At 36.8% G+C, this 288,358-nt stretch overlaps 1 protein-coding gene across 1 annotated transcript; it reads right to left on the bottom strand.

Annotated features, from left to right (window-relative positions):
- Positions 1-188,856: 188,856 nt before the first annotated feature.
- LOC134541109 (serine/arginine repetitive matrix protein 2-like) lies at positions 188,857-196,778 on the bottom strand. The gene is made up of 3 exons (XM_063384278.1): positions 196,653-196,778; positions 193,436-193,647; positions 188,857-189,734 (listed from the first exon to the last, which is right to left on the bottom strand). The coding sequence occupies exons 2-3, from the start codon at positions 193,487-193,489 to the stop codon at positions 189,033-189,035; spliced, it is 756 nt and encodes a 251-aa protein (XP_063240348.1). The 5' UTR covers positions 193,490-193,647; positions 196,653-196,778; the 3' UTR covers positions 188,857-189,032.
- Positions 196,779-288,358: the final 91,580 nt, after the last annotated feature.

Raw genomic sequence — 288,358 nt, 5'->3', positions numbered from 1 at the left:
GGTTGGTACACATGAGACGCCTGCTTCACCCCACCCCCCTCCGATAAGGCAAGCCTAAGATGTACTCAAGTTATGTCCCTGCCCGAACACGCCAGAATATTTACCTTAGGCCAACCTCGGGTTTATTTATATATATTTATATTTCTCTGTTTATTTTAATGTAGCTATACTAACCTAACTAATCATCCATAGTGTTTTAATAAAGTTAACCTAACAGACCACTTTTAATATTTGAATTCATTTTTCCTGCGCAAAAATAAAACATATCCCAAGGTTGGCCGAAGGTGAATATTCGGGCTGGACAGAGCTTGATGTAAATCTTAGGTTTCCCCTCCAAGAAGACCCTGTGTCCCGAGGGGAACTGCCTCGTTCCAAGAACTTAGCCCCGTTAACAGTGACACGGTAAAGGATGCGGATCTCACGGAATTAAGTGTCTACAATGGATCGTATTTTAGATTGGCAATGCTCAGCTCTTTCGTTTACGTTACTTCGTGCGACCATTGGAAGCAGCGTATTTGTACGCAGTGATAACCATGTTTGCTGACAATTCTAATACGTGGAAAAATTATTTCATGTAGAAGAATATCTAGTGTTGTATAATCACTTGATTAAATATGTCGTTCCTGGCCATGTTTTGTTCTCGGATCTCAGAATTCTTTAAAAAAATCTTTTTCGTAACCAACAATTTTTTTCTTGGCTTTTCAATAAATATACATAAAAAACATAAATAGACGTTGTAAATGAAAAATGGATAAAAATTTAAGAAAGTTATCTGAAGTGGGATCGAACCGTAGTGGCCTGTTTAATAGCTTAGTGGTTGTTAGGGTGACGTTACGGTTATGTTAGTTTGTGCCTCATTTTTCATTCAGCTATTTTTCGAGAAGGATTGAGAGTTGGTTAATTCCCAGCACAAATTTGGTAATGGGTTGCCCTATTTCAGAAATATATAAAGTTAGAGACAAAAAAAATTAAAATTTTGTGAAATAAGTATAGTTATGGCAGTGCTAAACAAAATCATTGTGCATGACAACACAAGCATATGGATGGCGGCCAGCCTGACACTGGCTCCTGATGCTAAACTGCCACGACTATTCCACATCCGAAACATTTACAGAATATTAATTGTAAGGTTTGTAGTGGGTTTGGTGGTTTGAAAAAGCTTGTGTGTGTGTGTGTGTGTGTGCAGGTACGTGCACGATGCCAAGCAGTCCGGCGACTGCTGGCTGCTGCCACGTGGCGTGCCACGTGGTGTGTCACGTGTCCTTGTCACGAGCTGTGGAAGGGAGCGAGGAGCGGGTGAGGCCGACCCAGTTACTACACGAGTCTCTGGGATTCCGACTCTTCAGCAAATTGCAACTAATGACCAAATGTATTCTTTTATAAATTAAAAAAAAACATTTTAATGGTACATCGTGAAGCGATTCACATTTCTGAGTTAGTGTATCACTTCTTTATTATAAAAAGCACTCACATATGGATCTATTCTCTCTTCTAACCCGTTTAGATCGCGTTTTGTAAAACTTTCCCCAAAAAATTTTTAGTTCCTTTGGACTTTGTGTCAACTTATAAACAATATAATTTAAATGATAACCTAACATAATATATTTGTCAGTTAAATTAGAAAACTTAATTATTAAATATTTTTATTCATAAAGATATTAAATACATCCCACTTTGTATGGTTATACTTTGTCAGTTATAAACCTTTAGATGTTGAATTTAAATTTATTTAAAATGTTAACCTTTAAATTCAAAAAGTTTTTACTTACCATTAAAAATACAAATTTCGAATAAATTTCGTACAACATTACGTTTGATGAATTCTTTATTTGACTGAGTTGTGAAATAAATTATTCTCTTCTTCAAACATATGAATTTAGACAACGCTTTAGCATAACAAGAAGCTTGTACCCTTTTGCCCACTCAGAGCCAAGACGCCATAGTTTGGACATCTACTGGGGCGGAAAATTAAAGAAAGAAAATGGTATTTTTTTTACCTTCTGAAAAGGCAATAATGCGATCCTTGAAGCCGATTCCTTCAACCTCGACAGCAGAAAATTATTCACTTAATTTTTACAAGGGAACGAAGCTGGAGACTATTAAAAAATAACTGAAAAAAAACTTTAAAGTTGGCAAAATGTTAAAACTGATCAGATTCTCGGATTTTGTCCTCCCTCATACATCTTCATGTTATCCACCATGACATTGCACACAGTTTTCCAATAATTTAATTAGCGCAAAAATAATTTTACTGGGGTCATTTATCACATGCTTTTTTAATGTGAAATAAAAACTTTAAAAACACGCAACAAATTAACAATACTACAAACGTCTTTCATACTTTGATAGCCCTGACAATGACTTATTTATGACACACTATAAATACTACAACTAACGGTCACTAAAATTATAGAATTTAATTATGGAATAAGAATTAAATCCTTATAAAGTTTACACACTTTTCTCGTGAACCAAAGTTTCAGACCTGGGTCTTAATTCCTTAAATCATCTGGCCAAAAGCATAAAATTACGATTCGCCAATACAGTATTTTCAATACAGCGGTGACGCTTCAATCTAAGTTGATGCGTAATTAACAGTTACGAAGGATTCCCGTAACTCAAAAACCAACAAAATCCAAAACACGGGCTGCAAAGGTTTACGTCGAGCTCTTGTTAACGCAGTTACGACACGAACCACTGTCGAAAGAATAGGGGGCTTCCACCCAAGTGGCTTGGTGATCGGCTTCGCCCAAGGCAAGGTAACATGCTGGAACTGTATCGCTCACTCGCATGGGTCGTTCCCCAAATGCAGGTTCTGCATTAGCAGCTCTACGAGTCTGCGCCAGGCGCGCGCAACAACACAGACAGTTCTCTTCCTTCCAAATAAATTCATGTGAAAAGTCGGTTGCGTTCCGGCTACCACAACAGGCAGCCAATCACAGCGCACGCCACCCGCCGCCCGCCTCACTCGGGGGAAGCCTAAGATGCACATAATGTTCTGCCATTCCCGATTACACTCGAACAATTCACCTTCGTCCAACCTCGGGTTTATTTATATTGATTTATATTTATCTGTTTATTTTAATGTAGCTATACTAACCTAACTAACCGTCCATAGTGTTTTAAAGTGTTTTAATGTAGCTAACCTAACCGACCACTTTTAATATTTGAATTCATTTTTCCTGCGCAAAAATAAAACAAATCCCGAAGTTGGCCGAAGGTGAATTGTTCGGGTGTAATCGGGAATGGCAGAACTTTATGTGCATCTTAGATCTCCCCTCGCTCGGCGACCAGACAGAGCTGACGTTGCCACACGCCAGCGCGCCAGCACTCCCTAGCGGCCAGCGGCGGAACTTCTCACATCCACAAAGAATAAAAAAATATTCTTTATTCCAAGTTATACATTTAACTATACGTCACAAACATAAACACTTAAATGAAAATATTATAACTAAATAAAAACCATTGTTAAAAAAATATCATAAAAATAATATTGTATTTCCACCGTCTTGAGGCCGTGCCGTAGCGCACGCCTCAAACTATTTTCCTTTCTCTTTTTCAACCTATTAAAGGTAGGCGAAATACACATTCATAAATACTAAGAATTTTAAATATTTTAGCAAATACATTTGCTTTAAATCTGTACATACAACTGCTGATAAAAACATCTTTGGTTGTGCATTTATTTTGAAAGTTTTTGCCACAAACGTCACATTGCGATCCAACCTAATGGATTATTGATAGTTGGAACACATGTGTTAATGCAAGTTTTATTTTTTAGATTTTCAAAGTAAAACTGACCCTGTTGAATAACTTTTATTTCCAGTTGTGCGAAGCCAAATAACAGAATTTAAGTACATGCATGTTTGTCAGACTCTTAAAGACTTTATTTGAGTGACATAATTTGTAAATTCTTAAGAGAATAAGACAATATATTACATACTCTGACTAAACCTTGGAATACGGAGATCATGTTTTAATCAGGCACAAATAAAGTTGAAGTGCAGTATAATTCAGGGAGGATGCAAGAGAGACGCCAGAAGCGCTGTCGTGGCTGTCTTGTCGCGGGCTGCGCCCCCCATCAGTTACCTCCCCCCCCCCTCCAAAGCACCTACCACTCCCAGACCGCGCGATCGAATAAATCAAAACCCAGCCTGGCTCCCCCTTCTCTGGGGAAGCCTCTCAAATAAATTGTGTTTACGGCAAAATTCTGGCCGTTCGCCGATCGATGCGACGGTGGCCATTGTCTAACCATGGGGCAGGGGTAGGGGTGGGTTGTGGGGCGAGCGAACAGAGCGCTGGGTTCGAGACTCGGAAGGGGCGGGATGGGACTGGCTGTCTCCGGACTGACGGCGGCGAGTAGGCATATCGCGCGCTTGTCTGCGGGTCGAGCCCCCCACTCGTGCGTTCGAGCCACGCCACTGGCTCCGAGATCAGCTTTGGACAGCGAGGGCTGTGGTATCCCCATTTAGCTTCCAGCTGCAAGGTTAATAATGCTGCAGTAGAATACATTGCCAACTTCTACCCTCTGGAGCGAGTTTTCAACGTTAAAAATGGCATAGCATCCAAGAACGTTGGTCATCGTACATTTGGGTAAAGGTATTTTTTGATTTACATTGAAAATTCGAATTTTTATTCATGTTTGAAAACACTACCCACTATTATTTTAACAGAATTCTCATAAAATAACCAAATTTCGTTTGTTTTTGAATAAAATTGTTTTTATTAAATAAGTATTTTCTGTAAGTTATTTAACTATTTATTTCCCGAAAACAAGTTTTCCATACAAATTTCTTTTGCAGGATTTTTTTAGTCACCAATGGCAGGAAGAATTAGGTAACGAATACTTTTTTTGAAACACGTGAGTACCTATTTACCAGTTAGTTTAAATAATATTAAAAATGGGGGTCATATGCATAGTATGTATGGGAAGCTTATTTGCGAATGTACATATGTACCGAAGCACTTTTGTTAATCGTTGAAGTATAAACTGATGTACACTGGAGCCCTGCTGTGTATAATGCCATATCGGCCAGACAAACAATCCGCAATGCTAGAGGTAATGAAACTTTAATGTCCGGCAGCTTTTTTCTAACTTCCAATTTAAATTTTTGACGCCTAGCTTCAGTTTACAGTTGCATATTAAATATAAATACAGCGTTTTATCGCATGATCCTCACATTCGCATGATCGTCGCACCGTTATTTAATGGTGTCAAAATTTCAAAAATAAAAAAAAATTCTCTCATAAAAGTTGCATTATGTTTTTGGTTCCAATGTTGGATTCCGAGCGAGACCATGAGGTGATGCGGTGATGCGGTGATGCGGTGATGCGTGCTGCGGTGATGCAGTGATGCGGTGATGCGGCAATCAGCGCACAGTAAGCGCTAACTTTACCCAACGTCACGAGGAAAATACTTTTCAACCGCCAACTGCCGATTGGTCACTCCACGTAACATAGTTCCAGTTTATGTCATTGCAAAGTGTACAGCTCATTAGATCAACACAAGCATTTCCGCACCTATGTTCATTTCATTTCTGTCTCCACTGCATGTCCTCCATAGTTTTCCAGAGTTTTGACTTGTATTTTGAATACAGACAAAATATAGCGGTATAAATAATGTCCAGCCAATTCTACACAGTATAGTATTAAGTTTTAATAAATTATTTAAGAATACTAAAAAAAATTTTGATTTTATTTTTAGGGAGGCCTCTCTAGCTCACCCTAAAACTGAAGCATTTAAAACACGCACTAAAGGCTTCTTAACCTATTGCAATCTTTCAACAACTATGAAGCATTTCTTGAATAATTTTGATCGGCAAATCGCACTTGTGCTCAGTGGGACTCCATAATTATTTTTATATTTCCCAGCTACATGCAAACAATTTTTTTAAACGGAAAAATTTATGTTGTGGTTATATTGACATTCGTTAAATTTTTCTTATATAATTTTATGTTATTACTGATATTTGTTAAGTAAAAAAATTGGATGAACAATTTAGAATTATTTAATATTTTAGGGCATACATTTTTCGTAAAACATAACACATTATAATCTTAAAAAAGATCCTTTGCACACTGATTCAAATGGACAAAATGAATTTTATATTCAGAAGGGGTTATTAAAACATTTTGAACTAAGTTTGTGTAATGTAAAACATGTGACACACGTTGACACACGTTCACTCAATTGCTTAACCTGCTACTATGGAGCAAATCAGAAATGATTCTTATTTATAAATATGTTATTGTTCATAAATTGATGTATGATAATCATTTAAACTTCCAGAAAATAAATGGCATGGTTTCAAAAAGTGGTTAAAATAATTTAAAATTTTTTTAGAACTATGGGCCATAGTATGTAGCTCATTATTATTGAACAGAGTAGTGTTAGTCAGCTACAGTTTGTAATGTATCTTATTTCTGCGATTAATAATAACTTTCCAGGAATTTTGTAAGAATGTTTCAATGTCAGTTTGAACCTGGGTCAAACACTTTTTGTAATAAAAATTAAACTAACTAACATTAAACTAAGAGTGAATTCAAGTGCAAATTAAAGTGAAATATAATATGGTTCATTATTATTTAAATTTATATTCCAGGTTTTATTAAACTGTTTTAAATTATTGTGTGATATACGAAAGGACGAGTTTAATGTACTCTTTCTTAATTTGTTTTTAAATTACCTGCAGTAAAATTACACTCACGGAAATACTTTGAATGTGACTTCAAACAATCATATTTCGTATGGTAGATAAAATTATTAACTACTTTATACAATAATATTACTAATAAAGTTTATGGGAACCCTTTTCGACGAAAACATTTCTTACCTGTGATATCCAAACAATCTCTTAATGGTGTTATAACAAAAATTTATGTTTATTAAGATTGAAAATATTCATCATTTATGCAAAACATGTTTGAGCTTTTTTAGTTTGGTGGTTCGGCAGAGCTTATTTGCTTGTTCTTGTCTGTGCATAGAGGCTGTTGAGGCGACTGTGTTGAACTCAAAAGCACTCGGTGAATGCTCCTGTAGCGCTGGACTCGAACCTAGACCCTCGCCACATGAGCGAGACACTTTGAGACCACACCCAATAAGAACCCTGCATATAGAGGATTACATGGTCAACTTGGCACTGATGTTCATGATTATTAATTAAGTAAAAATGTTCACAAATTCTTTCGACGAAATAAAGGAAGAAATTTTTTTAAGGAACCTCTAAATATGAAGAAACTGTATCGCAAGCAAGACACTTCTTTATTTAAGGCTGTCCATTTTCTCATCATTACTATTATTTAAGAGCTACTTACAAAATTTTATCGTGATTACTCCGTTGCATTTGTTGTTCTGCAACACCACTTGTGCGAATTTTTTATCTCATTTAATTACACTAATTGAAAAACTGTTATAAATATTGTGGTCGACAAACAATGCCACGGATATGTAGAGCTAAAATTCCAGTTTTAGCCCTGGAATAAAACTGATAACGAGAAAATAAAAAATTACAATGAGTGTGCTGAGACCGAGCCTTAAGTGATTTTTTGGGGACTACTCTCACGAAAGTAGGCACACAAAAAAGGTCCCGTTTATGAAGTGTTGTAGTAAGTGAAACCAGTCTGATATTTTTATCACGAGACATTATTTACCTTGTAATGAATGCATCATGGCCTAGCTTATCGTTGCAATCGGTGTCACGAGTGGCATGAGTGAGAAGCCAGACAGAACCACCCATCCCCGGTGAGTCCACCACGTGTTCCACTTGCAGTGATCCCAGCTGCGCCCACTCGCATTCTTACACAGGCACGTGCAGTAGAACCACTCACATCCGACCTTCCCACAACCGACTCCTACGGGTATCCGACCTAGTCTCCGTGGTTGGCGAGCCTGTTCACACTTGAAAAAGTGACGCACCTACATGCTTTCGTGTCGCGAACTGTCAGTTCAGGCGTGATTGTTGGTGCAAAATATGCTCGTACCATAATCTTGCACTATTCTATGTTTTTTTAACGTAACGTAATGTATTGTGGGCAAACAAGTGGAGGGACACTTCCGCAAAATCAAGATTGACAAAACTGAAACAAAAATACATTACTGAATTCTTTAAATACTTGTTAGTTATGCTTACATTGTATTCGTCTTCTCATTTATAATTTAACAACAGTAAATGTTTTAAATGTATAAAGCAACATTTTTACAAATAAAGTTGTATTACTGTACAGACTGTATAGCTGGGAAAGGCGTTTTTTTGCTCCTACGGATATCCAACCTTTTGGCCGTTCCGACCATGGCCCGGTCCCATCATTGTAGGAAATATGAGAGGTTCTACTGTACAAATAATTTACACATATGTTAAATGTTCATTCTTACTTTCCCGCTGAAATGAAACAAGTTGTCTTTTGCGAATATCATAATTGTACGTTGCTCATACCCCAACATAAGACAGCTGTATACTCTCTGTGACTACTGCTCGTGCCTGGAATGAACTACACGAGTCAATCATACTTCAAGATTCCCTTTCTGTGTTTAAGAAAACATTGTTCAGGCACTTGCTTAGCTCCGATAATCAGGTTTAGCTGTGGTATCAGATATGTGTGATTGAATATGTGTGAATGTACGTATGTATTGGTATATATATATTTAATTTATTTGTGTCTTAAATAGTTTTTACTTAAATATTTAGGATATTAAATATCTTTAAATCTTCATAACTTTAGCATTATTTTTTTTAAACAAAAGGCATTTTCAGGTAGCTCGTGTGTATATTATATGCTAATTCTTGTTTATTTTCATATTTGTACTGAAATGTTTATTCAGTTTTTATTTAAATGTATTTGTGACAATTTTTGGTATGTCTAGGATAAACATTTATCAGGTTTACTTTGCATGTACCTAGTTAGTAAGGATGTATGTGGTTAAGTGTAAGACAAGGCGGTACGCCTTATCTTCGCCACTTAAAATAAGGCAATAAATAAATGAATAAAAATTCGTAGCAATTTTAAAGCAAGACCGAGTTGTAAGATTCTGCCATGGTACCCAAACATTGCTTTCAACTAAAAAAAAAAAAAAAGAAGCGGGTATGATGAAGATTACAGAAGAATACCCTTTACTGAGCCAGTTTCTCTACACATTATGAAATAATTTGCTACAGTCATAAAATATAGTAAAAGTGTACAATAGTACAGGACACTCTCTAGGTACCCGGTATTTCCGGGCTTTACGCATCGTGAAGAAGCTGGTGAAGGTTTAATTTCGGAAACCTCTGGTCGACACAAAAGTGCTTTGTTATAATATGCTTTGAAGCTTCACATGCCCAGCTGGATGTTGCACAAGGTTTTGTTTGTTAATCCGGAGCGTAAACATCCATCCGGCGCGGCGTGCTGACTCGAGGACGAGCTATGACGTCACAAGCTGTGCCTGCCGGACCTGCCGCACGAAGTGAGCGCCTTTGTGCCTTGTTCGGTCTCATTGCACATGCACGTGTGACTGCAACCTGCATTCGCTTGCAGGTAGTCGCAGGTTGCATTTTAGTCACTGGGCATCAACGAAGTGCGAGCATTAACAGCGTAATAGCCGTTGCCATGGAGACGAAGAAGGCATAAAAAATAAAATGTGTTGTATTAATTGTGGTAAAACTTGAAATTTTGAGCCTTAACGCCCCAGAAACCTCCCTTGGGAGCAGATTTTGTTACAATGCCTTCCTAACAAATGCCTAGGTAGCAAAAGCAATATTCATGCCAAATTTCAATTTTTAGGTCTTAGTTCCCGAGACTTTGCGATTTGTGATTCAGTGAATCAGTGAGTCAGTGAGTTATTTATTCAGTGAGTGGTATTTAAATTATAAATGGAATTATTGATTTAGAAATTTACTAGAAAAACAATGGAAATTTCCTATTCTCTTATTTTCTTATCAAAATAAAAGATATGCCATAAATTCACCAAACATCCACCACACAGTTATATAAATAATAATATTTTATTATTTGTTTAGAAACATTAACAGAAAGTGTCTTAGAATATTCTCCAGATACTAACCTCTCCCGATAAGCATTACCAATAACAAACTTAACTCACCTTGGTTTATCAGCCCACATATAGCTCAAGGCATGACTCCTCGTCAATGAATCATTACAGAATAACCATTTATAAACAGCATTTTTTAATCTGTAGGACAGCTTGAAAAATTGAAAAAAGCTTTGTAGGTTTCAGTCACAACTAAATATTTAAGGATGTTGATACATCTCAGGTCATATTTTCATTTAACGGTCTCTATCTGGTTGTCCTAGCTTCACATAGAATAAATGAAAATTTGGTTACTTAATATTAACTAGTGTAGAAAATTTTCAAAGAAAAATGTCTGTTGTAAACATACATTTATAGGAAAATGATAGCAAATAGATATTTACATTACTAAAGGTTTAAACCTTGTTCCTATTGTTTTTAAAAAATTTCGGCATCACGTAGAACAATTGAACGGATTTAAGTCTAAATGTCTTTGTAAGAAATGGGTTCAGCCAACTGATCACTAGGTTAAACGTCAGTTCCTAATTCCACCCCAAGGAATCTAAGAATTTTTTACAGGCGATTAAAAACCTAATACCTACCACCGAAGTTAATCAAGCGTAAATTAAATATTGGTTATAAAAAGCAATACCATTTCTTTTGTAATACCATGAAAGGAGAAAGTTATTATTTATAATAAAATAATTTATTATTTATATAATTATTTATTATTTTACGTGTGAAGATAAACAAACTGGTACTATAATATTGGTCATGTCTTGTGAAAATATCAACTATATATACATCTCCAAAATATTTAACACTAAAGGCGTATCGAGATGTTTTTTAATTTTAATTAATAAAGAAAAAAAAATATCTTATCAAAGGTACTGGCAAGAAACTGAGTACCAATAACCAAAACCACAATTATTTCCTGTTTTATGATTTACTATGTTTACATTTCCATTTTAATGAAGTAAAAGTGCCGCGTGTTTTGTGTTATACATTCGTACTTAACATTTACAGTTTTTGGTAAGAATTAACACCTACGGAGTTCCCAAATAATTATTAAAATAATTTGTTAAAGACGAACATTAAAAATTAATACGTAATTACAAATAATATTCAATTATATATAAAACAACAATTTAGTACAATATTAATACTGGGACTTTGTACAATTAGGGTTAATATTAGTCACCTCTAGCTTCACTATGCGGTGTATTTGATTTTTCCAACTGAAATAAGCAAATACATTTTTGGGAAAGTCAGTTTATATATATATATATACTAGATAATGCCCGGCATGCGTTGCAATGCCTCAATCAATTTTTATTGTAATTTTTTAAACGTATACTAAGCATATCTCTTTATCTCTCTAATTCTCTATCTCTCTATGTATATCTCTATAACTCTCTCTATCTTTCTATTTATATCTCTATCTCTCTAGATATCTTTCTAGCGGACCCGACAGACATTGTCCTGCCCAAATGTACTTTTTGTGAGATATGGATATGGTGGTAAGTATTTCTACGCTGGACATTTTGTATCTTCTCATTATACATACCCCTCCTCTTGGGCACGCCACTGCCGTTACCAAAAACCTTTACCATGGTTACGCAGAAGGCAATAACAATGCAAAAGCCTGTTGCCATGGAGGCTAATTATCAACAATGCTTAGTTTTTTGCTTTTAAAGCGTGTTTTTTTTTTTTTTTTTTAGTTTTTCTTAACTCAGAATCGAGATAAAATATCCAATTGTAAATCTAAACCATCCTCGAATCCCCGTGAACTCACACACAAAATTTCATCAAAATCGCGTACAAACAGACAGACAGAAAAAGTACTGTTTTATTATAGTAAGATAGATTATTCTTACATGTTCGCATCCATGCAGTATATGAAATATCAGCATGCATAGCCCCACACCTATAACTATACGTATCTGCTGCCCACGACTTTTTCCGCATGGAATTTTGTATTATCTTGCACCATTTAGAAATTTAAACATTATAACATAACAGTTGATACAGTTGTAGTAGTTTTCTTATGTTCACAAATGATAATTTTTCTCACCTCTATTTCAGTCTTTGCAATAAAAATATGTTACTACCTAAATTTTGAGTAAATATGTTTCTACTTTCAAATGTAATGACGGGAAGACACTTCATAAAATGTCTTTGTAAACCACATTTACTGTTTTTTCCGTCTTGAGCTAGAATGTAAAGAAGGTCTGCATTACTGACCCGCGAGCAAGCTACATACATTTCAGAGAGAGAGAGAGTGAGAGAAAAGACACCTATTGAATGTCTATCTAACTAATTTTTTATGAGAGAATATTTTCATTAAATAAATCATGAAATCATTCAACGATAAAAGCTGTTTATTTAATTAAGCGGACGGGTTCGCTCCAAGGAGAAAATTGACGCGGCGAGACCTCGTGGACAAAGAGAAATGACACACACTCACTATTTGTGTGGCTATGAAACATGATTTTTTTCTGCAATTTAAATTGTAATATACAAAAAGGGTATTGAAAATTGAAACAAATATGGCGACACTATAAACTGTCAGGATCTTTATTTTTTTCTTACTCTCTACTTAGTTCCCTACAATAGCAAAACTTAATGGCTTCTAATAATGCGTTGCAATTTTTGCTTTTAAAGCGTGTTTTTTGATAGTTTTTCTTAACTCAGAATCGAGATAAAATATCCAAATGTGAATCTAAACCATCCTCGAATCCCCGTGAACTCACACACAAAATTTCATCAAAATCGGTCCAGCCGTCTAGGAGGAGTTCAGTGACATACACACGCACACAAGAAATATATATATATAAAGATATATATATATATATATATATATATGTATGTATATATATATAATGATTGGGAAAATAATTCTCACCTCAAGGTAATATAAGCTTTAATATTTTTTTTAAAAACAACATAAGTATTTTATGTAAATATTTTCTAAGTTTATACAAAATAACTCTTAATGCGATACATCAAAATTTTTTGTTTCGTTTTCTATTTTTATCATTTATGCCTGTTTTTAAAAACCATAAGCTTACATCAAAAATTAGCTCGCACTCAACATTTCATTTAAATGTTAATAATTTTCCACTAAACATACACACTACCCAAACTGGCCAAGACATATAAACCTTTTAACTATGACAAATAGAACCACGCTTTACATTGTCAGCTGAAAACAATTTTTTTTGTTTTAATTTTATGAAAGACGATTTACCCATTATTTTATGTCAGCTTTCAGAGGAACAGATTAGAAAATGTGCTTATGTCATCTCATGAAACAGATTAATTATTGTAATTATATTTAAACGAATTTCGCAAAAATTATCAGTATAAATTTTATTTCTTTGTGTCCATGATTAATTCACTTCGTCACTTTAATTATTTTTAAATATGGGTGGGGATAATTTTTTTTCCTAAACGTTGTCCATAATAATAAAATAATCTATAATTCAAGTGTTAACTATTTTTTTTTTAAATTTTCCATGTGGCAATAGCGAATACTTTGACACGCACAATACGTTTACATGAAATATAAAGCAGGTTCTGCAGCCTAGAGTTCAGATATTATAAAGCTGCCATTTACCACGCTTATACTTATTTAGGTATGATACGAGTATTATCAGTTATTTGCTGTAGAGGTTTCATAATTTTTTTATGTTTCGTAGTTGCTGTAAATAAGAACTACGTAAATTTAATAAAACAAAAAAATTCAAAGTTTAGAATTCTAATATAATTACTGCTGAGGTAATGTTATAGAGGATACAGCTTTGAGAACTCAAAGTCAACAAGGTGGTGCCTTCCCCCCCCCCCCTTCCCCGATTTATCGTGAATAACATTTATTGTCCATAGCTTTGAAAAAGCAAAATTCCTCTAAGGTATTTCCGATAATTGGCTTTCAGAGGATCTAGGCGTATACAAAAGGAAATAAAAAAAATCATTAAAAAATGTCAGACATATCTTCTATAAAGAAAATAAATAAAAATTCTTCAAAAATGTTGGTTCAGTATTGATGTTATTTTACTTAAAATAAGTAAATTTTTACAAAATAATTAACAGGTTGTATGAAAAGAAATATATTTTCTAATAGAATTGAAAATAGTCCTAAACGATAAAATATGAATACCTACTAAATAAATGTTTCACAGTTTTCTTGACGAGAAATATTTGCCTTGCTGCCACTATATGTGTATTATTATTTTAAAAGGTTAAGCTCGAATTTTATATTTAATATAATAGTAGAAAGAGACGTTGATACTATTAAAACATAAGTAATTTACAATTATTATTATAATTGGCAGAGTTTACTTTATGTAATTTTTAAATGATAACATTATAAGTTACAAATTTTAGCGGTAATATTTGGCTGGTTTAAGGTCACTCAATTATTGAAATATTGTTTAAATTGTTTTAAGATGTAATTTCGTGTGTATAAACTACATTTAGAAGACTTTTGTATCATTTTCCTAAACGATTCTCTTTGCACAGCATCGTAAGATGGCTTAACGTGATTCGTCCACTACCTCAGAGGCGTGACTTTCATGGGTGAATTTTTTTGAGGTATTTTTTGAAGAAAGACTACCTATTGTAGCCGTTATCATGATGCGACTATCGGAAAATTTTTATATAGTTTTTCGTTTATGGTCCATAGACCCCAAAACCGTCGTTAACTCAAAAGTATATATAAACATATATATTTATATACATATATAACATATATATATAATTAATAAAACAAGTAACTGCCACAATAATCACTTTCCAACTGAAACATAAAATAAACTAATGGAATATCTTGTTCGACATTGTTAATGAGCAAAATTCCACCAACGGGGTAGAATAAGTGAAAGTTTATTTAAACAGAAAAATCGCTATAAATCCCATAATATAACGAATATTGCATGAGTTTAACATTTAAATCTCGTAGGAATAATACCAAAAACTTCTGTCCAATTTTTTTGGATACGACCAGCCATAACTGCAAGGGATGGACGAAAACTCCCATAGTAGGCACACAATCAAATACGTACGTTTTGTTTGTAAATCTTATGACTTTTTTTCTTAAACTTTTGTTTGAACCTATTTTTGATAATACCTACCATTCCAGCAAGGAGTTGAAAATATAGCGTTAGAAATAAAAAAAAAATATTTCTCCTTACTATGAAAGGTACCTATTAAAAAATGTTCTTAACTGTTGTGAAACTAAAATAATTGTTTACAAATTACTTCCGATAGAATTTTTTATACGACCAAATATTACTGCAAAAAAATGGAAAAAAAAACATAGGTCGTAAACAAAATATCAAAAAATGATTCTCTAAGTAAGTACACAATCAGATCCATTCAAACTGTTTGTAATATTATAAATATTCTCTAAAACTTTTTTTCTGAAACAGTTTTTGATACAACCAACCATTGCTGATAAATGTGAAATAAACAAGGGTTAAAATACACAAAAAATCCTATCTCCCTTATTTGGTAACCTTTAAATTTGTAATAATTAAATATAAATCTTCTACAAATTATCTAAAACTTTGATCAAAGCTAATTTTTGTTAATATAAATCAAGGCTACAAGGTATTTTAAAAGGATAGAAAAAATTCATATTCCGTATCATGTACACCATTTAATCTTATTTATTGTAATTCCTTATAATACTGTCTATAACTTTATCGTAACATATTTTTTTAAACACAAACCATCCCTGCAAAGGGTAAAATTAACCAAGGTTGAAAGACAAACAAATTATAAATTGTTTATTTTGTATACATAAAATCCATTATAATATGTTTTATAATTCTTAAAATGTATTAAAACCTTTGCCGAAACCATTTTTCAATAAACGAATCATTATCGTAAACCAGGGGTTTTTATACGACTACGAATTAGTGCAAGAAATTAAAAGTAATGTTTTAAGGAAAACAAGTATTTATACTTACCATATTTTGCATAATATGACATTCGCTCTAAGCTATTGAATGCTGGATCCAATGAGTTAAAATATTTTGAAAATATTTCGCTGTATGGACTATGAGAAAATGTTTTATCAATCATTTTGGAATATTGATCAACATATGGAATGTCTTGTACATAAAGATCTTTAATTGTTATAGAAATACATATTTGTTTCCATAACGATTCCAGAAGAAATAGGTACTTTGAAATTGAACTACTCCTATAGGCTATTTAATTAGAGATTTTATTGTCTTTGAATAACCGGTCATTTTTGGTGATGTCATTTCTGGTTGTTAAAAAGTTTATTTTGTTAAGTATATAAAGCTGATATCAGTATGTGGTGAGAAGAGGCATATTTTGGTCTCAATAATATTTAAAATGTCTTCAAGTTAGTCTTGTTAGACACACATACTATTAATCTTCAAGTATTTTTTAGTGGGATAAGGAATATTATGGTTTCAACGATTCATGAAGGTTGGAAATTGAAATCTAGTCTATTGAACAATAGTCTTCAATCATATTGGATTTCTCAAGGAAACTTTGCATGCAGAGAGAAGTGATGAATACAAGGTTGCTTTACTATTTGAATATAAAGATAACTAGCCGCCCGATCCGGCTTCGCACGGCTATACTAATGGAAAAAAATTAGGCCACATCTCCCATTTACAGTATTGGTAAATAAAAAAAATCAGTGAAAATTTATTACCTTGCTGTATAATGTACCGGAGAGAAAATCAACTGCACCGATGGTTTCCCGACTCGTACACGCAACGTACAACTGATGTACCCGTACTTCGCTATGGCAGTCTACAGGCAGATCACTCTTGCGCCGCTCATTATACATGCCCCTCCTTGTGGGTACGCCACTGCCGCGCGATGCCCGTTGCCATGGAGACGCAGAAGGCATGAACAATGCAAAATCCTGTTCTATGCAGACAAAGTACCCACTGTTGCCTGGTTTTAACCACCCATGGGATCTAAATTTCGGAAAATGTCATCCTGCGTAACATAAGGAACATTACTGTGAAGTTTTTAGTCTATAAAATATATATAAACTTGAAAAAAAGGGCAATAATAAACAAATTAAACACAGAGAGAGGAAAAAAAACAATAGTTTAGGTTTGCGATTTAAAGTGATAAATGTATTTTAATACTAATTGAACTCTTATGAGGGTACTGATTGCTTCGTTGTTAATATCACACGGGTGTTTTTTTACTTTTTTCGTTCATGTATCTTGGAGATCCTGTAAATGACGATGGCAACATAACACGCTGACCTATATTAGAAGCGTCTACACTGCCATCATTGGTCACGGCATCTCTTAAATGTATGTATTCTTCAGCCCTCAATTTTTTTATATTTTTTTATGAAATCAAGCTTCTCAGATATCATTTTTGCCGCCATATCGACACAATATTGATTAAATAATCTTTTAAAATAATGTAAGCTGTTGAAATCACCTATTCTCACCATGAATATAAAGGCATAAAACTGCAGTTTTAATTTATGCATTTTATATATATACATATATATATGCATTTATGTTTAAGCGCGGCATGGTACCTCGCAGAGGCTACCGCCCCCTCGCCCCTCATGACCGCCCACCACATGCGCGTGCAATACTTATTACTTATTTGGCTACAATACTAATACTTACATTTTAAATATCGCGATATCTTTTGAATTAAGCGTCCGAATGGAATAATTCAAAAAGTTCTAGAAAGGTATTGAATTCGTCTTGAATATTCAGTAATTTATTTTGATAAGAATTAATACCAAGGTACGCAATGAAGAGTTTTTGAAGCGACAGGCATTTTAATTATTTAAAAAAATAAAAGAAAACACTAATTGTGAGATATCTACAATAGTTAGACATATGGTTACGCGATATTGTTTGAAGACAATTATATGTTCTAAAAAGTGGTAGTACATTGTTTTGTCCTGTAATCAATAGGTTTCGCAGCGCACGCCGTGTAAGGATTTTTTCGGGTCATTTTTTTACACCTTGGGATACCTTATTGGACTTTTAGTAAGGATCTTTAATTTTATCGATAATATGATATAACCTATAGCCTTCCTCCATAAATGTTCTATCCTACACTGAAAGAATTTTTCAAATCTGACCAGTGGGTCCTGAGATTAGCGCGTTCAAACAAACAAAAAAAAAAAACAAACTCTTCAGCTTTATAATATTAGTATAGATTATAGATAAAGGATTGACAATACACGTGTTAAAAATTCTCTTTCGGCACAGCCTACATGTGTAGGGAGATTTTGAAGTACCTCTTTATCGAAATATTTTTGAAACTTCTATAAACCCTTGGAATATCTTAAAAACTTAACGTACATAAAATCTAAATGTTCTCCAATATTACAAAATAATCTATTAAACATTTTCTCATTTTCCATGCAGCGAAAATATTATGAAAGTTTTTAACGAAGTGCATGCAGCAATGAATATATTAGAAATAATTTCATATTATTCCAACTAAGGTAGTTATTCAATTTTATTTGACCTTATAACACTATTTTTCTTCTTTCGCACAAATAACGTGATCGTATAAAATTTGCAATACACCAAGGGTTTCGAAAATATTCATATGGTTTAAAATAAATTCGAAGGAATTTGATACTAAGAAATTTATGATTTTTTTAAAAATATAATTAGCTATTTTTGCAGTAATAATTATATTCATCAAAAATTTTCAGCAAAAGTGTTTTATATACTTTATAATTCATGCGATAAATTGTAATGGATTTTATAGTATATCTATTTCAAAATGTAATGACTTTTTTCTTACTTTCAAACCTTATTTCCACTTTCTTGCAGTAATTATTGGTTACATAAAAATTTCTTTTAACAAAATTTTTTGACAACATTTAAAAATTTAAACAAATAAAAATGTATCTGATAGTGTACATGGTAACGAAGTTTTCGTATTCGAACCCTAGGTTTTTTCAGCCCCTTGAAATATTGGTTTGTTTTATTAAAAATTTGTTGCAGAAAAAAGGTTTTGATAAAAACTTTAAGATTTACAAACATTTTGAACTCAATTGTTTGTGTGCCTACTTAGAGAATTATGAATTTATTTTATTATTTAAACATCTCTTTATCCGTCCATTTAATGGATGGTTGTATCAGATATGTTTTTGACAAAAGATTAAGATAATATTTTTAGGGTTTTTAAAACAAATTGATCTTATTGATAGTGTTCCTAATAAGAGAGTTATGACTTGTTTTCATACAACCTCTGTTTATTCAACACCTTGAAGTAATGAAAATAATATAAACAATAATTTTTCGAGAAAGTTGTAAGTAGTATGTAAATGGGGCTCCGAGATCAGGCCTCAGGCGGTGGTGCCGGTGCCGGTGTCCGCCATCTTGGATTTGTGACGTCACGGCGGCAAAAATTCCTCAAAATTCCTCAAAAATGACTCAAAATGACTCAAAATTTCCCGTTTAAAGAAAAAATTTCCCGTTTTCGAGGGAAAAATTCCCGTTTCGAGGGAAAATTTCCCGTTTTATTCCTTAAAAATCCCAACGGCTAGAAATGTCCTGATAGAGGCTTAAGCATCCTTAACTCAAGCCTCAGTTAAGCCTCTATCAGGATGTGACCTTGACCTTTGACCTTGACCCCGACGGCCATCTTGGATCCACCATCTTGGATGACGTCATTTCGTTTTATCGAACATTCCGGCATTGTGTTATCTGCCATTTTGAATTATGACATCATCGTTGCAATTTCCGTTACGGCCGCCATCTTTAAATTTATTATCCGATTTTAATGAAAAAATATATTAAAATTATAAAAAAATTAAAAAAAAAATTTAATAACATATTTAAAAAAACAAACATTTACAACACAGAGCTCGGAGTCCTCGGTTCGAACCCGACGAGTGCAAAAAAAATAAAAATGGTGACCGATCCTTCCCTCGTGGTGGACGCAGGCATACTGACTCCCTCCACTTTTTTTCAAAGCATATATATCGTCAGGTAGTATGACGTCATGTCCGCCATCTTGCCCTCGTCTGCTGGAAGCCATCATCAGTGTATCGTCGGCGAGAGTGCGCTGACGCCATGTTAGTTTAATTCTTACCTGCTAGAGTGCAGTAATCATTTATTATTGCTGTGACACCCGCCATCTTGTCATTTGGCCGCCATCTTGAAAATCCATAATTATTTAGCTAGAAATTCGGGAAAAATTCCAAAATTCATTAAATAAATTTGTAATCTATATACTGATTGATTAGGTCGACTAAGGTCCTTGGTACGATCTAGGACGATGCAAAAAAAATTAAATATAACATCAATTTAACATAATAGTAACAGGTTCGAGGAATTAAACACCACAAGTTCTTTTACAAACATAATATTTATTACATAATTTCTATCCTACTACAGGATCATTTGCGAAAGCCAGCAATCTTATAATCATTTAGTTCCGCAGCGGTGTGAAATGACTAATTCTTAGCTCCAATAAGTTTATACTAGACAGAGTCCAGCCAGAACCTTTACAGACATAGTCAACCTCTTCTTGACAGAGTTTCTAGATACCGTTTTTAACAGTTTGCTTCACATCGTTAGAACTGTAAATTACTGCAGCCGATGTCTTGAATGCACACTTCTTCACTTTGTCATCGAACGGATATGGCTTTCCATATATACAGTCCAACCACAAGTTATATTTCAAAGGTCCGTTTGTTGCTACATCATCAGTAAGCTGATTGATTATGTCCTCTCTGATATCATCAAGAAAATTACAAATGTCTTTCGACTCACCTAACGTATTTAAATAATAGTAGTCCTTCAATGTTCCACGAAATGCAGACTGCGGTAAGTAGAAGCCATTATCGTTCACTTGTAATGCGCCGAACACAGTCTTAGGTTTATTTTCCTGTTCAGACGTCATACCAATCGGTTGCTGCACATCGGTTTTCTTGCTTGTACGCTCACGAGCCTTCAAGCTAAACCGAGGAGTCGAAATTTCTGCAGGTAGTTCAGCAGTAGGCACACGGACTTCACCTTTACAGTTTTTCGCATGCCATCGCAAATTATCAATTCGAGTAAACCATTCATGACACTCATCACATCGAAACTTCATGCGAGATGGATTCTTCGTGCATTTGCTCCGCTCATGTCTTCGTGCATCATGAGCAAATGCGAACGACGTATCACAGTAGCTGCAAGGATACCGTGGTGATGAAGACGAACCTTTCAGACCCGATCCAGATACTGACGTTGCCGCAGTTGCACCATCTCCAGGCATACTCTTATGAACATCAATGCATCGTTGTTGCGCTGAAACCTTTACTTTCTACCGAACAGAAGGACCTTTGCATGCCTTCATGTGCGTTTTCATATTATATTTTCTGGCAAACTGCTTATGACATTTCTCACAATCAAACATTTTACGATATAGGTTCTTGGCACATTCTCTATTCTCATGTCGTCGAGCATTGCTGTTGTTTGAGAAAATCTTGTCGCAGTAACAGCACCGATGTTCGTTAGTTGTTGTCGATTCGGCATCCATTGAAGTCTCCATTGATGACGAACCAGCGTTCGTCGAGTTTCCCTGTGCAGCCAGCACTAGTAGCATTAAAGTCTCTTCTGCTGGCGGTACCACGTCTGTTGAAGTCTCCTCCAGTGTTGACATCGACGTTGCCAACGGAATCTGCTCCACCATCGTCGACGCTGACGTCATGGTTCCTGCAGTCGATGGTACAACCTCCATCGAGTTCGTCGTTAAAGTCGGTAAAGATGCCATCGAGTTCGCAAGAACAGGTAATTACGTGATTAATGCACCAGATGAAACAAACTAGGTGATCCTTACACCGACGACGTCAGTAACAAACTGACCGTCCTGTTGTCTAGGACTCGCTTATATACATGCACCGTATGGAATAATACGCTAGTCAAATCAAGAACCATTTACAATAATACTAGAGTCAAAACAACAATAAAAATAGAAGAACCATCAACGAAAATACAGCACATTTGGAAGCACCGGCAACGAAAAGGCAGCACATTTGGAAGCACCGACAACGAAACGGCAGCACATTTGGAAGCACCGACAACGAAAAGGCAGCACATTTGGAAGCACCGACAACGAAAAGGCAGCACATTTGGAAGCACCGACAACGATAAGGCAGCACATTTGGAAGCACCGACAACGAAAAGGCAGCACATTTTGGACGCACCGACAACGAAAAGGCAGCACATTTGGAAGCACCGACAACGAAAAGGCAGCACATTTGGAAGCACCGACTACGAAAAGGCAGCACATTTGGAAGCACCGACAACGATAAGGCAGCACATTTGGAAGCACCGACAACGAAAAGGCAGCACATTTGACAGCACCGACTACGAAAAGGCAGCACATTTGGAAGCACCGACAACGAAACGGCAGCACATTTGGAAGCACCGACAACGAAAAGGCAGCACATTTGGAAGCACCGACAACGAAAAGGCAGCACATTTGGAAGCACCGACAACGAAACGGCAGCACATTTGGAAGCACCGACAACGAAAAGGCAGCACATTTGGAAGCACCGACAACGAAAAGGCAGCACATTTTGGACGCACCGACAACGAAAAGGCAGCACATTTGGAAGCACCGACAACGAAAAGGCAGCACATTTTGGACGCACCGACAACGAAAAGGCAGCACATTTGGAAGCACCGACAACGAAAAGGCAGCACATTTGGAAGCACCGACTACGAAAAGGCAGCACATTTGGAAGCACCGACAACGAAAAGGCAGCACATTTGGAAGCACCGACAACGAAAAGGCAGCACATTTGGCAGCACCGACTACGAAAAGGCAGCACATTTGGCAGCACCGACAACGAAAAGGCAGCACATTTGGAAGCACCGACAACGAAAAGGCAGCACATTTGGAAGCACCATCATCGAAAAGGCAGCACATTTGGAAGCTCCATCAACAAAAAAAATGCTAAAAGGAAGCACAAGTTACGAGATCTAAGACTTAGTTAGAAATCAGAATACAAAAATAAAAACATTAAATTCTTATAATTTAAATTATTTATTTTATTGCTTTACATTATACAAATTCAAGTAAAAAAAGCCATTATTGTATGTAGCCAGCATTCCTCAGTTCCTTGAGTATGAAGGATATTTCTTTGATGCACGAATAGTTTCCTGCACAAAGCGAACCATGTAGAAGTCTTAGCCGGTCAACCAATATGTTTGGATCTTTCCATGAAGTATAATCATTCTCTTCTACCACCATCTTCCTTGCACCTTTATAATAAATATTATGATCTCTGATGTCTTCCGTTTTACCACCAACCTCAGGGTAACTTTCATGTTTGAGATGGTGATCATCACAAGCTTGATCAGATTTATTTAATATATCACGTCGTTTCCATCGTTTCGGTCTCAGGACACCGCCACATTCTTCGATCTTGGCAGCTTTAGGTGCTTTATCATAGTCTATGTCTTTGTCAACAGCCTCAGAGTCACTGTAACAATCACCGTAGAAGGAATCGTCTTCACCCAATTTACCGTAATAATTCGATGTTGATGATGTTGAAGTGTCTTCATCGTCTTCATGCTTCCTTTTTAGGAGTCCATCATTTTTACAAAGTAGGAAAGATCTACATGAATTCGGCTGGAATATATTCTCACTTTTCAAGTTAAGGATTCTTCCATTGTCTTAATTCTTCCGTAAATCATCAACCTTCTTCAATTTAAGTTCTTTGTCGAGATCGGAAGAGCCAAGAAAATTATTGTCGTAATGCAGATCACTCTTCCTTAGGCTAGTAGATTCATCGTTGTCCTCTAGCTTGTACGCAGGCTTGGCGCTACAAGTTCGGCCATGTCTTTTTAGGCTCTCTCTCCGCGTAAACGACTTGCTACATCGAACACAACTTATCATATTGCGCAGTGGATTTTTAACACAGTCATTCTTCTCGTGTTGTCTTTTATTCTTTCTCAAGATAAATCTTTACTGCAAAACTTACACCTATGTTCTTTCGATACAGCGTCAGATCCCAAATCGGAATTCATATTAGTTACTGAGACTAATGCCAGATACCAATTGAGTGTTTTAAATTAGATTTAATACTTAAATAGAAATTTTTTCATATTTCATCAGCGAGAATTAATATATCTCATGCAAAAGTACTTTATGCATGTAGTTCTGCTTTTCAACAACAGATGTCGCCAATTGTTGCTTGCAGGTAAATAATATTTAGTTATTTTATGCGGAATGCGGGATGCTCACTAACGATCGAAAAAGAAGGATGGCTTCGCTAGACTCCAAGGAAAAGGAAGTTCGTCTTGCATGTTGGTGCTCCACAGATGTCTCATGGCGTAATATTAATTTGACTGAGTAATTATATTTGTCAATTCCACCTGATAAAAATATTGCAAGATTTGATTTAGTAGCAGAAATTATCTAATTAAATGTAACTCCAAATAAAATTACATGTCTCATTAGACCAAAAAAAATCCATGCAGAGAGCGGTTTCTCAGAATAGTCAGAAACACTTGAAGAAACCACAGGAATGATTGCAAGAACACGGGAAAAACCATCAAAATATTGTCAAGAATAATCAGGAGCACACTGAGAAAACCACCATAATATTAACAATAATAATCGGAAGCACACGGAGAAAACCATCATAATATTGACCAGATTAATCGGAAGCACACAGAGAAAACCACCACATGTTTTCTTTGATATCATAAAATTACAAGAAAAAATATTTTAAAATAAAAATAAATTAATAAAAAAATAAAAAAATAAAAAAAATGCATAAATTTCTGGCTTGTACAAGAACTCTATCTTTGCTCAACAATGATAAGTTTACAAGCTAGCAGAAACTGTTTATGCATTTTTTTTTATTTTTTTATTTTTTTATTAATTTATTTTTATTTTTAAATATTTTTTCTTGTAATTTTATGATATCAAAGAAAACATGTGGTGGTTTTCTCTGTGTGCTTCCGATTAATCTGGTCAATATTATGATGGTTTTCTCCGTGTGCTTCCGATTATTATTGTTAATATTATGGTGGTTTTCTCAGTGTGCTCCTGATTATTCTTGACAATATTTTGATGGTTTTTCCCGTGTTCTTGCAATCATTCCTGTGGTTTCTTCAAGTGTTTCTGACTATTCTGAGAAACCGCTCTCTGCATGGATTTTTTTTGGTCTAATGAGACATGTAATTTTATTTGGAGTTACATTTAATTCGATGATTTCTGCTACTAAATCAAATCTTGCAATATTTTTATCAGGTGGAATTAACAAATATCATTACTCAGTCAAATTAATATTACGCCATGAGTCATCTGTGGAGCACCAACATGCAAGACGAACTTCCTTTTCCTTGGAGTCTAGCGAAGCCATTCTTCTTTTGCGATCGTTAGTGAGCATCCCGCATCCCGCATAAAAGAACTAAATATTATTTACATGCAAGCAACATGTGGCGACATATGTTGTTGAAAAGCAGAACTACATGCATAAAGTACTTTTGCATGAGATATATTAATTCTCGCTGATGAAATATGAAAAAATTTCTATTTAAGTATTGAATCTAATTTAAAACACTCAATTGGTATCTGGCATTAGTCTCAGTAACTAATATGAATTCCGATTTGGGATCTGACGCTGTATCGAAAGAACATAGGTGTAAGTTTTGCAGTAAAGAGTTTATCTTGAGAAAGAATAAAAGACAACACGAGAAAAATGACTGTGTTAAAAATCCACTGCGCAATATGATAAGTTGTGTTCGATGTAGCAAGTCGTTTCCGCGGAGAGAGAGCTTAAAAAGACATGGCAGAACTTGTAGCGCCAAGCCTGCGTACAAGCTAGAGGACAACGATGAATCTAGTAGCCTAAGGAAGAGTGATCTGCATTACGACAATAATTTTCTTGGCTCTTCCGATCTCGACAAAGAACTTAAATTGAAGAAGGTTGATGATTTACGGAAGAATGAAGACAATGGAAGAATCCTTAACGTGAAAAGTGAGAATATATTCCAGCCGAATTCATGTAGATCTTTCCTACTTTGTAAAAATGATGGACTCCTAAAAAGGAAGCATGAAGACGATGAAGACACTTCAACATCATCAACATCGAATTATTACGGTAAATTGGGTGAAGACGATTCCTTCTACGGTGATTGTTACAGTGACTCTGAGGCTGTTGACAAAGACATAGACTATGATGAGGCACCTAAAGCTGCCAAGATCGAAGAATGTGGTGGTGTCCTGAGACCGAAACGATGGAAACGACGTGATATATTAAATAAATCTGATCAAGCTTGTGATGATCACCATCTCAAACATGAAAGTTACCCTGAGGTTGGTGGTAAAACGGAAGACACCAGAGATCATAATATTTATTATAAAGGTGCAAGGAAGATGGTGGTAGAAGAGAATGATTATACTTCATGGAAAGATCCATACATATTGGTTGACCGGCTAAGACTTCTACATGGTTCGCTTTGTGCAGGAAACTATTCGTGCATCAAAGAAATATCCTTCATACTCAAGAAACTGAGGAATGCTGGCTACATACAATAATGGCTTTTTTTACTTGCATTTGTATAATGTAAAGCAATAAAATAAATAATTTAAATTATAAGAATTTAATGTTTTTATTTTTGTATTCTGATTTCTAACTAAGACTTAGATCTCGTAACTTGTGCTTCCTTTTAGCCTTTTTTTGTTGATGGAGCTTCCAAATGTGCTGCCTTTTCGATGATGGTGCTTCCAAATGTGCTGCCTTTTCGTTGTCGGTGCTTCCAAATGTGCTGCCTTTTCGTTGTCGGTGCTGCCAAATGTGCTGCCTTTTCATAGTCGGTGCTGCCAAATGTGCTGCCTTTTCGTTGTCGGTGCTTCCAAATGTGCTGCCTTTTCGTTGTCGGTGCTTCCAAATGTGCTGCCTTTTCGTAGTCGGTGCTTCCAAATGTGCTGCCTTTTCTTTGTCGGTGCGTCCAAAATGTGCTGCCTTTTCGTTGTCGGTGCGTCCAAAATGTGCTGCCTTTTCGTTGTCGGTGCTTCCAAATGTGCTGCCTTTTCGTTGTCGGTGCTTCCAAATGTGCTGCCGTTTCGTTGTCGGTGCTTCCAAATGTGCTGCCTTTTCGTTGTCGGTGCTTCCAAATGTGCTGCCTTTTCGTTGTCGGTGCTTCCAAATGTGCTGCCGTTTCGTTGTCGGTGCTTCCAAATGTGCTGCCTTTTCGTAGTCGGTGCTGTCAAATGTGCTGCCTTTTCGTTTGACGGTGCTTCCAAATGTGCTGCCTTATCGTTGTCGGTGCTTCCAAATGTGCTGCCTTTTCGTTGTCGGTGCTTCCAAATGTGCTGCCTTTTCGTTGTCGGTGCTTCCAAATGTGCTGCCGTTTCGTTGTCGGTGCTTCCAAATGTGCTGCCTTTTCGTAGTCGGTGCTGTCAAATGTGCTGCCTTTTCGTTGTCGGTGCTTCCAAATGTGCTGCCTTATCGTTGTCGGTGCTTCCAAATGTGCTGCCTTTTCGTAGTCGGTGCTTCCAAATGTGCTGCCTTTCGTTGTCGGTGCTTCCAAATGTGCTGCCTTTTCGTTGTCGGTGCGTCCAAAATGTGCTGCCTTTTCGTTGTCGGTGCTTCCAAATGTGCTGCCTTATCGTTGTCGGTGCTTCCAAATGTGCTGCCTTTTCGTTGTCGGTGCTTCCAAATGTGCTGCCTTTTCGTTGTCGGTGCTTCCAAATGTGCTGCCATTTCGTTGTCGGTGCTTCCAAATGTGCTGCCTTTTCGTTTCCGGTGCTTCCAAATGTACTGTATTTTCGTTGATGGTTCTTCTTTTTTTATTGTTGTTTTGACTCTAGTATTATTGTAAATGGTTCTTGATTTGACTAGCGTATTATTCCATACGGTGCATGTATATAAGCGAGTCCTAGACAACAGGACGGTCAGTTTGTTACTGACGTCGTCGGTGTAAGCATCACCTAGTTTGTTTCATCTGGTGCATTAATCACGTAATTACCTGTTCTTGCGAACTCGATGGCATCTTTACCGACTTTAACGACGAACTTGATGGAGGTTGTACCATCGACTGCGGGAACCATGACGTCAGCGTCGACGATGGTGGAGCAGATTCCGTTGGCAACGTCGATGTCAACACTGGAGGAGACTTCAACAGACGTGGTACCGCCAGCAGAAGAGACTTTGATGCTACTAGTGCTGGCTGCACAGGGAAACTCGACGAACGCTGGTTCGTCATCAATGGAGACTTCAATGGATGCCGAATCGACAACAACTAACGAACATCGGTGCTGTTACTGCGACAAGATTTTCTCAAACAACAGCAATGCTCGACGACATGAGAATAGAGAATGTGCCAAGAACCTATATCGTAAAATGTTTGATTGTGAGAAATGTCATAAGCAGTTTGCCAGAAAATATAATATGAAAACGCACATGAAGGCATGCAAAGGTCCTTCTGTTCGGTAGAAAGTAAAGGTTTCAGCGCAACAACGATGCATTGATGTTCATAAGAGTATGCCTGGAGATGGTGCAACTGCGGCAACGTCAGTATCTGGATCGGGTCTGAAAGGTTCGTCTTCATCACCACGGTATCCTTGCAGCTACTGTGATACGTCGTTCGCATTTGCTCATGATGCACGAAGACATGAGCGGAGCAAATGCACGAAGAATCCATCTCGCATGAAGTTTCGATGTGATGAGTGTCATGAATGGTTTACTCGAATTGATAATTTGCGATGGCATGCGAAAAACTGTAAAGGTGAAGTCCGTGTGCCTACTGCTGAACTACCTGCAGAAATTTCGACTCCTCGGTTTAGCTTGAAGGCCTGTGAGCGTACAAGCAAGAAAACCGATGTGCAGCAACCGATTGGTATGACGTCTGAACAGGAAAATAAACCTAAGACTGTGTTCGGCGCATTACAAGTGAACGATAATGGCTTCTACTTACCGCAGTCTGCATTTCGTGGAACATTGAAGGACTACTATTATTTAAATACGTTAGGTGAGTCGAAAGACATTTGTAATTTTCTTGATGATATCAGAGAGGACATAATCAATCAGCTTACTGATGATGTAGCAACAAACGGACCTTTGAAATATAACTTGTGGTTGGACTGTATATATGGAAAGCCATATCCGTTCGATGACAAAGTGAAGAAGTGTGCATTCAAGACATCGGCTGCAGTAATTTACAGTTCTAACGATGTGAAGCAAACTGTTAAAAACGGTATCCAGAAACTCTGTCAAGAAGAGGTTGACTATGTCTGTAAAGGTTCTGGCTGGACTCTGTCTAGTATAAACTTATTGGAGCTAAGAATTAGTCATTTCACACCGCTGCGGAACTAAATGATTATAAGATTGCTGGCTTTCGCAAATGATCCTGTAGTAGGATAGAAATTATGTAATAAATATTATGTTTGTAAAAGAACTTGTGGTGTTTAATTCCTCGAACCTGTTACTATTATGTTAAATTGATGTTATATTTAATTTTTTTTGCATCGTCCTAGATCGTACCAAGGACCTTAGTCGACCTAATCAATCAGTATATAGATTACAAATTTATTTAATGAATTTTGGAATTTTTCCCGAATTTCTAGCTAAATAATTATGGATTTTCAAGATGGCGGCTAAATGACAAGATGGCGGGTGTCACAGCAATAATAAATGATTACTGCACTCTAGCAGGTAAGAATTAAACTATCATGGCGTCAGCGCACTCTCGCCGACGATACACTGATGATGGCTTCCAGCAGACGAGGGCAAGATGGCGGACATGACGTCATACTACCTGACGATATATATGCTTTGAAAAAAAGTGGAGGGAGTCAGTATGCCTGCGTCCACCACGAGGGAAGGATCGGTCACCATTTTTATTTTTTTTGCACTCGTCGGGTTCGAACCGAGGACTCGGAGCTCCGTGTTTTAAATGTTTGTTTTTTTAAATATGTTATTAAAAATTTTTTTATTTAATTTTTTTATAATTTTAATATATTTTTTCATTAAAATCGGATAATAAATTTAAAGATGGCGGCCGTAACGGAAATTGCAACGATGACGTCATAATTAAAAATGGCGGATAACACAATGCCGGAATGTTCGAGAAAACGAAATGACGTCATCCAAGATGGTGGATCCAAGATGGCCGTCGGGGTCAATGTCAAAGGTCAAGGTCACATCCTGATAGAGGCTTAACTGAGGCTTGAGTTAAGGATGCTTAAGCCTCTATCAGGACATTTCTAGCCGTTGGGATTTTTAAGGAATAAAACGGGAAATTTTCCCTCGAAACGGGAATTTTTCCCTCGAAAACGGGAATTTTTTTCTTAAAACGGGAAATTTTGAGTCATTTTGAGTCATTTTTGAGGAATTTTGAGGAATTTTTGCCGCCGTGACGTCACAAATCCAAGATGGCGGACACCGGCACCGGCACCACCGCCTGAGGCCTGATCTCGGAGCCCCATATACATACTACTGTTGTATATAATAATACATTTTATAGATAATAAATTAGAAAAAAATTGATAGTGTAAATAGTACGGAAAGTCTGAATTTTTTTTAGATTCTACCCCTGTTTTTCAATTCCTTTCAACAATGGCTCCTCTTATAAAAAATTGTTTAAGATAAAAGTTTTAGGAAGAAAACTATTGTAAGATTTAAAAAATTTAAACGGATTTGATCGTGTGATTATTAATATAGTTGTTAATACTTTTTTTTTTTTCTATTTTGGTCTCACTTTAGCCACCCTTTCTATGAATTACTTTGTCCTCCAACACTTTTTTTTCACCCCTTGCAGAAATGTTTGGTCGTATAAAAATTACATCAGACCAAAGCTGTAGATAAAAATGTACGGTCTTAAATAAATTATAATGGATTTAATAAAGTACATATAATAAATTATGATTTTTTTTAATTATACCACTGCGTTATCAAACCCCTTGCAGGAATGGTTCGTCTTATCAAAAATTGTTTTTGGCAAAAGATTTAGATAAACTTTAAAAGATGTACAAACAATATGAACGGATTCAATGGTGTGCCTACGAAGGGAGATATAAATTATTTTGTCCTCCAGCCCTTGATTTTTCCACCCCTTGCGGTTATGGCTGGTCGTATAAAAAATTTATCTAGACAAACGTTTTTGGTATTAATTCTACGAGTTATAAAACGTCTCATATTATAGGGTTTAAGATAGGAGTTACAACAATTTCTCTGTTTTTCAAAACACCCTCTACATTTTTACCCCTTTGGTCGAATATTGCCCATTAACGAAATCGACCGAAATTTTCCATTAGGCCTACAATATTTTATGTATAAGTTTAAAAGTGATATGTGAAAAAAGTATGGTAGTTATCTTGTCCATAAAAATGTTTTGAGTTGCCGATGTTTTTGGGGTATATGGAACATGAAACCAAAAATTATATAAATATTTTCGTGAAGTTGCACAATGGTAACGACTACAATAAGTAGTATATTTAAAGCACCACCATCAAATAAATTACTACCCAGAGGTGGATCTATCTGCTAAATTATCATTTCTAAAGTAAAAATTTCACTGTTCTAAGCTAATATTAACCTTATAGAACTATTTAAATAAAAATTTCTCTACTCGTCAATGAATTACACCTGTATCCATTTAAGACTGGACTGTTGTTTTATGTGCTGAACTTAAAGGAAACGAGTTTAGTATTATTCTAGGTCGTATTTATTTTGATGAGTAATCAGAATAATTTTGCATATATGTTAATAATTGTATGTTATAAATAAACAAATTATATTATTTTTTTATTATTTTATTTCAGAATTGTAATTTATAAATGTAAATTTTAGTCTCATTTTATTATATGCTAATTTTGATATAACGTTTTTAAAATATGAATTTAAATTGCAATGGTGCCAAAAATACCATGTTTATAATTGTGTTGATTTACTAATAATTATAGTCATATCACACACTGATTATCGTTCATACGAGAGAACATACTAAATTATGTTACTTTTCTGTAGACATATATATAGTAGAAAATTACGTCAACTGTAAGGTGTAATAGTTGTGTCATCAAACAGAAAATGTCACTCAAACGTGTGGTAAAAGTATAATTTTAAAAATATGTTCACGCTCTTGGGGCACCAGAAGTGGTACTCGTGCGCTTTCTTTAAGCTCTTGTATCCTGCTGGTGCATTTAAAAAGTGATTTTTGTCATTTTTACTTACAATCTTTTTAATATTTGTGCGTGAGATAGCTGAAACAGTACACGACAACGTAGTTGGCATTGTCAATGGATTTGTTCGGTCTCAGATTTGGTAACACCACTCACGCACAACTGCCTCAACAGCCACGGAACAGCTGTAGTCCTGGAGGTTGCGATTACTCCGACCATGTTCTTCATGACTGGCGAGGTGATGCGCAGTGAGTTCAGACTTGATGTAGGCTTTTGGACATACGCCATTGCTGAGCACATGTATGTCTGTAGAAGAAAACTACAAAAAAACACAAATTAAGCAAAAAATTTCTGTTGTCAGGATTTAACACCACACAATTCTCCACAACAGGAAAATGGTCAACAAAGAAAAAAAAAGAAAAATGGACTAACAGAACGAAAAAAAAACCACAAATGATTACAGCACCAAAATATCGAACCCAAAAAATTCAGCACAACAGTTGAAACGAGACAAAAACACAGCAAAACGAAAAGACGAAACAAACACAATAGTTTTAAAAAACAAAAAGAGAAACGAAAAAAAAATGTTCAGGATAAACCCTCACTTTGTTTCTGAGCCTCTTAACCGCGATCTGAGCCTCTGATACGCCATCTCGTAACTCACTCAGTAATTAGTAAGACGTGATGACATTAACTCAATTTCAGTGAACAGAGTTTCTTATCGCATTTTATTTTTTAATCTCTATATATAAAAATCAATTGCCGTGCGTTAGTCTCGCTAAAACTAGAAAACGGCTCGAACGATTTGAATGATTTTTTTTTGTTTTGTTTGCCTCATTATAGGGATGGTTTGAGTGGGAAAAAAAAACATCAGGAAAAACCCAAAGGAACAGCCGAAAAATCGAAAACAAATTATAGAATGAGGTAATTTTTTATGGGAATTACCACTTTGAACTACTTTTAAATGTTTCTATATTTGTCATCTATGCGTTCCTAAACCACTGATCCAATCTCAATGACATTTTGCACACTTGACCTTCGAAACACAGTCTAGGTGAGATTAAGTAACACCAACCCTTAAAGCAGAATTTAAGGTGTCGCCCGAGTCGTATGGATAGTGACCTGTAAGTATTTTATAGTATTTACGCTTTGCTATAGTCCAATTAATAATGATGGGAGGGTGAGAGAGATAGAGGGAGCGAGGGAGTGAGAAAGGGGCAGAGGGAGGTAGTACGGGAGAAGGAATAGGGATATATACAGAGATAGAATTAGGTATGCATAGAGCTATACAGATAGAGACAGATAGAGAGATATAGAGAATTACAGAGAGGTATAGAGATGGAGCAGGATAGAGACTCACACACACACTGTTAATGTATACCTAATTTTGAAAATTTGGAGAAAAAATAAAGTCATTGAAACGCATGCCGGGCATTAGTTAGTCTCAAAATACAAAAATCAATTGCAGTGCGTTAGACTTGCAGAAACTCGAAAATGGCTCGAGCGATTTAAATAATTATTTTTTTTGTTCGCCTCTATTCTGGGGTAGTTAAGGAGTAAAGAACATTAGGAAAAACCCAAACAAACAGCAGAAATAAAAAAAAATCTGAATGGCATTTTTGTATGGGAATTGCCACTTCCGATTACATTCAATAGATGGCGTACGTGGCGGACCTTTCGTTTGACAGCTGCGTCATGCATAACTGTTATCCCTGTATGTGTTTTTCATTCCGTGCGGTTGTGAGGAATCTTTTACATTCAAAATCATATTTTCGTTAAAGAAAGGTATTGGATTTTGAGAACAGATTTTGTTAACACGAATTTAATTACATTTTACGAACATTCATTTTGATCAGCCATTCCATTAAGGTAAATTGACTTAGGAGTCTTAGACATAATCACAAATAAGTTTCCGCGAGACTGGAGGAATAAGAGCTATGCCATGCATGACTTTTATTCATTACTTGCGGTTGTGTGAAATCTATTACTTTAAAAATAGTTTTTTCGTAAAAGGAAGGTTGGTGATTTTGAGAATAGATTTGGTTAAAACAAATTTAATTACAATTTGCAAAGATTATTTTTTGGTCAGCCATTCTATTAAGGCAAATTGACTTTGCAGGCTTACACATAACCAAAAATTAATTCAGATGTGTTTTAGCAAACCTCGAGGAATAAGTTTGAGGTTTATAATAAGTCAACAACAAAAGACTGCGTACGACTCCTTGATAAAGGAAGCTGTAAACAATGGAACTGGTGGAATTAACTTCCGGGATGCTACCGTAGGGACTGGAAAGAAGTTATTATTTTCATTGCTTTTGGCGAGGATTCGATTGCAGAATAAAGTTGCCCTAGCGTTGGCTTCGTCTGAAACAGCAGCGACTTTGTTATAAGGTGGATTAACTGCATAATTCTGCCTTTAAATTGCCACTGACCATGCAAAACCAACGAGACACCCACTTGCAACATTGTCAAAAACAGCGCAATGGCGAAGATTATACCGATATGCAAATTGATCGTTTGGGATGAATACAGCATGGCGCACATGGTGTTGGACAGAACGTTGAAAGATCTTCGTGACAATCAAAACATTTTTGGCGGAGCCATGACTTTGCTGTCAGGTGATTTTCGTCAGACTTTTCCAGTTATTACACGATCAACTGTAGCTGACGAACTAAACGCGTGCTTAAAATCATCAAATCTGTGGCGGCATGTGAAGACATTCCGATTGACGACTAACATGCGAGCGTTTTTGCAACAAGATCGAAATGCAGATGTGTTTTCGAAGCAATTGTTTGATATTGGTAAAGGGATAATAGCAGTTGACATCTCGACTGGATTCATCATTCGGCATGGTTTTCCGAACGTAGCGCAGAACTTGAAAAACCATAATTGGCTGAGCGAACGAGCCATATTGGTGGCGAAAAACAAAGATGTCGAAAATTGCAACGATCTATAATCAAAGATGGTGTCAGTAATGAAACGTGCTTTGATTTTCATACATGTCCAAGATGGCGGGCGTAACGAAAATTGCAACGTTCCAAAATCCAAGATGACGACCGTGGAAAGGGCAACGATGATGTCATACACATACAAGGTATCGTGTTTAACAAAATATTTAGCGTTATAGAATCCAATATTGCGGGCATTACAAAAAGTGTAACGTTCTAGAATTCAAAATGGTGGGCGGAACGTAATGGGCAGCGTTTGAAGTAAAAAATCTTATTTTACATTATTTGGGATTTTTTTCGGAATTATTGGTTAAAATTTAAAGAATTTCTCTTTTAATGTCAAATTCAAGGTCAAGGTCAAAAACAAGGACAAGGACCTCCTTATAACCTTATTGGAACTTGCCCATTGGCTATTTGGGGACAATTCGAATTTTTTAATTTTTATGGAAATTTTCCCTAAAAAGGGGAATTTTCACTTCAAAGGAGAGATATTTCTAACAATTTTGAGTCAATTTTGACGAATTTTGATGAAATTTAACACCGAAAATCGTCACCGTGACATCATAACGATCGGTCTTTGACCCCATCCACAATCCACAACCTGTACCAGAAAGTACATTCCTGTACTACTAGAGAGAATTTGCGATTCATTTATTGGAATATCCCTCACGTAAAACTATTGAGGAAAATAAAGCGAGATAAACCTTACCATTAAAACGTTATAAGCTGCATTACTGAATTCTGTTTAATAAAATTATTTTCAAATGTTTAAAAATAGAGTTTCTTGAATGTCTAGTCGTGTTTTTTGTGGATGTTTCAGCTACTGTAACGAATTGAATAAACTGAGATGTAATCGAAAAGCCTGAAGCAGGTTTACTCAGGCAGAATCGCGCCACGTCAGGAGACACGAACCATCAGCACTTCTGTTGTATCCCTGCGTTAAATGAAACCCCTTCATGGCAGAAACAAGCAAGAAGAATGTAGCCGTGCGTGTGTTAAGCAGGCATGCATAGAGGTCACTGGTTTATCGCTAAAAGGCATGTTCATCCTTTTTTTTTTTAGTGGCACGAATTTTTTTTTTTTTTTTTTTTTGCGCTGCCATGTTTGCAGGAGTTGCTTTTGTAAGCACGGCGGAAGCAACATACTCCTGAAACTCAAATACAACACAGCAGGCAGCGCCCAAGGAAAGCCGAGGTGAAAGGGAGGTTACAGCAGACTATGAGATAAAAAAATAAAGGTTCCGAAACAAAACGCGGTGTTCCAAAAAAGCTGTGTTCGACACGGAAGTGAGTTTATTGAAACACACTATCCATCCCATTTCCATCCGGGTACATCGGTGCTGTGGAAAAAAAAAAGGTATTCTATTAAGTTATCTTTATTGTGTTCTCTGTTTGCGCATCCCTTTGCTCTGTTCCCCGAAACAGAGGGTTATTTATTTTTATCAGTTGTCGCGCCTGCCCTGGCACACGAGGCCCGGAGCGCAGCTGCCGCAGGCTGGAAAAGTCTACTTTTCATTGACCCCCGATCAGTCACGAAGTCACGCAAACATCACTGGAGTTCCTCTCAGCCAGGAAACTAAATGTCTATTCTCATTAGGTACGAAGAAGCCTAACTGAAAAATCTAGACAATTTAGGCTTCTAACTCGGATAAGTGATTTAATTAATAATTCAATTATACGAAAAGAGAAAATATTAAAGAAAATGACACAATTCCAAATATACTAAGATATTTTAAACTAAACAGTAAGGCCTACTTAAAATAAAATATAAAACAACATCAAGAAAAGAGGTATTTTCTGACAATAACCACAACAAAAATTAAAATAAATATATCAGTTACCAGACACGTTTATGATTTTAATGACAAAGTTACTTTCCAAGACAAAAAAAAAACAATGAATAGTTTTTGATCATCGATCGAGAAGTATGCTGGAAAGATCAATTTATTGACATTGAGAATCAAACAACAAAATTGACACACGAGCTTCCTGAAATTTTACATTATTTAATGTTTATATCAGACTTTCTTTCTTCCACAGTCTTCACTCTCTTTTACCGAAAAAAAGCAGCACTAAACCCCCTAAACACCTAAAAATAGAAGTCTCAACCAGTAATTTCAAAACACCAAAATTAAGAATTAAGTTTTAAAGACTCTTTCTTCATTGTTACTATCCGACCACAAATAAATTTAAAGAACATTTTAAAATCAGTAAGTAACGCGGAGCATTTTTCCAACCCAATACTGAAAACGCCATTGATAAATATTTACAACAACATGTATAACCGGCGAAGTATGTTTAATCAATACTTTAATCTGCTTCCAGCCGAACAAATTTACTACCAACATTAATCAATCAACATTAAATATACGATTAATCAAATATAGTTCTGCTGCAATATAAAATATAATAGTGACATAGTTCCCGATGGGGGAAATCACAAATTACATTTAGTCACACACTTGAAGTTAATTTGTAATCAAGTGTTTCAACCAATAAAAATATTGGACATCTCGTGAGCACAAGTGTGACCTCCACTGAAGAAGTGGTATTTCCAGGATTGACTCGTGACTGAGCTACTCGTGCAAACTTTTGACTCATTGACTAACTCATGTGTCGCATCACACCAGTCAGTGACACCTGCCACGGTGACATGAAACCATACCTTTCTTCCTTCTACTGTCCACAATACTCACACTAGAGAGAACTTGTAGAAACAAAACCCATTTGACCTGCCTTCCACCGTCCAGCCCTTATCCCAGTTTACTTCCCCGTTCTTTCTTGTCACTGTCCTCCACCAATATCGGTACTCTGCTAGTTTCCCTCACACTCGTCCGTCAGCTAACGGTCTTCCCTCTCCTCCGAGTTCCTTCTGTCATTTGTCTCGCCTAATTCCTTTGTAAACTGAAGACACTCGCCGAGCGAGTTAGACTTCTTGAGCGAGTGCATCGTGCCGCTCGCTGGGCGTGTTACCTTTGAAGACTGGCGATGGTCCATATAGCATGCCCGGCTTGTACTGCACTTAGAACCAAGGTGGATCTTGCCCGTGCTTGAGGATGGTAGTGCGGGGTGGCGCGGGTAGCACGACGTCACGTGGCAGGGTGGTGCTGGCTTCGGCGGTGGTGCCTTCCTCGGACGTGACTGCTACCTCGCTCACCAGGCGGGCCGACGAACTGCTTCGCCGAGCGCCGCGGAAAGCGATCATCCAGCGCCTCGCACCGCAGGAGGTTCCCGTAATGCAATACTGTCAGGGATGTCCAAAAACCGCTGTGCGAAGCTTGCATTCAGGCATTGTTACCAAGACACGTCCAGGAGAGAAAGTTACACCCGTAACAGAAACTATACAGTCACTCTTCGTTTATGTTACGCATTTTAATTATTTTTTATCATGGTTAAGGGAGAAAAGTTATTTTAAAAAATTACACTATCTTCTGAGTACTAAATAGATGGTTCACATTCAATTAACTTATGTATAAAATATATGGATTTAATCCTATTGTTTTCCATTCACTTAACTTTACCTATGAATTTATAATTTCTTTTGATTAGAGACTAAGTCAGCTATGATCAAGTTTAAAATTTTAAAATATAAATTGCTTGGTTTCAAATGTTTTTTTTAATATTTAAAAAAATTAATTTTAGTTAATATCATACATATTTAAAAAATAATTACCTTTTAAAGTGTAATAAACTATTCTTATTTTATTGATTAAAATTATCTGTTTCAAATCCTAATAAGGGATGATCTTAAGATTTTTAAAATTTAATTAGTTTGGAACAACATTTTTATGTAACCAATTTAATTGAAAAAATAAATATATTTAAAAGACACAATAATTCATTTTACTTTTTTTTAAATATGTACCATTAAAATATTTTGTCGTTTGTATTGTTTATATAAAAAAGCTTTGTTTTGTTTTAGCCTACCTATTATTAAACATGTTACTTCTCAAATCAGATGATAATTTGTTAAACACATATGATCCCCACTATTATTCAGTCGCAGCTATGTTGGTGAGACTGGTGACGGTCGACCGTGCAGAGGCCGCGCCGCGTAGAGCCACGAGTAGAGCCACGCGTAGAGCCACGCGTAGAGCCACGCGTAGAGCCACGAGTAGAGCCACGAGTAGAGCCACGCGTAGAGCCACGAGTAGAGCCACGAGTAGAGCCACGAGAAGAGCCACGCGTAGAGCCACGCGGCCAGGACGAGATCCTCGGCTCTCGACCGAGCATCGATTACCGATCGACATTGGCCCCAGGAGCGCCGAGGCATAGGCCATCAAGGTTAGCGCTGGTGTGAGGAAGGTGGTAGAGAGTGCGCTGAGCGCTATTTCATAGGCCAGATCACATTTTCAATAATGACGCATCGATCTCGGCGTCTCGACGGGCGAAGAAAGCCCGCCTGCGCCGGCAACTTGCCCATATTCTCCACGACACCCGAGCACTTGCTATCAGGTGCGCGCTCTGCCCGCAGACTGTTCATCATCAGCCACCAACACCCTTCACCAACACCCACGTGATACCGGCTCATAGCTACCGTATTACAGGATTTACAACGACCAATCATACGAAATTTCATACACAAAGGGAATAAAATACCACTTTAGTTCATTAATGATATGAAATGTTCTTTATTAAACGAAATTTTTCCGTTCTCACCCCTTAAGAATTAAAAATTGCAGAAAGTTCTTAAAATAAATTGGAAATTTTTAATTTTGTTAGTTTATATTACAATGCATCCAACTGGGTTTTCCTAGGAGATAAGTAATAAATTAATTTCGAAGTTTTTTTTTGTTTGATTTGACACCATATTTACAAGTAGACACCAATTTCTTTCTGGTCGTTAATTTTTATATTACGTTTTCTTATGCTACTTATTGTTACACTCTATGACGTTCCCTTTAATAGCCCTACCGAATAAAAAAGAAATTTCTCTTTAAAAATTGTTAATAATATAATACAAAAAACAGCAAAATCTGAAATAATTAAACGCACGAGGCACAAGTGCCACAACTGAGTGATCTGACATGGGCGGAGGAGTAATGTCACAGCTAATACATCTCATAGTCCTCTTCCACCTATAATACCCACATGTCGATAAGACGTGAAGGGCTAACTCATCCAACCTCATCACAATTATTCTTCATGAAATAACACTTCGCTTTTATCTTGGACTGATTAAATTTTTATTCCTTTTTTTTTCTGTCTGTTGTGAGCACCTAAAATTCAGTTTTAATTGGGGTACAATACGTTGCAAATTTCCAAGAAAACCGTTCCGAAAGGGGTTCTGTGTATCGGTATAGCCACTATCGTATCCAGTGAAACACTTTGGATCAGGTTTTGGGGAATACCGTATCGGAGCTCAATCGGCACATAACCTTAGTAAGTTTCACCACGAACAGAAGCTTTTACAAACCTATGCCAATTAACATTTTTGTCTTCACATCATGTCCTGAAGTGTTCATGACTGAAAGGGGGAACGCGGGCACTAAACCCACTCCCCGTGGGTAAGTTTGTTGAAACATTTCTGTAACACGTAGACGTACCATGCTTGGTCGTGATTCGTCTATTTATGTTTTATTGCAGTAGATTGTGGCTTAAATATGATTTTCCTATCTGCTGTAAATATTTTCAAAACAATCACTTTAAAAAATTACTACAGCGTTTAATCATAGTAACATGTCCTAACCTTTAGCGGAGCAGGACAAATGTATGTCTATTTTCAAATTTATGTACCCAGGGGAGCGGGTTGATTTCGGAACTCTACCCACCCCCCCTTCAAATAAAGTCAAGAAAACTATTCACACTTATGTCATTCGTGGCTCACTGCCTCAAGTTTCACACCGAGCAACGAGCGAGATAACGTCACCGAGCAGCGCAAATGGTCAGCACATGTAAACAATGTCTAATAGCAGTGACTGGTTAGTGACTGGTCAGTTTCGATTCTCGAATCGTGGTGATGAGTTTGTAAAGTGCCTTCTTAGGTCCGTTAGGTTCATTTAATAATAATAGTCACTTACATCATTTATGTATTTTTTAAAATTTTATTAGGGTTGTGTAGGTATTAAAATATTGTAATGAAAACATAATTGAATGAATTGAAAGAAAAATTGTGTACAACTGCAAACTTATAGAAGCCCAGTTTTGAAAAATGAAATTCGCTACTGTACCATTTACTTACATAAGAAATAAATAAATTCATTGGAATAAAATCAAAAGTTGAAGAGATTTGGAAACGAATTTATACAAAATAAATGGGCATGGATTAAACGCACTGGATACGCAATGCACACCCAATGTACACGCAATATACACACAATGGACATACAGTACACTCAATGGATACACAGCGCCCATACACACACACACACACACCAAACGCGTAAATAACACACAATGTTCACGCAATGACCACGCAATGGCTGCGCAATGTACACACCGAACACATAAAGAACACGCTGTCTACACACTGAACACGTAATGAACACGCAATGTAAACACCGAACACATAAACAACAGGCAAAGTAAACACCGAAAACATTTAACGAAAAAGACACACATTTGGACAAAAATTCTACAAAAAGGAAGCACGTTTATCTAAAAGGGCGAACATTTGGACGACAAACCACTAAAAGGAAGCATAATCAACGAAACGGAAGCACAACTGGAAGCACAATCAACGAAATAGGAAACCAAATCAAGGAAAAGGAAGCACAATATGAATCACAATAAACGAAAAGAGAGCAAAATTAACGAAAAGGTAGCACATACGGAAGCACATACGACAAAGAGGAAGCACAATCAACAAAAAGGAAGCACACTTGGAAGCTCAATCAAAGAAATAGAAGCACAATTAGAAGCACAATCAACGAAAAGGAAGCACATTAGGAAGCTCAACCAAAGAAACATAAGCACAATTGAAAGCACAATCAATGAAAAGGCTACGTTTTCAGCAGTAAAATACATTAATAAAGGCTTGACTACGCACATTTAACGAAAAGGACGTACTTTATAAAGAACATTTGTCTCAGTAGGATGCGATCACCAATTTTACGATAGGATGTAATGCCTCCATCAGTCTTTGGTTCCAACGGTCATAGGCTCCATCGGACATTGGCTCCAACCGTCTTTAGCTCCAAAAGTATTTGGCTCCATCAGTCTTTGGCTACAACAGACTTTGGCTCCATCAGTCTTTGGCTACAACATACTTTGGCTCCATTAGTCTTTGGCTACAACAGACTTTGGCTCCAGAAGTCTTGGGCTTAGGTTCTATTTATCTACAAGACTAGGAGGCTACGATGCTGCGAGACTACAGGACTACAAAACTTCAACTGGTTACCAGGCTACGAGACTACTATTATACAAGTCTACTAGGCCACAAGACTACAAACCTACAAGTCTACAAGTATATGAAGCTACGAGACTACATGGCCCTAACTGTCTTTGACTCCATTCAGCTTCAAGAGTGAATTTATCTCATGCAAAAGAACTTGGTGTAAGTAGTCTCGATTCTTGCCGAAATATTTTGCCTCAATTTCGTTTGAGGTAAAAGTTATTTATTTCTTTTATGTGGGAAATACACTATATTAATGTAACTCAAAATAAAATTACGTGACGGAATAAGTAAAAAAAAAAAATCGTGCAGAGAACGATTTCTCAGAATAATCCAGAAGCACTCGCACAATATGAGTAGAAGTCTCGACAGGAATAATAATAATAATAATAATAATAATAATACTTGATGTAAGCTGCTTAGCAATGGCGTATGTCCAAAAGCTTACATCAAGTCATGCACTCCCATTGCACAAATCTTTCAAAGATAATAATAATAATAATAATAATAATAATAATAATAAGGAGCACACGAATAATACCATCAAAATTCTGGCTTGCACCAGAAATCTATCCTTGATCAAACAAATGAGAAGTTTACAAGCTGGCAGAAACTGTTTTCGTAATTTGTATTAATTTTTTTGTTATTTATTTTTGATGTGATAACGTCTTACAAATCGATGAACGCCGGCTGCACGCACGAAAAATTATCACGTTCCGCCTGAGCCTAGCGTGCAAGAACCGGCCAGCCACCGTGCGAGAAAATCTTCTATAATATCAAACATGCTTTTTAACTAATTGTTCGCGATTATATTTAAACAAATTATTTAAATTAATTTTGAAAAAACTGTAAGTAATATTTGAAAATTAAAAAGTATGCAATTTTTCATCAATGTTTTCTTATGACGTTATCACGTAAAATTATCGTCCGTAAACCGACTTTACAGACAACCCCCATTTTTTTTATTGATCTCATTGTTATTTTTATTGTTTTAATTTTTTCCTGTGATATTCTGATATTGAGGAATCCGTGCGTGTGCTTCGCTTCGCGCCAGAGGTCGCTCGACTCTGACGCAGTCCTGTTCGCCCCGAGGCTCGGCGGAGAGCGCTGATTGGTGGCCGCTCGGCGCCACGCGCCCCAGCCATTTGCTGATTGGCTGGCGCCCCCCCCCCCCCATTTCCCACAGTCCACTTTCACTTCCATCACATTCCAGTGAAGTTTGCAGCCCTATGACAACACCAAAATATTCGCACGTTAGACTTGATTTCACATAAAATATTTACTACGTTGGACTTTTCCCAGAATAATTAAGATGTATGAAGGAATCAGAAAATCACATTCGTACGCAACGATAAGGGAATTCTTCAGCGACTCGTTTGTATACCTACGTCGACAATGTGAAGCTTTAAAACTGTACAAAATAAAAATATACAAATTTAGAAAAGAGTTTGTATTATTTTCAGAAAGAAACAATTTTTTGAGGCCTTGACATTTTTAACATATAATTTTTTTAATAATACATTTGGTATTATTGTCAACAATTTTGATTTTTTGCCAACTTAACATAATGTAAACATATATATTTTAAAAGTTATATGCAGTTAGGGGCAATGACTTGTAGAGTTTAAATCTTTTAGTGTGAATGCGAACTCTAGAAATGTTTTGTTTCTTTTGCGTTTTTACAAAGTTAATTAATTTTTATTTTGAAAAACTTGTAAACGATAAATTACTTCGACTATCGTTTTAAACAACAAATGTCTCAAGGTAATATTTTTTTTACAAGATACAGAATTAATATATCGCTGTAAGTATTATACGTTACATAAAATGTTAAGATAATTCTTGATTTCATTGCTACCATTTGTTTAAAACTTCATAATTCATTATTCAATTTAATTAAAATTTCTAAAAAAATATTTTAAAAAAAAATTTTGGTGCACTATTTTTATCAAAAGATATTGTGTTTTTATAATGACAAAAAATATAATATTTTTAAAAACTTTAACGAAACTATTTCTCGATAGAGGTTACCGATATTGTTAATCTTTAAAAAAAAATTTGTAAAGATAATACAAATTTTATTCACTAGTACAAATTTTGCTGTCAAGGATGAAAAATAAAATTTCTTGTTAAAACGTTTCTATGTTTGACACTGTAATAAAATATATGCGATGCACTTTCTGAATTATTTGGCTAAAGAAAACGTTCTCTTCGCCTTGTTTATTACAGGCCACAAGATTTCAGGAACTGCCCTTATTAAATATTTCCAACTACCCATAATATACGATACAAAAAACATTATTTCAGTGAAAGTGTACTTGGAAAATAGAACATAAAATTTTCCATTCAAGTAGTTCCTGTAAATTCATTTCAAGATAATTATAGATGATATACAAAAGGCTTAACCAAGTTATTTATAAGTTTTTTCAAATGAACTCGTTCAATTCAGCTCTAGTCTTGCTTTTGTTTTGGCCCTTACGTCGCTATTTACTACCAAATTACAGCTAACTTGAATTTATAATTAAGGTATAGATAATACAATAATAATATTTTATAAAAAGTTTATATTCAGGAAAAAATAATTGCAAGTAGAAACATGCATGTATTGTTAAACAATTTTTTTAATCATATCGTGGTTTTTTATTAAAATTTTATCTACATATTTTACAGGCTCGAAATAAGACAAAAAATAATTTCCATAGCACCTCGGAAAATAATCTGGAATTTCTAAAATGTTTTACTCTGATGGTTTCGGAGCGATCAGAATGACTTAGTTGGGCCGCAATTGGGTAGGAGAAAGAGGAGAAGGATGAGTGGACGGGTGGTTACAAAGATGGAAATTAATGTGGGCAGATTGAGAATGGTAGAATTTTAAGCATTTTTAAGTTATGTAATGAAAAATTGTGGAAGCAAAGTAACCGGAATATAACTTCTGGTGTGTTTATTCTTGGGTGTTGATGCATTTTGCCGTGGTGGAGTTGTAGATACATGGGTAACTGTATGACTTATGTTTGGTTTGGGTGAATGTAGTAGTTTATGTGAATCGGAAAGGGCACCAGCTACGGTAGGATAGGATAAGCCACGCGCTAGACCGCAGCGAACCCAAGGTTGACCAATATCTTCAGGGGAGTATCATTTTCAGTGGCCGTGGGGTATCCGAAGTAGGGCTCTTTCCCGACGATGGAACCCTGGGTGTGTGCCTTCAGGATGTCGCAAACTAAGAACCAAAAAAAGAACACATGCTGGTTTTTCGGTACCCAGTACAAAAAGATAGGTTTCGAAGTCTTAGGTACACAGCCTTCCTTCCTGGTGTATACCCACGAACAACTGCTGCTAAATGGAGACTCCCCACAGGTTCTGAGTGACTCACACATATCGGTACATATGTACACTGATTAGGGTGACACGGTGTCTTAATGGCCTTAGTGAACCCAAGGTGACACCAAGATTTGGCCATTTTTTTCTATTTAGAGAGTTGACAATACACTCGCTGACTATTGGTATTTGGGGAGAGGTGCTCCCTTGAGGGATGGACAATGCATTGAGATGAGTTCGGGCATGAGGCACGACTTCGGGGGAGGGAAGGGGGGCATAAGAATGCAGCATCCAAACTACCTCGTATTTTTCAGATTGATGATTCCAGGCTCATGATCTACATCACATGGTCTCGGTAGCATTAAGGGAAACAGCGATTGTGGGACCAAAGTGACCACTGTAGTGCAGTTACCAGCTCAGACTCCGGGTCTCTGATGATGCTACTGGCACTACTCAACATGTGGGGCAAGCTGGGGCCAGGATACGTCAATCATTGTGGGACTCTCTTGGTCAGGTAGTGTCAGCATGTCTAGGTAGGTGATGGAGACCAATATCTAGGTCAGTCGGGTGCGTGTCCTGGTGCATCGCGATTAGTCGTAGTCAGATCATTCCTCCAGTTACACTTGTAAAGTGACCAGGGTGTACAATAGATTCATGTCCATTGAGCAACTGGGACAGAAGATGTCTGGCTAACCACCGCATGGCTGGCTGCCTCCGTACAGGTTCTTCTTGTCAGGAAAATACATTAGAATAGAGGTTCTAGAGTCTGCACGGCAAATCCCGTGCGGATGACCCCACTTTCCTCTCATGTGCTCCAGGCCTTGGATCTGTGAACTCATTGGTGATCCTTATGGGCCAACTGGGGCCACAGAGAAGCGAATTATGTATTTGCTTGCTTAAATGTCAACCAGGGACTCACATGGAGGCATCACTGCTGTCGGCTCGGGTAACTCTTCGTGAACCGCGAGATATAGCGTGTCATTTTTGGGCAGGTGGGGGATCAACCACAAATCGTCAATTCGTAATTTGGACATCCATTTGCTTAGCACCGTTATTTTGTAGCTGGAGGGGCTTTGGACGACCTCATGACATTATTTTTATTTTGTAGGAAGGCCCACACAGTACTTGTTACTATCAGCTGACAAGGGATGGTGCTTCTTACCCATTACCCTGGCTCTAGGTGCAAAATAGCTACATGTTTTGTGGGATTTAAGCGGCCCCATTGTAGCTCTAATGGGTTTGTGTGATCTCACACACATCGGAAAGGAATTGCTTTGTTGGAAAAGGTTTAGTCTCGGCGGAGGCTGCAATAGCTACCCGTATCTCACTTGCTAAGTTTAGGTTGCAGCCCTTCAGCAGTTCGGCAGGTCAGTTGCCAGTTAAGGCACAGACAATAAACTAACGATGGCAGTTGTATATCCTAATTAAAATAGTCATCACCCAGATGGAGGTGAAACTTTACCATAACTTTATAGTTTCGTCAATCCATCGGTTTCCTCGTGGTTGTAAGATGGCATTGTGATAAGGAGCACGCCAGGACTCTCCAGGAGTTGCCGTCAGCACATCAGGCTCTACCATGAACTGAGTAACACTGTCTGTGAGGATGAACTTGTGCAAGCCATAGCAGGAGAACAACACGGTGTCCAGCAGGATTTTATGAATTCCTCTAAAGGTTGGTTGACGAATCAATCTCTCCCAGAGAAAGTGCTGAGTTAAAGGCCGATAGTTTATAGGGCAATAGTTTCAAAAAAGTCATCTAATAACTCCACGGATGGTGCTGCACCTCGCCACCACGATGCATGGACTTTTTCTGCTTGCATTGGTAACAATTATGCACATTAGCTTAGATGGTCTGCGATGTGCAACCTCAGTCGGCCAGGTTAACCTCGTGGGGTACACAACAGGGAAGCCACAGGACCTTAGGCTCAATGACACTGTTTTGTATGAGAAGAGAAATATATAAGCATAGAAAACATGGGCCAACTGGCGCATCACTTGGCTCTTACAACCAACAGATCTTACCAAGTGAATGACTATACTATACTTATACTATAACTATACTTAATAAAAAGATCTGACTTTATATAAAAAAAATATTTTATTTTAAATATAATTCACAAAGTTAACTTACATAAATAAAATATGAGTATTATAGTTAACAATGATAGTTAGTAAACATAACCAAGTTTGGGGCCCTGCAAGAGAAAATAAACAGTAAAACAAAATTATTAACACATGGCTGGTTACACCAGTGGTAAATACAATAACAATATCAACATTTAAAAATTTTTAAAGATTATAACTTAAATTTTATTTTGTCATTTAATTTGATTGTTACCAAAAAAAGGTAATTTCACTAAATGTATTTCATATTTTTCGACGCGATGATAGGTTAGCAAAAGTCCAAATAACATTCATGCCAAGACATGTTGGAAGCCGAAAGATAAAAATTGAAGAGACTTTCCTTAAATAGGAGGCTGCATCTTGATGCCAATAGAGGAGGAGAAAGGCTCACTCCCGTCCCGTACTTATTGGACTACATCAAGCATGGCCCGGATGTCTCACGACACACAAGGACGGATAAAAGAAATAAAAAAAATAACAAATATTAAGACATCGGCCAAAAATAAATACATAACATGATTCCGGGGGAAAAAAGAAAGAAAACTCACCCAAAAGGCGGTAAGCTGTAATCAAATCACCGCATAATCCAGAGGATTTAAACAGTTACAAGTAGTGCGATTTTCTCATGATGGCTGACCGACCAGGAAGAAGAAAGGGCAAAGTAAATCTTCTCTTTAAGAAGCCATAGATAGTGACACAAGATGTCAAACTTGGTGAACAAAAATTAAACAATACAGGTTTAGTTCCAAAATGATCAATAATACATACGTTTAAGGTAAATTAAATATTAGTTTTAAAATGTTTATAGTTCACAAAGTCTTTTAAATTAATGTTTTTTTTATTTTTTATATCTTGAAGCACTTCGCTTTAGACTAGAAATAAACTTCACAATTTTCACAAATTATATTAAGATAGGATTAAAAATTAAATATATATATATATATATATATATATATTACATAGCAAAGAAATATATATTTTTTTCAATTTTCACAATTTTGAGCCTGCATGATGTCCAGTTTGCCAAGAAAAATTAATAAAAATTCATGAAAACAGGTTGAGTACATGCAACGTTACGAAGTGCAACGACACAATGGCATGAATTACCGTTGGCAAGTGAAACATTACAGGCAGCTCACATGGAGTCTGCTTCACTCACTAGTGCTCGGTCAGTTCGGTTACGCAAAGGAACTACAGGATTTAAAAAAAATACATAAATTATATTTACAAATTACTTTTCATATATTTTCCGTATGCAGAGTGGTATCGTATTCAGTTCTTTTATATTACTTTTTATCATCGTAATATGATTTTAACAGAAATTTTAAGTTGTTAAATTGCAAAATACTATGTATTATTCTTTTTATCTGTAGTATGTATATGCTTTATCCATATGAATATATTTTGGTGTTGATATATTTAGATTTTAAAAAAATATATTATCTTTTATACTTACACTCTTAGGTAAATTAAAGTAATGGATAAATAATTGTATAATATCTTATGACTATATATATATATTTACAATAAATTCGTGGAATATAACAATTTAGTTTCATATACACTGTAAAGTAAAGTAATGAAATTTCTAAAAAACAATTAATCACTTAATGAGATATTTTTATCAGTTATAATCATTAATTCAAACATCGTTACTTCGACTATAATTTTCTGAAATAATTTTTTTATAATAAAAGTTTACATGCATGACTTTTATGTTTGAAAATAAGTACCTAAATATTTTTGGTTACGTTTTGTTCTAAGGTGTAATTTTTGGTGGATATTAATTCTTTTAATTATATTATAACAGTACTTAAAATTCTCAAACCTACCCTGAATGATATTTAAATTTTTTTGCGAAACAATTTTGTAAAGTACAACTACATTCAAATAAATAAAAACTATCGTTTTACTATGTAAATTAGGTGTTCCAGAAAAATTCTGTAATTTTAATGTTTATAAAGTAAAAACTAAATATTCCCTTGATATCATTGCGAGACAAATAGTCACAGTAACGCATCAAGAAATTAAGCGAGAAATTATCAGTTTTTGTTTTTACTGTGCAGGTACACATCAAAGGAGATTTCCATAAAAGTATTTTCCCTTAAAGGGTTATGCAAATACTGGCCCAGGAAAGACTTCTGTAACAGACACCTAAGCTTGGAAAATGTTTTCATCCTTGTTTTTTTAATAAAATATCTATATTGAAACTAAAAAAAATTAACACGTAGAAAGGCCATCAACATTACGCTACAGAAATTTTAATAAAAATAATTGTGTTAAATTAAGTTCAAATTATTGTTCGCTAAAGTATAAAGCAGATTAATTAATATTTCGCTTATTGATGTTTACTAGGATCCTTATTTCTTAAAGTATCAAATAATTTGTAATACAATTTACTTTAAAGAGTTATTGCTTAGTGTAACTTTTTAAAGATACAATATTTTTCCCTGTTCATTTTATTGGCGAAATATAATTATGAATGTTAATAACATAATAAATAAAAATAACATTCGGCCTAATTAAATTTCCCCCCGCAATTTCACAAAATTTGATTACGATTTATATTCAGTTTTCATATGGTATGATTCATTAGCGCTTGAAAGATAGAGAAATGAGTTTTCATAAAATCAAATACTTTGTGGTTTAAACTCAGACTAAATTAAAAAGTATACATGAAAAAAAAAATTTTTAATATTGAGTAAAACTGAATTATTTGTGCATCACATGAGTAGTCGTTGAAGTTCTAACAATTATTATTTGTGGTAGGTGTATATTGTTGGTTTTTTGTTCTGAGCCCATATATTTAAAAAAAATTGGTTGTCTGTAAAGTCGGTTTACGGGCGATAGTTTAACGTGACAACGTCATAACAAAACATTGATGAAATGATTGATCCAGAAGAAAAGGAAATATCATATTCGGCGTGAGACTGAGCCGTAATAGGTTTTTGCAACCAAACCATTTAGGCATTAAAAATGTTATATTCTTTAAGGAAGATTTTTTAAAAAATTTTTCTATATTTTGTATGATAAAATCTACCTCTGCATACTTTTATGAATAAAATTGAATCATTTTTATTGAATTATCACTATTTTGTATGAATACAAAGGAGTGAAATGAAATGTACAATTTAATTAATAAATTTACTTTTATTTGCATTCATTATTCAAATATATTTATTACTTTTGAAATGTTACGTGCGCCGTATTTATTTTTACAAGTTAAAAAAGAAAATTCGCACATGCCAGGAATCGAACCGACAAACTTCCGATAAGAAAATTAAGCCGCTGACCGCTCAACCACGAGGCCACATTTAATAATTCATAGTTTCAGATGTTATATATACCTTTATAAAAATTTTGTTCACGGTAGGGGAATAATATTATTTCGTTTTAATAACTCGATTTTATAACAAATACGCATCCCAAATACACCAAACTTATTTATAAGATGTTACAATATTTTTTAAAACATTGTGCAAAAGATCCCGTTTATAATTTGAATTATTATGTGTAACTATAAAACACCATTGTTGGTTAAAAACGTATATATTTGAATATTCAACATTACTTTTAAATAACCGTACCAATTGTGCTGAAAATCGGTGGACGATCGTTAAATTACATAATATTAATAATTCAAACGACGAAAATATGATTGAAAAGTAAAATCGAAGGTCGTTCCAATCGAGGGGAAGAGAGATGCCACGCATGCGTACAATGAGCAAACAGGAACATCCGTAGTGGGACATCCGTAGTGGGACACTTTTTCATGCGTGCAGCCGGCGTTCATCGATTTATTAGACGTTGTCACGTCAAAAAAAAAAAACTGTTTTGAAATATTAGTGTTGTTAACAACTTACTTTGCTGAAAGGTTGTTAACATTTTTTTTTTCTTTTAGATGGTATTCTTAACCAGATAATAAACATGCTTTTCCCCCCTTAAATAGAATTTCAATAAGAGAATAATTCATTTAGAGCGTAAGGGATGTTGTGGGTATAATTCAGTTTCCAAGACCGTGGGCCGAATTGGTATTCGTCAGCCGGGAAGTGAAGTGCGCTGAAGGTGATTCTAAGTTGCTCGCTAAGTTGGGCCGTAACTCAGTTAAGCCTCGGGGTCCGGATCTCGGCTCGAGCGGCGCGTGTAATGGGCGCGATTCAGAGCCCGGCCAACCACAGCTCTCCGAGATCACAGCTTGTCTTAGTGCCGTGACTCAGCCACGTCGGCACATCACATGCAAGCGTGCTTAGAGTTTCATTGTTGATTTATTCATTAAAAACACATGTCTATAAAATTACTTTAAAAACGACTCGACAAAAAAAACAGTTGAAAATGATATTTTTTTGAAGTGATAACGTCTTATAAATCGATGAATGCTGGCTGCACGCACGTAAAATCATGACTCATTGTCACGTTCCACCTGAGCCGAGCGTGCATGAACCAGCCAACCACCGTGCGAGAAAACCTTTTGTAATATCAAACAGGTTAAGGCGAGCTTTTTAACTAATTGTCCGTGATTATTTTTAAACAAATTATTTAAATTAAATTTGCAAAAACTGTAAATAATATTTGAAAATTAAAAAGTATGTTTTTTTTCATCAATGTTTTATTATGACGTTATCACGTAAAATTATCGTCCGTAATCCGACTTTACAAAAAAAAACTTTTTTTAGTAATACATTTGTAAAATACTTTGGCCCAATATGTTCTGCCATTAAATTTATCGATGAATTTTTATAAAACGCTAATTTTAAAATAAAATATGTTGCGTTTTATAAAAAACTATGTGTTAATTTGTTGCATTATTTATGTATTATGTTGGTATGAAGGGCAAAAAGTATATAAATAAGCATATAAATATGAATCCCACCCAATTTCTATTTAGATTTTTTTAACATAAAGAGTTACATTAAAAAGAGTATTTTACTAGCATAACAAGGAAAAACAGGAAAGGAACCACAGGCTGAAGGATGTACAGCCTGATAAGAGTGTAAGTACTCCTGTTATTCAGGAACTACTTCACTGATCCTGATCACTTGTCCGGCTACCGTCCCTTGAGCACTCTCACTGTATGCTCATGCAGGGATCACAATAGCGTGACACACGCGACGCGAAACACGCCTTGCGACAGCCAAATATCGCGTCATTTTGAACATGCGGTATTTAACCAAAGCGAAAAATTTTAACCAACAACTAGAAATAAAAATATTCTTTCCATTACATTTATTTTACATTTGTTACAGCCATCAGTGTTGACAAGTTTGATTTAATCGACCTATTTCAGAAATATTGATTTAATCAAATTATTTCGGTGTGATTGTACCAAAAAGATTGTACAAAAAGGGGGTTGTCTGTAAAGTCGGTTTACGGACGGTAATTTTACATGATAACGTCATAAGAAAACATTGATGAAAAGTTGCCAAAATTTAATTAATTTAATTTAATTGCAAACTTTTTAATTAATTTTATTAGGTATTTACAGTTTTTGCAAATTTAATTTAAATAATTTGTTTAAATATAATCGCGAACAATTAGTTAAAAAGACCGCCTTAACCTGTTTGATATTAAAGAAGATTTTCTCGCACGGTGGTTGGCCGGTTCTTGCACGCTCGGCTCAGGCAGAACGTGACAATTTTTCGTGCGTGCAGACAGCGTTCATCGATTTATAAGACGTTATCACGTCAAAAAATTAAGTAAAAATAGGTATCTTTGAAACTTTGTCGAAATAAACATCTACATGATTTCTCAATGCGACATTTTAACAAATATTTAAAAACCAAATTTTGATGCTTATTTAACTAACATATCTGCGACGCGGTGGAAAAGAAAAAAAATTCTGATAGATAACGCTATTATTTGAGAGACTAATTTCATCGCGCTGACGTCACAGATGTGTTGAACATGAATGGTTATGTAATTTTTTTATTCTCATAGGTTCCGGCGTGTCGCACTGTTGTGACATCAACTTCAGTGCGATACAGGGCGACGGAAGCAAGGGCGCCCATATGATAATTTGTAGGGGGGGGCCAGACTTAGGGGTATGAAGTATTTTTAATATTTTGGAAGACTTAACTGCGGCTTGTTACTAGCCATAAAATAGTTCCAATTCTGACCCTGTTAAATTTTTTTGTCCTGTTACTAAAATAATAGACCACAGTACTCATTCGCCATAAAAAAATCTTTATTGGCTACTTTATTAATTAAATATTAACTATTTTATTGAAACAAATAAATTTTTAGAAACACAAATGCAGGAATACAGTCCTTATACTTTTGCAGCGTCTCGGGTACACGGATATCAAGAATACAGTCCTTCAACTAATTGCTCTCTTTACCCCTAAATAAATGTTGCGTACAAATTAAATTAAAATAATTATAAAGTTTAAAACTGAAAAATATATCAATGCGTGCTGTAGGTACATTTTTTAATATTTAAATTCATTTGAAGTCAATGACTATTTGAAGCTCATTCAAAATCCCTTTATTACCTTAATTGCATTTTGATTTTAAATATTATATTGGTTTAAATAAATTCATGCAAAAAATATTGATGAACAAAAAGCACAATTGATTTAAAAAAAAACATATGTGTGTGTGTGTGAATGAATGAATGAAGTGATTTAATAGTTCCAAATTTAAATTCAAAAGATTCAACTTTGGGAGAGAAACGATTTGAGTATGTTATCACAGTCAGAAAACAGTTGTTTTTAAATGTAACACCTGAACTACGCTTATAATTACAGTCAAAAATTGTTTCACAATTAAATGAATATTACTATGTTTCGATATGAATTATAATTGCTTATCATTTAAAATTAGCACAGATGGATTCAGTAGTCGAATACTATAAGTTTATTTAGTGATAGTAAAGCGCAGAAAAAATTAATTTATTATTAAACTAGACAATTTAACCAAACAGTATTTAGATGTTAAGGAATTAAGTGACACCAAAACCAATGAAAATAATCAAAAATTTCTAAATGCTGACATAACTAATATATCAGCTTTCCACAGACGAGTTTAGTTCTGCGCAATTAATCCACACAAAACAACTGGACATACTATGTCGACGCGTATTTTAAGAATATAAGAAGATCCACATCGCAGTATAATTTTTTTTTCGTGTCGTGTGGTGCGGGCCCCCATTTGTGGTGCGGGCCCATAGGCTACAGCCTAGATAGCCTGCGCGTAAATACGGCACTGATAAACCCTTAAATAACATGTTCAGTACTTAACTTCAGAATTAAGAGTACATTAGAACCTCGATTTTACGGAGCCCGGACTGAACGAAGCCGCGATTTTACGAATACATTTTTTTCAGGAACCATCTAAAATTCGGAAAATTTGACACCAAAATATATTTCAAAAAAAATTTAAAAAAACACTATGAAAACATATAAAAATATTAATTTTTAATGCACAGCGTATTCATATTTTAAAGCTAATACAACAGCCATTTACCGTTAGTGAATATTGTATAAGTTATTGCGGCATCAAACTCAAAATCGAAAAGAAAAAATGGATTAGGTACACTTTATTTGTCGCAAAGTTCGAAATTTCTTAGATTGAAATTTATGCCAAGGCTGTAAAAATATTTATTTTACCGCAAATGAACTATACTCAACATTCCTTACCCATTCCAACATTTCCAGCTCGTGAGCATAGCAACTGAGCTTGAAACCTTGTGAAGCGTGAGAGAAAGAAACGATATTGAGTAGCTACTTCCTCTCCTTTCCGCTAATATCCAGAAACCCACGCCATTAGGCATTATCTTGACATGTGTCGCATTAATTACCTTCGCTGCATCGGTTTCCCAGTAAAAAACGCTCAAAAATGGTATAAGTGACGCAGCAAGTAGACGTGACGAGCGGATTTTCAACTAAGCTTTTTTTTTTAACTTACTATACAAACAAATAATTCCCTATGGCTATCACAAATTCAAGGGCTTCTTGCACTAAAATGTACTGTTTTTTTAATGAATGTCTGTCGTTAAAGAGCAGCGTTTTTCTTCACCAAATAAGCCTATGATTAGAGACCGTAAAAATTCGCGGATTCCTTTCGAGACAGGCTGGAATCCAAACTCGTTTAGCTTAATGCTGCGCCAGTGATTGGACCGCAATTTACCTGAAGGACTCTGAGCCAATGGCAAACACTCAACAAAAGAAGTATCGAATCATAAGAATCGCAGTAAACAGTTTCCCCGAGTCGGTAGCCAATGACCAGGTGATAGTTGCCAGAGTACATAGGAGAATCGTTTAGTCTATCCTAGTGGTCATTGAAACCGCGAATTTTTCCAGTCCCTACCTATGATCACTTTTATGAAACAGTACAGGTGTACACTGAACTGTGTGCTTGTTCTCCTAGATTATGTTACTAAAAGTGCGTTCATTAATATTTTTCAAGCTGATCTGTTAAAGATTAACTGATAAATATGATAAGGTGAAGTCCATAAAAATGCAAGGCAGGGAATTCTTCCAGCTCATCAACCCGACCCTGGAAAGTCTCGTCTGTGTTCAGTCGTCTCTGGCAAGGAGTGGACAAGTTTGCAAACTCAAATATAAATTTATTTTAGTAGCACGCGTCTTACGAAAAGAAAAGTTATCCAAGAAAGGCATGTCGGACAACCTACTGTCACCACACAAAAGTTAACATGATGCAATGCGTGGTGCAACTGTGTTTAGTCGCTGTGATGTCGCTTTTATATCACTCGTGCAATGAAGCAAGTTGTGGAATGTTAAAAAAAATAAGGGGAACGCAGGGGAGGGCAGAGGGCAGACAGCAGTAATTGTTTTTACTATTTAATATTATATATATTCCGTTCAATAAATTATAACATGTATCTTCACGGGGTGGGGTGTTTAAAATTTTATGAAGATAACGATTTTACGAATGCAATCCAAGCGACTGTGAGCGTACGTAAAATCGAGATTCCAGTGTAAATTGCTTCCGAGTCTACTGAAGGTAGCGGAATCCTTATCCCTTTAAACACTTTTGAAGGGAAAAAGTGGTTTTCCTCTAAATTAAAAATTCCAACATAAATTTTACGTTGTAGACTTTTCTGAACAATAATTCTTATTTGAGTAACTTTAAAGGTGTTAGCTTACCTTAAAAATTGTTAATATTCTGAGTGGATGTGACGAATGAGGAAAACTAAGAAACACACATAATAACAATGGTTTTTATCTTTACACTTTTCACTTATTTATTTACACTTAAGTTATTTATACTGACTGAATACACTAAACTAAATCTAGACCAGATGCATAAAACTGTAGGTAGACCTAAAGACTATTGAAAAATCTCTGTTTTGAGATGTTATTTGTGAACATACACATTATTATGACGAAACAGTAGCAAAACATTTCGCCGTCTACAAGCACATGTCAACTGTCGCGTCGTCTAACTCTGACTGGTCTAAATCTGTTGTGTTGTGTTATCGCGTGAGCTTGGGTAGGAATACGAAGGGGAATGACTCGCCACGGGCGTTGCGCTTGAACAGCGTTTTCTCCCTGTACACAACACCTTATATCGCAGCAGCAGAAACTAATGCTTGAACTAACATAAAAAATGAAATAGACATGTAAAAAACGATATACAATAATATCTTCGTGTTGAACCACTTCTACATAATACCGAATTTAAATAATTTTCTTTAAAGTAAAACACCTGACTACACTATATATTTTTTTCCTTCCCTGAAAGCTAGGGGGGGGGGCCACGGCCCCCCCCCCCTGCCCCGGGTATTGGCGCCCTTGGACGGAAGACTGACATATCGGAAGACTACCATAATGACAGTATTCCGCCTGGCCTCTTCGAAAAAGGCGGAAAAGTACCATGCCGGAAAAGTGTCATACGTCCAAAGGACGAAACGGAATTCTGCCATATTATCTTACACCCTCCATGGAATGAGTACAGCAGCATTGCCCTCGAAGTATTGAAGAGAATACTCGGTAGGTAGCGCTGTCAACCCTCTTGCTGTTTTTCAGGTTAACTTTAAACATAACAGATAGTGCTTCTGACGGTGATAGTTGTAACGCCACTTGTGCCTCAAAATTAAATTATTTTTAATTAATTAAATAAACCTTGGAAACTGCTGGGATCAAAAATATTAAGAAAATTAAAGTAATTGACCAGAAGTGGCATGAGGTGGAGAACAAAACAATTTGGAACTCTCTGCACACAAGCAACTTGGGAGCTAGTGGATCGTTAAAGAGAATAAGGTATATACTAAACTAGCTGCAGTACCCGGCTTTGCCCGGGCTGAACACCGGGTGAGATATTGTCCGCGAGTTACAGCAAAATGGATAGCGATATGTCCAGTGTGTTGGACATTAAGAAATGACACATAATTACTGTTTGTGTATCTGTGACCTATGATTTTCTGTTTACCCATGGCGATCGGTTGAAAGGTTTAGAAGTTGATGCGCTACAGCGCCATCTAGCGGCGAGTTACAAAAAAATTCGTGATAAATACACTTCGATGTGCCAACTTTCATGGCGATCGGTCAAACAGTGTAAGAGTTTATCGACGTCATACATACCAAAATTCAATTATATATATTCTTATATTTCGAAATATTGGGGCTTTCACTTTTGCGGAAAGTGGAGGTTCAGGACCTCGAATGGTTCAGAACACTCCATCTCGAAAGAAATGATATTTGAAATTCCAGAAATTTTCGAAATTTTGGGGTTTTGTCCCCAGAGGGGGAGGGGTGATTTTGAGGACCCTGAATGGCAGGGAAACACTAAAAATCGTAAGAGAATGATTTTTGAAATTTTCTTAATTTTGGGGCTTTGACCCCTGAGAAGGGGGGGGGGGGGGGTTATTGTTGAGGACCCCGAATGGCTCTTAAACACTCCAAACCGAAAGAGAATAGGTTTTAGAAAGTTTGGGAAATTTTTTTATTATTGGGTCTTTGACTCCTTGAGGAGGGAGGGTAGTTTGAGGACCCCGAATGGCTCGGAAACACTCCAAATAGTAAAAAAGTATAGTTCAATTTACGAAATTTTTGAAATTTTTCGTAATTTTGGGGTTTTGCACTCCCACCCCCCCCCCCTCCCACAAAATTGGGTGCGAAGTTGACTTTGGGTAAAAATTCCACCATGCCCCGGACACTTTAGTTCGTAATGACTTAATTTTAATACAATTTCCTCCAATTTTTCGAAATTATGTGGCTTTCACTTTTATGGAAAGGGGGGGGGGGGTGGGGTGGAGGTTCAGGACCTCGAATGTTTCGGAACACTCCATCTCGAAAGAATAGATATTTGAAATTCCTAAAATTATCGAAATTTTGGGGCTTTTTCCCAGAGGGGGGCGGGGGGTTCGAGGACCCTGAATGGCTGGAAAACGCTTAAAATCGAAAGAGCCAGGTTTTTAAAAAATTTTAAACTTTCGAAATTTTGGGGCTTTAACCACCTTGGGGGGGGGGGGGGGGGAAGAGGTTGTGATGTTGAGGACCCCGAATGGCTCGGAAACACTCCAAATCGAAAAAGATATAAAGGAAAACTTATTGCCTACCTATGAATAATTTTCTAAATAAATTAATAAATAACTCTATGTTTAAGAATTTACGTGCATACATAATATTAAACTTCAAACTATACACACCAAAAAAAAACTAAAGATGTTTGTGAAACTTTTTTATTTGTCATAATGTTTAAAACATTTGTAGGATTTGTTTATATGTAAAACTGTGGTGGCCATATTCCGCTTATCCAAAGGAGTATAGAAATTAATAGAGATATCACTCCCTGTACACACCACAAATATTTGAATTAAGTTAAAAAAACATAGTCCAAAATGAAACAAAATGTATAAATAACAACTAATTTTTAAAAAAAATTTATTAAACTGTAATGACAATGTTAACATCCACTTGAAATTTAATAGAAGTAGGTAGGTAAGAATATATATATATATATATTTATATATATATATATAAGAAAATAAATGAAATTAAAACATACATAAATAAAATTATATCACACTCAACCAAACATAATGTTTAATATGAAATACAGGTAGATGGCAATTACACGTAACTATTCTAATTAATATAAAAAATCTTCCCACCTGAAATAGTAAAATTCAAATTTTTCAACAATATATTACATAATTGATAAATATTTCTGGTCTTCGGTCTCAGTAGCCCTAAACCTCTTGACGCTCGGCAGATAAATTATAAACACTTAACCAAACTCCTTGCAAATAAGTTATAAGTAGGTACTGTAAAAAAATAACAATATTGACAAATAGAAAAAATTAGTAGGCCCTACCAACCTATGAATAAATTTCGAAGAAATTTGTAAGTTTAAGAATTTATATACCTACATTATATAAAAACTTGAAACTATCCACACAATAAAAACCTTAGAATGTAAGTGTAACTAATTTTTTTTATTTGTCATAATACCTAAAAATACGTATGTTTCCAAAATGAAACAAAGTATAAATAATGACCAATTTGACAAAAAAAATGTTCAACTGAAATGACATTGAAAACATACAAGTGAAATTTAAAAGAATTATGAGTGCCCTAGGTAGAGAGAAAAAAAAATATATAGAATAAATTAAATAAAAAAAATGAGTGCGTGTACTTACGTACGTGCATGAGAAGTTATACTTCTTTGGCATCATTAAAAAATAGTTTTTAATTGCATGCAAAAATACTGCGAGGAGTCTCTCCGCGCGGAAGAAGTGAAACTTCGTAATGTGGAAATGAAAATAGGAAGGGGTAGAAATTTATTTTTAGTGAAATCATATTGTATCAAATCAAACTAAAAAAATAAAGGAAATAAATTTTTAACGATTCATAGATTGATCTTCAGAGAGAGAGACACCTATTAAATGTCTATAAAACTTACTTTTTTATGAGAGCAGTATTTCATGAAATAAATCATGAAATCATTCAACGATAAAAGCTGTATATTTAATTAAGTGGACGGGTTCGCCCCAAGGAGAAAATTGACGCGGCGAGACCTCGTGGACAAAGAGAAATGACACACACTCACTATTTATGTGTTTATGAAACATGATTTTTTTTTCTGCAATTTAAACTGTAATATACAAAAACGGTATTGAAAATTGAAACAAATATGGGGGCACTACAAACTGTCAAGATCTTTATTTTTTTCTTACTCTATACTTTGTTCCTTAAAATAGAAAAACGTAACGTAATGGCTTGAAAGCTATTGCTCGGCAGGCACAGAGGAATGACACTAACAGTTTGTATATCTATGACACACATTACATAACATGAAGATATATTTTTTAACCCGTTTAAAGATAATTTTTTTAGACAAAAGATAGCCGATTTCCATCCCCAGGATATAATCTATATCCTTGCCAAATTTCATTACGATACGTTCAGCCGTTCAGCCGTTCAGCCGGGAAAAGTTAACAAACAAACAAACAGACATACAGACAGACAGACAGAGTTACTTTCGCATTTATAATATAAGTATTTATAAATAAACACTACACAAGTAGCTTGGTCTATAGGTTCCTGGTTTTATTTAAAAATGTAAATAATTAATTCGGTTTTCCATTTGTTTTGGCATTTGTAAGTTTCCCATTGAAGGGTATTAACAATATATTTAACTTATTTGAAAATGGGCCGGCCCGATATTATTAAAACAACTCATATTCAACTTTAACAAACGACGATTACATAAACAAAAAAATTGAAGTATCACACCAAAGTTTGATTTTCCAATGATTACATAGATAATTAGTTTCCATGATTCTACATGTTCTTGAGGATTAAGTTCTTAAGTCACTGCTCGCTGGTAGGCTATTCATTCGTTTAATGTTGTTCGTAGATAGAAAGGGGGGGAGATGTTTATTTTACATTATCACCCAGGTCTTCAAGGTAAGACGTCGGGCCGGGAAAGATCTCTTCTAACGGGACTTGGAGCTCGAGGTCCAGGACAACAAGCTGAGAGCAATTTGTCTCCCCAGCACTTTGACCCTGTCTGAAACACAAGTCAAATTCAAAAAGAATTAGACCTGCTTCCAGACAGTCATACACAGTCGGCGCGAAAGACCAACAAACGGGAATTTAGGGAGGAGAAAAAAAGCCGGATTACTCACCAAACAGGGTGTAGATTCAGGGCTCATGAGATGTCTCGCGCAGAAGACCAGGAGGCGCGGACCAAAATACCGCGGATGACACGGAAGAAACCAAATTTTTAGTAAAATAAAAAAAATTAAATTTAACTAAACATGACTTTTTCTAATGACTACTCCTGACTGGCTACTGTACAAATGGGATCACATCCCTCCAGACCGCTGACTACGTTCTTAATAGAAATTGTTTCCGTCGTAGCTGCGACAAGAGATGGAGAGGAGTTTCGCCCGAACTGCTGCGCGGTTAGTAGCCAATGTCAGAGTCCCCTCATGGAGGACCATGCTCCTAATTAAAACGGGCGCTAAGGCCCTAGGTCAAAGGAGGGGGAAGGTTCGGTTCTAGGCCGAAAATTTCCGAAGGAGTCCGAGGCGGGCGCGACAACACGACATGCGCGCTCTCTACCGGCGGTAACAGGAAGCTACATACAATCGACTATTACAGGCCACGGGGAGCAAGCATAGGGCCTTAAGGCGTAGCTGGTGGTGCTCTCTGGCGGCCTAAAGGGGAACCAAAGGAGGCGGTGAACTGAACCGCCGACAGGTGTCACTGGCATAGTCTCTGCTCGCTGGCCACCAGGGCCGAAGTTGCTTTTTTTGCCGCTAGATATCGTAGAGGTCTCTGTAGGACAAGGGAGAATGTCCTTGGATTTGGCCATCGTCTTGGCGAGGTTCACTGCTCCTAGCATAATTTCTCAGAACTAAGGTGGGTGGAGAGAGAGGGGAGGGTGGACAGAAAACGCCACTAGGCTGGGAACGGAGGTCCACTGAAGACCCGTTCGTGACGAGACTCGCTACTCTCAGCAGGCCTCTAAGAAGTAGCAGCTTAGCAGGCCAGAAGCTGCTCTATGCAATTTTGGTCATGCAGGGAATTAATATTACAAATCCAGGACGTGACTGCAGGCGAGAGAAATTTCAACCGGGCTGCCCACGTCCACATTAGAACTAGCAAAATATCATATAGGTCCCTGAGAAAGGTGCTTCAGTCCACTGGCACAAAGTTTAACTACGTGGCGTACACCGGCCTAACAAAGAGTAAATCACCGCTTTAGCAAGCAGATAAATTGAAAAAATAAAATTTCCAAAATTAATTAAAAATTATAGTAAAAATTTTAAAAAGGTGTCGAAATGCCTAATTTCCGGCACATAGTTGCAATAACAAATCACTTCCAGATCGCGGACGAGAAGAAAGAAATGTTTCCAAAAAAATGTATTATTGGTAGCACTCTATTCTTATTACGATTTAAAAAAAAATACATGTGGTAGTACATAGTATTCCATTCAGCCAAAATTTCTTATTCATACTGCGGCATGAAGAAAACGGCCTTATTCGTAAAATTGTAATGTAACTAGGTTGATAGAAATTACATTTTTGCACACTGGAATAATTGAAGTAATTGGTAGATGATTATTTAATGAGTGCAAATCGAACGCAAATATTTAAGGATTTTCTTTGTAATGTTTTTCATTATTAGGGTGACTGAACAGAAAAAATTAAGGTTTTTTATATCTATAATAAATTATTTAATGTGTACAAAATGTGTTTTTAAGATGCTGAAATGCGGGGGAAATATTTTTGTGTAGTGTAGGGCAAGCAGCACAGGCGCTCTAGGGGAGACATAGGCTAGTAGGGGAGGACGGGGCAAGTTGGCGATGTTAAGAGTTCACCATTTTTTATAATTTTAATTTTGGAAATACGATTTCCTTCTTTCCAGACACTATTAGAATAGTCTTTTGTCGTGGTGTAACTACATGAAAAAAATCTATATTTCTATATTATCTCAAAAATTCTGCCCTTTTAAAAATATAATGCAAATGTGCCATCTTGCCCCGTTACCGGGGCAAGATGACTTTGACTACGGGGTAAGATGACATTTATGACACAAGTTTAAACATATTTATTCTTAGAATGCAAACTACTGTAAACTAACTAATTTAACATTGTTACATGCGTTTTTACATATAAGGCATGTTATTAAAGGCTTGGTTTGTTGATAATTACAATTAATAGTTAACTTACATAACTAATTCAGAGTTGGTGTTTTATAAACAATAATCGCACACAAATTTTCCTCCTTCAAAGTTCGAGCAGTCCTCGTGCCACCATGTGTGGCATTTGCAACACTCGATCCAGTCTTCTGATGGAGGATTGACATAAATCTCATCACACACTGGACACTGCACTTCGGATATTTGAGCTGAAGTCATGCCTGTCGAAAGTTGGAGCTTCTTGGATTTTTCTCGAGAATCGAGCTTCAGTTTCTTAGTAACAGTTCCTTTTTTGGCTTCTCTAGACTCTTGTCTTTGTTGCTTCAAACGTTCTTGTTCTATCCTGTGAGCTCTCCTCTGAACCAGAATCGCTTTCATGGGTGAGCTTGTGATGACACTTGCATTTTGCTTATGAGATTATAAAGCTCAGAAAATCAAACAAAAGTTATAAAAGAGTTGTATGTGGATACCACAAAAACCGTATAAAGCACTTGGGGCAAGATGACGAGTCGTCATCTTGCCCCAGTCAACTTGCCCCGATCAGCAATGTTATTAGTATTGGATTTTTTCGCTAGGAAAAAAAATAAAAGGTTAACAATATATAGTGGTTAAGAAAAGTATATAGTCTTAGGTAATAATGTGTGGCATTGAATATCCAAATATCTTACCTGTTTGTCCATGAGATATTACTTCGAAGTTGTTGAAAATTACAATACGTCAGACCAAATGTACGAACATCATCTAACAAACAACTAAATGGTGGCAGCGGCTTCACTGTGCGATTCTTTAGTGCCCACCAGTGTGGAACGCTAGTAGTGTCTGTTAGGTGGTGCTATCTAGTGCCATGACGTGGAAATAAGTCATTCGTCATCTTGCCCCGCTCGTCAACTTGCCCCGTCCTCCCCTACATCGAATTTTGATTGGCTTTGCACAGGCTTGCAGTCTTTCAAAAATAAACACTGCTGAAATTAAAAAACTAAATCACATTAACACACACTGATACACATCAATGCGACAAAATACGAAACAACAAAAAACACAAATAGATAAAGATTGATAAAGTTCAAGTTAACCAATTGGTTACTTTGGTTTTCACAAAAATATTAAACCGAAACTAAAATGGTGTATACAAAATAAATATGTAGATTACAAAAGTTTTACCAATGAATATTTTTAGATTATTCTAAAAGAGTTAAAATATTTTACACATTTTATAGTTACTAATGGTTTAAAATAATTGAACGTCTAATAAATAGAAAATGCAAATAGGTTATATAGGAATGTAGCATATTCAAAATAATTTAAATGCCTGAAATTTTTAAATATTAATTTGAGAACTTTTTCTGAGTACTTTCATTCTTTTCTAATTAAAATCACTTGATACAGAGAAATTTTTAAATTTTAGATCTTCATGTGTTGCTAATAATAGTATTATCTACATGTTGGTAAAAAAAAAAAGCTTTGCATCAATATAACTCGAAGGTCTTAAAGCAGGACACAGCGTATAATGTCTTTAATTATTATGTGAAAATTCTGATTAATTAAATTAGTTTTTTGACTAAAGTTTATACAATAAATGTTATCGTAATTCAGAGACGTTTGTTAACTTGAAAATCAGATCCGGACAACTGAAATGACTTGCTGAATAGTTTCACAAACATATTTCCCAAACATAATTTTTTTTCCATCAGCATCTTTTCTTGAACAATTCTGATTACAGTTAGAATATCATTTATTAAATATTAAAGAGTAGTTGAGATAAACTACTACTTTGCGGAACACCTAATACCATGAAATTGCATTCGCAAATTTGACTGAAGAGCGTATATTTGTAAGATAATTAAAACATATATACCACGCATTGCTTGACGAAGCCAAAAATTGATAATTTTTTAATCATAAGATTATGTTGGAAAGTATCAAAGCCTTTGCTCATGTTGAAATTAATAGAATAGGATTTTATTTACATCTGGATTTATACACACACATATAGGATATATAAAAGCTTGTGTTAAAGACGATATTCCTGATGGAAAACTATGTGGTTTTAAAATGCAATATTTTTTCGTCAAAAACTTATAAAATACTACAAAAAAAAAGTTTCTGACTAAAATTTAACCGTCAATAATACTTCAAGAAAATATATACCGATAAATGCTTTAACACACACCATCGGTATACAACCACTCACTGACTGATACACACTTAATTAAAATATATTATGTACAAAAGCAAAATAATATATATGTTACTAAAAACTAAAAAAAAAAAATATTTTTTGCAAAACTCCGTTCCCCCGGAGAAACCCCCGGAATGGCCACCGCATGGGGAGCCCAAGAAAAGAAACGGGCTCCCCATTTGGAAGCCACCTGGAAGGTGTTTTTCTGTTCCACCCACCGTTTCTTTGGTAGCCTGACTTGTTACAAGGGATTGTATTCCTACCAGAGAAAATACCACCATTTCGTCTGCGCAATCCGCCTTGGAGGAGCCGGGGCGCGAACCCGGGTCCTACAAGTCACAAGGCAGGCGCTCTACCCCAGAACCAGAGTGGTAGAGCGGATTCTTGCAGTCTTCTTAACACTGACATGATGTTATTACACGAGTTTACTATAGTTTCGTGAGTCATCAACACGTGCTGAAATATCTAACGTCGGTAACGAACCAATTTATGTGTTCTCATGCTGTTCGTTCAGCATGAATTATGTAATTTAATAACAGTGAAATATAATTTGTATAACTAGTCTGGCAATTTTTTAGTCGATTTCCTGCAAACAAACTTACAGTTCCGCTGTACAATAATTATATAAAATATAGTATAGTAAAAACATATGTAAGAGCTGGCACTGTCGATAGTAAAGTTATTTGAAATAAATGCTAGATATTAAAAGAGTGTGCTTAGTTAAAATATGTGTGCTTACAAGCATGATGTTATTGTATAAAAATTTTATTTATTTGGTTTTAAAGCCACAGAAAAGTTAATTTTTTATATTATTTTTGGCTTTCTTTTGCTTTACCGTGCTTAACTTGCGCAGCTAATACTGGAAAGCTATTCAAACAACTCTTTGCAAATAACTCTATATTGGAGGTACTGGGGCAACACGAAGTGTAAATGGTATGTAGTGATATAGTTATTTTAAAGTAAATGTACAAATTAACAAATATGTAATTTACATGAATATTTCTGTTCCATTTACACAATTTACACAACGGTGCACAACGATGAAATTTAACAGATAAAAATTTAAAAAAAAAATGAATTGCTATACAGAGACGCACAGGTGAACCCAGCGATGCGAATAAACAGTGATGACAGCACAGACGAACACCGTAAGAAACAGTTGAGCGAAAAAACCACAACGATGAAAGCGCAGACTAAAACAGTATATTATTCCTAAGAGAACAGTTGCCGCGTTTCGGGAAAGATATATATTACCTTCTTAAGACACAAACAGGCTGAGGTTTGTCATGACATGCAGTTTAATGAGTAATGGCGTATGTCCGAAACTACATCATCTTGAATTACTTTACCTATTATTTAAAATGTTGTTCGTCAGTGGAAATTTTATTTAATGAACTACACTGAATTAGTTTATATTCACATAGATACTTTCTTTAAACAGATTTGTGTTTTGTTTGTATATGTGTATATTTGTTTACACTTCTGTTAACAAGGCACAGGTATTAGTGCAGAGAAGCTTATGCAAAAGAGGAACATGTTTCTGTAACAATAAGTGTCAAGAGCGTAGTAAAAAAAAGGGGGGGGGGGAAGTTGGGTTGTCAGATTTATTTAGACAAAGAATTTTATTTCACATATATTACAATGGCAGGAATTTCTAAAAGTACTTAAGGGATCGTCAACTAACCTAAAAATGTATTTCCAAGCATTATCTTTGTAATAGAGTTTCCGGAGGAAGGACTGGCTTCTGCCCACCCCTTCCACAAATACTGTCTACACGCATGGTAAATGTGTAAACAAAATCACATGTAGTTACACGCACTAGTACATGATATACTCAAAAGACGTGAATTAAAAATTTGGAGACCATAATTTTTGATAGTTTTACTTACAATAATAGATGTCGATAATTTTTCAAGACTACATAGACCTGTAGTCTGAAACTATGTGTTTCTACTGTTATGCAATAATCGTACACTCACGCCTATAGCATAAGGAATCACTACAAGGCAATCTGAAGATGAGAAAAGAAACACTATCGTAGTTTATGGACCGACTCGTAAGACAATATATTCGTATTCCAGAAAAGATAGGTTCAAATCCCAACTGGTTATTGTGATATAATTTTGACGTGAAACGTCTTAAAAATCACAGCGAAACACATGGGTACCAGAAAAAGTCTGAAGAAAACTTCAGTATCATCTTGCTTTAACATATTCCTAACTATATAGGCTTCAGCCTGAGACGCACTTGAGTCCTCCTTACATAGACCTCCAAAATACACTTAGTTTTAGTTTAGGTAGTTAAACAATGTATTCTTGGGCCATGCTATCGTAATATCTAGTTTACTGGGGTTGGTTTCTTTAGATGTGTTGCAGATTTGTGCAGTATTCAGTCTAACATACTTTATCTTACATCAATAGCACACTTTATAACACAAACATTCCTTCTAAAAATAACATTTTTTGTATGATAGATTATTTTATGAATATTCAAATAAACCATTTTTATGTGAAAACATACACTTAAACTTTTATAAAAGTGTTATTGAAATGGGCATTTAAGTAGTCGCCAACATACATCCATTTATATTCCATTCATTTTCAACTTCAAAATCTTCTTTATTTATTGTACTTTCATTCTTCCTTTAACGATTTATCATCATATTTCCTTGTAGACATCCATTTTTTCATTATATATATGGTATCTTCTAATCCTCATCTAAATGTCACGCCATCTTTAAAATGTACCATCTAAATTTCTTCCATAAATTCCATGCTTTATTTTCTTGTTTCCTAATACACATTCTTGCTTGTATAAGTCTTATGCTTGTTATTCCTACATCATTTCTTCTTTCTTATACAATTTTCTTATTATTCGTAAATACATTTCCAATTCTCGCAAGAGATGTGTAACTTCTAACCTCGGTAACCATTTCTAATGTTCTCATGTTTCCAGTAAACTTATAATACGAAATTTGGAAACGATATTTAAAATAGAATACTTTAAAATAATGCCAAGAGCGATAAATACACGCAAATTGTGTTTTCAAGTACATTTATGGGTGCGAATCACACGTAGTTTTTGCACTCGGCTCTGGAAATCACTGCCGGAACAACTACGTTGACTATAAAATAATTCCATTTAAAGAAATAAATTTTAAACTATATAATGTAATGGCTCCGATAAAAGCGAAAGAGACATGAAAAAAATATTTAATCCATGTTTTGACCCTGATTTTCTAAATGGATTAAAACTATTACTTTTTCCTTCGTCTCTATAATTTTTGGTTCGCTTCATCCACCACAGACTGCAGCACCGTGGTTGCATTTTTCCGTTCAATGCACCTTCTCTTCCATTCACGAAAATACTCCTACCTAATTCCGTGTACAGAGCGCTTGGATGTTACACATTAAAAAGAACTCTGTTGATTTAATTTATGAAAAAATTGGTTGTCTGTAAAGCCGGTTTACGGACGATAGTTTAACGTGACGTCATAACAAAACATTGAAAAATGATTGCATACTTTTATGAATAAAAATGAATCATTTTTATTTTAATAATAAAAGAATACAAACTCGAAATTAAACTAGTAATCAGATTTTTAAAATGCAAGAATAATTAACCTTTATTTGCCGAAATTGTTGTTGTAATAAGCAATGAAAACCATATAAACTTTTCACTTCACTTTATAAACAGTCGACGAAACAGTTCACGTGTAGATGACTTGTAATTAATTTTAAAAACTGGAGTTTAGCTATAAAGTTTAAATTTAATTATGAACAAGTTTCCATATAAATAAACTGTAATCAAATATCTATTATCAATTATATGAAACACCATAATGTTTTAGTCAATTGTAACATAACCTTTATTATTACTGCACTCGCCGACAGCGTAACGGAACAATGTGCGTAACGGGACACTTTTTCGTGCGTGCAGCAGGCGTTCATCGATTTATTAGACGTTGTCATGTCAAAAAAAAAAATCTTGTGGCCATGATATTAACCTGTCATGTGGTTGGAAGGCCCGCCGCGCACCGCTGGGTCGCGGTGGAGGGAGGCAGTGCGCTGTTGCCATGTGGCCGCGCTGTTGCCAGATTGCCCGTGAGTCGCGCCGTGCCCGGTAATGGGATACTTTTGTCCGCGGTCACCACGGCAGGACGTCTCGGTGACGTCACACACATGTGCAGCCGTGACGAATGGTCCGGTGGTTCAACAAACCTTCAGTCAGAAGCAACACAGACTGTCATAAGGGCCGAGATGACGCCTTCTTGGTTTACACTTTTTAAGTCCATTACAATCTCATAGTTTATTTACAATTTTTTTTTCGTGCAATTATATTATATATTTTACAAAAAGTAATTCCTGTGTAATCATTGGCTTCACGTATTGTTTTAATTTTTGCCAATGGCTACAGCGGTAATAATACTGCCAATAAACTCTATGTTACTGTCCTTTGTTAATATTATTATGTGTGTGTGATCTCTGCCGTAGCAAAGGCACGTTTTCAACGTAAACCCTTAAGAAAATTGCTATGGCCAAAAAAGTATTTAAAAAATATGGCGATATTTTTAATTCCCATCACCGAAAAGCTAACTTTTAATGCATACTGTAATATAAAAGAACTATGGTAGTTTTAAAATATTGACTTCTATATTGTGATTCCATAATTTACAATATTCTTTCATGTTTTGTGTGTGAAAGTAGCTGCACGTGGATGCGGAACAGGCAAGGTATAATAAAATAAATATCTAAACGCCTTATCTTTGGAAGTCTAGCGCTATCACTGTCCAGAAGAAGATGTTTCATGGACAAGTGCGTACAAAATTCCTGAAACCAGTTCTGTTCTAGAATAAATGTATTGTTACGAGAGCAAGCAGGGCCGCGGCGCACGCAGGTGCAGAGCTGGCTGGCGGCCCCGCACGGCCACTGACGTCACGTGGCCGCCGCTGACGTGACACATGGCACGCGCGCCTGGCGGATTACAAGGGTCGCCGCTACCCCCCTCCAGCCCCTCCGCTCCCCGCGCGGCGTCCTGCCCCGGCCCCGGACAGCCTGTGGGAATCCCGCGGGCCTTCGTGCGAGCTGCCGATGCCCTTCTCGATGCTTCGGGCGTCGGGTCAGCACAGGATGACGCAACTGGCCCCAGCCGCGCTCGTCATTTCTAGAAGGGCGCCGAGATCTATATAAACCCGGGACGCCTGCCTCCGGGAAAGTTCCTGGGCGACAGTTGGGTGGCGATAGTGCCGCGGGTGCGGCGAGAGTCCAGAGCGAAGTTCCGAGCCAAGCGTCGAGCGGATCCTTGGCGAAGGGAAGTGCGACGGTGGCGGCGGAGTGCGCCGACGGAGGTCCACGAGGGGTGATGCGGCGAGAGTTGCGCCAGAGGTGCGGCCCAGCGAGGTGTGTGGAATGTAAGAAACGAGTGACGGGAATCTACATTTCTTTAGTTGTAATTGATTTTTAGGCATTTTAAGAAAGATTATTTGTTAGTGATGTAAATATTGGTATTCAATAAAACTGTGTAGTAATAATATATTTAATCGGGCTATTTATTTAAGAACCCTGAAGTTTTCCCACAACGATTATTATAATTGTAACAGTATATTCGTTGCTGTTCCTTTGCAAAACAATAAAGGTTTAACATTTAAATTTTTAAAAAAATATCCTACACAAAATAATTTGTTTTCACCAAGTGCACGTGATGTGTAAAATTCGAGAAGTGGCGTCTTTTTTACTAGTATTGTTATTATTTTGTGCAAATAACTAAACACTTCAAAGCAGTTTTCTTCCTTGTAGAATACCTCAATAACTCTGAATAAATCTGTGTTTGAAAGACTTAAATTTTATGTTATGAAATGATTTATTTTTAGTACAAAGAAAAACCTCACCATTATTTAATGTTGAAACATCGATAAATACTCTCACGATGTTGCAGGTTAGATAGACTGGTAAATATCTCATAGGTCAGTGATAGGCACTACTATACTGACACCACTTAAGAATAGATAAAAACGATCACAGCATTTCCAGCCTGTGAACTGTGAATACGGAATATTTTTTATACTGTACTTGAGAACGATTTACGTTTGCTGTTTAAGTTTCACTGATTAAGTATTTGTCAAATTAGACCTATTTTTAACTGCCTCAATGACAAAGGAATAATTTAGAAATACTTTTATGAGCTGGTTAAGTGAAAAAATTTCAAAATATTCATTTCCCTGGTAAACATAGGTACTTAAAAATTATTTCAAGGCTTTTATAAATGAATATTTTCAAATTTGTTCACTTAACCAGCTCATAAAGGTATTTCTAAATTATTCCTTAGTCATTGAGGCAGTTAAAAATAGGTCTAATTTGACAAATACTTAATCAGTGAAACTTAAACAGCAAACGTAAATCGTTCTCAAGTACAGTATAAAAAATATTCCGTATTCACAGTTCACAGGCTGGAAATGCTGTGATCGTTTTTATCTATTCTTAAGTGGTGTCAGTATAGTAGTGCCTATCACTGACCTATGAGATATTTACCAGTCTATCTAACCTGCAACATCGTGAGAGTATTTATCGATGTTTCAACATTAAATAATGGTGAGGTTTTTCTTTGTACTAAAAATAAATCATTTCATAACATAAAATTTAAGTCTTTCAAACACAGATTTATTCAGAGTTATTGAGGTATTCTACAAGGAAGAAAACTGCTTTGAAGTGTTTAGTTATTTGCACAAAATAATAACAATACTAGTAAAAAAGACGCCACTTCTCGAATTTTACACATCACGTGCACTTGGTGAAAACAAATTATTTTGTGTAGGATATTTTTTTAAAAATTTAAATGTTAAACCTTTATTGTTTTGCAAAGGAACAGCAACGAATATACTGTTACAATTATAATAATCGTTGTGGGAAAACTTCAGGGTTCTTAAATAAATAGCCCGATTAAATATATTATTACTACACAGTTTTATTGAATACCAATATTTACATCACTAACAAATAATCTTTCTTAAAATGCCTAAAAATCAATTACACCTAAAGAAATGTAGATTCCCGTCACTCGTTTCTTACATTCCACACACCTCGCTGGGCCGCACCTCTGGTGCAACTCTCGCCGCATCACCCCTCGTGGAACTCCGTCGCCGCACTCCGCCGCCACCGTCGCACTTCCCTTCGCCAAGGATCCGCTCGACGCTTGGCTCGGAACTTCGCTCTGGACTCTCGCCGCACTTGCGGCACTATCGTTACCCAACTGTCGCCCAGGAACTTTCCCGGAGGCAGGCGTCCCGGGTTTATATAGATCTCGGCGCCCTTCTAGAAGTGACGAGCGCGGCTGGGGCCAGTTGCGTCATCCTGTGCTGACCCGACGCCCGAAGCATCGAGAAGGGCATCGGCAGCTCGCACGAAGGCCCGCGGGATTCCCACAGGCTGTCCGGGGCCGGGGCAGGACGCTGCGCGGGGAGCGGAGGGGCTGGAGGGGGGTAGCGGCGACCCTTGTAATCCGCCAGGCGCGCGTGCCATGTGTCACGTCAGCGGCGGCCACGTGACGTCAGTGGCCGTGCGGGGCCGCCAGCCAGCTCTGCACCTGCGTGCGCCGCGGCCCTGCTTGCTCTCGTAACAATACATTTATTCTAGAACAGAACTGGTTTCAGGAATTTTGTACGCACTTGTCCATGAAACATCTTCTTCTGGACAGTGATAGCGCTAGACTTCCAAAGATAAGGCGTTTAGATATTTATTTTATTATACCTTGCCTGTTCCGCATCCACGTGCAGCTACTTTCACACACAAAACATGAAAGAATATTGTAAATTATGGAATCACAATATAGAAGTCAATATTTTAAAACTACCATAGTTCTTTTATATTACAGTATGCATTAAAAGTTAGCTTTTCGGTGATGGGAATTAAAAATATCGCCATATTTTTTAAATACTTTTTTGGCCATAGCAATTTTCTTAAGGGTTTACGTTGAAAACGTGCCTTTGCTACGGCAGAGATCACACACACATAATAATATTAACAAAGGACAGTAACATAGAGTTTATTGGCAGTATTATTACCGCTGTAGCCATTGGCAAAAATTAAAACAATACGTGAAGCCAATGATTACACAGGAATTACTTTTTGTAAAATATATAATATAATTGCACGAAAAAAAAATTGTAAATAAACTATGAGATTGTAATGGACTTAAAAAGTGTAAACCAAGAAGGCGTCATCTCGGCCCTTATGACAGTCTGTGTTGCTTCTGACTGAAGGTTTGTTGAACCACCGGACCATTCGTCACGGCTGCACATGTGTGTGACGTCACCGAGACGTCCTGCCGTGGTGACCGCGGACAAAAGTATCCCATTACCGGGCACGGCGCGACTCACGGGCAATCTGGCAACAGCGCGGCCACATGGCAACAGCGCACTGCCTCCCTCCACCGCGACCCAGCGGTGCGCGGCGGGCCTTCCAACCACATGACAGGTTAATATCATGGCCACAAGATTTTTTTTTTTTGACATGACAACGTCTAATAAATCGATGAACGCCTGCTGCACGCACGAAAAAGTGTCCCGTTACGCACATTGTTCCGTTACGCTGTCGGCGAGTGCAGTAATAATAAAGGTTATGTTACAATTGACTAAAACATTATGGTGTTTCATATAATTGATAATAGATATTTGATTACAGTTTATTTATATGGAAACTTGTTCATAATTAAATTTAAACTTTATAGCTAAACTCCAGTTTTTAAAATTAATTACAAGTCATCTACACGTGAACTGTTTCGTCGACTATTTATAAAGTGAAGTGAAAAGTTAATATGTTTTTCATTGCTTATTACAACAACAATTTCGGCAAATAAAGGTTAATTATTCTTGCATTTTAAAAATCTGATTACTAGTTTAATTTCGAGTTTGTATTCTTTTATTATTAAAATAAAAATGATTCATTTTTATTCATAAAAGTATGCAATCATTTTTCAATGTTTTGTTATGACGTCACGTTAAACTATCGTCCGTAAACCGGCTTTACAGACAACCAATTTTTTCATAAATTAAATCAACAGAGTTCTTTTTAATGTGTAACATCCAAGCGCTCTGTACACGGAATTAGGTAGGAGTATTTTCGTGAATGGAAGAGAAGTTGCATTGAACGGAAAAATGCAACCACGGTGCTGCAGTCTGTGGTGGATGAAGCGAACCAAAAATTATAGAGACGAAGGAAAAAGTAATAGTTTTAATCCATTTAGAAAATCAGGGTCAAAACATGGATTAAATATTTTTTTCATGTCTCTTTCGCTTTTATCGGAGCCATTACATTATATAGTTTAAAATTTATTTCTTTAAATGGAATTATTTTATAGTCAACGTAGTTGTTCCGGCAGTGATTTCCAGAGCCGAGTGCAAAAACTACGTGTGATTCGCACCCATAAATGTACTTGAAAACACAATTTGCGTGTATTTATCGCTCTTGGCATTATTTTAAACTATTCTATTTTAAATATCGTTTCCAAATTTCGTATTATAATTTTACTGGAAACATGAGAACATTAGAATTGGTTACCGACGTTAGAAGTTACACTTCTCTTGCGAGAATTGGAAATGTATTTACGAATAATAAGACAATTGTATAAGAAAGAAGAAATGATGTAGGAATAACAAGCATAAGACTTATACAAGCAAGAATGTGTATTAGGAAACAAGAAAATAAAGCATGGAATTTATGGAAGAAATTTAGATGGTACATTTTAAAGATGGCGTGACATTTCGATGAGGATTAGAAGATACCATATATATAATGAAAAAATGGATGTCTACAAGGAAATATGATGATAAATCGTTAAAGGAAGAATGAAAGTACAATAAATAAAGAAGATTTTGAAGTTAAAAATGAATGGAATATAAATGGATGTATGTTGGCGAATACTTAAATGCCCATTTCAATAACACTTTTATAAAAGGTTAAGTGTATGTTTTCACATAAAAATGGTTTATTTGAATATTCATAAAATAATCTATCATACAAAAAATGTTATTTTTAGAAGGAATGTTTGTGTTATAAAGTGTGCTATTGATGTAAGATAAAGTATGTTAGACTGAATACTGCACAAATCTGCAACACATCTAAAGAAACCAACCCCAGTAAACTAGATATTACGATAGCATGGCCCAAGAATACATTTTTTAACTACCTATGATAACAACATGAAGCTAATAAGTCCTAGTATAACTTAAAATGGAATCGGATCTGTGTGGTTGGAATTAATAGAAAATATTTGTAAACAATATCAGATTTAAAAAAAAATATATATGTGGGCGAGTCTAACAGTTCTCGCCAGAGATGTAACATCTAACCTCGGAAACGAGCAAATTCATGTGTTCTTATGTTGCAAATACACTTATAAACGAAACTATGAACAAAATTTTAACGTTGAGATATTTAAAATAATTCCGAGAGTGATAAATAACCGAAAATTGTGTTTTTAACTACATTTCTGGGCGCAAATCACACGTAGTTTCCGCACCCGCGGCTAGAATTCGTTGCCGGAGCAGCTACGTCAACTGTTGAATTATTTTATTATCAAACAGAAAATTTTAAACTATCTAAGGAAATGGCTCTGATAAAAGAAGGCTTGAAAAATACTATACTCCGACTTGTTTTCTGATTTTGAACATGTAATTTTATTGAATTACTGCCCATATTGTTAAATTTCATTAAACTGTTAATAACAATAAAGTAAAAAAAAAAATTTTTAGTGAACATGTTTCACGCCATAGTTACATATTTCCGTTCCATGCCACTTACGTTCCATTCACTAAATTGCTCATAACAAATACCGTATAACAAGAGCTAACATGTAACATATAAAAATATTTTTAAAATTTATAACTGATGATGTAAATTGTTTCCTCAACATGCTATATGCCTTTGAATATGGAAATTAACAACAGATTCAATCAAAATTGTAGCGAAATTATTTAAAATTGATCACTTAGCCACCAGATAATATATAACAATAAAAAATATATAAATCGCATTTGGGTTTAACTCTTTGTAACAGAGTTTTGGATAGTCAAAGTCAGGCTGGACGCACACAGAATTAGACAAGAAGCGACGCAGCACGACCCCACACGATGCCTTGCGATACTGTCTTTCCGTTACGTTATTTCGTTACACATTTAGGAAGATTTCAACGAAATGCTACCTGTTGTCACCGTTACCATGGTGCGACTTTCAGAATATTTTGACGTGACGTCTAATAAATCGATGAACGCCGGCTGAACGCACTAAAAAGTGTCCCGTAACGCACATTGTCCCACTACGATGTGTCCCGTTATGCTCATTGTACGCTTGCGCCGCATCTATCTCTCTTCCACTCGATTGGAACAACCAATGATTTGAATTTTCAATCAGGTTTTTGTCGTTTTAATTATTTATATTATGTAATTTAACGATCGTCCACCGATTTTCTGCACAATCGGTACGGTTATTTAAAAGTAATTTTGAATTTTCAAATACGTTTTTGTACGGACAATGGTGTTTTACAGTTACACATAATAATTCAAATTACAATCGGGATCTTTTGCACAATGTTTTAAAAAATATTGCAACACATTATAAATAAGTTTGGTGTATTTGAGATGCGTATTTGTTATAAAATCGTATTATAAAAACTAAATAATATTATTCCCCTACGGTGCTGTAATCTACGGTGACGAACGCGAACCGAACGAATCGTGCTATCTATACGCTTCCGCGGCAACCAGGCACTCGTTAATACATATTTTCCTTTGTTTATCGCGAGGGACGTTATTATTAATGAATTAAAAATAAAAATTCGTGCCCGGGGCCACAATTGCATATATTTTTGAGCACTGGAAGACATAAAACGTAAAATATTATCAACGAATTTTAATATCGGCCCCAGCGCTCACGAGCGTCTTGGTTGGAGATTAATGACTTAATTCTTTCTTAAACTTACTAATACTTATTTTTTTAACTGCAAGGGCATTTTTATTCAATTCTACGTTTAATTTCACAACGAACAAACTTATTCGATAAATGTGTAATTGCGAAAAAGCGTAAAACATTCTCGACGATCTTGAGGTTAAATAGCAAACATGTATAAAAGTTATAGTTAAAATAATCTCTTCGTTAAAGTAAGAAACATATTTGAATTAATGAGTGCAAATAAAAGTAAATTTATCAATTAAATTGTAGATTTCATTTCACTCCTTCTTTGTCACCATACAAAATTGTGATAATTCAATAAAAATGATTCATTTTATTTATAAAAGTATGTGATCATTTCATCAATGTTTTGTTATGACTTTTTCACGTTAAACTGTCGTCCGTAAACTGACTTTACAGATAACCAATTTTTATGTAGTTTTTCGTTTCATGGTCCACAGACCCCAAAACCATTGTTAACTCAAAAGTTTGTATATATATATATATATATATATATATATATATATATATATATATATATATATATATTTATTTATTTATTTATGTATGTGTGGATATTTACCACAATTTTTTGGACACGATAACTGTCGCATTTATTTTTACAAATCACTTCCAAACTGATACATTAAATATAATTGTGAAAAATTGCGGACGATTTTGATAATGGGCAATATTCGAACAAAGAGGTAGAAATGGGGAAGTTTTTTTGAATCGCTATAACTCCCATATGATGGCATATATCACATCCGTTTGAATCTACTATAACTCGTAGGAGTTATGCCAAAATCGTTTGTCTAAACAGGTTTTTATACTACCAACCATAACTGTAAGGGGCTGAAAAAACAAGGGTTGGAAGACAAAATATATCATTCCTCCCTTTGTAAGAATAACATCGAATTCTACGAAGTAGGTATGTATTAATCTTACAATTTTATCTAAAATTTATGGCTGAAACAGTTTTTGACTATACAAACCATTACTGCAAGGAGTGGAAATAACAAAGGTAGAAAGGCCAAACGTCATGCCTTTTTTTTGAAGATATAATATCGAATCCAATATAATTTTTTTAAAAAATGCCAAAACTTTATTCAAGCCTTTGGCTGAAACAATTTTTGATGAAACGAACTATTATTTTAAAAACAGGGTCCCAAATGAAAAAAAAGCTTTTTTAGTATCTGTTTTATTAATAACCATCTTAATGTGGCCTTAAACATTTCTTCAAAGAAATTTAAACGACCACGTATAACTGGTATTCGGGATAAAAAAAAATGTTTGAAGATCAAAAATAACTACATAACTACCTTACTAGGCATTATATGAAGCTCGTGTAGACATTTAATGCTGGATGCATTAAGTTAAAAAAATTGAAAGTATTTTCGTTACATGGAATATGAGAAAATGTTAAATCCATCTTTTTTTGAATATTGGCGAACATATAGGATGTTATGTAGGTTACATAAAGTTATTAAAATGTTCCAAGAATTTATTGAAGTTTCCAAAATATTCTCAGAAGAAATAGGTATTTAGAAATCTACCTATGCCTGTGGGCTGAGCCGAAAGGGATATTTCTGAAAGGAAAATGTTGTGATACTCCACTAATCGATCTGCATCCAGCTCAGTATTGAGAAAAATTAAATTAAAATACTTTACAAGTGAATATTTGCTCACAGTAGATAAGCAATGAAAAACAGATTTTAACTACTAAGCTATGGACACGCTATGACATGCCTTTTTGGCACTTTTTTTTATCTCGCACATGCGCAGAACACTGCAGCCCTCAGAGCATCTGCCCGCGACGAAGTTGCAGCAGTCATGCGATGTTGTCTCCTCGTGTCTGGTCGCGACAGTTCTGTGTCGTCGTGCCGTGTGCTCTGCTTGTAGCAGTTAACTGCTATCAGATCAAATGTCGCGGCGTGTCCTGTCTTGTCTCATTCTGCGTGTACCTTGCTCTACAACTGAACAACAGCGACGCCTGACATTTTGGCAACACGCACAGCACCCAGGGGTCTGCAGCAAACAAGTGAAAGTGATTTTTAGTGAGATACACGCCTATGAATATGTTTTGATGAGAAGGACTGAATTAAAAAAAAAACACCTAAAATATGTCAAACATTTTCGCGTCATCAAAATTTCTGGGTCAAAACATCGTCAGTCTCAATTATTTCTATAAAAAATCATTTCACAAGAACGCTCAGTTCTGTGTTAAAGAACATTGTTTTAACTAAACAGTTACTAGATTAGTTTTCCAATTACATGCCTTTTTTCTTATATTTTCAGTGAATCAGCTTTTCAGAGGCTTTATCAGACTTGGGAAGCATTTTAGACATTAGTAACGTTCATTTTTGAACGTATTATTTGTATTAAGCCAGCAGCTGAAGATTGTCTGTCGATTTGACTCTTCCTATAGACAACTTCATTCGGGCAAGGTTTGTACACAACAGGGATACGGGAAAAACTTTTAATACATTATTTGTGCTAAAAGGTTTTTTTTTTTCATTGTTTTGATAAAGCAGCTTGCGGGTATGTTTAATCACGTGGTTAAGTGGATATTGAAGTATAATCAGTAACTGAGGAATAAGCTATCTCCTGGATATCTGTAGTCCAAGAGGCGGACTGCATCACTGGAGCAGCCGGCCTGGTCCAGCCCAGGGCAGGGAGGGAGTGTCGTTACTCATCTGTCATCCCCCCGCGCCTATGGGCGGTCGACTCTGCCGGGCTTCGAACCCGGGACAGACATGTGTCGCTGAGCAATACCACCCTGAGTGTCGCAGGCCTTAGCTACTCGCGCTGCAGCTCTCTAAAAGCATGTGAGCCGCTTCGTCCGCCTACAGCTAGAGGCTATGTTACTATCTTACTTTCCTACTCTTCTATTTAGGTACCTAGTTTACGTGCCATCTTTTTGTGTTTGCTAAAGATAACTTCTTAATTAATCTAGTAATGCTCAGTTGTTTAAACATTCATATTAAATATTACGGGCTATGCATGTTTTTTTGACCTGTTATTTATTTCTTTTGTATAAATTTCTGCCCACGCAGTAGTGTGGGGAGTACCATAATAACGCTCGCATACTGCAGTTTAGTGTCCCAGGAACTCGGTCAGGTGAGAGGGGTGACTCGGTGCGTACGGACCACCAGCCTGGAACACGGCCTGCCAGAGCTGCGGACTTTCAAGCAACATCCGCCCTAACCAACATTTTGTATCACGCGCAGGTCTGTGTATGGAGCTTATTTAGGGATTTAGCCACAGACAGTGATCATGATTCTAATTCTAACTTTGTGAACTTGTCAGCCCGTCTCGACGATAAAGTTTATTTTTCAGTGAGTTTAAACTTGTAGGGTATTTTGAGTACCTAATAATTTCCGAGACTTCCAGCTTGCTCTACGTAACAAATGGCGCTGCGGCTAGATGAACGCAGAGGCAGGTAACAAGTTGCGTGACTTGCGTGATTTAATATTTCACCAAAAAAACTCTGCGTGTCTTCGAACTTGTGTTCTCTACAGGAATGTGTTTTGGGTGACGTGTCTGGACGTGTCTGGACGTGTCTGGACGTGTCTGGACGTGTCTGGACGTGTCTGGACGTGTCTGGACGTGTCTGGACGTGTCTGGACGTGTCTGGACGTGTCTGGACGTGTCTGGACGTGTCTGGACGTGTCTGGACGTGTCTGGACGTGTCTGGACGTGTCTGGACGTGTCTGGACGTGTCTGGACGTGTCTGGACGTGTCTGGACGTGTCTGGACGTGTCTGGACGTGTCTGGACGTGTCTGGACGTGTCTGGACGTGTCTGGACGTGTCTGGACGTGTCTGGACGTGTCTGGACGTGTCTGGACGTGTCTGGACGTGTCTGGACGTGTCTGGACGTGTCTGGACGTGTCTGGACGTGTCTGGACGTGTCTGGACGTGTCTGGACGTGTCTGGACGTGTCTGGACGTGTCTGGACGTGTCTGGACGTGTCTGGACGTGTCTGGACGTGTCTGGACGTGTCTGGACGTGTCTGGACGTGTCTGGACGTGTCTGGACGTGTCTGGACGTGTCTGGACGTGTCTGGACGTGTCTGGACGTGTCTGGACGTGTCTGGACGTGTCTGGACGTGTCTGGACGTGTCTGGACGTGTCTGGACGTGTCTGGACGTGTCTGGACATGTAGAAATGACACTTAAGTTTAAGGAGTTAAGAGCTCGCTGTACTGAAAGCGAACATCTTCAGAGTTTGAACAATATTGAAGCTTCTTCGCAGGTGCTCACAGAAGTGCCGCAGTCTCTCAGACACTTAGTTTTGGTCCCCAGAGACTACGTGTCACGTCTGACATTTTCCGATATTTTCCCTGAGAGCTCAAAAAGGAAATAGTTTTGCCATAATACGACATGGTCCTCCCCGAAGGAACAAACATCTCGTGAATTATGTTGTAGCTCGATGTTTAAGAATTATTATTATTAAACTTAGAATTTTTTTTATAAACCATTTTGGTGTCACTTCAGAAGTCTCTTTACGAACTGCGCTTTGTCATTGTTTGTAAAAATATTTGGGTAAAGATTTCATTGAGAAACAGTACGAACCACTGTGAAATATTAATGAAGTTCCTAGGTACTGTGGTTCCTTGTGATCATTTTGAGTGATTTATGAATGTTTGAAATATTTTAACATTGAAGTATTTCATTTTTGGTTATCCTACTTTAAGTGGAGATTATAAATATAATACAAAAAAAAATATTTCTTTGCTTTATAGTTAATGCATAAATATGTAACAATAATAAATCCCTACATATTTTCAGAGAATATCCTTAGTGCTGTATAAATTATGCGTTAATACCTCTTGAAACACTGGTGGATGCGACCAAGTAATGAGCTTTTTATAAAAGGTTTATTAAATTATCAACATGCAAATACCCATACTGTGACAATTAATATGAAAAAAAAATTGTGGATTCGGCAATAAGCGTATAACAGTCTTTCATAGAACCATATACACAATTTTCCTCCTTTAATTGAATGGGATATTGTCTCTGATCTTAATTATATATTTTACAATCTTATATATTGAGTTTAATAAATAAGAAATACATTTTGCTTACAATTCTGATTTTTCTTTTATTATTTTAATAAATATTTACCTGGTGCAACATCAAAATCAACTATCATTATTTACATAACTTTCTAAAACGTAGCAAGCTTAATTTTTGTTATTTGTTTCAAATGGTAGAAATTTTTTATGAAAAAATAATGACAAAACTGGCCCGGTTTCAGTTCTCGTAAGCAAAGAATCAGCAGTTAAATGTTTTCGATTAACCAATTGAAACTGGGTTGACTACAAAACTGTTAACTCCAATCTTTTCCAGTATCCCTGACCTGAGTCATAATGCCGATGAGAAGTAGGTCACAATACGATAAATCATTGAAACGCTTTATCATCAGGTTCACTACTCGTTCAAAGCAAATCTTGAATCAAATAGTTGCGATTCATGTTGCTTGAGGTTCTTCGCTCGTGAGGCCGTAGTTACGAGGTACCGGCAGTCCCTGGACGAGGCGAGGGCCGGTGCTATAGGTGGCCGTGTAGACAGGCCAGTGGCCGTGTAGACAGGGCAGTGGCCATGTTGCAACGGTACTGGAAATGTAGAGTGAGGTAGTAATATAGTGATCGCGTTAGAAATATCGTCATGAAAGGTAGGCAGTGACCATTTATAAACTGTGAGATAGTACAGATAGTATAGATAGTGTAGTGTGTGGTAGTGGTCATGTATGGATGACAGTGTTTATATGGGGTAGGTAGTTGCCGATATGGAGGGTCAGTGGTCATTTTTATGAAAATGGGCAAAAAACATGCAGAAACGGTATTGGCCATATGGAGTGAGCTAGTAGACATGTAGGAAGACTGGAGCCATAAAATGTTTATCCGTGGAATCATATAGGAACTGTATTGGCCAAGTATATTGTATCAGTGCCGATGTAGGGACAGCAGGGGTAATTTAAGGGAATGCAGTGGCTATAAAAGTTGGCCAGTGACCATGTAGGAAGTGTATTGGCCACGTAGATAGAGATAGTAGCCCTGTATGGAAGACAGTAGCCATGTAAAGTAGGGGCAGTGGTTATGCAGAGAGGGCAGAGGCCCAGAGGATTCGGCCACCTAAGTTATAATCCCTTCACGTGGTGCACTAGCAGTACTTCTAGAGTTTCTTCTTTCAATTTATTTTTGAACATTTCAATGAAACGTTGATGGCAGTCAATGTAATGCAAGCAAATTTCAATGAACTATCTTTTACTATACAAGGAATGCTAATATGACTCAGAAACAACTTTACTTGACCTGAACGGTGACATGACCTCTAACACCACGACTACTGTGCATGTTACTAACTTCAGCATTGCGGTGTGACGCAGCATCTAACAGCAGTTCGGAACAGAAAAGTCATTTGAAACACAATTTTTTTTTTGTAAATTTACATGGGAATTTGGCATACTTAATTTGATTTGTCGTAAATATAAATGTTTAAGGTCATTATGATGATCATAATTTCGTATTGACTTGAATTTTATAATTTTTTGAACTAGTAGTAATATACAGAAATTAAAAGCACTGCAATAAAAAAAATGTATCAAATGTATTTAAGAAATCAATCGATGAGTTCCTATGTAATATTTATTTTGTTTCTCAAGAACTTCTACAAAATTTAAAAACAATATTTAAACATTCATAAATATTAACTATATATTTTACTTATAATAAAAAGCTCTGCTATGTTTGTAATTGGTTACGAATATTTTACAAATATTCAGAGATTAAAATTTGTTTTAATGTTATTGAATTATATAATTTTATTAGCATTTTTACTAAATGTATTTTACCGAATTCATCCATCACAAAGCACTAACATCAAAGTATTATGTTGTATTTAAATCCTTGACCTGAAATAGTCTTTATGAATTTCGACCCCAGAGTTGTCTGACGAGTGGTGAGTTACACAGGAGACTGCTAGTGGACTGTCGTCTGCATTCGAGTGCAGAGTGGAACCATTATTATCAATACATTTGAATACCTGTGAAATTTCCCTATGATTATTGGCTGATTGACAAACACACCTTGCCACTGGCTTTGAGGGATAATAAAGTTTAAATCTAAGGCAATGCATTAAAATGTGTTGCGTTTGAACTTTGAAAATGAAGTTTACTTTGGATTGTAACAGCGTGAGGGTACCACCTCCCACCAAATATAAACAAATTATAATTTTCCGACTAGAATAAAAGAGACGTTAAAATGTCTACAAATGTACAGTGCTTTGTTTCGATTGTACGAGAGCCTTCATTAAATTTGTTACCATCTAGCGTCATTTTCCTGCCTCCGCGTCTGGCTAACAAAATAACCAGCAAAGCGTGTTTTTAATTATGCAACTTCCATTGTATCACGAAATCTTTTGTATTTTTCCCCGCACTCGACGGACAGTGTTTGCAAACAAAGGCACCAATGCGAACGTATCAACGACTGCGGGTCTCCAGAGAATGTGATAATAGTCCAACTACACTGATGCAGTTTTCCGCCGAATGAGTTGCTTACGCAGTTCACTGCGGATTTATTAATTACAGGCTTTGCACGACCGATTCCAACATGGCTCGCACTACTGAATAATTTCATGTCACGCACCGGAGAATACAAACATTCCTGACCGGCGGCACAAGGCTATTCACGAGCGGGTAACAATCGTGTTACAACCAATTTCACAACTTTAAAAAAATCCAATCGCATCAGTTTTATGTAATAATTATAAAATATACTACGTTTATTGACATACATATTATTAATTGAAAATATTACTTTTTTATCAAAATATTTTTTTTGCTTTATAATAATTATTTTTCACCACACATTTTTTTTTCCACTTGCAATTTTTCCAGCCCCCAAAATTGGTTAGTATTAAAATATATATTTAACGGAACAGTAAGGAAATATGGTTAAATGGAAAGAAATATTCAAAACAATAGTGAAGGAAATTTGAAAAGGATTCTGTTTTTCCTTGTTTGAATTTTATGGTATTCAATAAATTTTCTGTGACTAATTTTCATATTAAACATCTAGAAACCCTTGATTATGAGCAAAGAAACTTCAATGTACAATCAAATGCAACATAACTAACATGTAACTAACAATACCCCATATGTTTAAACATTTGTTTTCGATAGTTGCACCCATGGTTTAGTTATTATCGCCATGCACGCACTTTGCCTCACATATTAAAATTAGTTTTTGTTTGAAATCACGCCTTCAGAACACTTAAATTGGAAGAAATGGAAGTAAAAGTAAACACGTAAAAAATCATTTCAGTAAATAATGACTAACTTTTAATTACTCAGAATTACCTCAATACAAAACATATTAAAATAATCTTGTTTGACTTTGGTATATTTATGTTTGCAAATAAAAAAACGCGCTTAATTTATAATTTAATGCTTGAGTTTCATACAGGTACAACGTTACAATTATAATTATGGCTAGGTTTGTTTGCTTGTATTTCCTTGCAGCAGTCGTCATATCACTTTGCCAGACACAACGTTTTGTCACTGAATCGAAGTCACACAAAATAAGGATGCTCATACTAGTCTTTATCACTGCCTTTATTTACTCGAGTGTATTTTTACACTTCCTCAGCAGTCCTACACACCCATAGGTCAAATTTTATATACAAAACCTATGACTTCACTATGTGAGTCATTAGATCGGTGAATCATAGCACGTCACTTGGACAGATTATTTTCTAAACAAATCATTATGAACATATATACAATTGTAATTGAATTATATAACGCCACTATAAACTGGATAATAACATACCACCATACAATTTCAGCTAGGAAACGATACTAACGCGCAGTTCACAGAAACCTTCGTCATTTGTGCTGTGGATCTCCAGCGAGATGATTGCGTACACGAGTGAAGAGAAGGCCGACATATGTATTGTATGTCCTGGCTTTCGAATGGCAGTGCAAGGAAAGCACGTCTATCTTTACCGTGATCGTTTTAAAATCAGAAGTGATTGAAAGTTGTTGCGATGCGTGATATGAGTAGAGTAAACATTGGAGTTCTAGACCAGTTCTCAGGTACGCCGGATATATATGCTACGCTGTACTGTAGGTTCGGTATGTTGTGCTGGGATTATAGTATGTTGTGTTGGTAATCATGGTACATGTGTGGGGATTCGGGGATAAATTATCATATGCGGTATGTGTGTGAGATAGTGGTACGCCATTTTAGTCACCCTGCCCTCCCTGCCAACATACCCGGAGAAGGTCCCTCACCAGAGGTGACCGTCTGCTCTGAAACAACAACCCGTGTCAAGGTCATGGGAAAAGGCCAGCAGAAACATGGGTCCGCAGTGCCAGCTAGCACCCAGGTGACTGAATAACAACACTCACCTCTGCCATACGCAAGCTCTCCGCCCACCTTAGAGGCATCGCGGTTTGAAGGATGTCAGGTCCGTGGTTCTGTCCTCTCCAGCTCTGTGTCGTGTCCCGCGAGGAATAACTTGGCGCTCTGCCAACAAATAATATATACTCTACTTATACTCTGGTTGGAGTGTGAAACATATTGAAATGAGTGTATCTTTTAAATTTTTGCTATTTGTAACTGGCCAGAGAACGTAGCACTAGGCGGAGGAATATTTTAAGACACTTATTTCGCTCTGGTTATAGTAGAAGAATATAAATATTACTTTATTATTTTAACTTGCTTACTTGGCACTAAGCCCTGAGAATACACTTTTAAATTACTCTGATAAGAGTACGAAACACATTAAGTATTTTACTTTGCTTGCTAGGCATTATGGAGTGAGAATACACACTTCTTATTTGCCATACATACAACAGAAATGGTACGTATTTATTGTATAAAATTACTTTTTACTATAATGCAAGTGGTAGTTAACGAATCTTTTTCAATTTCAGCTGACCATGAGCCGATAATAGCAGCTAAGAGAATGGGTGACCCTAGGGGCAACATGAACTGCCTGATAGAGCCGGATATGACATTGGAATTGAAGACACTCCTGGTCACCCGAAGCATTGTAAGGTTCGGCGAGGTTGTACCAGTCAGGGTGGCCAACCTAGACTCTCAAACAAGGGTTCTTAAACAGGGAGACCCAATAGCTATCTGCGAACCAGTCTCTTGGTTAGGCCAATGTGATTCTTCCTCACCTATGAGACATGCCGCGCAACCACTGAACCCCAAGGCGATGCCTTAATAGATGGAGAAATATAAAAGTCACAACTTTTCATGTCAGCAACCAGGATGTCTTTTCCTCGGGGGATACTGACCTTGGGAGAACAAGCCCGGTCTGCCATCGCATGAACACAGGTGATGAATGGCTAATCCGACTAAAACTACTGATTATGTAAATCGCCTACAGGAGCGAATAGTGCTTATAAACGAATCGAATGAAGACAAGATACGACCTGAGGGCTAACTCAACCGGATTTCAGGAGGGAGATTTGGTGAGCTTGTACAATCTACAATGAGGGAAGGGAAAGTGCGTGGGAAGGACCATATAAGGTCTTGAATCGGCTTAATGATGTGGTCTACCGCATTCATTGTGGAGAGGGGGGGGGGGGGCGGACGAAAGTGTTACATTTCGACCGGTTGATGGAATATGCTGGAAGGGATGCGTAACCCGTTCGAAACGAAAAGTTTTAAAGGAGGGGCAGTGTTACTAACGCAGACAGGACCGCGACACATGCCAGGTTCAGAGCTGGCTGGCGGCCCTGCATGGCCAATGGCGTCACGTGCCGTCCACTGTCGTAAGGTATGCCACGCACTCCTGGCCAGAATACAAGTGTAGTCGCTACCCCCTCCCTCATCTGCTCCCCACGCATTGTGCTGCCTCGGCTCTGTTATCTATCGCTGAGCGGCCTTGGAAATTCCGAGGGCTGCCGCGTGGAGTGGCGTGAATGGTTGCCGCCCTTCTAGATTGATCGGGCATCGGGTTGGGCCGGGATGACGGGACTCGTCAAAGCTGCTCTAGTCGGTTCTGGAAAGACGACCCACCAGTATTTAAGCAGCGAGGCCGGCCTCCACTGGAGTTTTAAATGAGTTCTTAGCGAGTCCTGCGACAGTTCCAGAGTTCCGAGAGTTCCGAGAGTTCCACGAGCGAAGGTTAGGGCGACATCGGCGAAGAGGGTGAGAGACCGACCCCCCCCCCTCCCTCCGGTAGTTGTGTGACGTGGAGATCAACTGGATCGTGAGAGTGCGAACCACTGTTGAGCCTAGCTCCAGTGAGTATTGTGAACTGCGGAACTTGGCAGACATTGAGTGACTTCAGAATAAACATTTATAGGTACCAGTGATTTGTAATCGGAGTTTTTAAATCAAAATTATTTATTAATAGTGTAAGTAAATAAACAATAATAAAACAGAACTAAAACCTAATTGGTATATTTATTACGAATCCAGTTATCCTCAAATTTGGTCGTAACAATACTATAAAAAGGTTTCTTCTTACTGTCGAAGAAGAACTATTCGCAATTTGATGTAATTGCCAGTACATGGCTGGTTCTGATAATCTACGACTTCTGCAACAGTGACACAATAGGAATCTACAGAAGTTTCGTAGATTCTACACCCGCAACATGAGAACATCTCCAACCGATTATTTTTAAAATGTTACGGACAACCCATATGCAGCTAATATCTTCTTAAACAGAAAACAGAATTTTTTGAGTTACTGTTGTGACTATAAAGCAAAAAAAATATTTGTAATATTTCTGAAATGCAAGAAATTATCTTTATTTTAATAAATATCTACAATTGTTATAAACAAAAATATATTCGACAATTCGTTGCGAGGTAACATTATTTACAACCTTTAACTAATTGGTGAATAACGAACTAAAATTGGGTCCACACTATTTTCAAAATTTTTACATCATCTTTCTAAAGCAGATGCCTCTTCACTTATCTCACTGCAACAATTTGAATTATGTGTTTCTTCACAATTTTAAAAATGCTTTCTTCTACAGATCTACACAATTATTTCTTAACATCTGTGGAATGCATGCTTATCCACCATTCTCCTTGCACCTTTCTGCTTCTCCACAATCTATTGTTCACTTCTTTGAAGTTCTATCTTCTTCGGCATTATTTTTGTACCTCCCTGATTTCTGTTGTTCTTCCACCATTCTGGCTGCACCTTGGACTATGTATATGTTGTTCGTGGTTCTCGACCACTCACTAATACCTTCGTGCAGACACAGGGGCTCCCAATTTAAGCCTACTTCGATCCACTGTGCCCTGCTATTTATTTAGTAGCGAAGAATCCATTCCCACAACACACAAAGTTGGGGGTAAAAACAGATGGTTGCTGGAGGTATTTGTGTTTGGTCGGAGGAGGGGTCACGGTCGCGACCACCGCTGGGTCCGTGGTCGGCTCTGCGTCCTCCGCCGCCCGGCTTACACGACCACGTCATGTCGCTGTCGATAGCTGCAGCTGTGTGCGTGTAACACGGCCGGCGCCCGAGCCAGCTCGCGGCCTCTCCTCTCTGCGTGTCCTCGTAACAGTTATCTCCAACCATGTTCTGGCTTAGATTTCAAAACCTAATACTTACTAGAGATTATGTACATGCAAGTTAAGTCATGCTTAAATTGTGTAACAGTTTGCAGTGAGGAAATTTACGACCAAACAACAAATGCATGAGAGGTTCGGAATAAATAATTATAATTTTTTTATTTATAGAATGATATGAAAATAAAAAAACTAATCTGTTTTGCAATACCAAGCTTTAAGATATTTTTTATTAACTATAGTTTCTACAGATCCTACGAACTACAATCGTATTTTTAGAAGTACTGTTATCCATACACGTTCAGTAAGCCTTTTACAAAGGTAACAAATATTTTTTTCTGGTAAAATTTTTAGTTACGTTTTAAAATATTCAGAGCAAATGTTTTTCCGTTAACACTAATTTCGTCTTTACTAATGCCAACTATACGCATTTCCACTGGTTTATAAAATGAAAACAAAAAAATAAACGTTGCAATACACAACTTCTTCGGAAACGTTTAGCAATAAGTAAATATGCTTTAACTTTTTTACGTTTATCGAAACTTACGTTTTCCACAAAGTCGTAAGTGTAAAATGTTTCACGCCTATGAAAGTAATTTTTTGGAACGTTACTTTATAACACCTGGCGTGAAGTTTTGCCAATGCATTTGATTACTATTAATAATTGCAGGACCAATTTGTAATTCAGTTAATGTTAATTATTTTAAAACAATTTTCCATTTTTAAATGTGATTTTATTTAATTTCACACATATTTGATAAGAAAGAGCAGAAAAAATTTACAAGCTGTCACGAAATCGTTTGTAAATAACAATTTTCTTAAACTTCTTATCACATATTGCTTTAAAATTCAACTTTTTGTGAACGAAAAATACAAGAGTAAATAGACTCACTGTACTCGAACGAATATATAAGCTTAACAGTAGCCTACTATATCAGATAAATGCAACATTTAGGAGCACCACATACAAATTTCGGTAATGTGTAATGTTCAGTGTTATCTTGCAGCATGATCTGATACGTAACATAATGTTATGATACGAAAAAATTTATCTGCGGTGTTATAGTTTAAACGTAAAAACCGCGAATATGAGATAAATATGTACTTTTTATTGTAATTTTAATTAATTCATAGTCTCCTTTTTAGATGGTAGGTTGTCCAACTTACTAATTTACAAGACATAATAGAAAGTGTAACTCTGTATGAAAATTTTATGAAGTAACTTCTTCGAATAGTATTACTCGTAATGCATAAATTGGTTTAGTTCGAACCGGCCTTATTACTTTAGATTTATGAGTGCCAGGTAAGTTCTCAGGTGGTTCAAACTCAATTTAATCCTTAATTTCCTCTGCGATATCATGTAATACTGAACTTACTTTATTGTAACATAAGCTCCGTTATTCAGGACCAAATACATAATCTTACCTGAACTCCTGCAATGAATCTCAAAGCAGCTCCCCATGTCGTCATGTCGGGCGCACAGCCGCAGAGACCACCTGCGCCTCTCAGTCGCACTTGGCGGGATGGCGTGTGGTGATACGCGGCCCGGAAAGCAACGAATCTCACGGACATTACCGCACAACTACATGTTTCATTAATCTGAGACAAATGGTGACGTTTTGACGGTTTTTAAAGTAAATTTTGTTAATGATCAGGCTTTGGTTGGTATTTATGAACAAGTAACTTTTTGTGTTCCATGTGTGTGTAAAGAGAATAAAATGTAACTGTACTGATTTATTTAATTTACAAATTGGATTAAAAAGTTGAAAATTTAAGTGTAATGATTATATATTGATATAATTAATGCATTTGTTATGAAGGCAAACTTATAAATTTAAGAATTTAACGTAAACATTAACTGAGTTTAAGAGTTTAAGAACGAGACGATATATTTTATAATAACACTTGTACCCGTCACTGCCGGGTTAGATTTACTTTTAGTCGCAAAGCGTTCTGATTCAATCAGCTACACTTATACACGCGCGCGCCTCTCTCTTTTTTTCTCTCTCTCTCTCTCTCTCTTTCTCTCTCTATGTATAATTATGTGTGTGAACATAACTCAAACCCGTAGTACAATCGCCATAAAGAGGCAAGAAGAAATAAAATTATTTCAAACTCCAACCAAAAACCTAGCAGGTGTGTACAATATTCCATGTTCCTGTGGCAAGGTAAGTATATATAGGACAAACTGGCAAACAAATAATCACAAGGGTTAAAGAATACATCAGTGACTACAAACATGAAAACCCACGATCAGCTATAGCAAAACGCTCCATGGAAACCAGAAACAACATTGATTTAGACCAATTCCTCGCCATATCCAACATCCGACAATACAAGAAAAGATACATTCGAGAATCAGTAGAAATATTAAAACACCCAGCAAACATTATTATTATGGCTACAAATTAAGCAAACTATGGAACCCACTATTTAGAAATTCTCAAAACATAGCTCCACATCCAACATCAGACAGATCTCCCCTGATTGGAAAAACAGCCCAGCCAACCAGAAGAAAGGAAGGCTCTGATTGGCCCACAGCTGCAGCCAATCAGGAAGCACCTTCCCCTTAAGGCGAGAGTATATAAAGGCGGGATAACTTGCAAGAACCTCAGTAGGATGATGGCGACTACAATGTCGACCGAAATGTCGGTGAATTATTCGCCAAGGACACGGCTACAACCCAGAAGCCAATCTACTTCAGACAATGGCCGTGAAAGCCTGATATCATTATTAACAGAAAAAAAAGGTTTATACAACAAAATTAATTAAATTATAATTAAATATGTGTGCCAAATATTTAATGTACCAAATGGGTACAGGCGGATAAGCCACAAAGAAAGGCTGGTACTCGTGAAGTTCCATTTTTGTAATTCTGTTAAAAAAATTACTGGGTCTTCTATGTTGTTGATTTCATCTTCCATAATTATTCTGCACTTCGCTTTTAATGAGAGAAACTTTACTCTGCCCGGTGGTAATGCATTAGCTTCTGGGTGAAAAGTGGTATTTTGCTAGTAAATGCGATTTCTTATATAACTAACTAACTGTCTGGTCTCACGATTATTATGCCCAGCGACTCAAGATAAGGAGTAAATTTTTTCTCGTTTCTTAAATGCACCCACTGGTTAACAATTCTGACGACTTCGTGTGTGCTTTTCACGACGACTGGAACGTAAATCATACTTTGCGGCACTTCAACCAGTTTATATCCTTGTGGGACTATTAACGAAAACTCGTGTAGCATGTGGTTAGTCTTCCATTGAGATGTGTTCCACTTGCCAAATTGCAGTTCATGGGTAATGTGTTTACTGTTCGCATAGATTTTTATGTTTTTCATGCAATATAGAAATTTAGTTCGAATCTTGATATCGTACCTGCGGTCCCTGCCTTTATAAAGTTGACATTTTCACTGCCTGTTAGAATTGGATTCACACGGGTTGAGTGTCTTCATCCGATGGAAACATTTTTTTGTTGAAATGTTCAATCTCATCAGTTTCGTAAGAGCCAACAGGTAACTGTATCTTTTGAGCGGTCCCTTCAGTTTTAGGAAGCTTATTTTGCAGTTATTTCCATTAATATTCGTTTAGTCATTATATTCTTCATATATTTAATTCGTCTGTGTGTATGTGACTAAAATCCTCCTAAATGGCTGGGCCAATTTTGATGAAATTTTGTGTGTGTGATTAAGTTGGTTTAAGAATAATATAGATTCACAATTTGATCCAATAGAAAATGCTTTTTAGTTAATTTATTTATTTATTGTTGTTGATCTTTGGATGGTTTAGGTTCACAGTATATATATATATATATATATATATATATATATGTGTGTGTGTGTGTGTGTGTGTTTTGTGTATTTATTTATGCGTTGTTGTTAATCTTTGGATGGTTTAGGTTCACAATTGGGTCCGGTAAGCAGCGCTGCAATCGCGTTTTAGAATATATATATATATAGATTCTTAATTTTAGGCATATCAGTCGAACCCGATAGTTGGTGCTGTGATCGGATTATATGATTTATTTTATTTTATTGCATTTTCGCACTTCAGTTACTTGCGTCGTTGCTTAGTGTTGTTATTACATTAAAATTAAAATATAATATTGCACTTATTGCTAATTTTATATTATTATTTATTGAAATAATGTTTTAAAGTGTAATTAAAAATGTACATTGTGCAAAATTGGTAAGGTTCGTTATTGAAGAGAAGGTTTTACACGAATTTTTATGAATTTTCATGACCTATACACGTGCATAAAATAACAATCAACTTAACCTACAGTTTTAAATTGTCAGTTCTAATTTTATTCTATGCAACTTATGACGTATTGAACGCCTCTTTGAAAATAAAAAATATAATATTGTAAAATAAATTATAACATTTATAAAATAAAAATATAAATTACTTATAGTAATTATAGTTTAAAGTATATAAAAAAGTTATTTATTTTTTAAATTATAGTTTATATAAAAACATTTCAAATTTTCGAATTTAAAACGTTTGAACACAACAACTATGCACTTTGTATTCATGTTGAATGTGGCATCGTCCCTGAAAATTAACCTCATGTGTAGGTAGTTGTAGTAAATCCTCCCTTTTTGCTAACTGAAGCGCGCTCAACTCTTATGCTTTACGGTAGGAACCATTATAAACACTAGCTACTCATAGTTGAGGCAACCTGCAACAAACTAATTTTAAACGCTTGCAAAATATACTGTAAGGTATTTTCTATTAGCTGAAAAAAGTTTTAGGTAAATCGTCCTCTCCATTTAGATTTAATGATTTTTTGAACTTGTACTGATAATTTGTGCTAATCCTGTACAGTTCATCACCTGCAATACATTAAATCTCATAAATGGTTTAATATTTGCGCATTTCCAGCGTTATAGAATCTCTGAAGGCATAAATTCGGGTATTATTTAGTGCACCGTGAAATCATGGCACGATGCTCCATCACGACTTAGTTCATTCATGCGGCATTTGCAAATTCGTGTACAGGTTCCCGGCACATTTATGAGGAACGCACATTATCCACTACAGTCATCACTTACGCTCTTCCCCATACGAAGTTTCCTCGTTTCACTACCCCTTAGATCGTCCTGGATGTGACGCAGTTATGAAGTGAACGTATTCCTCATCACAGTATGAAGAACGGTTTCATTTCATGGGAAAATAATGAATAGGAAATGTGATACGTACTACAGAAAGAGGTTCTGAAATTATTTATGTCACAAAGTGTCATTTTAACAGTTATTTAATAAAACCAAAAGGTAACAGCCTGTTCGGGATTTGTTTATCTACATAAAACCGTTATAACAACACTGATTTGTCAGAAAATACTATGTCACCCTAATAAAAAAATTAAAGCATAATATTGATATATTGTGAAATTTTAAATATTAAACGCTAAGGAAAAGAGCAATTAAGTCGGTTTTATTTTACAGTCTCTTTGCCCCCTTATTGATTACGATTGAATTCCGACACAAATATTCGAGCTGTATAGTGTTGAACATCATACATATTTTTATTTGATTGGAAAAAGCATTTCTTTAAGCTGAATATACTTACAATCAACACTCAGTACTTAATATAATGTTAGTACAGGTTGTTTGTTTATCAGAGTAAAATTGTTTATCGTCCATGGAGAGAACATAGAAATAAGTACTTGCTGAAGAGTTCTCCGAGCAGAGTGGATAGTGCAGCTCGCTCAGATCGAGTCGCGAGCTTACGGATCGATAGCTGCGACTGTTCGCCGGGAAGTCTAATGGGATATTCGTAAGGGGAAGGTCTAATGGGATATTCGAAAGGGGAAATGTGCTGTCAGAGAAGGACCCGGACACGACTTCGAGGGGGGTAAGGAATCAATGCAATCCCGAACATAAACAGAAGGGAGGCTCCATTGCAAAGGCGGGGGACAAACACAAGATGTGATAAATGACGTGGAATGGAACGAGAAAAGTTCTGTTCCACTCCTTATCCGACGGAGGGAGAGGGTTGGTGAAGGGGGGTGGGCAGGAGAAGCCGAGAGAGAGCTAAGTTTCCTCGAAAGTTAAAACCAACAGTCAGCACAAACGGTTCAGCGCCAGCTAGGATCGAACCAAGATGTCGTCCCAAGAGCTCAAACAGAGTTCTCCAGATCATCCGCCAGTAGGATGTGTTCCGTGTCTGAATGCTGCTATCTGTGGCTACTGTCGTACCTTCTTAAAGTTATTTGGGCAATCACACTAAACATGTCATGGATTTTGCTAATATATACACTAGATAAAAATATTTCCTAGAAATAATTTTTTTCTATTGCTAAAAAATGATTACAAAAGAAATGTACTATATATGTACCATATATGGTATATATGTGTGCCATATATGGCATATACGTGTACATAATGAGTACTTATCTTAATAAAAGAGAGCGAGTGTCGGTCTGTTGCTCATGAGCGAGAGACGGCGAGTCATGGAGGCGTGACTCGCTACAGGAGGGTCCGTTTGCACAAGGAAGTGATTTTTATTTTAGTTGAAAATTTTCTTGTAGGTTTTGGCCACTTTCTCCCCCCCCCCCCATAATCTTCACAGTTACGGCTGCTGAATTGTTGATGGCTATATTTTTGTCTTTTGGCAATGGCTATTTCATTTTTTAAGCTTCGTATGCTTTCGAATATTGATCTAGTCATTCTTACATCATTTATGCGACATTATAACACAGTATTGGCTAAATAAATGCAATTTTGAAGATCGTTGAAAACAGTTAAATCCGAGAGGAGGATTTTGTTTTATATTTATTCCCGGTTACGTTAATTCAAACAATATTTTACCATGACTTGATTTTCCAAAATGTTGAATGTGTTTTTCCCGGTGCAGACGTGGAGATGCTTGTGGTTGTGCGATGAAGGGCAGCGCACTTTTGTGGCTGCTTGGGCTTTCGGTCGATATTGCATCTAATAGGCACTCCGAGCGAGGCTGACACTAAGGTCGATATTACATCTCTTAGACCCTTTGAACGAGACTAACTCATAGGTCGATATTAGTACGTTCGAGCGAGGCTATCTTTGGATTAATGACTAAGCTCTAAGCACACTTTCGGTTGATATTACTGCTTTCTTAAGCCCTCCGAGCTTAGGTCGAATTAAACGTGTCTTAGGACTTCAGAGTGAGACTGACTTTTGGGTCGATGTGGGAGTATTTACGGCTTCCAAACAATGCTGAACCCTTGGGTCGATATTACAGCTGTTTGGACATTGGAGCCCCTGAGGCGCTGAGCTGGTTTCAGCACTTACGAGAACCACGTCCCGCCCTGTGTCCAAGTGTAGACCGCGGGGGGTGAAGGGGGTGATTGTGGGCAGCAGAGTCTGCTCCCCCGTCCTCCAGCCTGCTCGTCCTCCATGTACAGCAGCGCAGGAGAGTTCCGCATCCTGCAATACAGCCATTCTGATTGGAATGAAAGATTTTTTTTCCCACATTTATCTATAGCCTACTAATATTATAAAGCTGAAGAGTTTGTTTGTTTGTTTGTTTGAACGCGCTAATCTCAGGAACCACTAGTCCGATTTGAAAAATTCTTTCAGTGTTGAATAGTACATTTATCGAGGAAGGCTATAGGCTATATTATATTATCAATAACATTAGGGATCCTTACTAAAAGTCCAATTTAGAATCAAATGCGTTGGAGGGGGTTAGATACAACATGCAGTACATGTGCGAAGTGTGTGTTGACAATGCCGCAGGCGCTAGAAGTTTATTTCCTATTGCCTATTAACATTGTTGCCATGCACTAGATGCCTTATCATTCTTAATATTTTAATAAAATTATTTTTGGAGTGTGTTCCTGAATGAACTCTGTGATGGGTTTCTGTGTAGTGCAGCGGAGAATGGCTGGTGGGGTAAGACCCCACCCACAATGCCTCAGCCCAATCAGAAGCTGGGCCAGGTTACATGTGCCTGTACCGGTTAAAAATTATGCCATGAATACCAATTTAAATGTTTAATATCACAGGTGAAAATACTAACCATAATTAGTATTAGAAACTATTCATTCAAATGTTTATCTACGATTACATAAAAAAGGAGCACGTTCTACCTATCACTGTAATTTTTTCCCCCTAATTTACACCTGTTCTTAGAGTGTGTAGCAAACTTAGTTATATTTGCGATTATTTGTACACTTTATCGCAACCAATGCATGTGCTACATTACATAAAAAGGTATAGCATATAGTGAGGTAGTAGTATATACTTATTGATATGTCTGGTGGCTGGCTTCTGGCTGTTGTGCCTGTGGGGCCAACCGACCTCTGACGTCAGGCGGACTTCTTTTTTTGTCAAATTTCCTCAAAAATCCTCATAAATGACTCGGATACCTCAAAAATTCCCTAATTTGAGTGAAAATTCTCCGTTTGAGGGGAATTTCCCGTTTTATTCCTCAAAAATAAAAAAAATTCGAAATGTCTCAAAATACTTTCACTTTAAAAAAATAATAACAAAAATACCCATTCAGGTTTATAATTCCCGGCGACAGGACTCGATAAGCCTTTCAAGGGGATCTATGACCTTGACCTTAAACTTGAATTTCTTTAATTATTTTGAACAAAAAATTACAAAAAAATCACAAAAATATAAAAAAAAATTGTTTACTTCAAACGTGTAGTTACTTAAACCTTTTAAGTCATCGATTCGATTTCCGACGATAGTAAAAAAATATAATTTAATAAAAATTTAAAAAAAAATTAATTTAAATTTAAATAATATTTCAATAAAAATCTTGCTTACGTCCCTTCAGTTATCTTGGAATCTAGAATGTTGCACTTTTCGTTATGGCAGAAAAATTAAAATCCGTACTTTTTATGCTACAAAATTGGGAAATATTTTTAATCAAGAAAAAATCTTAATAAACTTTAATAAATAAACTTCATTGCATTTGGCAAACAGTCTGCTATCTTTAAAGTCTGTGTTTTCATGTTAGAAAATCGAGAACAATTTTAAAATTCATAAAAATTATCAATTAAATTTTGATTAAAAAAATCATAATGGAACCCGCGGTTCAAACCCGACGAGGGAACTCGATTAAAAATGGCAACGAATCCTTCCATGGAAAGAACCGGCAGACTGATCTTCAGTCAGTATGACGTCAAGACGGTCATCTTGGATACTTCTGCTGGAGGCCACTGTTTACGACAGTTAGAGGGCTCTTCCAAAATATAAGTTTAATTTTTACCCTCAAGAGTGCAGTTACATGTTTTTTTTTTTTTTCAGGGAAAGCCACCATATTTGCTGCCATATTGAATATCTGTAAATATTCACCTAAAAAAACTAAAAAATAATTTAATATATAACTTGTAAAAATGATTGATTCGATTGATTTATTTCCTTAGTTCGATTCTACTTGATGCAATAAAATATAATTTAGTTAAATTTACCAAAAAATGCTAGGTTCGAGAAAAACAACAAAATTACAAATAAATAATTTATTACAGAAATTCATCAATTACAAAAACAAAGTAATAACGTTTCTCGATGTATACAGTCATCTTAGAAGGCGAAGCACGTCCTTTGCATGTCTTAAAATGTGTCTTCAGCACATTTCCACTTGTAAGCCAAATAACGAGCTACGTCCAGTCGGTGATCATACATCAGCCGGTTGGCCAGACATGCAATGCACACACCAAACACGCAATGAACACGCATTTCACACACTCAACACGCAATTCACATACCGAACACGCAATGAACACGCAACGCACAAACCGATCCTGTGATGAACACGCATTTTATACACCTAACACGCAATCTACACATCAAACACGGAATGGTCACAAACGTACACACAGAACATGCAATGTGCACACCGAACACCATATTACCTCTGCCAGCAAGTCTGCTATATGCGCGGGTACAATGTTCCAGGCGCGACTGTACTGACCGTAATGCCTTCCCTCCCCCCCACCCTCGGCAAAACCAACTCTCACCAAGTTTCCATGAACTGAGGGCATGCCATAAGTTACTAGACAAGGAGTCCGTAGCCTCGCAAGTAGTATACGAATGTATGTTCTGGCACTGGCTTCTGGCTGTGGATGGTGCGGATTGTGATTGTCGGTCCGCCATCTTGGATTGTGATGTCACGGCGGCCATCTTGGATGAGCGTAACGGGACACAGCGTAACGTGACACTTTTTCGTGCGTGCAGCCAACGTAACGGGACAGCGTAACGGGACAAGTAGATCACGGCGGCCATCTTGGATCCGCCATCTTGGATCCGTCATTTTGGATGACGTCATTTTGTTTTCTAGAAAATTCCGGCATTGTGTTGTCCGCCATATTGGATGATGACGTCACCGTTGCAATTTCCGTTACGGCCGCCATCTTTAACTTTTTTATTTATTATCCGATTTTAATGAAATTTTTTTTAAAAATTATAAAAAAATTTAAATAATATAAATTTAATAAAATATTTATAAAAAACAAACATTATCGATACGGAGCTCGGAGTCCTCGGTTCGAACCCGATGAGGTCAAAAAATTAAAAATGGCGACCGATCCTTCCCCCTGTGGCGGCTGCTGACAGACTGCCCCCCACCACTTTTTTCAAAGCATATATATCGACAGTGAGCATGACGTCATGTCCGCCATCTTGTCTTCGATGTTGGAAACCATCATCATTGTATCGGCGGCGAGAGTGCGCTGACGCCTAGTTAGTTTGATTCTTACCTGCTAGAGTGCAGTAATCATTTATTACTGTGACACCCGCCATCTTGAAATTTGGCCGCCATCTTGAAAATCCGTAATTTTAATGCTAGAGATTCGGGGATAAGTTCAAAATCCATTAAATAAATTTGTAATCTATATACTGATTGATTAGATCGACTAAGGTCCTTGGTTTGATCCCTGGCCGATACAAAACAACTTTAATTAAAAAAATACCACAAAAGTGACAGGATTGAGAAAATAAAAAACACCGCAAGTACTTTTAAAAAAATTTTATTACATAAATTCAATACACTACTACAAGTACAAAAAATAATACACAGACATAGAACTAAAGTCTTGTGGATTTCTCGATTCAAACAGTCTTCTTATTGTATGGACTAAGTCCTTTACATGTTCGTAAATGTCTATTCAGTCTATCAGGTCGACATAATGGTGCACCACAATTTTCACACAAAACCGAATTATCGACTTCATTAAAAGGAAAGTGATATATTTCATGTCGTTTTGCAATTTGAATAGTTGCTAATGATTTGTTACAAAATATACAGCTTGATTCTGATGAATGTACAGACAGTCTATCACAATTCCTGAGGTGACGTTTTAATCTTCCATAACGTTTAAACTTGCTTAAACACCTGTTGCACTGATATTTAATGCGTTCAGAGTTATTATTACAATTGTGTATTACATATTCCCGTAATTTAAAGTTTTTGATCTTCTCACAGTACGTACAGTTGGGCGATGGAACACCGTTGGATGATCCTTCCTTTATCAATGACACTGGAACTGTTGACAACCATTGTAACACTGCTGACATGTTAACTTCTGAAGCCGTTGAGGTCTGCTCTGCAGAAGATGTTGCACGCGTCGAAATCTCCTGCTGTGCTGAGAGAGCAGGTGTAGCTGTAGACGACGTAGTCATCGTGGTCTGCACTGATGATGGTAGACCTTCGATCCAGGTCGGTGTTGATACTGGTAAAGACGCCATCGAGGTCTCAAGAACAGCTAGATACTGGTCTATTATTCAAGTCTGACTACCCGATGCGTTCATCACCGCAGCCAGAGACGGACTAAAGTTCATATCAGCAGGGTCTCACTTATATATTCTCATCAGCTGGTACAACACATGAGTCAAAACAATAACCATGTTCATTATACTTGCACTTAACTGTCTCGGAGCATTTTATATAATGACGATGTAAGCTGTCGAGACGTGAAATTAGTTTTTTACACTTATTGCACTGAAATTGTATTCGTTTCAGTAAATTATTCGGACAACTGCTTCTTTCATGTCTGCGAGCGCTTGAAGTTCTAGTAAATGATGCGACACAGTATTTGCACTGATTCGAAGTACGCTCTTCATTAATTGAAGTCTCCTCTGCAGTCGGTATCGAGATCTCCGCAGCTGTCGACAACGCAGTCATTGAGTTCTCCGCTGCCGTGGTCTCCTCTGCATCTGGTATCGGAATCTCCGACTCCATCATCATTGCTGTCATCGAGGTCCCCGCTGCTGACGGTAAACAGTCTATTCCGGTCGACATATCTAAACCTCACGTAATTTACTGAAGAGAGCAAGTCCGTACTGCACCGCGTCCAGAGGTATACTGAGGGTCCACTCGTCTGAACCTCGCTTATATACCCGCGGTCTACTGGAATACTACATTAGTCAAAATATTGTCTGTATTTAAAATTAATTTTTATTGGGTACCTAAAAATTGTAGAAATAAAAAACAAACACAAGTTCAGGTTTTACACATTTATTTATAAAAATTACACAAATGCATGTTAGGTTAAGGAATCAAGCATTTTCGCAAGCAAAGTCTTTAATGCTGCACGAACTGCCTCTTCGACTCCGGATCCAACTGGTTCGCAGGTCACGGGATCAGGAACATAGGTTTCCACGGATCCAACTGGTTCGCAGGTCACGGGATCAGGAACACAGGTTTCCAGCCGGTCATCTTCTGCGATGTCGTCATCTCGAGCAAGACATGGTCTATGGCGTCTGTGACCACGTCTGCGCCTTGGCTCTACTGCAGTGCTAGTTGGGACAGATTCACTGCCTGAACTTCGACGACGAGACGAACGTCGTTTGGACGTCTGCGTAGAAGCATCACAGGTAGCAACAGGTTGCAACACGCTCATGTTTGGTGTTGCACGTGCAGACGAGGCGACTACCTCATCGATGCTAGCAGGAAGGATTGTGTGCGGTCTCATGTGATAGACGGCACAGTTTCCAGGTTCGAAACAGTCTAATAGCTGCTGGGTTGGTTCGTAGGACACAGGAAAGTGAGCAAACCGACAATGCTGAGCACCTCCATCACAGGTTTCAGTATATGTACGTAGATACCCGGAATCCCAGTAGCTGTACTCGACACTGCTGAAGCTAGGTCTTGCGCTCACGTACACGTTAGCAGGATGAAACGTAAACATCTTCTTGCAGGTCGAACGTCAACTGAAGGCATGTACGTAGGTACGACATTTATATATGCAGACTCCTACTAACACTGTGTGTGCCATTTCTGCATTAACTGTGAGTTTGTACAGGCACAGACACGTTCAAACTTGTCACGTGGCTGCACGTCGTATATTGCACTAAGCTTGCGCAGGGAAGGACAGCCGTAGTCGGTCTGTAAGTCTACAATTTCAACTGCTCCGTCGTCACACAACATGCTCAGCCATTTTTTCTGTTCAGGTCCGGCAACGTATATTGTTTCGTTTTGAACTAGTAAATCTTGAAGTGTGTTTTTCACTTGGTGGTATGGGATTTTTCCTTCGTCCCACTCTAGTCCGTGATAATATTTGCATAGCCATTCGTTCGAACGTTTACTTTTTTCGTCTAGTAGTTTCCAAGGATACGGAGGTCGGAAGCTGCGGGTTCGAGTCTTGTCTCCGGAGGTGACGGCAATTTCTTTGAGAACAAAGCCGTTTTGACTCTGGAAACCTTGCAGGTTGCAGTACATCTTGTCGCTAGCAATGCTCGATCGTAACTGAATTATTATCGCAAACGAAACAGTATTTAAGTCAGAATTTTCACAAGTTTGTCTCGACAATTGTATGATGCAAGCCGATCGTGAAGTATCAGACAAAAAGCATAGGTGTTTGGTGGAATATTTCCGCTAGTCGATATCTCGATCCTACAGTCGATGATGTTTGAATTTAATCGATCATCCTGTTTGGAAACGTCAAACACCATTAACGGAGCCTTGTTCTTGAAACTGTCGGGACTCAGTATCGGTGACTGTCTCCGCCCATAGTAAGCTTGCTGAAACTTGGCATACATTTGATATGCGAGAAGAAATCTTCCACTTTCAAAGTCCATGTTCATATCAACGTACGGATAACTTTCGCTGTTTAAAAATATTTTTACATTACGTAATTGACAGTTATCGAATAAGGAACGACTTACTCCTGCATTGAGCTGTCTTCCGGTCTGAAGCCCGACGATGATGTATCTTGGTTTTTCCGTAGCGAAGCTGGACTTTACTATCCAATTGATACGCTGACTATGAGGCAAGCCAGGATAAGTTTCCAGGCTCCAGGATCGGAATGGCACATCGAAGTTCTTGCCATTTTCTATGTTCTTCAACATCTTGACTCGTTCAACGGTGCTCACTTGGATGTGGGGCAGCATCCACTCGATAGACTGTAGTGTTAGCGAAACATCTTGAGGGTTTTCTGCAGCGACGACAATTGCATTAATGTGCGTGTTGGCTAGAAGCAGTACGAGCTCTTGTTTCGAATTAATGATTATATGTCTGTAGTCCTCAGCGAATCCAAGAAGCATGGACAGAGGAACACAAACTTCGAACTTTCCTTCGGCATAAACCGGAAGCTTATATTCATCCTCGAGAGCCCAACCGGCCATCTTTGCAGCAGTCAGTTCATTTGGCGTGAGTGAAAGGTAATTTTTCATAGAAGATGTTATGCCTACATCTCTTGTCTGGTCTACCTCGACGCCATTGAGTACATAAGTAATGCGCTCGATGAGGTGAAGAATACCATTGCAGGATATTGTCGTCGTTGTCGGATGCGTACCATCCGCTTTTGTAAGCATGCCTCTTATGCGTAGAAATGACTGTGAAGGTAAAGTACAAATATCTTGGTGCTGTACAGCAATGCGTACTTCCGATGGAAGTGCGTACGGTCCGAGCAGGAAAGGCTGGTACTCGTGCAATTCCATTTTCGTAATGCTGTCATCAAAAATGACCGGATCTTCCACGTTGAGGATTTCGTCTTCCATATTTATTCGGCACTTGTCCAATACTAAGAAGATACTTTATGTTGTCAGGTGTTAATGCACCGATGTCTGGTAGAGAACTGTTCTTATTCACGTCAATACGACTTCTTTTATAACTGTTCGGTGTTACGAACTTTATGCCCATCGCTTCAAGTGCAGCCGTAATGTAATTTCTTCGTCTTGAAAATTCACCAATCGTCCTCGCTGGTCAACGATTCTGACGACGACTTCGTGTGCGCACTTCACGACGACTGGAACGTAAATGATACTTTGCGGTACTTCGACCAGTTTATATCCTGGCGGGACCATCGGCGAAAATTCGTGCAGCATGTTGCTTAGTCTTCCGTTGAGATACGTTCCACTTGCCAAATTACAGTTTATTCTTATGACATTCACAGGCAAAATGTTTACTGAACGCGTAGATTCGTACGTTCTTCCTGCATCATACACCTTTGATTCGAATCCTAACATCGAACCTATGGTCTCAGGTTTCGTAAAGTCGACAATTTCACTGCATGTTAGAATGCTTTTTTGAGTGTTTGGATTTCCACGCAGTTGAAAGTCTACATCCTGTGGTAACATATCCCTGATGTAATTTGCAATGTCGTCAATTTCGTAAGATCCAACAGGTAACTGTATTTCATGAGCGGTCCCATCGCTTTTCAGGAAGCAGATCTTGCAGTTTTCTTCGTCGATATTCGGTATGGCATTATACGTTTGAAAATCTACGAGTCCGATACACCATTCTCCGTCTAAATCCAGAGGCGGGAAATGAACCGCCCGCAGCTCAGATGCGTGACCTGTCAAGGTAAGTGTTATCGACATGACTAATAAATTATCATCACTGCACAACCTTTAAGTAGCAATTTTTATTTGACAGCTAAATTATTTTTTTAGTTAAAAAGCGAAGACACAAGTGTCCGCAGTTTGTTTGATTAGGCCTCTGTTCCGTTTCGTAATTGTAGAACAGTGTAGTGGTCCGGCCCAGGTACCGCCTAAGTTCAGGCGGAGGTCTCAAATTACCGAAACTGTCGTAGTAAGTAGCTTTTTTTCCAGACTTTATATACGCTACCCAGTGCGTGCCGCGACCTGCAGTCGTGTCTAAATTAATTATGGCGCGTTCGTTGGTTTTTGGTTTGCTGGGTAAAGTGTCTCGCATAAACACGCCGCAGAAATTTGGTATTTTCAATTTGCGTGCGTACTTTATTAAATCTACGTTGGTGAGCGGTCGTTTCGGCAGAGAACTTAGGATTTTCGTTTCTTTTTCATGCCTCGACCTGATTTGTGAGGACGTAAGTACAGTCCTGCGCCGTTTCTTTTACCCATGGCAATGGCTTCCATGCTTGCATTATGTCGCTGTGCTTCTTTTAACTGCTTTCGCTCATTCTTCGAAGTGTTGACTGCCCGCACTATACCGCTCGTTGCACCGATGAGGCCGCCGAGAGCACCCAATGCAGGCAAAAGCAAAGGAAGAAATCCTCCTATAATCTTCTTGTCGAGAGTCTGTAATTTTTGCTTGGCTTTTTGTATGCCTGCTCCAGTCTTGCGTTTGGTCTTGCGTGAGTTAGTCTTTGACTTGATAGAGCTGGCTTGACGAGCACCCAGTCCAAATTTCGTCTTTGCCTTCATGATTTTAGATACGCCCCAGGCCGCGATTTTTTCTCCTAGACCCGCGTGCGTCGATTTACTTATTTCTTCAGCTTCCTGTGCCAATATCTCGTCGGCCCGGTGCCTGGATTCCAGATCCTTGCTTAATGAATATGCGATATCGTGCTGCTTGCACTGATCGTCGAGAGAATTAATGCCCACGTCACCGCGAGCTAACCTTTTCGCTAGTTTAGTGCCGGGGCCGCAAAATATGTATCCGGGAATGTGTAGCTCGAATGGCAGATTGTTTATCAGCGAGTTCACGAGTCCTGCACCACTGTGTTTTTTGTTCTTACCTCTTCGAGTCATTACGCGCAACTGACCAGAAAGTATAAATGTGTTTGATTTTATACAATTTATTTAGTACAATGCAGGTCGTCAAGCAAGATGTTTGTTTGCCCGTGCGCATTACGCAAAACGATGAAACTAGCGGTCGCGAATCGCGACATGGCTTACTGTTGCCTTCTGCTGTACGATGCATAATGGCGGGACCGTCAAACTGTGGCAAGACGTGCGTTCTACTGAGTTTACTGGAGGAGCCAAACGGTCTTCGGTTCGAGAACGTTTACTTGTATTCCAAGTCGTTGCAACAGCCAAAGTACCAGCGCCTAGCAACTGTTCTACGCTCGGTGGAAGGACTGGAGTATTTTCCGTTTAGCGATAATACCGATGTGGTGTCTACCGACGAAGCAAAGCCTAATTCCGTGTTTGTGTTCGACGATGTAATGTGCGAGAAGCAGGGTATTATACAAGAGTACTTTTCCATGGGCAGGCACGTCAAGGTAGACTGCGTATACCTGTGTCAGACGTACAGTAGAATACCCAAACATCTCCTACGAGATAATGCGAATGTTATAGTGCTTTTTCGCATGGACGAACTTAATTTACGTCACGCCTACGACGACCACGTAAACACCGACATGTCGTTTCAGGAATTTAAAGACATGTGTTCCTTGTGTTGGAAAGACGAGCACGGATTCATAGTCATCGTAAAGGACTGGCCTCTATATAAGGGCAGGTACAGACGAGGTTTCGATCAGTTTATCGTCAAACATGAGTCATAGCATTTCGAAATTCGGTCGTAGCAGCAGACATACTGTATGCCCCGACTCTGATATCCGCAAATACATTATACTACTGTCTCAAAAAGTAGAAAGTGTGAAAAACGAAATAATAGAGTATCTCGTTGCCATCGACCTGCGTGTGGAAGCCTCGGATTCTCGCATTCGCGACATAATCGAAGTATCGAATGCACAAAGACGTGACGATTTGAGGACTTTTCAAAGTAGTCTGAAAGCATCACTATCTCACTTGACAACTAATTAAGATTTTGCCACACACAAGAAAGAAGTTTCTGCGAATGAATAAAAAAGTATATAAAGAGGACTTGCAATAAGTTTTCAGCCAGTACAATGTCAGACCTGGCCAGTGACCTTCATCGAGCTATACAGTCTGTTCGTGAAAAATATTTACTTGCTAGACGAACCAGACTTGCACGTGAGATGGAAAATGAGGAGATATTTAAACCAATCACTAGTCGTCTCGACGAACTTAAAAACATGGAAGAACCAGCTATCATTGTAAAGACAGAAGTTGAAGATGAAATGCCAACTGTAAAGAAGAGAAAGTATGAACCAGATCGAGAAGAAGAAGACTTAACAAGTACAGAGACCATGCACAAGAAAAAAATACCGAAAAAGGGACATCAAGTGAATGCAATGGTCCGACCATACCTGATATCGTTTACGAGTCGGAATAATGACACGACCTACGGAGTGTACATAAAACATAACAAGTGGTTCCTCGGTGCTAAAGAAATAGACTTTCTACCAGGAAATATCGTTCGCGTAGAAGAGTTCAAAACGCGCGGGACTCCTGGTCTGTACGAATTGCTGTTTCGCAGGGAGCCTAAAGGATATTCTCACAAAGACTTACAAGAGTACAAAAAACTGCTAGAGCTAACCAATGCACATTTTCGCGATAACGATCCAAATAGTGGAGTATATAAAGACGTAGATCATGAAAAAATCGACATTCTCGCTAATCTCTTCAGTGAACTAACAATACATGGCGAAGGTTTAAAAAAGCTAGAAAGTGGTCAGATATTTGACTATGTATATTGGGACGATCCTAATGAATTAGTTGATCGCCTTAGAATTCTACATGCTTCGCTTAGCGTAGGAAACTATTCGCACATCAACGAAATAGTCTCCATACTTGAAGAACTGAGGGAAGCCGGCTACATACAATGAGTCGAACCGGAATCGCTCACGAACTTCATGCTCCTGCTAGACGAAAATACCTTCGTCGCAAAGTCATAGTTCGTGGAATTGATGATTTATTCCAGGCGGACCTTGTTGAGATGATACCGTATTCCCGATTGAATAAAGGTTTCAAGTACATGTTGACAGTCATCGATGTTTATAGCAAGTTCGCTTGGGCTAGACCTGTCAAATCAAAGACTGCAACTGAAGTAGCCAAGGCCATGAACAATATTTTGCGTGATGGGCGTGTACCGTCGCACCTGCAAACGGACCTCGGGAAAGAATTCTACAATGCAACCTTCAAGGCTTTGATGAAGAAGTATAGCATCAAACACTACTCTACATTTAGTAACGTCAAAGCCTCCGTTGTCGAAAGGTTTAACAGAACTTTGCGTTCCAAGATGTGGCGGCAGTTCACGGCTAACGGAAATTACAAGTGTCTTGACATCTTGCCGAAACTAATAAACGAGTATAATTCCGCGGTGCATTCTACCACGAAAATGAAGCCAAAGGACGTAAGGGACAATCGCCTGCTTCGAACAGTGTTTTCCAACATGAAGAAGAAAGATCCACGAAAGCGTAAAGCTAACGTCGGTGACAATGTGCGAATCTCCAAGCAGAAAGGTATCTTCGAGAAAGGTTTCACTGCGAACTGGAGTCCCGAACTTTTCCGTGTGACACATGTTCGTGAATCAGAGCCTAGGACCTACTACCTCGAAGATTTGGACGACAAACCTATCCGTGGCGGCTTCTATGCCGAAGAGATTCAGCCTACGATGTATCCTGATATGTACTTGGTGGAGAAGATTATAAAACGAAGAAACGGACTGACCTACGTCAAGTGGTGGGGCTTTCCACCTCGCTTTAATTCGTGGGTGGCAGATGCAGACATCGAGAAATCCACAAGACTTTAGTTCTATGTCTGTGTATTATTTTTTGTACTTGTAGTAGTGTATTGAATTTATGTAATAAAATTTTTTTAAAAGTACTTGCGGTGTTTTTTATTTTCTCAATCCTGTCACTTTTGTGGTATTTTTTTAATTAAAGTTGTTTTGTATCGGCCAGGGATCAAACCAAGGACCTTAGTCGATCTAATCAATCAGTATATAGATTACAAATTTATTTAATGGATTTTGAACTTTTCCCCGAATCTCTAGCATTAAAATTACGGATTTTCAAGATGGCGGCCAAATTTCAAGATGGTGGGTGTCACAGTAATAAATGATTACTGCACTCTAGCGGGTAAGAATCAAACTAACTAGGCGTCAGCGCACTCTCGCCACCGATACAATGATGATGGTTTCCAACATCGAAGACAAGATGGCGGACATGACGTCATGCTCACTGTCGATATATATGCTTTGAAAAAAGTGGTGGGGGGCAGTCTGTCAGCAGCCGCCACAGGGGGAAGGATCGGTCGCCATTTTTAATTTTTTGACCTCATCGGGTTCGAACCGAGGACTCCGAGCTCCGTATCGATAATGTTTGTTTTTTATAAATATTTTATTAAATTTATATTATTTAAATTTTTTTATAATTTTTAAAAAAAATTTCATTAAAATCGGATAATAAATAAAAAAGTTAAAGATGGCGGCCGTAACGGAAATTGCAATGGTGACGTCATCATCCAATATGGCGGACAACACAATGCCGGAATTTTCTAGAAAACAAAATGACGTCATCCAAAATGACGGATCCAAGATGGCGGATCCAAGATGGCCGCCGTGATCTACTTGTCCCGTTACGCTGTCCCGTTACGTTGGCTGCACGCACGAAAAAGTGTCACGTTACGCTGTGTCCCGTTACGCTCATCCAAGATGGCCGCCGTGACATCACAATCCAAGATGGCGGACCGAAAATCACAATCCGCACCATCCACAGCCAGAAGCCAGTGCCAGAACATACATTCGTATACTACTCTCGCAGTCACGATTCCACTGCAGATTCCAGCTGAATCAGAGCACCGCGCAGGCCAGTCACCTTACATGTCGGCCATCAAATCACCACTGAAAGAAATTCAAATGAACATCACTAAATATGCATACATTTTCTAATACTAAACGACAATTTATTATTAAGGTTAAATAGTACTTCTTTATACCGAAAAGAATCGTGGTCACAAGAAAAAGAGATACAGCAAACGTGATTTTTTTGAGTTCGACAGTCCCACAAGTAAGTATACTTTATCACTTTTCACTCGCGGACTCGCGACAAATTTTCACTTAATATCGTTCAGTATACAAGGATTGAGCTGGTGCCTAAAGAAAAAAGAGGCAAAGTAAATTTACACAATAAAATTATGTCACCCTTGAAATTATGTTACAGCAATAATGTACAAATGTAAAGAAATTGATTTTTTAAAAATACTAAGGATGTAAGTGTGCAATCTTTACTGCTTTGGATATGCTACTTTTGAGAAATAATTTATTTATCTGAAAGTTTATGTACTGCCCTTTTGGAAAAGCATTTGAAAAAAAAAAACACTTTGTAATAAAAAGCTTAACCGCAAGAAAGAGCGATGAAGAAGAAAGAGATATAATTTTTAGTGTAGTCCAAGGATATTTATTTCCGGCGCAGAAAATGATTAATTGCAGCGTTGATTTAGACAAAATAATGACAGAGAAACATAAGCTGCTTGTAACAGTGTATATTACGCATTTTATTCGAGAAAAATGCCGTATAGACATATTTATCAAACAAATCATATCACCTCTAATATTTTTAAATACAGTTTAAAACGTCTTTATATTACTGCAAACCAAAATAAAATACAAAAAAAAATATTAAATGGCGTCCATACCAATATATAGATATTCATATGGTTAACAGTATAAAATACATGTTTCAGTACATGTAAGGATTCTTATGCTTTTGAAATATTTCAGGACGTGAAAGATTCCAAACTAAGGGAACGCACTAACTCAAATTAATGTATACAGCTATACACATTATACTTTTTTTGGAAACTAGATGCCAAAATTAATTTTGTAGTAGACAAGCATTATTATGTTCATTTTCAAATTAATTATGAGAAGTCCATATATAGTATAGATTGCAACATGAATTGTATATATTCTACCAAAGTGTATCACTACACATAGTATAAAACAAAGTCGCTTCCCGCTCTCTGTCTGTCCCTATGTATGCTTATATCTTTTAAACTACGCAACGGATTTTGATGTGGTTTTTTAATAAATAGAGTGATTCAAGAGGAAGGCGTATATGTATAATACATAAATAATATAGTAGAGAAACAATGATAATTTTAGAGGTTTCTAATGTGATGTCGTAATAAACATTTTTTTGCGCTTAATTGCAAACGCTGGCTAAACCTTACGAGATAGATCAAAATAATTTACTATAGAATTGTACACCTTTAAAAGGTCTACAAAAAAGTCCGCTATGTTATATGTCTATCTCTTAGGGATAACCCACAATAACCATTTTTTATCCTTTACTTTTTACGATAAATAATGGCTTATTTACGAAGCGGTTTTAAGCAATTGAGCATTAATCCTTATCCAATTAAGTACATTAAATACAGTGTGCATTTTATATAGATGAATATGGCCCTTTACAGCATGTAATTTATTTTCGTAGATATTACAGATTTAAAATGCAGGGACATGGCGGTTGTGGCGTTACCAGCCGGGGGGCCGGTATATAAAGACATTCTGTAGTATATTTATTATCAGCATTGCACCTGTGCAAAGCCAGGGTGGGTCGCTAGTAAATTATAAAATGTTAAAGGATCTTTTAAAAGAACACCATTAATTTTTACTGTGTATGCGCTTACAAAGTACATACTCTTCGGAATACTTTCCAGCTTAATTTGTATATCCTCGTAAGCAAACAGTAACTTTTCCTTACCAAGTTTGCATAGATTTGTAAGAAATTTAAATGATAAGTGCCTAAACAGTCAAGATCCCAACAGAAAATACATGTCGCTTCAGTTTTGCTAAGACACAAAAATGTTTCCTGCAAATTCAGCACAAATTTTTAATTAATTTAAAAGTTTACTGCCTGCAAAACATAAATCCCAAAACGAGACATGTATCATACTTTTCCTGTAATAATCTTCTCATACGCGTTATAAAAGGAAGCAAATGTACAAGATTAGTTAATGAAAAACAAAACGTAAGGTCGAACATTTTCTTAGTAAAACCCCTTTTTGTAAACAAGGTTATTCATTAAAGAAAATATACATATACAAACAAAAAATAGTAAATTAAAATTTACTATTTGCCAAAATATATAACTGGAATGTTCATGGAGACAAATTAAAATGCAAATACAAGTTTTGCCATAACTCTTAGCACTTGTAACAAAACCGTTCTTTGCTTTAAGTAATTTATAAAAAATTTATGATAAAAAGTTGCCTGTAATTATTATTTTTTCTTTTAGTACTAGGCCTAATATAAAAAAAACGTTTGGTAGCAGTGCCTTAGACTCACTTATTTACATTAAAATGTTATTTACTTCTAAAATATATTTTTTGTCCCTAACTTACTGTTTTTTCATGCAGCTATATATTATTGCATATTATTTAAGTAAACCTGGCAGCTTTGGTAGCATCTCGTTCAGACAAAACTGTTCATCTTTAAACATTTTCCAAAAAAACTTCATTACTGCTGTACGCAAAGAAATATCTATATTACTTGTTTGAAATGTTATGTTGTCCCTAAATTTGGTAATAGAAACTGTGCTGTTTCATACCTCAATGAAAAATAAATTTTAATATTTATGTCAATAATTACAGCCTTTAATAATAAAGTAAGTAATAAAAATTTATTTTACAAATACTATACGAACTGTCTTAGTGTTAAAGGCTGGATGGCTTAGTGTTATTTTTTTATAACAAAGGCTTTTTAATATGTTTTACTTTTCAGAACAGAATTTATAACGTTGTTAAAATGTAAGTAACAGTTTTTTGGAGAAGCGTTTAAAAAAGTACTTCGTAATATTGTTTGACCCGATGAATGTATTCACAGCAGGAACATTAATAGTATTTTTATACTTCTAAATACGGTCTCAGATAAGTTATTAATAATCATATGCACGCTATGATTGAGTGAAAAATTAATTTCAAATTTACTCATTTATATTTACTGCTCAAAAACTAGATGTTTGCATTTCTCAGCAAGAAAAAGAATTTCGTGATGATCGGTGCGTACAGCTTACCAAGTTCGAGGCAACATCATCAGAATAACAACTACAGTTACCTACTGTGGTATAGCACTAATATAATTTGTATCAATACGTTTTCAAAACACTGTAACGATCTACTGTTTTTTTTATTGGATTGGACACTTAGATACTTATGACACAGATTAGATGGTTGAAGATTAATCACATACACCCACTGTAAGCATTGGTGTAGCTAACTAAGTGTTAAAATACTGAACTGGCAAAACATGTTTAAGAACATGAGACATGAAAAAAGGGAAAAAGGAGGCGGAAAGACATATATTGGTGGGATCCGACACCAACCAGCCAAGCGAATTTCGTTTACATGCCTCAGCAAAATTGGTGATCTCGAGATTCTACACACACATGTTTGCCAAATACATTTATGTTTATTTAAATACTCGAATATAATTTTCCTTTCTGTCTACTCCCTTGATTCTAAATGTCTAAAATTATTTTGGTCAATACAAATGAGAATAAGCGTCCCACACAGAAAATAATTAAATAATAAATTGTAAATTTGTTATTCATATGTTATAATCAAAGAAAAAGGGATATAAAACTTCCCGCGATACGTACTTTTATTTATAGCCATGTTGTATAAGCAGGAGTTAAATAAAGTTTCAGCGGACCATTACGTTATCTAGCTCTATTGGGTTTATAAATTGCATTGCTTATGGGAACGGCTGACACATTAAATAAAACCTTTGAGCGCAAAAAAAATTAAACGTGGCCGGTATTGAAACCCGCAACCTCTTGCACCATAAACTGACGTTTTACCGAGTAAACAATAATAGCAAGCTGCAGTATGATTATAAAATTACATTTATTAAAGTAAAGCTGATCATACATAACTACAAAAAACAAAAAAGTAAAATAGCGACTGAAAATTAGAATTTAAAATTTTGTTAAATCCGTATGTGGAAATAAGCTCCCACCTCTAAGTTTGTAGCAACATATTTCAATACTCAAATTACAAAAAAAAAAAAAAAAAAAAAAAAAAAGAGATTAATTTTACATTTTCAAATTCAATTTATATTCAGGAAGATATATATATTTAAAATTCTTACTTCGACACAACTCAAACACATAAAATAGAAATATATTACTAAAATATTAAACTGTTTTGTTTCACGTACAATTGAATGTTATTCTATTTCGATTAAATTAAACTTATTCATATATTTTTGCTAACCCCTCTTCCTCATTTAAAATATTACTATATTATCTTCTTTTCCTCCATGCCTCGTTCGCAGCTGTCGCGTGTTTGTTCCGTTTCCGTGGACAAGAAGCCCGAGGTTTGCGGAGCATTCGTTTACCCATTAATACTTTATTGTAAAAAATAAACTCGAACAGAAAATATAATACATAAAATTAAAATTTCATTTATTTCCACAAACTTCACTTCGCCTTAATTCTTCCTACTAAAGCTCACTCTCACTTAAACATTGACAAGTGTTAATTTTGTGTGACTAATTTTCAAGGTCAGACAGTAGTCTAGTGCTACCCTTGGTGAAGGGTGGGGGGGAATTCCTTGTGGCTTAATGACAAGGGGTGCCAGTGGGTGCGTACAACACAGGCAAAACTACTGTCCAGTCAAAGAGGAAAGTGTCCAGTCAAAGAGGAAAGTGTTGTAGGCAACTGACTTATAACAAAAACAATGTTGCAAAACTGGATATTATTTTGGGTGGTTTTTGCAGATTAAGTTTCAAACTATCAATTAAGAAAATGTAAAATTTTTCCATTGAGAGAAAAATGGTGGTTTTTATCAAAATAATGTCTTACTCAAGTGATCCTAATGATTACAGAAAACATTCCGCAATTGATTTATCGCTTTCAAAATAAGTTATTTGGTTGGGCATTTTGTAAAGATCACATCAAATAGAATTCTTTAGGGGAAAAAATGATAGTTAATAGAAAATTGGTACACGAAAGCACTGAACTATAAAGTTTGAAGTGAAATACATTGAAAATAATGGTTTTTAAAATCAAAAGAACTACAGTATTAAAGTGTCCAAGCACAACTTTTTATAAAGAAAAATAAAATAAAAATCTGTGAAATATAGCTTAATATTTTTATTCTCTGTGTGTGCATTGCGTGATCGTTTTTCATTGCATGTCTTTGCGTGCTCTTTCTGTCGGTTGTGTGTTAATTGCGTGTTCATTGCGTGTTCGGTGTGTACAATGCATGTCCATTACATGTTTATTATATATTCTGTGTTTAAATTGGGTAACATTTGCGTGTCCAGTGTAAAAAACACTTTGCCAGTGTATACATTTCATGTTCATTACATGTTCCTTGCGTGTTCGGTGTGTATATTTCATGATCATTTATTGTTCGGTGTGTACATTGCATGTCATTTGTGTGTTTATTATGTGTTCGATGAGTACACTGCGTGTTCATTGCAGGTTCGATGTGTGCATTACATGTTCATTGCGTGTTTAATGTGTGCATTGCATGTTCTGTGTTTGCATTGTGTGTTCATTGTTTGTCAAATGTGTGTATTCCGTGTTCATTGTGTGTTCATTGAATGTATTTTGTATTGTGTTCTTTTGTGAAATGTCTGTTGTTTCGTTAAATGTGCGTAGTCAAGATTGCAGTCAGGTCATATTTGACCTTATGTTTAGGATAACATTGTTTTTTTACGCCTCATATTGAAAATGAAGTGTCTTAAATTTTAGTCGCTTACTAGTGAATAGCACCTCTTGATTCAGAGAAGCTTGGCCTATACCCCTAACATGGTATATGCAAGACCTGGCCTCGCGGTTCAGAGATGCTTGGCCTATGCGCATTGTTTTGTACATGAACTGTTTAAAATGTTCTCCAAGTATCGACAAAAAATTAATTTTGGGTTCTGACTGGATGTTTCTGACAACCTACTGGATGCGTCAACCTACGAACTGGTTGTTGGTTGGCCACCTACTGGACATGCGTTCCCTACCACTGAACAGACGTGTTTGGCCATCGACTTGGAGTACCTTCAATCAACTTGATGTGTTAGCGTGACCAACCGACAGGTCGTGCGTGACTGGCCAACCGCCGATGTGTATGGTCACCGACGGGACGTAGCTGGTTAAACGGCTTACATGTGTAACACATTTCAAGGCAAAGGTCTCGCTTCGCCTTCTAAGAAGACTGTAGACATAGAGAAACATTAGTACTTTTGACGTGACAACGTCTAATAAATCGATGAACGCCGGCTGCACGCACGAAAAAGTGTCCCGTTACGCACTTTGTCCCATTACGCTGTGTCCCGTTACGCTCATTGTACGCTTGCGCCGCATCTATCTCTCTTCCACTCGATTGGAACAACCATCGATTTGACTTTTTCGAGGCACATTAAACTTGAAACACTCCCATTCGTTTCCTTCTTTTCCTATCATCGTCCATTCATAAATGTTTTGTTATGACGTTATCACGTTAAACTATCGTCCGTAAACCGACTTTACAGACAACCAATTTTTTTTTTTTTTTTTTTTGGATTTGTAGAACTTCTGAAATGACTTTTTTATTTGTAATTTGATTGTTTTTTCTCGAATCTGGCACTTTTGGTAATTTAAATTAATTTACACCAAGCAAACATCGAACCAAGGACAGAAACCATTCGAATCAATCATTATTTACTAGTAATTTTTAAAATATTTTTTGGAATTTTTTCACAAATTTTTATGTTAATAATTGTGATTTTCAATATGGCGGCCAAGATGGTGGGGTGACCTGGAAATAAATGATAACTGCACTCTATCGGGTAAACATTAAACTAATATGTCGGCAGCAACCTCTTACAGACCTAAACAATATGTTGGCAGCAATGAAGATTTTTTTATCTAATTACTTCAAAATACTTATCAAATTCATTTCCTATATTCCATTAGCTACTAAAATTTCAATGTGAGATACTACAAATAAATTCGATGTTTTCATTATGTTACTTCATAACACTGTACAAAAAAAAATACAATATACAACTACAAAAATTAATGTTAGTTTTAGTTAAAAAATTAATCCATGTTTCAAATTATACACCCATTTCCATCACACATCTTTGTTTGTTTTCTATAGTTGTAAACTAATAATGAACCTGTAGATACAAGATTAGCTTAAAATCTTAGGCAGTATAGTGTTATTTCTGTCATCTTTCAGTTCATTGAAAACAGCTGTAATCGCAAATGTAACAACATTATTTCAAAGAATGAATATGGTTATAAGGTTACAATAATATGGATTCTACCATCACGTCTAGGACAGTTGAAATTTTCCAGATAAATATTATTTCGAGCATTAAATACCAATAAGAATATATTTCATTTCCAATGTAGTAACAGGTGAGGTATTGCTGCATACTACAATTCAAGAATACAATGAATGAGTTTAGAATATATTTAACGCTATATTACTACATTTTATTTTTATGTAATTGTTGTATACATTATTAGGATTTTATAACGGAGGCGGTATAAACGGAAAGTGATTGTTCGATATCTTCACATTTCTGAATCATAAATTCTGAATTTTCATATGGGCCTTATATATGTATTTTACTTTGGAAATAATATTTTTTATTCTTTTCCATAGAGAAAAAGGGAAATGGGTGAATATCTAAAAGGATGGGTAAAATATGAATGAGTTTTGTTTCATAATACCTACAAAGCGTAATCCCAATAATACACAAATACACCAGATAATACATTTTGTACATGCATTATAAATTTCAAAACAATATGCGACAATTTCATAAATTCTTAAAATAATGTTTTTTTTTTCTACAGCATAAATTATTTCTAATAAAGCTCTATTTTGAAGATTTCAGGTTGAAATTCTGTTTTATGGTCGACAGCTATCAAATGGCTAAAAACATATGAAAAGCTATTGTTTATGTTTACTTAGCACAAATTTTGAAATTTTGGCTGTAAGCAGCACAAACTGATCACTAATTTGTGGCAGCAAATTGATTCCAAAAAATCGATATTTTCCATGGGTGGTCTCCAAATTGATGTGAAGTTGGCGACCACCTTACTATGTGCTATAACTTGGTTTGTAATGTAGCACAAATTGTGTTTACTACGGCACAAATTATCACTAATGGAGCTCTAATTTTTGACAAGTTTTAAACTCTGAATTCCAGTGTGTGGTCGCCGGTTGGACGCGTGGCAGTGAGTGAGTGGTCAGGCCGCAACACACACTGCACTCGGGTGCTGTAATGCCGAGCTTCCTGGCGCCGCTGGGGCGGATGAGCAGTGACGTCACTGCCGCCTGGGTCAGGTCCCCTCGCGACCACTCGGGCCAGGCGATGATAATGTCATTGTAAAAGCTATTGTGAACATTGTGACGTCGAGTCCCGGCCGTCATTACTGACCACAACTCCACAGCCGGAGCGCAACCTGCCTTGCACCTGTTTCTAGACACAGTTTATATCAGACTTTATTTATTCTTTTTTTAGTAAATTAAACTTTTTATAAACAAAAAAAAACATAGTTAGAATTGAAAATTATATTTATGTATAATTTTTCAGCCAATATATATATTTTTTCTAATTTTGATTGATTGAATTCATAAACTTAAACATGTTAAAAAATATAGGTATAAATTTTTAAATAAATTTTTGAAAATTGGTACGATATATATTGTATCATGTAAATTAATGTTGTGCAAACTTGTTTATTTTAATCAAACTTTTGTTAGTTATTATTATTATTATTTTTATTATTCTATAATGAAAATATTTATTTACATAATTAACAAAAATCAACAGGCACTATAAGTAGATAATCTATTATTTCAATTTGAATACAATTAGATGACATGGAAAGTTATTCTTTTTTTAAAAGTGGCGAATTATTTAATTTTCACGTTATTTTTTGTCTTGCCAATTTAAAGCTATTATGCTTAATTTTATAATGTTATCCTTTTGAAAGTCAATATAAATAAGAGCATTTATTTTAAAAATTTCCTTCTTTCGTTAATAAAATTCACAATCAATATATAACTATTTCTTATTATATTTTTTAACCTTAATTACCACTTCCTTAAAAATTTTTATTACATTGCTTACTTTTTTTCTAATTTTGGGAATTTTCATTCAAACTAGTACCTTTCTAAAATTAGAGCATACTAATAAACCACAGGTTATTAAATATATTTGTAACATTTACAAAACATTAAAAGTATTGAATCACAAAAATATACTTGCATCACAGTAGATAGGTCCCGGCTCCAACTGCTTGATAAACAGTCAAGTGTAACAGTTACCGACACTACTGAGCTTTTCAGCAAATATGTTCTGCCTTTCTTCAGTCTTGTATTATTGCCCAGGCTTTCTTTGAAGCTGACATGCTGTGTTTTGAGCTGTGTTTGATTGCGTGTCTGTGGAAAAAAAAATAAAAAAATTAAGAGTGGCTTCAATATGGTTATCACTACAGCTTGTGTCGTCTTTGTAGTTGTTTTTAAATGAAAAAGGTAATTCAGGTAGAGATTCCCTGTCTGTCTAGTTGAAGAAATAAATCGTTTGCTTGCTGGCATCTGATACCTACTCTTCAACTCCCTTTCCTTTTAAGCAGGTCCACTAGTCCACAAATTAGGGACAAAACTTAAAAAAAAAATATTCAAATTTAGTATTTTCTATAAATTATGTGTTGATGCTACATAATTTTTTAGGGTGCCTAAACCAACCAGAAACCTAGTATTTGTTCCACTTGCTTACCTTTGAGAAGACTGCAAAGTGTCTCGATTATGCGGATTAAATGTTTTCGCCTATATAACAACACAAGCGTATTATAATTCCGTGCTCGTTAGCGCTACAAAACTGCAATGACTTAATCTGGTCATTTAAACAACAGTCTATTCAGACGTAGGTGAGACAGTTAAATATTTAAAAAAAAAATTCGTGTGTGTGGTCCCTTGTTAGCATTGCAAATTGTACCCTACAATTCATCAATTTATATTTTTAAATCAAGTATTCAGCAGAAATTGCTTTATAACATACAAAAAATATGTTCCACCTGTAGCCATGTTAGAGGAGAAACGTGAAGAAGCGCAGAGAAGCGCGGTGAAGTGAGAAGCGTGGAGAAGCGCGAAGAAGTGCGGAGAAGCGCGGAGAAGTGAGAAGCGTGAAGAAGTGAGGAGAAGCGCGGAGGAGCGCGTAGAAGCGCGAAGAAGCGCAGAGAAGTATGAAGAAGCGCGGAGATGCACGGAGAAACGCGGAAAAGAGTGTGGAAACACGGAGAAGTGAGGGGAAGCATGGAGAAGCGCGAAGAAGCGCGAAGAAAAGTGTAGAAGCATGGAGAAGTGAGGAGAAGCACGGAGAAGTGAGGAGAAGCGCGGAGAAGCTCGGAAGAGCGATGACTCGAGCGTCTCTGAGCGAGGCCTTGCGGCCGGGTTCCGGGCACCAGGGAAGAGTATGACCCGTTTGGACATGTTATCGACAGAGCAGTGTTTCTGTCAGCAGTAAGTGCGAGGGTGCCTTGCGTGCAGTAAACTTAGTTTGAAAGATATTTTGGTCACATGTACTTACCGTGAGCTATACTACAATATTCTTATAGGGAAGTAAAGTGGCATTGGGAGCTCTCAGTACCTGCATGTGTGTGTGAACATGTCGAAAATAAACTTGGGTCGGAATGCACGGTATCAAAAAAGTATCCGGCGTTCTGCCTCGAGAATATGAACGCGTGTTAGGAGAAAAAATGTAGCAACACAGAAGAATTGAAGAGAAAATTTATTACTACTTTGGAACTGTGCAATTGAGAAAGCTTTTGCAGCGAAAAGCAATCATGTTAAATTAGATATGCTGAAATTTTGCACATAGCTTTGCCTCCGCATTATATTTCAGTGTAAAAGACACATGTCTTTAAGTAAACAATTCAAATATAAATACTTAAAATTGAAAGACAACAGTACTTGTTGTTGCTATTCAACGTTTAATCAAGACACAAAATCAACAATCTTGATGTATTTTTTTTATTTCAATTTTTCAGATTTTGTCTTTCACCTGAACGAATTGCTGTCTTGTTTTTTTTTTTAATTAATTTATTTTATTTTTAAAACCCGAAGGTATATATACCACCGAGAATACTCAGCGAGTTCTGTAATAAGCACAAAATACTTTCAATTACTTCTCGTTTATGAAAAGTCCTACGGAAATCTTGGGAATGCTGCACCGCTCCTATTACTGAAAATAAGCGTTAAAAAAATTTAAAAAAATATTTGGGAGTAACCATATTAACAATTCTTAGGGAGACAAGACAAACGCATTTATTGATGATTGTTTTACATAAATGGCATACTGAAACAGTTTAAATAAAAATCATTAATGACTTTTCCACATTTTAAATACACATGTTTATAAAAAGTTATATAATTTAACTTTATAAATAACATTTTTAACTATACTGTGTGACTGAACAGTGTTACTGAAAAAACTCAGAACTTAAAATTTATTTCATCACTTTAGACGAACCGTTTCAAAAACATAACAATCTCTTTATCTTTTTCCTACAAACGAGGTTGTTGAGAGTAGCTGTGAGTGCAGCAAAAAAGGAATACAGAATAAATAAACAAAAAAATACAAAAATTCTGGCTTGCACTAGAACTCTAACTTTGTTCAACAATGAGAAGTTCACAAACTAGCAGAATCGGATTTTGTATTTTTTTGATTTTATTTTAATTTTTTTATTAATTTATTTTGATTTTTTATGAAATTTTATGATATAAAAGAAAACTTGTGGCGGTTTTATCTGTGTGCTTCCGATTATTCATGTCAATATTATGGTGGTTTTCTCCGTGTGCTCCTGATTAATATTGTCAATATTTTGATGGTTTTCTCCAAGTGCTTCTGATTATTTCTGGCTAGGCATCTGATGGTTTTCTCCGAGTGCTCCTGATTATTTGTGAGAAATTGATCTGTGCATGAAGGATTTTTTACTTAATGAGTTATGTCATTTTATCCTGCGATGCAATTAAATTGTGAATTTTTGCTACTAAATCAGAACTGACAATATTTTTATAAGGTGGATTAAAAAAAACATAACTCAGTCCAAAAATATGTGATAAGATGGATGAGAAACACTATTACGAAGGGCGAACTTTATGTCCCTGGTGTCTAGCAAAGCCATCCTTCTTTTACGATCGCAAGTAAGCATCCCGCATACCACATAAAATAACTAAATAAATTTTGACTCAACACAACACGTGAGGACATCTCCTACCAATAATCGGAACTACTTGCAACACGTTTTATTGTATGAGATAAATTAAATCTGTCTGCTGAATGGAGCTATTGTAGCCAGTTGGAGCCATGAATCTTCGAAGACTCGTAGCCTTGTTTTGTGTCTTACAATAGTTTTATCATTTGGAATTAAAAAAGAATAAAACCGTTACTTAGTCAAATAATATGTCCTGAAACATCTGAGAAGGACTAACATGAATTGTGAACTTCCTTTTCCTTGTTGTCCAGCTAAGCCATCCTTCTTTTGCGATTGTTAGTGAGCATCCCGCACCCCACATAAAAAAAAATATATATATTTACCTACAAGCAAAATGTGACGTCATCGGTTGTTGACAAGCAGAACTACTTACAAGTTTCTTTTCATAAGATAACTTAACTAGCTGATGAAATTTAAAAAAACATATATATTTAAGTAATGGTTCTTATTGGAAAACTGTTAGTTTGCATCTAACATTATTAACAGGAGCTACCATGGAACATGGTTTGTTATCTGCAGCTCAATCGGAAGGAATACTCTGTAGATACTGTAGCAAGGATTTTCTCATGATAAAGAATGCTAGACCTAATGAGGAGAATGATTGTGATAAAATACACTACGTAAAATGTTAAACTGTAATCGGTGTAGCAGGTTGATAACAAGAATTGACAGCTTAAAAATACATGGTAGAACATGTAAAGCCATGCCCACTTACGGCATAGAGGATATCGATGGATCTACTAGAATAAAGAAGAGTGATCTGCATTACAACAGTAATTTTCCTTGTCTTGGGAGAGATTTTGTTCGTGGCTCTTCCGATCTGGACAAAGAACTTAAATTGAAGAACGTTGATGATTTATGGAAGAATGAAGACAATGGAAGAATTCTTAACGTGAAAAGTGAGAATACATTTAAGCCGAATTCAAGTAGATCTTTCCTACTTTGTTAAAAATGATGGACTCCTAAAAAGGATGCATGAAGACGATGAAGACACTTCGACATCATCGATATCGAATTCTTACGGTAATCTGGGGGAAGACGATGTCTTCTACGGTGATTGCTATAGTTACTCTGAGACTGTTGACAAAGGTATAGACTGTGATGAAGCACCTAAAGCTGACAATATCAAAGAATGTGGCGGTGTCCTGAGACCGAAAAGATGGAAATGATGTGTTTTAGTTTATAAATCTGATAAAGCTTATTATGATCATTGGGACGATTGTGATATTTAAAGTATTTATAATGAACATGCAAGGAATATGGTGGTAGAAGAGATTGTTTACACATCATGGAAAGATCCAAACATATTAGTTGACCGGATAAGACTTCTACATGGCTCGCTTTGTGCAGGAAACTATTCGTGCATCAAAGAAATATCGTTCATACTCGAAGAACTGAGGGAAGCTGGCTACATACAATAATGGCTTGTTTTACTTGTATTTGCATAATATAGAGGTATAAATTAAATATTGAAAGTAAAATTTTAATGTTTCATTTCTTGTATTCTGATTTCTAAATAAGCCTGTGTTTCCGCTACTGTGTGTGTTCATTCCGTTTCCTGTGTGTACTGTGTGTTCATTCCATTTCTTGTGTGTACCGTGTGTTCATTCCGTTTCCTGTGTGTACTGTGTGTTCATTCCGTTTCCTGTGTGTACTGTGTGTACATTCCGTTTTCCTGTGTGTAATGTGTGTACATTCCGTTTTCCTGTGTGTACTGTGTGTTCATTCCGTTTCCTGTGTGTACCTTGTTCATTCCGTTTCCTGTGTGTACTGTGTGATTATTCCGTTTCCTGCGTGAACTGTGTTCATTACGTTTTTCTGTGTGTACTGTGTGTTCATCCCATTTCCTGTGTGTACTGTGTGTAATGTGTGTTCATGGTCTATATAACTGACATTGTTCATGACCCGGTCTGCGGTCCGAAGACGGTTGGTGTATATGTATGAATGGCTCTGTACATGAAAATTTTAATGGTTATTCTAAGTATCAAAAACTAGACTTTCATGTTAGGCTTATCGATAACATATTTAATTCGTTGGTCAGGTATATTGTCCTGAGTTTTTTTGTAGAGTTAATGATTAATAAACTCCGCGAAAGGTAATGGAATCCAGAATATAAAATTTATTTAATATTTAGTTACACTTGTCACTGGTCAAGTATCGAACCAAGGACAGGAACTGTTCGAATCAATTTGTAAATTGATTTTAAATATGTTTGGTGAATTTTGTAGTTTTTCCCGAATTCCTAGCTAAATAATTACACGATTCCAAGATGGCGCCTATATTTCAATATGGTGGGGCACCTCAGTAATAATAATAATTGAATTCTGCACACTGGCGGGTAAAACGTAGACAAGTATGATGGTAATGTACTCTATAAGACGAGTACACACACAAGATGGAGTCCTCCAGTAGACGAAAACCAGATGGTGGCAATGTCCTCTAGCAGGTGGTAGCCACTGGTAGAATGTACTGAACACAAAATGTCGGATCGATGATGGTCGTCAAAGTCAAAGTCAAATTTCAAATTCAAGGTCAAATTTCCAGGTTCAGGTCAAAATGCAAGGTCAAGGTTAAAGTTTAAGGTCAATGTCAACATTCAAGGTCAAGGTCAAATATAAATTTAAACAATCGAGGTCAAAGGTATGGTGAACAGAAAATTATACTAACATGGTGTCAGCACACTAATGTAGACGAAAACAAGATAGTGGTCTCCAGCAGACGAAGACAAGATGGCGGACATGACGTCGTACCAGTTGACGATATATACCTACCTTGTTATTGGTGGTGAGAGATCAGGCTAGGTGGCTTCTGTGGAGGAAGGATCTGTTGTTTTTTATTTTTTTGCTCTTACCGGTTTCGAACCAAGGATGGGAATCAATATAATCAATCAGTATCTTAATAAGTTATTTCTTAAATGTATATTGAAATTTTTTTCATTAAAATCGGATAATAAATGAATATTTTCAAGATGGCTTCCTTAACGATAATTGATACAGTGGACATAATTCAGAATGTCGGGTGTGTCGTAAGATGTTTTTATTACATTTTATTGAGAATTTTTTTAATACATTAATAAATTACTGTTTTACTCTCGCCGGAAATCGAACCGTGGAACGAAATCGTTTAAATAACTAAACATTTGAAGTAGGCGATTTTTGAAAAAAAAAATGTTGGATTTTTTTCGGAATTTCTAGCATTGAAATTAAGGATTTTCAAGATGGCGTTGATAATTCCAACAGTTTCGTCTTAGTACAAGATGGCGGTTCTGTCTCGAACAGGTGATTATATTATTACTTCAAACTAAAAAAAAATAATAGTCCGAATATGCATGTTATTTTTATATAAACTTTATTTTATTCTCAGTCTGGTAACTGTCTTGATGGTCGTGAGGTTAAAGGCGTATGTTTTTCAACCTAAAGATCAGAGCACAATGATTCGAATCACAGCACTTCCAATGTATTTTGCATAAAAATTAAATTTAATATTTCGATTACGACCGTAATAGCTCTGGTAGGTAATGGAACATCGACCTTATGTGATGAGACAGAGCGACGCTGGCGCTCTCTAGGAACAAATAACAGAAACAATGTCGACGATATCGAAGATGGCGAACTCCAGCGGAACAGAAAAAAATCAATATGGCGACAGTGACGAAAATTTCTTCAAGAGTGAGAGGGGCGCTCGATTTAAATTGGCGCATTCAAGATGGCCACCTAGGTCAAGGTCAAGGTCATAATCAAAGGTCAAGGTTTTCCAAGATGGCCGCCGTGACGACATCGGAGATGTAGGTTCCAAGGCAGCAGAATCAATCAATGAACATAAAGATTTGGTTGAAGAAAAGAATATAACAGTGAAGTATGGTACTGAAAACGAAATGGGCCTTTTTGGCAAGGTCTTGGCGCTCTAAATAACGGAAATATGTCACGTCATTTTTAAGGCATCGATTACAGGACTTTCAAATGAACTGGTAAAGGGGTGCTACAAAATATTGCGAACATTATCTTGTAGATTTGCTGTTAGTGCCCTATTTTTCAGCAATATGCACTTGATGCAACGCATTTATATGTGCGGAACTATCCATGCTATGCCATGCTCCTTCAGTGCATGAGGTACTGATCCATCGAGGCCACCTTTCTCCTGGTCGGAGTGCTAGGCGAAGAAGCTCACGAAACCAGAAACTTTAAACTTTCGCAGGTTCCGAGAGAGAAGATTTTGGAAGCAGAGTGGTAATATATATCATAAATATAATATTATTGTCAAATCTATTAGAACTCTTCTTCCAAGAAACTGCTAAATAATGAAGCCAGGATTTTTTTTTTCTTATTTGAAACTCCTTCCATATATATCTATTTTTTTAATGCCAGTAAAATTATCATGATAATAATGATTAGCGATTATTTTAAGACTAAGGATATGTAATGACAGAAAATATATTGGTTCTAAAATAATTTGTGATGTTTCACTAATCCAGCAGATATCTTATATTTTAAACTTATTACTCCCGTGTTCGGAACATATGGATAAAATTAAATTAGTAACTTTTTCGTATTAAATGCTGATTGCGTTTTCTGTTCAATTATTTAGTGATAAAGATACGGTTAAAAAAAAATATAAATGGATTGAACGTGGGCAGATGTTTTGTCCAGGAAAATCAGCCATTTTCCCATTTGCCCAACCGTGCGTCATTGCAGTAGCTGCCGCGAGTTCAGCCGCTGCGAGGGAGACCCCTGGGTCCTTGGGAACACAGCCACTTCTGGACGCAGTCCAAGTTCGTTTACGAAATAAATCACACGAGCTTGCAGCTTAGACGCCCGCTGCATCTGCAGCTTGCTGATGGTAGCACGTGACTCTGCAACACGATCAGAGCTGTAGGACCTTCGTATGAATCACGAGGTTTTTACTTGAAATGTTTTGTTGGGAACAAATTTGCATACTTATTTTACTTTGAGAACTCGCGTGTACAGAATATTTAAGGAGTTACAGGAGTCACGTATTTCCAAGTGGGCATAGATTATTATAAATTGGACTAAATTAATATTTTAAATTGCTTTAATAATTACATACTCATTTTATGGTATAAAAATATTTTAAAAGATTTTTTTTTATTTGTGACTTTATAAAGAAGAAATGATGAAACTGCTAAAAATGACAATTCAAATATTTTATCCTATTTTTTCTGCTTAAAATGTGCTTGATACTTGGTTTAGCTCCACATTGCACTTAAATATTCTTAAAAATATGTATATCTCAAATTTTGAGCCTCATTTAAAATATTTAGCTTATTGAATTCATATATTAAATTTGTTTGGTTTTTTACCAATGTATTAATGTTTTGTTTGCAGGTAAGTGTACTTCCTGCACCTGGAAAATGTCGAAGGTACGATGTTTCCTAAAGTAGGAGTTCGGAAATCCAAGTCTAGTTGCAGTTTCCCGTCTTCAATGAGAAAGAGCGAAAGTGAGTACATACCTTATTTTACTTACATAAGTCTATGCTCATAAATTTTCTTACCTAGTTTATTTTTAAATTACACACTTTGAAGAAAGTTTTTATAAAAAAATATTTTTATTAAACTATTCCATTAATGAGCAATCTATAATTTTAAATAAAACTAAAACAAAATTTATATTAACTTATTTTAAAAAAGTTTTTATAATAATTTTTTACAATTTAATATCCTAATTAGTTGGAAAATATGTGAATGGTATCGTTTTTACCTTTAAGTTTATTATATAATTTTTCTGGAGGAATTGTAATAACATAAATTAATAATTTTCCATGATAACTTTTGTCTGTTATTTGGTTCTTTGAGTGTGTGCGGTGAATTTACAGCATATACTACTATATGAATTTGGATTATTACTCATTTTTTGTTACTTATTATTAAAGACGTTTTTATTATTACTAGAAATAAAATATTTTTTTTTTAGGAAATTCAAAATATTATTTATTTGGCAAATGCGAAGGTTAATTATTTTTAAAACTTTGAATTCAAGAAAAGTTTTAAAGGTTTTCATAAATTTTTTTTCTTATTTCACTAATACACTTATACACCAAATGCCTAGGTAATGAGTTAATTAAATTGGCATTTCAATGTGTGCAACCTCTACAACAATGACAAATACGGACTTCTATAATTGAAGTTACAATCCAACCTGAAATATTTATTGCCAGATAGTACATTTAAAACCAACAAACCTCTGAATATTCTTGTCTAAGTTTCAAATATAAGTAATCCTTATATTGTATGGACCAGAAGGATGTGAAAAAGATGAATATTTCAGTAGCAAAATTCTTGTTTAAACATGTAACCTGCAGACGAGCAAGTTTTCTGCCACACAAATTTAATGTACAGTTTCTTGCTGAAATTGGTTTCTCCATAGATATTAACGAGGCTTTACATTGAAATCAAAATTATTTCTGAGAATTTGACTGCAAATAATAGTTCTTATAAGTCAGACTATCAGTCCCAAATAAGATGTTAAGTATTTCGCTCGTGAAGCGAACCATTGTTAAACAAAAAGTTATTAAATGTTTATTGAAATTAATCAGCAGTGAAACAAGTCCAGCGAGATGACGCGAGTGTGAGAAACTGGTTCTCGGGTGTTGGGACGAGCGCACTGCTGTCCTCGAGCAAGGCTGGGCGGTGGCATGCTCGCTCACACGGCTCTGGCAACAATGCTCCCTGGCTGGATGCCTCTTTCTTGCTTCGTCACCCACAGTGATCACATTCACACGCTGTTGGCCAACATGATGTCATGCTTTCGGTACGTGCTCTGACTGACATAAAAATTTGGCTTTGTAACTTCACATAAACCATTAAATAAGTAATTATTCTGGTTGATACAGCCTTTGATAAACATTATGGTTATTTTTACAAAGTTATTTTTAATCATATGCGTAAGCATGAAATGGACCCTATTTTTTTTTTACATATTTTTACACTATTTTAAAATACCTTACTAATGAAAGCAGGAAAAATCCCACGCGTGAGTTAAAAACGTAGCCTACTGGGATAGAAAGTATATTTTCTTATAGTTTAGGAAATAGAATTTTCCTTTGACTTTAATATTACGACAATAGATTACGTAGTTTATTTTACAAGAAACGCTGGAATGGAAGTGTAATAAGTGTATGATGAAAAGAAGAAACTAAACGTCATTTATAACATTTAGTAGTACATGCCAAAACCAATAAAAGATAAGTGTAATGATGTATTTAATTAAAAAACATGTAAAACATTATTTTTTGAGGACAAAAGCAAAAAAATATATATCCTTTTCATTCAATGAACTTCAGACAAAAAAATGTCATTAAAATAGCATCGTAAGTTAATTATGACACATAGATACAAATACTCTTGAATTGATTTAGGAGGTTGCCATAAAAACATTGAGTAAATAGGGACATAGCCTTTACGAGAGCAGAGAGCAGAGTGTTTGCATGTAATAGATAAGCTAGAATTATAATTTACATAGGCACACATAAATATGACATACATATTTGTGCACTCATATTGTCCGCGAAAACTCGCTAAAAATATTTTGGGAGAAGTTAAGTAGTGAAAATTGAGCTTAAGTATTGTATGTAAAAATTACAGCCTAGCTAAATTTCTGTAGGTGATATTATCACTCAAAAAAATTTATTACGGACTCTGTGAAATAATATAAAATTATTTTATATTTATCTTATTTTCCAGGGAAAATGTTTTGTTTTCCACACATTAAAATACATATATATATAAACGAAAATAAATTTAGCTTCTCTATTATCAAAATAAAATTAAGTGGTGTCTTATTTATTACACATAGATAGTTTGCATTTCATGTTTTAGAACTTTAAAATTTAAAACTGCCTGGGATGCGCAGTTAGATTTACTTCTCTTGAAAAAAAAAAAGGTTTACGCTGAACTATTGACAAACTGCCGGGAAATAGGCAATACGTATAAACCAACAACAGATAAGCAGAGAATATACGGCGGGGAATCGCAAACAGTTCGACTCGAGGGTCAAACAGATAAAACCAGACATACGTTGTTTGTCCGGCTCTTTTATTCGATGAAACCAGAGTCTCGCGGTTTGGTTACCCGTGTTGGTGCACGCAGCGCGATCTCAAGTGATTGTAACACGTTGTGTGTTAGAATTATTACCATGTGTGCATCACATGTTGGCTTCAAATATATGTGACGGCAAACACTCTTGAATTGTGTCAAGTTTCAGCTGAAGCTGTCGGGAGTACTCACCTGAATTATGGTTCCTTAAAGTGTTTTTACTTATGCTTGCCCGAATTATTTCCTTATTATAGGCAAAGCATCATTGCCGCTGAAACATTTTCGTGCACGGTACGTAAGGAAGACCAGGCAACGAGCACAAATGGTGATAATTTTATGTAAAAAATAATCAAATATCTAAAATTGTAAGATAAAACTCATATTGTCATTTAGACATTTATACAAGTATATAATAGTATTTACTGGGACTGGTGCCGGTGCGTAAATGTGTGTAGCCGCCATCTTTGATTCTAACATCACTGGAACACACGACAACGTGTGTGTCTGCAGCTGGAACACATCACACTTTGTGAGTGAGCAGCCGGAACTCAAAAAAATGTGTATGTGTGCAGATAGTAGGTACACATGACACTCTGTGAGTGTGCTGGTGGAACATACGATACTATGTTGGTGTGCAACTGAAACTAATGACACTGCATAACACTGCAAAAACACATGTCTCTGCATTAATGTGCTCTGGAACACAAGCAACTGTGTAAGTGTACAGCACTTTAATATAATGCGTGTGTTTGCATTTAAAACATTAGGCAGTGTGCAAGTGTGTAGCTAAAACACACGACATTCCTTGTGTGTGCAACGGAAACTCAAGATACTGTATGGGTTTGAATTCAAAAACACTAGACACTGTGTAAGTGTACAGATAAAATGCCACGTCTTGTGTGTGCAGCTGGAACACACGACACTGTGTGAGTGTACAGCTGAAACATGAGATATTGCTTGTGTGCGGTTTTCAAACACTTGACAATCAGTGAGTGTGAAGTTAAAACACCACACACTGGATGTGTATGTGGTTGAAACCCAAGACACTGTGTGGTTTTTGCGCCTGAAACACATGGAACTGTCTATGTGCAGCTGGAACACAAGACAATGTGTGATAGTGCTCCTGGAATACACAACACTGTCTGTGTGTGGCTAGAACACGCGATAAGAACACTCTGTACAAGACAACCGTTCAAATAGTTATTTATAATATTATTAGGCATACTATATTAGCCATCCTACACAGTTCGTTATACAACTAAAACTGGTGGGCGCTCGAAGGGTACCCTCAGGCAACCAACACCACTGTCCCGCTGATAGCGTACAAGTGCAGACCAGGGGATGGGTGATCTTGTGGTAGGCTCCTGTTGCTGTGGAGAAAAATACACAAGTGTTACTTCCTGTTGACTCGTGAAATACTTGTCTCTAAGGATGAAATGTTGCCATAAAATAAACACGAACCCAAATATTTTATTTTTATTTTATGACACGAAACAATATAAATATATAGATTATGTTAACAAGCTTTCACAAAAGTTAAGACCGTGACAATATACGTTAAAGGCAGACTTGAAGCTACAAAATAGTACCACTTTAAAGAAAATAAACTTTGTAAGTTAAACATAGGTAGGCACGCAAAAGATTGTCCATTAAACGCAAGTAAGATGTTTTAAACACAAACATTGAATACATGTGCAAAGCCAAACTAGTCTTGATATAGATCAACAGCGTGTCAAGAAACACACGCTTCAGAATTAGCCACACAAGTTATCATATATTACGAAAAAACTATAAATCAATTAACAAGAAAGCGCTCGAGCTTAAGATTCTTTACAATTAAAAACTTACAAGTGAGAAACATGACCCTTTCCTAAAACCTCTTAACAAAAATCAATTCAAAACACAATGGCTCAATTAAGTCCTAGTGAATGCCCTGTGGTCCAGCTTGACCCGTGCGAATTAAGCAGACAAAATTGATTGAAACAATCATTTAATTAGCATGAACCATCGTTTAAGTCAACGTCTACAACATCGTTTAGCGTGGCCTGTTGTATCCCGCATCACTACTACCTGGCTTGTGTTTGCAACTGCCACTTCATTTCAAATGGAACCAGACTGACAGAGCGACCACTCTCACGGTACAAATTAAGAAGGAGTCTCTCAAAAAGCATGCAAAATTATCACTACCCAAATTTATAATGCCTAACACGTAATCTTACACGATCTGTTAAAAATATATATTAACTCCCGTGTGACAACTTCTAGAGAGCAAAATGCAACACAAACTATAGCAACCAGAGCTACGTAAACTACAAACCAATAAAATTCAAGTTATCCTTATATGTGCCAAAGTAATCTCAAGCCACGAATGCCATGATAATTATAACTCGTAGACCGAAAGAGAATTTCTAAAAGAGCAATTTATTTTTGACGTGACAACGTCTAATAAATCGATGAAAGCCGGCTGTACGCACGAAAAAGTCTCCCATTACGCACATTGTCCCGTTACGCTGTGTCCCGTTACGCTCATTGTACGCTTGCGTCGCATCTATCTCTCTTCCACTCGATTGGAACAACCATCGATATCACTTTTACGAGGCACATTAAACTTGAAACACTCCCATTCATTTCCTACTTTTCCTATCATCGTCCTATCCTTAACAGAATAACACAGATTGGAAGAAGTTAAATAGCAAACATGTATAAAAGTTATATTTAAGGTAAATTTTGCCTACACCGCAATACCGCGGAAAACAAACTCAAGACTTAAATGAGACGCCGCAGTCGTGCCAAATGTCCCTCGGCTCGGTAGCACGCTGCCACTTAGGAGACCAAACACAGATGTACCCCGGCTCGCCATGTGCCCATCCACCACTCGTGCGAGAGAGAGCGGAGGTGAAGCGATGCCTCTACGAATATCGGCGCGCTCTTCCAATCCTGATGTCGTCGGCCTGGCTGCCGGCTTGCAACAACATCTCCAAACGATAAGGACTTCTTGGCAGGCCTTTTAAAAAAGTCATTACCAGAGGATATATCTCGATAACATCTGAATTAGCAATCCTAATAAAGCCATAACCAGATGTGCTTAACATATACTGTACGCTTATTTGTCTAATTCTAGGTACCACCTGGTTTTTGTTTACTTATGGAAATGTGTCTTGATTGTACTCTTGACTATTTCCAATCAATATTTATCATGACGCACATATGACGCAAATTTATAAAAAAAGACCCACAATTCTCAACACATTTATCGTATTCGTTATCATGAATACACATTCCGATGCTTATTGTTCATAAAGAAAAACAGTATAATTATGGTGCACATTCATCATCACACATTTGTATGCATTTTTATCGTCATGGACGCACATGTGAATGAATATTCAACATCATGAACATTCATTTTAATCCACATTCTTCTTCGTAGATGCATAATACGACGCATACATATTATCAAAAATACACAATCTGATGCGTATTAAACATTATGGATTCACATTTAGACCCACATTGTTATATATTGGTGCACGTTTATTACCACAGACTAACACTTGGACAAAAATTCATTACCAAAGACGCACCATAATCTGAAATGTACATTTAAATGCTCCTTAATCATTGTAAACACTGACTTATATGAATATTTTTCACTAATGACACCTAATACGGTGCAAATTCATTATCATGAACACACATTTGAAAGAACACGCATCATCATGGACGCACATTCGAATGCACATTCTAATGCACATTCATTATGAACGCACATACACACACTCATTTACTATCCTGAACGCACATCTGTAATAATAATCATCTAAGTATCATTCTATGCACATAAACATGTAAATTTACCTTCAAACATTATTACGCAATACTCAAAACTAAGCCAGCAAAAAAAAACCGGAATGATACGTATTTTAAGTTCTTAAAAAAATTAATAAAACAAATAACTATTAAAAAAATTAAAATGCCTTTTTAAGTTGAATAAAAGAAATGAAATATCCTCGATAGTATTTAAACTTGATCTCACAGTACAACTTATCGCGAGCGCTATGCATTTTCCAATTGGCTACAGACATCCACTGGTTTATTTCTCAAATTTTGCGTTTTAAATCGTAAAGTTCTATTTCCTCTAGTATTTTGAATTTTTTTATTGCAGGATAATCTTGCCATTGAAATGTTTTATTTGACATATTTTTTATAAGCTTGGTACGCCCTCTGATATTTATTCATCTGGCCGGAATAACCCCAAAATTATACTCTGAGCATACGCAGTAATTTATACACGGATAGATAACGGATAAGACAAAATATTCAGTTCCAATAAACTAGGACTACCCGTGGCCTATATAAGGGTTTGGGAGCGATAATTTGTACTAAGAATACTGTTTGGTTACAGGTGTAGTATATTAAACGTGTTAACCCTTATTTTTGTGTCTTGAAATACGTTCCTAAACGACGTTTGCAGTCCCCCTTGTTATTTCTGAAAAGTGTCTGTTTACGAAAAAAAACATTTAAGAGACATTGAATTTGCCTACGTTAGTTTCATTTCATGGTTTCGTTTAAAACATGTTGTTTTCTGTTGTATTTTCACTTAAGAAACAAAATAAAACAAAATTTATTTTAGGAGGAGTACGTACGTGGAAAGAACGTTCATCTTTAAAATCTTAAAGTAAAATGGAAGTTCGTTACCGACGCGATGCGAAGATCGCACGGCAGTTGCGTGCCTAGCGCGTAGAGGCGAAGAAGCGTGGCATGCGTGAGCCACCGTCGCCCTTAGCGACCCCGCGCCTTTAGAGCTTGTGCGCCCAGCCAGCTAACCAGGGAGGTACCTGTGTCAATAAGTGCGACGCTCGCTGTTGTTTCTAGTGTTGTGTCGCCTCTGTGTCCATAAAGTTTTCTGTGTGTCCATAAAGAAACTGTTGCACGTTGAGGAGTAAACATAACTTTAATACTGAATAAACAAAAAAAATAGATACTTACTGCAACATACTAGAGCATTTTTAGTTATACATTCGCTGTCAAAAAAATGGTGTGTGGCTGTGTAATGGAAATGGCCGTGTGTTATACGTGAATACGTGTACGTAACAGGTAATATTGTATATACAAAATATAAAATACGTTGTTTTATGTATGTTACAATCATTTTGAACCCTAAGAAGTCCTTCAGGTTTCTATGTTTTGTTTATTATAGCAACTATTTCCGTTCGTCGGGTTCAGGAAATAAATCAAGTAAACAAATAATTGCCGTGTTAAAACTGTATTAATCTAAATTCTGTGATACAATCGTACACGATCGATGCCTACACAGTCTGGCGTCGATAAAGAAGCGATTTAAATAATTATCAACTTGCATAATTTCAACCGCCCCAGCTGCAGATGTACTGGCATCGCCGTTGATCCGCTCGGCCACATTTATTCCTTTACGTTCCCGGCAATGCTTCACTCGGTCATATGGTGTTTTATTGGTATCATTCGATTGCTTTTGGAAAGCCATTTCCAACCGTATATATCTCTGTATTTGGAATTGGCTTTTTGACGCGTATAGGCCGAAATTATATATTTTTATTTTTTTGGCGTCACAAAGTCTAATAAATCTATGAACGCCGGCTGCACGCACGAAAAAGGTTTCCCGTAACGCATATTGTCCCACTACGGACAATCGGTACGGTTATTTAAAAGTAATGTTGAATTTTCAATTACGTTTTTAACCAACAATGGTGTTTTACAGTTACACATAATAATTCAAATTACACCCGGGATCTTTTGCACAATGTTTAAACAAATATTGTAACACATTATAAATAAGTTTGGTGTATTTGGGATGCGTATTTGTTATAAAATCGTATTATAAAAACGAAATAATATTATTCCCCTACCGTGCTGTCATCTACGGTGACGGACGCGAACCGAACGAATCGCGATATCTATCCGCTTCCCGGCACCCAGGCACTATTTAATACATATTTTCCTTTGTTTATCGCGAGGGGCGTTATTATTAATGAATTATTAATAAAATTTCGTGCCCAGGGCCACAATTGCATATCATTTTGAGCACTGGAAGACATAAAAGCGTAAAATATTCTCGACGAATCTTAATCTGTGGTTTTGATTGCTTATTACAACAACAATTTTAACAATAAAGGTTAATTATTCTTGAATTTTAAAAATCGGATTACTAGTATAATTTCAAGTATTTGTTCTTTTATTATTAAAAAAAGTAGCACCTGTCGGCGAGTGCAGTAATAATGGGTTATGTTAGATATTTGATTACAATTTATTAATATGAAAACTTGTTCATAATTATATTCAAACAAAAAGTTAATGTGGTTTTCATTGCTTACTACAACATTAATTTTGGCAATAAAGGTTAATTATTCTTGCTTTTTAAAAATGTGATTACTAGTATAATTTCAAGTATTTATTGTTTTATTATTAAATAAAGTAGCATCTGTCGGCGAGTGCAGTAATGATAGGTTATGTTACAATTGACTAAACAATTATGGTGATTCATATAATTGATGATAGATATTTGATTACAAGTTATTTATATGAAAACTTGTTCATAATATAATTTAAACTTTATAGCTAAACGCCAGTTTTTAAAATTAATTACAAGGCATCTAAACGTGAACTTATTCGTCAACTGTTTATAAAGTGAAGTGAAAAGTTAATGTGGTTTCCATTGCTTATTACAACAACAATTTCGGCAATAAAGTTTAATTATTCTTGCATTTTAAAAATCTGATTACGAGTATAATTTCAAGTATTTATTCTTTTTTTATTAAAATAAAAATGAATGAATTTTATTGCAATCATATAATCAATGTTTTGTTATGACGTTGTCACGTTAATCTATCGTCCGTAAAGCGACTTTACAGACAACCAATTTTTTTATTTTAACACAATATATATTAACAGTAACTATTGTTTTATATACGCAATCGATAGATTTTGACGAGAGCTGACGATTAAAACTAAAACAAACGTCGAAGCTTTTTTGAGTCAAAAGTTATACTAAATGAAAATCTCGAAACGCAGCAAAATGACCTCAAAATGGCGGCGCTTCCCCTCCACCGCGCGATGCGTCACACTCCTCACTTATTGTAACTAATTTTTTGGTCCTTTAGCTATCCAGTGGTGTAATTAAATTTTGGTTGGAGATGATAGATATGTAGCTGCAAAACCAAACTCTATCCCCCTATTTTTATCATTCGTTTTTTGAATTGCCTCCCATTGTGGAAGCAATTTTAAAGACGTACCTATTCACGTCAAAAATAATTCAAATCGGTCGAGCCGTTTCCTGTTTTTAGTGGGACTATCTCACGGAAATTTATTTTTAGACCTATATATAGAGATACTCTGTCAAAAATTTGTTGTTTGTAAAGTCGGTTTACGGACGATAGTTTAACGTGACAACAAAATAACAAAACATTGATGAAATGATTGCATACTGTTATGAATAAAATTGAATAATTTTTATTGAATTGTCACCTTTTTGTATGGATACAAAGAAGGAGTGAAATTAAATCTACAATTTAATTGATAAATTTACTTTTATTTGCACTCAATAATTCAAATAATTTTATTACTTTAACGAACAGATTATTTCAAATATAAATTTTATACATGATTTCTATTTAACTTCAATATCGTCGATAATGTTTTACGCTTTTTCGCAATTACACATTTAACGAAGAAGTTTGTTCGTCGTGAAATTAAACGTACAATTTAATAAAAATGCTCTTGCAGTAAGTTTAAGAAAGAATTTCGGCTTTAATCTCCAACCCAGACGCTCGTGGTGCGCTGGGGCCGAGATTAAAATTCGTCGAGATTTTATTTTACGTTTTTATGTCTTCCAGTGCTCAAAATGATATGCAATTGTGGCCCCGTGCAGCCGGCGTTCATCGATTTATTAGACGTTCTCACGTTAAAAAAAATACCGTTTTCAAAACGCAACTTTGAAATAGAACTACCATTCTTACCTTTCATATTCTAAAATGCTTCTCGTCAACAGACATGATTGGAGCACCGCGAGCTGAGTGGGCGGGGCCACAGCCATGAGTGACGCGGGAGCTGGGAGCGTCACTGTACAGCCTCGGGGACGGCTCACTTAGCGCCGATCAGTCACCAGCACAGGCGAGATCAGCCGCCCACTTTGCTAGCTTGTCTCTTCTGTCATTAGTTTTAAGTGTATCTGGCGCTAGTATTGCAGGGGTCGTGTTACAGCAATACAAAACTGGATAAACATATAAAAGCGGAATTAGCGCCCAAGTGCCCCAACCAACTATTTATCCGAACCATTCTGTCTCCTGTATTCTCCTATACTTAAGGGGGTGCCTACCATTTCACGTCAAGATTATATATTTACAGTAATAATTACAGATAAACTTGTAAACTTTTTCAAGTGTTGAACTTTAATGAAATGAAAAATGTATACAGCGCATACTTTTTGCATAATTAGCTACCAAAGTTAAATTTTTAACGTTTTTGGGTTGTACAAATACGGAGAATTTAATTTATTGCAGAACTGAATCTTTTTAGGTTTAACTGCAATGACGCTGGCTACTTCAAGAAATGTTTTGAATTTCTTTCAGAAAATATTAATTAATTATACCTGGCATTTCAAAATTCTCAAATTTGTTATGATTATGACAGCCAATAAACATAAAATGAGTTTTTGTGATAGTTTCGTGAAAGTTAAACAATTAAAATAGTCTAAAAGTTGATCAGTGATTAATATAAATATAAAATAATGACCTGAAATGGGAGGCACCCCCCTTTGAATGCATATTGCACGCAGAAAGTCTGAATACAGGGTTCTCATTGTGACCCAGATAAACATAGTTTTAAGCTAGTTTTAAGACAGGGGTGATAGTCTTGACGCCAATCGCTGCCATGGCTGGCCAATCCCCGCACAAGGCTGATCCCAGCTCAAGGCGTATAGGCTCCGGCCTGAGACGTACTCTAGTTCCTCTCTAACCCGGTCCCTCCTTCAGTTTGTGTGTGGTTAAGGAAAAAAAATTATTCGCAAAAATTAATGCATTTTCATAATTAAAGTGTGTTTTTAGAAGTCACTAACTTTACCTTACAAAATTTTAATTTATTTGAGATCACTTATACGAGTGAAAACCAACCTTCTCAGAAAAATTAAAAAAACCAATGTTGGCGAGAAAATTTAATACTTTAACAACGGTGTTAACGTAATGTATAAAAATGATATAAAATAGCAACAGAAGGAAAAAAAAGCCCGAACGTGCGTTGTTCGGGCATCGGACTCGAGGTCAATGAACAGAAGCTACCACACTGCGGCTGAGTGAGGGGTGTTCACCGCGACACGTCAGCTGTCACGTGATGTGCACAGTCGGCACCCTGACAGCTCGCAGTCCGTGCAGAGCTGCCATTGGCCACTGCCCGCTGACGTCAGCGCCGGGAAACCACCGAAGCCGCACCGCCAACCTACTGAGAACACAGCTTATTTAGGGATTCCAGTTTTTGCCAATTCGACCTTATGAGAAGGCACAAGTAAATGACTGATACTCAACAACTCAACTACCTTTTTTTTGAAGAAATGTAATAATTTTAAGGTTAAACAGTTATCCGTAGTGATAATTTTTAAACGATTTATCATGCCTTTTTTTTTACAAATTTTTGAATAAAAAATCAGTTTGTAAGCATTGGTGTACACGTTCATTCCTCATTTATTCTGTTTTACTTTTTTCAAAATATTTTAACAAAGTTTGGAAAAAATCAAAAGAAAATTTATTATTTTAAATCCACAACTTTATAACATGTCGACATTTATTTACATTAAAAACCCGCTTTTATAAAATCTAGATTGTTCACTTACGCGCTGTCATTCTGATAGGCTGTAATTCCAATTTTCAACAAATCCTTTCTAATGCTGTTGGTTAACTATATATATATATATATAAACATTTGCTCGTTAAATTCGTTATTAAAATTTGACTTGATAGAACCAAACTAATTATATCAAAAAATTAATACCTCTGTAAGAAAATTTCTGCTGTGGTCGAAAAGAGAGAAAATTGGAAGTCAAAATTGTAAGACAAAAAGGGACATTTCAGGAGAAAAAAACAGATCCTGCCAAAATAACAAAAAGGCATTCCCTTTTTTATACATCAAACCACAGATCTGCTTTCACAAAGCAGATATAAAATGTATTATCATTAATTTTTTTAATAAAAAATAATAAAAGAATAACTATAAGTTATTAAAAACTTACATTACAATTTTAATATCGGCTTTAAATAAGATACAATTTTATTGTATACTAGCTAATTAACGGAGGCTTCGCTCGCACATTTTCTGAGTATTGCTAACTACTTACCATAAAAAAAAGGGTTATGTGATTAATTCCAAACATGTTTACTAAAATAGACCAAATATATTGTCAGATGCATTTAATATTTATTTCGTAAGATACCTGGTATTTAATATATTATTGGTTTCATAATTGGTATTTTTAGATGAAGCAGTCGCAGCTTGTTTGGGTGTTGGCATTCTCAATTGACTAAGAACTTTATTTGCATTATCTAAGCAATTGTCTTCAATATTTATAAATGTTTCGTTGTAAACGCCTTCTGCAAATTCCATAGAAATATTGGCATTATCTATGCACAATATCATCAGCCATTTGCGATCGATATCTTTCCCATAAATCTGTGGGAGATGAGGGAAAGTAAGCGGTCAATATAATTGCGAATAATGAGTGAATTTGGTTTGGATGTGCCGTGTTGCACGCCTCATTAATACATACATCCCACTGCTGGTCGTTTTCTAATAAATTCAGAGCTTGACACGCACTGCGGAAAGTGGCAAGTGTGCCGCCGTCAACAATTTTCAATCGCTTGAAAGATCTAGCACCAGGCACATTTACCAACAGAATTTGAAGGGAAAAAAAACATTCATCTTGATTAGGATGCACTGTGTAAAGTCTGCCAATTGTATTTTCTCTGAAAGTGCCAGGTTAACCGTCGACTGGCTCACCTCGTATGTGTCGTACGAATGCTTATTTAGTTACATTCCACGTGTAATAAGAGGTTAACTCTTAATGATATTTGTATTATTACTTACGAGGTTTGCCTGAAATGTAAAAATGTACAATCTGATTCAACAGTAGTTACCGCCTCCTAGGGGATGATTAATTACATCATTTAGAGTGAAATATATCATTTTAATATTGTTCCTATTTCAAATAATTGCAAATATATTTAAAGCAACACACACATGAAAAAAAAAACATATTTGAAGGTAAATACTGTTATGGGTAAACAAGGCAATTTTGTTTACATCACAAAATCACAATCACGTGAAACAAGGCTACAAAGATGTTTAATAATGTTTCCGTCTACTTACACAACTCGGCTGTCTCTGATAACTGCCTCGTACAGAAAGTAGTTACTCAAGCGCTTTGGCAAGCAATGTCCTTCATACATCCCTATACGCAATCAGCTGGTCACTCCAAGGCATTTTCAATTTGCCCTTCAACCCTGTGAGGCCGAACACCCATCAGAGTCCCAACTCCCACTGCAAGCACAAAATCCCTGTTACTTCCCACAAGGTAAATACTTGCCCAGATGGGGCCTAACCTGCATATTAAAATTTAAAAATCAAGGTGAACATCAAAACCTATGCTGAAAAATGTAAGGTGGCAAAAACATTGACCGAACACATCAAATATATTTTCAAGGTTTATTGTTAATCTTAATATCTCACAAATAGAACAAAAATAGTTAGATCTCATAAATATATCACAAATGTTTTATAATTGACTAGAGATATCTCATTAATAATACAAGAATAGTTAGATCTCATAAATAACAAATATTTTATAATTTATACACAATAAATATTCCTGACTTTAATACTTTCTTTGGTTTCAAAACTCTAGGCTAGAAGAGTACATTTAAATGCTTAATGACTTTAAACCAAAAATAAACAAACCATTAATCAACTCGCAAGGAAAAGGTCTTTGGAGAGCTAAAAATCAATTAATTATTGAAAGCAATATGGCCGCCAACAACAGCAAAATGCACAGGAGGTGCAACAAAATTTACCTAGTGCCAATCCACATTATGAACACCTAAAGCAACACTAAGCTTAAACAAGTGCATCATATTCGCACAAAACACAAGTCCAATGGTTACTACTCACAGTTGTTTTCATCATTATCAAAACTTTAAACTCTACTGGCCATATCATAACAAATAATTACAACACCCATACTTAGATCTCCAAAACACCTTGCCTTCTGTCAATCTCTCTCTCTCTAATGCCTCATGATGATGTTGGTGATGGTCCTGCTGCTCCATGCCTAACTGATCAAAATCCCGGGCTTATATACCCATTTCTCACACACACCCCCCCTTTACTCCTATTGCCCCTCTTATTTCTCGGGATTAATAGAGATGATTTTCGAATGTTCTAGAAAGATCTTCATACCAGTTCACATAATCGATAAACAACCAATTTCCGGGATTTATTCTTCTTCTTGCTAAATCCGGAGTTGGTAACACTGAATTCGATGTTGTGTAGGAATGAAGTCTCCACTTTGTCTATGGTATTTTGTTGAAAGTGAACTGTCTTCTGCCGCACACAGCCGTAGCTTATCTATGAGTCGTGACGTCACAAGAGGTCAGTTTATTCCTACACGTCAACAATAGAAGGTAAGCTTTCTTCATGTCCTTAAATGTTTGGTAGTGGAAATTTAATTTAACGTCTTGTGACCAGACACGGTCACATCCTCCTCCCCTGAAACTTCACTGCAGGAGGGAATCTTCTTCCAGGTGATAAAAAGTCTTGGGATGGCCAGTCGCAAGTCAGTTCTTCACCTGTCAGTTTCCACAGATCTAGAAGCCGAAGTATTCAAGGAAGCGGACGAAGTACCTGCTGGTGGGCGAGCTGCCATCAGAGCTGATGTTGTAACTGAGACGAACTGGTGGGTGATGTTGTAGCGGGGGAGCGGCATGCTTCTGCTGTTGGATGCTTAACTGTAGATGGTCTTGAAGAAAATGAAGTTCTCGAAGTTCTCATGCAGCAGTCGGTGTACTCGGTGTCGAGGTAATCCCAGAAACAGAGGGAACAAGAGGAGTAAAAGGAGAGACCTACGTAATTCAACCCCTTCCCAAAAAAAAACAGAGAGAGAGAGAGAGAGAGACCTCCAAGACACTAATTCTCAAGTTAAAAACAAACTCATCTTACAACCTACAAACTATATCACAGATCAGAACTTGACTAGACAACATATTTCAAATATTTCATACAAAAACACATCATTAATAAGCGTATAAATTCTTAAAAGGAGCATGGTGATATTGAACACATCATATTCAAGAATCATAATATTAACAAAGATCAACAACAATATTTAGCTTAACTAGGTTACATTCTCACATATAACAACAGGATACTCTTAGATAAAAAGACTTGATCTCGAGAGAGAGAGATCACATTACATTCTAAGAATTTGGTTAACATAATTCAAACCTTGCGGCTTTTTCTTAATCGGACAATAATACTGAATGTGCCCTTCTTTACCATACAAAAAACATTAAATTTGCTTCTTTTCCTCAATCCTATTCGAACCATTCCCATTTTCGGGTTTCACATTATCCACTGCCTGAACCTCTGCCTGGGAGCTCGACTCTTTAGAAATGTTAGTCTGCTTAACATTAAAAACTTTCCCTTTTTCGGTTTTAACCTGCTTAGAATTTTGAAGCCGAAAACAGTTCTCAGTGATATGGTTAGTTCTATGGCAAAATTCACACTTCTGAAGTGTTGAGACCTTGAGTTTAGGAGCAATACTCAAACTACTGTCAGCAACGGTTAATTCTACTTGGGTGACCAATATAAGCAACTCGGACAATGTGGCTGGTTTCTTAGAGAAAACGAAGAAACGACTGTAAGCTGGGGCCAGATTATGAAATACCATTTCAACTAAATAACTTTCTTCACAGGGAAAACCTAACACTTCCACCAGACACATTGTTTCATAAACAAATGAACGCATAGATTGATGGGGACTTTGACTCCTATCCAGAATCTGCATTCGGATTTTCTGAATAGCCACACTAGATCCCACATTCCTCAAAACTTCCTGACTTAATTTTGTAAAATCCCAGTTCTTGTGAATAGCTTCACTGAAAATAGGCTGAAGTAACTCAGGAACTTTTAGCAATGCCGCAGCAAACACTACTTTATCACTACATATTCCAAGTTTGCTTACTTTCAGAATCTCTACCAGAAATGTTACTACCAAAGACAACCCAAGACTTTTAAGCAGAGGAACCCTTTCTACCACACTACTGGGGAGAGATTTTAACTTTTTCAGAATCGACTCACCCGGTTCACTAACTGCCTCATCGTCCTTTCTGACTAACGAGCGGGCCGCGCTTCGGAGACTGTCTATGGAGTCGCTCTCTTGGCAGGATATCCCTGCATCTGTGAGTAACGCGATCAGAGAAGCCTTGCTAAGGGACTGGATCCATGCAGTACGAGGTCCTGTAGACATCGTGGCAAACACCCAGCAACTTTTCCAAACACAAGAGTAAACAATATCACCAACTTCCCCAATGTTATGCCACACTTACAAAAGAGAATGAGCAAAGGTAAGCAGAGTGGCGCAGGAAATGAGGCCGGGCCCCATCAGAGTCCCAACTCCCACTGCAAGCACAAAATCCCTGTTACTTCCCACAAGGTAAATACTTGCCCAGATGGGGCCTAACCTGCATATTAAAATTTAAAAATCAAGGTGAACATCAAAACCTATGCTGAAAAATGTAAGGTGGCAAAAACATTGACCGAACACATCAAATATATTTTCAAGGTTTATTGTTAATCTTAATATCTCACAAATAGAACAAAAATAGTTAGATCTCATAAATAGGTATATCACAAATGTTTTATAATTGACTAGAGATATCTCATAAATAATACAAGAATAGTTAGATCTCATAAATAACAAATATTTTATAATTTATACACAATAAATATTCCTGACTTTAATACTTTCTTTGGTTTCAAAACTCTAGGCTAGAAGAGTACATTTAAATGCTTAATGACTTTAAACCAAAAATAAACAAACCATTAATCAACTCGCAAGGAAAAGGTCTTTGGAGAGCTAAAAATCAATTAATTATTGAAAGCAATATGGCCGCCAACAACAGCAAAATGCACAGGAGGTGCAACAAAATTTACCTAGTGCCAATCCACATTATGAACACCTAAAGCAACACTAAGCTTAAACAAGTGCATCATATTCGCACAAAACACAAGTCCAATGGTTACTACTCACAGTTGTTTTCATCATTATCAAAACTTTAAACTCTACTGGCCATATCATAACAAATAATTACAACACCCATACTTAGCTCTCCAAAACACCTTGCCTTCTGTCAATCTCTCTCTCTCTAATGCCTCATGATGATGTTGGTGATGGTCCTGCTGCTCCATGCCTAACTGATCAAAATCCCGGGCTTATATACCCATTTCTCACACACACCCCCCCTTTACTCCTATTGCCCCTCTTATTTCTCGGGATTAATAGAGATGATTTTCGAATGTTCTAGAAAGATCTTCATACCAGTTCACATGATCGATAAACAACCAATTTCCGGGATTTATTCTTCTTCTTGCTAAATCCGGAGTTGGTAACACTGAATTCGATGTTGTGTAGGAATGAAGTCTCCACTTTGTCTATGGTATTTTGTTGAAAGTGAACTGTCTTCTGCCGCACACAGCCGTAGCTTATCTATGAGTCGTGACGTCACAAGAGGTCAGTTTATTCCTACACGTCAACAATAGAAGGTAAGCTTTCTTCATGTCCTTAAATGTTTGGTGGTGGAAATTTAATTTAACGTCTTGTGACCAGACACGGTCACACCTGTTAGATTTAGGAAACGTCCTTCATTTATGTTATTTATCTTTTCCTTAATGGAGTATGAAATACACTCGGCGTATGGTGGTAGCTCCTTGTGACATACCTTGTATGTAACAATGTTTCATTATTTTTAAAAAATCATTACTTGACCTAATGTATACATAAAATTATTTACTGGTTAGTGTATGATTACCTTAACTAATTTCTCCCATTCCTAACACTTGTTACGGGTGAGTGCTTGCATGTGTATCCCAGTTGTGGAGATCCTGCGGCCTGCTGATGGAACCACATCTCAGCACCCAGTATTGATCTGCTCCTCGTTGGGGGAACCCCGCTCTCTGACCAATCACCACGTGGTCCCGAGTGTCCCCCGTACGCAAACAAGTGAAGAGCGTGCTGCACACCTCGCGGTCTAGACACGCGCCGTGCGGCTCTGCCCCCGATTTGCTAATGTACGCACTTGAACATTAGTTCACCTCATAGTCAAGCTGTTTCACATTTACCGAACAATAAAGTGGATGACCGGCATTTCAGGTCATTGTCCGCTGTCTGATGAAACTATATCTTGGCTCTCCGAGATCAGGCCACTTCAAACTGGGAGATTTTACCTACATTGTGCTCTGTATTTCAGCAGGCATCATTAGTGTTGAGAAGTCTACGTATTTAAATAAGTATATTTATCAACACTGATGATGGCTGCTGCAATGCAGAGCGAAACGTTAGTTCAATCCACCTATTCGATGCAGCTCATACTTTGAAGCCCAAAAAGCTGATTAACAACATTTATTTTTAATATTCGCATTATTAATTGTTTATTAAAAATTATGTATTAATTAATTATTTTTAAAGTTAAAATCAAACGAAAAATTATTTCATTAAGTAAATTACATATAAATATTCCCTGGATTTTTATCTCGTAAAAATGTCAAACTATATAAAAAGGGGTTTAAATTCATCAGAATAAGATACTGCTTAATAATCACGTACCATGGCAATATTGGTATGATATACAGTACATAAAGGTTCACTAATGTTACACGTAAAATGTAAAGGTTACAGAAAACCAACCTAAGCAATATTCGATAGAGTAGCGACATGAGCACAACTGGTGAGACTGCAGTGTTCTGGAAGTTGTGTTTCACTATGTTGTGTAATTGAATTTCATGTGATATTTTTTTAAATAATGGTTTTCCCGTGGAAGTCCTGAGCAGTATGTAAATGTCGGTCCTGCGCCTGATTACTGGTTGTGATGCTTGTTGCCGACCGCCATATTGGATTGTGACGTCATGGCGGTCAGCTTGAATTATTATGTCAACATTGCACTTTTCTTTACAGCCACCATATTGGATTCTGACGTCATGGCGGCAATCTTGGATTACATTGACCCTTGATCTTGAAATTTAACTTGACATTGAACATTTATTTTGACCTGCACTATCAGTTGTCTCTCTGCACTCCCGTGCACTCTGGGAAATATGAAATTTATATTCTTCAGTGCACTTTGGGATGGACTACAAATTGAATAGCTATGGCTGTTGACAAACCCACCTCGCTAAAAGATGATGTCGTCAGTATGAATGATCCGCTTGCAGTCAGGGAAATCCTACTTGAACTGCTAGTTTTATTTTGTCAGTTCATCGACCATCAGTGAAACGGCGCCATGTTTTCAGCCACTGAATTTCTTCACTACCAACAATTCGAGAACTATTTCCGCACTGAACTGAAGTGTTCGTTAGAGTTGAGTTTCCTGTCGCACAGACTGCGCCCACAATCAGCACGATGGGATCGCTCAGATAGTGGTTATATTTACTCCGAAGCCCTTGAGGGCCGATAAGGGAAACTCATTAGTTGATTCATCCATCTTGATGGAATCAAACAAGCGACAAGCGACCCTAGCTACTGGAGCTTCTAAACTAAGGGCACTTAAAATTCAGTGAGCAAACAGCCTTTGTGGGGTTAATATAAATAATTTTTCTTGTAATATTTCTTGTTTTTGCAAACTTTATGAAATAAATTGATAGTAAAACCGTGTTTAAAAATTTGTAAATGTTTTTCTCTACTGAGCAAGTGAAATTAATGGCAGACATTTATGTATGTTTTAGCATATACTGAAAGCTTTGAATAATGTGGTATACAGTTATGGGCTAAACGTTCGCATGTAGCTTTCGTATCCAACAAAATCTTTAATTCTGATGGTTGTTCCTAGAGAGTGCCAGTATCCTGATGTCTTATGCACATAAGGTCGATATGCCATTACTTGATAATGTTCTTGTTATTGACACAATATATTTTTTTAAATACATTGGAAGTGCTGCGATTTGATCCACGATGGCTCGGACCTCTGGATTATAAAACATGCCTTTGACCGCACGGCCATCTTTTTGACAGTCACCAGTGTGCCAATCATCTCTCCCCAACCCCCATTAACGTTGTATTGTTATGTCACCCCGAGTCATTGTGAAATTGTAGTTGTGATTGTTGGTGTATTAAGACAACACAAATTACATCCATGTCTTACCCGGGATTCGAACCCAGAGCCCCCGCACCGTAGCCCGGTGCGCTATCGACTGCGCCACGGAGGCCGACTATCCAGTGATATACCAGACTGAGAATTAATTTAGGTGTGTGTCTATATATATATATATAATAATAATAACACACATTCAGACTTGTATTTTTTTTAATTCGAAGAAATAATAGCATCACCTGTGAAAGGATGTTGACTCCATCTTTAATTTCAATACTTGCTAACAGGAGTGCTAGTTAACACGCATCACTTGCTGTAGAGTGCCGCCCCACTCTTTATTTTCAGTCATATAATACCAGGAGCACTAGCGCACACCACATTTGCCAGAGTGCGTTGTCGTCATATTAGTTTTGTTTTGACCTGCTTGAGTGAAGTATTAACCAGACAGTCAACTATCGCGATGTCCGCCATCTTAAAATTTAGCCACCATCTTGTAACTATGTATTTTTTAAGATAGAAATTCGGAAAAAATAGAAATTTATCAAAAAAATACTTATTAATTTTTGATCGATGCCAACGTTTACAATGCTTGGTTCGATCCCTGCTTGATGCAAACAAATATATTCCATAAAAACGATACGTTCGAGAAATAAAGCAAAAGTTCGAATAAAAAAATTATTACATAATTTTTATAAGAACAAATAATTACTAGCATTTCTATATCTCTTCATCTGCTACCCTCAAATTAAAGCGAGGTAGGAAACCCCACCACTTGAAATAGGATCGACCATTTATTGTTTTGTGAATCTTCTCCACCAAGTGCGTATAAGGATACAGCCATGGTAGGCTGAATCTCTTCGGTATAGAAGCTGCCACGAATAGGCTTGTAGTCATATCGAGATAGTAGGTCCTAGGCCCCGATTCACGAACATGTGTCACACTGAAATGTTCAGCACTCCAATTCGCAGTGAAACCACTTTCGAAGAGGTATTTCTGCTTGTAGATATGCAGAATGTCACCGACGTTAGCTTTAGGCTTTTGTGGATCTTTCTTCGTCGTGTTGGAAAACACAGTTCGGAGCAAGTGATCGTCTTTACGTATTTGGAAATCACTTTTGTCATGGAATACATCGTGAAATTGTATTAGCTTATTAGATTCGGCAAGATATCCAGCCGTTTGTAATTTCCATCAGCCGTGAAGTTTTACCACATTTTAGTGCACAAAGATCTGGTAAACCTTTCGACAACGAAATGTAGTGTAGTGTTTGATAACATACATCTTCATTAAATCCTTGAAGGTCACATTGTAGAATTTTTTGCCGAGATCCGTTTGCAGGTGCGATGGTACATGTCCATCACGCAAAATGTCTGTCATGGCCTTGGCTACAGTATGTTTAATGTATTCTCAGATTTCACAGGTCTGGCCCAAGCGAACTTGCTAAACAAATCGATGACCGTCAACATGTACTTGAAAACTTTAATCATTCGGGTATATGATATCATTTAAACCACCTAGAATAAATCATAATGTCCACGCACTTTTACTTTTCGCCGTAAGTAGTTCCATCTTGCAGGAGCATGAAGTTACGACTAATTATTTGTAGCCAGCTTCCCTCAGTTCTTAAAGTGTGGAGACTGTTTTGTTGATGTGCGAATAGTTTCCTGCTCTAAACGAAGCAAGTTAAAATCCTGAAGCAGGGTTCACACGGAGTAGAGAACAGGGCGAGAGCACTACTCCTACGCCTGGCGGTCGTGATCACTACTAAGTGTGAACTATCGGTCGTGATCACTACCAAGTGTGAACTAGTGGTCGTGATCACTACCAAATATGAACTAGCAGTCGTGATCACTACCAAGTGTGAACTAGCGGTCGTGATCATACCAAGTGTGAACTATCGGTCGTGATCACTACCAAGTGTGAACTAGTGGTCGTGATCACTACCAAATATGAACTAGCGGTCGTGATCACTACCAAGTGTGAACAAGCGGTCGTGATCATACCAAGTGTGAACTATCGGTCGTGATCACCTCCAAGTGTGAACTAGTGGTCGTGATCACTACCAAGTGTGAACTAGTGGTCGTGGTCACTACCAAGTGTGAACTAGCGGTCGTGATCACTACCAAGTGTGAACTAGCGGTCGTGATCACTACCAAGTGTGAACTAGTGGTCGTGATCACTACCAAGTGTGAACTAGTGGTCGTGGTCACTACCAAGTGTGAACTAGTGGTCGTGATCACTACCAAGTGTGAACTAGCGGTCGTGATCACTACCAAATATAAACTAGCGGTCGTGATCACTACCAAGTGTGAACTAGTGGTCGTGATCACTACCAAGTGTGAACTAGTGGTCGTGGTCACTACCAAGTGTGAACTAGTGGTCGTGATCACTACCAAGTGTGAACTAGTGGTCGTGATCACTACCAAGTGTGAACTAGTGGTCGTGGTCACTACCAAGTGTGAACTAGTGGTCGTGGTCACTACCAAGTGTGAACTAGTGGTCGTGATCACTACCAAGTGTGAACTAGTGGTCGTGGTCACTACCAAGTGTGAACTAGTGGTCGTGATCACTACCAAGTGTGAACTAGTGGTCGTGATCACTACCAAGTGTGAACTAGTGGTCGTGGTCACTACCAAGTGTGAACTAGTGGTCGTGATCACTACCAAGTGTGAACTAGTGGTCGTGGTCACTACCAAGTGTGAACTAGTGGTCGTGATCACTACCAAGTGTGAACTAGTGGTCGTGGTCACTACCAAGTGTGAACTAGTGGTCGTGGTCACTACCAAGTGTGAACTAGCGGTCGTGATCACTACCAAATATAAACTAGCGGTCGTGATCACTACCAAGTGTGAACTAGTGGTCGTGATCACTACCAAGTGTGAACTAGTGGTCGTGGTCACTACCAAGTGTGAACTAGTGGTCGTGGTCACTACCAAGTGTGAACTAGTGGTCGTGATCACTACCAAGTGTGAACTAGTGGTCGTGGTCACTACCAAGTGTGAACTAGTGGTCGTGATCACTACCAAGTGTGAACTAGTGGTCGTGGTCACTACCAAGTGTGAACTAGTGGTCGTGATCACTACCAAGTGTGAACTAGTGGTCGTGGTCACTACCAAGTGTGAACTAGTGGTCGTGATCACTACCAAGTGTGAACTAGTGGTCGTGGTCACTACCAAGTGTGAACTAGTGGTCGTGGTCACTACCAAGTGTGAACTATCGGTCGTGGTCGGAGGAGTCCTACACGCCTGTGTATGGTTGTACTCACTCAAGCGTGCTGGAGTGATCTCGCCCGCCCAAGACAGAAATTTTTCCAAACGTTTTAATTAAAAATTTAAAAAAAAATTCAAGTTTACGGTCATAGTGAAGGCTTGGGGCGGCTCGCTTTAAGGAGTTCTTAGCCACTTTTAAAATTTTAGGTTCTTTTAAAGGCAAAAATATTTTCAAGATATTTAATTTTGAATTTTTGAATTTTTGCGGGGAAAAACGGGAAGTTTTCCCTCTAAAGGTCGGAATAATATTATATTTAATTTTTAATAATTATAAATTTTTATTAATATAAATTTTTTATTAAAATCGGTTAAAAATACCAATTTTCAAGATGGCGGACGTAACGTAAAGTGCCATGATGGCGGTTGTGGTGAAGGTCAAGATCTAAGCTTCCCTGCAGAGTCTTATTGGGGTCTAACTCTGCCACAGTGCATCCTCAATTGCATGTATGAGACCGGAAATGGTGAAAGGGCTGAATCTGCGGGCAACAGCAGATGCGATAGAAACCTTTCCGGGGTGTTCGACGGCCGAGCCTCGGTGCATCGGTCCCAAAGGGCCCCATAGTGAATGGATCAGGCCCCATGGTAAAGGAGTTCGACTGGGTATGGTGGTTGCGGTGTCGGGCGACCGGGCCTAAAAACGGGCTGTAAACCGCACGGCGTGGTTCCCCCTTTAGCCTTGTAGTCGGTGGAGGTACTGAGGCAACCCCCAGGTGCCTCCTGCCTGGGCACTGTAGTTGCCATTTTCCAGCTGGGGCTGACGGCGGTCGTCGCCCGACGAGTGCAGTCGCATCCGGGCCTTAATCGGCTGTAAACCCGCCGGGACGAGGTACGGCGGGTCGGAGGGTTTTCCGAGGCGACGAGGACACCTCGTGGCTGCACTCTGAAGCGCGGTGGTCTGGTCAAACTGCCGGCGAACAGTCTGCCGACGAGACCAAAAGTTGGTCGTAGTACGGGAAGAATCCATCATGTTTGAATGGTTCCCCGCTGAGGTTTTCTTAAGGCCCAGGATTCTTGGTGAGGTAGGACTCGTACTTGGGAGTGGTGCCCCAAGTGCTTTAGGGGCAGGTATCAGGGTTCCCTAGCCCATTGAAGTACCGACGTTGTGAGCGACGAGGACAGCTCCGGTTACCAGCCTGGACAGCTGGCAGAGGTTGGGTAGGCCTCCACCGGACCGTGGGTTCGCTGGGTGATTGAGGAGTCCCAGTGTGAGGCGGGAGACCGGGGTAGGCGCCAGAAGTGATACTCCAGAGGGCAAGGGAGCATCCAACTTGCTGGTTAGCTGAGTGGAGTAGGGGGCCGGAGGTGGTGCATAAACTGAGATGGGTAGCCTCAGTCCCTTTGCATAGCCAAAAGCTCTAACGCTCCTCCTGGTTGCGTATGCGGCGTATCCGCATCCACGCCCGTGGGGGCCCCAGGGCGGTAAGGCGTATGCTAAGAGCGCTGGGTTAACAAAACAAAAGGGGGGAAACCCTTAGACAGTCTATGTCTATGGGGAATTTAAGCCTCAATGGAGACATTTAAAATTTATTGAAATTTTCTGGAATAAAAACAGGACCTTTTACCTAAAACTGAGTTTTCCCTTGTGATTAAAAAAATTAATTTTATTTAATTTTTTTAGATTCTTTGGCTAGATTTATTTCTTAAAAATTTGAAGTTTTGTCTAATTCTGAAGAATTGTTTGGCAAATTTGAGGAAACTTTGAATCATTTTTGTTAAATTTAGAAGGTCAATGTTAAAGGTCAAGTTCAAAGATAAGGTCAAGGTCATCCAAGATGGCCGCCGTGATGTCAGAGCGGTCGGTAATTGACCCCACCTACACTTCACTCCTACTTCTATACCCAGACATACATTCCTATACTACTATTAGTGTAGCCTGAAATAATGAATTAATTTCTGCACGAACTTCGCTCAAGCCACTGCAGAGGTGACTGCTTGCAATTAGTTGCACTTCTAACAGTGACTACTTTTAGTGCGGGCCAAACACTTTAAGCTGTACTTCACGAAAATATATATTTTTTTAAAATTTATGTATTAAAATTTTTTACCAAAAACTTTTATTTAAGTCTGATTTTTCAACCAATCTTAGTCTGGCTTAATAGCACCTTAGACAAGTAGAGTAGAATCTGAATAAATTTCTTCATTGAAACTTTAGTTTTTGAAGCACAATAAGCAAAATAACTTAACGTTGCCTAATAATAGATAAGAATACGTTATGTTGTAACCCGCCTCCGCACACCCGCACTATGGCGCTGGTGACGTCAGACTTGAAAGCGACTATACCGCGCCCAGTAGCCGGCCATGGAACCAATATCGATATACAGTATTAAAAATACTGAGTAAAACCAAACAATTGAATAATAAATAAAATAACTTGTAGCAGTTGGCTACCCTGTCGGTCGGTATAGGTAGCGCTCCCATCGTCTTCCTCCCCTTTTCCCCCTCCACCCTATAGTCTCCTTCCCTCCCTCCATCCCCACTCCCATCTACTCCCTCCATCCCCGCCGCGATTTTAGCGCGCCTAGTGGCGTAGTTTTAGAGGCCTATATAAACTCCAGATTTTGCATGTTTTGCCACTGTCTGCTTGCTCTTCGGAGTGATCGACAGTCCGTCGGGCATTAGGCGATGTTGGGCTTAAACACGGTGAATCTATGCTAGTGGTAATATCGATGGGGTCTCGCTCGCCGTCGTTACGTTTCGGAAGGTTATTATGCCCGTATGCGGTCAGATGGTAGTAGGTTCAGTTATGTTATGGTTACCTACCGTATCGCTTCGTTGTTATTTAGTGCAAACTTGAATACTAGTTGTTTTCTCTCTTTTATGGCACTCGCGTCGCGCTCAGTAAGGCTTACTTACATCAAACTCTTGTCGGTTGTAGATGCGCCAGAGTTCGTGTTTCCTTGCTTATGATTGTAGCTTCATTCACGTCACTGCCCGACGTACTTCCGTGCAGACGTCTGATATATTTCAAGTCAGTAGTAGGTTTAATGATAGAGTTGTAGAACGGGCGTTTGGCCCATTTAAATTTGTATTGCTCTGAAATCGATATATATATATATATATGCTATGTCGTTATTTCCTAAAATCACGATAGGTATAAGAATATACTGACGTAAGCTGAAAAAATACGTTGTACCTTATATCATGTTAGTCATGAATAGCCATCTGTTTAATACAGTTCAGAGGTCTTGCGCAAGTAACGTTCGTCCTATTGGATAAAGTTGTGTGTATTTGATTTTCTCTGCACTATTATTTCAGCAGATTATTATCTTATGTTTTATACGAATGTTATGCTCGTAATATAAACTGCGTATTATGTAAATTATTTGTATCTCATACCCTCTTTATTAGCAGTAAGATTTCACGTGTAAATGCAGTTGATTGCAAATTTATTGGACTATGAAAATCTCGGAAATGAATCACGAAAACCACGTTATCATATTGTAAACACTTAAGTAAAAGATTTAAGGCGATTGAAATATACTAATATACAAAAATGTATAATGCAAAGAATTCTATGTTTGTGGCCATGTGCCAAATTGAATCATGAATAATTTATTATGCACAGAATTGTTACTACAGCCCAATTGGTATATTGAGCTAGTGTGTGCAGCTTATTATTATCAGTATTATTATTATTTATGTCCTTTATCTAAAATTGTACTTTTAGATATATATATACCTGTTTGTCTATAATAAAATGTTATTTTTGGTAACTTTGGATTTACTTCAAAACCTTACTGCGCCTTAAATAAGGGTAATAGAACCCTTTATTTTTCTTCTTGTTACACTCTGTATTGCTGCAAACTATTGAAAAATATTAAATAATTAAAAATACTGCGACTGACTTTTAAAGATAAAACGGTAATTTAAAATTGAAATAATTCAGAAAAATCAAAATAGCCAAAATTAAAATTAAAATCGTGGCCTGGTGGCCACTGGCCGGCATGCCAGAGCCTTGCTACCACCGCACCCCAAGCCCACCAAGAGCTCCTGAAACCCAGCTAACCTCTACACAACATTAGGCACGTCACTAGCCATGACTAGAGACCGGAAAAATTTTCGGATTCATTTCGTGATAGTCTAGAATCCAAAAACGTTTTCCTTATTACTGCATCAGTGATTGGGCCATAGTTTATCTGAATGATACTCGGCCAGTGAAAAACTTTTAACAAAAGAAATATAGAACCACGAGCATCCCAGTTAACAGGTTTCGCGAGTCAGTAGCCAATGAGCAGGTGTAATTTTCTCGCGTGCATAGAGGATCATGGAGTCTATCCTATAAGTAATTGAAATCGTGAATATTTCCGGTCATAACGCACAGCAGATCTCAGAGAGACTTGAGGATAAAAGGATGAAAGACCTCTAAGACTGAGAAGAAAATTTTTTTATTCAAATTCATAGATAATTTTAGCATATATAGCATTATTTCTTTTATGGAAATTTAATTAAATTAGTGATTGTAAATATATGTAAATACAATATTATAATATAATTTTTGTTTTTTAACTAATATATAAAAATACGTAAATGCTAAATTAAAGAATTTTTTTAAAAATATATTGTGTAAAATAAGTACTCGTTAAAGTTACTTCTTGGTGACCGTAAAATGTAGTCATCTAAAACAACATCCTGCTTATTCAAAGTCCAGTTGTACACATTTGATGTTAACCTTACGAATACAATTTATTTCTTGTATCCGTTTTTCGGGCTTTTAAAGGAACACAGGAATAAAATTTTTCCAATTAATCTATGTAAAGTAATAATAACAATAAAAAAATAGAAACTAACTCAAACACAAACATATTTCTCTTCCTTAACCAACAAAACGGAAAAGCACGCTTCATCAGTGTGACGGGAATTTGTCGTCTGCGAAAAAGAGTAAAGCCCGATGAGGTCGATATTTTTAATAGGTTCAATAACCCTTTTACAGATTTCCTTCTCAAAAGGCTTTCAAGTGAAAGCTAGAAGTGTTTTGTAAGTCTTCTTGGGAATTCGTATAGGTACATAGTGCCATTAGCCATGCATTTATATAAAATCCATACTGAGATGAGATAACGCCTTTTATAATACAGAATCCTTTAAGGCACGCTGTTATAATCCCTTCCATTCCAAAACGAAAGAGATTTAAATTTCGAAAATATTATGGTTAAAACCATAGACACCAGTTGATAAAAGTAAATACATTAAACCATTAATATATATACAGTATTTTAACTATTAGTTTTTTTCAGTCAACATGTGTTTTCTTACATTAATGCCTAATTTTATTTCAAGTTTGTATCATAGGGACATTAATGTTTTATGAATGATCACTAAACTGATTCAATTTAACATTTTGTATTTTGCAGACGATGTCAATTTTTAACATTTCTTTAAGGTAAACATACCACTTTTTTACGTTAGTAATATATACGTAAGCATATATACCTTTAAAATGTTAAATCTTTTTTTCTGGTGTGAGAATTTTCATAATTTTTTTTTTAAATTAATACGTTTTATTTTTAGAAATTAATGTGGTTATTTGAAGGTTTGGTAATCATGTACTGTAGTTTTCAACTGTACGTAATATTGGCGAGGTTGATGAAAATGATATTTCATCTGTTTTCTTTGCATTGCCTCGCCCCCGAGAAGAGCAAACGGAAAACGTCGCTCTTCCTCAAACAGAAGGAGTCCCCTCTGGCGACGATATTGACCAAGCTCCAGCCAGGCTGTTATTTGAAACAACACGCTGGCGCCCCTGGAAGGTCCGCCGCCCGCTCGGCTCCGCTGCGAAGTGTTCAGGCGTGCGGCCGACCCTGCAGGGGCAGAGCTGACATCTGAGAGCCGCCCCCGGCACAGCCCTTCTACTTCCGGGAGGTTCCGGCTGCTTCCGGTCGCACGCGTTTCCGGTTCGCTGCCCGCTCTTACCGTCAGCCACGCTCGGACTCAAACTGAACCTAATCTTTGTGCTAATATTTGTCTGCAACTGCCTAAAGGTCACTTTTATATTGTACAACCGCCTGAAAGGATGTTATCTGCTGGGCGAATACGCTTGAAACCTCACTTGGACGTGACTCTAGCGAGCGCACGAGTCGGACTCCTGACAAGTCATGACGGAGCGAGGTGTTGCGGTGTCGAGACGGACTCGCACTTCGTGGGTCAGGGAGACAGGCGCATTGAATGATTTTATCTGAAATCGATTAAAAGTTAAACAGACATTATCTATTGGTGAACGCTTAACTCGTCCATTTTCTAAATCTTGCTGATACCTGACATTTTAAAACGAACGAAACTATAACAATAATTTTTTTTTGTTTGGCCAGATACTAAAGTAATACCTTAAAAAAATTAAAAATTTATTTACTATGCATTTTATACTTTAGGTTTTATTCCCAAATTTCTATAAAACTTTATTTTAATAACAAAAATTCTGTATTTTTAACATAATTTAAAAAAATAAGATGAAGTTAATATGTCAAATTTAAGTATAACTTTTTTATACAATAACATTAACACTTTTAGGGTATTTTATAAGCGACTAGTGCTCAAACTATATAATGACATTTTTCTTATTAAGTAGAGAAAACTATGCAATTTTACTGTCATTCAAATATATTAACTTTCGCTGCCACTGCTTTAAAAAATGTTCTTCACCAATAGAAAGGATTATCGTAAAAAAAAAAAAAGGCAATGACTTATAGTTGGTTTATACATGTATTTTTTTATTCCGCTATATTTAATGCTGGTTTTTCCATCTCAGACATTAAAAAAACTAAATATCTGGTCTTTTTAACACTTAAACAATTATGCGAATGTCATTGTAGCCACTTAAAGAAACAATTATATTTTAATTGGCTCAACTGTACGGGAACGCCGCTCAAAATTTTATTTTACTTGTATGCAGTGCACCACGAAGAAAATTCTGGACTTAATTTTGGGCACCGCATAAACAACGCTATAAATCAGTGTGGATAAGTGCCTGTGATAAATTTGAGTGAGCTGTGAAGTCATCAATTTTAACTGAAAAGCAGCTAAGCTGTTTGCTATCCAAACAGTTAACATGACATAAATAAGCTGAAATGATGAGATTGAGAAACCGTAAAATATTTTTTTTCTGATCCAGAATGCATTAGTGAATTACTCAAATTATAACAAATATTGAGTTATTCAAAGGGAATAGGGTTTAACAAACTGAGAATGCATCTTCATCATTAGCTTGATTTAGAATTAACGCAAGCCGAAGTAATATGTGGGAATTTTTTTATAATTTATAAGAACGTTAATTTACGCAACATTACAAACGAAAGTGTTACCATTAACTTAGGTAGTTTCACAAAATATGATACATCAAAAACTAAAATTTAAAGTCTGATGCTAAGAAAAACCAGTTTGGTTCGTGGACATGTAGTATAAGGTTAATTTCACCGAGTTAAGAGTGGTTTATCGTAACAGCTTAAACATAGAGCGCGCTGGAATGTGAGTGGGGCATCAGATGATACGTTATGTGAACATGGAAGTAAAGTGGAAACCATTAAATCATCAAGTTTATTTGATGTTGCTCACCAATACAATTTATTTAATTTAGGTTTAAAAAAAACATGAAACTGAATGATAATTTTCTTAAACTATAGGGCTTATTACTTCCGTACTACGGTTCATATAACTGCAATTAAATAAAAGAAATGTCTGGCAGAGCTCGAAATTAAAACGTAATGGAGTTAATAAATATGAATATTAATGACGAGTCCAATACTACGGCCAGTAATTTTCATGTACTTAGGAAAAATCAATAGTTATATAAGCTCAAATCTCGTTACTAAGTACAAAACCATTGTTTTATCATCGCACCATTTTATAAGTTAATCTATTAAATAGAGTTTAAGGAGATGGCTGCATGGAAAATATTACGGTGAAACTAATTTGACAGTACATATTTATTTTTATTATTCTTTTTAAAGAAAAATATACAGCAGTTATTTTTTAAATATTTTTGACTAAGTTATGTCCTTGTAAATGTATTTATTTTCTTGGAAAACCTACAGTAAAGTGAGGAAAATTAAATAATACTAATCTTAGGTTTAGTTCACGTAATGATTGTACAAACAGTCGAACCTAGAATCAGATAAAATTTTCTTTGAGTTGTTAGATCTGCAGACAAATTTGAAAATTTCCGTCATTCATTACTGATTTTTTTTTTTTTTAGAAAATATTAAACAAATGAATTTCAATTAAATTGTAAAGATACTAAAAAAAACAAGACTGAGTTACGTATGAAATCTCGTATGCTTTGGTTTTGACACGAACTGACTGAAAACACGTCACAGGAGTGATAGTTATAGCACCGCGTGTAAGACTTCCATTGCCGGAAAGATTGTCCCCGCGACGTGGCGCTGAGGTTGACACTTCTTGGAACTACGTAGTCAGGCGGAGCTCTGGCTGGGGGATGTGTGGATCTGGAGGGGGAACGGGGAAGAATTGAGTGTAGAGGAATAGAATGTCCCTGGGAAGAGGCAAGCTGGTGAAGACACGTCACGCAAGCCAAGGTCACTCTTTGTACTTAACGCATCCCTCGCTCACGCAAAGAAATTATGTCCCCGTGGAGGAGAAAAAATCGAGCAGCTAAATTATTTTTACTGTTTCATTCTGAATAGAAGTATAAAACTAATCAACTAAGTCTAAATGTGTTTGTTTACCTAAGTGTTGATATCACACATTTCTAAAGCATTTCAAAATAGCCCTATCCAGGAATGTTTTGGAATGTAATGAATAATTTATTTTATAATTCGATAGGCTACCACTTTTCTATACAAAATTAATTTCTGTACTCTTCTGTGGGTTTCCTTGCTGTTGCTGTCAATCAGGATGGGACAATATAAAACTGGTTTAAATATTTCTGACTTCACTCGCGAGAGTTAACATTATAACAATAAGGGCCAATATTTTGTATATTCAGGCATGTTCAGTGGTCGTGCGTGTGAGGAACCACGTGTGAGGATTGAAGACCGGATCGCTAATGCTTGAGGGCGAACCCGTGTTTTAACTTTTCGAAAGAGCACTCATCCGCTTAATATTTAACCGTACACTGTTATGAAGGTACTGATTTAGTTTTTTAAACTGTAAATTTAAGTTAGTAAATACTTTTAGTATTACGGAATATTCGTGTCAGAAATATGCATGTGAAAGCTTGTAAATTAATAAATGTAATATAGTTATATTTTGCCATAGTGTTACAATGATATTATTATACTGCAACATGAACGCATATTTATTCATTCCAAAATTCTATTAACAAATAAAATCCTTTATATTGTCACTGACTCTGTTATGCCAAAGATATATGTACACCTTGGAGACAAGCGTATCATTAAGCACAAATATTAACCTACTCCATTGAGATGTGTATAAAATAGAAAATGTTAGTTTAAGAAGACAGTAAAATTTGAAATAAAGGAACATGAGTAGTATAGTTTGGTCTGTCCGGGTCCTGGGTTCTGGGTGAGGAGCCGAGTGTACAGGGTTTTTTGTGTGGCGGCTTCTACTGCCTTGGAACCTAGATTTCCTATGTCGTCACGGCGGCCATATTGGATGACCTTGACCTTTGACTATTTCCTTGACCTTTGACCATGATCTTTGACCTTGACATTGGTGGCCATCTTGGATCCGCCATCTTTAAATCGAGCGCCCCACTCACTCTTGATGAAATTTTCGTCACGGCCACCACATTGATTTTTTTTCTGTTCCACTGGAGGCCACCATCTTGGATATCATTGACTTAGTTTCTGTTGTTTGTTCCTAGAGAGCGCCAGCGTCGCTCTTGATTTTTTAAGTTATACTTCTTTAAGTGCGCTATTAAAAAACGATGAGAGTGAAATTTTAAGATGTGCGTGCATCACTATAACACAAAATTAACAAGTTGAAGCTGCGCGCTAAACCGCTCATTAAGTCTCGTAAAAAAGCTACTAACAAAATAGAAATAGAACCTCTATTTGTCGCGCATGTTGGCACGCTCGTCGCCTCTGATTACTGTTTTCATATTTATAGTATTTATCCACATGTTTCTAGTTTCTACATTCACAACACGTGTTTTAGTTTCATACAAGTGCGAATTATATAATTATGTGCTAATCAATTATATTCAGAAGTGATTTAAATGGAATATTTTGATTAGGTCAAAAAACGGGCTAGGGTCTAAATACAGGCTACCTGCTGAAAGTGGGGGAAGAGAGTTGTGCGCATGCGCGGGAATGGCACTAAAAGAAACAGTAAGAAGCGGGAAAACAGTAGTGAGCAAATGGCCGCGGCCCTTGGCCCACGTGGTTTGTAGCGAATTGTTTAACAAAAAACCTACTTTTGAGGAACTCCAAACTTTTCAAGGTAGGTGAATTTAAATTTCTCTTTTTCTTAATTATTCAGTTAGGTATATTAATTCAACCTCATCTGAAAGTAGATGATCTAAGCTTCTTGTAGAGCAGCTGCTGTGCTTGATATGTTTGTTTTTTAATGGTTGCCAGTAATGCCAACTTGAAGTAGTGGATGGTCTAAAAACGGGCTATCATTGATGGTCTAAAATCAGGCTAGCCCGTTTTTGGACCAACAATGTTAGCCCGTTTTTAGACCATGCAGTCGCAAATTTTAAATGAATTCGAAGGCAAAAAAATATTGACTTGAATTAATATAAAAATATTAACTTCGATTATGAGCAAATATAGACAAATCTGTGTTTTAAAAAATGTTTTGTTACAATCAATTTATAGCACAAAGTAGGAGAATTAACTTTTTTAATTTTTTTTAAGTCTGTTTTTAGGATGCCCAGAACGAAGGACAAATATGAAAAAAAGAATGTGAGGTTGAAATGGGATGCACACAACATGGAGGAAGCCATCATAGCTGTTCGTGAATGCAAGATGGGAACTTTGAAGGCAAGTAAAATTTTTAATGTTCCTAGAACTACTCTCCAAACTTTGAGTAAAAAAATTGATGTTGAGCCCGCCCAAGCTGCTCAAGTCAAGCTGGGCAGGAAAACTTTATTAGGGGAAGAGTTGGAACTTGAGATTAAGGATTACTTGCTCGACATGGAGAATCATTTTTTTGGATGCACTCTTAAAGATTTGAGGCGTCTGGCTTCTGAATTAGCCATTCGGAATGGCCTGGAAACACCCTGGAAAGATTCTGAGGAAGCTGGTAGGTCATGGCTTGATTTGTTCATGAAAAGACACAGAGATCGTTTATCTCTACGAAAACCATGTGGGACCTCATTTGCTAGAGCCCTTGGCTTCAACCGATAAAATGTTGAAGCCTTCTTCAATATGTTGGAAGAGCTCTATGACAAATTTAAGTTTCCCCCAGACAGAGTTTTCAATGTTGATGAAACCGGTTTGACAATAGTTCAGAGTAAAAATCCTTCAGTCATTTCAAGAAAAGGTAAAAAACAAGTGGCTGCCTTGACATCTGCTGAAAGAGGTAGCACCATCACAGTTATTGCTTGCATGAGTGCTTCTGGGATTTTCATTCCTCCATATGTGATTTTCCCAAGGGTGAATATGGCCACAACACTTATGAAAGGTGCTCCTCCTGGGACTATTGGAAGGGCCCACCCATCTGGCTGGGTGCAAACTCATCTGTTCACCGAATGGCTGTCTTTATTTATTGAACGCACTAAACCAACTGAACAATCCCCTGTGCTTCTTGTATTGGATGGCCATTACAGCCATGTGCGAAATATTGAAGTAATTGACTTGGCAAGGGCTAACTTTGTGACCATTGTGTGTCTCCCTCCTCACTCAACCCATAAACTCCAACCACTGGACAAGAGTTTCATGGGTCCATTGAAGGCTCACTACAGTGAGGAAATTAGAAAATGGTTAAGGCATTCTAACCGCCCTGTCACACCAAATGACACAATGGAGCTCTTTGGCAAAGCCTACCTTAAAGTTCAGACTGGAGAGATTTTTGTGAATGGTTTCAGAGCAACGGGGATATACCCTCTTGATAGGCATATTTTCTCAGACAGTGAATTTTTGGCTGCTGCACAGGAAGCTGATAAAACTTGCAACCCATCACTTTCTGCGGCAACTTCTGTCAATTTTCCTGACCCTTCCACTGCACAAAAAGTGGATCAACGATCAATAAATAAGCATCAACTTTTTAGCACCCCGGATAAACAACCAAAACCTCAAGCTTCAACATCCAAACAGGTTAGTCCATTGGAAGTAGCTCCGATTCCCATTGTCGCAAAGAAAAAGAGCAATCGAGGTCGTAAGAGTGCAAAGACTTGCATCATAACTGGATCTCCCTACAAAGAAGAACTGAAGAAAAGTGTGGAGCGTGCAGCCTTGAACAACAGTCGAAAAATTGTGAACGTGGAATCAAGTGCTCAAGCAAAGAGAAAGAAGTCAAAAGCAACAAGCCAACCCAAAAGGTCAAAGAGGAAAACTCAACAAGATGTGTCGGACTCGGAAGAAGACCACAGGCACCCTCCAATTAATGACAACAGTGGTGATGACCAGCTAGCGGTTCCTCTGGGGGATAAACCTGGCGACGACAATGCAGCATTTATTTTCTGTGATGGACTCTTTTTAGATGACGTTAGAGGGGAAGTGTGGATTCAGTGGTACAATTGTGAAGATTGGGCTCATTCTGATTGTGCTGGAATGGAAAAAGACATATACATCTGTTACTTCTGCCAGTAAAAAAAATGAAAAATGTGCTTTTATTTTTAATTAAAATTTTTAGTGGTTTAAAGACAGTAGTTAATAGAGTTTCTGAACAAAAATTGTGTTTTTTTTAAATTTTTTATGTGATTATTTCTTTTTTCTTTAGGAGTAGCCCATATTTGGACCACCACTGAAAAACTAACCTTTTTACCTCTTTGTATAAACATGTGGTTTTGGATAAATAAAACTGTTAATTTGCATTTTGAACATTGATATCACTTTCAGGAATGTTTTAGAAGTAACTGACACTAAAATAATTCATTTTAGTGAGCAGGTAAATCTGTAGGTAAAAAAATAAAAGTGGTAGACCGTTTTTGGACCTTCTCCTCTATTATTTACTATTCGTAAATATTAGTAAACCGAATTGTGCTTATATACTTTTTCAAGCCTTCCAATATAATTGAGTTTAACTATCAGTATGTATTATTTATTGATATAAATTAAAATATTATTGTTTAATATAATCTACTATATAAAAATAAGTCGGGTTTTCCTTCCTGACGCTATAACTCCAGAACGCACGAACCGATTTCCACGGTTTTGCAGTCGTTGGAAAGGTCTCGGACTCCGTGAGGTTTAAAGCAAAGAAAATTCAGGAAAAATTCAGGACAAACCAACATTTTAAGTAGATGGCGCCGGTGCGTGATACATTGTTTGACAGCTACTCATTGTTCTCTGCTCAGTTAATTTCATGTGACAAACCGGTATTGTGTTCACTGTGAAATTGTGAAAAAAAAGAAAAAAAATTAGTTATTTGTTTCCTAACATTTTAATTGTAAAACCATCAAATCAACTACTGGTCCCTACTACTGCTTTATTCGTCTCCATGGCAACTGGTTTTTGCTTTTGATGCCTTCTGCGTATCCATGGAAATTTAATATGGCGCTTGATTATTCGAAAAATAATGGTGGCACACTATTTTAGAGATATAGATATATAGAGAGAAATAATAAGAGAGGAACAGAGATAGTTGGAGAGAGATATATAACGATATATATAGAGAGAAATAAGGAGATAAATAGAGAGGGACAGAGATGGAGAGAGATAGGAAGATAAAGAGTGATTAATAGACACCCATGAAAAGGAAGAGAGATAAAGTGATATAGAGAAATATAGATTGAGAGGGACAAAATTATATGGAGAGAGACACAAAGAAGTAGGGAGATAAAGAGATATAGAGAAATTTAGAGGGATGGAGAGACATATAGTGAGATAGAAAAATTGAGAGATAAAGAGATAGATGTAGAGATGCAGAGATAAAGGGATAGAGAGAAAGAGATAGTGATATGGATATATATAGATAGATAAAGAGAGATATAGATATTGTTATACAAAGGAAGAGATATATAGGAAGAGTTAGAGATACGTAGGGAGATATATGGGAAGGTATAGAGAGATATAGAGATGCTTTGTATATGTGTATCTATTTAAAATTAATTACAAAAAAATTGAAAGAGGCATTGCAACGCATGACTTGATGTAAGTTTTTGGACATACGCCATTGCTAAGAACTTTTTCTGTTGAAGAAAAACTAATAAATAAAATAAATAAATAAAAATAAAAATAAAAATACTCAAAAAAAGATACAAAAAACACACAAAATTAAGCAAACAATTGCTGTTGTCAACAAGGATATGAACACCACAAAATATTCCGAAACAGGAATATGGTCAGCAAACAAAGAAAAAACAAAGAAAAATGTACTAAGAGAACGAAAAAATCCCCACAAATGATGACAACACAAAAATATTGAAACCCAAAATAATTCAGCACAACAGTTGAAGCGAGACAAAAAACATGACAAAACGAAAAAACAAACAAATACAATAGTTTTACCTAAACAGAAACAAGCGACGTTTCGGGAACTGCTATCTGCTCCCGTCCTCAGGCAGAGACGCACATGGTACGGAAACACAGGTGCGACTGAGAAGGGGCTGGAAAATGAGGGTATTTATCAGAGAAAGGGCTACATCTTGCTCAGCCAATGACAGACGAGCTGTCTCCCCATTGGCTGTGCACCATGTAGTTAAAGCGGATTGGTTATGGTGGGTTGAGTATTGGCTATTGTTTTGTGCTGCAGGGATGTTTCTCTCTTTATCAAAGGGATCCACATATTTTTTAATTCAATGCTCTGCTGGCTGAAAATATTTTTATTGCTAATAATGAAGGCTGATTCTTTGATTTTCCTTTTTATTTTATCGGATTCCTGTATGAGTGGTGTGGAGTCTTCCCAGAGAATTTTGTGGCTATTTTCCCATGTATGTTCAGCAAGTCTGGATTTTAGGGTTTCACCCTTCTTGCAGTTGTTTTTGTGTTCTTTGATTCGGGTGGATAGAGCTCTGCCAGTTTCACCTATGTACATGTGGCCACATTCACAGGGGATTTGATACACACAGTTGTGAGTTTGTAATTTTTCTGTGGCTGGTTTCACCTTGGTAACAATACTTTTAATAGTAGATTTAGAACGGAATGCTGTTTGAAGTCCATATTTATTTCCTAGGCGTCTTATTTTTTCTGAAAGCCCTTGAACATATGGAATAACTAGGGTTCCTGCAGGTTTCTCAGTTTCTGTGGATTTGAGTGTTTTGTTGGATTTGAAATGCTGTTTGATGGTGTTGACAGGGTAACCATTGGCTATGAGTTCTTTTTTTATATGATTGTGTTCAACCGCAATAGATTTCTCATCAGAACAAATAATCTCAGCTCGGTTGGTTAGTGTGTGAATTATGCCGGTTTTTGTTGTTTTGGGATGGTTGGATGCAAAATTAAGGTATTGGCCTGTGTGCGTAGGTTTCCTGTATACTTTTGTTTCCAGGCTGTTGTTTTTTCTGCTGACTAGTACATCCAGGAAAGGAATGCTACCTTTGGTTTCTTTTTCATATGTGAATTTTATTGATGGCCTCAGAGAGTTGAGGTGGTTCACAAATTCCTCCAAAGTTTCAGGTCCATGTTGCCAGACAGTGAAGGTATCATCCACATAGCGGAGCCAGATTTTTGGAGGGCTATTACTTTTGCTGAGTGCTTCTTGCTCAAAGTTTTCCATAAATATATTGGCCATAAATGGTGAAAGAGAAGAGCCCATTGCCATGCCATCGGTCTGTTTGTAGAAAATATCCTTGAACTGGAAATATGTTGTGGTGACACAGAGGGTAATCATTTCCATGATGGATGGGATTGGTATTATAGTTCTGTCCTTTAGGGTTGGATCAGCTTCCAATTTCGCCTTGACAATGCTGAGTGTTTCGGCTACTGGCACATTAGTGAAGAGGCTTTGGACATCAAAACTCACCAGGGTATCATTGTTTTCTATTTTCAGTGTTTTGACTACAGAAATAAAATGATTAGAATCTTTGACAAATGTATCTGTCTGTCCTGCTAGTGGCTCAACAATTTTCAGGAGATATTTTGATAGTTTCTGGCATGGGGAATTACAACAACTGATGATCGGGCGCAGAGGCATGTCGGGTTTATGAATCTTTGGAAGACCGTAAATGTGGGGTGCTTTATTGCTGTGTGGTGTCAGTTCTGATCTAGTTTTTTCTGGGATGTGATTCTGATGTTTTTTTAGAGTTTGGTACACTTTTCTTTCAATGCTGGCTGTGGGGTCTTTTACCAGTTTTGTATATTGATCTGTGGTGATCAAATCAGTAATTTTTTGCTCATAGTCTGGTTTGTCAAGTATGACTGTAGCACGACCCTTATCGGCTGGGAGGATTACAATGGTATGGTCGGATTTCAGAGTTTTGATGGCCTTTAGTTCATCAGGCGGCAGATTCGGTTTAGGTGGACCAGCTGAAGTGATTGCTGTACGCACATTCCAACGAAATTCATCTTGTTTGGCGGCAGGAAGTTTGTATATTGCACTCTCAACAGATGAAACTATGTCAAGTGCAGGAATGTGTCGTGGAGCAATGCTGAAATTGAGGCCTTTCTGTAAAACATTTTCCTCGCTATTGGACAGCTTTCTTGAAGATGAATTAACGACAGTGTTGATGCTCTGTGTTGTGGGATGTGTTTTTGTATTCATCTTACTCGTCAGTTTGGCTAATTTATCTTTTTGCTTCTCTTTGCACTGTAGAGACCTCTTTTGGACCAGATTCGTGATGGACTGATAGATGCGATTGAAATCTTTAGTATTGAGGGTAGACTGAATTTCAAGCTGTAGTGCCGAAATTTCATTGTTCAAATGTGATTTTTGGCAGTGATATGCGGCAATTCTTTTACTCAGAAGCTTTTGGCTGGCTTTCCGGGTTATTTGTTGAGCCTGTTTGCTGTTGACCCGGGATTTGATTGTGAGTCCTCTAGGAATGACTCCCTTACTGCGACATTTACAGAGAAAAGTCAAGTTATTCGAACATTGTGATAAATCAATTAATTTCTTTTCCAACTTCCTCAGAGAAATATGCATACCGGGTCCATACCGGGCATTGATGTTATCTTTAAAAGATTTGTGCAATGGGAGTGCATGACTTGATGTAAGTTTTTGGACATACGCCATTGCTAAGAACTTTTTCTGTTGAAGAAAAACTAATAAATAAAATAAATAAATAAAAATAAAAATACTCAAAAAAAGATACAAAAAACACACAAAATCACACACATCTGTTTCGGAATATTTTGTGGTGTTCATATCCTTGTTGACAACAGCAATTGTTTGCTTAATTTTGTGTGTTTTTTGTATCTTTTTTTGAGTATTTTTATTTTTATTTTTATTTATTTATTTTATTTATTAGTTTTTCTTCAACAGAAAAAGTTCTTAGCAATGGCGTATGTCCAAAAACTTACATCAAGTCATGCACTCCCATTGCACAAATCTTTTAAAGATAACATTGCAACGCATGCCGGGCATGAGCTAGTTAATACTAAATATGATTAAATTATTAATGTTAAATATTTATTATGGGTTATTTAATATTTACAAAATAAAGATAAGTCATCATGAGTGAGTGGGGCGCTCGATTTAAAGATGGCAGAACCAAGATGGCCTTCAAGGTCAAGGTCAAGGTCATTCAAGATGGCCGCCGTGACGACATCGGAGATGTAGGTTCCAAGGCAGCAGAAGCCGCCACACTAAAAACCCTGTACACACAGCTCCACACCCAGAACCCAGTGCCCGGACATACTTTCCTATACTATTAATATTCTTTATTTATTAAATTAAAGTGTTAAATATAATCATGATTTAACAAATAACTATGCTTATAATTAATAAAAAGGCTTATATTTCAGAAAGTTTAGGGCAAAACGTAAAATGGAAAAACCTTTTCTCTTTTTGGGAATATAAGTTTCCGTCACTGGGATATTTTAATTTTTACTTACGTCCTATCGAAAATCTTTGTTTTTAATTTTTAAATATGTTTTTGACTTTAAAGTTTATAATTTTACTAAAAAATTCTTGATATTTTGGTTTTTAATTATATACCTATATGTTTATACGCATGAAAGTATTTTTGGCAGTTTTTTTTAATCACGCCTTTTTTGGATTTTTATATTATATTATTCTTCTGTGGTCACCTAATTTCGTGCCGCTAAAATTATAAGTAAACAATGCAAATAGGCTTTTTATATTCTATGATTCAAACATGTTTTTATAATTTCATACCCCCTGTAACATTACTTCAATTCTAAGAATAATCGGGGGGCTGAGAACAAAAACCAGGTAAGTGACGGAATACTCATTTCGAGTAACTCTTTATTATAGTATAGAATTGTGCCTTAAATTCTTAACTTACATTACAGGTGTTATAATTTTGCATTAAAATAAAGAGAAATCATTTCAGAAATAAATATCATTTGCACAATATTAAAATTAATTGAATCTTTAGTCAAAATTTCGTTTATATAAGGTTTGTGTGTTTGTTACATTCATAATTTTTCAACGGGTGACCATTAGGTAGGTGCCTTACAACCACCTGTGTGTGATAAACTTTTTATGAGAAGCTTAATATTTTTTCTGCGGGAAATGTATAGTGAATATATTTATTTTTCAATCTTGTTATTTTTCCAACATAATGCGTTTCAGTTCAGAGAGGTCGCAGTTCGTTAGCGATTGAGCAGCTTGTGGAGGCGACAGTGTGTGCACTCGAACCTAGACACTACCTTGAGAACAGCAACATGACTCAAAGTGTTACAAAGGATCGACTCGGCATCCAGTGAAGTTTAGATATTCCATGTGTGGAAAACCAACATTAACACTTATCTTAAAGAAATTCCGTGTCATTTAATGCCGTTAATCTGCAATTTAAACTTTTCGTCACATTGATATGACAAACATCGGTTTTCCTTAGTTCCAAAGGTATTGAAGAATGTAAAAGTAACAATACTATAGAGTTTATTTACGATGTCAAAGTTGTAGGATTACTCCCCTGTTGGTTGATTCGATATAAAAAGCTTTATGACTATATTTGTTTTCATTTATAATATTTCTTAAATTAATTTCATTTTATTTCAGGTTAGTATAATTAGTGGCGAAAAAAATAGTTTACCTTGCATTGAATTCACAAATAATTTTATGTATGCAACCAAGAAAAAAAAGCAATAAGCAAATATAGGCAAAATAAATGCTTCTAAAATTATAAAGTAAATTTAGTGGACTGGAAAAAATTTGTAAAAGGTTTTACAGGAAGCATTGTGGTACGTTATTTGTAAATTATCATCGACGTTGATTCCAGTTAATATTTGAGGATATAGCCTAGTAAGCATATTGTGAAATTTGACTAGACAAAAAATTTACTATGCTTAATAATTTAATTTTGAAATATAATTATTAATCAAAATATACTATTTATTTAATTCAATACAGGTTGAATTTCGAAAAATGTAAAAATTGTGGTTAATAGTTATAGGTTTATTATTGGTAACCAATTGAAAACATACTTCTTCCTTTTTCACAAATTAAAGGTTGAAATTGGCAAAATATAAAATTTATGGTTAGTAGTTACCGTATGTTGATTATTGTACAAAAAAAATTATTTAGCTTAATTAAGTTATGAGATATAAAAATAATCTTATAAACATACTTATTTTTCACCACCTTAAGGGTTGAATTTTGCAAAATGTAAAATTGTAGCTGGTATTTTTCGTGTGTTTAGTTTTGGCACGCAATATAATTTATTACATTTACTTAAATTTGGAGACATTATTTTTAATTTTTAAAATATACATACCATGTTTACAAGTCTTAGGGGTTCATGAAGTTCGAAAATACAAAAATTGTAAGTGGAATTTTTTGTATGGTCATTATTGCTTCAAATAATAAAACAAAACACTTAAGTTCATATTGAGTTATAATTAATAATCTTTAAAACATACTTACCCTTCTTTCACCACATAGAGTTAGAATTTCACCAAATATAATTTTTAGTTTTTTTTTGTCTGTTTATTATTTTACTCAAAATCATTAATTACACCTAATCAAATTCTGAGATTTGATTAATATTTTTTAAAATATTCATTTCCCATTTTTCACGCTTTAAAAGTTGAATTTTGAAAATACAAAAATTTTAATTCGAAGTTTTTGTATGGACATTATTGGCACCCAATATCATTCATACGCTAATTAATTACAGAGGGATAATTATAAACTTTAAAACATATTTACGCCTTATTCATCCCTTGGGCTTAACGTGAAATATTCAAAGTCGTATTAGGAAAGACTCAGCGATGACTCGTGGTACACTTCTGAAATTACAAGTCATAGTTACTAACTGTAGTATCTACTCCACCTTTTTATTCGCGAGTACTGGGTGGCTAATGTATCGAAGATCATTAATGGCGATGGAAAACGAAAAGTCTTCTGTCGCAGACACCAGCAGGTCACAGCCAAGCCACGCTGCCACAGCCCTCGCTTTCCCGCCTTATGTTTACCACGTGAGTCCAGAACCAGTTCAAATTATCACTGTTCCCTCGACTACCTTCGTTTCAATAATATTACAAGCCGTAGAAGCTGCGGCTCGAACGACAAGTCCAGATATCTCTGTTCAGATGTAATGAAGCGAGGTAGAGGGCTTACCAGTTTCCCGATTACAAGTCCTAGAGCCGGCGGTGGCGGCGGCGTAGCGCGGAGAGCCTCGTAGCTGCGAGGGTCGCTGTCCCGTAGCCCGCTTATAGCCCGGACTCACTACGACAAGCGGCGAGAGTAGTCCAGGACCCAGGGCACTGCGGGTGGCGTCTTCGCGTCGCCAGGCGCAGGCTTCGCAACCACTGTTGTACGGCTGCTCTAGTCAACGTTATAACACCATAGCTTCCCTCTATCAGTGACTGTGTCATATTATATACTCTCTTGATTTCCTCATTATTGTTTATGCACTGGAAGGAAAAGAGTGATTGCGAAGCCATTGTATTCACTGACTTTGTCATTCAGGGGGGGAAAAAACATAAAAAATATTTTACAACGTCATATTGCAATGGTCGAAATTAGGACAATTTTCATTTCATATTGCAAGACCTCAAGAAAAATATTTTATAAACTGCTTTAAAAATTGGGACTTTTCATGATTAAAGGATATTTCATTTTGTTAAAACAGTTTCGACCTTTAGTGCCAGCTGATAAGGGATGAAAAAATTCTTGTCCAGAATATTTTGATTTGAACTGAAAAATAAGACAATTATAAAACAATTCAGACACAAAAAAAGGCTTGTCTCTACCACACTGTTCCTGCTGTCTAACTGTCCTTCGAATGCACAGAACATAGTGACGGGTGTGTGCAGCAATCCTGTCCCACGCATCGTTTCTAACAAGTTGAGACTGTCTGAAAAACCAGTGTTTCTTGAAACTCCCCACGAGCGGAAATATGACCACAGCGTTGAACACACTATTCTTCACGTTCAGACGCTGAATTGTGCTGTTTGTACTTTCGAATCGAGGAAACTTAAATACAGAAATAAGACGTGGAAGATAATAAAGAAGATTATAGAAGAAGAATAACGGTTTAAGTTAAGAACCAAAGTTGAAGAGCGATTAGAACATATAAAGAGAATACGCATATGAAAAAAGAATATATGGAAAGTGGCTTTATATGGAAGGAAAATAAACAGGATAGAAGTATGATAACAAGCTTTGAAAGTGAAAAATAAATTAGAAATGAAGAGTTAATAGAATACTATTTAAAGTACAACATCCTGCCCATAAGAAGAAATTAGTTATGATAACGAAATTTGGCTATAAGAATGACCATGATTTAGAACCTTTCAATTTTTTTTAAAATTTATACTTTAATGGCAATTCGCCCCAGGTTCGCAGGGTAGCAGGGCTTATACGCCCACATTTTGGTTTCTGCCGTAGTGTCGTATCAGCCTGTTGCGTCGAGCATGTGGGTAATATTAAAAAGTAAATCAATTTTATCCTACTTGGAGTTATTTAATGTATTTTATTTCCAATCCTTCAAATATTTGAATTAGTAAAGAATCAATTCATAAAAAAACAAAAATATTTCATTGTATACAACAACGATAACTTCTGCCGGATTATGTCTAAACACGAAAATATTATGTTTAAATGTTACACGTGACAGGGAAACTTACCTTTGGCCGTGTGAAAATTATTGAGTGGTTAAGCCAATTCCAGCAACTTTCCTAGTTTCACCTTGTGCTTTATTAATAGTCATTCCAAAAGCTTATTATTTAGTAATTGGAGCTGTTTGAACTCAAAACGCCATTCTGAGTTTACAATTGATATAAAAACAGTTTCACCAGATCCGTAGCCTGTTAATATTGTACATTCGACAAAAAATTCTTAAATTAAATATTTTGAGTCTTGTACCGTTGCACAGATTAGGTGGGTTTAAATTTCTTAGTTATATAATAGGGGAACCTACTTTTAATATTAATTTGTGAGAAGTAAATCTGGGAGGCGTCAAAGAATTCGAAAATTCAGACGGATAATGTACTGCCTACTCTCTATCAACGACTGTGACATGATAATTTAGTATTTGAAATAAATCATTTTTTTACTAACTTGAGATCTATCTTGACATTAACACCTTGAAATTTATCGTTACCTACTTGGAGTAAGTCTTCAGAAAATTGCCTATTATATTTGTTGCCTATTATCACGTTGGCTTTAAGTTCAAATTTTGTTATATGTGGTTAAAGATACGATCTTTTGAGAGATGCATTGACTTCGTCTTGCTATAACCGGCAACACTTGACAGAAGTCTCCAGAGAACAAAACGTTGCAGGCACCCACTGGGACGTTTCTGTTGCGCAAATCTCGCATTGTCCTGTCTAATGCTTCAACAGAGGCTTTATGAGACACGGAAGCCTCGTCCAAAATTATCAAACTGCAATCTTGCATTAATTTGAAAATGTTAATAGGTTTTGAAATATTACAAACGCAAGAGACGTCATCTCAACCAAATTTTAGTGGAAGTTTGAATGTGGAATAGGCGCTTCGTCCACCTTCCAAAATTGTGGATGTTAACCGGACGATGCCACAGCAAAGACAATTTTTCTACCATATATTACTTTAGATAATAATAAATTTATTAAAAATGTTCTTCCCGTGCCTCAAGGAGCATATTTTCTTCATTACTATTAACTGATAATAATATTAAGTCATAAACAATTTTTTTGTTCAGGTATCAAGTGACACTCGTCTTGAATGGTCCATAAAAGTCGGAAATGGTCATAGTTTGTCTCTCGTAAATACTCTACATTGATTTTTGCATTTATATTTGAATTTGATGGTAAGGTGAATCCAAAATCTTTTATAGATTTGCGTGATAAAGATTCCACCTCTTTATTTAATTTAAATAAAGCTTCATCCAAGATATTTTGATGACAGTTCTCAGCGTTTGTGATGCAGTATATGAACGATAGAACGATATCATGATGGCCAATAAATATCTAAGTAATTTTGCTGAACAGCATATGGCAGCTTCAGAGAGTGTACTTTTCCTATGAGAATCGTCTTCTAACAGACCCATTGCTTTTGAAACTCCTTGAAATGTTTCATAAGTTATACCTTGAAAGGTACGTAGGCATGTAAAAGAAGTAGGGCCTTTTACTAAGTAGAGTAGCATCCTCAAGTGAAAGCACTCAACATTATTAGAATGAACTACGTAAAATCTGCCAAGATTTCTCTTACGTCAGGATAACCTTCAACTTTCGTTCCTTGTTTCCGTCATTTGAATTTTTTACTAACTTCCTTCCACGTGTAATAGCCTCGGACTTTTATCATACGTCATAGTTCTAGCAAAATCATTTTCTGAACATAATTTGAAATATGCTGTCAGAGTCGTGTCTCCAAGATTTTTTACATCATTTATGTTGTTTTCAGTAATTGACCCGTTGTCCATTTTATAAATGAGCAGCGAGGTGTGTAATAGCTGGTGTTCGTTCGTGTATGTTAAAAGACATAATCCGCCAGATTGCTTCTGAACTACAAATGTAGCAGCCAGATCGAAATTCCTCCAATTCGTTAGTTGATTGTAAGCTAAACGTAGTTTCATCACTACCTTTATTGATTTACTTCGTAACATACTTTATTGATTTTACAAAACTGCACATTTCTACGTTAATATGTGCGTCGTTAATTTTATTGTAAGGCACTACACACTGTAACCAGTGCTACTGATCTCGCAAATAAAACAAACTATTCGCTTTAATTTATAAGTTAATTTTTATAGTTATTTATTTTATGTCTTAGCCACGATTAGTTTAATGGTATTATGATTATTTTGAGACTATCAGGTTAACAACATGTTCGCCGTACTAACGAGTATATTCTATAGACTCGGAGATTTTAATGTATATTTTTATGATAATTTTAAGTAAATTTTTTTAAATGCACCAGTTTTAGGTATTATTTTATATTTAATTTTCCATGGGCAGCAGATATATACGTACTTAGGTATGCCTAAAGAAGTGCGAGGAAGTGAAATACTGGAACTATTTTCTTTGGCACGCGGCGGCGGCTAAGCCGCGGACAGGCGGTGAAAAGTCACTCTTGGCTCAGGCGGTCGCGAAGCAAGAGCTCGCGCAATAAAACGTCATGCCAATTATTAACGACATGACGTGTTTAAGTTTGGATGTACTGTACATTTAATCGGGTGTTTAACGTACTCTAGACGGTGCTTAGTTAAATTTGTCACCATGAAACATTTTTAAAACGTAAATTATATTCCCGCGAAATGCTCTCCGTTGTAATTGCAAGTGGTGTGCAAAATTTCACTGAATTTTTCAGCGGGCTGCAATTCGTAAATTGTAGCACCAAGTTCTTGTTGCACACCAAGTGAGTTGTTTCGACTGCTACGAGGAACGTCTGTGAAGTTGCCAGGCAACTGGGTGCTTGGAACTTGCTGTAGTAAAATTGCGTGTTGCAATTTTTAGCTCCCTCACGCATCAGCGGCGCGCCGGCCAGCGATTTGCGATGTAAGTAACCAGCAGGTAGCACTTTAGTGACGGCGATTTTAAGAATTAATATAACGTGCTGCACGTGATTTAACGATGACCGGTGCTTCAGTACCTTAAAGAACATGACATCCACGCTGAAACGTTCGTGGGACCAACTTTTATTTTTTTTGCAAGTTACAAGTTTTTATAAAGTTGCGTTTCAAATTTTGTGATAGACTGCCCCAAAGAAACTGACTTTAAGTATATAAGTATAATAGGGGAAAGAAGTAGCCTACATATATTCAATGCATAGGCTTCATGTATTAGAATTCGCGCATACTTATTTTACTTTTTAGTCGCATTAGTAATTAAAAAAATCATAAAAATTAGGCCAGATTTTTTTTTAATGTAAAAGGTTGTTTTAATTTTTTTATATATATTTTTAGTTATTTCTATGTTGTAAATATCAAGAACTTTAATACTTACTCATGTTTGGAGTTATTTTCTTTTGTATGCCGAAGCTAACAAAAAGTAAACGCAACCATAAATTAAACTGAAACCTTTTTATGTGTGTTATTTCAGGTATTACTATTGCTAGTTCTGTCTCAAATTTACTGCTGCTGTTGTTTAAGGCTCACGATCTTAAAATAAGGGTAGCAATCTAGATATATGTGCGGAGTTGAGTGGAAAATATTTTTAATGAATTTCTTTTACAAAGTTGGAGCCTCCGTGGATAAATAAGACTGCTCCTAGTAAGGCGTGGGTACTGTCAGTCGGTTGTCCCAACGGGGGACAGTGACCGCGCATATTATCGATTTCGCGCCATCCTTGCTCAGGTGATAATCGTCTATAATTTTGATTGCCGTCATCACCAGTTGACGTTTTAATCTGAAATCCGTTGGAAATTTGTTCGAACACTGTCCTTCATTTATGAATGGCAAATAAGGATTTAAATCTCCACATGTTCCGTGAATCGTGTGCTTTACCACAGTGTCTTACAATTGTGGATCTTGGACTTTCTTGGAGTAGTATAAGAAAGGGGCTCCGGGCACTGGGTCCTGGATGTGGATTGAAGATTGTTTACATTGTGACGTCACGGCGGCCATCTTGCATGAGTGTAACGGGACACCATGTAACGGGACACCGCGTAACGGGACACATTGTAACAGGACAAGTAGATCACGGCGGCCATTTTGGATCCGCCATCTTGGATGACGTCATTTTGTTTTATCGAACATTCCGGCATTGTGTTATCCGCCATTTTGAAATATGACGCCATCGTTGCAGTTTCCGTTACGATAGGCATCTTTAAAATTTTTATTTATTATCCGATTTTAATAAAAAAAATTAAAAATTTATAAAAAAATTCATTTAATAAAACTTTAATAAAAAAATTTAAAAAACAAACATTTACGACACGGAGTTCGGAGTCCCCGGTTCGAACACAGCGAGTGCAAAAAAAAATTAAAAATGGCGACAGGCTCCTTCCTCAATGGTGGCTGCAGGCAGACTGACTCCCACCACTTTTTTTTAAAGCATATATAGGTATCGTCATCTAGTATAACGTCACGTCCGCCATCTTGAAATTTGGACGCCATATTGAAAATCTTTATTTATTATCCGATTTTAATGAAAAAAAATTCCAAAATTCATCAAAAAATTTACTTATATGAATTCCGTTTGGTTAGATCGATTTACGTCCTTGGTTAGATTCCCGGCGAGAGTAAACGGCCGATCCTTCCTCCATGAAAGCTACCTAGACTGACCTACCACCAACAATACCAAGGTACATATATCATCAGCTGGTAACACGACATGTCCACCATCTTGTCTTCATCCGCTGGAGACCACCATCATGTTTTAGAGTGTACCGATACCATGTTAGTATAATTATCTGGTCACCAAACCTATGTCCTCAACTGTTGACACTGAACTTTGACCTTGACCTTGAAAATTGACCTTGAAAAATGACCTTGGCCTTGAACCCTGACCTTGAACTTGAACTTTCACCTTGACCTTGAAATTTGACTTTTTCCTTGAAATTTGACTTTGTCCTTGTCGACCATCATGGATCCGACATTTTATGTTCAGTACATGCTACCAGGAGCCACCACCTGCTGGAGTACGCCATTTTGTGTGTGTACTTGTATTATAGAGTACATTTCCATCTGCATAATTTTATTCTAACCCGCTACAGTGCAGTAATCATTTATTACGGAGGTGCCCCCGCCATCTTTAAGTTCGGTCGCCATCTAGAAATCATGTAATAATGTAGTTAGAAAAGCGGGAAAAAATCCAAAATTCATTAAATAAATCACTCATTAACTTACATATCGATTCGATCCGCTCCAGTCCTTTGTTCGATCCTCGATCGATGCAATAATGTTTAATTTTATGAAAAAAAAAATAATTTCAATAAACCATGTTTAACATTCTTAAAGAGACTTTAAATCCTCTACTACCATCATCCTATCAGACATCAAGACCATCATATTGGAAATTCGTAATTGTATGCTAGAGATTCGGGAAAAAGTTCAAAATTCATTAAATAAATTTGTAATCTATATACTGATTGATTAGATCGACTAAGGTCCTTCATTCGATCCCTGGCCGATACAAAACAACTTTAATTTTAAAAAAGTACCAGAAAAGTGTAAGGTTCGAGAAATAAAACACCACAAAGTATTTTACAAACATAATATTTATTACACAATTTCTATCCTACTACAGAATCACTAGCGAAAGCCAGCAATCTTATAAACATTTAGCCCTGCATAGACGTGCAACGACTACTTCTTAGCTCCAACATCTCCAAATGCTCCAAATGGCTCCAACCGCTCCAAATGGCTCCAAATGCTCCAAAAGCTCCAAATGCTCCAACTGCCTTTTCTTTCAACAGCTCCAATGATATTGGGCTACAATGCTACGAGTCTAAGAGACTAAGAGGCTACAAGGCTACGAGTCTAAAAGGATCTAGCTGGTTCCGAGTTATACATGACTGCGAGACTGCATGACTAAAAGACCGCATTGCTACGAAACTACATTTCTATGAAGCTACAAGGATACAAGTCTACTCGGCTCCAACACGCAATGTACGCCATGTACGGGCAATACATGAAATTTACACGCAATAAATGTAACGATTACACAGTAAACACAGGAAACGGAACGTACACACATTACACACACAGGAAACGCAACGTACACACAGTACACACAGGAAACGGAACGTACACACAGTACACACAGCAAACGGAACCTACACACAGCACACACACAGGAAACGGAACGTACACACAGTACACACAGGAAACAGAACGTACACACAGTACACACAGGAAACGTAATGATCACACATGCAGTAGCGGAAACACACACACAGGCTTAGTTGGAAATCAGAATACAAGAAATAAAAACATTAAATTTTTACTTTTAATATTTTATTACTTCTCAACATTACACAAATACAAGTAAAAGAAGCCATTATTGTATGTAGCCAGCTTTCCACAGTTCTTTGAATATGAAGGATATTTCTTTGATGCACGGATAGTTTCCTGCACAAAGCGAGCCATGTAGAAGTCTTAGCCGGTCAACCAATATGTTTGGATCTTTCCATGATGTGTAATCAATCTCTTCTACCACCATCTTACTTGCTTGTTTATTATAAATACTTTTAATATCACAACTGTCCCAGTGATCATAATAAGCATCATCAGATTTATTTATTATAACACGACGTTTCCATCGTTTCGGTCACAGGACATCGCCACATTCTTCGATCTTGTCAGCTCTAGGTGCTTCATCACAGTCTATGCCTTTGTCAACAGCCTCAGAGTCACTGTAACAATCACTGTAGAAGACATCCTTTTAACCCAGATTACCGTATGAATTCGCTATCGATGATGTCGAAGTGTCTACATCGTCTTCATGCTACCTTTTTAGGAGTCCATCATTTTTACAAAGAATGGAGGATCTACTGAATATAGGCTTGAATGTATTCTCACTTTTCACGGTGTTGATACTTCCATTAGTTTCAGTCTTCCCGAAGCCATTAGCATCCTTCAATTTATGTTCTTCCTCACGATCGGGTGAGCTAATACCATCACGCTCAGGACAAGGAAAATTATTGTCGTAATGCAGATCACTCTTCTTTAGTCTAGTGGATCCATCGGTGTCCTCTATGCCGTAAGTAGTCTTGACTTTACATGTTCTACCATGTCTTTTAAGCTGTCAATTCGTGTTAACAACCTGCTACAACGATTACAGCTTAACATGTTGCGTAGTGGGTTTCTAGCACAATCATTCTTCTTATGACGTCTAGCTTTCCTTCTCATGACAAAATCCTTGCCACAGTATCTACAGCGGCTTCCTTCCGATTCAGCTGCAGATAATTAACCATGATCCATGGTAGCTTCTGTGACTAATGTTAGATACAAACTGTCAGTTTTCTCCAATTGGAACCATTTCTTAAACATATATATATTTTTAAATAGTTCATCAGCGAGAGTTAAGTTATCTAATGCAAAGCAAATTGATGCAAGTAGTTCTGGCTGTCATCAACAGATGTCGCCACGTGTTGCTTGCAGGTAAATAATATCTATTTCATTAATGCGGGATGCGGAATGGTCACTATCGATCGCAAAGTAAGATTGACTTCGCTAGACTCCAAGGAGAAGGAAGTTCGTCCTTCCTGTTAGTGCTTCTTAGATTTCTCAGAGATTATTATTATTCGACTGAGTATTGAATTTTTTTTTTAATTTCTACCTGATAAAAATATTACAAGTGTTGATTAATTAGCAGAAGTTCACTAATTAAATGCAACCTTGAATAAAAATTACATGCCTCATTAAGTAAAAGAATCCTTCATGCAGAGATCAATTTCTCATCAGTAACCAGAAGCACTAAGAGAAAACCATCAGATGTCTAGTCGGGAATAATCAGAAGCACCCAGAGAAAACCATCAAAATATTGTCAGGAATAATCAGGAGCACACGGAGAAATCCACCATAATATTGTCAAGAATAATCGGAAGCACTCGGAGAAAACCATCAGATGTCTAGTCAGGAATAATCAGAAGCACCCAGAGAAAACCATCAAAATATTGTCAAGAATAATTAGGAGCACCCGGAGAAAACTACCATAATATTGACAAGAATAATCAGGAGCACACGGAGAAATCCACCATAATATTGTCAAGAATAAACGGGAGCACACGGAGAAAACCACCATAATATTGACAAGAATAATCGGAAGCACACGGAGAAAACCGCCACAAGTTTTCTTTGATATCATAAAATACAAAAAAAAATTAATAAAAAATTAAAAGTAAAAACGAAAAAAATTCAAAAACTGATTCTGGCTTGTACTAGAACTCTAACTTTGCACATCAAAGAGAAGTTCACAAGCTAGCAGAATGTTTGAATTTTTTTCGTTTTTATTTTTAATTTATTATTATTTTTTTTTTTTTGTATTTTATGATATCAAAGAAAACTTGTGGCGGTTTTCTCCGTGTGCTCCTGATTATTCTTGTCAATATTATGGTGGTTTTCTCCGTGTGCTCCCGTTTATTCTTGGCCTATTGAAGGATTTTAAAGAAATTATTTAATTTTTGGTAGGTATTAACTTGCTCTTCAACCTCCCTTATTCAATAGTCCGTTTAAAGTAATATTTTTACATTTTAAGACCCATAGTACGATTTTTTCCTTTTTTTGTTTTTTATAGAAAAAGCAAAAAAAAATTTAGTACTAAGATGTCCAATTTAATTATTATTTTTTGTTTTACGTGTGTTTCAATATTTATATATTCCAAAGTTGTATGCCTTCAGTAATATTTTCATGTTCTTAAAAATTGTTAAATTTTATCACATTTATTAATTAACTGTGAAGTAACAAAACACAAAATTGTCCACTTATTCAAAAAAAAATATCAAAACAATTGGATAAGTTTGGTGCGGCTTCGTGTAAAGAAGTTACAGAACTTAACAGAGAAAATCAAGCAAATTTTAATTCCAATAAAAAGGTCAATGTATATAATATAACATAAAATGAATGATGTTTTGTCATACCGATTTACTTATTGCCTACATTTCAAATTTAACATGTTTAAATTCTTAACTGATTAGTTAAGAAAGTTTCTGAATAAATAATTTAGGATGATGATGATATGAAATGATGGTTTACATGTCAGCACAGCTTGCAATTACGTACCATTTCTTAATATTAAGTTTGATACTAATGTTAAGATAACGATTTGAATCCACCAAGATTTTGAATTTATATATATAAATAACTTATAATAGTATAAAATATAGATACAGATGAGGTTCAGGAGGTAAAAAAATTCATTTTATTGAGTCATTGGGATACACATTGCTAGTGATAGGTAAATTTAAGTTTAAGTATAGTTTCTGAAAGCAATAAAGTTTATCTGAGTTTATTAAAAAAAATATTTTTTAATAACCAAACTTTTCAAATATATGAACCTGAATATTCGTTTAACTATGTAAATTCAAAACTTTCGGCAGTTATAAACAATAAAAGCATAAATGAACACCATAGTGCGTAGACTTAAACGTACATGTAATCTCTGCGACGGAATCAACATAGCCTTAGAACTAAGCATGAACATCTGTGATATTGCTTGTGTGTGCTGTTCTTGCACTCAGTCGCGTGACAGGAAGACAGGGTCTTGTGTGTTGTCAGTTGAGGAAAACAAGTTTGGATCAAGTACCCAACATATGCTGCTTCATACAGGAACAAATAATAGTTACCGAAACGTCACCAATTTTTTTTTCATAGAAAGCCTACCGTGTTCTAACGTTCTGTCATAGTTCTATCGTCCCAATGATATATATATATAGCCTCATCAGTGGGTTTGACTGACTGCGTTCTTTCTATTCTTCTTTGTTTACTGTTCTTTTCCACTTTCTTGTCATTGTCAGTCGATTTAGTATCTTCGTCAGAATTCTCTATGGTGTCTTAGATGCAACATTTGACATCGGATAATATTGGGAATTGTGATCCCTCCATGAGGTTTTTCATAGACAACAACCGTAAATCATAAATGGCTTATGTCCAACAGTTTATAATAAATCCTCCCCGTTGCAAAAATCATTCAAAGAACGTGTTTATACAAACACAAAAATATAGCAAAATTCTTTACTGCATGACATAGGTTATGGATAAATTATATTTTTGTGTCTCATTGAAAGTTATTTCATATAGAGGTAATACTGTTGGAAGCTATGTACCAAAAGTTTAAGGACTCTTTCAGAGATGCACGAGAAAATATGAAATTATATAATATAATACTATCTGTTTCCTTGATAAGAAAATAGGAAAGGTTGCATCGTGCATGAATGACGAGAATATAAATACAATAATAGAACCTCAACGAATTGGAGGAATTTAATCAGGTTTGTTTTGTTGGCCAGTACATAATTGTATGAACGCCTGAAAAAAGGAATAGAAAAACTAAATTGTTAACTATGAACATAAAATTTTTTTACTTGATTTAAATGGAAATTTTAATGCATGTTTATTTGTCATTTGGGCCTTTGGAAACCATCAGTATTTTGAACACAGCCTTAATATTTTGTCTAGGGGTCTTTAAAGGCAATAATTGTTTTGTTAAAAAAAATAGTTATTCAGCTTTGTTTTCAGCTAATATGATTTATGTAGTGGCCAAGTGATGCTTTATGTAGGTAAAATTAGGTTAGATATATGGAACTAGACCTTTATTAAAAGCAGGCTATTATATTTCCTTTTATTTTCACATCTAATCAAGCCCACTTGATAAATAATAGATAAATAGATAAAAAGCTTATCATCGTAGTAACTAATACGTATTAGAATCAAGTTATAAATCATATAATTATGATAGAAAATAATATAATTATTTTGTATCACAATAAAGAAAAAAATAATACTTTTTTGGACCAATACCATAAATTATCAAAAGATTTCCATACGCAAATCTAGAAAATGCTGAAAGTTCTACATTTCGTACCACCAAGATTCGCATGCATTTAGATTCACTACGCTATTTTTGAGTAAACAGTTTTAAAATTATTAGTCGGAAAGCAAGTTATAACGTTAATTTATTAATACTAATAAAATTGTTTACTATAGTTAAGGACAAATACATTATCGTCAGTCGCTTCTTCTTGTAAAATAAAAAATCTAAATTTTTGAAATTGTAATTTTTAACAATTACCGGGATGAATATAAACGTTTTTGATTCACGGAGATTGTACAGTAAATGTGTAACATTTTTACAATTTATTCAAATCACTACTTATAAAATAGGAAATTTTAATTACTGTGCCGGAAATTAGGCATTTCGTCACATTTTTTTAATTTTTTCTATAATTTTAAAATATTTTGGGGTTTCTTACTTTTTAAATTTATCTCGTTGTTAATGGGGGTGATTTACTTTTGTAAGGCCGGTGTACGCCACGGATTTAAACTTTGTGCCAGTGGACCGAAGCCCCTTCCCAGGGGGCCAATCTGATATTTTGCTGTCTAATGTGGACATGGTCAGCCCGGTTGAAATTTCTCTCGCCTGCAGTCACGTCCCGAGTTTGTAATTTTAATTCCCTGCATGACCAAAACTGCATAGAGCAGCTTCTGGGCTGCAAGCTGCTACTTCTCAGAGAGCTGCTGAGAGTAGTAAGTCTTGTCACGCACACGTATCCCATGGACGGTTGTTCCCAGCTTCGTTGCGCCTTTTGTTTCCCCCACCCTTCCCCCGTAGTTCTGAGAAATCCAGGAGCAGTGACCTGACATGAACTTAGCCAAGAGACCTAAAGAGACCTTTGCGAAACCTAGCGGCAGAAAAAATCAACTTCACCCATGGTGGCCAGCGAGCTTTGACTACGCTCGTGACACCTGGCGGCGAGTCAGTTCACCGCCTCCGTTAGTTCCCCTTTACGCCGCCAGAGCGCAGCGCCGCTACGCATTATGGACCTATGCTTCTTCCTCCCGACCTGTAGAAGTCGATTGTTTGTTGCTTCCGGTACCTGCCGGTAGAGACCGCAGCAGTCGCCCTTTGGCGCGAACTACTGAAGTCGTGCGTACAACCACTCGGACACCTTCGGAAATTTTCGGCCTAGAACCGAACCTTCCCCCTCCTTTGACCCGGGGCCTCACCGCCCTATTTAATTAGGAGCTTTGTCCGCCATTGCGGCACTCAGTCCTCTGATCGCGGCTACTGACCACGTCTTCTCGACGTTCTCTGCTCTAGGAGGTTTTTCGCGGGAATTGCGAATTCGGGTGCAGAAGAGATGTAGTCAGTTGCTCTAAGGGATGTGATCCCATTGGTTCAGTAGTCGGTCAGTAGTAGTAATTAGTTCAAGTCATGTCTCTAATTTTTAAGTTTAATTATATTTTTTATTTTTATTTTTCTAAATTTTCGACTTCGTTCGCGCATCCGCGTCTTCTCGGTCCGCGGCATCCTGATGTCGGCGCGAGACACCTAGTGAGCTCCGAACTCTACACCCTGGTTGACAGGGTCGAAGTGCTGGAGAGACAAATTGCTCCCAGCTCGTGGTCCTGCACCTCCACTGCGGGTCACGTTAGAAGAGAGGTTTCTGCGACCCGACGTTATCTTTTGAAGACCCACGTGGTTATGTAAAATCAACATCCCCCCCCCCCCACTTTCTAGCTACGAACTACATTAATCGAATGAATAGCCTACCAGCGAACAGTGCTTTCCTCAAGAATATGTAGAATGAATAAAACTAATCATCGATGTAATAATTGGATGAATTTAATTTTCGTGTGATACTTATAAATTTTTGTTTATGTAATTGTTTGTTGTTAAAGTTGAGTATGTGTTGTTATACTAATATCGGGCCGGCCCTTTCTCGAAAAACTTAAGTATATTGTTAATATAATTAATTGGGAAACTTATAAATGCCAAATCAAATGGAAAACAGAATTCATTATTTAAATTTTTAAATAAAACAGGGAACATATAGACCAAGCTACTTGTGTAGTGTTAATTTATTTATGATATACCTTCTTCCCTTAAACGATCCTCAGCTCCCAAGTTTCTTGTGTCAGGGAGTTCCAAATTGTCTTGTTCTCCACCTCGTGCCACTTCTGGTCAATAACTTTATTTTTCTTATTATTCTTACCCAGCAAGTTTCCAAGGCTCTTTTTAATTAATTAAAAAAAATTTAAATTTTTAGCCCACTAGGGGCGTTTCATTACATAATTGATGTTATTCAAAAAATGTGAATAAAAGTCATTAAAAAATAAGGCTTAAATAACAGCAATGTAAATTTGTTGAAATAATTTAATGTGACTGCATAAGTTAAGATATCATTGACGATACAAAAACTAATAAAATAGTAAACTTTTTTTGTGACATAAAAAGGTAAAAAAAATCACATTTTTTAAAATTCTTGATTGATGAACTAATTTCACGGCATGTATCAATTGTCTGATAGTTCGGCGTCTAGCATTTCGGTCGACTATGCCTTATTTTGATCACTACCTTGCACTTGCACCGCGGGCATATCAAAGCTATTCTCGTCTTGGATCTGCTCTTCGCGAATGTTCGTTTCCTGCACCTGCGTTTCTTCGGGTCTTTCCTTCTTCGCCTGACCGACCTGGCTGCCCTGCCCCTCCGCGCCCCCCTGTGCATCCTCCTAGACGCCGACCTCCTCCTGGAAGCCGACCTCCTCCTGGAAGCCGACCTCCTCCTGGAAGCTGACCTCCTCCTGGAAGCCGACCTCCTCCTGGAAGCTGCTCTTCGCCTGAACGAAGACTTCTTCCTGGACGTCTTCCTTCTTCTCGACACTGACCTGGCCCTCGACTGCCTCCTCCTCCTGGACTTGGACCTCCTTCTCAGCGATCTCCTCCTGGAACTCCTCCGCCTGGACAATCCTCGTCTTCGGGAGAGCGACCTCCTCCTGGAAGACTTGCGCTTCTTGCACGCGCTTCTTCTCTTCCTCTTCTTCCGAGGACACACGCAGGGCTGCAGCAGCGTCTCCTGGTCGGGCGGCTGAGCCTGAGCGGCGCAGAGCCGCCGGCTCCTGAGCCGGAGCAGGCGCTGCGCCTTGCCCCCCCGCAGGGCGCCCAGGCGGCTGAGGCTCGAGATGGCCTCCATGATCCTCAGGTCCGTCTCGCTGGGCAGCACGTGCACGGCGGGGGCTGCCTGCAACCGTCAGGTGTGAGACCTGGGTCATTTAACCTGTAAGTCTAAATGAAGTCAATATGTGTATACATATTTGGTATTTTATTTATTATAATTTGTAAATCATCAGAATATCGTATTGAAAAGTTTAAATATAATACACACATTACGTTATTCAAGTTGTACTTGAAAAACTGTAATGAAAATTGATATGAATTAACTTACGATATGTTACTAAAAAAATCAAATACTTTATAAGGTGACTTGCGTTTTAATACCACGAATTCATTACTTGTGAAAAATTTACAGGAAAAGTACTAATGAACAAAGATTGATAAATACGTCATCGATTATGGATTTCACACCGACGTTTTGTTGTTGTACATCCTCGTCTTGCGCGAGGGAGTACTGTCACCTAAAATGATGTATAATAAACATTACTGGTCCTTTTTTACGTTAGTGAATGTCAGTTTTATGTTAGTTCAGCATGATAGTAAAATACTTCCCATACCACAGAATTTTAATACAGCATGCGTTATGTAAATAAATGTAAAACCTACCAATGGTTCATCTTTTAAATTAGTGAAATGCATATACAAAAAAATTAGATTATAAAAAACTTTTTAATATCCAGTAATTCTACCACGGAACCAAACGAGTCAAAATCGCAATGGGGAACCTCTACAGGAGAGTACAATATCTGTTCCTTAAAAATGCTGCGATTTCCATCAAATTCCATATGCGTTTCCCTGACAGGAATGAACATATATTTTTTCCGAACAAGAAGTATTTTTACAAAAGCTACAGGTACATATCGTAAATGGAATTACGATTGTCTGGCTCAAATAAAGCATTGAATTAAATACCTTATAAATTACGCTAAATGCTTAATAAAAATGTTTTGTATTACGATATTTTGTACAATTTAAAATGAACTGTATACACATACTCTGTAGTAAAACAAATATTGCTTAATACGGAATAAGTCTGGTTTGGCTCTCATGTACAGATGTATGCACTACAGAGATTTTACAAGCATATGTTTCAAAAATGGGAAATTTTTACTATTTAAAGCTAAGAAATAATTGGTATGACATAAAAACCATTGAAATAAATATGGAGTCTCTTTCCCCTTAAGGTGAAGAATCACACGCCATTTTGATTTTGTTCATTTTCTTATCATTTACTAACAGTAACCGGCAATTCCTGTAAATTTAACACTCTACCTCCCTTGAATCGGTTGTGCTCTCAAAAGTTTATGAACGGGTATTTATTACCTGTAAAATAATGGGTGTAAACTTTTGCGCAAGTGCTTGAAACCACCACCTGCACGACATTCAACACCCGTTAAAAAACACTTATAGTATAGTCATTTGGTGGTTATACTTGGAAAATCTTTCGGGATTATTCAAAATTGGTGATTTTATAGATTTTGATGTGCCCTTTCCGAATTTCTACTTTGCCACCTTGTGTCTCTGCCACTCGTGCCACCATATTGAAAAAAAATGCCGCCTTAAAGCAGGTTTTTAACAATATCTCCTTTCTTACTCATTTTACGATAAAAAACATTTATACACAAAAATTAAATTAATGAAATTTTCTTAATTTTATGTAATTACTCTATTTTTTCGTAAAATCAATAGTTTTGGTGTACGAGTGCCGCAAATTATACTTCAACACGCATCTTGGCTATAAAAAAAAACTCATTCATCTAACGTACAGTTCTCACATTTAGCGACATCTCCTTCTCTTTGTTTTTCTTGATGGTCCAGGTGTTGCGAGTTCATCGTCTTCAGTGTCGATCGAGACCAAAATTTCTTCCTCATCATCCACGATAGGGCTATCAGATTCATCGCAGTCCTCTTCGTTTTCAATTCCATCACATGTTTGCTCCAAAATAGTCTCTGTTTCTTCCTCTTCATCACTATCATGTAATGGAACTAGCGAATTATCACAAGCCCCACGGCAATTCGTGCATATAATGGAGCATTTCAACCCAGCTTATCTGCATCCACAGGATTTCTGACATCTCTTTTTGCATTAGCAAGAAATCAGTCTTAACATAGTTTCTGGGGCTGGAGGCTTGAGTGTCGTAACAGGAACTAGCCCCCATTCTTGTTTCTGTTCCACCCCCATTGTTATATATTTTTTTTATTCCCATACCACTGCTGAACCTGGTGTTAGGTTCGAAACGAATGTTGACGCGCTGCTGCTTCTGTTGGTGGCAGCGACGCAATATTAAATTTGCTCTTATATGCTGATTTTGTGAAGCCTGCATATATGTAGTCATTTAAAGACATGCTTTTCTTATTTTTTACGTCACTGCAACCGTACAATTCGAGAATACAGCGTTCTCCAGCTTTAGCAATGATCTCTGAATCAGCGTCCGGATTTTTAAATACTTGGATAACTTCATTTAAATTGGGATTCTTCCGGAGTACAGTAATTATCTTCATTTTTTCTTGGTGTATATGAATAATTGTTTGCCGCACTATTACACCAAAGCTATTTATTTAACGAAAAAAAGTCGGTTTACGGACGATAGTTTAACGTGACGTCATAACTGATGAAATGATTGCATAGTTTTATGAATAAAATTGAATAATTTTTATAGAATTATCACTATTTTGTATGGATACAAAGAAGGAGTGAAATGAAATCTACAATTTAATTGATTAATTTACTTTTATTTACAGTCATTAATTCAAAAATGTTTATTACTTTAACGAAAAGATTATTTTAACTATAACTTTTATACATGTTTAAAATTTAACTTCAAGATCGTCGAGAATGTTTTACGCTTTTTCGCAATTACACATTTAACGACGAAGTTTGTTCGTCGTGAAATTAAACGTAGAATTTAATAAAAATGCCCTTGCAGTTAACAAAATAAGTATTAGTAAGTTTAAGAAAGAATTTAGGCTTTAATATCCAACTCAGACGCTCGTGGTGTGCTGGGGCCGAGATTAAAATTCGTCGAGAATATTTTACGTTTTTATGTCTTCCAGTGCTCAAAATGATATGCAATTGTGGCCCCGGCCACGAAATTTTATTTATAATTCATTAATGATAACGCTCCTCACGATAAACAAAGGAAAATATGTATTAACGAGTGCCTGGTTGTCGCGGAAGCGGTTAGATAGCGCGATTCGTTTGGTTCGCGTCCGTCACCGTAGATAGCAGCACGGTAGGGGAATAATATTATTTCGTTTTTATAATACGATTTTATAACAAATACGCATCCCAAATACCTACACCAAACTTATTTATAATGTGTTACAATATATTTTAAAACATTGTGCAAAAGATCCCAGGTGTAATTTCAATTATTATGTGTAACTGTAAAACACCATTATTCGTACAAAAGCGTATTTGAAAATTCAACATTTATTTTAAATAACCGTACCGATTGTGCTGAAAATCAGTGGATGAACGTTAAATTACATAATATTAATAATTCAAACGACAAAAACATGATTTGAAAGTCAAATCGATGGTTGTTACAATCGAGTGGAAGAGAGATGCGGCGCAAACGTACAATTAGCGTAACGGGACACACCGTAGTGGGACAATGTGCGTTACGGGACACTTTTTCTTGCGTGGAGCCGGCGTTCATCGATTTATTAGACGTCACGTCAAAAAATTGCATGGTGTGCGAGACCCCAGCCGCTAATGGCCTGGGAGTGTAACAAGAGGCGGGGACACAGAGGCTGTGAGGCTACCTGGTCGGCACTGGCGGCGCCAGACACACGGCTACGAGGCAGCTTTCCCCTCATGGCGCTGTGTCCTCTGGCTCGGCGAGTCGCGCCACTCTGCTGTCCCCGCGTCACTCTGCTGTCCGCGCGCCACCCTGCTTGCTGTCCACGCGCCACTCTGCTGTCCGCGCGCCACTCTGCTGTCCGCGCGCCACTCTGCTTGCTGTCCACGCGCCACTCTGAAATTTAATGAATGAATTTTAGAATGAAATTTTAGTAACACTACATGAAATGGAATCGAAATAAACCAATATTAACGAAATAAAGCGATTTGAATTGAAATGAAGTCTATGAATCGATCTATTAAATAGTACCAAAATAAATCCCTACAAATGATTGAAATATTATGAAATGATATGTACCTATTCATATCAAAGTGAAACAATCGAAATAATCTAAAACGAAACAAATGGAAATGAAATACAACCAAATGAATTGAAATATAATGTATCAAACTAAACGATTGTTAACAAAATAAATAAACAGAAATGTACTCAATTGAATAGAAATAAATGAAATTCAGACAAAATACATAAAATGGAATCAATATAAACCAATATTAATGAAATATCCAAACTAAGTCAATGAATCGATCTCTTAAATTGTAACGAAATATGATAAAAAGTATTGAAATCTATTGAAATGTTAGCTATCTCATAACGGGCCACTCTGCTCCGCCGCTCCTCCAGGCACACACGCAGTTAGCAGCTGTTAGGATACGGCATGCCGCGACGTAGCTAATGCCACATTTTAACATCGCCATCGCCTCATTGTTCCATACAAAACATTGCTTCGTAACATCTTGTAATAGAATCTCCGTCGCTAAGAAGTCGTTCGAAACTGTTTCCTCAGTGCGAAAACTTCACTTCAGCCAATGTTTCGAAGATGTAACCAACATTGAGCAACAAAACTGAGCATTGAGGAAAAAAACTTTTTTACACACTTAGCATGTAATCATGCGGACATGGCCACTCCCTGGTCATAACCAATGATTCCTTTAGGGCCAAGGAGAAATTAGTTTTCAAAGAAGAACAACATCTTTAGACGCTGTGATGCAGTTAGTGACTGTGTGGAGGTGCACGCTGTGATGCAATTGGAGGCCACTTTATACTTCACCTTCACGTTGCGCAATCTTCAAACATTACGAAAATAGTTTTTGGCCACACTTGGTGACTGTTAGTAAGTATGACTTAGAAACTTACATTGTTAAACAGGTTACTTAGATAACATAACCGGAATGCGAACTCCACACCTCTGCGAATACCTACTTATAATGCATGCACACACGGCGCGGACAACACCCGCACAGCAATGACTTCGCGCAGGTCCATGTACGCCCCCTCCCCCAGTGACACGAACCTATTTTGGTACACGGAGTACTCATTCCGGGGGCTAAATATGGGTTATGTTTTTTTATTTTTTATTTTCGAACTTCCATAAGAAAAATAATTATCATCAAATTTATTCTTGCATATTAAGTAGACTAGTACCATATAGAGTGCTAATCCGGGCATATTTGTTTTTGCAAGGAAGATGATAATTTTAATTTCAAGGGAGACTCTTTTGAAAGAAAATTTTTTTTCCGTGATGTCTTTCAAATTATAACTCACTACAGACACCCCCCCCCCCCCCCCCCAAAAAAAAAAAAGAAGAGTTTCAACTGTAAGTAAAGAGAAGATTGACAAACGTTTATAAGCTAGTACTGTAATAATATTCGATGTTAAATCACCTGTGGGATGGACTCATTAGTCAGATTTATATTGTGTAAAATATTCCCTGTTCATTGGCTGCTGACTTTTGCTTCGTCTTAACTGGGTCTCTGGTTGGCCCGTAGATCCCTAAAAAAAAACTCGCGTGGTAATAGTGGTAGCATGGGCGGCGGCTAAATTGGAAAGTCATTGAATTTCAGCGCAGTGCGAAATAAATCAGCGATATGTCCGTTCTGTATAACCGTAGGACATCAAGTTGGCGTGAATTGCAGAGGTCACTTACTCACGGGCCGCGGTCTGGCGGGAGATCGTGTTGGCATGGTTGACTGCTGGCTAGTGTTTGATTGGCCGAGGACTCCAACTGTTCAGGCATGGTCCCCACCCGTTCTACTGGGCTACGTGTTTAACACCAGCTCTTTGTTATTATTGTTAACATAACGTGCGTAACACACGTTATTGTTGGCAGTAGACTGCCCTTCAAAACAGCCGTTCATTTTTACGTAACCTCAAAAGCGTTTGAACGGACCTGAATAATTAGAAGCCAATAAATACGGCCGTTTATTTTTCTAGAGATGATTGTCATTACAGAAGTATGTTAATCATTGTAGGTAACGTTTCCTTTTTTTTGTGGTTGACTGTGTTTATTTCAAGTAAATGAATGTTGTTAGCGCACAAACCCAAGTGCGAAGAAAACAGTTCCAGAATGGCCCGTCCATGTAAGGCAATGGATTCTCTGGCAGACGGCCGCCAATTACAAGGGAACAATCGCTAGCGCTTATATATCTTATTACAATCTAGTGAGCGTCCAGATTTTTACGCGAAAAATACACGCCCCTAACAATAACCAAATTTAAAAAAAATTGGAGTATGAGTGTTGTGTAACCAGAAAAAAATGCACCATATGGCAGCCGCCAATCACACAGTGGAATCGCCCTGATGATCGATCTATTAGAATGTGAAGTCTACCGTGGTGCAATAAAGTGTTGCAACATAATTCGGATTTCTAGTTATTACAGTTGAATTAAAAACTAACTTTTCTACAGCTTACCTGTTTTACGCTAACGTAGTATGGTGAGAGAATATTTTGTCACTAGAACAAATACAGAATAAAATACTAATATCTATCCACAATCCTTCTGTGAAAATACCTCTACGGAATTTAAAATTAATAATTGTGTAAGGTACGTCACATTTGTTGTGGATTTACAAATTTTGGTGTATTATTTAAATTAAAAAAATACGTCTTTACTTTTTAGTATAAATATGGCCTCGGTGGAGATATTGCTACACATTTATCTATATGTAAAGCTGTGTAATAATTGACTATGATGCTTTGGTATGTCTTGACATTACGATTTACCAAGAGTAAAGGTAACAATTTGGTTAACTATACACAACAAGGTCCTAACTTCAAAATATTAATGACAGAGCATATATAAGTGTTTAGGATTGAATCAAGCGTAATTATTACTTACAATTTACGTTAGACTGTCGAAGACTTGTAAATTTTAAAAAGTAATTTCTTGAGATATTTTCCGAAAAAAACAAAATTATTTATTGGGTTGTCGTAGTTACTAGTATGGGGCAAAGAGAAGTATGCTTTTAGAAAATGTATTTCACTCAAGAAATAAATTATTGTTATTTGTTTTCGTATAGATTAATTATGATGAGTATTTTCCATAGAATAAGAACAGAGTTTAAAAATTGCTGACAAAAAAAGATTTATTTTTAACTTTGTAACTACTATTGAAACTACAAAAATTTTTATTTTTGTAGCTACTAATGGGCCTTAAATAAGCGAAATCATGTCATTCTTTAAGAACATATATTTTATTGTTTACGAATTTAGTTAAAAATATTATCTAATAGTAGGCTATTTGTAACATTTCGACTCAGGGACAGTTTGTTCAGCAACTCAAGTTGAACTGTTACAACACGGCTGTGTCTGCTGAAGTCACACATGAATCACAGTAGCAGGACGACGCGACGTGAAACACGCGATGCGACAGCTAAATATCGCATCACTGTGAAAATACATTGTATATTATACATATCATGTTTCTGACCATTAAATATACACCAAACATACGACAGTCATCAGCGTTTACGCGTTTATTTTAATAAAGTATTTGACAGCTTACAACAGGCATTAATCTTTACTGTTTTTAAAATTAAATTACTTGAAAAAAATATGTGTAATCAAAATAATGGGTCCCAGAAAAAAAAGTAATTTTGTGTGAATAAATTTTAAAATATCGCAGATAAATTTAGTAAACCAAGCCTTCAAAAATATTCGTATAATACTTGTGTTACCAATGCACAAGTATAATCAGGAGGTGACCACGTATGTATGATTACATGTTAATTATGACAAACATTTTTATTTTAAGCTCATAATCTGTGCCATGTTGATTGGACACCCAATATATTGACTGAAGTGTAGGGTCTGCATTATGGAAACAGTTTCAAATGACAGAATTTCACGGAATTGACTGAGTTTAAGGATAGGGATTCTAATTCAACCTTAAAATCATCATCAGACGTGGTCAATCAATGTTTCTTTAAATGTTGTGATTGTTGCAACGTAGCGGTGACGAGATAAAAAAAAAAGTGACTTCAACATACGCCACAGCATTTCATCTCGTGAAAATTCTAACGCCATAAGTATCAAACCAGCTATCGAAAGAAAACTGGTTGCGATCATTCCCGCAACGCCACAACCGTGTGGCGCGGTAGAGAGAGGAAATATTTCCCGCCTGAAGACTGCCACGCTGAGTCGCAGTGTGTGGAGCGCGATCGTGTGGGAGGTGATAGCACCGCGCTGCTGTGGGCACTGCGCCGTGTCAACATGTGAACATTTGTGAACATTTGGTTTTTCAACCGTACGAAAACCCAAATTGAACCATTATTCATTAAATGTTTTTTTCATGTTGCGTACGCACCAAACTTACTAAAGTCATGAATACATGCTGTTATATTTTTTAAGATATGTTTGAGAGATAAGTTATTTCAATTGTAATAAAAAATTAAAATCAAAATAAAAAATTAACATTTCAAGGATAAATTTTGTAAACAAAACATTAAAAAACTTATATAATAACATAGCCAATGCTACAGTTTAATCAACATTCTGAAACAAATTTCCGAAACAAATTTTATTAACGCTGCGCCAGCAAATCGACGGAAACAGGAAACAAATTTCTAAACGTGGTTTTAGTCGCATCAGACAGTTTGGTTGCACAGAAGTCATTGTTCCAGCATGAAGCACAGAACGAGCAGCCAGACGCAGGCTGCGCTGTGTCGGAGGTTAGGCTGTCCCGCAGCCTCCGGGCCGTGACGTCACACCCACGTGATTTACGCCCCGCCTCTTTCCCGCGCCACAGCACCATTTGTAGATGTTGCGTCCCGCGCGGTGATCGACGACCCGACCGTCGAGATATCTCGATTAATTGCTTGATGGTCGCCGGGGGAAGAGGGGTGCCCAAGCCGTGGGTGCCCGCGCGCAGGGGGTGGCCTGACGCGTGTTCCGCTAATCAGGACCATCACCCCCCTGCCCTTCGCTCTCGGCAAACATCCGACCACCCGGACTGATAGGCCAACCGACGAAACAATCAAACACCCTGCCTGGTACAACCATGTGCCCTCCTGCGCCGTGGCAATAGCAGCAAAAATCTCGTCCATCAAAGCAGCGGCCTTTTTCCCTCTCACCGCCGCGGCAGGAGTACCAACCTTGTCCAGCTTGTCGCTGATATTTTCCCTCTTGTGCTGCAGTGACAGGCGTACCAACCTTGTACAGCTTGTCGCTGATATTTTCCCTCTTGTGCTGCAGTGACAGGCGTATAAACCTTGTACAGCTTGTCGCTGATATTTTCCCTCTTGTGCTGCAGTGACAGGCGTACCAACCTTGTACAGCTTGTCGCTGATATTTTCCCTCTTGTGCTGCAGTGACAGGCGTACCAACCTTGTACAGCGTGTCGCTGATATTTTCCCTCTTGTGCTGCAGTGACAGGCGTACCAACCGTGTCCAGCTTGTCGCTGATATTTCCCCCCTTCGTGCTGTCGTGGCAGGCGTACCAACCTCATCCAGCTTACCGTGTTTTTTTTTCTCAATTGTGCGGCCTTTACAGGCCTATTATAGGCCTATTATAATAAAGCTTGTTTAGCACAAATATTGTACCGAGAAGTATCAACAAAATGAGTGTGAACTTTCCACTAACCTTTCTGTAAAATACATATTAAATCTAGCCTATATTTTTTGTCAAAGAAGCTCGCAATATTAAGATAAAATACCTAACTCTTTTAATGTAGGTAATTTCTAAAAACCTTGAATTTATATTTTTTCTAATAATTTTTTAAAACTCGTTAGATTTTAATAGTTATATTTTAGCCCAGTTCTTGACATTGAATATAGAAAATTTACATTTGAATAAATCATTACTTGCGCAGGAGAGCCACCTAGAAAGAATTTTTTTCTACACTTGAACTAACTAATGGAAGATATTTTAGCTTTTAAAAAATTTATTATTATTTCGAAGCGAATCAGCTGGAGGTAAGTGTCCGAGTACGAAAAACCCACATAAGAATTCACATAGTTTATGATAAGGCACTTTGCACAAAATTCTGTTTTTTTAAGAGCTTGCTGCAAAGTAATAGATGACACTTCACTTGCTTTGTATCCGAACTTTCAACACTATTTGTAAGATTGTGTGCTTGCATAATGTGGCGTCCACATCTACATGATTACATTACTTGTGTAAGGAGCCGCTTTATTCTTTCGCTTATTTTTTAGCCATATTTGTTAGATGGCCAAACCACTGGCCGAAGTATAGTGTTTGTCTTTTAGATACTCTTTCAAATGTATTTTAAATGAAACTGACGTTTATAACAACGCATATTCTACTCCATGCTTATCAACCATTATCAGGCGTGATCAAGTGCATTTTTAAAAATGTTTGGGGCAAAAAAATTTGGCGATAGCGAGGTCAAATATTGACTTCAATTACGTCACACCATATCGTCACCTGTCCATCTTTAACTCTGTGGGCTTATGTGTCCAAATAATATACATAAATATTTGGTATATTTCCTCATACTATTGTGTTTACTTTAAAATTTAAAAAAAATTGATAATTTCTTCCTACTGATGATACAAATATACAATGTAAGTTTTAAATTAATGTTTTAAGCCCTTTTCATGAATTTTTCCTTAAATCATGTTAATTTATAAATTATATATATATATACATATTACTAACTTACAATACTTGGGTTCGTTCGTGGCAACTTCTGGATATTGCTGATATTGCACCATTGTCAGACATTTTTGTGAATATTTCAATACTTTTAACTAAAAAAATGTGCATTGAATAAAATAAATTTTTAAGATACAATTCACATCAAAACTTCATAAATTTGAAATTGTAATATTGCAGAAAGTACCACAAGAATCAACACAGTGTCCAGCCTTAAGGATGGAATAGGGCTGACACTTATAGGAGCTGGCTGTCCTATCCGATGGATGGGGTATGAATTGGTGCGGGAAACGGGAGTACCCCGAGAAAACACACAGGCCATGGCATCGTCCTCCACATTTCCTACTTGCAAAAATATGGGTTAGATTCTACCGGGAATCAATCACAGTCGTCCCAAGAGTTGTTGGGGGGGGGGGGTTTGTGTGATTGTTTTAACCACTCGGCCACCCACCTCTTACTGTAGTTAAACGTGATATTGAATAGTTTAAAATATAGTTTTAGTACGATGATTTTATAACTCTCGTTTTAGTGGGTTTGGGGATATACTACCTTGATGTATTGACAGTTATCACTTTTTGTTTCATTTTCTGAGATAACCTTTTTAAAAATATGTCAAACATGCAAGTTTGTAGCTAACTTTAATTAAATTAATTCATCTCTGACATTTTGACATTCATTGAATTTGATTAAATATACAGAATGATTAAAATTAAACCTACACCATTTTCCCCTTCATTATAGATAAGTACTTATATTATTAAAATATTTTGGGAAATATCGCATATTATTGAGAAATGTATAATACTGGTATCAATTTTCTTATCGTACGTGTGATTAGAATAATAGTTATGCTTAGTACTAATAATAAATACAATTACCAAATTAAAAATGTAACCCTCCCATTTGATTAGATTCGTTTATATGAATTGTTTTACAAAATTTTTGGCAATGTTATCATGGTTTTCAGTTTTGGGTGGTGTGTGCCATAAAAATCACTGCTTCTGTTATAACTTAGTGAAATATAAACACTTATCTATTAAACCTCTACTTAGAAAAGTAGAATAAATTAATATTTTAAAAACTAAATAAACGCGCTTTTATTGTTTTATGGACTGAAACGTAAAAAGAATCTTTACATTTAAGTATTTTTTTTCAAAAGCAACAGAATAAATTATAAATCTGTATAATGAAATATTTTAATAAATATAAAAATTAAATAATAAACAAAACAATTAATTTCATTGTGTTACTGCCCTTGCACCTACCCTATCCAATTCACAAGGACAAAAGATAAAACCGAAAAAGGTGTGATATCTACCCTATACACTCGGTAGATAGCACAAGCTCAACACCCGAATAGTTTTCAAAAAATAAAAATAAAGTAAAACTTACTGCAACACAATACGAAAAATGCACGCATAAATCCAGACCGAGAGTTAAAATTAATGATCTTAAAAACAGTTCCTTGAAAAGCAGAGCAAAAAGATAATGGTGTCAAAGTGGGCATTTGCTGAAATAAAATTTTATTAATCATACTAACTGTGTTTTTATTTTACGTAATACTTTAACGAAAGATTTGGTATCCATTACAAATGTAAATGCTCCAGAAAATCTCATGGTAGAGGTTTGATTAAGCGCAAAAAGATATAATTCTAACAAAATGAAATAAAAATATTGTTATATAAAATTTGACTACTAGTAAAACTATTTCAGTTAATAATATAACAAACTTCTTATATAAGGACTATCCCGACCCTGCCTGCCGTTCCTAAAACCTACAAAGATATATTACGCCACTTGCATTAAAAAATAACTACAAAAAAATACTATTAAAAAATTACAGCAATTTACAATATAACGAAAAACGCTAGCGGAGTGCGCGAACCTAACACTATAGAAATTTAGTCCTCTTCACGAAGAGTAAGCTGTACAACGGTGACGGAGTTTCTGTCCATTTCTCACAACCAACACCCAGAATAGTTGGAGCAGCTGTACTTTCAGTTTCCTTCGTGGGCGCACCGCACACACTCGTGGCTAATTATCAAAACAGCCATTAAAACTTCTTGCTGCCAGCAATAGTTAAGTCTAGTCTGACCCCGACAGCCGATCAATACGTGCTCGAGGCTCAACGTCTTTCAATCCAGGTATCGAGGACTTGTCCACTCCACGCCCGACCACTGCTGTACAGCAAACAGACGTCGTGTCGTCTCAAATTGTCAGAAAAAGTAAATCAAACATGGCGCTTACCGCAGCTAAACTTCATATGAGCTAGTTTCTTCGTTTATTTACTTCTCTCATGTCGTCGTGCATCATAGACAAATGCAAACGACTTATCGCAGTAGCCGCAAGTATGTCTAGTCGACGAAGAAGATCCTTTCAGACCAAACCAGACACTGATGTTGCTTCAGTTGTACCAATTCCCTGTGTATTCTTATGCACATCGATGCATCGTTGTGTAGCGAAACCTTTACTTTCTGTCGGACAGCAGGGCCTTTGCATGTCAAGTTCTGGCTTGTGCTACAAATCTAACCCTGCTGAACAAAGGAGTTTACGAGCTCCAGATGTTGTTTTTTGTGATTTTTAATTTTCATTTAATGACAACTTTTCTTTTTTTCTTTTAATTTTATTTTTATTCGTTGTGTTTAAATGATCTTTATTCAGGAAAACGTGTGTTTTTTTTACCCTTGTGCTTCAGATTATTCCTGTCAATGTTCTGTTGGTTGTCTCCGTGTGCTCATGATTATTTCTGTAAATATTTTGATGGTTATCTCCGTGTGCTCCTGATTTTTTCTGGTAAGATTTCTGCTGATGTTCTCCGAGTACTTATGATTATTTCTGGGAACTCAATCTCTTAGTGATTTTTTTTTTTTACTTAGTAAGACTTGCAATTTTACTCAGCTTTTGTATAAATTACTTTTTTTCTGTTACTAAGTCAAAAAATACAATATTTTTATTAGATAAAATAAAAATAACAATTCTATAGATAACTCAATCAAATAATATGCCTTTCGACGACTGAGAATCACAATCATGCAAAAATAACTTCCTTTTCCTAGGTGTCTAAGCAAAGCCCTCCTTCTCTTGCGATCGTGAGTCAGCATCCTGCGTGTCACATGGAAGTGCGAGTGTCTATACAACATGACAAACGAATAGATTCATTACTTAGACGATTACTATGACTTGAGACAGCTGAAAAATATTTACATGCGAGACGAATTTCCTTCTCCTTGCGGTTGTGGGTGAAAATCCCTCATCCCACATAAAAAAGCAACTGCCTTTACGACACTTCATGTGGCGCCAACGTTTGCAAGAATCGAGACTACTTGTAACCGGTTATTTGCATGAGATAAATTTACTCTCGCTGTTGAATGGAGCTATTGTAGCCAGTTGTAGCCTTGTAGACTCGTATCCTCGTAGCATGTGTTGCCATGCAGCCTCGTAGTCTCGTAGTATCATAGTCTTGTATTCCTGTTTCCTAATAGCCTTGAAGTCCTGTAGCCTCGTAGTCTCGTATCCTCGTAGATACGTAGCCAATTGTAACCTGGTAGCCTCGTAGCCTTTTATTCTTGTAGTCAAATGTCGCTGGAGTTATTGGAGCTGTATCCTATCATATCATGTGACCGATCATAATCCTGTGGCGAGATCGTATTCCTGTGACGAGATCGTATCACACGAAGTTGAATTTTATTTTAAATGTGCTTCCTTTTTGTCAAATGCATGTAAAGTGTGTTTACTGTGTGTTCATTGCATATTTGCTGTGTGTGTATTACGTGTTAGTTGCGTTTTTATTGCGTGTCCAGTGTGTACTGTGTGTTCATTGCGCGTCCTTTGTGTGTACTGTGTGTCAAGTGTTTACTGTGTGTTCAATGCGTGTCGAGTGAGAACTGTGTGTCCAGTGTGTACTGTGTGTATTGCATGTCCAGTGTGTGTACTGAGTGTCTATTAAACTAATATGTTGGCATAATCCTCTATACTACAGTTATATCTATCACATTGACATCCGTCAAATTGTTGGCCGGCTTGGCCGCCATTTTAAAAATATTTAATTTTAATGTTGAAATTCGAAATTATTTTTTCGAAACACTCTCATTTATCTACTGATTGATCCAACGAATTCCAGTCGTTGGTTCGATCAATTTTAAAGCAAAAAATATTTTTTCAGACTAGATGACCCGGTGAACTTCGTAACACCTATTATTAATTTGATTGTAACTCTTCATAAGCGATTATCAATCCTTATAAACCTTCCAAATCTAATTCACTGAGATAGAGAATTTTAGCCGCATCGTGTACGGTTTGGGTTTTGTATGGTTATAAAATTAAACTCGTTTGTAATTTAAATGAATTCAGTGTATTTTATTCACATTAAAGATAAATGCAATTAAAATTCAGAGCAAGGCTTTCTGTTAAACTACATTTTTCGGTTTGTTTTTCGGCGCGTAAATAAACAAAGATAATGGCTTTCCGACACGCGAACACGTGACATACAGTTGTTAATGCGCGAAACACGGGAACTCCAAGTTAACTCCGCAAACTTCAGTGGTCATCAGTGTGATTCGCACGTGCAGTAGCTCGCCGCGAATATAAATGACTTCGCGACCTGTGTCAGCTCGTACTCTCCTTGGCATTGCAATGAACACCGCACAACAACACGGAGCGGTTTCCGTAATCACTGACATCTGTCGAACTTACCTTGGGAACTTTACAACTGATTATTAACCTCAAACGTATTCCTCGAGTGTTGCTAAAACACATTTGAATTTATTTGTGTTATGTCTAAGCTTGCGAAGTCAATTTGCCTCAATAGGATGGGTGATCAAAAAGAATGTCCACAAAATGTAGTGATATTCGCTTTAACCAAAACAATTTTCAAAATACAGTACATTTATTTTATGAAAAAAAAAAAAAAAATATTTCAAATGTAATATATTTCACACAACAGCGCGGAACGAAAAACACATAGAGGGAAAACAGTTATGCATGGCGCAGCTGTCAAACGAAAGGTCCGCCACGTACGCCATGTATTTAATGTAATCGGAAGTGGAAATTCCCATACAAAATTTTCGATTTCGATTTTTTCATTATTTCGGCTGTTTCTTTCGGTTTTCCCTAATGTTCTTTTTTTCCTAAACCACCCTTGTATTAAGGTGAACAAAAAAATTATTATTCAAACAGGTTGGGCCATTTTCGAGATTTGGCGAGATTAACGCACTGCTATTGATTTTTATATATAGAGACTAACTAATGTACGGCATGCGTTGCAATGCCTCTTCAATTTTTTTTCCCCAATATTTTAAAGGTAGGTATACATAGAGAGTGTGTGTCTCTATCTCGCTCCATCTATATACCTCTCTGTAACTCTCTATATCTCTATTTTTATCTGTATACCTCTCTCTATACCTAACTATATTTCTCTATTGATCCCTCTCCCTTCCTTTACCCCTCTCCCTACCTCTGCCCTTTCTCACTCTCTCGCTCCCTCTATCTTCCTCTGTTCCACCCTCCTTCCCACCCTAGTTATTTGGAATATAGCAAAGAGGAAATACTAAAAAGTACTTCCAAATAACCATCCATACGTCTCGCATGCCCCCTTGAATTCTGCTTTAAGGGTTTGTGTTATCGTAATCTCACCTAGACGTGTTTCGAAGGTCAAGTGTGCAGAATTTCATCGAGATCAGATCAGTGGTTTAGGAACGCATAAAGGACCATCATAGAAACATTCGAAAGTAATTCGAAGTGGACATTCCCATACAAAATTACCAATTCTATTTTTTCGATTTCTCGTCCATTCTTTTGGGTTTTTCTTAATACGTTTTCTCCCTAAACTATCCCTGTAATGAGGCGAACAATACAAAAAAAAGTCATTTAAATCGGTGGAGCTGTTTCCTAGTTTTATCAAGACTAACACACGGAGAATACTTTTGATATATAGATATAAAAAAAATTCAAACAATCATTTTCAAAAGCCTAAAAAAGAAAAAAAATATCTTACAGTCACCAGAAAACTGCTATTATCCATCTTCCCTTTCATCTTGAAAATCTGTAAAAATTTAGCTAGAAATTCCCTCGTGAGGTAGAAGCAAATATAAATACAAAATCGCCCACTAATCTACTGATTGAGTGGATATATTTTCGTCCTTGGTTCGATTCTCGGCCAGTGATAAGAGTAACTGAAGTTTAAAATAAAATAAAATTTAATTTTCCCATTACCTTCCTTGGAGTTTATTAATCATTATCTCTACGAAAATCGACTTAACACAAAATAGTTGTCCGACGAAACAAATTTGCTGTCGCTTTGCCTCCCATGAAAGTCTTACTTTTCGATTCTTGGAATACCTTCCAACCAGGTCATGTTCAATGTTAGGCGTATAGACAAAGTTCTTCAAACCAAGAAGCCCTCTTAGTCGAAATTTGTTATCATTTCAAACAAATAAAACAATGCACACACTGGACACACACTGGACATGCATACGACAAAAAGGACACAACCTGTACGTACTGTTGAACGAACCAGAATAAGCTCGAAATCAGTTTTCGGAAAAAGAAACAATCCTTTTGAAATACAAAATTTAATTTATTATTGTATACACATGCAGGTAAAACATGTCATTATAGAATTTAGCCAGCTTCCTTCAGTTCTTTGAGTATAAAGGCTACTTCTTAGATGTGGTAGTAGTTTCCTCCACTAAACGCTGCCAGTAGCAGTCTCAGACGATCGAACAATATGTTAGGATCTTCCCATGAAAAATTGTTACTCATTTCTGCTACCATCATCTACCGGAAATATTTGTTGTTAATATTTCTAAAGTCTCGGAAAACTATTGTTTTAACACTGTCTTTATATACACTATTGTCCTAGTTATCATCGTAAGGTTGATCAAAATTATACATTTTATCGTTTTATCATTTCCTTTTTTCAAGCTTTAGGTGCTTCATCACAGTCTTTGGTGATTTCACCAGTTTCAAAATCACTGTCGCAATTTTCGCAGAAATCATTCATTTTTCACCTGGAGTATTGTAAGAATTCTAAATTGCTGTCATCGGAGCTACTTTATCATATACAAGATTCCTCTTCCAAAGAATGAAGGATCTACTTGTGATGAGCTCGAGTGTATTCCCAATTTTGAAGGTAATTATACTTCCTTTATCTTCAGTCTTCAATAATCATCAACGTACTACAATTTAAGTTTTTTGATAAGATAAGGAGAGCTATTAACATAATCATGTTCTAGACAAGGAAAATTATTGTAGTCATGCAGCACACTCTTCTTTATTAAAGTGGCTTTATTAATGTTCTCAATAGTATCTCTCTTGTAAGTGGGCACGTGTTTACAAGTCCTACCATGTCTTTTGAAGCTCTTAATTCGTGTAAGCAACCTGCATATCGATTACAGCTTAACATTTTGCTTAAACGGTTTTTAACACAATCATTCTTCTCATGACGTTTAGTATTCATTCTCAGAAAAAATTCTTTAATGAAGAATACTTAAATCCTTTAAAAACAGCTGCCGACAACGAACTAGTATCCATGTTAGCCTATGCTCTAATACCAGATGCAAACTGAGAGTTTTAAATTAAAACATTTTTTTAAATATTATTTTTAATATTTTGTCAGCGATACTAAATTGATCTCATACAAGACACTTGTCATAATTAATTCCTATCCCTGCCAAAATATTTCGCTACGTTTTTTGTTAGGGTAAATATTATTTATATTTTATCTGGGATGTTGGATGCTCTTTCAAGATCGCAAGAGAAGGAGGGCAACACTTGACTTCAAGGGGAAGGGAAATCATCTTTCTTGATAGTGTTTCTCATCTGTTTTAAGGCATAGTAATCGACTTAGTAATGTATCCTATTTCGTTTGAATATCACGTAATAAAAATATTTATGTGCTTATTTGGTAACAGAAAATTCTACAACTAAACGAAACTCAAAATATAATTGCATGTCTACTTTCGAAAAGAATAATAAATATAGCGATTGTTTTCTCAAAAAAAACTTGAAGCACTCAGAGGGCAGTATTCTTGCAGAAGTAACCAGGAGCACCAAGAGAAAAATAACAGGAGTAATTAAAATCCATTTCAGTGACTGTTACGTTTAGATGTTTAATGTACTTATAATATGCTTAGCATAATAATATTATTAGCATATATATGTTACAAATATGCATATGAATAATATATATATATATATCTTTGCTAGGAATATTATATTTAATATATAAGCAATAATAAATTTATTCAGAATTATCTAGAATATTCTCAATATTCCAGAACATTACAGAATATTATATAAATTTCTAGATGTTTATTTATTGTTCTATAATGTCATAGAATTTTCTAGAATGTTCCAGATGCTTCTAGAAAATCGAAGGGACTACCTTAGTATGTTGAAAATATTTTACTGAAATCATGCTTTTATAACTGTAAGTTAATTAGTGACAAACCAGTAGAATTTATATATTTTCTCTTAAAATGACAAGATGAAAATTGTTGTTGTTTATAAGCAAGTATTCGAATAATATCAGTTATTTAAGTATGAAATAAAGCGAAAACTAAATAAAATGCACTGTTTATTTTCATTATGTTTAAAACAACTGTACTGTGAATGTGATGTTTTTGTTTGGCTTTATAATTCCTCTATTTAAGAGTTCAATTTTTAAATTCACATCTGATAGGAGCTGACGTACGTCTGATCGGGGCACGATATCTCCGGCCGGCACCAATCTTTTTGCGTGTCATGTGCACGAAATACCAGTTAACTGTCTTCTTTACACAACTGTGTTTCTGCTGAGCTTTTTAAATTTTTGACATGCTTTATAGTTTCTATATTTTTTTAAGGTGTTACGTAAAAATACATTTCAAGGAACCAGCTTTTACTTAAACACAACATGGTTAGTATCATACTCAACTGTAATATTTCCTTGGTATATTTTATTGAGAGTAAAATTTTAATCGAAATATTAAAATGTACATTTGGTGTGGTTTTGTAAAATTTGCCATAGTTTTGGCTGTATCACTTATACGACGTCTGTAAATTAATATTTACAATGCATGTGTAAATATTTTTGACAGTGCATTATTTGACGTAATCTTGACAATATTTGCAGTAAATTTCAATTTGTAAAATTAAAACCTTTCAAAAAAATTTTTTTACGTAACATAATCATATTATGTATTTTGTTTACGAAAAGATTTATTTAATTTATCTCAGTATGGATGATTTTACTCTTCAACTATTGTGGTGTAACTGATAGTCTCTCGTTCATCGCTTATCTATTGCAATTATATATAATAATGCAAATATTACATACGTAACAGTGTGTTCATACAGTGCTTCAAGATTAATAGTAATTGTACATTTATTGAGATATTCTCAATTTAATGTGCTGAAACTGGGTCGTCATTAAGTCACTGTGCTAAATACTGCACAATTTTACAAAAACTTAAAGGTGTTAAGAGAAAAATCTATGAATTAATTAAAAAGTATTTATTTCTTAAGATTATTTGTGTTATCTCCTAAATACAACACTTTTTGCAACTTAAAAGTATTATTCCTATAATTAAGTTGCACGTTTGTGTCAGTTCACCAAGGTCTCAAATACAAATTAATATGTTTCTAGAAAATGTGTGATAAAGTTACATATATATATGTATATTAAATTACAGAAAAACATTCTATTGGCTTAAATTTTGGAGTTAAGCTGCGTTGATTAAATGATAAAATAAATGAAAAAGGTTTCCTGTCCTTTGTGTTGGTTTTTACACGGACAATTACCTATTTCTCCTTCAGAAATTAAATCCCCCTTATATTTTCCATATAAGATAGCCTAACTGCGAAAATTACCAATCTGCAGAGCTCCGAAGATCTCATCATTGTAAAACACTCTTCAAAATAACCGGCTGGTGACTGTCTACAAATGCGCAGATGTATTATTAATGTTTTGTGTTTTTGATTGATCTAAAAACTTAAATTGTAATACTTAAAATAGTTTTACGAGTATCATCAGGCTGGATTTTAAGTTAACAAAATTCCCATAGATAAACTTGAAAGTTATATATGTTCATGCACTACTCCATTATAGTCAAACATAATTTCTACGCCACAAAACGCCATGGTCGCCTCGCAAGGTCTTATAGTAAGTGCCCTGCTCTTAGAGGCGATATTGCACCACAAGCACCGTCCAGCGTGAGACTTAGCACCCCGCCTCGCCAACACAGGTGCACAGCTGGCTCGGAGAAAACGAACTCCCACTTGAGAGGACACAGATTCGAATACCGGCCAGGCCGTCGATCATTGTTTTCCTTGCTTCCCCGAACCACACCTGGGGGATGATGGGATGTTTCAGGCCATCGGCATTACTTTCCCGACGGTGTCGCTGTGATAACGTCTTCAGTCTGTCTCACGCTTGAATTGCAGTTCAGAACCAAAGGCACCCATCTTTGCCATGTTGACTCTACTCGGCTTGATAACACTAACATCTTTACTTAGTTTAACATTTATAACTATAATTAGTTTTAATACTTATATTTTACCGATTGTTGATATTTTTGAACACAAACAAGTTTCTTCTGACAGTATTATTACAATTGCACTACCTCAAAAATAAATAAATAAAAGTTATAAAATTAGATTCTCATTTCACTCGAGTAACATAGCTTTTGTAGCAGTCGGTCATCATTAAAAACAAAATATTTCAGTTTTTTTGTGCTATGATCAAACAGCCTCTAAATTTAATTGTTTTATCATATAAAAGATTTTTTATAATAAAAATAGTTGAAACCAATACGAAGTATAGAAATAACAATAAAATATTATAATATGATGCTCTTCACTAATACAACAAGAAAATATTTTTCAAAAACATTTGCTAAATTTTCCCTTACGATATAAATGTTTTTTAAACACATTAAAATTAAATCATTTTATAATAGATCTGTGCTTGGCACTTTCGTGCTGCTCGGGTATATCTGGCAACAGAGCCCACTGAGACAAGGACAGCGCTGGTAGCAGATGTGCGACTGAAGATGAGACACGCCGTGTGTGAGGACGAGACTGCGGGGTGGAGGGAGGGGGGCGCAGACGCCAGGCGTCGGGACGCCCGGGTGTTGGCGCGGCGCTGGTGCTGACGGCCGCACTCAGTCCCTCCCTCCCTCCCTCCCTCCCAGCACTCTGGCCGAGTGCACTCGGTCCTCGCTCACTTCTGTCAACCCCTGACCCCACACCCCCCTCCCCCAGGGCTATTCCTGGCAGCCGGGCGGCCAAGTCACTGTAGAAGGAAAACTGTCAAGATTTTAATACGGCATGCTTGAGACTAGGCATTCTCCCGGATTGTAGAACTACAGTACAATTTTTAAGAGAAAACATAAATATATATATCCATTATAATTGTTTTATTAATAAATGCTTGTAACCTACATATATGTATATATGCAAAATTTTAATGGGAAAATCAAAGAAAAATTTATATTAATTACAATTCAGTACCACGGATTTATAAGACACTATGTCACAAAAACTCTTTTTTTTGTCCTTAAAAAGATCAGTTTTAAACATTTTAAATAGTGCTTCACATATATTAGTTGTCGATTTACAATACTGTCCAATTGAAAAAAAAATAGATTTTAATTTTATTATATTGGTAAGGTTTAAATTAAAATTTTATTATGGTTTGACAGTGTTAAAACGATTTAAATCCTACCTAAATTAAATGTTTATAAATTAAAATAGTTTCAAACCGGTCCAATTGCACTAAAAAAACTGTTCAATAACCATCTATGTTGCAAATGGCTAACTGTTTCAAAACTAGTTATTTAATGATATTTAATATGGCTTTATTTATTATTACAGTTATAAAACTAGCTAATTTAAGTACGAAAGTTTTATTATGCAGCTTCATAAGCTCTCAGGAAATCTTAAATATGTATTTTCAAATCGAAGAAATTTTGTATGGTAAAGAACTGAATTTATTCCATGTTCATTAACATTTGACGTTGGCTTCTTATATTTCACGATAAACATTCTATTGTTTTCACATGTGTGCATGGAAAGTTGGTAGGATGCTTGAGAGGTAATGATATTGTTTTTAAATGTATTTCTTTTTAAAATGAGTTTAAATATGTAAATTGAAGAATTTTTGAAAGTTGAAGGTTTAATTAAAAAATATTAGCGTGAATAAAAGTAGAGAAGAGAAAAGAAATCAATCACAGTGTAAAAAAAAAAACTTTCTGAAAAATAAATATTTTTCTAAGCATCTACCTACCTTAACCAAGAGTAACCATAGATAAGGTAAAAAGTCTAATTTTAAATGTTATACCTTGAATATCGAAGACATTAGAAAGTTCCATCAATATATTTATTCATCATGAAAACAAATTACACAAGATACATTTATATTGAAGTGTACAGTATATTAAAGGCGGACAGACGTTGATGGTCATACTACAGTCAACCGAGTATGTACAAGTATGTTTTATGTTTCCTTCCAGCTTTAGAGTAGAAAGTGAGAAACATGAGAGTCAAGTTTGCAGTATATATATATATCCTATGGATTTTAAAAATACGGTTCTGCTGAGCAGCAGACGCAGTCTAGTCCAGCGAGGGGCTGAAGACATGAGAGGTGGGGACAGGCGCAGAAATAACTATTCCGGCGAACCTTTATCGGTGAAAACTTTTATTGAAGCTCTTGAACCTCTTAAATCGCACTACTGCCGAGACTAGGGTTGTGACAGACAATACCTACCAAGCAACCTGTCAATCAAGAAACATTGGTTAGCATACAGAGCTAAGGTTTCACAAAAATTTGTAGTGCTTGTGGTATGAGTATGAGTAATTTAGAAGTATTTTCAACGATTAGTATATTATAAGCTTTAAAACTTCAGCAACCGTCGTATGCTCTGCATGCCTTTAATTTGAGAGTAAATTTAAACATTCTGTAGGAAATTTCAAAATCCAAGTGATGACAGAGTTAACTATATATAGCTGCTTTATTTGAAATATTTCAAGCAGTTTGCTTAGTTTCTTTTAATTATCGATATGAAATTGTTATAAATTTTAAATTTGTTGTAATGATAACGCTTTTTACAGCCTTAATATATTTTATTATTTGTATCTGAGTGATTTACAAATAAATTGTTAATATTCCCTGAGTTATATAAGGCAGAGCAAATTAATGCTACTGACATGGACACTGATATTTTTTTGTCTCAAAATTTTTAAATACATCGTATACAATAAGTACGTTATTAAATCAAAACTTCTATACATAATTTCCCTATATTAATTTAGGAGTAATTGGTTTTTTCTGACCCAGAGTTGGCACTGTATATTTATATTTTGCAATAAATATCCAAGCAAGTTTACTTGAATTTATGTATGTTTGTACACAATATAATTGGCCAAAGAAAGGGAAATATATTTTACCATTTTTTCTGTACATAAATCAATGTACTGACCATTTTATATGACTCATAAGCTAATATAGTAATGCTAAATAAGATTATATTCTATCATTTAATTACCTCAACTTATATATATATATTTACATAAGTAGCCCAAGATTACTCTCTGAAACATTGACTACGTGCTCACAAGGTCTGCAGATCCACGCATCAGCAGATGGGCAAAGTGAGCAATCAAATGCCGGATGAAATGTTGTTATTGCTTTCCCCGGACAAACGTCCCAGGCGCATGTGTACCTGATACGCCACGTTATTAACCAATTGGGCACTGCTTTCCGCTGCAGCAAATAAATCAAGTGCTTGCGGAAAGCACGATTCACATCCGCCTCTTGCCAGCCGCTTACCGGCCAATTTTAATCAACAAAAGTGAAATTAATACCGTATGATCTCCTACCAGTGGGGCGGTGGATAGGCGCTTCACAGCTGTGTGTGTTTTTTTTGTATGTGAGTGTATGTGTGTGCAAGAGTCAGTACAGCTATACTCGCACTATGATAGACTGCACCCATGCTACTTGTGACCGAATAGGAACATATCTCATTTCACAGCTTTTTTTGAAGGAGAAAACCAAGACTGATAAACAGATTTTCTTATATTCATACAACGGACAAAAACCAATATTATATATTTCAGTTATTAATTAAAGACAAATAACTAGGAAAAGAAACCAAGAAAGTATAATTTCTTTGAATAATTCATGCAATGGGGGATTTTGATTTCATGTGATTTGGCGCTGTTTTTTTCATGGAAAAAATCCGAAAATAAACAAAATAAAATAATAATATAAAGATAAAAAATTTACAGAAAACAAGACTGAATCAGCTGATGTCGGACAAATGGAACCAGCGATAAAACTAAACAAGTATTACGGACAACACAACGGCGACAGCACTGACAAAAACTGTTCAACCTATAAATATCAGACAGCACAAGAATTCTCTTGAATGAACTTAGTCATGTAAAATAATATAACCACACAGACGAACAACGACGAAGAGAAACAAGTACTATAGACAACACAACGAGGATAGCAATGACGAACACAGAAGTTTTCCAATGTCAACAGTTGCGACGTTTCGGGAACTGACATCTGTTCCCGTTATCAGGCAAAAACTAACTGATATATCGTTGTGTTTATGTGTTGCTGCGTTGTATAGATTTGTTGGCTGAATGCATTTAGTCTGTCTCGGCGTTGTTAGCCCTCTGTGTTCGTCTGATTTGTGATTTTATTTTTCATGACTAAGTTCCTTCAAGGGAATTCTTGTTCTGTTTTATATTTAGAGGTTGAACATTCATGAAACCAGCTAATTCCAAGACAAAATAATCACGGAATAATGAATGAATACTTTCCCTGCCAAACGCACAACGGCGCCATCAACATGATGAGACGATTACAATGGCACCTCGTGTTGGGCAGTCCTACTAACTTTAAAAGGGTACAGATTTTTCTTATGGCCTGGTGACTTCCATAAGTATTATTTATATTCAATGGTATAACTTAAATAAAATCCAAAAATTATTCACCCCTCTGCTTTTTTCCAACATGAATTGAAATATAAAAATCCGGAACTAAGCAAAGCAAATCTCAACTTTTTTTTACCGCAAATAAAATTCCAAAATAGTTACAAAAAAGTTATATTGATGTATTGAGTGGAATTTTATTTTTCCAATGCTTATTAAATGGTTTTTATAACATATTTTTAATTTTTAAAAAGTATTAACATCTGTTAAAAATAAAAGGTGATATTTCGGAGAACGTTCAATAAGTAAAGGTAGCTCAAGGTATGTTTGTAAATCATTTTCAATTATTTTTTGAGAAGATATTATTTTTTTATGTTTGAACTATATTTACAAAACTTCACCTTTAAAATGTAGATCTTCAGCAAATTCTAGAAAAAAGTATTTGGTATTTTTTACATGTTTATAAATTAAACTACATATCTTACAGCCTGCTTAATTTGCTTCAGAGATAAGACTTTCATAGAAAAAAATGAACACCTTTTCTTCAATTTTGAAGTCAAATATGGATAATGGATAATTTTAAATCATGACATTAAATCATAATTTTGTACGTTATTCTTGCTCAGTATCTTACCTTAATCACAATTTTCTTAGATAAATGATATTATACTGTAAAAAGTACCGTTGATCCATTTCACTGCTTTTAGGGTTGAATATCGAAAAATGTTAAAAGTACTTTACGTAATTAATTATTTACGTTATTTATGCTAAGATTTTTAAATCCAGCATTGTTTTCTATGGAGATATTAATTTTATATGATACGATTTAACTTACATTTCACACCCTCAGCATTCATAAAATTAATAAAAAAATACAAGTTTTAACTCTATATGCTTATGTTCAATCTTTATTTCTAAACCTTAGATGTGGTAGAGCCGGAAATATGCCTTAATTTACCTTTTTACACCCCTCAGGTGCGAAATCATGCTAAAATGTAAAATAATAATTTAATCGTTTATTATTGTTACCATTAATTTACGTCTTACATAAATAGTTATGGCGATAATATTTGTTATCAAACCAGGACACTCCGTTTTATCATCATTCAAACCAAAATTTCAATAAACGCCTGAAAATGCAATACGTAACTCTAGATGAAAGTTATTTTCAGTTTCTAACTTCTTATTCTAATTGAAATTTAAGTGCTGATTTTTTGTTTTAAAAACACACCTACCCCTTTTTCCAACCTTTGTATTTGAATTCTGCAACCTGGTAAAATTGTGGTTTATAATTTGCGTATGATTATTATTGATACAAAAAAAATTATTGGGATTTATTTCGGAATATAACTATTAATTGTAAAATCAAAACTTACCCGTTTTCATCCCTTAGGGATTGCATTTGGCAAAATGGTAAAATTGTGGTTGCTAGATTTCGTATGTTTAATATTATTTTCTTGTATCTTTTAATATGCATAGTTAGCTTAGGAGATATAATTAAATATCTTCAATCCATATTTAACTCTTTTTCAACCATTTGAATATCACAAAAGTTAAAAATTGTGGTTGGAACTTTCTTATGGTTATTATTGGTGCAAAAATGTATTATGCTTAATATTATTTAAAGATAGTATTATTAATCCTAAAATCATATTTATCTTGTTCATCTCTTACGGTTTACATTTCACAAAATAGAAAAATTGTGGTTGGTAATTTTTGTATACACAATATAATTTTTTACCTTTATTAAATTCGTAGATATTACTAACTAGCTGCAGTACCCGGCTTTGCCCGGGCTGAACACCGGGTGATATATTGTCCGCGAGTTACAGCAAAATGGATAGCGATATGTCCAGTGAGGTGGACATTAAGAAATGACACATAATTACTCTTTGTGTATCTGTGACCTATGGTTTTCTGTTTACCCATGGCGATCGGTTGAAAGGTTCAGAAGTTGATGCGCTACAGCGCCATCTAGCGGCGAGTTACAAAAAATGGTTAGTATAAAAATCATTTTCCATGATAAAAACACTTCGATGTGCCAACTTTCACGGCGATCGGTCAAACGGTGTAAGAGTTTATCGACGTCATACATGCCAACATCCAATTACATATATATATATTCTTATATTTCGAAATTTTGGTGCTTTCACTTTTGCGGAAAGTGGATGTTCAGGACCTCGAATGGTTTGGAACACTCCATCTCGAAAGAATAGATATTTGAAATTCCTAAAATTGTCGAAATTTTGGGGCTTTGTTCCCAGAGGGGGTCGGGGGGTTCGAGGACCCTGAATGGCTCGAAAACACTTAAAATCGAAAGAGATAGATTTTTAAAATTTTTTTAAACTTTCGAAATTTTGGGGCTTTAACCACGTGGGGAAGGGGGGTGATGTTGAGGACCCCGAATGGCTCGGAAACACTCCAAATCGAAAGAGATATAAAGGAATATAAGAATGTAGGCATTTACTGTACTCCTATCTACCATAATAACAATATTGACAAATAGAAAGCTTATTACCTACCTATGAATAATTATCTAAATAAATTAATAAATAACTGTATGTTTAAGAATTTTTGTACATACATAATATTAAACTTTAAACTATACACACCAAAAAAAAACTAAGGATGTTTGTGAAACTATTTTTTATTTGTCATAATGTTTAAAACATTTGTAGGATTTGTTTATATGTAAAACTGTGGTGGCAATATTCCGCTTATCCAAAGGAGTATAGAGATATCCCTGTACACACCCTGTACACACCAAAAATCTTTTAATTAAGTAAAAAAAAAAACATAGTCCAAAATGAAACAAAAAGTATAAATAACAACTAATTTGACAAAAAAATTTAGAAAACTGGAATGACAATGTTAAAATCCGCCTGAAATTTAATAGAAGTAGGTAGGTAAGAATATATATATAAAGAAAATAAATAAAATTAAAACTTACATAAATAAAATTATCTCACACTCAACCAAACATAATGTTTAATATGAAATAAAGGAAGATGGCAATTACACGTAACTATTCTAATTAATAAAAAAAAATCAACCTACCTGAAATAGTAAAATTCAAATTTTTCAACAATATATTACATAATTGATAAATATTTCTGGTCTTCGGTCTCAGCAGCCCTAAGACTCTTGACGCTCAGCAGATAAATTATAAACACTAAATAAAACTCCTTGCAAATAAGTAGGTACTGTAAAAATAATAACAATATTGACAAATATAATGAATAAATTTCGAAGAAATGTATAAGTTTAAGAATTTATGTACCTACATAATATTAAACTTGAAACTATCAACACAATAAAAACCTAAGAATGTTAGTGAAACTAATTTTATTTATTTGTCATAATACCTAAAATACGTATGTTTCCAAAATGAAACAAAGTATAAATAATGACCAATTTGACAAAAAAAAATTGTACTCGAATGACATTGAAAACATACACGTGAAATTTAAAATAACTATGAGTGCCCTAGGCAGGGAGAAAAAAAAATATATAGAATAAATTAAATTTAAAAAATGGGTACGTGTACTTAGGTACGCGCATGAGAAGTTATACTTCTTTGGCATCATTAAAAAATAGTTTTTAATTGCATGCAAAAATATTGCGTGGAGTCCCTCCGCGTGGAAGAAGTGAAACTTCGTAATGTGGAAATCATATTGTATTAAATCAAACTAAAAAAATAAAGGAAATAAATTTGTAACGATTCATAGATTGATCTTCAGAGAGAGCGAGACACCTATTGAATGTCTGTAAAACTAACTTTTTTATGAGAGCAGATTTTCATGAAATAAATCATGAAATCATTCAACGATAAAAGCTGTTTATTTAATTAAACGGACGGGTTCGCCCCAAGGAGAAAATTGACGCGGCGAGACCTCGTGGACATAGAGAAATGACACACACTCAGTATTTATGTGTCTATGAAACATTATTTTTTTCTGCAATTTAAATTGTAATATACAAAAACGGTATTGAAAATTGAAACAAATATGGCGACACTACAAACTGTCAAGATATTTATTTTTTCTTACTCTCTACTTAGTTCCTTACAATAGCAAAACGTAACGCAATGGCTTGAAAGGTATTGCTTGGCAGACATAGAGGAATGACACTAACAGTTTGTATATCTATGACACACATTACATAAAATTAAGATATAATTTTTTTAACCCGTTTACAATTTATATTTTTAGACAAAATATAGCCTATGTCCATCCCCAGGATATAATCTATCTCATTACCAAATTTCATTACGATCCGTTCAGCCGTTCAGTCGGGAAAAGGTAACAAACAGACAGACAGACAGAGTTACTTTCGCATTTATAATATTAGTAAGGAAGTAAGGATGCTCTTAATAATTTTCTTACCCCTTTTACATCGCTTACGGTACTATTGTTTGCTAATATATTAATTGTTATTGGTAGTTATCGTTTGTTTATTATGGGTACCCAATATTATTTATAATGCTTTATTAAAGCTGGAGATAAAATTATTAATATTAAAAGCATAGCTACCACTTTTACACCTCATAAGGATTAAATTTTGAAAAATTAAAAATCTGTGTTTGTTTGTATTTGTATTTTAATTAATGTGTTACTTTCTTTATTTTCAAAATTAAAAGTGTTATCAAAGAGGTACCTTAGACAATTTTATTTTACAATCATATAAATGCGGTAGTTACAAGTATCATATACTCATAAAGTATTACGAATCGATTTAGTTTTACCCTTCACCCATCTATTTACTTGATTCCTGCCCCTGATTCATGTTGAGCATAACTCTAAAGAATGATTTAATTTACTAAATTTTAATGTATTAATTAAATTAATTAAATTTAAATCAACGGTGTTTACGGGTTAATTATGTTTGACAGTTTTTTTTAATTACTTGTAGATTTTAATTTTAAAATTGTAAATTAAATAAATAGTTGCAATTTAGCATATTAAATAATTAAATTATGTTGATTTAAAATATCAGAGGCGATAATTTTAATCACTTATGTTTTGATATTTTCGCAAAATTTATTTTTCTCAATTTTAAAGTGAAGCGAGAATAACTTGGGAATCTTACTCGTTAGTAGTTAAGGTTGATTTTCCTATTTATTTATTTTTAATTAGAACCACTAAAAGCAAATAGGAACCTAAAGCTAAAATCAAACAGAAACGCAATCAGGAAGTTAGGAAGAAAGAATTTCATTAATTCTCACGAGACCAGACCACGGAAAGTCGCCACAGGGCAGAAGCTTCCTTTTAACAGAAACTGCAACCAGCAAAATAAATAGGAAAGCACGTTCGGATTGGATTTTGTTTCTCTCTGATGTTCCACAAAAATTTATATTTTCGGGGAAAAAAATATTCACAATAAGACATCTTCCGGATGACTAAACGTTTTCGGGTTAAAAAAAAAAAATATAAACTATCATTTAAATCCTTCTATTGAACTTGATACATTAAAATATTTTGAAGTAAAGTAAATACAAAAATTAATTACGTATCAAACAAGACTTTGGCATTTTATGTTCAATTAACTAGTTGAGAAATTTTTGTACTGATCAAACTCGTCGTATGATGTAATTAATTATATCTCTCTATGTTACTGAGTTAACTCTGGCAAATTCTCTATTTTCATCACAGCGGGAAAGAATTGTGTCACAATGCGGTGTTAATTTTATTAGATTTTTAAATTTAAAGTGCGAATAATTTGATTTCTTTGTTTAAATTGGTAGATTAAATTATGCGGTGGAAAATAAAGTTAATTTTCGAGAAATTAAATTGAAAGTGGCTGCCTTTAGGAGATAAGAAAAAAAATTATAGTATTGCGTTTTACTATTTTTTCGATCTGCAGTTCAATATTACGACTCAGTAAGTGTGGCCGGTATAAAATAAAGATAATTTTCATGAATTAAATTTTTTTTATAGCAAACAAACACTTGCAAGTTCTAATAAAATGTGGTGGTCTACGTTCAAATTACGTTCAAGAGGCATAATTCCAATAAAAAATTAAGGCGTGTAAACATGTTAAACATTTTACTGATATTTTAATGGATATTTTCTACGCTGTTCCATGATATATATAAAATTTGGCTCTTGAAATATTTCAGGTGAGTTTCCTAATAACCTATACATGTTAGTTGGTGTACTTCGGTAAATTCTGTTTTTGAAAACCATCCGATGAATAGGTTCAACACACACGGGGTATGGAAGAGATTAAAAATGGAAACAAAAAAAAAACATATTGGCATTTTTTTTTAGAGCGCTCCCAATTTTGCCTTCGAGAACTAGGGAAGATTTCCAGAGACGCTGCGAAACGTCTGAGGATATTCGGCCGATATTGCATCCGCGGCAGAAAATTATCTGCGCCTCCTTTCCTCCCCCTTCCCCCAGAGAATCACCCCTCCTCGTAGCTGATTACTGGAGTGTCGGCGCTCCGCCGGGCCCGAGACTTGACTACGCCTGCGCGGCGTCTCCGTAGCGTCGCCTGACTTGCCTACAGCCCGTCCCACGCTTAGTTGGCAGTGCCCACTGGTGCCACCTTTAGGTCTTTACCCAGACTTATTAATTTTAGCTAGGCCGTATCAGAGTGTCTTTTGACAGTTTTATATTTTCTGAAAGAAAAATTATCAAGTTTTACTACACCAGTTATTATTTCAAAGGAGAAACTACTTGGACCATACGATCAATAATAATAACAATATATTACCTTAATTATGTTTCATAGTCAGACATAGTCAAAATGTTTAATATTAAATTAATAAAAAACAATGTTATGACAAAACTATTTAAACAAAGGGTGCGTGTTTCCGTCACGTAATTTTATGAATAAGAATTAAATAGTTAACTACTTTAATTCTCTAAAAGAAAAAATTTTCCCAAAAGTTTCATTGGAAATTATCCTTTACAACAATTTTTTTACAGTTTTAAATTTTTTATTGCTTTATAAAGCTGTGTCCAAGACGTGTGTGCTCTTTATGTACATCTGCCTACGAAGCACATTGAAAGGACAGCGCCAGTAGCAGATATCGTGCTTATATAGTGAGTTAATTGGGGGGGGGGGGGGGGGCGGGCAGCCTTAATTGTATCCCCTTGGAAAGGGTACCTTTCATACTTTTGGTAGCGGTGGTGTAGTTGGGTAGAAACTGGAAAGGTACCCTTTCCGATTTCTTAAAATGTTTCGGTTTTAAAGCAAAATGCACTGGAAAGGTATCCCCTCGGAAAGGGTACCTTTCAGGATTTTCTGTACAATGACACAGTAGAAAATAAACTGGAAAGGTACCCTTTCCGGTTTCTTAAAATGCATATTATTTTCTGCTTTAAAATCCTGAAAGTTATACCCTCTGAAAACATATCCCAAAATGGCTGCTAGACAAGTAATGTATCGATACAAGCACCTGGTTCGTCAGTTTCATACTGTTTCTGCGTGTTAACACTACTTCAATCAGAACATTTGATCGGAGGAAAATTCTTATCCCGTGTATTGTATGTGTTAGTGCACTATAATTACCTAACCTTACCCAAGCTAACCTCACCGAGGGAATAACTTTCCAGTGCATATTTGCATTAAAACCAAAACATTTTAAGAAATCGGAAAGGGTACCTTTCCAGTTTCTACCCAGCGACACTACCGCCACCAAAAGTATGAAAGGTACCCTTTCCGAGGGGATACAATTCTATCGTCCCAGTAAACGCACTGCCGTGTAATGATGAGACACGCTATAGCTGGGGGATGGGTGGGGAAATCCTCCTCTCCTGAGATACCTCCCTCCCGCTACATGCCTTCATCCATCACCCTGCATGCTCTCCGATGACAAACATACCCATGTTTATACGTGCCCGGAGCTGGCGAACAAATTCCCGTGGAGATTGTGACATTCCACCGCACCGGTCGATATCGATAAGTATCGACAAACCACAGCCACGGCAGAGGATATCCCGTCAGTCAGGTTGTATTTTATTTCCCCTGTTGCCGTGAGGAAGGGAGGATCATGCAATACCTGAAACTTTGTGGATGTGTTTGACGTGAAGCATCCTTTTAGGGTAACATAATATTGCACAAGAATAGTCACGATTCGAACGACCAACTTTGGCTGGAGGTAATCACGGAAACATTAAACGCTAAACATGCGTAGCATACATACTAATTATTATAGTCTACAGTGATTAACAAGGCATGTAAATGTAAGACTATCAGATGATTTTTAGCTAAAGTATTTTAGATAATGCCTTTATTTAGGGTCTGAACAGATTTAATTGAAAAAAAAAGCAATGCTTGCCGCAGTGATAAAATAATTTTTTTCTAAATAGTTATAAAAAAGAAAAATTACACAAAATGAAAAGAACACCTTGGTTAAGCAGTTGGTCACTGTCCTTAAGGATCGTCGGGAGTGAGGTCCACTGCAGCGACTGGTCTTTAAGTCGTGGTGCCTGTAGCGCCCTCCTCCTGGCGACGCTCAACACGGACTCCGCTGGCTCGAACCAAGTGCGCGACTACAAGTTCCCGAGGTGACTTCCACGGCTGGGCGAAACAGCAGCCACACCCCGCTCTTCCGACTAGTCAGCACTCAGGACCTGTTACACTCTTAATGCAAACACCTCCACACTGTTTACCTTTCTGAAGCTCTGATAGTGACATAAACTCGTCACACTTCAACAGTTGCCACTTCGTCGAAACACCCAAGTCCACAGTAGTCCAAGTCAAAGTTAGGTTATTATTGCACTGTCCTTATATGTCAGCCACTGCCCCAGTCACACACGCTAAGTCCTCCTTATAGCCTTCAGTGACATGTGCCATTCTATTAAGAATACATTCTTCCACTCGCCCACTCTGACTCGCCGACGAGTAGGAATAAACAAAGTCATTGGCGAGTATTTTTGTACCTACATAGGCAGCAGCTTTCCCTTTCCCAAAATTCGTAAATACACTGAGTAGCTTTTCAGAAATTACTCGCTCAGCGAGTAGCATCTCGCTACGTGGTTCGCTTCGACGAGTTTCTGTGCGAGTGATCAGTCACATCTTCTTCCGGATGTCTCCTGTTGGCACCTCGGCGCTGATCGGGCTAGTCCAAACTCGCATGCGAAAAAGTTACTGTCCGGCCTACTCTCTTCTGAAGCTAAGTCCAACATGCAGCTGGGTGTGGTGTCGGGCAGGGTGACGTTCCTGGTGACGTGGTGACATGCAGCTTGACGGCAGGGTGACGTGGTCGGTGTGAGAGCTTCCTCTTCCGCCGCTCCGAAGACTCTGAGCACTGCAGGCCAACCCTGGGGATGTAGCAGCGAGTTACTTCCCTGCCTGCAGGGGAGCAGGCGGGGGTGGCTGTAGATGAAGCATGCATGAGGGGATAGGCCACCGGAGAAGCCTCGCTGTTCTGCCGGTAGTGTCGCGTTCAGGGGCTAACTTCCAAAACATCGTTACAATCATGATTATGTTGCGGACGGGAAAAACCAAGCACAAATATTTTTTTTTCAAGCTGTTTGAATTTTTGTGACTTACAATCACTTCGTTTCAAAGCGTTACTTTATGAACAAACCTTGTGTGCAAGAAAACTGAACTGCTTACTTCTAGCAAAATTGTAGGTAATAAGTCTCCACCGTTTTTTTAAAGCTTTTGTAAGTTATATTTTGATTAAACAGGTGGGTTATCGAAAGACTAGAATTTTTTTACTATATCTTATATCAGGATTAAAATATCAAATGAAAAAAACAGTATTTATTACCAAAATAATAAATAAAGTTCAACCAGCGTGTTCACATACATCAATCGTTACTTACAGAACAAATTTAGAATCTTAAGAAGATTATTCCAAGTGTTTGAAGTGTAATAAAATTTTAAAATTAATTATTTACAGATAATATTTTTTTTATGGGATTGAAATAATTAATAAAAAATAAACACAAAAAATCGAATCATCTGGCTAGTACCAATCAGAGAGGCCAAAAATTACACTCGTCCGCATTGCTTTAGCACACCACACGGGCAAGCGCAATGCACGTGGTGACAAATGCATAACGGTCCACTTGCATTCGAACACTGCCATAGCAACTGGGAACCTAGTTGCTGTATGCAGCATCTGACTTTTTAACAACTGGAAGTTATCTAATCTAACATATTTAGTTCTCCTTTGCAACTCAAGAAAATAATAACTTGTCAAATAAAAATAGTTCCATAATCATTTATGACGTACTAACTTTTGTGTTGTAACCTGCCAACCTTAGTATTAAATTCTTAACATTTTCATTTCCTTCAAAACCATATTAAACGCGCGGTGATTTCGTTGCCCCGTCATCCACGAAATGAAACATTCGTTTTGCTACAAATGCAGTTGAATCCGCCGAGGTATACGGACCATTCCAGCGAAGGTTAATAGTGTGTGCAGCAAAGCACTGCCTTATTACCTCTCCCTCGGAGGATTAAGGTAGCTTTATAGCCCTCCAGGAAAATAACGAGTAAGGATTTTTATTCTTCCTGTCCAAATTTTTCTTCCTTACTGAACTCGGAAAGTGGACTTACTAGGTAATTTATTCTGGTTTTTTTCCCCCTTTCCTCGACTGGTATATTCTTGGTACTGCAGTCGTCGGCCGAGCAAGATTTATCTGCTTTCGCGGAAACTTTCCGCGTCGTTTGCTGGCCAACTCTCGAGCAGCCTTGACTGACCGCGCGTCACTTGACTCAGATCGTCGTCGTAGCTGTGACGCATTACTGCAGAGCAATAACACGCTCATGTAAGGATCAGTATATGATGTAAAGTTCATTATTTATATCCACTCCATTATATATAATTTACAGTATTTAAGTATAAAAATCAGATTTTTTTTACAAAAATTAATCTAATTTAAATAAAATGCTGATTAAGATTTTAGTTGCATTTCGGTGCTATACGTTATTTTTAGATGCCGTTAGGCGTAGTTTAAATTTTATCGTAATTAACCATAAATCTTTTACAGTCAATGTAACTGACATTTTCTGACAATCACTAAATTAAAATACAAAAGAACTTGTTACCTTAACTGAATCGTCAGAAAATTATAAGTACACATCAATTAAAAATATAATAAAATTTTTAATTCACTCAGAAAATTTTTTCAAAATGTTGATGCCTTTTGCATATGGGGTGTTCATAAAATTTAATTTACAAAGTAATAAAAAAAATTATATTTAATAAAAAACAGTTTTAACTATTTCATATGTTCCACTTATTTTTGAGAATAATTTAACCTTATTTGCATTTTTAATGTTAGTCTTATTTTGTTACGAAATTTAAACACTATTCGAATTTTGTTACTGTCGCACTAAAACAAAAGTTATACTGACATCATTCGAAAATGTTTCGTATATTCAAAAAAAATTTGTGGTCGAGGTAATAATTTAATGTATTAAATTCACTTAGTAATCTCTTAAAATATTAAGTATTTTGGTATTGTTATTAGAGAGTTGCCTTTTTTTCTATTTACTTACTAAAATAAAAAATTTCAAAGGGCCAAATCGCAAGAAAACACACACACACAGATATATTATATATATTACAATTCTGAACATTTTTGTTTCCTGGGATATCTTTTCAGTAGTATAGAAAACGGGCTACTAGCCCAGGCTTCAGGCTCTGGTTTGTGGATTGTCAACGCCATATTCGATTGCGATGTCACAGGGGCCATCTTGGATGACATTGACCTTTGACCTTGACCTCCGCGGCCATCTTGGTTCCGCCATCTTGAATCCACCATTTGGTTTTCTAGAACTTTCCGCCATTTAAATCACGCCATTTCGAATTATTACCTCACCGTTGCAATTTTTCGTTGAGGTAGCAAACTTGAAAAAATGTATTTAATATTTTTTAAAAAAAAAATTAAAATTTATAAAAAAATTAATAAAATTATTAAAAAACGCACTTACGTTACGGAGTCCTTAGTTCAAACCTGATGAGAACAAAAAATAAAAAAATACAAATAGCGACTGATCCTTCCCCCATGGCGTTTGCAGGCAGACTGACCCCAAAACACCAATATCATTGCAAACATTAACTAAACCCTCCCCCTTCTACACCCTTTCACAAAAAAAATATTTTTTCTTGAATTTTTCACCGACACCTCCTACCCCCTTTCCATCTCTAAAAAATATTATATTTTTCTCGCGATAAATTCACACCCCTTTTTGTCTTCAAGAAATCGTCACCCCTTCCCTTCCTTCCTTCATTCCAACATTCGCTCCCAACTTTCTGTCCTCCTATCTCCCTCACCATCCTTTTAGGCTATAAATACCGACCCGATGACCCGGAAGCCATCAGTTACTTGCGTTTACTACACCGAGCGAGATCCTTACTCATACCTGCATCAGCTCAGTAGGTGCATATAGTCGGACTTTGACTTTGTGCGCACAGGCGGACTTAGATCAATTCGCACAACCGACAACCGAACTTTGTTCGATTTTCACAACCAAGAGTTTTTGACCTCTTGCATTCAGTCGGACCAGTTTGTTTATTACAACATATAATTTGGTCAAAATACTGACGATGACTTGACTACATGGCAACTTTTACGGCTCATAATGTTAAACCTTAAACGACAGCAGGCCTAGTTCAGCTTCCAGGCCGTTGTCCGACCGGTGACATCACCTTTAGGAGACTCACATCGCCTACAGCTCCGAAACCACCGACTTCTAGGCCCTTCTAGTTATCTTTTTATGAATAATGGATTTAAAAAAACATTTTGCTAAATAATCATGGATTTTCTAAATGGCAGTCCAGGCAACCGGCAAGAGAGCAGACTCCACGGTAATAAATATCACTACGCTCTGATGAGTAAAAATAAAACTACTATGGCGGTAGCACACTCTAGAAAACGGCGTGTGTACTACGTGACACTAGCAAACATTGTATCGATTAATGAAAACAAGATAGTGGCAGTTCCCCTCTAACAGACGATATGTGTACTGTGTGACACTAGTGCCCCTGGTAATATTGTCACGCGGTAAAATTTTACGCCGCGTGACAATATGGTGGCAGCAACCTGTAGCAGGTGATACTATTATTCCTTCACATTAAAAAATAGTAGTCTGAATATTTTGTTATTTTTTATGTACTATATTTATTTCACACTCTGATAAATGCATCAATTACCATGTAGTTAAAGGCTTATGTTTTACAACTCAAAGGTCAGAGCTGTCATGGTTCGAATTACATTGCTTCTATTGTATTTTGTACAAAATATAATTATATATCGATAAGGGTAATAACAATATTGGAAGGTAATGGAAAATTTCTTAATGTGCATGAAACAGAACAATGCGGTTGCTCTCTAGGAACAAACAGCAGAAACAAAGATGGCGGTATCGAAGATGGCGGCCTCCAGCAGAACACAAAAAATAAGGTGGCGATCGTGATGTAATCCTACAGTGTAACCTCCAGCAGACGACAACAAGATGGTGGACATGACATCAGGATCGAATAAAGGTGTTGTGACATCAGATCCAAGATGACGAACTTTAAATCAGAATTCAAGATGGGGGATGTGACATCAGAACTCAATATAGCAGACGTGATGTCAAAATTTCAAGATGGTGGGCGTAACAAAAAGTACAATGTACAGCAAGTGGGGCGATCGATTTCAAAACGGAGGAATTGAAGATGACGGATTTTAATGTCGGACGAGGTCAAATTCAAGGTCAAGGTCAAAGGTCCAGATCAAGGTCATGTTATGTCAAAAAACAAGATGGCGGACAGCATCTCCACCTCCACACTCCAACTCCAGCGGCCGATAAAAACTGACTACAGTATTGCTAAGCTATGTTACAAGCACATGATGGCAAAGTGCGTGCTAGAGCAGAGTGTGCCCTCGGAGGCGATGTGGCGAGTGTTCGCTACAGCCTGGAGGAGAGAGAGTGGGGGAGACTCCTCCAGGTGTTGGGGAGAGGCCACAAGGAGGGAGCGAAGTTCGTGGCGAGGAAGAATGTCTCTCCTGTTCGGAGCTCGGGCGTGCTCGCAGACTCTCCACGCGGACGTGACGTGCTAAATGATTCTCTGTGAGAACAAAGAGTCGCTCGCCGAGAGACAACTTGTCTCTTCGCGGCAGGCAACGATCGAGGCGTCTCCGGCCGTCTCCGGGCGTCTCCTTGAGACAATGGCGGGGATCGCGTCTCTCGTGTGCGTTAAGGTGCGTTCGACCCGCGTTAAGGCTGAACCACAGGTCGTTATGTTACCACCAGGAAGGAAAACTATTTTTATTAACATACACTGAAACTCCTCTCAAACCAAAACTAAATTGATAAATGTACTACAAGAATAATAATTATTTAATTTAACTATTGCAATTTTAAAATAAAAAAACTTTAATTATATACAGTTTAAAGTGCTAGCTATGCTTTATTTACTTACTAATTTCCAATGCTTGCAACAAATTAGCAAGAATTTGTTCTATTATGTGACAATTTTATTTTTGTTTATGCGTTTATATTACCGGAATCAAGTTTAAACTACAAACCCCTCAAAATTGGCATGATCTCACAAAATTATATCAATATAAAATCTTACTATAATATTAAGTAGTTGATTTTGAGATACCTAGTTCAATTTTTAAAAAAAAATTAAATATTTTTCTATTTACGAAAATAAAAACAATACATAAGTGAATTTATACCATTTTTGCATTGCTGAAAGAATCCGAATTGAAAACTTCAAATATGATTCGTGATTAAGGTTTGTAAATTGAGTTAGCATTTTCTTACAACTTTTCTATAAAATGGAACGTTAAGAGAACATTATCATAATGTGATATAAAATTTTAAACATTACCTTTATCACGTTAGAGCCGTTTCCATTTTCTTAATATTAGACAAAGGTTTATTCATTTTCAAAATATATTAGCTCCGTTACTATTTATATTTATGGAAATGTATTAACTATTTGTTTAAATGAAAATTTTAGAGCACACTACATGCTTAGTCAAAATTAAACAATTTACTTTTCTTTTTCTATAACCGCATTTATTTTAAAAGAGTTTTTATGGTATTATGTAATAAATTAACTACTATGTTGATAACAGTAAATAAAGTTGTATTAAGTGATTTTTCAGCTTTTACTTTATCCCTTGAAATTTACTCGAAAAATTTTGGTAAAGTTTTTTTTACGATGTTTGATTAGTAATTAACTGATCTTAAAAATGTAAATATAATATAAAAATAATATAAAAATGTTTTTCATAGTCAATTCATTAATACATAAATTGGATACAAAAACCAAATGGTTTTTGTTTTATAACAGTATAAAACTATAGGCTTGTGTTTCGATGGTATACTACCTGGTAATATAAATGCAGATGAGCGCCTAGCCACACATTCTGGTGGCTCGTGATTGGAGGCTAGACTGAAAACAAGCCGCGCTCTTCTGAATATTCAAATAACTTTTAATAACGTGCCTGTGTCCATCAGTGTTTTTTGAAAGAGACACTCTTAAAAAAAACACGAGTTATCTGTTTTCATGAATACTGGATTGTTTATTACAATCAGCCTGCTGTTTTTCAAAATCTGCTACTTCGTACAAATATGTTTGTACATTATAATATTATTTACTATCGAGTCTTTATATTAACATGAAAATTATTTATTTGACACACTATAACATGACATATTAAACAAAATGGTAAAGACTACAATATATATTCGTTTGTATATGTGAATATTACAATATAATAAGATAAACAATTAAGTGATGTTATTTAAGATTTTGTATTGTGCAGTGAAAAATAAGGCCACAATATTTCACTTCAATGCAAAAAAAATCATTAAAGCAAAAATGTTACGAATGCGAACTTTGCGTTGATAAATGCTTACATATGTTATCTGTTCTCTTTGAAATTAGCATTCGACACCAATGAGCTATTGCAAGATTGGTATGAGACGCTATTCAAACCAATAGAGTATTTATGTTTTCTAAATTTTTGTAGGCTATCCTTTATTTATTGTAATATAATGTTTCCACCCATTACATACTTGAGCAAATTTGGTAATGGCAACAAAGTAAAATTTGTCTCATAGTAATCAATTGTGATCAAGTCAAAACGTTCGTGAGTAAAGACATATACGCAACAAATGTCAGAGCTACGTCAATTTTCATTCAAAACTAAACACGTATGATACTGTAAAATTTATGAAGAGCTAATGCACGCGTAAACGTAATATATTTATATTGGGGGCTACTGCCGCTGGAGTCGAAGTGACGATTGAGAATGGGTTCAATGACCGACCGCCATTACGTTACGGCGACCATCTTGGATGACCTTAACCTTTGATTTTTACCCCGACGGCCATTTTGGAGCCACCATTTGGTTTTCTCTCGGAATCGAGTGCCGAACTCCCCAAAGTGGCACTTTCCGTTATAGACATGTTGAAAATCTTTTATTTTAATGCCAGAAATTAAATGAAAAAAATAATGACAATTTTGATAATAACCATACATATATCATAGAGTCTTTGGTGAGGACAATCGATTAAAAGTAATGATTGATTCGATCGATTCCTCTCCTCTGTCTAATCCTTTAATGATGCAAAAAATTTAATAATTAAAATTACCAAAATATTACCATTAAAAATAAATCAACAAAATTACAAATACAGCTATTTTACAAAATTTATACTACAAGTACAAAAAACAAGGAATTTACTAGCGTTTCTCGATTTCTACAAACTTCTTAGAGTACGAAGCAAGTCCTTTGCATGACTTGACGTGTCTTTTCAGGGCAATTCCACATGATAGTGGATTACCACATTTTACTCAAAGCACAGTTTCGTTAAAAGAACAGTGATATATTACATGATGCCTTGTATGTTTAAACCAAACAAATGTGTTGCTGCAGAATATATAATTCTGATGAATGCGCACCAGTTAGTCACAATACTTAAAGTGTCTTTTTTAACTTCCGTGGTGTATAACCTTAAACTTATAAACAACACTTGTTTCGCTGATATTTTATGCGTTAAGATTTATTGTTACAATTGTGTATTATATTATCACACCTTTTTAAAAACTTTTTATGCTATCATGGTACGTACGTTTGTATGATGGAACACTGTTAGTTGACACTGCTGACATACATTGCCCTGTTGCTGAAGACACTGCACGTGATGAACTATCTCAGGTTGCTGGCAACACTGGCGAAACATCAACCATTGAAGTCTCCAACGTGTGCTCTGCGGAAGAAGTTGCACGCGTCGAAATCTTCTGCAGTGCTGAAAGAGTTGACGCCGTTGCCAATAGGATCTGCGTCGACGTCGTTGCCATCGGGATCTCTGGAGCTGTCAGCAACGTTGCCATTGTTGATGGTAGGCCTTCCATTCAGGTCAACTTTAATGATGGGAAAGTAGTGATATAGTTCTCAATAATTTCGAGATGCCGGTCTTATATGATGTGAGTTGAGTCAAAGAAAACTATCCGCACTGCACCACAGCCAGAGGTGGACAAGAGTCACTTCGTCCAGTCCTCGCTTATATACTCGCAGCGACTGGCTTGACACGTGAGTCAAAACAACAGCCAGTTTAATTTTTTACAAACAGTTTCTTGCCTGCACCTAACTAACCCAGTGCAAATGTCATAATGTCGATTTAGAGTATTTAGACGATCTATTTGTGGAATACCTAAAGTCGTTTCGAGTGTGGTCATGTGTGGGAGAAAACGCATTGATTATCATCATCAATTATTTTATTTTCTTTCCTTAACCACGACGGTTTATTGCTGCTCCCGACCTGAAACGGTGAAACTATCAGGTCTATTCTTTAGTGATTGCTTAGGAGAGTGGAAAAAAATTACTTATAGTTACTTTATATAGTCATATACTAGAACTATACTGAAGGCCCGTCTTTCAGGAGACGAGTGTATGAATGTATTGTAGTGTTTTTTTAATATATTATTTGTTATAGTATTTTTTATGTGTTTTAAAAAAAATATTTTTATTTTATTTTTACTTTTTAATATATAATTTTTTATATATTATTTTTGCTGATCTATTTTCTGATTGATTTCCCATTATATTTACGTAACACCTGCTCCCCTAAGCCCCTGCATGTCCTCGGCCTGTCTCCCGGCGAGTGGGGCAGTTCCGCCAGCCAGCACCTGTTCCCGGTGGTGAGCTGCCGCGCCCAGATTGGTCACCCAATCAGCGCACAGCCAATCAGGGCGAAGCAAGTGCTGGTGGGTGTTCTTGTTACTACAGTTTAGGTTTTCTGCATTTCCTATGCTCTGCGGGGTTGTAGTGACCTAATAATTAATACTAGGGTTTATGTGTTCCTCTATATGATTATAAAAAAATAACATTCTTTCTTTTATGGTTTCCGTGGCGTTTTTTATGTTTAGAAACTGATGAATGGCATCTTTGCTGGTGTGTCTACCTTGGTTAGCAATTATTCTTAAATTATTTATTCTGGGTTACTTGCACGACTTAAAAATTGTGAATCGCTGCATGTCTCCAAGCCTCACATCCACATAGCAGGGTAGGGAGTATGATTTGTTTATATGCTATTAAAGTTTTGTAGCGGGGAAAGGGGGATTAGTTTAGTAGAGGGTATAATTTGCGGAATTCACCGATTTCTGCATTTTGCTGTTAGTTATGTTTGGCTGCCGATTGAGCCACGTATACAAAGTTAGGCCAAGGTATGTAATAGTGTATTTTGTATGTAAATTCCCGGTTAAATAGTGAAAGATGTTACTCAGGGATGGTGCTTTTATTTGGGAGCGGTAGACTGGGGTTTGGTAAGCTGCTGCCACATGGATGCGAGATTCTCGGTGTTTCACTGCCACAGCTGTTGCTTCCAAGTTATCTAGGTTATCTAGCTCTGCTATGGTAAATGGGTGGTGGCAGATGTTATTCTTTATTATTGTTCTGTGCCTCTGTCCTTGGGGACTCTGTCGTTTCGATAGATTGTGTAACCAAGGATGTTTAATCCATCAGTTTTATTTAGTTTGGTATCTGTGATGAAAGCTAAATCTATGTCATATATAATCACAAGTTGCTCTAGCTGGTAGGCTTGATTTTTGACCCCACAGGCATTCCAATGTAGTACATGTAAAGTGTGCACAGTACCTGTTTGTGCTATCAAGCTCTTACGGAAGTGTAGTGAGCGCCTGAAGTAGGAACATTTGCTTGTGAGACTGTGTGGTCGCAGCCTTCATGGGGCCGAATAAAGGTTGGAAGTGTGCGGTTAGAGTATGAAACAACCCTGTCGTACAGCGCTGTCATTCAAACCTGTCATACAGTTGGGGACGTCCGAGGCTATTTGTTACAATTTAAAAAATAAAAAAGATAGTTTAATAATATTATTTCTTGGTTTCTGAAGTCAATAATTTGATTTTTTTTCGTGTTAAAACGAATCATATACTTGCAGCCTGTAACAACTTACCCCACCATGGGGTGCATTGTTGCAGTAAATAAATAAATATATTTATATAAAGATGCATAGTACTTTTATTTATATAAACACCAATAACTTTATTTTTTAAAATTTTCTATTTATAAATGTTATTTTTGCGCATAGAAATATCAGTATTATTATTAAACGCCAAAAAAGTTATAAATATAAAGTTTATTTTTTTAAATACAATAATTAAAATTAATATTAATTTTTTACCGCAATACAAAAAGACGTTCACAAGCAGCGTCGTAAGCAAAGGTAAACATTTGACATGACCTAAAGCAACACAAACACTGTATTTTAACTTCACCACCATTATGTTTATAATCATATTTGAGGAAAAAATCACAAGAAATAAAACTTTATGAGATAACATCGAAATGCCTTGATTTCGAATGTTCTTTGCACATGCAGAACATTGAGTTTTCATTGGAAATTTATTGAAAGAAAATGAAAATCTCACAAACTCAGTACTTACTCCAGAATACAGAAAGCAATTTTTTTTGCTTATAAGCACCGAACAATCTTCATGCCGCAACAGATGACTAGAGAATTAAAAAGCCCGATAAGTGCTGTAATCTGTTAAAGAACGGACAACTACTGAAAATTGTGTTTTTTTACCGGCAAAGTAACAAGTTGCCCTATGTGTCAAGTACACCCGGTTCCCCCCTTCCCTCTACATTGTTCACCCCACTCAGGTTTCTTAATGAAAATAAAGTTATATTAAGAATGAAACAAATAAGCTTATTTTAATATTAATTTTACAAAAATTATGCTAGTTGGACGTAAAATATTTATAAATACAACAAAATGTTTGTTATAAACGTTTTTGTAAATGTTATTCTAAACCCTAAGGGTTTGCTGTCAGTTATTATTCCACACGTTCCTTCGGAATTATGGTGTCAATCTGTCTTGTGTATGTTTTTTTCAGTACTCGGAACTCCCGATCACATGGCCAGAAGGAAGGAATGCTCTACCAGGTTGTGTCATCTTAGGCAAATTTCTATCATAGCTTGTTTTGGCTTTTTTTTCCTCCGGCGAATATCCAGCGAGGTTTAGTTGTTTTCTCCAGAAAACTCGTGGGTTGAATACTAAAATGTGATAGAGCAAAACACTTTTGCATTCTTTTGGCCTCTTCCCCATTATATGGATTAACAAATACAGATAGTAAATGAAAAGGCAGTTCACTGCAGCACCACTTGTAGGCGCCGGTGATACATCGAGTCAGCCGCCCGTGCGTGGCTTAGCAGTGCTAAGTATTCTACATTCTCTCCCCCACAATGCGCAGTATTAATACCAAAAATCTGAAAGAGCTAGAAATTTGTATTAAAAAAGGGGGGGGGGTTGTCTGTAAAGTAGGTTTACGGACGATATTTTGACGTGATAACGTCATAGGAAAACATTGATAAAAAATTGCATAATTTTTAATTTTCAAATATAATTGACAGTTTTGGCAAATTTAATTTAAATAATTTGTTTAAATATAATCACGAACAATTAGTTAAAAAGCCCGCCTTAACCTGTTTGATATTATAGAAGATTTTCTCACACGGTGTGGTTGGCCGGTTCTTGCACGATTGGCTCAGGCGGAACGTGACAATTTTTCATGCGTGCAGCCGATGTTCATTGATTTATAAGACGTTATCACGTCAAAAAATTATTTTAAGGAGTTTTTACTTACCGTACATGGTTTTTATTTACGTTATTTGTTTAGAATTTCCATTTCAGTAAGCCTTTTCGATAAACGTAATAGTTTCAGTGTTACGGCACGAAGGTTGAAAATCTTAGATACTTAACTTCATAAGCTTATCCCCAGATATAGCAAAATATTGAAAGGCATGCTGCCTTTTTCTTTTCCGTACGGTTGCTGTCCCACTTTCCTGGATCTTCGTTAGGTTACAAATCCTGCCACGATAAAAGAGCTTGTGGTTCACATATTTGCCGTAATCATGAAGAAAAATATTACCTAGTTTCCTACAGTACCTGCTTACTGATAAAAGCTTTTCGAAAACAATTTAGCCACTATAACTTGTGCTTGGTAAATCGTGCAATAGGATTTACTTTACTTTCTGTCATTTTAGTTTAATTTTATAACGTTTCCGTTTTGGATGCATATTTTACCGGTTCGTAATTTTCACGAACTATTACTAAGCACAGCGCCACTAATACGGAGACCTATTCAGTATGACTGACAGTAATAAAAATCGTTACTCTTTGGTTTCCACATGTTTCCATTGCCGAGAATACAACCACGTCTTTCACATAGTTCCCCTCTACACAGTGTAGCCTGGAGTGTTTTTAATGTAAGTCTCTCCAGTAGATAGTCATAGTTTGTTTTAAAACACTGTTTGTTTCAAGACTGGATAGTTAAGTATGACTTGGCGCTACGATAAAAATGCCATAAACTGATTTAAATTCCTTTCCTCGAGACGATTCAAGAATATAATGCATATTCAAGTAATGGATCTGCTTTTTCATGGTTGCTATTGCTTTGAGTTCGAAGTTTCCATAGCTTAACTTTTCATAGTTAATCTCATAAAAAAATTATACTTTCCATATTTCTATGTTAATTAGGGTATGCCAAAGAAGCTTGTTGTTTAGTGTAAATAAAAACCGACGTTAATGACAGCATTATTAAAACCCGGCACGTAGCGAAGAACGGGTTCACCGATTCTCAAAAATTCTTTTATGTTCACGTCACATTCACTCGCCCCTGAAACGCGGCCGAGGCTGCCAACAACAACGAAGACGACTTCCCTTGCTTCTCGCTTTGTTCCCGGGAGTCGCGGCGCTGCCCGACAGCAGATACCACCGCCTCGCCTCTCGACAGCTCTGCCACCAGAGCTCCGCCAGGCAGCGACAAGGGCGCTGACCCGCCATTAGCAGGGCCACGAGGAGAAGGCTGTTTGTCTGATCCCCTTCGCGTCCTCTGCCTGCCCCCTTGATCCCCTCGTCACACAACAGCTCATTTCTGAATATTCAAGGGAGATCAGATAACACCTCAAAGATGCTATATCGATAGGGACCGGAAGAATTCGCGGGTTTAATGACATCTAGGATGAACTTTATAGTTCTACGTACACTCGGTCAAATGTCACCCTCTCATTGGCTGCTGTCTTGTGAAGGTGTCCCAACGTAGCGGCCTGTGATTTGATACAGCTTCGGTTGAGTGTTTATCATTGGCCCAGAGTCGTCCAGGTGAATTGTGAGCCAATAGCAGAGGCAGCACTGATGTATAACTATTTGAATTTGAGGCTGTCGTGAAATTAATCCACGAATTTTTCCGGTTATATATATTTTGGTGTCGACAGTTTTTACAATATAACGAATTTTCACTTTAAATATGGAAAATATGTTTTATTTAGTAAGTCCTAACACAATACAGATTCTTAAAACATTAACAATGTTTCATTTGACAGAATGGTTTCTATTGTAGTCCTCAAAAATGAATCCGGTGCTAAAGGTCAGTGACTTCACAGGGGAAACTACTCTAGCAGAAAGTCATTATTGGCTTCAGGAATGACATTTACCTATACGTTATGCTAAAGAAGAACCATATTTTGAAAACCAAACCATAAAAAATAGTTACTTCAAAATTTTTCAATACAATATTAACTTATTTCTGTTATTTCTATTCCCTTAAAATTATGTTGCTAATGACATAGTTTACTACGTTCATATCATGGCGTCAGGTTTAGTTTCGGTTTGATTTTTTCTAACGTTTCCATAAAGTGAGAAGCATTGTCACGTGCGGTATATTTTAAATGTTTTACTATTTCATAGGAGGGGAGGAGAGATTTTGGTCGCACCTGGAGATCAGTGGTCTACACTTCAAGTCTTCTGGAAGTTCGCTGTAGTGGACGCTACTGGCGAAAGAGGTTGTTTATTTCCCGTAGCAACCAGCGCACGTATACACGGAGCTAATATTTACGCGCGTGACAAATTCTCTACCGGTTAGCTTACTTTCCAGTGAATGTTCCAGGCAGTCAGTGGTTTGATTACCTTATACGCATAGGCTTATTTACAGTATTGCTGGACATTTTAAATAGCTAGGAATTGTAAAAGAGGTACATTAAAGGACATAATTATATTTTTAAAAGAAACTTTTTAAAAATTATGTCAATATTTCGTGTCTTACAACCAGTATATTTCTCGTTTATAAAGAATACTTTTTTTGAGTTTACTGTGGTGCAGTTGGTCTCTTGTCAAAGGCCCTTGCATACAGACTTTTTTATTTTTTATTTATTTACCCTTGTAACTTTCATCCAACAGCCAGTATTCAACAAACATCTGTCTTCCTATTACGTTGCCTACCAGAAAATTAAATGTTTTTCGAAGTTCGCGCGCAGAAGCAAGACTCCATCAGCAGTCCCACAGCGCCTGAGGTCCTTCTTGCGCGGATTGGCGGCCTCGGAAGCGCTCGGAGCGAGTCGGGAGACCTCGGGCGTCGTCGGAAGTGCGGCCATGTTGTCTACGGAAACTTGGATAACCTGGAATATTATCGAAGGTTGCAGATTTCGGTTGAATAGTATAAATACCCCCTCGCTGGGACAAAGAAAACAGAAGCAGACAGCGCCGAAGGAAGCTACGCCACCTGAAACCCGTCAAGAACCAACCACTGTCGCCGCCATCATGGCCTCCTCGAGGAAATGCCACTTTGAAAACAAGGTGAGTCTTTTGTTTTCTTAATACCTCAGCAGTAGTTGGAAGTTGTCTCGTAAGTTTCTGAAGAGGCGACTTGTGTAAAGTTGAAAGCAGAGTGACTTCGTGTCCTTGGGTGGTAATTATTTATACTCGCTACACAAGTAAATCCCAAGGCGTGTGAGAAACAGGGCTTATCGAACAGGCGAGCGTGGCAGGGAGTTGCGGCTGTTGGCAACTGCAGCTGAAATATATTTTTCAAGTTTCATTACATGAAAACAACCTGTTCTGAGACAACTTCTCGGCATCCTGTGGCATAGTGGCAGTACCCGAACACGGACTTCACCCGTTAAATACATGTTGTCCGTAACTTTTCTTTTTTTCAATTAGAGTTACATGAAAATTAAATTTGGCCACAAGTGCTAGTCACTGCTGATCTCCTGTCGTCAAGGTGCGAGTAAAAGGTTCAGGCTACGAACATATGGACACAGCTACTGGCCAGTGCCGGACCAGCTGAAGTAACGAGTCAGACGCCAGTGAACGAGTCGGCTCGTAACAACAGCTCGCACCTGAGTGAAGAAGAGGGTCTTCGTGTCTCGGCGAGCAGCGACAGTTCCCGGTCGATCTGCGCGAACACACACCAGGCAAATGCGAGTGGGCGATCATCACCATCATGCAGAAAATATGACGACCATCTCTTACTCAAAAAAATAGGCGGTGGGCAACTATTAGACTATTGCACTCTAAAGCATTAACGTAAATATTTAAGTCCAGTGGATATTTTTTTTATTACGACAATATTGTAAACACATATTTTACCCAGTGGATAAATTGCTTGTGTTTTTGAAATGAATAGTTTATTTAAAATAACTAAGTTCGTATTTCTATAATTTTTCTAGCCCAATTTTTAATATTATATATGCAGGGTTTTTATATTGATATTGTAGTTTACATAGTTTTCCATGTTCTTTGAAAATGAGTAAGTGTAACGTGCGCATAAAGGCATGTAAGTAATGGTAAATTTATAATTATTAAACGTAACCTTAGCTTACGCCATTTCGAAAGTGTTGTGGATATTGCAAGTTTATGTTTTCGCTCGGAAATTTTATTAGCCACTCAATCTGTTGCCAAGTTCTTATAGTGTGGGAGGTTTTGATGGCCCGAGTAAAAAGGTAGTAAAGCAAGACTTGTGTGCGAAATCGGCATTGTAAAAATAAGGAAGTAAGGTTTAAGGGTATTGTCTGAGTTCATTTTAAGGCTGTTGTAAATCGAATTTATTTGTTATTCGATTCAGAATTTGGGCCAGAACCAATCATAGAAGATTGAAGATAAACATTAGTATCGTTCTTTTCTAAACTTCCCATTGTACATGCTATGATTATTAAAGGTTGAAATGAATAAATTGTTTTTGTTAAAACTTTGCACCATTGAAAAAGAGGTGGTAACATAATTCACCTATATTTCTATTTTATATCTAAAAAATTGATGGTAAAAACAATACTGAAATAAAAAACAAAACAATTTAAATACTTTAATCACAATCCAATGTTAAACCTTTATTTTGTTTTTACTCTTCAATTCCGGAAAAAAAATACTCTTAGTGTAATTCTTGTTTCTTGATGTGCCGGAATGAACCATTTTAAATATTTTTAACAGTTTACAAATAAAAATAATTTAGCATTTCGATTTTACGCGATTATTGATTATGTTGTTGGCCTTGCCATTTCATTTGCGTTGCATCGGAACTTTGAAATGACATGTATACAGTAGCTGTCATATAGAATACTGACGTGGCGTGAGCTTGGCTGCGGCTTCAGAGGAACAAGAGCACAGCCGGCAGCTGACACGGGCCCTCAGCGAACCGGCGCACAGTGGGAGATTTGCCCGAAAACGTGGTCAAAATGCAAATCGCTAACTTAAAATCCCGACGAAACTGGCGATGTGATAGTAACGTTAGATCATCCCTGCATGGGAAACCGGATATGGCAATGAAAAATTCCCATATCCTGAGGTTTCACGGAAAATGACAAGTGAGGGTAGAGTGAGTTGGGTGGACCTAACTATGTTGAAGATAATTCCATGCTGTACTAAAGTGAATGTCGCGGCTGTAAAAATTGATATTTTTAAGTTCTGATAAATGGATGCAATTCCTGGAGATATGGCGTCTATATCGCTGCCTTATGTTGTTATATATAAAGCTGTAATGTTTTTTTGCTTTATTTTCTAAAGCTACTTTGTGAACATAATGAAAATTTAGTTTTATCATATTACATCGAGGCTTTTAGTTAGGTATGCCACATTATGCCCCTTTCTTTCGAAATAGAGTGTTTAGTTTATTGTTTTAGTAATACGAATTTACAATAACTAGCTGCTAATATGTGCTACCCTTTGTGTACGATATTTTTTCCTTCATTGCTGCACTGGTGGCGACTCCCTGAGGCTATGGCGGGTCTAAGCCGACCCATCATTGTCGACAATGTGCATAGCCCGTTCAATACCAGATGCCTTTTTTCTTATTCCTTCATAAGTTTCACTAATTGTCAGTTCATTCTCGACATCGTCATCGATGTATGTTAAAGTCTGGAGAAGTTTACTAGTGGTGGTCTAGCCTTTCAGAAATCTTTGATGAAAACCACATGTAGTGTTGGTATAGTGCGATTTTTTATTGATACGGAATTTTTACTACTGGTAAGAAACAAATCTAAAGTCCTTCAAAGTTGTTCACTAAGAATGACAATTCTTTTAGATTTTCCAGCTGTAAAATAACCATTTAATGATGGGTGGGTACACACAAACCCATAAGGAATTTATTAAGTTTATGTCTTGTGTTGTTTTACAATTCAATGATTGTTATCTAATGAGATGAAGAAACTTCCTAAATTAGTTCACGAGACTGTATGGAATGATGGGATGGAAGAAATGGCAACAATTGAGAAATTTGAGCGAAGTTTAACAGCCTAGGTCTTCAGTGCCAGTGACTGTGATTTGGGGTAGAATCGAAGCATGAATGGAATACAACAGTGAAATGGGAAGCACTCCGAGAAAACTAGCTTTTCTAGGGCCAAGTCAGTTACATTTCCCTCCTTAAGAAATTCCGGATTGACCATAACCAAGAATGAATCCCGCGAATAAGACATTATTCCTAAGGGTCTACTGTTGCGAACGCAAATGAGCACTGAACAAAGAACTTGTTAACGAATTCACCAAAAACAACACAATGTAATGAACAATTTTTGACATCTTAATTATGGTAGAATTTTTCACTATAACAGAATGGCATAAAAATATCAGTGCATTTTATTACACTATTGTAATTATATTCAACAAAATGGTATTAATAATTTGTGAATATTATGTTTTTAATATTCCAAATTGTTTTTCATCTATGTTACTCTATTCATACAGAAAATAATCCAAGAAAGGACTCCATTACTGCAAACCAATTTCCCTCTTTCCCCGATCTGAACATTTTTACCCGCCCAATGATTTTAATAAGTGCTTTTGCATTGCAGTCATGCAAAATTTTCATTTTATGATCAGGAGAAGAAGAACTGGCATATACTAGGAGGAAGCTATTCTTAATGCTGAAGGGCTTCTTAACTTCAGATATAAGAACTAGTCTGGAACACCTACAGAAAGTGTTGTCCGAGAAACGGGGTTGCATTATAACAATACCTGCGAGTGCAAGGCCTGCTTTGTCCACGTTTTTTCTAAGCTAAACACTAAATGTAAAGAATATTCAAGAAACATTGACTATTTTCTGAATAAAAATTAAGCATGGCTGAGCAAGAACATTTGTTTTCCGGTAAGTAATCCCAGTTCTGGAGAGTCGGCAAATAAACGTGGATGCCCTTCCGTGAAATTTTGTTCAAGTAGTGAACGAACGAAACGAAGGAGAACAGAGCAACTACGTACAAATGTAGACATGTCGATGTTGTCTTATGCCACTCAGATGAGCCTTCGTTCATCTGGTAATATAGATACTGCCAACATAGTAAAAGACATAACCACAACTACCCCAACAAGAGCTTCGAAATATCGGAAGCGTTATATCTGCAGATGAGGCTTTGTCTACAATAATTGAAGCTAAATTGAGTAGGCATCAATACAGTGTAATTAGATCAACAGCGCGAAAACACAACTGCAAATTGTATCCCAGTTATGAGGCAGTAAGGGAAGCGAAATCGAGGTGTTGTGCACCGCGTACGAGTATCACAGTTACTGAGAAAAGTGCAGAAGTGAAGTTTCAAAGTCTGTTAGATCACACCTGTCAACGTATTTTACTAGTAAAAGAAGAAGTGATACAAAGTTTACATTCCGACGATGTGCGTGCATTAAGTTTAATTTGTAAATGGGGATGTGATGGGAGCTCGGGACACAGTGAGTACAAGCAAAGATTCAACAACGATTCTGATTCGGATGCAAATGGGTTCTTAACGTCTTTTGTACCATTGCAACTTGTTTCTTCTGAACTGAAATCTCGGGACGAAATTGTTACACGGAAGAATCCGAGGCCTTCATCTCCCAGGTTTTGTAGGCCAATCAGACTGCAGTTTCTCCATGAAAACACAGAATGCATTGTAAGAGAAAAAAAACTATATCGAGCAGCAAATTGAATCACTTGTTCCACTGACTGTAACAATAAATGGGAATGAGATATCTGTTACATACAAAATGTTATTTACCATGATGAGCAATTTTCAATAAAATTACAAACATTTAATATGCATATTATAGACTACAAATTATATGTATTTTTTGTTATTTTAGCCTCTATAAAATGAACCGCCATTAACTAATTGATTTTAACATTAAATTCGTAATCAGCGACCTCGAAAACCCCTATAATGAAGTTTGTATGAAATAACATTGGTTTTTGTATTTTTGACCACGTTTTCGGGCAAATCTCCCACTGTGCGGCGTCTGCGCAGTAAGCCCGCATCCCTTCTGTCCTGCCTCGCCGGGCTCTGCGCAGCGTCTGTGCCGTGTTCTGAAGCAGCCAGGTGGCCACAAGGACTTCAAGTCCACTGTACACATACATGCATGCCACATTTTACACATGGCTACAAACAAGTTCCCGAACATTCTCGAGTGAAACTATTAGTAACCATTTCTAAATATAGATAATTCAGTCGATGGCTCTTTATAACGGTACATTACCTGAAATTTAATTTTTAACAAATATACATATCATGATAATATTGTTTTCTTAATAACTATTTACGAATGTCATTACAACAATTAAAGTTATATTTAAAAATCTTTATAATCAGCCAGCTTTATCAACAAATTAACTCTTTTTTAGTAAATAATTACACTTTTTTGGTGTTTTATAAAAAACCTGCTTTTATGTGCCCGCATGGTTCCTAAAGGCTATTTATTGTTACCTTATAACAAGTATTGTGAATGAATTTAAATATTTATTTAAGAAACTTGGCGTTGTACATAACAAAGTGGTGTTTATGAAATGACCTGAAAGTAATACACGATAATTTAACTTGTATTTAACAAAAGTTTTACGATAACTTTATTGGCAATGCATACTAAGAATGTTACATGAATGAATGTAAGTGTGCTCAGTATTTTTTTATAGAAGTATAATGTAAAGGGAAAACATACATTTAGAAAATCAAAATAAACATACAAAACAAATTTATATTACAATATGAAGACAATTATAATATTTATACAAGTTACTAAATGAAGCAACATAGAATACACAGAATGGAACTTACCCATTGATGTGCATATGATTCGAACACATCTTAAAAATGGTGTTTGTTTATCCTTTTTTTTTCTTCATATTTTCGGTAGTAAAAATTTTAACTTCTACATTTATGTATCTAGAAGCACAATGAAATAAAGAAATAAGGTCAAAAACCTTGGCACGTGTCGTTTGTCTAAAGGTCGGAGAAAGTAAAGTTTATTCTCGGGAAGCTTTTGAGAAATTTGTGAAACCCGGTTAATTAAGGACTCAACGCAAACGAAGAAGAGACGGAAAGAGTTGGTGAAAAACATGAAATGTTTATATGGGCTAAGGAAACAGAAGTGGAGACCGAGCAGGGACGCACAAAACAATGTAAGAATATTTTCTGAAGAAAAGCAGTAGAGAAAAACATAGCCTGAAAGAGAATTTGAAAGCTGGCCGTTTCGAGCAGATTAACGACTAAGGAAGGGTTATTTTATTAAAAAAATTTTTTTGCTTAAAAAACTTTTTCTCGTTGTTTAATCCCTCTTTAATTTGTTAAGAAATTCGCTTTACGATTAAGTTACATTTTAAATAAAAAATAATAATTTCCACGGCCTGTAATTGCTTCTTGTCTGTTTTTTAAAGGCATATTACAAAATTTATTACAAAAACAAAACTAGAGCTTTGTAAAAAAATGTGTAAGTCAATAAGTTCGCTATGGTTTTTTCCATGGCAAATGTAATCAGATAAGCACGAATATTACGTCAATTGACAAAGGATTTAAGTTTGTCTTACGAGAACCTTAAATCCTAATGGCTATTGGGATACCTGTTTTTGTTATTCTACTTATTTTCAAAGGCCTTTGCCGAATTTTTGATTAAGGGCATGAGGAAAGAGTTAGTAATTGCCAATAAAAATGTAGCCAAAATATATTTAATTAAAAAGAAACACATATATATTTGTATGAACCAAAAATACACTTTCTTATGCGGCATTATTTGTTCTAGCACATTCTCTAATGTGGCACCGATCAAGATGATCGTTTTAGAATTATTTTGGGAGAAACGGGAGTGTTTAACATTTATTTAAATAAGGGAAATATTGTTTAAAATAATCGAAACTAATTTTTATAGCATTAATTTATGAGTTTGTGCTTTCCCACCTTTATATTTTACAACTGAGTGCGTAAAAAACATGTATTCAAAAAAAAAACAATCGAAAAACGACTAATATGTTCTATAAAAAAAACTGACCTTAAGAATTAGTAAAACAATATGCGATATCAAATTTGTCTTTTAGAGAAGACAAGTCTAAGTCTAAAAACTCAAAAACTAAAAAGGACCAGCCATTCATGAGCAGTCATCATAAATTAGCTGAAACCGACAGCTATGATCTTTGCCCGAATGAAAACAACATACCGTTGAAAATAATGTTAACAGGCTTTCACGGCCGTTGTCTAAAGTAGCTTGGCTTCTGGGTTGTAGCTGTGTCCTTGGCGAATAACTCACCGAAGTTTCGGTCGACATTGCAGTCGCCATCATCAGGGAGCAGTTACCTACTGAAGCAGGTAGATAGGTAGGTACTGAGGTAGGTAGCTTTTCCGAATGCTATTTTTATGGCTTTTATTCGAGAGAGATAGCTACCAGAAACATACAAAATTATTGTTAGAAAATTGATTATGTAACAACAATTTTTACTAAACGTTTAGTTGGTATTCGACTCTTAATGTAAAATTATTAATTTTTATCTATTTATAGAGCGTTATTTGGGCAATTAAGTCCTTTTAAAAATAATAATTGAACAAAAATATCTCACAAAGTTAAAATTGCTTTAAATGTTATTATTTTCACTGCAAAATTTTACAGGTAGTACTATAAAAAAAATTGAGGTAAGTTTAACTAAAAACAGCATACTTCAAAGTCGTGCTAAGAACTCAACAGTTACGAGTATATTTAACCCTGACGTGTTATGGCGCTGGATTGAGTGGTTTCCCTTCTCGCGCGACACCAGGAATTATGGGGTTTTAACCCCAGGCTCTATGATTTCTTTAGAAATCAAAGTGTTGTAGCGAAGGATATTTTGTGGCAGAGATTATTCTCGTAAATTAGTTGTAAGGTCAGTTAAGACCAAGGAGTTCCCTATATGCTTCAGTCAAGGGAGCCATTAAAGCTTTTGGTTTTATTAAAAATAATTTGTATCTATACTGAAGATGTTATTAGGATTTTAACATAAATAAATAGTTAAAATTTAAGGTTTAGGTAAAATACATAGTAACATATTTTTCAATACAGACTTACCTTGGGCAAAAATGTTTTGTTATGGAAGGTAGATAGGAAAAATTAATTAGCAATACAAGTTCTAATATTATAAAATGTATACCTAGCTTTTGACTCTTTAAAATACTCGCTTCTTTTAAAATTTAATTATTTAAAATATATATCCACATCTACATCTTAAATGAATAAATATAACAACCACTTATACCCAAACCTTCTTGATTAATCTCAACGTGTACTCTCAATTTGGATTTACAGTCATGTTTTTAAGTACTTTTCACCTTATACTCCAAGCGAGAGTATTAGAGTTAAGGTAAGAGTGACTGACTCGTCACTGGGTTTAGCGCTACAATATCTTCCACCATTTTAACCACAATAATACTCAATATAGTAGAAATTATTCTGTCAACTTGAGAGAAACTTAAGAACGTTCGCAGAATAATTTTATATTTATGTGGAGAGAAGTCTCCAGACACTATTTTTCATTACGTTTATTTGATTTTAAGAAAAACTTTGTTCCAGCCTTCTGCTATTTCAGTTGGTTAAAGCTCTCCTGTGCGGATTCGCGCATGAATTAACTGTTATCAAACAAGCAGAAGGGCCCTGTTCATCCCCCCCCCCACCCCCGTCAGAGTGACGGGCTTGCTGTTAATCGGACTCATTGAACCATTGCTTTGTGAGCTAATGTGACCGACTTTCCCGCGCAGGCTTTAAACGCCCAGCTTCTATAATCCAGGCATTCATGTGGATAACCGCGTTACACGAACCCCCCCCCCCCCCCTTTTAGTGCTCTCTCCCGCCCACCTGACCGGTGTAGGGAGAGTGCTGGGAGGATAAACGGATCTATGTGCTATTCTGAAATCTATTTTTTTTTTCATTTAAATAAATGCACCACTTTAAAAAACTGTTTACATTAAAAATATATGGTTTATTTATTCTATCTCTCAGAATACGGGTATTTATTTTTTATGTATTTTGTATGTTTTCAAAAATATTATCCATTATTTAAATGTATTATCTATTAAAGTTTGTATTTCTCAATCTCTTTCTTTAACAGGGACAGGAAATTTTTCTGGTCGAAGTGGCTTAAAAAAATAATTTGAACATGTGTATAAAAAACCTTACATTAGTATTGACTTATAAAAACTGACTTATGGGCCTACAGTAGTAGCTGAAGGCGATGTGGCTTCTCACACAGTTGTTGTAACAGCTCACCTTGCTTCACCCCTCCGAAAAAAATTCTGTATTCACTGATTTTTTGCAAACATTTTCATAAATTTGTAAGAGGAAAATAATATTGTAAAATGTTTGAAATTTAAATATAAATTCAAACAAATTTAATAAAAAAATCAATCAATCTAAAACTATAATGACTTTCATTTAACTTTAATTAGGGGGGGGGTGGAAGTTGTAACTCAGAAGACATACCTACTCGCTTAGCCTAACAAGAGGTTTATTCTTACAATACCACTGAACTTTATAAAATAGTTTTCATTCTATGTACGAAACAAATATATCCGTTATACCGTACGGGATGTAGGGTGAAAGATGAATTAAAGGAGATTTTTAAAAATAACTTATCACTATAACTTGAACATGACTTGTATTTTTGGTTTTTAAATTTCAAATAAGCAAACTCAGTCAGTCTTTATAGACCATGATTAGAATTACCATTAAAATTCACAACTATCTCTCAGTTATGACTCACGTTATAACTACAAGAGAGATAGAGCTTCACCAAACGCTTCCCTAATCCTTAATAATGCGTTAGTTTAAAAACATCTATAAACAATAATTTATTATCACATCTATGAAAACAGTTCTGTACTCACATTTTCAAATAAGGTGAACATGTCTTGACCTATCACTTTAAAACTAACATAGGGGCTTAACCTGCCCTTGAAAACCCGAACCAACTTTACATTTTCAAATTTGGACTCTACCGACACGCTACCAAGTCGGGTAGCATCCCGACCAGTAAGCCTACCCTGATTACGAACTGAGATACTCGTTAGTCGTTACCACTCTGGCGAGTGGCATAGCCTCCGCCCGAGTGAGCGTCGACCTCTCTCTAACTCCCGCTCAAATCTCCGCGCACCGCCGCACCTACCAGCACAATCCGTGGTTATTGAAACCAAATGTACAAACAAGGTACCCAGGACAGCTGAGCAGGCTACCCCCTCCACCCAGATGTGCGGCCACACCGCGCGGCCTGTTGCTACAGCGCGTGCCAGTCACCGCGGCCAGAGACTTCGCAAGACTCGCTGCTGAACAAACAAACTACAAAACTATGTGCAATCTGCAAGCCAGCCTTGTGCCCCATTTACCTGGTCATGCCACTTGCGCCGAGTGAACACAGCAGCCAGCCCAGAGTCCCATCAGTAAAGTAACCAAATTAGATTTCAAAAATCGTTTTTACCGGTGATAATATATCACTACTATCCCACCCCCCAACGACTATCACTGTCCTTTACACACTTACACACGCCATAAGGTTGAAATAAAATTACAGTATACTCAGTAGTTGTGCATCCAAATTTGCTTCCTTTTTGTTGATTGTGCTTCCTATTGTGCTTCCTTTCATTTGTGGTGCTTCCGATTGTGCTTCCTTTCGTTGATGGTGATTCCGATTGTGTATCCTTTTCTATGATTGTGCGTAGTAAAATCTGTAGTGACTTTGAATATTTACTAATTTGAAACCTTTTGTTATTGATAAAATATTTTCAAGGACTCTTTGTCGTTAAGTATGCATAAAACACGTTACTTTGGTCTAATTAACTTTTATTAGCTGACGACATAGGTCATGAGGTTCGCAAATGTCTTGGCTATACGTCTGACATTGTTCATGACCCCGTCTTGTGGTCCGAAGACGCTTGGTCTATATGTATGGTTTTGTACATGAACTTATGAAGTTATTCCAAGTATTAAAGATAAGACTTTCATGTTAGGCTCATCGACAACATATGTAATTCGTCGGACAGGTATATTGTATTGAGTTGGTTTTTTTAGAGTGAATGATTAATAAAATCCGTGCAAGGTAATGTGAAATTATACAATTTATTTACTTTTAGTTTAACTTATCAATGGCAAAGAATCAAACAAAGGACAGGAATCCATCGATTCAGCCATTATTTTAATAAGTGAATTTTTTGGTAAATTTAGGAATTTTTCCAAATTTATAGCTAAATAATTACGAATTTCCAAAATGGCGCCCATATGTCAAGATGGCGGGTGCCTCAGTAATAATAAATGATTACAGTACTCAAGTAGGTAAAACTTAACTAATATGATGATAGCGCTCTCTAGCAGTCGAAAACAAGATGGTGGCCTCCAGCAGGCGAAAAAAATATGGCGGACGTGGCATTATACCAGTTGACGATACATGAACCTTTGCATTAGTGGTGGGAGGTCTGTCTGGCAGTGACTCCCGTGGAGGAAGGATCTATTTTTTTCTCTCCGGTCTTGAACCAAGGATGTAAGTCTGTTTTTGACGTGACAACGTTTAATAAATCGTTTAACGCCGGCTGCACGCACGAATAAGTGTCCCGTAACGCACATTGTCCCACTACATTGTGTCCCGTTACGCTCATTGTACGCTTGCGCCGCATATATCTCTCTTCCACTCGATTGGAACAACCAACGATTTGACTTATCAATCATGTTTTCGTTGTTTGAATTATTAATATCACGTCATTTAACGATCGTCCACCGATTTTCAGCACAATCGGTACAGTTATTTAAAAGTAATGTTGAAATTTCAAATACGTTTTTGTACGAACAATGGTGTTTTACAGTTACACATAATAATTCAAATTACACCCGGGAACTTTTGCACAATGTTATAAAATATATTGTAACACATTATAAATAATTTTGGTGTAATTGGGAAGCATATTTGTTATAAAATATTATTATAAAAACGAAATAAAATTATTCCCCTACGGTGCTTTCATCCAGGGTGATGGACGCGAACAGAACGAATCGTGCTATCTACCTGCTTCCGCGGCAACCAGGCACTCGTTAATACATATTTTCCTTTGTTTATCGCGAGGGGCGGTATTATTAATGATTTATAAATAAAATTTCGTGGCCGGGGCCACAATTGCATATCATTTTTAATACTGGAAGACTTTAAAAGGTAAAATATTCTCAAAGAATTTTAATCTCGGCCCCAGCGCACAACGAGCGTCTAGGTTGGAGATTAAAGCCGAAATTCTTTCTTAAACTAACAAATACTTATTTTATTTAATGCAAGGGCATTTTTTTAAATTGTACGTTTCATTTCACGACGAACAAACTTCGTCGTTAAATGTGAAATTTCGAAAAGACGTAAAACATTCTCGATGATCTTGAAGTTAAATAGCAAACATTTATAAAGAGTTATAGTTAAAATAATCTCTTCGTTAAAGTAATAAACATATTTGAATTAATGAGTTAAAATAAAACTTAATTTATCAATTAAATTGTAGATTTCATTTCACTCCTTCTTTGTATCCATACCAAATAGTGATAATTCAATAAAAATGATTAAATTTTATTCATAAATTTATGCAATCATTTCATCAATATTTTGTTATGCCGTCACCTTAAACTATCGTCCGTAAACCGACTTTAGAGAATTTCTTTTTTCAAATCATATTTTATGAAATAATTTTTTTATAATTTATGAAATTTTTTCAAATTTCTAGCATAAAAAGTATTGTTTTTTCAAGATGGCAGTCGTGAAGTTATAATATTAGATGGGGAGTGTTTTATTTGCATTTTAATTATTATTTTATAAATTTCAAAATTTTTAGCGCAGTTGTAACATTAAAATTACGATTTACAAGATGGCTCCCAAACTGCAAGATGGTGGGCACCACAGTAATAATAAATGATTACTTCACTCTAGCAGGTTAAAATTAAACTATCATTGCAGCCGTGCTTACTAGTAGATGACATGATTGTGTACTATGTGATACTAGCGCTCCTTGTATTGATTACTGAAAACAAGATGGCGACAGTGCTCTCTAGCATGTGATGTGCGTGAACTAGCGCTCCTGGTAGCAAGTATTTAAAATAAATATGGCGGCTCGGTCTCGAACAGGTGATGCTGTTATTCCTTCAAATTAAAACAGTTTTAATTTGGAATATGTGTGTTATTTTTTATATACCATATTCAATTCTCAGTCTGATAAATTTCTCGAAAACCGTGCGGTCAAAGGCGTATGTTTTCCAACCTAGAGGACAGAGCTACGTTGGTTCTTATCACAGCACTTCCAATGTATTTTGTATAAAAATATATTTAATATGTCGATAAGGACTATAAATGCTCTGGTAGGTAATGGAACATCAACCATATGTTATGAGACAGAGCGATGATGGCCCTTTCTAGAAACACCACAGCAGAAACAAAGATGTCGGTATCCAATATGGCAGCCTCTAGCAGACCAGAAAAAAATTATGGCGGACATTTCGCAATCAAAGATGGCTGCCTTCAGCATACGAAAACAAGACGATGGACATGATATCAAAATCGAAAAAAGTGACTGTGAAATCAGATCCAAGATACCGAATATGATATTAGAATTTAAGGTGGTGGCCGTAACGGAAATTGCAACGGTGATGTCATTATTAAAAATGACAGAATTCAAAATTATGGAATGTTAAAGAAAACAAAATGGCAGTGATGACATCATCCAAGATGGCGGATCCAAGATTGCGGATATAAGATTGCCACCGGGGTAAAGGTTAAGTTCGAAGGTCAAGGACATCCAAGATGGCCTCCGTGACGTCATCGGATATGTATGTTCCGAGGCAGAAGCCACCACCACCACCACGACCCGGGACCCTGTCCGAGGTCATACATTTGTAAGTAGTATATAATAGGGCATCCGGAAACTGGGTTCTGGGTGTGGTGCCGGTGCCAGTGACCGCCATCTTGGATTGTGACGTCACGGCGGCCATCTTGGAGGAGTGTAACGGGACACATCGTAACGGGACAAGTTTGACATTGACCTTTGACCCTCAAAATCCTCCAAAATTGGGCAAAAATTTGCCCAAAATTCCTCAAAAATCGCCAAAATTTCCATTTCTGTGGAAAAAAGTTCCGCCAAAAATTCGCAAAAAATTCCTCAATTCGAAAATCAGGATTTCGAAAATCCTCAAAAGTCGTTTTGCCCTAGAAAGAACCCTAATTCCTAAAACTGGCTTAAAACTCCTAAGAGATAGCCGCTTATAAGCCATTTCTAGGATTAAGGATACCATGACCGCCATCTTGGATTATATCGTCACCGATGCATTTTTCGTTACGGCCGCCATCTTTAACTTTTTTATTTATTATCCGATTTTAATAAAATATTTTTTAAAAATTATAAAAAAAATTAAATAATAAAATTTTAATAAAACATTTATAAAAAACAAACATTAACGACACGGAGTTCGGAGTCCTCGGTTCGAACCCGGTGAGGGCAAAAAAAATTAAAAATGGCGACAGGCTCCTTCCTTAATGGTGGCTGCAGGCAGACTGACTCCCACCACTTTTCTTAAAGCAGATATATCGTCACCTAGTATGATGTCATGTCCGCCATCTTGTCTTCGTTGCTGGAGACCACCATCTTGTTTTCGTCGGCGAGAGTGCGCTGACGCCATGTTAGTTTAGTTCTTATCCGCTAGAGTGCAGTAATCATTTATTACTAAGGTGCCCGCCATCTTAAAATTTGGACGCCACATTGAAAATCCGTAATTATTTAGCTAGAAATTCGGGAAAAATTTCTAAATTCGTTAAATAAATCACTCATTAATTTACATATTGATTCGATCCGCTCCTGTCCTTGGTTCGATACTTGATCGATGCAATAATGTTTAATTTTATGTAAAAAATAATAATTTCAATAAACCATGTTCAACATTCGTAAAGAGACTCTAAATCCTCTACGACCACCATCCTATCAGACATCAAGACCACCATATTGGAAATGCGTACTTTTAATGCTAGAGATCCGGGAAAAAGTTCAGAAATCATTAAATAAATTTCCGATCAATAAACTGATTAATTAGATCGACTAAGGTCCTTGGTACGATCCCAGGCCGATACAAAACAACTTTAATATTTTAAAAAAGCACCACTAAAATGTAAGGTTCGAGGAATTAAACACCGCAAGTTCTTTTACAAACATAATATTTATTACATAATTTCTATTCTACTACAGGATCACTTACGAAAGCCAGCAATCTTATAATCATTTAGTTCCGCAGCGGTGTGAAATGACTAATTCTTAGCTCCAATCGGTTTATACTAGACAGAGTCCAGCCAGAACCTTTACAGACATAGTCCACCTCTTCTTGACAGAGTTTCTGGATACCGTTTTTAACAGTTTGCTTCACATCGTTAGAACTGTAAATTACTGCAGCCGATGTCTTGAATGCACACTTCTTCACTTTGTCATCGAACGGATATGGCTTTCCATATATACAGTCCAACCACAAGTTATATTTCAAAGGTCCGTTTGTTGCTACATCATCAGTAAGCTGATTGATTATCTTCTGTCTGATATCGTCAAGAAAATTACAAATGTCCTTCGACTCACCGAACGTATTTAGATAATAGTAGTCTTTCAAAGTTCCACGAAATGCAGACTGCGCCAAGTAGAAGCCATTATCGTTTACTTGTAATGCTCCGAACACAGTCTTAGGTTTAGTTCCATGTTCAGACGTCATAACAATCGGTTGCTGGGCATCTGTTTTTTTGGTTGTACGCTTTCGTGTCTCCAATCTAAAGCGAGGAGCCGAAATGTCGGCAGGTAGTTCAGCAGTAGGAGCACAGACTCCACCTTTACATTTTTTCGCATGATGTCGCAAACTGTCAATTCGAGTAAACCATTTAAGGCACTCATCACATCGAAACTTCATGCGAGAAGGATTGTTCGTGCATTTGCTCCGCTCATGTCTTCGTGCATCATGGGAAAAAGCGAACGACGTATCACAGTAGCTGCCAGGATACCGTGGTGATGAAGACGATCCTTTCAGACCCGATCAAGAGACAGACATTGCAACAGTAGTACCATTTCCAGGCATTCTCTTATGCACATCGATGCATCGTTGTTGCGCCGAAACCTTTACTTTCTGCCGCACAGCAGGACCTTTGCATGCCTTCATGTGCGTTTTCATATTATCTTTTCTGGCAAACTGCTTATGACATTTCTCACAAACAAACATTTTACGATATAGGTTCTTGGCACATTCGCTCCTCTCGTGTCGCCGGGCATTGCTGTTGTTTGAGAAAATCTTGTCGCAGTAACAGCACCGATGTTCGCTAGTTGTCAAATCAGCATCCATTGAAGTCTCCATCGAGGTCGTATCGTCGATCGTCGTGGTTTCCTGCACATCCAGCTCAGTAGTCATTAAGCTATCTTCTGCTGGTGGTATCACATCTGTTGAAATCTCCTCCAATGTCGACGTCGTCGTCGTTGCCAACGGGATCTGCTCCACCATTGTCGTCGCTGACGTCAAGGTTCCCGTAGACGATGGTACAACGTCCATCGAGTTCGGCGTTAAAGTCGGTAAAGATGCCATCGAGTTCTCAAGAACAGGTAATTACACGACTTATGCACCAGATGAAATAATCTAGGTGATCCTTACACCGTCGACGACAGTAACAAACTGAGCGACCTGCTGTCTAGGACTCGCTTATATACATGCACCGGATGGAATAATACGCAAGTCAAATCAAGAACCATTTACTATAATACTAGAGTCAAACAACATTAAAAATAGAAGGACCATCAACGAAAAGGCAGCACATTTGGAAGCACCGACAACGAAAAGGCAGCACATTTGGAAGCACCGACTACGAAAAGGCAGCACATTTGGAAGCACCGACAACGAAAAGGCAGCACATTTGGAAGCACCGACTACGAAAAGGCAGCACATTTGGAAGCACCGACTACGAAAAGGCAGCACATTTGGAAGCACCGACTACGAAAAGGCAGCACATTTGGAAGCACCGACTACGAAAAGGCAGCACATTTGGAAGCACCGACAACGAAAAGGCAGCACATTTGGAAGCACCGACAACGAAAAGGCAGCACATTTGGAAGCACCGACAACGAAAAGGCAGCACATTTGGAAGCACCGACAACGAAAAGGCAGCACATTTGGAAGCTCCATCAACAAAAAAAGGCAAAAAGGAAGCACAAGTTACGAGATCTATGTCTTAGTTAGAAATCAGAATACAAGAAATAAAAACATTAAATTCTTATAATTTAAATTATTTATTTTATTGCTTTACACTATACAAATGCAAGTAAAACAAGCCATTATTGTATGTAGCCAGCATTCCTCAGTTCCTTGAGTATGAAGGATATTTCTTTGATGCACGAATAGTTTCCTGCACAAAGCGAACCATGTAGAAGTCTTAGCCGGTCAACCAATATGTTTGGATCTATCCATGATGTGTAATCATTCTCTTCTACCACCATCTTCCTTGCACCTTTATAATTATTATGATCTCTGGTGTCTTCCGTTTTACCACCAACCGCAGGGTAACTTTCATGTTTGAGACGGTGATCATCACAAGCTTGATCAGATTTATTTAATATATCACGTCGTTTCCATCGTTTCGGTCTCAGGACACCGCCACATTCTTCAATCTTGGCAGCTTTAGGTGCTTCATCATAGTCTATGTCTTTGTAAACAGACTCAGAGTCACTGTAACAATCACCGTAGAAGGAATCGTCTTCACACAATTTACCGTAATAATTCGATGTTGATGATGTTGAAGTGTCTTCATCGTCTTCATGCTTCCTTTTTAGGAGTCCATCATTTTTACAAAGTAGGAAAGATCTACTTGAATTCGGCTGGAATATATTCTCACTTTTCACGTTAAGGATTCTTCCATTGTCTTCATTCTTCCGTAAATCATCAACCTCCTTCAATTTAAGTTCGTTGTCGAGATCGGAAGAGCCAAGAAAATTATTGGCATAATGCAGATCACTCTTCCTTAGGCTAGTAGATTCATCGTTGTCCTCTAGCCTGTACGCAGGCTTGGCGCTACAAGTTCTGCCATGTCTTTTTAGGCTCTCTCTCCGCGTAAACGACTTGCTACATCTAACACAACTTATCATATTGCGCAGTGGATTTTTAACACAGTCATTCTTCTCGTGTTGTCTTTTATTCTTTCTCAAGAAAACTCTTTACTGCAAAACTTACACCTATGTTCTTTCGATAAAGCGTCAGATCCCAAATCGGAATTCATATTAGTTACTGAGACTAACGTTAGATACCAATTGAGTGTTTTAAATTAGATCCAATACTTAAATAGAAATATTTTCATATTTCATCAGCGAGAATTAATATATCTCATGCAAAAGTACTTTATGCATGTAGTTCTGCTTTTCAACAACAGATGTCGCCACATGTTGCTTGCAGGTAAATAATATTTAGTTCTTTTATGCGGGATGCGGGATGCTCACTAACGATCGCAAAAGAAGGATGGCTTCGCTAGACTCCAAGGAAAAGGAAGTTCGTCTTGCATGTTGGTGCTCCACAGATGTCTCATGGCGTAATATTAATTTGACTGAGTAATGATATTTTTTAATTCCACCTGATAAAAATATTGCAAGTTTTGATTTAGTAGCAGAAATTATCGAATTAAATGTAACTCCAAATAAAATGACATGTCTCATTAGTCAAAAAAAAAATCCATGCAGACAGCGGTTTCTCAGAATAGTCAGAAACACTTGAAGAAACCACAGGAATGATTGCAAGAACACGGGAAAAACCATCAAAATACTGACAAGAATAATCAAGAGCACACGGGAAAAACCATCAAAATACTGACGAGAATAATCAGGAGCACACGGAGAAAACCATCATAATATTAACAAGAATAATCAGGAGCACACGGAGAAAACCATCATAATATTGACCAGATTAATCAGAAGTACTCGGAGAAAACCACTACATGTTTTCTTTGATATCATAAAATTACAGGAAAAAATATTTAAAAATAAAAATAAATTAATAAAAAAAATGCATAAACAGTTTCTGCTAGCTTGTAAACTTATCATTGTTGAGCAAAGATAGAGTTCTTGTACAAGCCAGAAATTTATGTACTTTTTTTATTAATTTATTTTTATTTTTAAATATTTTTTCCTGTAATTTTATGATATCAAAGAAAACATGTGGTGGTTTTCTCCGAGTACTTCTGATTAATCTGGTCAATATTATGATGGTTTTCTCCGTGTGCTCCTGATTATTCTTGTTAATATTATGATGGTTTTCTCCGTGTGCTCCTGATTATTCTTGTCAGTATTTTGATGGTTTTTCCCGTGTGCTCCTGATTATTCTTGTCAGTATTTTGATGGTTTTTCCCGTGTTCTTGCAATCATTCCTGTGGTTTCTTCAAGTGTTTCTGACTATTCTGAGAAACCGCTGTCTGCATGGATTTTTTTTTTGACTAATGAGACATGTCATTTTATTTGGAGTTACATTTAATTCGATAATTTCTGCTACTAAATCAAAACTTGCAATATTTTTATCAGGTGGAATTAAAAAATATCATTACTCAGTCAAATTAATATTACGCCATGAGACATCTGTGGAGCACCAACATGCAAGACGAACTTCCTTTTACTTGGAGTCTAGCGAAGCCATCCTTCTTTTGCGATCGTTAGTGAGCATCCCGCATCCCGCATAAAAGAACTAAATATTATTTACCTGCATGCAACATGTGGCGACATCTGTTGTTGAAAAGCAGAACTACATGCATAAAGTACTTTTGCATGAGATATATTAATTCTCGCTGATGAAATATGAAAATATTTCTATTTAAGTATTGGATCTAATTTAAAACACTCAATTGGTATCTGACGTTAGTCTCAGTAACTAATATGAATTCCGATTTGGGATCTGACGCTTTATCGAAAGAACATAGGTGTAAGTTTTGCAGTAAAGAGTTTATCTTGAGAAAGAATAAAAGACAACACGAGAAGAATGACTGTGTTAAAAATCCACTGCGCAATATGATAAGTTGTGTTAGATGTAGCAAGTCGTTTACGCGGAGAGAGAGCCTAAAAAGACATGGCAGAACTTGTAGCGCCAAGCCTGCGTACAGGCTAGAGGACAACGATGAATCTACTAGCCTAAGGAAGAGTGATCTGCATTATGCCATTAATTTTCTTGGCTCTTCCGATCTCGACAACGAACTTAAATTGAAGGAGGTTGATGATTTACGGAAGAATGAAGACAATGGAAGAATCCTTAACGTGAAAAGTGAGAATATATTCCAGCCGAATTCAAGTAGATCTTTCCTACTTTGTAAAAATGATGGACTCCTAAAAAGGAAGCATGAAGACGATGAAGACACTTCAACATCATCAACATCGAATTATTACGGTAAATTGTGTGAAGACGATTCCTTCTACGGTGATTGTTACAGTGACTCTGAGGCTGTTTACAAAGACATAGACTATGATGAAGCACCTAAAGCTGCCAAGATTGAAGAATGTGGCGGTGTCCTGAGACCGAAACGATGGAAACGACGTGATATATTAAATAAATCTGATCAAGCTTGTGATGATCACCGTCTCAAACATGAAAGTTACCCTGCGGTTGGTGGTAAAACGGAAGACACCAGAGATCATAATAATTATAAAGGTGCAAGGAAGATGGTGGTAGAAGAGAATGATTACACATCATGGAAAGATCCAAACATATTGGTTGACCGGCTAAGACTTCTACATGGTTCGCTTTGTGCAGGAAACTATTCGTGCATCAAAGAAATATCCTTCATACTCAAGGAACTGAGGAATGCTGGCTACATACAATAATGGCTTGTTTTACTTGCATTTGTATAGTGTAAAGCAATAAAATAAATAATTTAAATTATAAGAATTTAATGTTTTTATTTCTTGTATTCTGATTTCTAACTAAGACATAGATCTCGTAACTTGTGCTTCCTTTTTGCCTTTTTTTGTTGATGGAGCTTCCAAATGTGCTGCCTTTTCGTTGTCGGTGCTTCCAAATGTGCTGCCTTTTCGTTGTCGGTGCTTCCAAATGTGTTGCCTTTTCGTTGTCGGTGCTTCCAAATGTGCTGCCTTTTCGTTGTCGGTGCTTCCAAATGTGCTGCCTTTTCGTTGTCGGAGCTTCCAAATGTGCTGCCTTTTCGTAGTCGGTGCTTCCAAATGTGCTGCCTTTTCGTAGTCGGTGCTTCCAAATGTGCTGCCTTTTCGTAGTCGGTGCTTCCAAATGTGCTGCCTTTTCGTAGTCGGTGCTTCCAAATGTGCTGCCTTTTCGTTGTCGGTGCTTCCAAATGTGCTGCTTTTCGTTGATGGTCCTTCTATTTTTAATGTTGTTTGACTCTAGTATTATAGTAAATGGTTCTTGATTTGACTTGCGTATTATTCCATCCGGTGCATGTATATAAGCGAGTCCTAGACAGCAGGTCGCTCAGTTTGTTACTGTCGTCGACGGTGTAAGGATCACCTAGATTATTTCATCTGGTTCATAAGTCGTGTAATTACCTGTTCTTGAGAACTCGATGGCATCTTTACCGACTTTAACGCCGAACTCGATGGACGTTGTACCATCGTCTACGGGAACCTTGACGTCAGCGACGACAATGGTGGAGCAGATCCCGTTGGCAACGACGACGACGTCGACATTGGAGGAGATTTCAACAGATGTGATACCACCATCAGAAGATAGCTTAATGACTACTGAGCTGGATGTGCAGGAAACCACGACGATCGACGATACGACCTCGATGGAGACTTCAATGGATGCTGATTTGACAACTAGCGAACATCGGTGCTGTTACTGCGACAAGATTTTCTCAAACAACAGCAATGCCCGGCGACACGAGAGGAGCGAATGTGCCAAGAACCTATATCGTAAAATGTTTGTTTGTGAGAAATGTCATAAGCAGTTTGCCAGAAAAGATAATATGAAAACGCACCTGAAGGCATGCAAAGGTCCTGCTGTGCGGCAGAATGTAAAGGTTTCGGCGCAACAACGATGCATCGATGTGCATAAGAGAATGCCTGGAAATGGTACTACTGTTGCAATGTCTGTCTCTGGATCGGGTCTGAAAGGATCGTCTTCATCACCACGGTATCCTTGCAGCTACTGTGATACGTCGTTCGCTTTTTCCCATGATGCACGAAGACATGAGCGGAGCAAATGCACGAAGAATCCTTCTCGCATGAAGTTTCGATGTGATGAGTGCCTTAAATGGTTTACTCGAATTGACAGTTTGCGACATCATGCGAAAAAATGTAAAGGTGGAGTCTGTGCTCCTACTGCTGAACTACCTGCCGACATTTTGGCTTCTCGCTTTAGATTGGAGACACGAAAGCGTACAACAAAAAAAAACAGATGCCCAGCAACCGATTGTTATGACGTCTGAACATGGAACTAAACCTAAGACTGTGTTCGGAGCATAACAAGTGAACGATAATGGCTTCTACTTGGCGCAGTCTGCATTTCGTGGAACTTTGAAAGACTACTATTATCTAAATACGTTCGGTGAGTCGAAGGACATTTGTAATTTTCTTGACGATATCAGACAGAAGATAATCAATCAGCTTACTGATGATGTAGCAACAAACGGACCTTTGAAATATAACTTGTGGTTGGACTGTATATATGGAAAGCCATATCCGTTCGATGACAAAGTGAAGAAGTGTGCATTTAAGACATCGGCTGCAGTAATTTACAGTTCTAACGATGTGAAGCAAACTGTTAAAAACGGTATCCAGAAACTCTGTCAAGAAGAGGTGGACTATGTCTGTAAAGGTTCTGGCTGGATTCTGTCTAGTATAAACCGATTGGAGCTAAGAATTAGTCATTTCACACCGCTGCGGAACTAAATGATTATAAGATTGCTGGCTTTCGTAAGTGATCCTGTAGTAGAATAGAAATTATGTAATAAATATTATGTTTGTAAAAGAACTTGCGGTGTTTAATTCCTCGAACCTTACACTTTAGTGGTGCTTTTTTAAAATATTAAAGTTGTTTTGTATCGGCCTGGGATCGTACCAAGGACCTTAGTCGATCTAATTAATCAGTTTATTGATCGGAAATTTATTTAATGATTTCTGAACTTTTTCCCGGATCTCTAGCATTAAAATTACGCATTTCCAATATGGTGGTCTTGATGTTTGATAGGATGGTGGTCGTAGAGGATTTAGAGTCTCTTTACGAATGTTGAACATGGTTTATTGAAATTATTATTTTTTACATAAAATTAAACATTATTGCATCGATCAAGTATCGAACCAAGGACAGGAGCGGATCGAATCAATATGTAAATTAATGAGTGATTTATTTAACGAATTTAGAAATTTTTCCCGAATTTCTAGCTAAATAATTACGGATTTTTAATATGGCGTCCAAATTTCAAGATGGCGGGCACCTTAGTAATAAATGATTACTGCACTCTAGCGGATAAGAACTAAACTAACATGGCGTCAGCGCACTCTCGCCGACGAAAACAAGATGGTGGTCTCCAGCAACGAAGACAAGATGGCGGACATGACGTCATACTAGGTGACGATATATCTGCTTTAAGAAAAGTGGTGGGAGTTAGTCTGCCTGCAGCCACCATTAAGGAAGGAGCCTGTCGCCATTTTTAATTTTTTTTGCCCTCACCGGGTTCGAACCGAGGACTCCGAACTCCGTGTCGTTAATGTTTGTTTTTTATAAATGTTTTATTAAAATTTTATTATTTAATTTTTTTTTTATAATTTTTAAAAAATATTTTATTAAAATCGGATAATAAATAAAAAAGTTAAAGATGGCGGCCGTAACGAAAAATGCATCGGTGACGACATAATCCAAGATGGCGGTCATGGTATCCTTAATCCTAGAAATGGCGTATAAGCGGCTATCTCTTAGGAGTTTTAAGCCAGTTTTAGGAATTAGGGTTCTTTCTAGGGCAAAACGACTTTTGAGGATTTTCGAAATCCTGATTTTCGAATTGAGGAATTTTTTGCGAATTTTTGGCGGAACTTTTTTCCACAGAAATGGAAATTTTGGCGATTTTTGAGGAATTTTGGGCAAATTTTGCCCAATTTTGGAGGATTTTGAGGGTCAAAGGTCAAGGTCAAACTTGTCCCGTTACGATGTGTCCCGTTACACTCCTCCAAGATGGCCGCCGTGACGTCACAATCCAAGATGGCGGTCACCGGCACCGGCACCACACCCAGAACCCAGTTTCCGGATGCCCTATTATATACTACTTTTGTATACTACTTACAATTATTAATGAAAGGTTTTAATGGCTACTTAAATCAGCATATGAAATACACGGATACAGAATATTGAAATAAACTGAAATGTTCTAATTATGTTTGTTTCGCGAGCCATACTTGCATATTGTTACGATCGCGCTTGGCTGCAGTGCTTGGCGTCGCCGCGCTAGTTCGGCCTGTCTGCGCCCCCTTCCACCCGCATCCTCTCCCTGGTATCTCATGTCATACTATATCGCGACATCCTGACCTTCGCAGCGCGCACCTGCCTCAGATCGAGTTACTTAAAAGAGGCCGCACTGCGGAATAAAAGGACTCAGACATGTTAATCGGCGCGTTTTGTAGGAACCCGATGCTTGTTGCGTTTATCGGCGTTCTTTGAGCAGCCACCGCGTCCTTCGACAGGACTCACGACGCGTTTCTGGGCATTTCGACGGCGAAGGTCGCGCGATATCTCGGAGACATGCCCGATTGTTCTGGACGGGAACCCAAGGGCTATATAAGGAGGTTGGGCCGACCTTCGAGTCAGTGAGCAGTGAGAGTTAAGTGGGGAGTTCTCCCGCGGCGGAGTTTCCGGGCGATAGTGCCGCGGGCGCGGCAGAGTGGCGAAGACCTTGGACGAAAGTTCCAGGGCCGGGAGTGAGAGAGTTCAGTGGAGTCGGAAGTTTTCCCGCGGCGGAGTTTCCGGGCGATAGAGTCGCGGGCGCGGCGGAGTCCCGAGCGAAGTTGCGAGCGAGGAGTCGAGCGGACCTCGGCGAAGGGGAAGTGCGTCGGAAGCGGCGGAGTGTGGCGACGGAGTCCCGCGGCGGAGACCCACGAGGTGTGCTGCGGCGAGAGTTGCGCCAGAGGTGTGGCCCAGTGAGGTGTGTGGAATGAGTGACTGGGGATTTGACATTTCTTTAAGTGTAATTAATCATTTGCTAATTTAGAAGATTGTTTGTAAGTGACAAGTAGTGGTAATAAATAAAACTGTGTTTGTGATAAAAATCTTTAATTGGGCTGTCCTTTACGAACCCGCGGTAAATCGAAACAATATGTATGACCCGCTTTAATATCATGTCGGAGAAAATATTCAGACAGAAACTCCTCTTCGACGAGAGAGCAATTTTTTAATGGTACTCACTCATCAACGCAAGATTTGGTCTTAATATATAGTATAAATTTCTGAATCAATGAAAATATTAAAGAAGAGTGCATTTAATTGAAACGTAAAGTAAAGGTCAATAAACGACAACAGTGACAGCCATATATATATATATATATATATATATATATATAACAATTTATTTATTTATAGTCACGAGAAATCCACTATATGTTTAAGATTTGCACACACCTTAGTTCACACTTTGTGTTAGATGTGTTTGTCAGGAGTGTAAACGCTAGAATTTCCCCCAATGAAGCAAAGACTTCTGCAATAAAAATTTACTAACTAAAAAATACATAGATTAGAGCATGTTTTCACACCAACAAAATTTGTGTTCACACTGTCCTAAGAAAAAAGATAGAAAGAATTTAAGAAAGGCAAGTGTAAAAAAATTGAATTCATAACTAACAACTTTGTAAAGTCAAATTGAAATAGGATATGGTTCTGAACATATTACCTTCTAATACCGGGGGGAATATTTGCATGGTCTACAGTTTTGTATAAGCTCTAAGAGACATTCTGCTACAAATAATGTAATAATATGTAAAATTATTTATACGGAGCAAATAATTTACCATGATTTTTTGTGTAATAAGAAAAAAATTTTCTTAGTTATTAAATCTGCAGGATAGGACAATAGTTTGATAACTGTGAGAGTAGCAAATAAATAACATATTAAAAAAGTTAATTAATATACTTCAGTTAAAATGTATCACATTATATGAGTCAATAATAAACATTTTACTATTATTACGGTTCCAAAATGTCCGCCTACCGATTTAAATACTTCTCTTGAGAAATTTTCATGATGTAAATAATGAATGCGCATTTTAAGACAACATTTTCAAAACGTTCCTTTGATAAGAAGTCTCAAAGTGTGTTTCTGTTCTTTCTTTGTGCTTTTTTGTGATATCTTTACGTCAACATTTGCATTATTGCTGAATAGCTCACGTCTCCTTTCTTAGGATGGCGAGCTTGCGCTCCGCGATTATTTTCTTCCTCTTTGTACTTAAAGGCTCCTCTAACGGTGTCTTCAAAGAGCGGCCTCGCTAGATGGAACTGGAGTACGTCTTAGCTGGAATAGTAAACATTCTGACAATCACAACCCAGAATAACCTGGCATGATCGTTCATAGGTTTTATATACGCCATGCGTATTCCTGCTGTCTTTCTCTTCAGTGACGCTTTTGATTGGGGTTCAGATTTGTAAAAAATACATCGCATTGACATTGTAAAGAGTCAGTCTGCTTACAGTCTTTATTTTATTTTATTCACTATTGTAACTTTTAATTAATAAATATTTTAATTTTTTCTGAATTATGAAATGGTGAAAAGAACAACCTTAGTTGGAGCCATTTCATTCCTCTTAGAGTTTAACGTTGGTAATATTTAATTTCTTTTTTATTGACGTAACAACGTCTAGTAAATCGATAAACGCCGGCTGCAAGCACGAAAAAGTGTCCCGTTTCACACATTGCTCCGTTACTCTGTGTCCCGATACGCACATTGTTCCGTTACGTTGTGTCCCGTTACGCTCATTGTACGCTTGCGCCGCATCTATCTTTCTTCCACTCGACTGTTTATAAAGTGAAGTGGAAAGTTAATGTGGTTTTCATTGCTTATTACAACAACAATTTCGGCAATAGAGGTGAATTATTCTTGCATTTTAAAAATCTGATTACTAAAATAATTTCATGTATTTATTCTTTTATTATTATAATCAAAATGATTCAATTTTGTTCATAAAGTGTGCAATAATTTAATCAATGTTTTCTTATGACGTTGTTACGTTAAACTATCGTCTGTAAACCGACTTTACAGACAACCAATTTTTTTTATTGCGTGATTCTTTGATTTATTATTCTGATTTTGAAAATCCATGCACCAAACTCATAACTTCATTATTTCGTCTATTTTCTAAAATTTTATTAGTTTAAGTCTGTGTTATTTGGTTGTTACAACAAGCTAAGTAAGAATATTTTCGACATTAGAATAGTGAGTTTATGGAAGTAAGTAGTAGGAAAATACCGGTTCTGGGACAGGCGCAGGATCCAGGATCCGGCGGCCATCTTGGATGACGTCATCTAATCCGTATGCTAATCCATGCTAATCCGTATGCTAATCTAAGCTAATCCATGCCAATCTATGCTAATCCATGCCAACCTATGTCAATCCGTATGCCAATCTATGCTAATCCGTATGCCAATCTATGCCAATTCGTATGCCAATCTATGCTAATTCGTATGCCAATCTATGCTAATCCATATGTTAATCCATGCTAATCCATGCTTATCCATCCGCCATTTTGTATTTCTAGAAATTTCCACCAACTTCGAATCGTGACGTCACCGTTGCACTTTTCGTCACGGCCGCCATCTTGGATTCGAATTTTTTTTTTCGAACTTCAACTTTTCGAAATTCGATGTATTCATCAGCCGCCATCTTGTCTTGTCAGCTGGTGACCGCCATCTTATTTTCGTCTGCTGGTGGCCGCCATCTTGTTTTCGTCTGCTGGAGGCAGCCATCTTGTGACGTCATATAGTTCTGTTGGTCGCCACCAGATAGCAGCAGGGATTATTTTATTTTTTTCTTTAACTAAAATATTTTCAGTGCCGAGGCTGGGATTCGATTCATGGGATGTGAAAACGTCCAGGATGTCGTGGTTACGAGGCGGACGCCTTGACCACTAGACCACGAGACCAATTGGGATATGGTGAAATAAATAATCTATATATGCTACGTACTGACGGCAAGATTATGATAAATGGGGGGAGGGTGTTTTTGCCTTCCTTAATGCATACCTAAGGCGCCACATTATAAAATTAAAATTATTATACAGCCGCCATCTTTAATTCCAGCACAGACTACCAGATGGCGCTAAATTCAAAAAATTAGTTGCCAGAGGCGCCGCCATATTGGTTCTCAAGTTGGCTGGTAGATGTCGCTAGAATCGCGCGCCAAATTCAAAAATTAGTTGCCAGAGACGGCGCCAACTTGGTTCTCAAGTTGGCTGGTAGATGTCGCTAGTATCGCGCGCCAAATTCAAAAATTAGTTGCCAGAGGCGCCGCCATATTAGTTCTCAAGTTGGCTGGTAGATGTCGCTAGAGACACGCCAAATTCGAAAATTAGTTGTCAGAGACGCCGCCATCTTGGTTCTCAAGTTGGCTGGTAGATGTCGCTAGTATCGCGCGCCAAATTCAAAAATTAGTTGTCAGAGGTGCCACCATCTTGGTTCTCATGTTGGCTGGTAGATGTCGCTAGTATCGCGCGACAAATCAAAAATTAGTTGCCAGAGGCGCCGCCATCTTGGTTCTCAAGTTGGCTGGTAGATGCCGCTAGTATCGCGCGCCAAATTCAAAATTAGTTGCCAGAGGTGCCGCCATCTTGGTTCTCAAGTTGGCTGGTAGATGGTGCCACCGTCGCCATATTTTAGTTCATATAATCGATACCAGATGATGACAAGGTCGCCATCTTTAGTTCCTAGTGTTGCTACCAGAGTGTGCCACCGTCGCCATCTTTAATTCTTAAAGTTACCGCCGGAGCGCGCCACCGTCGCTATCTTTAATTCTTAAATTTACTGCCGGATGGCTCCAAGTAATATATAGTCGTCAGTCGATACAGGTCGGGAACGAGTCAAGACAAGTCTAGACAGTCGAGACAAGTCGGGGACAAGACGAGACAAGTCGGTAGCCTGTATTCACCAAGTTCTCCGTTGCCGCCATCTTTAATTCATAAAGTCGCTACCAGATGGCGCCACTGTCGGCCATATTTAATTCAAGGCATTGTCACCGGATGACGCCAAGTTTGAATTAAAAAACCTACAAGTGTTATGCAATGTGTAACCAGTCGAGGCAAGTCGAGATAAGTTTGGAACATGAAGCCATATTCTAAACTACGTTTATTATATATGTATGCCTTTATATGTTTAGGTTTGATGATAGAGTATTTATAAAATATTGGTGTTGTGTAGAGTCTCTCTCTCTTCTTCTCGTAGTGGCGGAAGACATCTCGAAGGTAGTGTTAGAATTTATGTATTAAAGCATCCACTCTAGCTGAGGAGGTTAATAACTTATAGTTACAACTTTTTAAAAATACTCTGAATTTAAAACAATTTTTAATAAGAGGGACCATTAAATGGTCTTTTGAAATTAAAGCAAACAACGTAAATGTTAAACACATATTTATTTAAATCTTATTACAAACAGCAAGGGATAAGAAAAATCACTGATTTAAAAGAATTAAATAATGAGTAATAAAAGTACATAATATTCACACACTGCACATCATAGTGACAAAGTCAACATAACATATTTACATAAACCAGAGACCCAATACCTAAATATTAAGCATAACTACAAGTTACAGAGGGTATAATATACTCTAAAATACATATTAAAGAGAAAATTGATATAAATAATGTTATACTTTGCTCAATAGTTCCAGAAGTAATGAACGTACAGCTACACGAGCAATCTCAACAGTTCTTTCATCACTAGTGTTTTCTGTGGAACATACTTGAGTGGTGTCTTCACTGATCGGATCTAGATGACTGAGATCTCGGGTTCGACTCTTGCGAGATGTAGGAAGGCGAAGCTGACGCCTGCGTTTATGCTGGACTGCTACTGATGTAGTAGGTGCTGGCGATGTGGGACTCATCTGGGTACAGCTAGATGATGTCTTACCACATGCAGATACTGGCGGTGACTGAATAGCTGGTTAGTTGAATGCATGTGCGAAAACCTCTTCAGGCGTTGCAGGGAGAACTGTATCGTCTTTCATGATATTCACACAACAATGTCCATAGCCCAGACAGTTGATAACTTCTAAAGGTGTATCTTGAGGTCCTGGGATTAAAACCTGTTTCACGTGAAACACAGCGTCACAACTCTCCGAAAAATGTTTTAAAACACCGTCGATCCACTCACTATAATCAACAGTGCCTAGCCCAGGCGTTACACTGGAGTATATCCTGTTCGGTTGAAAGTTAGACATCTTGGTTAACTACTTCTGCTGTAGGTCCTTACACCACCACAGTTTCAGCTCGACTGCCATCGCACGAGTCGAGGGTCGTATCACTTGGATACAACATTCCAACACGGTGATCAACCATCCAAGCCCTAAGCATGCTTGCATTGTGTCTTGAGATCGAACCTGGACATGTATTATTATTGCACGTGTACAATTTATTTAATTCTTTCAATGATGGACACTCATATTCTGCTTGTACATCTAATATTAGCACATGTTGCTTACAATAGTTAGTTAGCCACCGTTTCTGCTCTATTCCTACAACCAATACAGGTCCACTCAGATGACTTGCCAATATGTTGGGTATTGAAGCATAAGGAAAGAGTCCGTGTTCCCACTGTAAACCATGAAAATTTCTAGTGAGCCAGACATTTGTTTTTTGATGCTTCCTGGTGAGATATCGCCATTCAAATGGAGGTTGAAAGTTACATATTATTACATTTCCTTCTTCATCTGCAATGCTAAGTTCCTTGATAATAAATCCATACTGACTAGAGAAGCCTTGGAGGTTTACACATTTCGTCATGGAGGTCGACACGAGACTAAGCCGGTAATGTACTGCCAGGTCTTAGATAATGGACGACACAATCTACCTTGTTGCAGGATGTCTCGATTATGTCCGGAGCCTCCTCGTCACAATCACTGGTCCAGTGATGACAGAATTTGCAGACCTCTAGTTGAAGTAACCATCCTTGGTGACGTAGTGCACACGGCGGAATCCTGGCGTTACTTCCGCGTACTTTGCAGTTGGATCGAACAGCATTTGCTTGAATTTGTAGCAGCAGCTCTATACCCACACGACTATGTGTTGACTGCTGTGTCTAGGGTGTTGACCTCAATTTATACCGCTAGGACCACCCTCCAGTCCAGTCACATGTACCGTTGCTTCCGTTGTTGTCCCCCCGCCTTGCTGGCGACCTCCAACATTCGAACGAGGTGATAAACCATCCAAGCCCTAAGCATGCTCGCATTGTGTCTTGAGATCGGACGTGGACATCCAAGTTACATAGAGTATAATATACTCTGAAATACATAATAAAGAGAAAATTGATATAAATAACATTATACTTTGCTTAATAGTTCCAGAAGTAATGAACGCACTGCTTGACCAGTGACAGGTGTAACTAAATATTAAATATATTTTATATTTAATTACCCATTACCTTTCGTGGAATTTATTAATCATTCACTCTACGAAAAACAACTCAAGACATTATACCTGACCATCGAATTAAATACAGTACCGCTATGCCTTACATGAAAGTCTAGTTATTCGATAATCTGAATAACCTATAAATCGTTCATGTACAAAGCCACACATACAGGCCAATTGTCTATGGACCATGAGACCGAGTCATGACAATATCAGACGTATAGGCTAGAAATTTCAGAACCGAAGGACCTTCATCGTCTTTAGATAATTACAGTCATTTAGACCATCATGAAATTTTTAATACATACTAAAGGACCAAGCGACCTTAAAAATATTTTAGTAACACCAAGAGGTTTTGAACTAGTAAATATTCAGTCACTACATATTTTACTACGCACAATCAACAAAAAGGAAGCACCATCAACGAAAAGGCAGCACAGTCAAAAAAGGCAGCACATTTGTAAACACCATCAACAAAAAGGAAGCACATTTTGGAAGCACCATCAACGTAAAGGCAGTACATTTTAGAAGCACAATAAATAAAGAGAGCAGATTTGGAAGCACCATCAATAAAAAGGAAGCACTTTTGGAAACACCATCAACATAAAGGCAGCACATTTTGGAAGCACAATCAATAAAGGCAACACATTTGCAAGAACCATCAACATAAAGACAGCACATTTTGGAAGCACCATCAAAAAGGCAGCACATATTGGAAGCACCATCAACATAAAGGCAGCACATTTTGGAAGCACCATCAAAAAGGCAGCACATTTTGGAAGCACCATCAACATAAAGGCAGCACATTTTGGAAGCACCATCAAAAAGGCAGCACATTTTGGAAGCACCATCAACATAAAGGCAGCACATTTTGGAAGCACCATCAAAAAGGCAGCATATTTTGGAAGCACAATCAAAAAAGGCAGCACATTTTGGAAGCACAATCATAAAAGGCAGCACATTTGGAAGCACAATCAAAAAAGGCAGCACATTTTGGAAGCACAATCATAAAAGGCAGCACATTTGGAAGCACCATCAACAAAAAGGAAGCACATTTTGGAAGCACCATCAAAAAGGCAGCATATTTTGGAAGCACAATCCAAAAAGGCAGCACATTTGGAAGCACCATTAACAAAAGAAGGAAGCACATTTTGGAAGCACCATCAAAAAGGCAGCACATTTTGGAAGCACAATCAAAAAAGGCAGCACATTATGGAAGCCCGCTTGTGAACTCTTTGCTTAAGCAACATGAGAGTTCTTGCACAAGCAGGCTTGTGAACTCTTTGCTTAAGCAACATGAGAGTTCTAGCACAAGCTTGCTTGCGAACTCTTTGCTTAAGCAACATGAAAGTTCTATTACAAGCCCGCTTGTGAACTCTTTGCTTAAGCAACTTGAGAGTTCTAGCACAAGCGGGTTTGTGAACTCTTTGTATAAGCAACATGAGAGTTCTAGCACAAGCGGGCTTGTGAACATTGAATTTGGACATTTTTTTAAAAAAAATTGGTAATTTATGATGTTTATAAACGACATCATCCCTGATGGTTTTCTCTGAGTGCTTCTATTTTATTTTTATTAGGTGGAATTTAAAAAAAAAACATTATTCAGTCAAATAATAATATATACCCTGAGAAATCTGAGAAACACTAACTGGAAGAACAAACTACCTTCTCCTTGGAGTCTAGCGATGCCATCCATCTATTGCGATCGTTAATGAGAATCCTGCATCCCCGCATGAAAGAAAGAAATATTATTTACCTGCAAGCAATACGTGGTGTCATCTGTTGTTGAAAAGCAGAACTATTTACAACAAGTACCTTTGCATGAGATAACTTAACTCTCGCTTAAGAATAATTTAAAAAAAAAATATATTTAAGTAATGGTTCCAATTGGAAAACTGTCTGTTTGTATATAACATTAGTCACAGTTACTAATATGAATCATGATTCGGTGTCTGTCGCTGTATCGAAAGGACACAGGTGTAAGTTTTGCAGCAAAGAATTTATCTTGAGAAAGAATGGAAGACAACACCAGAAGAATGACTGTGTTAAATATCCACTACGCAATATGATAAGTTGCGTTCGATGTAACAAGTCGTTTACGCGGAGAGAGAGCTTAAAAAGACATGACAGAACTTGTAACGTTAAGCCTGCGTACAAGCCAGAGTACAACGATGGATCTACTAGACTAAGGAATAATGATCTGCATTACGACAATAATTTTCCTTGTCTTGAGAGAGATTATGTTCGTGGCTCTTCCGATCTCGACGAAGAACTAAAATTGAAGGATGATGATGATGATTTATGGAAGAATGAAGACAATGGAAGAATCCTTAACGTGAAAAGTGAGAATACATTCCAGCCGAATTCAAGTAGATCTTTCTTACTTTGTAAAAATGATGGACTCCTAAAAAGGAAGCATGAAAGTAGTATGTAAATGGGGCGCCGAGAACAGGCCTCAGGCGGTGGAGCCGAGAGCCGGCTCCGCCATATTGGATTGTGACGTCACGGCGGCCATCTTGGATGGTTGTGACCTTGACCTTTGACCTTGACCTTGAATTTGATCCTCAAAAATCGCCAAAATCCGCCAAAATTGCGCAAAATTTGCCCAAAATTCCTCAAAAATCGCCAAAATTTCCATTTCTGTGGAAAAATGTTCCGCCAAAAAATCTCAAAAAATTCCACAAATTAAAAATTTCTCATTTCGAGGGAAAAATTTCCCGTTTCGAGGGAAAAATTCCCGTTTTTAGTCCTTAAAAATCCCAGCGGCTGAAAATTCCTAAAACTGGCTTAAGCATCCTTAACTCAAGCCTCAGTTAAGCCATTTCTAGGAATAAGGATACCATGACCGCCATCTTGGATTATGTCGTCACCGTTGCAATTTTCGTTACGGCCGCCATCTTTAACTTTTTTATTATCCGATTTTAATAAAAAAAATTAAAATTTATTAAAAAAATTCAAATAATAAAAATTTAATAAAAATATTTAAAAAGCATACTTTTTCGACACGGAGCTCGGAGTCCTCGGTTCGAACCCGACGAATGCAAAAAAATAAAAATGACGACCGATCCTTCCCTCGTGGTGGGTGCTGGCAGACTGACTCCCACCACTTTTTATCATCATCTAGTATGACGTCATGGCCGCCATCTTGTCTTCGATGCTGGAAGCCATCATCATTGTATCGTCGGCTAGAGTGCGCCGATGACATGTTAGTTTAATTCGTATCCGCTAGAGTGCAGTAATAATTTATTACTGTGACACCCGCCATCTTGTCATTTGGCCGCCATCTTGAAAATCCGTAATTATTTAGCTAGAAATTCGGGAAAAGTTCCAAAATTCATTAAACAAATCACTCATTAATTTACATATTGATTCGATCGATTCCCGTCCTCGGTTCGATACCCGATCGTTGCAATAATGTTTAATCTTATGTAAAAAAAATAATTTAAATAAACCATGTTCAACATTCGTAAAGAGACTCTAAATCCTCTACGACCACCATCCTATCAGACATCAAGACCACCATATTGGAAATGTGTAATTTTAATGCTAGAGATCCGGGAAATAGTTCAGAAATCATTAAATAAATTTGTAATCCATATAATGATTGATTGGATCGACTAAGGTCCTTGGTTCGATCCCTGGCCGATACAAAACAACTTTAATTTAAAAAATACTAAAAAAGTGTTAGGTTTGAGAAAATAAAAACACCACAAGTTCTTTTAAAAAAAATTTATTACATAAATTCAATACACTACTACAAGTACAAAAAAATACACAGACAAATTACTAAAGTTTTGTGGATTTCTCGATTCAAACAGTCTTCTTATTGTATGGACTAAGTCCTTTACATGACTTGAAATGTCTATTCAGTCTATCAGGTCGACATATTGGTACACCACAATTTTCACACAAAGACGAATTATCGACTTCATTAAAAGGACAGTGATATATTTCATGTTGTTTTGCACTTCGAATAGTTGCTAATGTTTTGTTACAAAATATACAGCTTGATTCTGATGAATGTACACCTAGTCTATTACAATTCCTGAGGTGTCGTTTTAATCTTCCATAGTGTATAAACTTGCTTAAACACCTGTTGCACTGATATTTAATGCGTTCAGAGTTACCACTACAATTGTGTATTACATAATCACGTAATTTCAAGTTTTTGATCTTCTCGCAGTATGTGCAGTCGGGTGATGGAACACCGTTGGATGCTCCTTCCTTCATCAATGCCACTGGAACTGTTGACAACCATTGTAACACTGCTGACATGTTAACTTCTGAAGCCGTTGAGGTCTGCTCTGCGGAAGATGTTGCACGCGTCGAAATCTCCTGCTGTGCTGAGAGAGCAGGTGTAGCTGTAGACGTCGATGTCATCGTGCTCTGCACTGATGATGGTAGACCTTCGATCCAGGTTGGTGTTGATACTGGTAATGATGCCATCGAGTTCTCAAGAATAGCTAGATACTGGTCTATTATGTTATACAAGTCTAACTATCCGAGCCGTTCATCACCGCAGTCAGAGACAGACTGAAGTACATATCACCTGGGGTCTCACTTATATAGTCTCATTTGCTTGTTCAACACATGAGTCAAATCAATAACCATGTTCATTATACTTCTCGGAGCATTTTTTATAATGTAGATGTAAGCTATCAAGACGTGAAATTAGTTTTTTGCACTTATTGCACTGAAACAGTATTCTTTGAGCATTATTCTGACAGCTGCTTCTTTCATGTCTGCGCGCATTTGAAGTTCTAGTAAATGATGCACCACAATATTTGCATTGATGCGATGTATGCTCTTCATTAATTGATGTCTGGAATGCAGATGGTGAAACTTCAGCTGATGGTGGAAAACACGTATAGTTGTCTCCTCTGCAGCAGGTATCGGGATCTTCACAGCTGTCGTCACCTCAGCCATTGAGCCCTCCGCTGCCATGGTCTCCTCTGCTAATGGTATCGGGATCTCCGTCTTCATCATCGTTGCTGCCATCGAGGTCCCCGCTGCTGACGGTAAACTTTCTATTCCGGTCGACATAACTAAATCTCACGAAACTTAATGGAGAGAGCACGTCCGTACAGCACCGCGGCCAGAGGTGAACTGCGGGTCCAGTCGTCCGAACCTCGCTTATACACCCACGGTCTACTGGTATGCTACATGGGTCAAAATAATGTCTGTATTTAAAATTATTTTTTTATTAGGTACCTAAAAATTATAGAAATAAAAAACACACGAGTTCAAGTTTTACACATTTATTTATAAAATATACACAAATACACATTAGGTTAAGGAATCAAGCATTTTCACAAGCAAAGTCTTTAATGCCGCACGAACTGACTCGTCGACTCCGGTTCCAACTGGTTCGCAGGCCACGGGATCAAGAACACAGGTTTCCAGCTGGTCATCTTCTGCGATGTCGGCAACTCCGACAAGACATGGTCGATGACGTCTGTGACCACGTCTACACCTGGGCTTTGGCTCAGTGCTAGTTGGGACAGATTCACTGCCTGAACTGCGACGACGAGACGCACACCGTTTGGACGTCTGCGTAGAAGCATCACAGGCCGCAACAGTTTGCAACACGTCCATGTTTGGTGTTGCACGTGCAGACGAGGCGACTACCTCAGCGATGCTGGCAGGAAGGATTGTGTGTGGTCTCATGTGATAGACGGCACAGTTTCCAGGTTCGCAACAATCTACCAGCTGCTGGGTCGGTTCGTAGGACACAGGAAAGTGCGCAAACTGCCAATGCTGAGCGCCTCCATCACAGGTTCCTGTATATGTACGTAGATACCCGGAATCCCAGTAGCTGTACTCGACACTGCTGAAGCTAGGTCTGGCGCTCACGTACACGTTAGCAGGATGAAACGTAAACATCTTCTTGCAGGTCGAACGACAACTGAAGGCACGTACGTAGGTGCGCCATTTATATATATGCAGGCTCCTACTAACACTGTGTGTGCCATTTCTGCATTAACTGCGAGTTTTTACAGGCACAGACACGTTCAAACTTGTCACGTAGCTGCACGGCGTATATTGCACTAAGCTTGCGCAGGGAAGGACAACCGTAGTCGGTCTGTATATCCACAATTTCAGCTGCTCCGACGTCACACAGTTCTCGTAGCCATTTCTTCTGTTCAGGTCCGGCGACGTAGATTATTTGTTTTGCAGTAGTAAATCTTCAATAGTGTTTTTCACTTGGTGGTACGGAATTTTTCCTTCGTCCCACTCTAGTCCATGATAATATTTACATAGCCATTCATTCGACCGTTTACTTTTTTCGTCTAGTAGTTTCCACGGATAAGGAGGTCGGAAAGTGCGTGTTCGAGTCCGGCCGTCGTGAGTGACGTCAATTTCCTTGAGCACGAATCCGTTTTGGCTCTGGAAACCTTGCAGGTTGCAGTACATCTTGTCGCTAGCAATGCTCGGTCGTAACTAAATTATCATAGAAAACGAAACGGTATTTATGTCAGAATTTTCACAAGTTTGTCTCGACAATTGTACGATGCAAGCCGATCGTGAAGTATCAGACAAAAAGCATAGGTGTTTGGCGGAATATTTCCGCTAGTCGTTATCTCGATCCTACAGTCGATGATGTTTGAATTTATACGATCATCCTGTTTGGAAACGTCAAACACCATTAACGGTGCCTTGTTTTTAGAAACTGTCGGGACTCAGTATCGGTGACTGTATCCGACCGTAGTAAGCTTGCTGAAACTTGGCATACATTTGATATGCTAGAAGAAATCTTCCACTTTCAAAATCCATGTTCATGTCAACGTACGGATAACTTTCGCTGTTTAAAAATATTTTTACATTACGTATTTGACAGTTATCGAATACGGAGCGACTTACTCCTGCATTAAGCTGTCTTCCGGTCTGAAGTCCGACGATGATGTATCTTGGTTTTTCCGTAGCGACGCTGGACTTTACTATCCAATTGATACGCTGACTATGAGGCAAGCCAGGATAAGTTTCCAGGCTCCAGGATCGGAATGGCACATCGAAGTTCTTGCCATTTTCTATGTTCTTCAACATCTTGACTCGCTCAGCGGTGCTCACTTGGATGTGGGGCAGTATCCACTTGATAGACTGAAGTGTTAGCAAAACATCTTGAGGGTTTTCAGCAGCGGCGACAATTGCATTAATGTGCGTGTTGGCTAGAAGCAGTACGAGCTCTTGTTTCGAATTAATGATTATATGCTTGTAGTCCTCAGCGAATCCGAGAAGCATGGACAGAGGAACACAAACTTCGAACTTCCCTTCGGCATAAACCGGAAGCTTATATTCATCCTCGAGAGCCCAACCGGCCATCTTTGCAGCAGACAGTTCATTTGGCGTGAGCGAAAGGTAATTTTTCATAGCAGATGTTATGCCTACATCTCTCGTCTGGTCTACCTCGACACCATTGAGTACATAAGTAATGCGTTCGATTAGGTGAAGAATACCATTGCAGGATATTGATGTCGTTGTCGGGTGCGTACCATCCGCTTTTGTAAGCGTGCCTCTTATACGTAGAAATGACTGCGAAGGTAAAGTACAAATATCTTGGTGCTGTACAGCAATGCGTACTTCCGATGGTAGTGTGTACGGTCCGAGCAGGAAAGGCTGGTACTCGTGCAATTCCATTTTCGTAATGCTATCATCAAAAATGACCGGATCTTCCACGTTAAGGATTTCGTCTTCCATATTTATTCGGCACTTGTCCAATACTGAGAAGATACTTTATGTTGTCAGGTGTTAATGCACCGATGTCTGGTAGAGAACTGTTCTTATTCACGACAATACGATTTCTTTTATAACTGTTCGGTGTTACGAACTTTATGCCCATCGCTTCAAGTGCAGACGTAATGTAATTTCTTCGTCTTGAAAATTCACCAACCGTCCTCGCTGGTCAACGATTCGGACGACGACTTCGTGTGCGCACTTCACGACGACTGGAACGTAAATGATACTTTGCGGTACTTCTACCAGTTTATATCCTGGCGGGACCATCGGCGAAAACTCGTGCAGCATGTTGCTTAGTCTTCCGTTGAGATACGTTCCACTTGCCAAATTACAGTTTATTCTTATGACATTCACAGGCAAAATGTTTACTGCGCGCGTAGATTCGTACGTTCTTCCTGTACCATACACCTTTGATTCGAATCCGAGCATCGTACCTATGGTCCCAGGTTTCGTAAAGTCGACATTTTCACTGCATGTTAGAATGCTTTTTTGAGTGTTTGGATTTCCACGCAGTTGAAAGTCTACATCCTGTGGTAACATATCCCTGATGTAATTTGCAATGTCATCTATTTCGTAAGAGCCAACAGGTAACCGTATTTCATGAGCGGTCCCATCGCTTTTCAGGAAGCATATCTTGCAGTTTTCCTCGTCGATGTTCGGTATGGCATTATACGTTTGAAAATCTACGAGTCCGATACACCATTCTCCGTCTAAATCCAGAGGAAAGAAATGAACCGCCCGCAGCTCAGATGCATGACCTGTCAAGGTAAGTGTTATCGACATGACTAATAAATAATCGTCACTGCACAACCTTTAAGTAGCAATTTTTATTGGTCAGCTAATTTTTGTTTGTTAAAAAGCGAAGACACAAGTGTCCGCAGTTTGTTTGATTTGACCTCTGTTCCGTTTCGTAATTGTAAAACAACGTAGTGGTCCGACCCAGGTACTGTCGCAGTTCGGACGGAGACCGTAAATTTCCAAAACTATCGTAGTACTCGGCCATGTTTCCAGTCTTTACATAGGCCACCCAGTGCGTGCCGCGACCCGCCGACGTGTCTAAATTAATGATGGCACGTTCGTGCGTTTTTGGCTTGCTGGGCAAAGTGTCTCGCATAAACACGCCACGGAAGTTTGGTATTTTAAGTTTGCGTGCGTACTTTATTAAATCTACGTTGGTGAGCGGTCGTTTCGGTAGGGAACTTAGGATTTTCTCTTTACTCGTTTCTTTTTCATGCCTCGGCCTGATTTGTGCGGCCGTAAGTACAGTCCTGCGCCGTTTTTTTTACCGATGGCAATGGCTTCCATGCTGGCATTATGTCACTGTGCTTCTTTTAACTGCTTGCGTTCATTCTTCGAAGTGTTGACTGTCCGCACTATACCGCTCGTTGCACCGATGAGGCCGCCGAGAACACCCAATGCAGGCAAAAGCAAAGGAAGAAATCCTCCTATAATCTTCTTGTCGAGAGTCTGTAATTTTTGCTTGGCTTTTTGCACGCCTGCAACAGTCTTGCGTTTGGTCTTGCGCGAGTTAGTCTTTGACTTGATGGAGCCGGCTCGACGAGCGCCCAGTCCTAATTTCGTCTTTGCCTTCATGATTTTGGAAACGCCCCACGCTGCGATTTTCTCTCCAAGTCCCGCGTTCGACGATTTACTTATATCTTCGGCTTCCTGTGCCAATGTCTCGTCGGCCCGGTGCCTGGATTCCAGATCCTTGCTTAATGAATATGCGATATCGTGCTGCTTGCACTGTTCGTCCAGAGAATTAATGCCCACGTCACCGCGAGCTAACCTTTTCGCTAGTTTAGTCCCGGGGCCGCAAAATCTGTAGCCGGGAATGTGTAACTCGAATGGAAGATTGTTTATCAGCGAGTTTACGAGTCCTGCACCGCTGTGTTTTTTGTTCTTACCTCTTCGAGTCATTACACACAACTGACCAGAAAGTATAAATACGCTTCTTTTATACAATTACTTTAGTACAATGCAGGTCGTCAAGCAAGACGTGTGTTTGCCCGTGCGCATTACGCAAGATGATGTATTTAGTGCGCGTGAATCACGACATGGCTTACTGTTGCCTTCTGCTGTACGATGCATAATGGCGGGTCCGTCAAACTGTGGCAAGACATGTGTTTTACTGAGTTTACTGGAGGAGCCAAATGGTCTTCGGTTCGAGAACGTCTACTTGTATTCCAAGTCGTTGCAACAGCCAAAGTACCGGCGCCTAGCTACTGTTCTACGCTCGGTGGATGGTCTGGAGTATTTTCCGTTTAGCGATAATACCGATGTTGTACCCCCAAGCGAAGCAAAAGCCAATTCCGTGTTTGTTTTTGACGATGTAATGTGCGAGAAACAAGGCATAATACAAGAGTACTTTTCCATGGGCAGACACGCCAAGGTAGACTGTGTTTACCTGTGTCAGACGTACAGTCGTATTCCAAAACAACTCCTACAAGACAACGCAAATGTCATAGGTTTGTTTCGCATGGACGAACTTAATTTACACCACGCTTATGATGATCACGTAAACACCGACATGACATTCCAGGAATTCAAAGACATGTGCTCCTTGTGTTGGAAAGAAGAACACGGATTCCTAGTTATAGTCAAAGACTGGCCTCTATATAAGGGCAGGTACAGACGAGGTTTCGATCAGTTTATCGCCAAACATGAGTCATAGCATTTCGAAATTTGGCCATAGCAGACGAGACTTAGGTACTGCTCTCAAGTCTCATGACGATGTTATCCGCAAATACATTTCGCTACTGGCTCAAAAAGTAGACGGTCGAATGAATGGCTATGTAAATATTATCATGGACTAGAGTGGGACGAAGGAAAAATTCCGTACCACCAAGTGAAAAACACTATTGAAGATTTACTACTGCAAAACGAAATAATCTACGTCGCCGGACCTGAACAGAAGAAATGGCTACGAGAACTGTGTGACGTCGGAGCAGCTGAAATTGTGGATATACAGACCGACTACGGTTGTCCTTCCCTGCGCAACCTTAGTGCAATATACGCCGTGCAGCTACGTGACAAGTTTGAACGTGTCTGTGCCTGTACAAACTCGCAGTTAATGCAGAAATGGCACACACAGTGTTAGTAGGAGCCTGCATATATATAAATGGCGCACCTACGTACGTGCCTTCAGTTGTCGTTCGACCTGCAAGAAGATGTTTACGTTTCATCCTGCTAACGTGTACGTGAGCGCAAGACCTAGCTTCAGCAGTGTCGAGTACAGCTACTGGGATTCCGGGTATCTACGTACATATACAGAAACCTGTGATGGAGGCGCTCAGCATTGGCGGTTTGCGCACTTTCCTGTGTCCTACGAACCGACCCAGCAGCTGGTAGATTGTTGCGAACCTGGAAACTGTGCCGTCTATCACATGAGACCACACACAATCCTTCCTGCCAGCATCGCTGAGGTAGTCGCCTCGTCTGCACGTGCAACACCAAACATGGACGTGTTGCAAACTGTTGCGGCCTGTGATGCTTCTACGCAGACGTCCAAACGGTGTGCGTCTCGTCGTCGCAGTTCAGGCAGTGAATCTGTCCCAACTAGCACTGAGCCAAAGCCCAGGTGTAGACGTGGTCACAGACGTCATCGACCATGTCTTGTCGGAGTTGCCGACATCGCAGAAGATGACCAGCTGGAAACCTGTGTTCTTGATCCCGTGGCCTGCGAACCATTTGGAACCGGAGTCGACGAGTCAGTTCGTGCGGCATTAAAGACTTTGCTTGTGAAAATGCTTGATTCCTTAACCTAATGTGTATTTGTGTATATTTTATAAATAAATGTGTAAAACTTGAACTCGTGTGTTTTTTATTTCTATAATTTTTAGGTACCTAATAAAAAATAATTTTAAATACAGACATTATTTTGACCCATGTAGCATACCAGTAGACCGTGGGTGTATAAGCGAGGTTCGGACGACTGGACCCGCAGTTCACCTCTGGCCGCGGTGCTGTACGGACGTGCTCTCTCCATTAAGTTTCGTGAGATTTAGTTATGTCGACCGGAAAAGAAAGTTTACCGTCAGCAGCGGGGACCTCGATGGCAGCAACGATGATGGAGACGGATATCCCGATACCATTAGCAGAGGAGACCATGGCAGCGGAGGGCTCAATGGCTGAGGTGACGACAGCTGTGAAGATCCCGATACCTGCTGCAGAGGAGACGACGATACGTGCTGTTCCACCATCAGCTGAAGTTTCACCATCTGCATTCCAGACATCAATTAATGAAGAGCATACATCGCATCAATGCAAATATTGTGGTGCATCATTTACTAGAACTTCAAATGCGCGCAGACATGAAAGAAGCAGCTGTCAGAATAATGCTCAAAGAATACTGTTTCAGTGCAATAAGTGCAAAAAACTAATTTCACGTCTTGATAGCTTACATCTACATTATAAAAAATGCTCCGAGAAGTATAATGAACATGGTTATTGATTTGACTCATGTGTTGAACAAGCAAATGAGACTATATAAGTGAGACCCCAGGTGATATGTACTTCAGTCTGTCTCTGACTGCGGTGATGAACGGCTCGGATAGTTAGACTTGTATAACATAATAGACCAGTATCTAGCTATTCTTGAGAACTCGATGGCATCATTACCAGTATCAACACCAACCTGGATCGAAGGTCTACCATCATCAGTGCAGAGCACGATGACATCGACGTCTACAGCTACACCTGCTCTCTCAGCACAGCAGGAGATTTCGACGCGTGCAACATCTTCCGCAGAGCAGACCTCAACGGCTTCAGAAGTTAACATGTCAGCAGTGTTACAATGGTTGTCAACAGTTCCAGTGGCATTGATGAAGGAAGGAGCATCCAACGGTGTTCCATCACCCGACTGCACATACTGCGAGAAGATCAAAAACTTGAAATTACGTGATTATGTAATACACAATTGTAGTGGTAACTCTGAACGCATTAAATATCAGTGCAACAGGTGTTTAAGCAAGTTTATACACTATGGAAGATTAAAACGACACCTCAGGAATTGTAATAGACTAGGTGTACATTCATCAGAATCAAGCTGTATATTTTGTAACAAAACATTAGCAACTATTCGAAGTGCAAAACAACATGAAATATATCACTGTCCTTTTAATGAAGTCGATAATTCGTCTTTGTGTGAAAATTGTGGTGTACCAATATGTCGACCTGATAGACTGAATAGACATTTCAAGTCATGTAAAGGACTTAGTCCATACAATAAGAAGACTGTTTGAATCGAGAAATCCACAAAACTTTAGTAATTTGTCTGTGTATTTTTTTGTACTTGTAGTAGTGTATTGAATTTATGTAATAAATTTTTTTTAAAAGAACTTGTGGTGTTTTTATTTTCTCAAACCTAACACTTTTTTAGTATTTTTTAAATTAAAGTTGTTTTGTATCGGCCAGGGATCGAACCAAGGACCTTAGTCGATCCAATCAATCATTATATGGATTACAAATTTATTTAATGATTTCTGAACTATTTCCCGGATCTCTAGCATTAAAATTACACATTTCCAATATGGTGGTCTTGATGTCTGATAGGATGGTGGTCGTAGAGGATTTAGAGTCTCTTTACGAATGTTGAACATGGTTTATTTAAATTATTTTTTTTACATAAGATTAAACATTATTGCAACGATCGGGTATCGAACCGAGGACGGGAATCGATCGAATCAATATGTAAATTAATGAGTGATTTGTTTAATGAATTTTGGAACTTTTCCCGAATTTCTAGCTAAATAATTACGGATTTTCAAGATGGCGGCCAAATGACAAGATGGCGGGTGTCACAGTAATAAATTATTACTGCACTCTAGCGGATACGAATTAAACTAACATGTCATCGGCGCACTCTAGCCGACGATACAATGATGATGGCTTCCAGCATCGAAGACAAGATGGCGGCCATGACGTCATACTAGATGATGATAAAAAGTGGTGGGAGTCAGTCTGCCAGCACCCACCACGAGGGAAGGATCGGTCGTCATTTTTATTTTTTTGCATTCGTCGGGTTCGAACCGAGGACTCCGAGCTCCGTGTCGAAAAAGTATGCTTTTTAAATATTTTTATTAAATTTTTATTATTTGAATTTTTTTAATAAATTTTAATTTTTTTTATTAAAATCGGATAATAAAAAAGTTAAAGATGGCGGCCGTAACGAAAATTGCAACGGTGACGACATAATCCAAGATGGCGGTCATGGTATCCTTATTCCTAGAAATGGCTTAACTGAGGCTTGAGTTAAGGATGCTTAAGCCAGTTTTAGGAATTTTCAGCCGCTGGGATTTTTAAGGACTAAAAACGGGAATTTTTCCCTCGAAACGGGAAATTTTTCCCTCGAAATGAGAAATTTTTAATTTGTGGAATTTTTTGAGATTTTTTGGCGGAACTTTTTTCCACAGAAATGGAAATTTTGGCGATTTTTGAGGAATTTTGGGCAAATTTTGCGCAATTTTGGCGGATTTTGGCGATTTTTGAGGATCAAATTCAAGGTCAAGGTCAAAGGTCAAGGTCACAACCATCCAAGATGGCCGCCGTGACGTCACAATCCAATATGGCGGAGCCGGCTCTCGGCTCCACCGCCTGAGGCCTGTCCTCGGCGCCCCATTTACATACTACTCATGAAGACGATAATGGCACTTCGACATCATCGATATCGAATTCATATGGTAATCTGGGTGAAGAGGATGTCTTCTACAGTGATTGTAACAGTGACTCTCAGGCTGTTGACAAAAGCATAGTCTTTGATGAAGCACCTAAAGCTGACAAGATCGAAGAATGTAACGGTGTCCTGAGACCGAAACGATGGAAACGCCGTGTTATAATAAATAAATCTGATAACGCTTATTATGATCACTGGGACGATTGTGATATAAAAAATATTTATAATAAACAAGCAAGTGAGATGGTGGTAGAAGAGATTGATTACACATCGTGGAAAGATCCAAACTTATTGGTTGACCGGCTAAGACTTCTACATGGCTCGCTTTGTGCAGAAAACTATTCGTGCGTAAAAGAAATATCCTTCATACTCGAAGAACTGAGGAAAGCTGGCTACATACAATAATGGCTTATTTTACTTCTATTTGTATAATCTTAAGAAATAAATTAAATATTAAAAGTAAAAATTTAATGTTTTTATTTCTTGCATTCTGATTTCTAACTAAGACTTAGTTCTCGTAACTTGTGCTACCAAATGTGCTGCCTTTTTGATGGTGCTTCCAAAATGTGCTGCCTTTTTTGATTGTGCTTCCAAAATGTGCTGCCTTTTTGATGGTGCTTCCAAAATGTGCTTCCTTCTTTTGTTGATGGTGCTTCCAAATGTGCTGCCTTTTTGTATTGTGCTTCCAAAATGTGCTGCCTTTTTGATGGTGCTTCCAAAATGTGCTTCCTTTTTGTTGATGGTGCTTCCAAATGTGCTGCCTTTTATGATTGTGCTTCCAAAATGTGCTGCCTTTTTTGATTGTGCTTCCAAATGTGCTGCCTTTTATGATTGTGCTTCCAAAACGTGCTGCCTTTTTTGATTGTGCTTCCAAAATATGCTGCCTTTTTGATGGTGCTTCCAAAATGTGCTGCCTTTATGTTGATGGTGCTTCCAAAATGTGCTGCCTTTTTGATGGTGCTTCCAAAATGTGCTGCCTTTATGTTGATGGTGCTTCCAAAATGTGCTGCCTTTTTGATGGTGCTTCCAAAATGTGCTGTCTTTATGTTGATGGTTCTTGCAAATGTGTTGCCTTTATTGATTGTGCTTCCAAAATGTGCTGCTTTTATGTTGATGGTGCTTCCAAAATGTGCTTCCTTTTTGTTGATGGTGTTTCCAAAAGTGCTTCCTTTTTATTGATGGTGCTTCCAAATCTGCTCTCTTTATTGATTGTGCTTCTAAAATGTACTGCCTTTACGTTGATGGTGCTTCCAAAATGTGCTTCCTTTTTGTTGATGGTGTTTACAAATGTGCTGCCTTTTTTGACTGTGCTGCCTTTTCGTTGATGGTGCTTCCTTTTTGTTGATTGTGCGTAGTAAAATATGTAGTGACTGAATATTTACTAGTTAAAAACCTCTTGGTGTTACTAAAATATTTTTCAAGGTCGCTTGGCCCTTTAGTATGTATTAAAAATTTCATGATGGTCTAAATGACTGTAATTATCTAAAGACGATGAAGGTCCTTCGGTTCTGAAATTTCTAGCCTATACGTCTGATATTGTCATGACTCGGTCTCATGGTCCATAGACAATTGGCCTGTATGTGTGGCTTTGTACATGAACGATTTATAGGTTATTCAGATTATCGAATAACTAGACTTTCATGTAAGGCATAGCGGTACTGTATTTAATTCGATGGTCAGGTATATTGTCTTGAGTTGTTTTTCGTAGAGTGAATGATTAATAAATTCCACGAAAGGTAATGGGTAATTAAATATAAAATATATTTAATATTTAGTTACACCTGTCACTGGTCAAGCAGTGCGTTCATTACTTCTGGAACTATTAAGCAAAGTATAATGTTATTTATATCAATTTTCTCTTTATTATGTATTTCAGAGTATATTATACTCTATGTAACTTGGATGTCCACGTCCGATCTCAAAACACAATGCGAGCATGCTTAGGGCTTGGATGGTTTATCACCTCGTTCGAATGTTGGAGGTCGCCAGCAAGGCGGGGGGACAACAACGGAAGCAACGGTACATGTGACTGGACTGGAGGGTGGTCCTAGCGGTATAAATTGAAGTCAACACCCTAGACACAGCAGTCAACACATAGTCGTGTTTGTATAGAGCTGCTGCTACAAATTCAAGCAAATGCTGTTCAATCCAACTGCAAAGTACGCGGAAGTAACGCCAGGATTCCGCCGTGTGCACTACGTTACCGAGGATGGTTACTTCAACTAGAGGTCTGCAAATTCGGTCATCACTGGACCAGTGATTGTGACGAGGAGGCTCCAGACATAATCGAGACATCCTGCAACAAGGTAGATTGTGTCGTCCATTATCTAAGACCTGGCAGTACATTACCGGCTTAGTCTCGTGTCGACCTCCATGACGAAATGTGTAAACCTCCAAGGCTTCTCTAGTCAGTATGGATTTATTATCAAGGAACTTAGCGTTGCAGATGAAGAAGGAAATTTAATAATATGTAACTTTCAACCTCCATTTGAATGGCGATATCTCACCAGGAAGCATCAACAAACAAATGTCTGGCTCACTAGAAATTTTCATGGTTTACAGTGGGAACACAGACTCTTTCCTTATGCTTCAATACCCAACATTTTGGCAAGTCATCTGAGCGGACCTGTATTGGTTATAGGAATAGAGCAGAAACGGTGGCTAACTAACTATTGTAAGCAACATGTGCTTATATTAGATGTACAAGCAGAATATGAGTGTCCATCATTGAAAGAATTAAATAAATTGTACACGTGCAATAATAATACATGTCCAGGTTCGATCTCAAGACACAATACGAGCATGCGTATGGCTTGGATGGTTGATCACCGTGTTGGAATGTTGTATCCAAGTGATACGACCCTCGACTCGTGCGATGGCAGTCGAGCTGAAACTGTGGTGGTGTAAGGACCTACAGCAGAAGTAGTTAACCAAGATGTCTAACTTTCAACCGAACAGGATATACTCCAGTGTAACGCCTGGGCTAGGCACTGTTTATTATAGTGAGTGGATCGACGGTGTTTTAAAACATTTTTC

This window comes from Bacillus rossius, chromosome 18, assembly GCF_032445375.1.
Source record: "Bacillus rossius redtenbacheri isolate Brsri chromosome 18, Brsri_v3, whole genome shotgun sequence".
Taxonomy (NCBI): Eukaryota; Metazoa; Arthropoda; class Insecta; order Phasmatodea; family Bacillidae; genus Bacillus; species Bacillus rossius.
The sequence above is the reverse complement of the archived record's forward strand: the minus strand, read 5'-3'. Positions and strand labels throughout refer to the sequence as shown.

Coding starts and splice junctions, on each gene's coding strand:
- LOC134541109 (XM_063384278.1), bottom strand. CDS start 193,489: ATGAGGGGAAAGCTGCCTCGTAGCCGTGTGTCTGGCGCCGCCAGTGCC. Junction 189,735..193,435: donor GCGCCGCCAGTGCCGACCAG/GTAGCCTCACAG, acceptor TGACGGTTGCAG/GCAGCCCCCGCCGTGCACGT.